The sequence below is a fragment of the Dipodomys spectabilis genome, unplaced genomic scaffold (assembly GCF_019054845.1).
Source record: "Dipodomys spectabilis isolate Male_0828 unplaced genomic scaffold, ASM1905484v1 ptg000175l, whole genome shotgun sequence".
Classification (NCBI taxonomy): Eukaryota; Metazoa; Chordata; class Mammalia; order Rodentia; family Heteromyidae; genus Dipodomys; species Dipodomys spectabilis.
The window spans coordinates 19,410,837-19,696,258 of record NW_024870852.1 but is presented as its reverse complement, the minus strand read 5'-3'; the positions used below and the strand labels follow the sequence as shown (position 1 = coordinate 19,696,258).

Genomic DNA, 285,422 nt, shown 5'->3' with positions numbered 1-285,422 from the left:
GAAATCCTAGTTTTCCAACCAAGAGGCTGAAGGCAGGAGGATTATGGTCTAAAGCTAGCTGGGCAAAAATCAAGACAGCCTATGTGAAAGATAACCTAAAGCAAAAAGGACTAGAATCAATTCAAGTGGTAAAACATTTGCCTAGAAAGTGCAAGGTAAGTATAAGGCCAAGTTCAAACCTCTATACTATAAGGGGATGGGAGAAGAACCATTACTGCAGAGAAACAGCTATGATTTTTTTTTTCCTGTAGTGCTGGGGATCAAACCTAGGACCTTGCACATGCCAGGCAAGCAGACTTCCTGAGAAATAGTTCTAAATGTGCCCACAAAATAACAGAGTATCTGTAAATAACCTAGCTCCTCATTTTAGTTCTTTGCTTAAGGGACATTTTTTAATAATGTTCAAAATTCAGACATCATTTTGCAGTGGCCACAGTAGATATCTAAGGACAAAGACAAAAAAAAATGATAATCTATCACTAGCCTATACTTTTAAAAAGGCATGAAAGAGATGGTTTTTAGAGACATTTTCACCTACGTTTTGTTTTCAAGGAAAAGAAGGAACATATTCAATTCTAATAGTTAATTTATTTCTTTATGTCAGGCCTGGGTACTGTCCCTGAACTTTTTTTTTTTTTTTTTTTTTTGGGGGTGTGTGTGTGTGTGTGTGCTGGGGCTTGAACTCAGGGCTTGGGCACTGTCCCTAAGATTCTTTTGCTCAAAGCCAGCATTCTTACCAGTTGAGCCACAGCACCACTTCTAGCTTTTTCTGTTTATGTAGTATTAAGGAATCTAACCAGGGTTTCATGCATGCTAGGCAAGCACTCTACCACTGAACCACATTTCCAGCTCCTCCCCCTCCCCGAGTTTTTTTGCTCAAGGCTAGTGCTCTACCATTTGAGCCATGACTCCACTTCCATTCTTAGTAGTTTGTTGGAATAGACTTTGCTGCCTGGGCTGGCTTCAAACCACAATCCTTAGATCACACCTTCCTGAGTAGCTAGGATCTAATACACTTTAACTGAACTTAACTGTTAGATATTTACAATGAGGATTCTGTTATCAATTATGTACCAGGAATTTTCCCAAGCTTTATATAAAATAAGCCAGGTGCTGGTGGCTCATGCCTGTAATCCTAGCTACTCAGGAGGCTGAGATCTGAGGATCCCGGTTCAAAGCCAGCCCAGGCAGGAAAATCTGTGAGACCACCAGAAAACTGTAAGTGGCCCTATGACTCAAGTTGGTAGAATGCTCATCTTGAGCTGAAGAGCTCAGGGACAGCACCCAGACCCAGAGTTCAAGCCCCACAACCGACAAAAAAATAAAAAATAAAAAAGTGTGTGTGTGTATGTTTTTAGAAACATAGTTGTTTCTAGAAAACACTTGTTTTATACATATAACAAATACAGGCTCCTTAAAGGAACCAAGTGATATTTTCCATACCTCCATAATAGAACTTTTCTACTCATCTCCTCAGTGATAGAAGCAGAGATTAATAGGTACCAAGTGAGATTATGTAGTAAAATGCCTATAAAGTACACAGGCTCTTAGGCAAATACCTTTACCCTTAATTCTCAGTACAAAATATAATTCATAGAATCCAATGAGTGTTGCCATAACTGTAAAATGAAAATCAGTATTCCCAAGAACTCTAAATTATTCACTGAGAGTTGAAAAGAAATTTCATGAGTATGACCATCTCCTCTGAGAATTTAACTCTAATGGTAGAAATATCAGAAGGCAACAGATTTAAAGGGACAATGCTTCTCTTGGAAAAGCAAGCAGGTAGAAGTAAAGACATTTAGTCTAAAAGGATATGAGCCCTAACTTGTTTTATGGTTGATAGGGATTTATAGAAAAAAACTACTAGAAAGAAAAACCCAGAGTGGATAAAAAAATGAGGGAAATTAACAATCCATAAGGAAAAGTTTCATTGTGGTAAGGAACTAACCATAAATTCTGAAGAGCATTTCTTGTACCACACATAGAGCATCTTTAGTACCATAAAGCAGATTACAGCTCTAGAAACACTGCTGAAGGAAACTCATGCCAAGCTACTGCAAGAGAGAATGACAGTCAGTGGGACCAGTTGGTTAGTGGGTGTTACCCAGAAAAAGTTAAGTACTCCCAGCTCTCAAAGAAAACTACTCATTGAAAAACACCTACTCTAAAAATGTCTGTGTGCTGTTCCACACACAAAATTTGGTGTCCTAAAATACATTTAATTCCATTCAAACATTTGCAGGTTCTTTGTTAGGACAGAAACACAGCATATCTGAAATATAGTCATTAACTTTCTGTCCAATGAATACTGAACTGTGATGAAATTGTACCCTTACTTTGAAACCTCTTCCTTTTCCACCTAAGTTGTTGAATATCATTGTAGATTATATCCAGTGAGTCAACTGAAACAATTATGGTGTTAAGTGATTTGTCAAAGGTCACATAATAGCATATATTACAATAAATGGATCTCTTGGCTTTAAGTGATCAATCCAGAAAAACAATATGCTAATTCTGACCCATAAAGACAGCCTAATTAGCTGACTTTATCAACTAGATTTCAAAGTTTGGGGCCCACCAATATATGAAGCTACCCTGTCCAATATACCAGAACCACACACCAATTCCCTAAGTGAATTGACAACTGGTGTGTTTTCTCATTGCTAAGATAGGCAAAGTTATCTAATAAGATTCTCAGAAGGGGGATGGGAAGGTGGCTCAGTGGTAGAGTGCTTGCCTTGCATGCATGAGGCCCTGGGTTGATTCCTCAGTACCACAAAAGCAAAAAGAAAAAAGCCAGAAGTGGTGCTGTGGCTCAAGTGGTAGAGCGCTAGCCTTGAGCTGAAGAGATGAGGGACACTGCCCAGGCCCAGAGTTCAGGCTCCACGACCGGACCCCCTCAAAAAAAAAGATTCTCAGAAGGAATAAATCTGATCATAACAAAAAACTTGTAGCGCTCGCCTTGAGCTGAAGAGCTGAGGGACAGCGCCCAGGCCCAGAGTTCAAGCCCCACGACCAACCAAAAAAAAAAAAAAGAGTCACAATTTTAGCCGGGCGCTGGTGGCTCACGCCTGTAATCCTAGCTACTCAGGAGGCTGAGATCTGAGGATCGCGGTTCAAAGCCAGCCCGGGCAGGAAAGACTATGAGACTCGTATCTCCAATAAACCACAAGAAAACCGGAAGTGGTGCTGTAGCTCAAGTGGTAGAGCGCTCGCCTTGAGCTGAAGAGCTGAGGGACAGCGCCCAGGTCCAGAGTTCAAGCCCCACGACTGACCAAAAAAAAAAAAAAAAAAAAAAACAAAACTTGTAGCCATCTGTGTACTCTATGAACAAATGAACAGCAGCCATAGTGTATTCCACACCAAAGTTTACAAATGGTCAATGAGTGAAAGGACACTCCATCCACCCTACTTCTTTTATATCCAGACTTGTTTCTTTAATGATTTTACTACCAAGGTTTGAACTCAGGGCCTCAAGACTATTCAGCTTAAACTCTTACCACTTTGAGCCATATCTCAGCCCAAGTTTTTGCTGGTATTTTGGTGATATCTCAAAGACTTTTCTGCCCATGTTGGCTTTGAATCCTCTGGATCTCAGCTCCTGTGTAACTAGGAATACAGGTGTGAGCCACCAATGACTGACTCTTTTAAAAGGCACTAGTTACTTATGCCCATATCTAAATAGCACTTAACACAGTGTTCTGTAAATATCTGTCAGCTCCTATGCTAGGTTGCAAGCTTAAGGAAGAAATTCGCTTTACCTCTGGACACACCATGTCTACCACAATGAGTGCAAGGCACTTCATCAACTGATGCATTTTTTTTTTTAAGTGAACAAGCTGTTATTTCTCATATAGACACAGACAGGAAGACCACATCTGACTAGAAAACAGACTATATACACAGCCCACCTAAAACTACTTCTTAAAAAGAGCCATCTCAGATTTGTTTTTTTTCATTTGCCAATGGTAATATTGATTCAAACTGGGCTTCAATAAGTCCTTGAAACACTTTCCATCCACCTCCATTCCAAAAGCCAACCAACACATGCAATCTCTACTCAGGCCATGGTTCAAGGACAGCACAAGAAAAAAGTGAGAACTCATCTCAGCAAATAACTGGATACAGTGGCTCATACCTATAATCCAAGTTTGAAGGAGGCCCAAGGTCAGGCTGCCCCCAACCAGAAGGGCTGGAGGTACGGCTCAAGGAGCTTTTTCTGGTAATGTGATGCTGAGGAATCAAACCCAGGGCCTCATGCATGCAAGGCAAGTACTCTACCAGTGAGCCACCTTCCCAGCCCCTGCAACACAGTCTTCTAATGACCAATCATGATTCCCCATGCTTACTTAAGAAAAAGGTACAGGGGCTGGGAAGGTGGCTCAGTGGTAGAGTGCTTGCCTTGCATGCCTGAGGCCCTGGGTTCAATTCCTCAGCACCACATAAGCAAAAAGAAAAAAGCCAGAAGTGGTGCTGTGGCTCAAGTGGTAGAGCGCTAGCCTTGAGCTGAAGAGCTGAGGGACAGTGCCCAGGCCCAGAGTTCAGGCCCCACGACCGGACCCCCCCCAAAAAAAAAAAAAAAAGAAAAAGGTACAATAGTTCTTTTCAAAGAATCATGCAAGGTTGGCATTACAGTATATGCCAAAAACTCACAAAGTAAGCTTTAAATAAGGTTCTCATATTCTCAGAGGGCTAACAATAATAATGATAGGACTGTTGTCTATTTTAGCTTTCAATCTGTTTGTCTTGGTCAAGGCCATTCAGAAATAACTCTCCTTGTTGGGTCTCTTAGGGAAAAAAAATGAAATAAACAACCAGGACAGGAAAACTTACATAATAAAGAACTACCCAGAATTTTTTAAAGTCAACTAAGCTATAATCTTCTGGAATAACTTGTTTTTTTTATGAGGCCATTCATCTCATTACAAACATTAGAAACATGTTACTGTGCCTCTGAACACACACATCAGAGGAAATAAGGGACTACCTTCAATCTTTTTTTTCCTTCTTTAGCATTCTTTTTTCAAAAAATACCCTCAGAATTCAGCTCCAATGGTTAGTTTTTCCATTATGACATGCGGATGACTACTAGGATAATCATGTAGTGATCAGGAAGATATTCATGTAGTGATCAGGACAGTTTCTAAGGCTTGGAAGTTAATACATACCACCATAATTTCCTGACCCTAACTATAGTGTTATAGTCACCCTAGAAAAAATATAAACCAAGGTACTTTAAAAAGCCTCTTTATAATCCAATTTTAGTTTTCAAATCTATGCTTATTTTAGGAAAACTGCTTTGTCTGATGCCACAGAAAAGCAGGTAGTAAAACAGGATGTAATAATTTTAGAATTTTCTACTTATATATTATATTCCCTTATGTACTATAGTCCCTCAACTCAAAGAACATATAAAGTTTAAATTAATGATAGCCATAATCAAATTCTATTCAATGAAACAACCAGGACTATATGCCACAAAGTACTGATGAACTTTTTCCCTAGTATGAAGCAAGTACCAGAAAAACTGGATTTTCACCAGCTTGCTTCCTAATGAGTATTATCATCTCCACAGGCCTAGATGGGTTTGTCCACTCCCAACAAGTCACATTCTAACTAGCTTCAAATTAGTTAAAATTCCAGTTTTTAAGGGTATGTGTGTGTTGGTATTGGGGATTGAACTTAGGGCTGGGTGCTGTCCCTTAGCTTTTCTTCTTAAGGCTGGCACTTCACCACTTGAACCATAGCTCCACTTCCAGCTTTTTGCTGATTAATTGGAGATAAAAATCTAACAGATGTTTCTGCCCAGGCTGGCTTCAAACTGAAATCCTCAGATATCAACCTGCTGAATAGCTAGGATTACAAGTGTGAGCCATTGGCACAGGGCCTAAAATTCCATTTTTAAACACATTAAAATAAAAATTAAGAACTAAGTGGCATTTACATCAAAGACAGAGTATGTTCTACAACATCTACAAATCTCATTCCTAACAGCCAGACCATCTATGATTGGGTCTTGAATCCAGCATTTACCTTGTACTGGTGTTTGTGTCCTTGGAAAAATTCTCTGCACTTGTTTCTTTATCTGTAAAATGAAGCTAAAAGTACTTACCTCTTATTGGCAGTTAGAAGACTCAGTTAATATATATGAGGAAGTAAGAAAAAAGTCGGGCACATAGTAAGCACTACAAACAGTAGCTGTTATGACTATTGTCTAATTAGCTTGTGCTATAGCAGTTGGTGAACAAGTCATAATGGATACTGTATGTGTCCATACTATACAGCATATATACTATGCCTAATTTAAATACAGATTCATCCAGTTATTAAAAATCTATGGGATAAAGTCCCGTAAGGGGATGGGTATTAAGTCACAGTTAGACAAGGAGAGAGGAAGAAGTTTTGGTGTGCTATTACACAGTATGGTGATTACAGATAAAAAGAATGCAAAATAGATCTCAAAAGCCTGGAAGAAAGAACTTTGAATGTTTTCATATAAATGATGTTTGAAGAGAGATATGTTTTAATTTTATTCAAACATAACACAATGTATGTGTACACATATATATAAATATCACATGGTATTCACCAATATGTACAATGTTTTTATCTATCAGTTAAATTTTATTTAAAACATTAAAAAATCTACGTGCCAGATGCTTCGTTTAGTCTATCCCAACATATCAAACACTATCTTACCATCTGCACTTACAGTTGAGAATTGACTGAGAAAAACTACATTTGCTATACGTAGCATAAAATTGTTTTTTTCAATGTAACATGTACAAAAATGATGCTGGGTTTTTATCAAAAAAATGCTGGATCTTATCAGAATGTGACTAGAGGAAAAAAGAAAACCTATAACAAAATCAAAAGCTTGTATTTCACAATTCACAGTTTGTGAAAAAGTCTCATGACAAATCTGGAGACAAGGAAACTAAGACTGAATAACAAGCTGAAGATCACAATGATATACTGCAGGCAAGAACTAAAACCAATTTACCTAACTGCAGCTTCAGTACTGCTTCTAGATCTACAGCCAAGTGGGGAAAATGCACTTTTTGCAGCAGTCCAAATCTCTGGAGACACTGCCTAGGGAGCTAATGTCAAGGGAATTTTCTCAGCCCAATTTTATAGAGGCTGCCTCCCTGATCTATAGAGCTCCAATTCTAAAATGGCTTCAATACAACACAGGCACTGCATGATGGGAAGCGTACAGAAGATTATAGGGTAGGAGCCATACTCCAGGGGCTGTCAGTCCATAAATATTTGCTACCGATGAAAGAGGATATTCAATATGAAACTAGGTCCGTGGTTTAGGTCAAATCACCTCATTTCTTATAAAGACTTCATCTGTATGATGGAGTGAATGGTTTAGCTCATTGAAGACAGAAGCAAAGAAAATAATTCTGCAGTTGCCACTGGATCTTAGCCTTCCATTTTGAGGACCAGACTTAAAAATGTAACCTGGGCTATGTAAAACCACTATGTTTTGCACTCACTGTGTTGGGTGCTGCTAAGAACATGGATGGAAGAAACATGAGGGTCCAGACAACCCTAAGTAAGAAATCGGGTCCAATGGGATCAGTCAAGAAGAGATTCAGTAAGAACCAAGTAATATTAATATAAATTTCCGACAGAAAAAGTGCAAAGAGCTGAGTAACTCCCATATATTCAGTTCTATAAACTACCCAGATGTGTGGTTTCCTATGAACAAGTGAGACACTAGAAGTGAAGACAATTTCCTTGTTCTAAGGGCTTTCTGAGACACCATATTCATAATATCATCTTGTCAATTCCATCTCCCACACAGGACACGCAAAATCATAGCATGTAGCCTTACCAAAGAGAAATGCAGTGAAGGCAAGAACAAGAAACATGCATTTTTAAACAGGAATGATGGCAAATTGTCTAACCAATACTGCCACCTCTGAAAACCCCATTACATGCAAGTTCTCCATTTGCCCACAGTGCTCCTCTGAAGAAAAGGTCCACATGCTTCCCACCCCTTCCCCAATATCATCGAAGCCATTAGGCAAATTTCAAACAGGGGGAAAAAAAATGTTTGTGGGGGAATTTGGGGCGAACAAGGGTACAAAGATCCCGACGTTAAATGGTGATAAATGCCATGGGGAAATATCCAATTCTCAGTCTCTTAATTTTTCCTGGGGATCTGGGGCCGGCTCGGTAGCCGGTTCTAACTGATCCATTTCTTGATTCAAACCTCAACCCCGCTGTTCTTCCCAGGGAATCTCGGATGGATCCTACCAGCTTTCAAAAACAAGGAGGAGCTGACGAAAAAGCTTTACTGCAAAGTGGGAGGAGGGATCCCCTCCTGCTGTTCCCCAAGGTTAAACCCCTTACTCATCCCGGGCATTGGGGCTCCAGAACTCGCCCACGTTTGGTTAACATTTCAATTTCTGGAGGCCACCAAGCAAGGAGCAAGGGGTGACAGAGCTGAGAGGGATGGTTGGGGCCGATCGAGGAGCGGGGAAGGGTCGCCCGAGACCGAAGCTAGGCACTGAGGGGACGTGCGGGGTTCAGGACCCGTCTGCGGTGCGGGGCCCGACGGCCCCTCCCAGCGCGGTGCGGAGCCGCACCCCGCCCGCAGGGCAGGACGGCAGGCGGCGAGGGAGGCCCGGGCTAAGGCAGGAGGCGACGGGCCCGGCCCCGGAAACAGGGAGGGGCCGCGGCGAGGCCGGGCCCGCGCCACGGGCAGCCGCGCGGGACTGAGGCGGCCCTCACGCCGCTACCCCGGGGCCGCCAGCCGGGCCACCGAAGCCTCGAGAGGGGCTTCGAGATGGGGCCCCCGGGGGCCCCGGACGGACCCCGCGCCACATTTACCGTGGGAGGGTTCCAGGGGGCAAAGGCGCTTCCAACGAAGCTTTAAGGGCGGCGACCGCTTTCTTCCCAAGCCCACTCTTCAGGAGGCGGCACGGGTGGCTGCAGTGGCGGCGACGGCGGCGGCGGCGACAGCTACCACGGCTCCGAAATCGGTGGCGGCAGTGGCGGTAGCTCCACTTCCGCTCCGGCCACCACTTCCGCTCCGGCCCAAGTCCCGCCCCCACCCTTCGCCGTCTCCTCATTGGCCAAGCGCGGCACGGGGTTGCCTCGGCCGCCCGAGAAGGGCAGTGACGCAAGGGAGGAGGAAAAGGAGGCGAGGGCAGGGATGCGGCGGGCTGGGGTGGGAGCGGGGAGGAGGTGGGCGTAGGGGAAGGAAATGGGGCGGGGGTGCGGGAAGAGGTAAGAGAGGGCGGGGCTGGGGGAGGTCGCGATCCAGAAATGGGGTGTCTGGGAACGGAGGGGACTTGGCAGGTAGGTTGGGGTTGCCCTATCCTCGAATGCTAGGCCCAGAGATTCCGAGGGTCAGAGGTGCCCACTCCACTCTTAAAGTGATCCCCCCGGGGTCGGTGGGTGAGATTAGGCGCCTTTTCTGGGTGCTTCAGGGACACTGTGACTAGTGGAGAATAAAAATTGCTTAATAACTCCACTTTCAAGTACTCCTCCTTTCCAGTTCTTCAAGGTACTTCCCATTTTCTCCTTTCATAGACAGAAAAGCCATTCGAGTTTCAGGAAGGGAACATTCCAAGGTCTTTAAAAAAAATTCTGTGTCCAACAGTTATTCCTCAAGAGTAGCCCCTCCCTAAGGCTTCTAAGAGAAGCTTCTGGAAAGGGAACAGGCCTCAGCCCCTCCCCCCCTCCCCCGTAGTACTTTACATTAACCAGTATTTTACTCTAGTCATTGCTGTTGATGTTGAGCTGCCTCCCTCTTCTTTCCTTCATTCTTTGAACAAACATTGAGCAAGCTTTCGGCTATATGCTGGAGACCTAGGACAAGACAGACGGGCGCCCTGCTGGCTTGGAGTTTACAATCTGGTAGGAGAAAAGAACAAAGTAAATAGGCCTTTGTCATCTCTCCTTTACCCTTACTTAGTTTAATGATAGACTTCTAATTCATCACCCGACTCTCAGCCCTGCCCCCCACAACTGCCAAGTGATCTTTTAAAAGTGCCATTCTAATCTTGTCCTGTTCTTGCTTAAATCTTTTAGTGCTAGTGGCTCAAACTCATTAGTTTCTGGAGTCAAAGTTCTCTGCAGCCATTACCTGTAGTGTCTCCTCCATTCTGAGTACCCCAATGCATTACCTTTATCCTTTCAACATGCCCTTCCAGTACTTCTAAACAATCTGAATTACTTAGTAACCCTTCCTTTTTTTTTTTTAAAGTCTGCAGAAATCTGCACCTTTGCCTCATCTGGCAACACTATGTCCACATATCCGTATGGCAACAATTGGCTATAGCCAACAAATCCCTCCCTACTCAAGGCCAGACATGAACTTTGCAAAGGACATTCTCCCAAACCTTATCAGCCTTCCTCATATATATTATCTATTGTGTAGACATTTGTGCTTATGACCTCTGTATCATACTTGGTCTGAACCAAATAGTTTACCACCTTTTAACTTGACCAAGCTTAAGAGTGAGTTGTGTAATGCAAAAAAGCATGGGTTTTAATCAAAACCACTAGATTGGAGTTCAGTAGTGCAAAAACTTCCCATGGGGATCTGTCTTTATTCAGACTGCAGTAAACATTAATGTCTCAAGACTGTGTCTTATGCCATCATCCAGAAAACAGCTGAGTGGGTCAGAGACTCATAATGATTACACCACAAATTATATCATCAGTACCCTGAGTGAACAGAGTGCCCTTTTTCAGACCTCCTTATATATCTACTAAGGGGTTGGATAGAGTAGATCCTTTTGCCATCTCTACATTCTAGTTCAGAGGTCAGCAAGCCACAGCTGTGTACTGACAGAGACCCAAAGATAAAGCATGATGTGGTAGATGCAATCTGTCCATGCAGGGTTTTAGGTGTCTATATGTGCTTGGGAAGAAGGACCTTGGCCCATCATGGAGTTGTGGGAGATGACATTTGATTCTTAGATTTAGTCATGGATTAAAAATAAAAATCAATAGACCTTTTTTAAAGAACAAAATACTACTCAGAGCTTCAACATTCCCTTCTCCCCCAATGCACAGTTCCCCAATTAGTAACATATAGTATACTGTAACAGATGATACATTGATGAGCCAATATTGTCACATGATCATTAACTAGGGCCCATAGTTTAATGTTAGAGCTCATTCTTTGCATTGTATAGTTCTATAGGTTTTGATGAAGGTTAGATGTGATATATCTACAATGAAGTATCCAGAAGAAAGACGTGCTGGTAACTCACACCTGTAGCTCTAACTACCCAGGAAGCTGAGATCTGAGGATCTAGGTTTAGAGCCAGCCTGAGTAGACAAATCAGCAAGACTTTGATGTCCAGCTAGCCAAGAGCCAGAAACAGGCATGGTTCAAGTGGTAGAGTACAAGCTGTGAGTTCAAGCCCCAGTAACAAGGCACATACACATAGATCAAAAAGTTACACCGCCTGAAAAATCACCTGTGCCTCAGTTATTCATCTCCTTATATCTTCCTGTACCCCCAACTTTGGAATTCACAGTTTTGCCTTTGCCAGAGTTTCATAGAATTGTACCATACACTATATAGCACTTTCTAATGGTATTCTTTCATGAAGCTATATGATTTAAAGCTTCCTCTTGTCTTTTTATGGCTCAAGGCTCATTTCTTTTTATTACTGAATAGTCTTCCATTGTATACATTACCACAGTTTGTTTATTCATTAACCCATTCTTAAAAATTGACCTATGTCTTCCAGAGAGATCTGTTAAGGTACTAATCCCAGGTTTCTGTGAATGTGACCTTCTTTGGAAAAGGATCTTTGCAGATATAATCAAGTGAAGGCAAGGTCACTAGAAAGGACCCTAATCCAACAGGACTGATGTCTTTAGGTGGAAAATATGTGGAGACAGAGACACTTATGGAAAACACCCTATGACACAGGCGGGAATTGGAGTGATTGTTGCTGCAAATTCAGGGGCATTAAGGATTAACAGCATGAGAAGCATGGAGAGACTCTACAAAGAGTCTCAGCAGAAACATGGCCTTGCAGACATATAAATTTTAGACTTCTAGCTTCCAGAACTATCAGAAAATACATGTTTGGTTTAAAGCCTCCTAGTTTGTTATAGTAGTCCTGGGAAATAATAGATCTGATCCAGCCTTTGCTGAAGATGAATTAAGCCACTGTAAATATTCATGGGCAGCTTTTTTTTTTTTTAAGTAAGGCCTGAACTTTGGGCCTGGGCGCTGTCCCTGAGCTTCTCAGCTCAAGGCTAGCACTCTACCACTTGAGCCACAGCGCCATTTCTGGCTTCTTCTGCTCATGTGGTGCTGAGGAATGGAACCCAGGGCCTCATGCATGCAAGGCACTCTATCACTGAGCCACCTTCCCAGCCCCATGGGTTTATGGCCATCAGTGGGCTGGGAAGGTGGCTTAGTGATAGAGTGCTTGCCTGGTATGCACGAAGCCCTGGGTTCAATTCCTCAGTACCACATAAACAAAAAAGGCCAGAAGTGGCACTGAAGCTCAAGTGGTAGAGTAATAGCCTTGAGCAAAAGAAGCAATTCATTTAAGTATCTAGGAACCTGTCTGTTAGACCATGTGTTCAAACTATGCCTAACTAGGTAAGAAACCACCAGACTAAATTTCAAAGTGGCTGTGCCATTTTGTTTTCACCCAAAGTGAGAATTCTTGTTGTTCCCTATGCATGCGTACCAGTACCTGCTAGATTTGATTTTGTTCTATTTTGTCCTTTTCTGTATTTTAGCTATGTATAGTATCATTGCTTGAATTTACATGTCCTTAATGAGGTATGATGTTGAGAATCTTTTTCAGATATTTACTTGTCATCCAAGTGCCTTCCTACATGGGGTATCCATTCTTACTTTTGGCCCATTTTTAATAGGGTTGTTTGTGATTAAAATTATTGCTGAATTTTATGAGGATTTTTGGAGAGAATATTTTTGCATCCCTGTCCTTTATCTGATACTTGCTTTGCAAAATTTTTCTTCTAGTCTGTGGCTTGTCTGAACTCAAACTTACCAATGCAGTCAATGAATCATATTTTTGGCATCTAAAAACTCATTGCCAAATGCAAGGTCACCTACATTTTTTCTTTTTTTCTTATGTTCATGTTATCTCCTAGAAGTTGTATAGTTTTGTATTTTATACTTAGCTCTGAGATCCAGTTGGGATTTATTTTATTTACTTTGTGTGTGGGGGAGGTACTGGGGGGTTGAGCTGGAGGTTATTGCTTTCTAAGCAAGTGCTTCTATCACGTGAGCTTTACTTCCAGACCTTTTCTGTTTGAGCTATTCAGGTAGGGTCTTTTTTCTTCCTTTTTCTTTTTTTCTTGCTGGGTCTAGTGCTTGAACTCAAGGCCTATGCACTGTCCCTGAGCCTCTTAGTGCTCAAGGCTAGTGCTCTACCACTTGAGCCACAGCGCCACTTCCATTTTTTTCTGATAATTATTGGAGCTAAAAGTCTCATTAACTTTTTTCTCTGGGCTGGCTTTGAACTACAATCCTCAGATCTCAGCCTCCTGAATAACCAGAATTATGGGCATGAGCCACCAGTGCCTGGCTTGTTTTTGTTTTTAAGTGTGTGTGGGTAGTGGTGGGGGGTGCTAGGGATTTAACCCAGGGTCTTGCTTATATTAGGTAAGCATACCACTTTCAAGCTACATCCATAGTTCCCTTTTGAATTGTGTAAGGTTTTGGTGGTACTAAGGTGGCTTTGCACTTGTTAAATGGGAGAAAAACTGTCTTTTCTTTATCAAAGTAGTTTGCTGCCTTTCTGTCAGTCTTTTTAAATTTTTTTTTGGCATTTGTGGCACTTCAACTCTGGGCCTGGGCACTGTCCCTCAGCTCTTCAGCTCTACCATTTGAGCCACAGCACCACTTCCAGCTTTTATCTGTTTATGTGGTGCTCAGGAATCGAACCCAGGGCCTTGTTCATGAAGGGCAAGCACTCTACCGCTGATCCCCCTTCCCAGCCCTTTCTGTCAATCTTGTGAGACTTGTTTTTCTGAAAAGTTCCTGCTTTGGCCAGGTGGTTTGTTACATTTTAGCTATACTTGCTGCACTTTAAGACATACTGTTAGAAACTCCTTGAATTTTAGTTACATACAGTTAATTAAGCCACATCCTTTTGCAGTTTGTAACCCTGAGCTCAGCCAATTGGAGCAGAGGGGCAGGGCCTGCTGTGTTAGAGATAAAAAAGGAGCAGCTTTCATAGAGCAGCCTGCCTGCTTTGTGTACTTACTTGCCTGCCAGATTTTTTTTTTGTGGGGGTTCGTCTGATGGCACACCTTTCTGCAGAAATAATCTTTGCCTTGCAGAATTCTATTTGAATTGATGTTCTTATTCTTATTGATACCCCAACATCTTGAGCCATATCTAAACACTACACAAGCACTGTATTACTTGAGCCAAACCTCCAGCCCTGGGTCTCATGGTTTTTGTCCTGGGCCAGTGGACCTCAAACTCCTAACCTTTAGTCTCCTGCACAGCTGAAATCACTATGCCAAGCTTATTGATTGAGATATGATTCTTCCTAATTTGCTGCCCAAACCTACTTCAAACTGCCACCCTCCCAACCTCTATCTCTCAAGTATCTGAGTTTACAGGTATGTATCACCATGCTCAGCCTACTTGGGACTAACTTTTTGTGTATGAGATCTATGTTTTTTAAATGTACTTTTAGTGTGATATACATGTCTAGATTCACTTTTTGTATGTGGATGTCCAATTCTGTAAATCCCCTTATTATGAAGATTGTACTGTATTGAATTGCCTTTGCTCCCTTTCAAATATCAATTGTCAATATTTTTGTGGGTCTAATTTTGGTTTCTCTGTTTAACTCCATCGATCTATTTTCTATTTTTTGGTGGGCACAGGCCACACAGTAGTTATATGGTAAGTCTTAAAGTCAGTAACACAACTCCAACCTTGTTTCTGTCCTTCTGCACAGTTGTTCTCCTTTTTTCCCTTTTTTTTGTTTTACCATCTAAGTTTCATAATCAGTTTATTGACATCCAAAAGTAACTTCCTGGAAGATTGGTTGGGATTGTGTTGAATCTAATAGGTCAAATTGGGAAGAACAATATCTTAACACTATTGAGGAGGTTAGCCCAATGAGCTCCCTTCCCATAGCTTAGCACGCTCCTTCCCCTTTCCACAGTTTAACATGCTTCCTTCCTAGGCAACACTATGCCCATGTAGTAAAGGCAGTAAATAATCAGCCTCCAACCCCCCATTACCTTGGGATGGCACTCCTCTGGGGCAGCTACCACCATATAAGGCAACAGAGCCCCTTAGAGTGACCTTCAGGTCTGGGCAGCTGCAGGGCCCCTTATCTCCTAGTGGTGTGGATGAGGACATCCACACCAGGGTCTCCGTCTCCTAGCCCCTTCTAGTCCCTTCTAGCCTCAGTAGGTTATATAGGTCACCTCAGACAATAGCCGGCACTTCTTCTCACTCCTCTCTTGTGAGAAGGGGTCTTGCCAGCCCCTTTACCGGCAATAAATCATTTCTTTGTTTTTTTGTACCTGGATGTCTGTGTGGTTTTCTGGCAAAGTCTAATATACTCTTATCAGAGGGTTTTTTTTTTTTTAAACCAATGAACATGGAATTCGATTTTATTTCATTTTATTATAAGAGTTTTGTAGTTTTCCTCAGACACATTTTTATCATTCATTCCCTTTTTTTGTGTGCTGTTGTAAATGATATGCTGGGCTGTGTTTTTCCTTTTTTGGGCAGTATTGGGATTTGAACTCAGTGCCTCATGTTTGTTGTGTTGGTGCTCCCTCACTTGAGTCAAACATCTCTTTTCCCTCTAACTTGTTTTTCAGAAAGGATCTCACACATTTACCTGGGCTATACCCTAGTTACCATGCTATACCCTAGTATGACAATTTAAATTTTAAATTCCACATGTTCATTGCTAAGATACAGAAAAACAATTATTAACCTTTTATCCATCTTCTAACCTTCCATTTGTTGCTTATGAGTTCCAAGAGTTGTATTTTTGTTTTGTTTTAGTTTGCTTTGGTTTTTACCAGTTTTTCACATAAGCATGTATTCTGTGTACAAAAACGATTTTTCTTCTTTTTGTGTATTCTTATTATATTTTTGATGTAAGATGTTGAATGAAACTAGTAAAGGAGACGGGTCTGCCTTGTTCCAGGAGAAAGCATCTAGTTTCTCATCACTAAGTATAAGGTTAGTTATGGGGGTTTGGATTTTTCATCAAGCTTAAGATGTTTTGTTTCTATGCCTAGTTTAGTGAGAGCTTTTATAATGCATTCATGTAGAATTTTGTCAAATGCTTCCTCTGTATTTGTGATACCATCTTTTGCTTTCTTTTGTCTTGCTTTACTTTAGACTGTTTTTGTGATGGATTACATTAATTGATTTTCTTTCTTCTTTTTTTTTTTTTGTCAGTTGTTCGGTTTGAATTGGGGGCCTGTGCTCTGTTCCTGAGCTCTTTTGCTCAAAGCTAGCAGTCTACCACATTGAGCCACAGTGCCACTTCCAGTTTTCTGGTGGGTAATTGGAGATAAGAATCTCAGACTTTACTGTCCAGGTTGGCTTTGAACTTCGATCCTCAGATCTCAGCCTCCTGAGTAGTTAGGATTACAGGCCACCAGCGCCCAGCTTGATTTTCAATTTTTTTAAAGATTTTTTTATTGTGAAAATACCACACAGAGGGGTTACAATTACATGAGCAGGGTAATGAGTACATTTCTTATCAAGCATTGTTGCCTCCTCCTTTGTTTCCCCTTACCATCCCTCTCCTCCCACCCCCCCCCTCCTTGATTTGCAAATTTTAATCCATTCTTCTTTGCCTAGAACAAATCCCACTTGATCATGGTATACAATTCATTTGTCGTATTATTAAGTTTATTGCTGACAATTTGTTGATGATTTTTATGCTCTTTCCCAGTTTTCTCCTCCTGTCCCCACCCACAAGTTGTATAGTTTATTTCAAGCATAGCATCTAATAAGTCCCATTGCTGCATTTGTTCACCTTTTGTTCCTCACTTTCTGTGCCCTATCTTACTCTTCCAAAGACAGATAAACAAACAGGACAAAAAGAAAAGAAAACAAACAGAACCCTCTTGCTTCTATTTCCTGGAGTTTATTTTGATAAGTATTATTATTTTATATGATTGCACTTTTGTGTTCCTCCCTTAAAAGTATCTTCGTTGGCCTACAGTCCTGTATAATTTAATCATGTCCTGTTGTATTTTAGTTCTGGCTACCACATATGAGAGAAAACATTTCTGGATTTATTTTATTTGATTGACTTGCCTTCCTGGGCTAGGTTTGAACTGATATCCTTAGATCTTAGCCTCCTGAGTAGCTAGGATTATAGGTATGAACCACTGGGCCTGGCTTCCTTTTTCCTTTTTCTTTGGTGTCAGTCCTGGGGCTTGATCTCAGGTCCTAGGCACTGTCCCTGAGCTTTTGCTCAAGGTTAGTGCTCTACCACGTAAACCACAGCTTCACTTCCAATTTTTTGAGTAGTTTATTGGAGATAAAAGTCTCACAGACTTTCCTGCCCATGCTGGTTTTGAACCGTGATCCTCAGATCTCAGCTTCCTGATTAGCTAGGACTACAGGCCATAAGCACCTCGTGCCTCTTTTCCTTTTTAAGTAAGGTTTTTCCTTCTCCTCTGACTTTTTCCAGGATTGTGTTTTTGGGCTGAGCCATGGTCCAGAGGTAGAATACCTTCCTAATAAATGGGAACCTCTGAATTCAAACACAAGAAAGAAAGAAATAGGAAAGAAAACAGGCTAGTAAAGAAGGAAGGAAGAAAAAATACATTGTCTTTGATTGTCTACTTTTGACATATTTCTTGATGTGATTTCTTTCTTTTTTTTTCTCTTGGGGTTTTCTGAACTTTCTGAATCCCTTTCTGAATACATTTTTGCACATTGTCTGTTTTTTCTATAGAACCCCTAGAACATTAATCCCATGGATTTCAGACTCCTGGTCTGATAATTCCAAACCTTTTATCATATCCAAGTCTGGTTACGATAGTTTGTCTTTCTAAACTGTTTATTTCTCCTCAGTTTTAGCTGTGCCTTCTATACTTTTGGATAGTCATGCACAATGCATTGGGTAATAGGAACTTAGGTAAATAGGCCTGTGGTGTTTCATGTTTATGAGTTCGCCTGTTTACTGTAACTGTGTCAAAGGCTTCAATTTCTTCCAGTGTCCTTGTTTTTGTCTCTTCTGTCTTCTTTGGGTTTCCCTGGAAACCCCTACTGAATTAAAGTCTGTTTTGCAGCTTTCTTGGTTGTAATTCACTGTTTTTATACTGAAGACGTGGTATGGGTGGTAAGGTATGATGGGGGAAAGTCTTCTATAATCTTCGGTAATCTTACCACTCATTTCTTTGGGGGGATGGGAATTGTTTTTCAGTTGTTGGACTGTAACTTCCAAAATAATCTCATCACCTCCCTGGACCCCTCCTGGCAAGACAGACAGGAGAGCTGAAGAAGGCTGGAGTTGTGTAATCGCCTTCCCCCAGGTCAGGGAAGGCCCTGGTAAAGTGGTTTCATTGGAGGGCAGGCCTCAAACAAAAAGCACAATGCTCTGGACTCATTTCCAAATGTCTTCTTCCCTCCTCTTGTCCACAGTGTGACCTTAGATCTTTACTGTGAACAACTGGTGGGACTGAATGGGGTACCCACAGATAATGGGCACCTGCATTCTTTTTGTGTGGTGCTGGAGTTTGAACTCAAGAATTCAAACTTCATAGGCACACCCTCTCCCACTTAAAGCCACATCCCCAGTCCTTTTTGCTGTAGGTTTTTTTTTCTTTTTTTCCAGATACAATCTTGTCCTTTTGCCCCAGGTGGCCTTAGGCAGCAATCTCCCTACTGATGCTTCTAGCGTAGCTCAGAGGAGATTGCAAGTATGCATTCACATACCCAGCTTCTTTTTGCAGATAGGGTCTCTGATATCTATTTTTTTTTTTTTTTGCCTTGTTTGACCTCTTATATCTTCACCTCCTGAGAGATTACAGGTTTCAACCACCATGCCCATCCTTTTTTTAAACCCTCAAGCTAGGCCATCCTCTGACTCTAGCAATTGGTAAATACTTATTAAATGTTACTGTGTTCAAGGGGTTTTGCTACTGGCAAGCTGCAGTCCTGTTGATTATTATTTGTCTTTCTGGCTTTTACAGCAGCCATTGCCCTGTCACCTAAATTTGCTAAGGAGTCTAAGATTTCTTGGTCTTCAGTTTGCTCAGCTTTTTCCTGTGTGTGTGAAGATGGGAGTGATCTGGCTTCTGAGCTCTTGGAGCAGAAACAAAAATTCACGCCACAGAAAAGTTTCACCAGTGTAAGACAGAATAAAAAATAAGGCAATGTATTGTTTAAAGTTAATTAAGCGAAGGACCTGGAGGTATGGCTTGAGTGGTAGAACCTTTAAAAAGCCAAGCAAGAGTGCAAGGCCCTGAATTCAGGCCCCAGTACCAGCACGCATACGCATGTATACACACACACACACACACAAACACACACACACAAACACTCAGAGAGAGAGAGAGAGAGAGAGATAGGTTTATGCCTGTAATCCTAACTACTCAGGAGACTGAGATCTGAGGATCATGGTTTAAAGCCAGCCCAGGCAGAAAAGTTTGTGATACTTTATCTTCAATTAACCAGCAAAAAAACAAACTAAAATCAGAAGTGGAGCTGTGGCTTGAAATGGTACAGTATCAGCCTTGAGTGAAAAGCCAAGTCAGAGCAAGAGGCCCTGACTTCAAGCCCTAGTACCATACCCACACCCACACAGGCTAAAGAACAGATATGACCACAGGACATGCCCAGTGCATCTTCAGATTGCAGGTTCCTTGAGAACAGGAATAGTTTTAGTGTCTGAGCCCAAGCGGGCCCAGAGGATGCTGTTACACACTCCTAAATAAATGAGGTCAAAGAGGAAACTTCCCCAGCACTCTCCCTCCTCCTGAGGAACAGGACTTGGTGACATGGGACAAAGCAGGTGTCATGCTCTCCAGAAGCGAGGCTTCAGCCAAGAACCAAAACATCTGTCAATTGGTTTCAGCTTTGTAGGTGACATCTTGAAGCTTCTGATGGTGCGTGGGCTGCCTGGTAGTTCTGAAGCGATACTGTGTTTATCTAGGTATGATAGCCAGGGAACATCTTAGTCTCAATACTAATGTAGTTTCAGTTTTTTGTTGTCTTTCATTTGTTCCAATATGTGCATAGCCTGCTGTCTGTCTGTGTGTGCACGCAACATGCATGCATGCATGTGCCCACCTTTCCTGTGCCTTTTCTACAAATTTCTGCAGTTGGGTGGCTTGCTCCAATTTCTCTTGGTTGCCTTCTCTATCTAGGCTGTCATTTGGGGTTCTTGTTCACCACCGTCTGGGGGATACTTTTCTGTTTTTAATTTGGATGCCCAATGTCCTGGATGCTATACCTTTTATGATTAAATTAATGTGTATAGATAACATTTCTCTGTGGCATCCTGAGGGAAAAAATGTCCTTGTGAGTAATCTCAAACACTTTTATTCTACCTTGGTACATGGCTGATCCTTTGCCTAGATATAAAATTCCAGGTTGCAAATCTATCACTTTTTCTAAATTGTGAATACCTCAGTCTTTTTTTTTTGCCAGTTGTGGGGCTTGAACTCTGGGCCTGGGCACTGTCCCTCAGCTCTTCAGCTCAAGGCTAGCACTCTACCACTTGAGCCACAGCTCCACTCCCAGCTTTTTCTGTTTATGTGGTGCTGAGGAATTGAACCCAGGGCCTCATGCATGCAAGGCAAGCACTCTACCTCTGAGCCACCTTCCCAGCCCCTGAATCTTCATTTTTATAGAAATTGGTTTTGTCTCTTTGCAAGTTTTTTTTTTTTAATATTCTAAACTCTCACAATGAACTGCTTTGAAACAGCCATTGGAATATCCTTTTCTTTCTTTCCTTTTTCTGAATTATTTTTTAGAATATTATTCCCCTATCTCTCTGTTTTCCATATTTTCAGTTTTTAGAGCTTGAGTTATTCAGGTACTTGACCAGATGGAATGTTCTTCTAATAGAACTAGGTTTTTCTTTTTCTTCTATTTCTCCCCCTTTTGCCTTTGGGATGACTTCCTGAATACTATCTTCCAGGCAGTATTCAGGGCTATATTCAGGCTACAGAAGCAGAAACTATGCTAGGTATTATGAATGGAAAGGGACTGAATGCAAACAGGACAAGAGCTGGGGTTGCAGAAATCAAGGAAGAGCTCTGGTTTCAATGTCACCATTGTGGTGATTGGAAGGTCAGGGTGCCACTTCTACTTTGGTGGCTCACTGTTACTACCTGACACTCATGAAGCTGGGGACTGGGCTTTGTGTCCGAAAGTAAAGAGGGCTATTTGTTTTTCTTCCATGAAAAGTTGAAATTGCAAGGAAGTTTATGATGTATCAGTTTTCATGAGGGGGCTGGGAAGGTGGCTTAGTGGTAGAGTGCCTGCCTTGCATGCATGAGGGCCTGGGTTTGATTCCTCAGCACCACATAAACAGAAAAAGGCAGAAGTGGCGCTGTGGCTCAAGCGGTAGAGCGCTCGCCTTGAGCTGAAGAGCTGAGGGACAGCACCCAGGCCCAGAGTTCAGGTCCATGACTGGCAAAAAAAAAAAGTCAGTTTTCATGGGGTCTTTATTACCTATTCAACCAAGTTTGGCACTTCATTTGAATGGAACACTGACTGGTTCAGAGAAATCTACAGGTACAAGTGTAAAAAAACAAACAGAGAGATTGTATAGCTCTTGCTGACTGGCAAGGAGAAGCTGTGTCAAGCCCACCAGAGCTGTCTCTGAGACTACCATGAATCGAATTGTGATCATAAAAGTAAGGAATTATTAATGTGAAAATAATAAGGATTCGGAATCTGCATTTCAATTTCAGGATAGCTGGGCCACAAGTAAGTTTCACAGCCTGTCCAGGCTCTGCATATTTCTACCTGAAGAGAAAGTGGCAAGACACTGTCATGCTCCAATACCTCCTCTGCTTGAGAAGTTTATTGAAGCGCTCTGCCTCCAATCTCCTCCTTTAGAATGCCAGCTGGGCAGAAAGAACCATTAATTTATTGTGTGTTTGTGAGTGTATTTTAAGAATTATATATGTATACATATATATATATTAGCATTTACTTTTAAGTAAGAAAACACCTGCTATGTTCAGTTTAAATAATGTCTTTTTATTACATAGTGATGTATGAATGTATTTTTGTTGTGAGAAGACTAAAACATTAAGCATTAAAGTCCCTTGTTCCCAGTGCCAGAGGTTCACGACTGTAGTCCTAGCTGCTCAGGAGGCTGAGACCAAAGAATCAAAGTTCCAGGAAAGTCAATGAGATTCTGCCCCCCCCAATATTTCTTTATTGAGATTAAGTGACTATATAAATTTCACAATACTGTGGCATAGTTATACTTAGCTATAATCACAAACACCTTTTAATCTTCACAATGATAGTCATCATTATCTTAATCTACATAGCTTATGAACTCTATAACCTTTAACAATAAAACTATTTTTTACAAATAGGGTGATGTGTACATTGCTTTGTTTACTATCAGCTGTTCCTTTGTTCTCTTTCATTCCTCCCTCCCATCACTGCCCTTGAGTTGCTCAGTTCACTTTTCAATGGGATTCTTACCTCCAGTTTGAGAAAAAAAAAAAAAAAGCTTACTAACAGTGAGTTCAAGACCCAGGACTGGCAAAAAAAATAAAAAGGGGGCTGGGAAGGTGGCTCAGTGGTAGAGTGCTTGCCTTGCATGCCTGAGGCCCTGGGCTCCATTCCTCAGCACCACATAAGCAGAAAAAGAGGGAAGTGGCGCTGTGGCTCAAATGGTAGAGCACTAGCCTTGAGCAGAAGAGCTGAGGGACGGTGCTCAGGCCCAGAGTTCAGGCCCCATAAGTGGCAAAATAAATAAATAAAATAAAATAAAATAAAAAGGTACTATTTGTAATGAGTGGAGCAACACTTTAGGCCTGACAAGCATGGGACTTCCGATACCCTCTGAAGAGCTTATGGAGCAAAGAGAGAGTGTTCTTTAGTAGAGGAACGGAGTCCTGTGGAGTGAGACGCATGAAGCCATCGAGTGAGGCCCCACAGGGGACAAGCCGAGGGAATACAGGCCTTGATTACTCTCTCCCCTCCCTGTCCTACTGGGCTGACCTCCGCCCAGATGGCAGAACAAGCCTGTTGATGTGGCCTGTGCAAGCCTCCTGGGGCACAGAGGAGGCAGAGGAGAATAGAGAACAAATTGGAGTTCATCACCCCCCTCTCCTCCCCACGTTGCAGGGAATGGCCTCAGCGTTGGTGAATGTCACAGGTGAAAAAACGGAACTTAGTTGACGTTAAATTTTTTTTTATTGTCCCAAGTATTACATCATTACATATTGCATTGCCTGATTGTTATGTAATTATTGCACTTTCATATTTATTGGCAAATTTATATTTTCTTGGCAATTTGTATTTCTTCTTTGCCTTGCCTCCATTAAAAAAAAAAAGTAAATTGTCAGCTAGGCACCAGTGGCTCATACCTGTCATCCTAGCTGCTCAGGAGGCTGAGATCTGAGGATCGAGGTTCAAAGTCAGCCTGGTTAGGAAAGTCCATGAGATTCTTACCTCTAATTTACTACCAAAAAACTGGAAGTGACACTGTGGCTCCAACTGGTAGAGTACTAGCCTTGAGCAAAAAAGCTCAGAGACAGCGCCATGACTAACATTACCACCAACTAAAAGAGCAAGTTGTCATTTTACTGGGGACAGAGCATCACAGAACTGAGAGCCAGTACTGAACTCAGAGCCTGGATACTGTTCCTTAGCTTTTTCACTTGAGACTGGTTCTTTACCACTTGAGCCACAGCTCAACTGCCAGATTTTTGGTCATTAGTTTCAGAGAAAAGTCTGATGGACTTTCCTGCCCAGGTAGACTTTGAACCACAATGCTCATATCTCAGCTTCCTGAGTAGCTACAAGTATAGGCATGAGCCACCAGTGCTCAGTGAGTATCTGTCTTTTACCTTTGCCTTGTCATGGGAAGGCTTCAGCTGTTGAGCTGATAATTTAATCCATCCTTTCATTTTTAGTGTTCATCATGTATCTTGATTGAACAAGGCCTTCTCTACACTAGTAGATAAAAAAAAATATATAGGAGGGGCTGGGAAGGTGGCTCAGTGGTAGAGAGCTTGCCTTGCATGCCTGAGGCCCTGGGTTCCATTCCTCAGCACCACATGAGCAGAAAAAGCCGGAAGTGCTGGTGTGGCTCAAGTGGTAGAGTGCTAGCCTTGAGCTGAAGAGCTGCAGTACAGTGCCCAGGCCCAGTGTTCAGACCCACAACCAACCAAAAAAAAAAAAAAAAAGAGTATTTTTTTCTAATACTTTAGGACTTTTATCTTGTATTTCAGTTTTTGGGTTTCTTTGGCCAGTTCTCCGGCTTGAACTCAGGGCCTGGGCACTGTCCCTGAGCTTCTTTTACTCAAGACTAGCTGTCTACTACTTGAGCCACAGTGCTACTCCTGGATTTTTCTGTTTATGTGGTACTGAGGAATCAAACCCAGGGCTTCATGCAAACTAGTCAAGCATTCTACCACTAAGCCACATTTTCAGCCCATATTTTAGTTATTTAATCCACCTGGGATTTGTATTTGAAATGGTTTGAGGTACTATCAAATTAATTTATCCTCTTAAATATCCAGTTGTCATGATAGTTATCAAACACTCTGTAATTTCCTCGTTATTTGAAATAACATTTTACTATATAATAAACTCTTACAAGTACACTTCTGGGTAATAAAACCATGGCATATGCTTTGATTCCTAGTATGGCAAGTTGTTACTCTTATTTTCTTCACAGTTGCCTTTGTTACACTGGCACTATGATGATGATGATGATGATGATGTCAGTTGTGGGGCTTGAACTCTGGGCTTGGGCGCTGTCCCTGAGCTCTTCAGCTCACTGCTAGTGCTCTGCCACTTGAGTCACAGCACCACTTCTGGTTTTCTGATGGTTAATTGGAGATAAGTCTCACAGACTTTCCTACCCAGGCTGGCTTTGAACCGCGATCCTCAGAGCTCAGCCTGTTGAGTAGCTAGGATTACAGGTGTGAGCCACCGGCGCCTGGCTATACTCATTCTTTAAATCCACAATCCACAACATTCTTTAAATCCACAATCCACAATGCTTCCACAACTCCTGACACTGACCGCTGAACGTCTACTCCAGAGTACTGAGCAATGGACTGGGTGATGAACTGAGTAGCAGGGTGTGCAGTCCAGACACAGCTCTGTAGAGGATACCCACTGTGCTTCATTGCCCAGAGCTTCTCCAGGACTCGTCAGGAACTTATACCCCCCAGCTTCCGGAGTAGTGTTGATCACAGCTCTCTGCTGAGTTCTCTCTCTCTCTCTCTCTCTCTCTCTCTGTCTCTCTCTCTTTCTCTTGGTCTGTTGTGGGGCTTGAACTCTGGGCCTGGGCACTGTCCCTCAGCTCTTCAGCTCAAGGCTAGCACTCTATCACTTGAGCCACAGCGCCACTCCCAGTTTTTTCTGCTTATGTGGTGCTGAGGAATGGAACCCAGGGGCCTCATGCATGCAAGGCAAGCACTCTATCACTGAGCCACCTTTCCAGGCCCTGCTGAGTTCTCTTGGGGACTGGCTCTCAACTCAGGAGCGCAGCTCAGCCCAAGTTCATATTCCTTTCCTGAGATAGCTATTTGACTGTTGGATGGAGATTCAGCCACTTTGCCACCTCAAGCAGCAGCTGCATTGAAGTTCAGAATTTCCCTTCCACAAATGTGATATGATCCAGACACTAATCTGCAACAAGTTTTCTACATGAAACTTTCCATTTCTGATTCTGGTTTCTGGAAAATCCAGCCCGTGATGGACTCGGAACCCAGATGGAACTGGATTTGAATCTTAATCTAAAAATTGAGTAACAATTTAACCTTAGATATTGTAAGACCACTCTAAGCTTCAGATTTTATTCATTATTGATATATTTATTTAGTATGCCTATGCTGGGGTTTAAATTCAGGGCTTGGGTGCTGTCTCTAAGCTCTTTTGCTCAAGGTTAGTGCTCTACCACTTTGAGCCACAGCTCCACTTGCAGTTTTCTGGTGGTTAATTGGAGATAAGAGTCTCAAGGACTCAAAGCTGGAACCTTGATTCTCAGATCTCAGTCTCCTGAGCAACTAGGATTACATACATGAGACACCAGTGCCCAGCTTCATTTTTTTGCTTATTTGTTGTTGTTTTGGCTCGAGGCTGGTGCTCTGCCACTTAAGCCACAGCTCCATTTCTAGGTAATTTTTGTCTGCCCAGTCTGAATTTGACTAGGACTTTCAGTTCTCAGTCTCCTGAGGATTATAGTTAGGATATATCAGCACCAAGCAAGCCATCTTTTTTTTTTTTTTTTTTTTAATTGTCCTGGGGCTTGAAATCAGGCCTGGACACTGTCCTTGAGCTTCTTTTGCTCAAGGCTAGCACTCTACCACTACTGGCTTTTTCTGTTTATGTGGTACTGAGGAATCAAACCCAGGGTTTTATGCATGCTAGGCAAGCACTCTACCACTAAGTCACATTCCAAGCCCATACCATCTCTTTTTTTAAAAAAAAAATTAATTATCTTTAAGTAGTTGTACAAGCAAACAAGCTATCTTTAGTATACAAAGTTGAAATACTAATGACGTCTGCCTCTTACAGCTGCCGTGAGGATGATTAGAATATATGTGAAGCACATGGCACAGAATCCACTGTTTCCAGTACAACAGACGAGCATGTTTATAGTTGTATTTTATTACAAGGAACATTATACCAGACTCTGGTGAATCACATCTGTAATCCTAGCTACTCAAGAGGCTGAGATCTGAAGATCAGTGTTTGAAACCAGCCTGAGCAGGAAAGTCCATGGTACTCTTAGCTCCAGTTAATCACCCAAAAGTCATAAGTGGAGCTGTGGCTCAAGTGGTAAAGCACTAGTTAACCTCGAGAGAAAAACTCAGGGATAGTGCCTACACCCCAAGTTCAAGCCCCAGGACCTGAAAACTCCAAAAAAGTAAAAACATCAGTAGAAAAGTTGAAAGGTCCTGAGCAGAGGAAGATGGGGAGTTTGTTGAAATTTATTCTTTCACTCCCTCTAGAAGCCTTGGTGCACGCTGAAGCAGAAATGGAGCTGTTGTACTCAGCTTCTTTCCAGAAGGTGGCGCCAGTGTACAAGGCTGCAGCCCTTTTGCTCAGTAACTTCCTCAGCTTTCCGTGCTTTACCTCCTTTCATTCTCCATCACCCGTATTCACCAAATACAATGCTTCCACCACTTTTTCTTTCATCAGTTCCCTAAAAATGCTTACTTAGCATTTGGAGAGTGGCTTTAAATCCCTTGTAAAACATTACAGTGACAAGCTAATATTAGCTCTTTCCCCAATACATTATATAGAGGATTCAAAGAATTCTTAGACCTATATTGGCCACACAATGGTTCAACAAATGCAAGATCCAGTTTTTCAGTTATGGGATCCTTTTGCCTTGAGCCATTTGAGAGCTGGTGGTTGTGTTGGTTTTGTCTTTTTCTGCTCACAACTGACAGTCATGATCACTATGAGAACTAATAATGCCTCACAGGATTGTTTCAAAGCACGTCTGCTGTGCCTGTGCAGAATAGGATGTGCCAAGCCAGACTCAGGTAAGCAGCCTCTCCTTCTTCTGGCTTCCTCGGAAGCAGATACTTGTTCTTGCAGTGAGGGAGCCAATGACAGAACCTGCTTGGGGTCCAAACTGAGGTTCAGAGGGAGAAGTGCCCGTGTCAGCCCAGTTGCTGGTTATATGACACAGTGACAGAATACAGCTGGAAGAAAATCTTGTTTGTTGGTGGCAGACAGACAGACTCTCAGACAAAACTAAGGTCTACATGGAGAGAGCCCTGGTCCTAGTGGGTCAGGCAGCAGAACAAGGATTCCCTGCCATCTCTTGGGACAGAAGCTTGATCTTCAGTGGAAGAGTATAGGATGTGCTAGCTGGCAAACCTTCCAGACAGTATTGGAATGGTGGCTTTATAGAATAGCCAGAAAAATGGCACGCAGCAGGGAGAGGGGAGTTGGTTGTTTAAAAATATCCACAAGCAAAAAGCTCTACTGCAGACAGTATAGACAATACTGTCTATGGCATGGGTATTTTGTTTCTGTTTTTGCCCATCCTGGGGCTTGAACTCAGGGCCTGGACACTGTCCCTGAGCTTCTTTTTGCTCTACTACTTGAGCCACAGTGCAACCACCAGCCTTTTCTGCTTATATGGTACTGAGGAATCAAACCCAGAGTTTCATGCATGCTAGGCAAACACTCAACCACTAAGCCACATTCCCAGACCCTGGCAAGGGTTTTGAGAGCAGGCTGATCTCAGATAAAATCATAGCTCCACCTTTAGTTATCTGTCCTTGATCAGTTTCACTGAGTCTTCTCTACCTCGTCTGGGTGTGGAGAATGAGCCTTTGAACTTACTGGAGCATTAGCCCTGGGAGGAAGGGAGAGTATTCTTCTTTCCTCATTTCTATATCCCCAACATGCATGGCTCATCTCTGATGCTCAGTAGATACTCACTATAGGAATGAGGTTTGCATTTGTCCCAGGATATGTCTTAGGTAGAGAGCTGCTTTGCTGCAAATATAATATGGTCAGTGTTTGGCATGACATGGTCCATCACTCCTGCCTCAATGTCTTACCCTGGGGAGGGAAGAGGAGAGGGAGGAAGAGACCCTGGCAGACACCAAGAGAGAAATAATCACATCTGCTCACCTGCTGCAGACTTCAGGACTGTCAGCTCAGCTCGCTGACCAGCCTACCCACAGGCGCAGTCTCCAGGCCCTGGTCCACACAAGCAAGGCCTTACAGCAGGAACCAGCAGTATCACACTGCCTGCGGGTGGACCCATTCCAGGAAACCTGTGGACTTCCTGGCACCATGTTGCCTTGTTCAACTCCACTCATGGGTTTGCTGTGTTAACAAGTCTGTAGTCACCAGTTCCTGCGGAACTACATAGAGGTGAATCAAAGAAATTATAGCCCCAGGGAATGTATGCATTATTTTTTAAAGGAAATACACACAGCAGGACTGCCCTAGTGAAGTGAATGAGTTTCCATGCTCTTACTCATGCCTCCATCATCTGGTTTTGACAAGATGAAATTCGAATTGGTTTCCATGCCCAGGACTATTGTAGAAACACAAGGTATAAAAAGAAAGACAAACCTTGAAGAAATAGAGAGTTGGCTATGTGCAATCTTTACACACATTGGTCACCAGAACCTTGTCATTGTCACCCACCTCAACACCCCCCCACCAGCCACCACTGCCAGCTCCATAGGCCCAGATAACTTCCCAGGTAGTGGGAAAGCAGCACCGCTACCATGACCTTTACCATGTTGGACATCTCTATCTCTATCAATTTCTCCATAAAAATGATCATCAGCCTGGTGACCTCCAAATAGTGGGTCATCCTAGGTCTCTTCCCTCTGACCCTCGCCCAGCCTGGTCCACTTGTCCCCCAGCTGTGGTGATGATTGGCTGCTCACAGGTCCTAGCTATCCCTTCTCCTGAGGGACCTCCTTGGAACTTCTGTGCCAGGAAATGCTTGAGAAGTGACCACTTCCCCCTGAAGGCATCTTGTATTCTAAGTGGGGTATGTAAATACCCTCCCCCACCCCGCCCCCATCCCCTTGCCTCAAGCTGGGGACTTGGTGGTGGAATTGGGGCTGAGGTGACCAGCCAAATCTGTGCATTTGCCTTACTTTCTTTCCTGTCCTATTCCATTTCTCTCATTCCTAACGTCATCTGAGTAGTCTCTCAATAAATAATCATTTCAGGCAGGGTGCAATGGCTTATGACTATAATCCCAGACACTCAAGAGGTAGATACTTGGAGCCTGGGCAAAAAGCAGAATCTCATCTCATCAAATAAGCTAAGCTTGGTGGTTCATGTCTATGATTCCGGCTATGTGAAAGGCTGTAGATAGGACTGCAGTCCAGGCTGGCCTGGGCAAAAATGCCAGACCCTATCTAGTAACTGACCCAAAGCCAAAGGACTGAAGATGTGGCTCAAATGGGAGAGTAATTGTTCAGGAATTACTACAACCCCCTACCCCCCAATCCTACTTTAGACTTGGCATCAGGAGACTCCACCTAAGACACACTGCCATCACTCCTGTTTTGTTTGAGAGTCTGGTTTTGAACTCACCATCCTTCTAGCTCAGCCTCCTGAGATCTTGGATTATAGGTAGGCACCACCATAACTGGTTCTACCACCACTCTAACAACAGTTCTCATAGGCATGGTTTTGGTTGCTTCTCTCCCCTCTTGATTCTTGGAAGGATATATTCATTTTGGCGCTCTAGCTGTTAAATATTTACTAGCACACCATCAGGTAAAAACCATCTAATTCTAATCCTTTGACTATACTAAAAGGCAGAGATAGTCTGGTGCCAGTGGCTCATGCCACGAGACCCTACTTCAAAAAAAAAACCTCAAGGGTTAGCAATGTAGCACAGTGAAGGAGTACTTGCCCAGAACATGTAAGACACTCATTACAATCTTCAGCACTGAGACAGAAAGAGAGAGTGTAAGAGAGAAGGTAGGAGGGAAGAAGGGATAAGGGAGGAGGGAAGGGAGGGAGAGAGAAAGAGAAAATAGCCATCACATTCAGCTAGCAGAGCTAGGAAGATTTTGCCTTAATAGCTGAAATATAGTCAGTTCTTAGTGTTAGTTCCACGCCCCCTTGCTTTTCTAGCAGAATCACCCTTCTTGATCATGCTATTTCTAATTAGGCAGGTAGGGTAGTCTACCCCATCCCCAGGGCTCCAGTCTAAAAGAGAATATTATGTTCCAAGTATCTTGAACTCTTTGCTGTTAGCAGTGACATAAATCTCAAAGCCATCTCCATCTCCGCCTGACTCCCTGGCTAGTCTCCAGACCAATTAAACATTGATGTCCTGGCTATACTTCCATCTTCTTTCCTTGTCCAGTCAAGCCCTGGATATGAATTCTTGCTTTCAAATAAAAAATTTAACACTCACATTGGTGGAGTTCTTCTGTTGATGAAGCATATCCAAGTTCACTCTTTCTGCATATGCATGACAAAGAACTAAAGCAGTATGAAGTATAGAAAATAAAGTCCAGAAGTCCCGTGACCAGGGGGATGCTCACCTGGGTGAAGTCAAGTGAGCATCATATACCTACAGCAGGGCGACATGAGTGTGTCATGAGAGTCTCATTCCCCCAAGCCTGTAACTTCTGTCAGATCTGTGGGCAAACCGAGCAAACCAAAGTTAGGGACATGCTATGAACTATCTGAGCACCTTTCTTTAAAAGTTAGACAAGGAAATTGAGAAACTGTCATAGGACAGAAGAGACTCAGGACATGTGATATAGAGATGCAATGCGACATCCTGATTTGGAAACTGGCACAGAGAAAGGACGTCAGTGGAAGAATGGGAAAATCTGAATTAAATATGGAATGTCATTAATAATATTACAGCAGTTACCAAGATAATTTTTGAATCTTTGCAAACTTTCCTGTCCATGATTATGTAAGATGAACTTGAGAGGAAGCTGATATAAAGGGGATTTTGGTCCTGCAATTGCACCTCTTTTGTAAAGCCACCATCATGACAAAATTAAAAGTTTAAGAGCAAAATCAAACACCTGAAATGAGCACAACAGAAATGAGAGGAACATCATTTCACACATCTTTTCTTTTTGAGAAGTGGTTCTGGGATTAGAACTCAGGAGCTTGACAATTGCTAGACCCTGAGCCATGCCTTTAAATTTTATGTGTTTAATTAATTAATTAATTTTTGGTCAGTCATAGGGCTTGACCTCAGGGCCTGGACACTGTCCCTGAGCTTTTGTGCTCATGGCTAGCACTCTACCACTTTGAGCCACAGCACCACTTCTGGTTTCCTGGTGGTTACTTGGAGTTAAGAGTCTTGCAGATTTTCCTGCCCAGGCTGGCTTCAAACCTCAGTCCTCACGTCTCAGTCTCCTGAGTACCTAGGACTATAGGATGAGTACCAGTGTCTGACACATTATTTTAAATTATTATAAAAGTGCTGCACAGAGGGGTACTGTTGCATAAGTCAGATAATGCATATATTTCTTTTTGGACAATGCCATCTCTAGCCTAGCTTTGCTGCTTATTTTGGAGATGGAATCTTGCAGATTTTTCTGCCTAGGCTGGTTTCAAACCATGATCCTCCAAATTTTGGCACCTAGCTAAAATTAGTATTAAATTAGTAAAGAACTTCTAAGTCTCATTTTATATTTTAACTTTTTTGTTGTTGTTGGTCATAGGGCTTGAACTCTGGGCCTGGGCACTGACACTGAGCTCTTCAGCTCAAGGCAAGTGCTCTACCACTTGAGCCATACACAGCGCCATTTCTGTTTTCTGGTGGTTAATTGGAGATAAGAGTCTCACAGACTTTCCTGCCCAGGCTGGCTTTGAACCTCAATCCTCAGATCTCAGCCTCCTGAGTAGCTAGGATTACAGGCATGAGCCATCAGAGCCCAGCTTTTTAAAAAAAAACATTTAATACTTACCAATATTAAATTAAATTTAGCTTTTTTGGGGGGGGGTCCGGTCGTGGGGCCTAAACTCTGGGCCTGGGTGCTATCCCTCAGCTCTTCAGCTCAAGGCTAGCGCTCTACCACTTGAGCCACAGTGTCACTTCTGGCTTTTTTTTCTTTTTGCTTATGTGGTGCTGAGGAATCGAACCCAGGGCCTCAGGCATGCAAGGCAAGCCCTCTACCACTGAGCCACCTTCCCAGCCCCTAAATTTAGCTTTTTATACCTAAATTATTTATGTATTTATTGTACCAGTCCTGGGGCTTTAACTCAGTGCTCTACCACTTGAGCCACAGCTCCACTTCTGGCTTTTTTTAGTGGTTAATTGGAGATAAGAGTCTTAACGGACTTTCCTGGTTGGGCTGGTTTTGAACAGCAATCCTCAGATCTCAGCTGCCTGAGTAGCTAGGATGGCAGGTGTGAACTATGGGGCACCTGGCTTTACTTGTCAATGGAGGATAAGCTGATTCTGAAATCTCAGGAGTTATGCACAGTAACCTGCCTTGTCCCTCCCTAATATTGCTGTTGTCCTAAATCAGACTCCGTATGGAAAGGCAGAGAGCCCTGCTCTCTCACCCAGGCAGAAACTGCCCCTTTAAATGGGAAAGGAGGCAGAGATGGCTCTCTGCTGAGAAGAGGCTTCTGATTGACAGCCAGCTGCTCCCAGGAGGCCTGATGTCACCACCAGCAAGCAACAAGGATTCCAGCTGGCAGCTGAATAAGAAGTTATTGCTAAGACCAGGATGGTTCTGCGGTTCTGCAGCACCTGCCCAGCGGGAATTCAAAATGGGTGGAATCTGTGTTAAGTGTATTGCTTTTTTTCCTTCACCCAAACAAACCTCTTCAGATCACAGAAGCTTTGCCTTCCAAGGAGGCTGGAACTTGCAAGACCAGAGCCAGGTGGGCTCAGGGCTGTCTGGAGATTTTAAACAGCTCTGTCCACTCTAGGGTTCTAGGGCCATACTTTAAACTGCTTCTCCAGCACATTATTCCCAGGCTTCCACTACTGGCATTATTTTTTCCTAATTATAAAGATAATGCAGACTCATTCAGATAAGGAAAACGTAGAATTATATAAGAAATAATATAGAATAGTATAAAATGCACACAATACATGTATAATAAAATAGAATATATAATTATATCTAGATACTATAGAATACTATAAAATAGAGAATACTATAAAAATTAAAATTCTATAGCAGTTAGCAACCATCACTGCCAAAACTTCTGTGTTTTACCACCAGAATTTTTAGTTTTTTTTTTTTTTTTGGGTCCGGTTGTGGAGCCTGAACTCTGGGCCTGGGCGCTGTCCCTCAGCTCTTCAGCTCAAGGTTAGCGCTCTACCATTTGAGCCACAGCGCCACTTCCGGCTTTTTTCGTTTTGCTTATGTGGTGCTGAGGAATCGAACCCAGGGCCTCTGGCATGCAAGGCAAGTGCTCTACCACTGAGCCACCTTCCCAGCTCTACCACCAGAATTTTTATACACATATATATTCATTTCTTTTTCAGAAACTGTAAATGATATAATCCTATAATGTACTATATAGGTATATATTGATATAAATATACCTAAATATATATAGATATAAAGATATATTTAGATATTTATATTAGATTTTGATAGATATAACTATATATAGATATAAATATATTATATATTATATTATTTATATATAAAATATATTTATATATAAATACATATATTTAGATATATTTATATCTATATATACCTATAGGTAAACCTATAATACATTAACTATACAACCGTTTTTTTTCTGGGGCTTTATATTTTTGTTCTGGGGCTTAAACTCAGGGCCTGGGTGCTACCTCTGAGGGTTTTTTTAGCTCAAGGCTAGCTTTCTACCACTTGAGCCATAGCTGTACTTCCTGCCTTTTTTTTTAGTTATTGGAGACAAGAGTCTTATGGACTTTCCTTCTCAGACTGGCATTGAACCTCAGTATTCAGATCTCAGCCTCCTGAGTAGCAAGGATTACAACATGAGCCACCAGTGCCCAGCCACAACTAGATTGATTTGAATAGGTATAGACCATCACATACCCACAACCCAGCTTTAGATTTTGTGCACAAACACACCCAGAAGGCTTCCCAGTTGACAGTCCTTCCTCTTCCAACCTTTACCACCACAGACTAGGCTTTCTAGGTTTTCAGCTTGATAAAAATGCAGTTGAATGACAAAAATACATTTTAAAAATTGAAAATGGACATGTTTTTCCATTTTTTACATTTAACACATCATGAACAATACAGAACTCCAGGCATTCACACACAGGAAGACCAAAAGAGAATACTCTTAGAGGAAGAGCACAAAGATGCAATGTCTCTGTGCCTCTGATCATATAAACTAATATCTATCAAAATGAATTCCAGGAAAACATATATAATACAAACATGTGCCCATGCCATTATTCTTTCAAAATTTTCTATGTTACCATACTGGAAATCAAACTGAAGACCTCACACAGACTAGGCAAGTACTCTAGCACTAAATTCTACCTCTCAAAACTTCTTTTTCAGGATGACATATTTGATCATATGACACTACACGATTTATCTAATCATTCCTCAATTCTTGCACATTTAATGTAATTCTGAACTTTTTTTTCATCTTTTTTTCTGGTCATAGGGCTTGAATCCGTGTCCTGGGCACTGTCCCTGAGCTCTTTTGCTGAAGGCCAGTGCTCTGCTAGGTTGAACCACAGTGCCACTTCCAGTTTTCTGGTGGTTACTTGGAGATAAGAGTCTCACAGATTTTCTGCCCAGGCTGGCTTAGAACCATTATCCTCAGGTGTGAGCCAATAGTACCTGGAAATTTTTGCTGTTTAAACAGTAGTAGAGGGAAATGGCACTGGTGGCTTATACCTGTAATCCTAGCTATTCAGGAGGCTGAGAGCTGAGGATCAAAGTGCAAAGTCAACCAGGGCAGGAAAGCCCATAAGACTCTTAATCTCCAAAAAAGCCCAAATAGAGCTGTGGCTAAAGTGATAGAGCTCTGGTCTTGAGTGAAAGAGCTAAGCACAGCAAGTTCAGTAGCAGGACACACACACACACACACACACACACACCACACACACACACACACACACACATACACACACACACACACCCCACACACGTACTAGATAAAGTTTTTTTTTTTCCCAGTCCTGGGGCTTGGGCACTGTCTCTTAGCTATTTTACTCAAGGCTAGCACTCTACCATTTGAGCCACAGCACCACTTCTGGGTTTTTCTACCACTAAGTCACCTTCCCAGTCCTAAAGCATCTTTCTTTTTTTTGGATCCGGTCGTGGGGCCTGAACTCTGGGCCTGGGCGCTGTCCCTCAGCTCTTCAGCTCAAGGCTAGCACTCTACCACTTGAGCCACAGCGCCACTTCCGGCTTTTTTTCTTTTTGCTTATGTGGTACTGAGGAATTGAACCCAGGGCCTCAGGCATGCAAGGCAAGCGCTCTACCACTGAGCCACCTTCCCAGCCCTTAAAACATCTTTCTTATGCAGTGTTTTAAAGCACAGGAGAACAAGTTGGTTTGGAGTATCCAGTATAGAATTTTTGGAGTTCAGTATAGAATTTTTGGAGTTAAAGAGACCAGGGTTTGGCTCCAACCTGTCATTTGCCAGCAACTTGAACTTTAGCAACTTACATCTCAGTCTCAGTTTCCCCATGTAGGTAATATTTCATCACTTGTGTGATGAAATGAGTGAAGTATAAGGTATGCAATGTGTTGCCCGGCATGGGAGGAACACCGACACAGGTTGCTATTATTCATCTCTGCATTCATTTCTAGTTATTTCCTTAGGAAACATTCCTAGAAGTAGGATTGTTGGATCAAAACGAGGGCCTGTCTTCATTTTTTTAATAGTCTGCCAAATTGCCCTCCAGAAAAGCAGTGCCAATTCGCAGAACTACCAGCTGTGCTTAGAAGTGCCCTTTCACCACTCCAACAGTGAGTATCTAGAAAAAGAGGAGGAAGGAGGGGAGGAGGAGGAAAGGGAAGGGAAGAAAAAATATAAAAGTGTGTTGCTCCTAAAATCTGTGTCTATTCAAAAATATTATTTAAATATCTACATATTTGTCTTTTGGGGACACAGATGGGAATATAGATGTATATATAATGTTCATTATATGTTATATGTTATATATACATTATATATAATTATATACTTTATATATAATGTTCATTATATGTATATATTTCAAAATTACTGTGTGTGTGTGTGTGTGTGTGTGTGTGTGTGTGTGTGTGTGTGTGCTGGTCTGGGGGCTTGAACTGAGGGCCTGGGTGCTGTCCCTGAGATTTATTTGCTTAAGTTTGGTGCTCTACCACTTGAGCCACAGCTCTACTTCTGGGTTTTTGGTGGTTAATTGGAGATAACAGTCTCATTGACTTTCTTGCCCTGGTTATCTGTGAACCATTGTAAAGCTGAATTCAGAAATCCTTACCCAAAAGACCACCAGAGACTGTCACCAATGTAAAAGCAAAGGAGTCTTTATTGCAAGGTCGAGCTTGGTCCCCCGTGTACATGGCAGCAGCCCAAGACGCTCAGAGGCCCCGAGCCCAGGGTTACAGCACTTTTTATACACTTTTTAGGGAAGGCAGGGGCTTTGCATACATCATGACTTTTTGTAACAAATGACTACACACCGCGGGAAAATCATAAAACAACTCTCTTTTTTTTTTTTTGGGTCCGGTCATGGGGTCTGAACTCTGGGCCTGGGTGCTGTCCCTCAGCTCTTCAGCTTAAGGCTAGCGCTTTACCACTTGAGCCACAGTGCCACTTCTGGCTTTTTCTGCTTATGTGGTGCTGAGGAATTGAACCTAGGGCCTGATGCATGCAAGGCAAGCACTCTACTACTGAGCCACCTTCCCAGCCCACAAATACATTCTTGTCTGTACTAACTTTGTGCACATATGCAAGTATCTCTGTAGAACATAGAATCAATTACTAGAAGTGAAATTGTTGTATGAAATGGTAAACTGCTGCCTTAAATATTTTGATAGGGACTAACAGATTAATCTCCAAAGTTTCCATCAATTAATATATACTCCCACCAAAAATGTGTGCATGTGTCTACTCCTTCTTTCCCTTTTCCTGTACAGTTTATTTAAAGTAGTTCCTTCCTTCTCAGATGGATGGGTAGAAAATGATGCTTTACTTTCATTTTAATGGACATTCTATTAATTGTAATGAGAAATGATGAGTGCCTTTTTACTACCCCTATGTCAGTTACATTTTTTCTTCAGATGAGTTTCCCAATAATCTTTTTCCCCATTTTTTTTTTGGGAGGGGGTAATAGGTAGAGGCTCTTAATATTGTTTTGTTAGAGCTTTTTATATATTAAGGAGATTCATTTTTTAAGCCTTTAAAAAACTTCCTGTGATTTATAATGTTTTATTCTTAGATGTGGTCATTATTTTTCATTATTCTCCTCTACTTTGCCTGGCCCCACATTTTCCTGGCCACTTTAAATTATTTTTCTTTATGAACTGTTATATCAGGTCCAATTTTTCCAGTTTTGAAATCTCTTTCATATCCCTTATCCTATTTAGCCTGGAAGTCACTGCATGAGTTCAGACGGCTTGTTCTCCAAATGAGGAAGTTGACACCCAAATGAGGTGTGAGGTAGCATTGCCCAAGGTCACACAGAAGAGTCCCATTGGCTAGTATCCACCCTGTCCTGAGGCCTGGGCCTCTGCCTCTGTTTGTCAGTGCTCATTTGAATGTTTGTCTGAGTGCTTACTTGGGTATACCTGTGAGTGTGTGTATCACTGTATGAACATGCGTGTAGGTATGTGTATCCATGCATAAGCATTAGTGAGCATGTGTGTCCACATGTATCAGAGTATGAGTATGAACGTGCATGTGAGAATACATGTGCATCTGTATGTACCAGTATGTGTGTGCATGTATCTGTGCATGTGAGTGTGCATAAGTATATGTATGCACACATGTGTATTTGTCCACAAGTGTATATTAGGGTGGGAGCCTGTCCACATATATGTGAATGTGTGTGCATCAGTGTATGGATGTGTGCATCATCATGTGTGTGAGTGTATGCCTCAGTGCATGATCACATGTGTGCATGTATGTACATTGGTGTGTGTGTGTGTGAGAGAGAGAGTGTATACATGCGTGTATGAGTGTGTGTGTGTGTGTGTGTGCATGTGTGTGGCAGGGATGACCTGGGAGAAGAAGCGGTACTTGCCACGAGGGCTGCCACAGGTGGAGCCTTGATTTCTGGCTGTGGGAACCAGGTCTGCAGTAAGGCCTGACTCTGTCTCCTCTGCCTCCCCATCTCTAACTTTCTCCCTCTTTCTTTCTCATTTCTACCTCCATGTCTTGTCTCTTTGTGTCTCTCTATTACAGGTCCCAAGTTTCTTTCCTAGTCTCTCCTTATTCCATCCCTCCTTGTCTCCATCTCTCACCCAAGTTAGTGGCTACTAGGGCAGAAATCAGATCTCTCACTAGTTGTTCTTCTTTCTGTTTTGGTATTAACTGCGAAGCCCCTCTCCTCCTGCCTGTGGAAAAGAGGAGGTGTGTCAGTGCCTTTGGCTTCCCATTGGCGTTTCCCCAGAGGGTGAACACAGACTGCTCATCGCAGAAAGGAGACAAGTGGGAGGCACTACACAGAGTTTTGCAGTATAACTTTGTCCTTGCTTTGCCTGAATTTCTAAATAACCCAGGATAGCACCTCATCATCCTGACGCTTTGAGGTGTCTGTCCCCTGTCTTGTTATGCACAGCTCTGTACAGCAATTTACAGGTTTTGAAGGGCAGGCACATCCAGACTCTTGGTAAGAATGGGTGTTGTACTCATTCTGTGGGTCCAGGGAGGGTATATGCCTCACCCAAGGTCACAGGAGAAGGCACTGACAGACATATTTAATAACCTCATCAGCTTCTAGCTCAGGGGTGGTGTTCAGTGAAGTGCAGAGAATGTGCTGAAATATACGGAGGATGTGATGTGATAATCATAGCTAATGTGTCCATGTGGTGAGCACTTACTCTGTGTCACACAGCACATTGGGTATTTTGTATGCTTTGTGTCCGTTCCATCCCCATACCATGCCAGAAGCCCTATCAGGTGGCTAGCTTTATTACCATTTTATAGACGAGAACACAGAGACACTGAGAAATTTAGTAATTTGTCGGAGAGAGATAACTACACAGGAACTAGATGTGAGTGTCATGGAGATGGATGGATGGATAAATTAAAGAGGTTAGGTAAGTAGTTAGAGGACCTTGAGTTTATGAAATATCTACACATCTATATCCCATGAGGCTCAAAGTTATGTATTAGGTACTGGAAGGCAAACACTAATCAAGAAAATATGAGTCCCTCTCCATGTAGTGTTCACACACGCACTCCAGGACACAGTGAGGGTGGGGGCAGACATACCCATAAGCAGATGATATCAGCAAACTTACACTATACACAAATATAGCCAACACACTGCAGTGACAGCCATGTAGACACTGATATGCCTAAAGACAAGGCAGACATGGAGAAGGGTAAGCCATCAGCAGAAGAATAAGCACATACACACTTTAGCCCATGAAGAACCACACAAAGACTTGTATACTTGGGCCATGTGCATGTAGAACCTCTCTTCTTTGTCCTTCTCCCTGCTACAAACACACATGCACATGCACATGCACATGCACACAAACAGCCAGACTGGATACACTGCACACAAGGATGTACACCTTTCAAAACATGCTCAGAAACAAAGCCACTAATGAGGTATGCAGAAATACCCATCTATTCAGAGACATGCATAAATGAATAAAAATGTTACACATGCACGCACACACACACACACACACACACACACACACACACACACACAGAGCCACAGTGACAAACACAAAGATCAGGATGCATGTTGCATTTAAAACCAGACTGGACACACTGAACACAAGGACACATGTCTTTCAAAGACATGCTCAGACACAAGGTCATTGCCACACAGATGAGGACATAGGAATGAAAAAATGTCCACTTACTCAGAGACAGACACAGATGAATATAGTTGTTAAATACACACACACACACACACACACACACACACACCTGCAGGCAGGACATAGACAAGATCAGTCTTTCTCTAGCTGATCTAGCTCAGGCGTAGTGGTAACCAAGCTACTTCTCACTGTCTCTAGATCAAAGCCATTCTCTAGGTCTTACAATGAATGACCCCTCCCTCAGTGCTCCAGCTTAGTGGAGGGGAATTTAGCCCACAGCTGTTTTCTTTGGATGCCCAGAAGCTCAGCAGTATCTCTGCACCTCATCTTACCCATTCTGTCACCTAATCCTGTGCGGAAACTTCCTCAGGCCCAGCCCTTTGTCATCACCTAAACTCCACCACAGCCTTCCCTCTGACCTCAGAATTCCCAGTCCCCCACCCTTGTCAGGTCCCCCTTCCTCTGGGACATTCTGTCTCAGTCATCTTCCCCCACTGAGGAAACATGAAACCATCCGTGTCTTTTGGCTTCCAATCAGGATTTATCTGAAAAGATTGGGGAAGGCAACCTTCTAAATCTATTCCAATCCATTCTCCCCAGAGTAGCTATTGGGATAATTTTGATAATGCAGACATGAGGACAGTGACTTTTTAATTTGTTGATATAGACTCAGAATGCAGGAACAGTGCCAGAAACATAGTAGGTAACATTTCCAGCTTAAATATCACTTCCCTGGGGGGGGGGGGCCCTCTCTCATCTCTCCAGTTGGAGTTAAGTTTCTACACATTTACAGGTGGGCACACACACTGCAAAGTAATAGATATGCTGTATGTGTTTATGGCATTTATCACAGTTGCAATTATAATGGTTATAAAGAAACCATTACATACTGTTGTCATTGAGCAACTATTAGCATAATTGTTTAATACTGTCAAACTATCAACTCTATGAAGGCAGCAACCAGGTCTCTTCAATTCATTCCGGTATTCTGAGAGTTAGGTACAGATGGCACATAACCAACATCTAGAACTTTAATTCAATGAGCTATCCAGTAACTATCTGCTGTATGTCAAGCACTTTCTACACATCTAATCTTCACTGTGACTTTGTAAAGTATTAGTTATCCTTATTTTTTTTTTTAAATGAGAACCCAAGGAGGTTCACCAAGGTCACCCAGGCATTACCAACTCTTCCGATCCACTCCTCCTGCTGCCCCTTCTTATTGGGCTATAAAGAACATTTTTCTCTGGTTTCCCAACTTCCTTCTCCTGGATCTACATTGACTACTGCCCCCTCTACAGTCTCAACTATACTCCATCATTAAACTAGTTCTTAGGATATTTTGTTCATACTAAGGTACAAGTGGTTGAGCCCTGTAATTTCCCATCAGGACACTATGCACTCATAAAGGGTCAGAGATTTAACTGTATAGACCTGGACCCTGCTGGTAGAATTTAGCCATAAGCTAATCAAGATCAGAGACATCATACCAAAAGGGTACTGCCTAGAGTGTTGGCCAGAGGATCTTTTCTCTTCTACACATAGCCCGCCTCCTCTGCAGTAGCCCCAGGGACCTCCTGCCAGTCTTGCCTGGTGAGCAGGTACCCAGATCAGGAGGGCTCCATCCAGGCAATAGCTTGGCGCCATTTGCAATCCCTTGCACCTTGGTTTCTCTCTCTCCAGATGAGGAAGTTCGATGAAATCGCATTCTGTCTAGCTCTTCATAATAGTGCAGACAGGTGGAGCTGTCAGGTCCTTAGTAGTGATCACTACTTCTTGTGTTCTTATAAGAATTAGTGATTACTACTAAGGACCTGACAGCTCCACTTGTCTGCACCCATTATGCATGTATGATGTCATTTGATTGAGATTTCTCCCCCCCACCCACACTGTCCCTGTTTTACAAATGGAGAAACTGAAGAGGTAAATTCCCTCACTCAAGGTCACTGTTCCAATAGGCGTGAGGGTATACGTCTGTCATCCCAGCTACTTAGAAACAGGAAGATCTCATATTTGAGGCCCTCCTAGACAAAGTTAGGAAGAGCTTATTTCAAACTCAATAGGGCTAGAGGCATAGCTCAAGAGGTAGAGTACTTGCCAAACATGTATGAGGCCCTGGGTTCAATCTCCAGTGCACTGTGGCATAAAATATGATCCCCATACATGAAAGAGAGTTTGGGAAGGGCAGGTCTTGCTTAGCATCACTCATGTAGTTACCAACAGGTGCCAGCAGGGGCTGCATCAAGGTCCATGCTCAGTGCAGGAAGCTGGCTATGAGCTGGTAGCTCCATGGACCTCCTTTGGGCCTCCCCAGCATGCCATCTTCATGAGGCCAGGCATCTTGGGTGGGTGGGGACTGGCTTTCCCCAGAGTGTGAAGCCCAAGTATACCAGAACTAAGCTGTAGGGCATTTCTGACCTAGCTTCAGAAATATGTGTATCACTTTCTCTGCATTCTACTGGCTGTATAAGTATGTTACTGAGTCTGACCTGGATTTAAGGAGGAGGGGATATGGATCCCCAAAGAATGTATCTACCTGCTTCAGAGCAGTGGCCCAGCTGGTAAGTGGCAAAGCTGGAATTTGACAAGGCTGGCTCAGGTCTGCACACTGAATCTCCATGCACAACCTATTTTCAAGGTTAAGGCCTGGTTTCTTGTGTATTTCTTTGAGGTCCCTGATACTACTTCCCTGACTGTAGGCCCTGTGTCCCTGGCCTCCTGGTGCCCTTGACCTTCCTCTCATGGGCTGCTTTCACTCTGCCTTCTTCTTAGGAGGGCAGCAGAGCCATGGAAAGGGCGCAGGCTTTGGAAATGACCATCTCAGATTCCAAACCCACTCCTTCTCTATGACTTTGAGCAAGTCAATTCTCCTCTGCAAGTCTCAGTTCTTCAGCTGTAAAATGGGGGTGGGGGAAGGTGCTAAGGACATTCCCTTTTGTGAGCTGGCCTGAGAGTTTATGTAATCAACAAGTAGTTGTGGGTGCCAACTTTTTGCCAGGTATTATTCTAAGCTCTGAGGAAGGGGAGGGAGGGAGGGAGGGAGGGAGGGAGAGACAAAGAGAGAATAAGCAAATAAACAAGGAAAGTGTACTCATGTATGTATGTGTATACACATATGTGTCAGATAGTGATAAGGGCTATATAGAAAAATACAGTAGGGTGTGGAGGGTTTGGTATTTCAGGGAGGGTATTTGCTCCTTTATACAAGGTTATGAGGGGACACTTTACTGGGAAAGGGATGTTTGAGCAGAGATCCTTGAATGTGACCCCCTGACTTTCCAGAGGGAAGAGTGTTTCAGGCAGAGGAAAAAGCAAGTTTTCTAGATCTGGAGCCAAGAAAGGAATAGGGATGTGTTAGGGATGAGAAAGGATAGGTAGCAGAACCAACGAAGTTCGGATCTTAGAGTACTTGGACTTTGACCCTGAATCAGGTGGGAGTCATGGGGAATTAGGGGCAAAAAAATGTTATCAGTTTCTGGATACATTTTGGGAATAATGTGCATAGTAATTGTTGATGGATTGAATGTACTGTGTGAGAGAAAGGAGGGGGGAGTAGGGAGGAAGGGAGAGGGCGAGGACTCCAAGATCTCAGAATAAGTGGGAAAAAATGGAGCTTCTTTTTCCTTTTCTTTTTATCTTGGTGGGGAAAGCTGTGTGGGGAGCACTCTTACCTGTTCCCCCTGCTGCTCTAGATCTAGATCTGGCTCATGGGAAGGCAGGAGGGCTCAGGAGCACCTCCTTGGGCCAGGCAGTGAGCTAGGTGTTTTACCAAGTGTGGTAGCAGTCTTGTAGGAATGATCAGAGATCCCTAGGCTCATATGTCTCCTTTTTGCTTGAGTGTGGATGGACACACTAACTAGGATCACTATTGCTATGTTACATGATAACCTGAAGGGTAAAGAAGATATACAGATAGGCCTTACCTAATTACAGGGCCCTTTACAACAAAGTGTTTTTGGGGCTAAGTAAGCAGAGTGCATCAAAGGATGTGAAGAGATTGACATCCTGATCTTGGCCTTGAAGATGGACCAGCCACATGCAAGGGCAGAGAACTACTAGGATAGGAGCCAACAGCCAGCAAGGAAACAAGGACTGTGTTTTACAACCACAAGGAACTGAATCCTGCCAACAACCTGAATGACCTTGGAAGCAGACTTGTCTCCAGAGCCTGTGGAGATTACAGCTCTGCCTAGCCAACAGCTTGTGAGACTTTTAGAAGAGAATGCAGCCGAAGCTGCCCAGACATGGAACCTACAGAACTGTTCACTACTAAATGACTTGTTGTTAAGCCACCTCCCTGGTTATGAAGCAACAGAAAACCAACACCCATCCAGTCCCCAAGGCCCTGGTGGGGAAATAAATCCACAGTAGGGACTGGCACCCTAAAATCATTTTATCTGATTGCTTCATAAAGATGGCTGGGAACAACTGGAAAGGGAAGAAGCTACTGTGTTCTGATGGTTGTCTCTGTCTACCTTGGGCTCTGGGTGTCTGAGAATGGGTGAAGACTGTGGTTGCTGGGGGTGTATATCTGGCAGAGTGTGTGTGAGTGCCTGTCATAGTGTGTCTCAGCATCTGAGGGTGTCTCTCATCAGAATGTCACTGTGGCTGGGAGTGACTGAGTCTCTGGCTGTGTGTTGGTGTGTGTCTGAGGGTGACTGTCTCAGTGTTTGACATCAGGTGGTTGAGGGGGGAGGGGCGCCGAGTGAGCTCTAGTCTGGAGCTGTGTGTGCATCTAAGTGTGTGCATCTGTGTGTAAGAAATCTACGGTATCAGCCAGCCAGTGTGGGTGCATGAGAGTGCGTGTGTCTGAACTTCTACGGGCTTCTGGGATCTAGCTTGTGGGGGAGGGCTGTGTGCCAAGAGCGCCCTGCCCCTATCTCCCAGGGCTTCTGCCCGTCCATTTGGGGCCGTCTAAGGGTGTCTGTTGGTGTATCTGCCCGTGAAAGGGAGGGAGAGGGGGGACGGTCTTCTAGACTGTGCATCCGTGGATTTGTCCGCCCAGGTGGCTAAGAGGTGTGTGTGTGTGTGTGTGTCCAGGCATGTTTGCACGGTGAACGTTATCTTGGTGGTACGCACGTGAAACGGAAGCCCCGGGCCGCGTCTCTGAGCGTGTCCGTGTGTCTGGGTGAGGCCTGTCTGGGTCGGTGACTGGACGCCGGCATTTGGGGCGAGTCTCAGAACGGAGAGTGGGGGTTGGGGCGCCGAGGGTGGGGGGGGGGAGGGGGGAGGATCGGCCGCAGGACCGGCGAGCGAACGACCTCGGACCGACACCGACACCCGCCGCGAGCCTCTCGCTCCGCGCGCGCGGGTTCACCTGCTGGGACTGGGGGCGGTGAGGGGGGGCGCAGCCCGCATCCTCCCGGCTCCCACGCCCTGCCGGCGGCGCCCCCTCCCTCGGCGGCGCCCCCTCCCCCAGACGGCGGCACCGATTGGCTGCTGCGCACAGCTCCGACCCGCCCCGCGCGGCCGGCGGGGGGCGCCGCGGGCCAGAGCGCGCTGCGCCGCCGCCACCGCCGCCGCCGCCGCCGCCGCCGCCGCCGCCGCCGCCGCCGCCGCCGCCACCGCCGCCGGGAGCACCGCGCGCCTCGGGCTCCACGCGCCGCCCAGCGCAGCGCCCGCCGGCCCCGCCGCGCCCGCCAGCCCCGCCGCGGAACCCCGCGCCGGCCCCGGGCCGCCGCCACCACGCCGCGCGCCGTACTCCGCGTCAAGAATGGGGCGGCCAAGCTGCCCAAGCCGCCCGCCGCCGCCGCGGCCGCCGCGGCCGAGGCACCGGGCGCCGGCGCGGGCATGGAGCGCTCGCAGAGCCGCCTCAGCCTGTCCGCCTCCTTCGAGGCGCTCGCCATCTACTTCCCGTGCATGAACTCCTTCGATGATGAGGACGCAGGCAAGTGCCCGACCCACCCCCGGCCCCCGACACCGACCCCCCCTCCGGCCCCCGGGTCCCCGACCCCTGGGGAGTGTCCTGGGGTCCGGGCCCCCTCCAGGGATTGGGGCGTCTTGAGAGGTGGCCAGCCTCCCCGCCACCCCCGACCCCCTTCCGGGTGTCGCCCCGGGGCGCCTTCTCCTCCCGCGGGACCCGGGCGTCTGGGTTGCGCCCTCTTGCAGCCTTCTCCCCGGGGACGGCCCCCTTCCACCAGGTCTTCTGCCTTCTGGGCGCCCTTGGCTCTCCTGGACCCAACTCTCCCGGCTCACCTGTACCTTACAGGTGCCGACACCCGACTCGTCTTTGGATCCCATCCATTCCCCGAGTCTCCAGTGCGTACCCACTCTTCAAACCCTGGCCCTGGTCTCCTGGGGTTCCGACGCGCCCCCCTTCCCTTCCGCCCCAGCCGTTGGAGGTGGCGCACAGACCTTACCTCTCCATCTTTGTCTGGGTTGCATCTAGGGGCTCCCTGCTCAAGACTCCCGCCGGGCGCCCAAGGCCTCGAGCGTCCCCATTCTTCCCCTAAGCCCCTTCCCGCACTGGCTGGGGCTCCAGACTTCTGGTTCTAATAGGACTGGGGCGGCCGACCACAGGAGCCCGCCAGGGGATGGCCTATTCTCTTTCCTCCACCTCTTCCTGGAGGATGGGTTAAGGCAGTGCCTTACATTTGTGTGCCCCTCGGTGTGTGACCCTGACCTCAGGGGAGGCTCTTGTCCCCGGAATGGCCATTCTCGGCGCTGAATCCAGCCGCCATCCTGCCAGGCCTGGGAAACCTTAGCAAAGCCCCAGGGGCTAAGAGAGGCTGGAAAACCTGTTCTTGAGGACCTGGGAGCAGGGAGTGGGAAAGGAGAGCTCTGGATTTGGTTCTAGGGCGAGGAAAGGAAATGGACAACAGGTGGGGGGTAGCTGGACGGCTTGGGGGAGAGTTTCCCAAAGAGTGCAGAGATGATGAGTCTTCATTCTTTACTTACAAGCAGTGACCTTGGGCAAGTTTGTGCTGCCCCTAGCCTCCGTTTCTTCAGATTCAAGGCTGTGATGGGAGAGCGGCATTGAAAGTGTTTTATGAGCTGAAAACCTGAGAGTTTGTGAATTCAGTGAGGGGACCAGAAGTGTGTGGTTGGAGAACAAGATGGATTCATGGGCTCTTATAAGACTTGGGTTTAAAAATTGGATTGTCTAGAAAATGAAGGAATGTACCACATCTAGTCTCTGAGTCTAGGGCGTTCAGGGGCCCTGCCTGCTGGCACCCTTGTCTGGACTGCCTGCTCTCTGAGGGAGAGATGGGATGTTATAGGATGGTGATGGGTGCTTACTTGAAGGCCGCCAATGGAGAACAGAGGAAAAGTTCCCCAGGGTCTGTAAGAGGTGAGACAGACCTCTTTGATCTGTCTGTCCTGCTGTTGACCTGGAGATGGGTGCAGAGGAAAGATGGTTACTGCAGAGACATCTTATGGAATCACCATTTTACAGAACCAATCACTGAGTTTCAGAAGCTGAACTTCCCCCATGATGTGGCTCAGAGAGGTTGCTTTATAATTCTGGGGAGAGAAGGCAAGTTGAGGAGGAATAGGGCACTTCCTAAGTCAGTGGCCTCCCCTGGAGCAAACTCAAGAGACAAGAAGTTAGACTGGCCTGGGGTCTGGGGAATGGGGCAGCTGCAAAGAGGGAACCTGGGCAGGCAGCCCCAGCAGCCCAGACAAGGAGGTTTTTAGCCCTCACCTATGGCCTGGTGCTTGTTGAAAGTTCACCAGGCCGCTTTTGTCTCTAGAGCCAAGCTGGGCAGGTGTATGGGTTTGTCAGATATTAGAGGCAGACATGATCTGTTGTTTTTTCCCCCCCAATGTCATGCCCGTGCCATGGTCAGACACTGGTTATTATTGCAAACCACAAGTTATTGTCTAGGTTTTACATAAGTCAACAGATAAATTCATGGAATATTAGTGAATTTTTTTGTTTTTTGTTTTTTTTTGGTCCCGTCATGGGGCCTGAACTCTGGGCCTGGGCACTGTCCCTCAGCTCTTCAGCTCCAGGCTAGCGCTCTACCACTTGAGCCACAGCGCCACTTCTGGCTTTTTTCTTTTTGCTTATGTGGTGCTGAGGAATCGAACCTAGGGCCTCAGGCATGCAAGGCAAGTGCTCTACCACTGAGCCACCTTCCCAGCCCCCATATTAGTGAATTTTTAAAGGTGCATCTGATTTTTCCCCCCAGTGGGTTTCTTCAAATTTGTGTTTCACCTGGAAGAGAATTAGAAATCATCTTGTGTAGTCCTTCTACCCCCAAATGGATTTGAGGGGGCATTTGTATACATGTGAGTGTGTGTGTGTGTGAGAGAGAGAGAGAGAGAGAAAGAGAGAGAGAGAATGATTGAAACCCAGATGTGTGATATGTATGCATTTATATATATTTCTTTTTCTTTTTTTTTTTTGTCTGTTATGGGGCTTGAACTCAGGCCTGAGCTCTTTTTGCTAAAGGCTAACAGCACTCTACCACTTTGAGCCACAGCATCACTTCTAGTTTTTGAGTGGTTAATTGGAGATAAAAGTATGAGTCTCACAGGGGCTTTGCCTGGGCTAGCTTTGAACCATGATCCTCAGATCTCAGCCTCCTGAGTAGCTAGGATTATAGGCGTGAGCCACTGGCTCCTGGCCTTGGTGTATATGTGTGTGTGTGTGTGTGTGTGTGTGTGTGTGTGTGTGTGTCTGTCTGTCTGTCTGTGTAACCCAAGGTCATCCAATATGTCATGCAGAAAGCCAAGACTAAACTGAAATTTCCAATTCTTTTTTAGAACTCAGTAGCATGCTTTCTGTCTTCGTCTCTTATCTCTGTCTCTGTCTCTCTGTCTCTCTGATTCTCTGTCTCTCTGATTCTCTGTATCTCTGAGTCTCTGTCTCTGTCTGTCTGTCTGTCTCTCTCTCTCTGTCTCTCTCTCTTTCTCTCTCTCTCTCTGCTTTAAAAGGCCAGATTTTACTGTGTAGAAAATGGTTCCCAGGTGAGGCGGTCTCAGGAGCGGCTGTCAGCTGAGCTGAGAGTTCAGTTTGGGTCTCTGTAAGATCCTTGCTGCCTCAAGTTTGGGAGGGGGAGGGAGAAAGTCTTCTTTCATTTCCAGAAGAATAATGAGGGTCTGGTCAGAGTTAGAAGTAAGGGATGTTGTCTTGTTATTTAATTTCTCTTGTTCTTTTCAAAGTCATTAATTTCCTCTGAAAGAGGCCTTTTGCATGTATTGTATAACTTTAGAACAGCACCGCACTGAACTAATTTCTAAAGAAGTTGGAATAATCTCTTGGCTATAGTGGGCAGAGATGGGCTGAGCAGGGGGTAGTCAGGGCAGGCTTGCCTTCACCTGTCTCTTGCCTCTTTTCTGTTCCTCTTTCTGCCTGTCTGTCCTTGATGGCTCTGTTTCAGAATTCTGTCCCTGACAGGTGTTGGGCTTATCTGGGATCCTTGCCTTTGTTACTGCTTCTAGCTCCTATCAAATACTTCCTTTCCATCCAGCAGATCAGGCCAAATCTGTGTTCCAGATGCATACCTCACCCTTCAGCTAGTTTCCTGAGGAACAGGGAGATGAGACTTCTTGTCATTAGCCTTAAGTGGGACAAAGCACATTCTTGCTTTGGATTTAAGAGTCTTGGTCCTTAGAATGGGCAAAGAAAGCTTGACCCTCTCTTTCTGCACCTTTTCTAGCCACCTTCAATGGCCAGGAGGCTGGTCCGGCACTGCAGGTTGCTGGAATTCCTGCCCAAAGGACATCTTCCCTCTCGTGCTTTGAATGCATTTCTTCCCCTTTGCCCCTTCCCTAAGGATGCAGAGGTTTTAGAGAAGCAGGCACTTGAGGACAGTTTGGTTTTTTTTTTAAATGTACCTGTGTCTTTATTACTCAGCCTGGGTTTGTAATTGGAAAGGGGGTAAGGAGGAGTTAGACATATGATCCTGGTTTTTCTCATCTGTATGAGGAAGAACAGATTCCGCAGGGCCAGTGTTTCTAAACGGTTATCATGTGCTAGATGTCCTTCTAGGCACTTTAAAGGTTCTATCGTAATTTCTACCTCACAGTGCTTCCACATATTACTGTTACAGTAACATTCCCAACTCCACATGTGGATGAGAAAACTGAGGCAGAGATACAGGACTTTGTTCAAGGTCACTCACAGGAAGTGAGGGAGGCTAGCATCTCTGGTTTTAATTATCCTGCTGCTTGCTATGCACAGGGCTTAGTTTGGTACCTGGCATGAGGTACCTGGCATGAGCTAGTGTTAGCTTTGATCTGTCTTATTACCAAGTGAGAGTTGTTTCTGAGCCGACTGTAAAGAAAAATCTGTAGATTTGGGCAGGGAAAAGCCTGATTTTCAAAACGTTAGCTTTTATCGTTTTAATAGGGTAATTTTATTGCATTCTTAATGATTAAGGTAAGGCTAGACTCTCCTCCTTTGAAGTGGTTTAAAGATGGGGATTTGGAGAACTTGAACAACTGAGGGTGGGAAGCAGTCTGGCTGCCCATTTCTCTGCTCTTCCTAACCAGTTCACACGCACCACATGGACAGGCCTGCCACACTGCCGTGGGGTATAGCTGGGGAGCAGGGGTATATTGTGTTTCCAGCAGATGCCAAACGGGTTCTACATCAGGATCTGGAATTGAGGATAGTGTTCCTTAGCCCGGCCAAGTGTTTTCGGCGTCCAGTTCCTCCCTTACCTCCCTCCCCCCTCCCTGCCTAAGAGAAGGGCGGAGAAGCTGGAGTAGCCGGCTCTGATTTGCCCATAGGATGGATGCTTTGATCCAGTGCAGGGAGGAAGTTGCCATGGCAACACCAGCTGGCTACCCGTCCCTTCCTAGCGGTTTGAGCCACATCTCTGGGCTGGAAAAGCTCTTCATGGCACTGCCCTCTTCTGCTCAGATCAAATCTGATAGGGGAGGCATAGCAAATGGGACCCTCAAACTAGTACCACAGCTACCCTCCCCCCACCCCAAACCCACTTTTGGACAGAGGGGAAATGGAGGTGGTTGTCTGAGTTACTTCTGTGTGGTAAGGCAGAGCTAATCTGTATTTTTCCGGTCAGATCTAGGTGGGGAATAACTTCCCTTACCCCCAGGTACCTGGGATAACCACACTGGAACCCATCTCTCCCCCCCTCCCCCAAATTTACACCGTTTGGCAGAGTTTTCTTTCCCATACCAAGTGCTAACTTTTGTCCTTGAAATTTGACCTCAGCTTTTTCTGGGAAACAAATTGTCCTTCTCTCCCTCCCCTTCCCTTAGAGATGATAGGGACAGAGAGATCCTGTCATCCCAGACAGGGCCTGGGCTGGGTGGGTGAGAGGGAAGGCCCTAGCATATTCTTTGTGCTCAGGGCCACCTGAAGGCATGAGGTGGAGGCTTTGAAACCTGTATTCCCCACTCTTACCTACAGAGAAGTCCAGTCCTTCCCCCCCCCCCCCCCCCCGCTCTTCTCTTTACCCCAATTACCACCCTGTTTTGGGAGCTGGCCAGAACTCTTCTAGATTTGGGCAACTGAAGCAGAGTAGAGAATCAAGCCAATCATCTGCATAGTTCAAGTTGAAGGGTAAGGTGAGATTGGGTTTTCAAGCCACTTTATTTATTTGGTATTTCAGATTTGCATATATTATGTTTTGCTCTGAATAACCCTCTCTTACCTCTTTCTCCTTCCTTGCCCTCCAAACCATTATTTTTTAAAAATCAAATTATTCTGAAAGTATTATCTCAGGAAAACAGAGTGCATTGAGGACTTACCCTTGCCTCTTACATAGATGCCTAGATCCCACCTGATCCCTTAGAGTCCTCCCCTGAGCCTCTCCCCGCCTCCATCCTCCGGCTCCCAGATTCCTGGCTCCAGCTCCCTTGGTTTGCAACTGCTGAGGGCCACCTGGCTTAGTTTGAGGGGAAGGGGGAAGGAAGGGTCCATCCGCCTTGTTTCCCTTTGGGACTGAGGCTCTTCCTCCCTCCCCATCCACCCCCAGGTCCATAGGCAAAGCTCCAGCTGGAGGCTGAATGCGGGGGGGGGGGGGGGGGGGGGAGGCAGAGGAGAGCAGGAATGCAAGGAAGCTTCACCCTCAGCTGCCCTTCTTGCCTGTTTTGGGCCTTTCTTCTGCCTGGTGACCATCAGCAGCATGTCTTATGAAAACTAAAATCTACTGGGAAGGCGCCACTTCCGGAGAGTGTGCTCAGGAGGGTGTGGTGTCTCTCCACTCTGAGCCACCAACCCCTCCCACATCGTTCTGCTCTTTCTGTGGTGGAAAGACAACGAAGCTTGGATTTGTCTCGAGCAAGTCCCTTAACTTTCCTGAGCTTCTTCTGGCAAGATTCTGATCTTGGCAGGGGTGTCTGTCAAAATGTAATGACCCAGGGGCTTGCTCAGCGCTGTGTCCTGGGCTTTGTATGATCCAGAGGACTCCTGGATCATGTAGTAAGCTGAGAGGCCAGGCTGCTCCAGATCTACCCATTTCGTAGAAAAGGAAAGCCAGGCAGCTGGAATGGTTTGCATGGTGCTGATGCCAACCCAGCTGTGTTTGGAGGCCACTTTCTGCCTCTGGACATCACACAGGTTCCTAGGTGGAAAGGGGTGTATAAACTTCAGGGGCTGTATTTGCGTTGTCACCAAGCACCTGATAAAGGCCCAGGTACAGGGGCCCCCACCTCCCCGGGTTCACCAGCTCTCTCTAGTGCCTTCCTGGCCATCATTCCTGGATGACCCTCCTCACCGTCGGCCAACAGCTCCTCCAGCTGCCTGGCCTCCTTGAAGAATTCAGTTGTCTGCCTTGGCCCTGGGGGCCCAGCCATCACCTGCCTCTCCAGACCGATGTAGGCCAGTGTTGGATTATATTTAACGCTGTGCTATTTCCACTTGACAGCTCCAGAGCGCCACCCCCTACTTCTTCTTCCTCCCCCCCCCCTTTCTGATTCACTCGGAAACTGACGAGGCTGATGTCAGCGCCTTATTCTTAGCCCCCGTAATTGTAACTGCATTTAGCTGTGCGCACTTCATTAACAGTTTGCGCGGTGGGGGAGTGAGGGACTGGGTGCCTGGGCAGGGACATGCTGGAGGTGGGGAAAGGGCATTCACTGCCTGGACCCTGGCCAGCTATTTGTTTCGGATAGACCAACTGGGTGGGTTCCAGGTCTAGCTTTCCAAGACTGCCAGTCCTAGAAGGACCCTGGGAGAGCATCTAGTTTGTTCTCCTCATTAGGCCAAGAGGGAAAGTGAGACTCAAAGAGGCAGATTGGCTTGCCAAGGACACACATGAAGGACCCAGAGTTCTAGCCTGTGAGATGGGTTTTCTTCTCTGGTATTTCTTCATTCACTTAATATTGAATTAGCAGCTCAGCAGCTAACATTCTAGGCATGGGAGATACATGGGAGGACAAGTAAGATGTGGTTTCTGCCCTTATGGAACCATTGTGTGTGTGTGTGTGTGTGTGTGTGTGTGTGTGTGTGTGTGTGTGTTGAGGGAGACACAAGAGCCAGGTAATCAATGAAGTACCTAAGATTCTTATCTCCCATTAACCACCAGAAAATCGGGAAGTGATGCTGTGGCTCAAAGTGGTCCAGCACTAGCCTTGAGCTAAAAGAGCTCAGGGATAGTGCTCAGGCCCTGAGTTCAAGCTCCACAACCACCACTAACAAAAAAAAGTAATTTTAGATGGTGTTAAGACGAATGAAAATAAAAGTGATGGAATCGTATAGTCACGGAAAGCTTACTGAGGAGGTGGCATTTGAGTTGAACCCTAAATGACAAAGAGCCAGCCTAGGGAATATGGAGGGAGGGGAATGGGAGAGGTAGAAGGGATAGCTATGCAAAGGCCCTGAGGTCAGTGTGAATTTGGGTTTTTGGCAGATAGAAAGCAGACTGACATGGTTAGAGGGTGTGGGTGAGGGAAGATGAGATCAGAGACGTGAGCAGGGGTAGATTGTCACTGCCTGTAGACAATGATAAGGTGGGAAAACAGGTCCAGAGAGGGATAAAGGTCCCATGCTAGGGAAAACCAGAGAGGCTAACAACTTCAGGTCCGGAGTCTTATCTCTGTTGTTCCTTAGGCACAGATCATTGTGCCTTTAAATCCACAGGGTGGCTTCCTTCCTTCTGCAGCTGGAAGGCACGGTGGAGTTGGAACGAGGTTCTTTCTACCCATCCCATTCCTCTTTGTCTTGCTCCTGACCCAGCTTCGTAGCTTCTCAGGCTGACAGAAAGAACATGCCTTCAAAATCCTAGAGATCTGAGTTTTCCTCCCACCTCTGCCACTTCTAGCTTGTGTGACCTTGAGCAAGTTGCTTCATCTTTCTGGGGTCCAATTTCCTATAAAATGGGCCGTTAATAATAAGAGTAAATACTTCAAAGGGTTGTTAATGCGGAATAAATGCCATGATGCACATAATGAGATTGTGTGTGTTAATGCCTGGCACATAGTAAGACTTCAGCTAGTGGGGACTGCTGGTTATCGTGTCAGTTTGATTTGGGTAGACAGAGCAAGATGGGAAGGGAGGGAGGGAGGGAAGGAGAGAGAGAGAGAGAGAGCGAGAGAGAGAGATCAGCTGCTCAATCTCAGTTATTCTGTAGCCACTTTTAAGTTGCCTTTCGGGCCTCAGTATCCCTATCTGCAGAGCTGGGTGTAGATGCGGGCAGTGTCCTGGAGAGACACTGTCTAGGCCCTCCTCTTTTGGATTCCCCTACATCTCTTGTCACCCTATGTGTTCATTTTGTAGCCCTGATAGTCCCAGCCTGTCAGAGTTTGTCTCTGGTCTTTGGTCTTTAAATATGTATTTGGAGATTATACACGTATGTTGCAACGTGTGTGTGTGTGTGTGTGTGTGTGTGTGTGTGTGTGTGTTTAAGTGTTCCTGGTATTGAACCCAGGGCCTTGCTCTTACTGGGCAGGTGCTGTATTTCAGCATAAGGGCATGGAAAGTCTCCTGGGAGTCCTGAGGACCCTAGCTGTGGCTCCTCCTGTCCTTTCCTCAGTCAGGGCACCGTGAGCAGCTCTCGCAACTCGGCCTGCTGCTGTCACTGAAGATATTGTGTGGACGTGGAAAGAAAGCCAAACGCCACCGAAAGGACATTCAAGGAGATGTCCATTTCCCTCAAGCCACCATCACAGCCTTTAAGGTTTCCAGTTTTTCTTATTTTCCTTTCATGAAATCAACATTTACAGTGGTGTCCAGCTTTGTGCCCAGCTGTGAAGCCCACACAGAAGTTATTATCCTAGGGGGTTGGGAAGGTGGCTCAGTGGTAGAGCGCTTGCCTTGCATGTATGATGAGGCCCTGGGTTCGATTGCTCAGCACCACATAAGCAAAAGAGAAAAAAGCTGGAAGTGGCGCTGTGGCTCAAGAAGTAGAACGCTAGCCTTGAGCTGAAGAGCTGAGGGACAGCGCCCAGGCCGAGTTCAGGCCCCATGACTGGACCAAAAAAAAAAATTATTATCCTAGGCATATTACATGGTAGAGATAAGAGCAGATGTCCTGAGTTTGAATACTGACTCTGCCCCTTTACTGACTGTGTAATCATGAGAAAGTTACTTAACCTCTCTGAAACAGTTTCTCTGTCTATAAAAGGGTATATAATAGCCCCTTCTTGCCTCAAAGATGTCATGAAGATTAAATGAGTCAATATTTAAAAAGGGCTTTATAGAGAGCTTGGTGTACACTAAAAGTATGTTAAGAGTGTTTGTTAGCTCTTGTTAGTTGAGAGCCTTTAAGTTAGAAGCCTCCCTGGGTTCAACTTTAGTTATCTCAGTCGAGGATTAGAGAGGATTTTGATTTGCACGAAGTCTCATGGCTAGTCTAGGGCAAAGTCAGAAACAGCATCAGTGTTTCCAGATTCTCAGCTTAGGGCAATGTCTGACCACAGGCATGCCAAGTAGCCATAATGGATGAACCCTGTCTATACGTGATTCTTCAAGTCTACATCCTAAATCGCCAGCACTTGATGTTGGTGGGAACTGTCTCTTGGGTTATCCTAGAAGTAGGTGTTGATGCCTGCAGTGGAAATTAATTAGTTCCTTAGCACATGTTTTAAGACATATTTCTCTCTCTCTCTCTCTTTTTTTTTTTTTTTGTCAGTCGTGGGGCCTGAACTCTGGGCCTGGGCGCTGTCTCTCAGCTCTTCAGTTCAAGGCTAGCACTCTACCACTTGAGCCACAGTACCACTTCCCGCTTTTTCTGGTTATGTGGTGCTGAGGAATGGAACCCAGGGCATCATGCATGCAAGGCAAGCACTCTACCACTGAGCTACCTTCCTAGCCTGGAAACATATTTCTTATCTTGGGTCCAATACCAAGAGAGGCCAGATGATTACAGGGACCACTAAGGGCAACCTCTCTCCCCCTCCCCCCCCCCCCCCCCCCGCCCAGTCACCTGACCTCATGAAGCTGCCACTTCAAAAGAAGCTAGACTTACAGACTTGGGGCACAGGGATTTCCAAACCTGACAGATTGGCCCTGAGGGGATATTGGTAGGTACCTCTAGCCAGGGAGGATTTAACTTGTTCTCTGGACTCTTAGTGGAAATGGAAAGGAAGAGAGGATGGCAGAACTCTCCCTTTCTTCCTCTGTGCTGCCTTGGCTGTGGGTTTTGTATGCTGCCAGACTGAGGGGGAACTTGCACGAGAGAACCCAGCATCTACCGTGGTCATCTGGCCTCAGCTTGTTCCTAGGGATGCATGACGAGCCAATGGCATCAGGGATCAGCTTCCTGTGCCTCCAGGTCAGGCAGATCTCAGCAGCTAGGGGCAGTTCTCCAAAGATGGGACAGTAGTTACAGCAGCTGAGGAAGGCAGGTGGTCTGCTTGTTAAGGGGTCTGGCTGGGTCCATCTACCCATTGTGTGGGAACATCTGGCTGCAATGGAGATAGCAGGTGTCTCCTTAGATATCAAGGTGCTCTGCCATGGCCAGGCTTTCCCTCTACACAGACCCATCACATGGGTATGATCATCCCTGGAGGCAGGATGGAGAAATCAAGTCTCTGGCTGAGGTCATACAGCCAGTGAGGGATGGGGCAGGGCTCTGAGCCCTGACTCCACCCTGTGGTCTTTCCAGGGCTCTATACTGTATTTCATTCTTCATCAGCATGTCGGCGACCTTTTTAGTGAGCTCCTTTTCAGATACCCCTCTGAAGGTGTCTCTTGACTTTGTGCCTTGCACACGTCAACCCTTTGTGTCTGACAAAGCATATTACCTACTCCATCTCACTGATTCTCATGGAAACTTGGCCTTGAGTCTGAGAGGTGGGCAGGAGCCCCAGCATGCTGCCTGGAGCGAGGTGACAGCTTACGAGATAGTTGATGTGTCATAGAATGAGCCTGGGATTTGTCATATGAAAACCTGGATTTCAGATCTTGTTTCTGCCAGCTTGCCAGTCAGCACACCGTGGGCACATCATTCTCCTCCTTGAACCTTGGGCTCCTCCTTGGAAGAAGTTCATGGCTGTAAATCCACAAGTAACTTGCAGGAATGACTCTGATTCTGCAAGGTCCAGAACTTCACATGGCTCTGCTTGCTGGAGAGGCTGTGTGTGTGTGTGTGTGTGTGTGTGTGTGTGAACAGTCTCAGATTAAGGCTCCTCTGTAACATGGGCACAGTGACACTTGTCGCACTGTTCTTGTGGGTTCCTCCAGAAGCACATCCCTAAACAAGGATTCAAATGTAAGTATTAGAGCTAACAAGCCTGCCATTTCTGTAAATGAAAACAGTTGAATAACTAATAACGGGTTGACACCCATTAGGCCAGGAGTCAGCGTGTCATTAGGCAAGTGACCTCTGAATGAGGGTCACAGGAACCTTACTGGGGACTGCTGGGGACTGTGTAGAAAAGGGCTTAGAACATGTCTTCCATGAGGGGCTAGACAACAGATACTTTTATCTTTGCAGGCTGTACTATTCAGCCATGCAGACAATATGTAAACAAATGTAATACAACTGTATTTCATATATGATAAATCTGAGGATCAAGATTTGAAGCCAGGCTGGGCATCAGTGGTTTATACCTGCAATCCTAGATACTCAGGAGGCTGAGATCTGAGGATCACAGTTCAAAGCCAGCCCAGGACAGAAAGCCCATAAGTCTCTAATTAACCACCAAAAAAGCTGGAAATGGAGCTGAGGCTCAAGTAGTAGAGGCAAGTCTTGAGCAGGAAAGCTAAGGGGATCAGTGCCCAGGCCCAGAGTTCAAGCCCCAGGACTGGTACACACACACACACACACACACACACACACACACACACACACACACACACACACGCAGAGTCAACCATACTTTATAAAAACAAACAGCAAGAGCTGGGCATCAGTGGTTCACTCCTATAATCCTAGCAACTCAGGAGGTTGAAATCTGAGGATCACAGTGCAAAGCTATCCCAGACAGGAAAGTCCATGAAACTTATCTCCAGTTAACTACCAAAAATCCAGAAATGGCATTGTAGCTCAAGTGGTAGAGCACTAGCCTTGAGGAAAAAAGATCAGGGCCATTGCCAAGGCCCTGAATTCAGGACTGACACATGCGTGTGCATGCATGCATGTGCACACACATGCACACGCACGTGCGTGCACTCACACACACACAACTACAGACAGCAATATGGATTCTCCCTGGGGGCTATTGTTTGAGGACTACTAGAATAGAGTGCACACCTTAGCTGTCCCACCAGCCACTTATCACCAGATCATCAGCTGAGGTGGGCGTGGGAGTTGACGGTTGTGACATTTCTTCTGGTCATACTAAGATACGCAGGTTACAAGAGGAGACGGGAGCATGGTGCAGCGGGTATGACAGCATCGCTCACTCCAGCAAGGGGCATAGCTTGTTTGACGTCTGGGAGACTATTGGAGAGAAGATGACAGGATGAACAAGAAAAACAGGGCCAGATTACTTATCTTCATATTTGCAGTCTCTGCAAGCATTTGTTACTCCTGATAGAGCCTGGTTTCTACTTAGCCGATGGTCTTGTCTCGGTTTTATCCTTCTGCTTGGGCTTATCTCTTGGCTGGAGTACCTCGTAGCTCTTCAGACCGCACAGTTCTCTTCCGCAGGTGGAGCAGGTTGGATACTCCCATGAGTATGCCCCTTTTCTAGCATCTGTGCCTTGTAGCTTCATTTTCCTTTCCGTTGTTGCACTGGGTGCTTCTGGCCAGGGACAATGTGACCTTGTGTGCCATCCCACAAAGGGCACTGGTTTTTAGATAGGCATAACTGGATCTCAAACTTCTCTCTTCCTTCTGTTTCTACCTTTCTTCTTCCAGTGGCTGCTGAGGGCCAGGCCTTGTTCCACTGGCCTAAGCCAAGCCCAGCCTTTGCCCCAGTGATATTTTCGGTCTAGGTCAGACACTAGACAACTCAAAGGAACAGCGAGTAATCCCATGCCTACTGTGGTAAGAACCATGCATGTCAAGGGCAGAGTGCCAGGAAAGGCCACAGCAGGGAGAAATGACCTCTCTGGGGAGGGCAGGGAGCAGCTGAGACTGGAGAGGTGAATACATTGACCATGTACAAGCAGTGGAGGGGAAGAGCGGTCAGGAGACTGCAGTGCTGAGCTTGTAGATGAGGGCCAGTTATGTGTCTCTCCCCCCTCCACACACACAGAGAAGGAAATATTAACTATAATTACTTCTGCACACCATCGGTATTATGGATAATTCTTATATTCTATTGTGTATCTTCCAGAATCCCACAGTGGACACAGCATGGTAAAGATTGAGAAGAGCGTCTCAGAGTCAGGACACCACGTGATAATAATGATAAAGAACTCTACTGACAAAGTACCCACCACAGTCTGAGCTCCACCTCTGTCAACTCATTTGAGCCTCAGAACTGCCCTGAGGAAGCCATCGCTATCCTTGTTTTATAGCTGAGGAGACTAAGACACAAAGGTTAAGTAAGGTGTCCAAGAACACACAGCAGGAGTCCAGTCTACTTCCTGGCTCTGGAATCTGAGCTTGCTCACTGCTCTGTGCTACCCACCTTACAGGGTAGGGACTTGGGGTGAAAGGGCACCTGTAGAGTCCTTGCCCAGTGCTTGGCCCAGAATTAGTTCTCAACAGATGTTAGCTACTGATCTTGTTAGCAGCTCTGCATAGGCCCTGAGATAGGAAAGGGCCATGATTTTTTTGAAGCAGGGACAGGAGCTTGTGGCTGGTGAGGTAGCCAGGTCAGGTCAGGTCATATTGCAGCTTTGAAGTCAAAGGTCTTGCATGTGAGCTTAACCACAGTTGGAATTCCTGTTGAGATTTGAGCGAGGAGGTGGCAGACTCGAAGTAGAGCCTTTGTGTGTGTGTGCGTGTGTGTTTGTGAGTGTTGGTGCTTGAAATCAGGGCAGTGTTCTTTAGTTTTCTTTTCTGCTTAAGAAATAGCCACAGCTCCACTTTTAGCTTTTCGGTGGTTAATTTGAGATAAGAGTCTCACTGATTTTCTTGCCTGGGCTGGCTTTGAACCTTGATCCTAAGATTTCAGCCCCTTGAGTAGCTAGGGTTATAGGTATGAGCCACCAGCAACTAGTTCAAACTAGGGGGTTTAAAGACCTCTTTGAGCTGGACACTGGTGGCTCAGGCCTGTGATCCTAGCTCCTCAGGAACCTGAGATCTGAGGATCACATTTCAAAGCCAGCCCAGGAAGGAAAGTCCTTGAGACTCTTATCTCCAATAAACTACTGGGAAAAAGTTGGAAATAGCATTGTGGCTCAAGTGGTAGAGCACTACCTTTGAGCAAAAGAAGCTCAGGAACAGAGCTCAGGCCCAGAGTTCAAGGACTGTCTTCAGAGGGAAAGCAGGGAGCCAAGAGGCCCAGGACTGGCTCCCTCTGGACAGAGCAGCTCTCCTTGGTGTCCTAACCCATTCCAGCATGGGACCATCAGGCCAGGGCGGTGGTGATGTGCCGTCTGGCCTGGCTGCGTGGGCCAGAGTATACCAGCGGCAGAAGTCAGGAGTGAGTATGTCACCAGGCTGGACTGGTGGTGCTGGGAGGCTGGGAAGTGCCGGCTGGAAGGCAGGAACAAATTACTCTCCTGGAGACGAGGCTGGGCCAGTTCCTGCCGTGTTACATTATTAAATTTGTAATCTTCATTTTAATACTTTCCAGCAGTGAATAAGAACCAAATTTAAAATACTGGCTTTACATTTCTGGAATGGAGCTCTTGTCAAAAACTCTTGAAACCCATAATTTCTCTCCAGAGGTGAATGTCTTAAGTCTGAAAAAAATTTTTTTAAATAAGGAAAACCACCCTGGTGTTAAAGGGTGGGGTTGAAGGGTTTGACCCTAGTTATCAGTCTCTAGCCCTAGAAATGGTTCAATATAGAGTTGGGCCTAAGGATGCCTCGGGCTGCCCTAAAATTTTAAGCTCTTAATTCTGAGGTCTTCTGGGGGAAGAAAATAAAAGAAACATGCTTACCTCACTCCCAAGCAGTTGGCAAATCTGCTGATTTGTAAAAGGATTTGGTGAAAATTAGGCTACATTCTCTAGAAGAATCCACCCACATCAGGCTTTTGTGAGTTTTCCCATGACCTCTTGGGTAAAAGGCAGACCTTCCCAATGCTCTAGGTAGCATCCTGCATCACTTTGGTCCTGCTATTCCATGTGAACAGGCAGAGCCCTGATCTGGGATGGCCAGCATCCCTGGCCCCCCCAGGCATCCATTGATGTCTGACCCTCTTCTAAACAGGCTTCTCCTCAGGGAGAATGGGATGCATCTACCTCTACTCTTCATGCTAGATCTAGGAGACCCTGGAATTCCCTATTCCAATGGTCCTGAGCTGGCTTCCACAGTCCATCCAGATCCTTCCCCTTGCCCATCCTCTTGAGGTAGAGCCTGTCTATCTCTGGTGTCCTGATCAGTGGCGTTGAAGGTGCTATTAGTATAGGTGAGAGGGAAGTGCAGAATGGGTCTGTTGATATGGGAACTGGGAATGAGGGCAGGGGTGGGCTGTGGCCGAGGCCCAATGCTCCCCTCATACCATGGTCAGCCTCAGGACTCAGGATTCTAAATTTGATCCTGTCCTGCTTTCAAGGTTATTATGAAGACATATTTCTCAGAATAGAAGGATAGGGCATATTTTATTTAGTAGCCATGATTGATAACTCTTAAATATTTAGGGTAAGAACGAGAGGCTCATTTGTATTTCTGCCTCGCAGCCCACACATTAGTGGCCTTTGTGTCATCCTTCAAATGGAGAGCAAGAGAGCCTGGAATGTCCCACAGCTTGGGCCTGGGTACAGGCGATGGCTTGGATGTCACTTTTGTGCAAATAAGAAGGGCCGAAACAGAGCCTGATACTTTCTCTAGGAGGGGGAACTAGGAAAGTCTCATCTCCAGTGTACTGGGTGCTGAAGACCTAGGACTTCCCTCTGCCCAGGGACAAAGCCAAGCAGAGCAGGAACGCTGCTCCATTGATCAGGGTGTGCCAAGTACCGTGATGGCTCAGGAGAAGCTGTTTACCTGGCTGAAAAATGCCTCAAGCCAATAGAAATCTTCTGGGGCCCGGAGGGAGATTCCTGGGGATGAACTAGGTCCATTATTGATGTGTCCCGGGGACAAAATAGGTATACTAGGAAGTGGGCAAAGGGAAAAAGGAGGGCCAGGAAACAGGGCTGGGAAAGGTCCCAGGATCAGCCTCTTCTGGGCCACCAGAGTTACATTGTCATCTTCAGACCTCCTGGGCCTCTGTTGAGGGAGAGAGCTCAATATCTAACCCCCACCTTCTATCTCAAGTTAGATTTCTGGGAAGGTCCTGTTCCTGTTCCTGTTGTCCAGATGAGGAAACTCAGTAGCTCTCCAAGACCACACAACCAGCAATAAATAGCAGTGCTGATTTCCTTGGGTCTCATATCTCTAGTCTATGCACCATCTAACCATGGTGGAAATTTGGAGAAAATGCAGAAAAAACACACAAGGAAAAAACCAACCTCCAAGTCTGTAGTCTGGAAGTAAGAATGTTTAACCTCTGGGGCTGATTCTAGGAGTGTGTATGTGTGCACATGTGTGTCCAGGAACATATTTAAACCCAAGCAGAGTCATGCTGTGATGCTATTTCGTAAACTGAAGCCACTATTCAAAACTCACCTTAAAATGACCTTCACAAGCTGGCCTCCACAGGGATACTAATTTCTAGGATCAGGTCTAGAACTGTAGTCTGCAGACTTGGCCAGACAAGCCCAGAACATCACAGGCAATTTACTCTTAATAGCTCTGGTTCATATTTATCCCTGCCTTTCTACTCCTGCTCTTGTAAAATAAATAAATAAATAAATAATAAAATTTAAAACTGACAGCCCTCCCCAGGATTTTAGTCCGTGCCCAGCCCTGCATTTCAATGCAAGAAGCAGAAGGCTTGTGAGCTATAAATAGCCCAAGCCTCTTCTGCACAGTGGTGAGGAGCGTTTGTAGGTTCTGTCTCCTCCCAACCTGGTGACCTGGATTACTTCCTTCCTGCAGTGGCTGCGTTCCTCCCTCCCTTTTCTGTGCATCCTGTGTGGAACACAGCAGACTCCCCCTCTTTGCAAGTACTTCCTGAATACCTACCTGGGCCAGGCTCTTGTGGCTAGGCAGCCAGGCTGAGTGAGATAGTATCAAGGTATGGGTGTTCAGGTAGGGGCAGGTGGACACAGGCATAGATGTCTGCAGGTGACAATCTCTTATAGTATGGGAGCTCACAAGAGGGGTCCTTAGCTCTGGTCTGGGAATTCTGGAAGGCTTTCCAGAGGAGTACTGATAAGGAGCTGGGGAAGGAGGTAGCCTAGGAGAAGGAGCCTAGGGGTCAGAGTGTCATGCCTGGCCAGTGAACCTTTGCTACTACTCAGCAGAACTTTTGCTACTACTCAGCAGACCACATGGGACTTGAGATAGGTCCTTTGGCCCTTTGGTGGCTTCCAGGCTTCTGGTGTCCAGTGGTCTTGGATGAGGAGGGAGCTCAGCCTTTCCCTGGTCCATGATGCTCTACTTGCTCTGCACGTGCCTTTCCATCTGAACCAAATCCTCAGTGTAAACCAGACCAATGAGTTACAAAACCTCAGTGGAGCCCAGAAACCCATCTCCTCACATGCTCCCTGGGGATGCTGGTATCTCGCCAAATTTGGGATTCAGTGTGCTGATCTGGTCTCCATCTGGAGACCAAAGCTCAGTCCTTATTTGCATCCCCTGTTGAGTGGGGGCTTAGTCTCTCTTGGGTGCCTCTAGGATAAAGAAGGAGGCTTGTAGTCTCTGGGGGCTCTTCCTTCCACCGGTAGACAGCTGGGCTGCAGTATAACCTTCCACTGCCCCTCTGTGCCCAGAGCCCTCTTCACCATTAGTCCTGACAATCGTAGTGATGACATAGAAGACCAACATCTGCCCACACCTCCATGATCCGCAAAATACTTAATTTGGGGGAGGGGCCAAAATAATAGATTTTAAATATGGAAAGATCCAGATTTAAACTTCTCTCTCTGCCTCCCTTCCCACCTCTTTCTTGTCCTATCCCAGGAGCTGTGTCTTTAAGTGGATGACGTAATCTCACTGTGTGTTCTGTCCTCCTGTATTAGATGGAGATGCTGATGACTTACTTTTCAGAGAGACATGTGTGAAATGGGCTCAGGATTGCTGTAAGGCTCTCACTTCATAGGGACTTAGGAGTAGGGATATTTGTATTACTCTGTGGAAGATGTTTGCAAGGTAGATTCAATGTTCAAGAGGTTTTTCTTGATGCCTAATGTATGTGCAGCCCATGCTGGATGAGGATGCATCATGAGAAGTTTCTCCCTAAATGATGAACATTGGTATTCTTGTTTGATCTTTACAATGCTGGTGGGGTGGGTGGTAAAATTTTGCTGGTAAAAGGATAAATGTCAGAAAAAGCTGAGGGTTTTCTGGGCAGATGGGAAGATAATTTAGGCCATGGTTTCTGACTTGTCCTTTTTTTTTTTTTTTGGTGCCAGTACTAGGGCTTGAATTCAGGGCCTAAGGCATTGTTCCTTAGCTTCTTTGCTCAAGACTAGTGCTCTACTAAAACCACAGCTCTACTTCTGGCTTCTTTGTGGTTAATTGGAGATAGAAGTCTCACAGACTTTCCTGTGAGAAAGGGCTGGCTTTGAATCTTGATCCTCAGATCTCAGCCTCCTGAGTATTACAGGATTGCAAGCATTGGCGACCAGTGCTTAGCCCTTCTACCTCTTAAACATCATCTTGTATCACTTCTTGCTCACTCTGTACCAGCCATTCCACCAACTTGTTGCTTATTAAACATAGGAGACAAAAAGCTGAAACAGTGCCTTTAGGTCCTATGTTAGAAGCACTCCCCCCCCCCCCCGTTCCTTCCCCCCCCAGGTCTCTTGGTTTGTTCCTTTAGTTCTTGACCCCTGGTCATGGTGAAGCCTCCCAGGCTACTCTCTGCACAATCCTGCACCCTCCACAGGCTAACATGTATTCTCTTCTTAAGTTTTGGCTGTATGTGATGCTTGCTTACCTCTCCTGGAATGGAACTTCAAGGGGGCTGTTTGCTTTCCTTTCCTTCGTCTCTCATTCAGATCCAGGGCCTAGGACAGAAATTGACATATAAAAGGTGCTCCAAGAGGTGAGTGAGTGCACTAATAAATATTTCTCATCTACTCTGAGGTGAGATTTGGGGGCTTCCCAAACTTCCCATGTGTCTGCCATGGAGGAGCTCAGCAACTCCTCCCCTGTGCCCGATGTGTCTCAGATTCTCAGGATAGAAAGGAGAGTTGGGAGCATTTCTGGCTTGAAGGACCCCTGAGCCTGGCAGGGACATACTTGTTACTTCAGATTGAGCCCCTGTTCCGTGTACTACCTATCACCTTAGCCTGGAAGGGCTTGGGGACAAGGACCTCGTCTGCCATGCTTAGGGCTGTGTTCACAGCATCGGGATAAGGGCTGGCACACGTGTGTGGACCCTATGCATTAAAAAGCAAAGTGAGATGTGGCTGGGTCAGAACTAGCAGAAGAGTCTGTGGTACCAGGGAGGGTGCCAGGGTGGGTATTAGGTGACCAGCCTGCCAGAGGAGGCTTGGGACAGAGCCATGGGAGTCACGTGGGAAGGGAAAACCCTCCATCTCCCTTGGCAACAAGTCTAGCCTACCATGAAGCAACTTGGAAATGGAGTGTGGTGTGTCCCCTCCCTTGAGAGGCTGGGTGGCCTTTCTATATTTCAGCTTCTGCCTAAGCCTCTGTCCTTGGAATTAAAAATAGCCAAGGATGGGAGCCCAAGGACATGCTGTCCCTCCACCAGGCAGGGCTTACACTACCTCTTCTCAAAGGGGGCTGCAGGGCTGCAGGTTTGAGAAGGCAAATGGCTTGAAGAATTAGCCCTCCCTGACCCCTTGAGGGAAAGCACAAACTTCTCTTTCCCCAATCTGGTGTGACTCTAAATGAGCTATGGATGTCACACAGCTGGAAGGCTCTCTAGGGTAGGCAGACATCACCAATCAATCAAGGTCTCCTTCCCTGGGACCATGGCAGGCATCACCAATCAATCATGGTACCCTTTTCTGCCAAGTGCAGACACAGTCTAAGAATTCTTAACATGGGCTATTTCAGGCAACAGTTAACAGAGTTGGCAGAAGAAGAGAGAGAGAGAGCGAGAGAGAGTGAGAGAGAGGAAGAGAGACAGGGAGAGAGAGGGAGAAAGAGAGGGAGGAGGGAGAGAGATTGGAAGAGGAGAGAGAGGGAAAGGGATAGGAAGAGAGAAGGGGGAGGAAGAGAAGAGATGAAGAAAGGGAGGGAGAGGGGAGAGAAAGAAAAATTGGTTTGTCATCTACCATCTAATCTATTCCCCTCATGGGAAGAGAAAGCTAGCTCAGAGAAGGATAGAAACCTGGTACATAGGAAGGAAGTCAATACTGAAGCTGGAACCAGAAACTGGGTTTCTGAATCCCCGCTGAAACTTTCTCCCTTCTACCCCATTGCATCCCCTTTTCCACCAAAACTAAGGTTTCTGTGTGCAAAATGGCTTTTAGGCCATGGATTGCAAGCTCCCAGATTTTCCACAACATATTGTATGTGCTGGCAGGTTCTTTTCTAAGAGATGAGTGAGTAGCTTTTGTCAGCTCTCAAGAAGCTTCTTAAGAAACGTGATGAACTCATGAAAGTGAGTGAGGCTTGCTACTCAGAAGGTGGGCCACAGATGTGCAGCATTGGCCTTACCTGGGAGTTGTAACACTCTGAATGCCCTCCTCAGCACAGTTTTGTGGGGTTTAGTATATCCAAAGGCAGACTCTCAGGCCCCACTCAGGACTGCAAAATCACAATCTGCATTGCAACAAGATCCCTGGTGATTCATTTGCACATTAACTTTGAGAGACACTAAGCTGGAATTCTTTCAGCTATGGTTCCAGTATGGCACACTGGCTGATGCCAGGAACCTGCACAGGTTTACTAAGGGTAGCCTGGTCCTCATCTTCATCTACATGTAGAAAGACGCAGGAAGCTGAGTGCCTTGGCTCATGCCTGTAATCCTAGCTACTCAGGAGACTGTAGTCTGAGAATCCTGCTTTGAAGCCAGTGTAGGCATATACATCTGAGAGACTCTTCTCTCCAATTAACCACTAAAAAGCCAGAGGTAGAGCTGTGATTCAAACGGTAGAGTGCTAGCCTTGAGTAGAATAAGTAAGAGACAGCTCCCAAGTTGAGTTCAAGTCCTATTAGTAGAGTGCATGTGCGTGCGCACGTGTACGTGCAAACACACGCACGCGCGCGTGCACACACACACACACACACACACACACACACACACACACAAAGAGACTCCATGCCCAAGAAGGAAGCCTGCTGCTCTGCAGTTCTGCTAAGGCTAAATCAAAGGAGATCCTTGTTTCAACTGTTTGTAGATAAAAGACAATATTTCCTGTCCAGAGAAGGAGATGTCAGATACATTCGGCAGATTATATGAGCAGCCTTAGGAGCCACTGAGTGCCATCCTGCCAAGCAGTTTGGAGAGGAACTGGTATTGAGATGTGGATGTCTGCTCCAGGGCCCCATTCCTAGCAGCCTCAGGCTAAGCACAGCATACCTGTGGTAGGTCTGTGCCCATGAGGACTGCTACAGGTACAGGTACAGGTACAGCTAGTTCCAAGTGGCTTTAAATGGTCCACTCTTCTCCAGGGTCTGGTATGCTTCAAAGGGAGATGGCCACTTCAGTTGACCATTAGGAGCCTGAAGCACAGACAGAAGGCTTGTCCTGGAGGAGTTGAGAGGAAGGAATACAGTCCCTCCAGGCCCCACCCTCTGCCCAGAATCCCCATTCCCCATCTGCCCACAGCATGTTTTCACCCATGGTCTTTGGTGTGGATTCAAGTGCACACGTGTGCTCTAAGGATGACAAGCCTAGGTCAGGCTTATCCTGTCTTTGTGGCAGGCTTCATGTGCTGATGTCTGGTTAAGCTGGAGCCCTCTCCTCTCCTTCCTTTCCAACCCCCATAACACTGGCCCCTTTACTTTCTGTAGAGAACAGGAGTTAAGAGCCAGGCCTGGGTGGGGTAGAATGGTAGAGTGCTTGGCTCATGCGCACAATGCTCTGCATTCTGGCGGGAGAGGAGAGAGCCTGGGCCGTGAGATAGGGTGGGAATCTCTGTTTAAAAGCTTTCGGGAGATATTATTCACACACGACAATCTTGTCCAGTTTATAAGTACCCTTGTGTGTAGTTTGGTATAGCCAGAGTTGTGCAGCAATCATCACGAATGGTTATAGAATATTTTGGGGCCCATCCTCCACTTCTCTCCCAAGAATCTCTGTGCCCATTGGTATTCACTTTCTCATTTCCTTTCATTCCTGACATTGGTAATCACCAGACTGCTTTTCTATCTCTGTAGATTTGCCTACACAAATTTATATTTATACTTATTTCACATAAATAAAATTATTGAATAGTGTTTTTGTGACTGGCTCTTTCACTTAGCACAGTGTTATTGGGGTTCATTGGTGTTGTACCTCATTCCTTTTTATGACTGAATAATCTTCTGGCTATCTGTATCACAGTTTGTTTATCCATTCATGCATCCATGGACACTTGGGCTGTTGTTGCTCTTTGGCTATTGTCATTAATCACACTGAAGGCTGACTAATACCTTGAATTCTTATGGCAATGTATTATGGGTTCTATTATTGTTGTTTACAAGGCAACTGAGGCTGAGAGAGGTTCAATGACTTTCCTTAGTTTGCTCAGAAAGTGGCAGAGGGATGTTTCAACTCTCAAACCCCCAGTTATACTGGCTCCAGAGCCCATGCTCTTAAGAAGACGGAAATATGTGGGCTGTATTTGGCGAATGATGAGTCACCCAGTGTAGATGGAGCACCTGGTAGTGCATGACGTGAGGCTTGTGTAGTATAGGTTGGGGGCAAATCCTGGAAGTCTTGAATGCTGTGTGTATTGTGAAGCTTCCTACTGCCAGATGGGGATGGAGACTGTACCTTTTGCCTTTTTCTACTTCTAGCGCATGTTCAACTTGTCCCATGTTGCTAGGAATGACTTTCTTGGGAAAGGCAACCACTGGTGGGATCCCCTCCCAGTGGCATCGTCCAGTGATAGCTGAAATCCTCTATTTTTTTCTGGTCCTGGGGCTTGAACTCTGGGTCTGGGCACTATTTCTGCGTTCATTTTGCTTGAGGCTAATGCTTTATATGCTTTTGCTGTGATTAATTGGAGATAAGAGTCTCTCAGACTTTTCCTGGTAAGGCTGGCTTTAAACCGTAATCCTCAGATCTCAACCTCCTGAGTAGCTAGGATTACAAGCATGAGCCACTAGCCCCCGGCATAATGCCTCTTCTCTAGAGAATCTTCCCGTGTTGGCTGAAGCAGAATGACATTCCCCTGACCACCTCTGCTAAGAAAAGGACCTCGCTTTATCCCAAATGCACTTACTCTGCTTCTAGAACTTACCAGCCTTCATTACATTTTGCTTTTAGGTATTTTGCCTTTTTCTTACACATTTTCCATTTGCCAACATAACCTCCAGTTGTCTTGGAAGGTAGCACTTGCACGTAAAAATAAAGTGTATTTTATCTGCAATTAACTGTAGGTTAGCACTGAAATACTTCTACATACAACCCAGACCCTGCCTCTACCTACTGTGCTGGATTAATGATTCTTCTCATTAGCTTCCATAGTATGTACCTCTGCTCGTATACTATACTACCTTATAATTATAACACCTTGTGTTAGAATTGCTCCCCTTTACTTGTCTGCCTCTTCTGGTAGACGGTGAGTTTCAGCAAAGTTTGCCTTATGAGTTTCCAGCACAGGCTCTGCAGCTGAATAAGTAATTAGTAAAGAGTATTGAATATTTTACCCGCGTTATTTTTTCCCCTCTCCTTCCATTACCTTTAAGCTCCTTAAGGACAACGTCTTTTGCTCAGATCCCCATCACCAAGAAAATTCACACACACACACACACACACACACACACACACACACACACATGCACACACACACACATACATAATAAGCCTGGTAAATGTATATTTTTGTTGGGTAAGTGGAAATAGCACTTCTTTCCAGGGACAGAACCCTATAGAGTTGGAAAGCACATTCACACACATTACCTAGGTGATGGTTCACCTCTCTACTGTTCTCAGACCCTTTGCCTCTGTTGCCTCCACACCCATGTCATTAAGATCTCCATGTCAGTAAGATCTCTCCTTCTTCTCTCTTGGACAAAGGTTATTCTAGGTCTGCATTGAATAAAGACTGTGCTCCCAATTGGGCATGATCACTCACCCCTGAGGTTCAGCTTCCCCTGTGAGAAGAAACAAGACTTACTTCACTGAAGGTTCTGGTCGAACTTAGTAAACAGGAGGCTTTGGGGAAAGGTGATTTTTTTTTAATGCTGATACTGGAGCTTGCATTTGGCCTAGGCACTGTCCCTCAGCTCTTTTGCTCAAGGTGAGCGCTTTACGACTTGAGCCAGCTTTTTAGTGGCAATCCTCAGATCTCAGCCTCTTGAGTAGCTGATGTGACAGGTATAAGCCATCAGCATCCAGCTGGAAAGATGATTAATTAAAGGTAGAACTTCAAGCATCATCCAGAGAGTAGGAAAAGACCATAGTTTATAAACAGATGAGACAGGGTGGCTCCTTATTCTGAAATTTCCAGTTCTTGTGAGCCCGACCTCTGCCCAGGCCTGTCACCTGTCAGCACCGTGGACAGTTCCACGGCCTCTGCTGAATAGCAGCCAAGAGGACTTCAGTACTATGTCATCGCTTTGTTTTATGTGCCACCAGATAGCCAAAGCATGTTGGAAGAGATCTCTAACTTGCCATTTGTGTCATTCTCATCTTGATTTTAGAGAGGTTAGAAAATGGTTGTCCTAGCATCAATGAAATAATGACAATTTATTAGAGCTCATACTGGGCAAGCAGTTGACCATTAACCCTTAAAGAAGTTAATTGCAACAGCTAGCATTTATTGAGTGCCAGCTGTGTTCCAAAGCATTTTTACTCCTTCCTCTCCTGCTCTTGGTGCTGTCTGCTCTCTATACATTGATTTGACAAATCTTACATTTAGGGAATACGGCTTGAGCCAGGCAGACAGTAAATTCACAATCTTTCCACAGTCCTTTCCCAAAATGTTTCTTGTCTACTGAAGGAAATCTTTTATACATTAAATTTTCTAACTCAGAATATATGGATTATACTGACTCAAATTTATAATCCCAGCAATTTGAAGATCAGAGGACTGCACATCAAGAGTTTTCCAGGCAAAAAGTTAGTGAGACCCCCATTTCAACAAATAAGTCAGTGTAGTGGCATAGGCTTGTGATCCTAGCCACTTGGTAAACAGGTTACAGGAAGATGATCTGAGGCTAGCCCTGTGCAAAAACAAGAGACTTTATCTGAAAAATAACTAAAGCAAAAAGAGCTGGGAATATGGGGCTCAAGTGGTAGAGCAATTGCATAAGAAGTATGAGGCTCCGGGTTCAAACCCTAGTACCAACAAAAATAAAAGAAGCAGTCTAAATGTGTATTTTGTGACCCAGAATTTTTACTTCTAGATTTGTGCCTAGAAGAACTAGGCACAAATGGTCATCAAAAGACACAAACAGGAATGTGGTGTTTTTTTTTTTTTTTTGGTAGAGCTATTTGTAATATCTCCATATGGTGATTACCCAAATGCTCAGCAACAATAGAATGGATGAAAATTATTTTGAGCTATTCATGTTGTACTACCACACAGCCATGAGGATGAATGAACTGTAAAGAAACCATCAGTATGGATGAACCTCACAGGCATAATGTTGAGTGAAACAAGCCTGGTAGACACTAAGAAATCTGTGTGATCTATCAAAAGTACAAAGTGGCCAACGCAGGCTGCTCTTAGAAGCCGAGAGAATGCTGCTTTTGGAGGGGAAGTGGCTGGAGGTGGACACAAGGAACTTGGTAGGGTTTCTTGATCTGATCGTTGGTTTCATAGATAAGAATATTGTAATAGTCATCAAGCTAAGCCAGTCCTGGGGTTTGAACTCAGGGCCTGGGCACTGACCCTAAGCTTCTTTTGCTCAAAGCTAGCACTCTACCACTTGGACCACAGCATCACTTCTGGCTTTTTCTGTTTAAGTGGTACTGAGGAATCAAACCCAGGGCTTCACACATGCTAGGCAAACACTCTACCACTAAGCCACAGTCCCATCCCTGGTAAGTAACTCTTGACTGAAAGGGAGCAGAGGTTGGCCGTCAGGATTCCTGGATTGTTTGTTTTTTTGGGGGGGGAGGGTTTGGTCGTGGGGCCTGAACTCTGGGCCTGTCCCTCAGCTCTTCAGCTCAAGGCTAGCACTCTACCACTTGAGCCACAGTGCCACTTCCAGCTTTTTTTTTTCTTTTTGCTTATGTGGTGCTGAGGAATCAAACCCAGGGCATCATGCATGCAAGGCAAGCACTCTACCACTGAGCCACCTTTCCAGTCCCATGGACTCCTGGATTTTTGTGGTGATCATTGGCATGTATCCCTCTTGGAGCTTCAAGCACCCTATATACAATGAAGGGGTTGGTTTGGAAGATCCCTGCGTTCTCTCTAAATGAAATCATTGATTTTAAAGAAAAGAGATTCAGATAGCTCTAAGGAGGAGAGGAGGATGGGCTGTAAGGGTTCTTTCAGAAATGATCTGGGTTTGTGCTTCCTCTGCCTCTCCTGGGAGATACAGCCAGAAACAACATTGGGGCTCTGGGCCTGAGTGATTTAGATCCTCAACTTTCAGTATTTCATGGCCTAGACAAGGGAGGCATGGCAGGCTGAAGTTGCTGGGAATAACTAGACTAGGGTGAGATTGACTATAGAGAGAGGAATCATCTCCAGGGTTCTTATCTGACTGGGAAAAGAAGGGTAGTCACTGTGGGGAGAGCAATCAAGGTACTGAAGGCTTTGCTCCCCCTTTCTTCATGGTATAAAATAACTCAATCAGCACCAGGTGTTGGAGACTCATGCCTATAATCCTAGCTACTTACGATGCTGAGATCTGAGGATCACAGTTCAAAGCCAGCATGAGCAGATAATATCTCCAATAAACCACCAAAAAGCCAGAATGCAGGCCTTGAGTTCAAGCTTCTGTGTTGGTATACATGTGCACACATGTGCATGTGTGTGCACGCGCGCACGCGCACACACACACACACACACACACACACTCACAAGCTCTTGTGTCTGGGGGGAACATCCCAGGATCCTGTGTAGATGGAGGTTCCACTAGAAGGGATTTGATATTGGTCAGGGACTTGATTAGGGACTTGGAACCTGATGACCTGGAAAATCATGTGACTTCTCTTAGCTCCTTTTCCAAATAAAGCTGATAATACTCATCTTCAATAAAATACCCAAATGGGGAACTGTTGTATTTGTTCTCTCCCTTCCCTACCACATTTCTGGGGTCTCTCGTGAGTAATCATTTCCACACAGACACACATTTCTGTCCTTGCTGTCTTGTCTGGTGTAAATGTGGACATATTGTTCACCAGCTCAAAGCCTGTTTCCTTGCTTTAAAGTTAGGATACTGCTCTTGCCTCTCAGAATTCTGATGGGGTTGAACTGCATGTCTAATAGTGTTTGGTACGTGGCAAATACTAAAAATAGTTGTATCTGTTCTCATGAGTTTTCATTGTCACTGTTTTATTGTTCTGCTTTTTTGAACAATTGCTCTTAAGAAAAGGTATGTTAAACTACACTCATATTCAGGTATAAATGGCTGAGTAAGATTTTCTTGGTTTCATTATTTAAGAATGTGGCGGGGGGTTTTGTTGTTGTTGTTGCTTTTGGTGCATCTCCCCCTACCTTTCTTAGGGATATATCCTAAAAGCTAATCCAATTAAACGCAAGTTTAGTGGGGTGAACAGTGTAGGTGCTGTCCTAGGTGCTGAATGGAAGGTCATAAGGAATGAGCTTGTGTGGTCAGGAGGTAGACAGGACTATGTCCCCAAATAGGTGAGGTACCCCATTAGAGATGAACTGAAGATCAAGTGCCCCTAAAACTAACTTGTCACATAGGGGAAGACTTTGCGGAAGGGATGGCATTTTAACATTAGTTTAACACCTCATTTAGAAGGCATTCGAAGAGCCCAAAACCTAAGTTAGAGGAAAGATAGCCTCTTCAACAAATAGTGCAGAAAAACTGGATATCCACATGCATAAAACTGAAATGAGAGCTCAATCTCTCACCCTATACTAATATCAATTGAAAGTGGATCGAGAATCTTCATGTAAGACCTGGAACTTTGAAACAACTACAGAAAAGACTAGGGAAGACACTGGATCATATTGGTAAAGACAGGAACTTTCTAAGTAGGACGTCAATAGCTCAGCAAATAAGAGCGATGATTGACAAATGGGATTTCATGAAACAAAAACACTTCCATACTGCCAAGGAAGTAGTCACTAGTGTGAAGAGACAGCCTATAGAATGGCAGAAAATCTTTACCTGCTATACAGCTGACAAGGGATTAATAACCAGAATCTACATGGAGGTTAAAAAAATTAACAGAAACAAACTTAACCTTTCAAGAATCAACAACCAATTAATAAATGGGTAGGTATTTCTTTTTAAAAAAGTACAAATAGTCAATAAATACACGAAGTGCTCAACATCCCTGGCCATGAAAGAAATGCAAATTAAAACAACATTGATATTTCATCTAATTCCAATCAGAATGGCTATCATCAAGAACACAAACAAAAATAAATGCTGATGAGTAACCCTAATTTTCTGTTGGGAGGAATGTAAACTAGTAGAACCACTCTGAAAATCAGTATGGAGGTTCCTCAAAAAACTAAATTTACCATATGATCCAGCAGTACCACTCTTGGGTGTATGTCCAAAGCAATCTAAGTTGGGATACAATGGAAGCACTTGCACACCCATGGTCATTGAAGCATTCCTCACAATAGACAAGCTATAGAAACAACAGATGTCCTACAACTGATAAGTGGACCAAGAAAATGAGATGGATCTACACTGTGTTGTTTTATTTAGTCCTAAAGAGGGATGCAATTATGTTGTTTACAGGGAAATGGGATGGCACTGGAGATCACCATATTGAGTGAAGTAAGCCAAGTTCAGAAGGACCAAGGCTGCCTGTTTTCCATGGAAGATAGACCTAAAAAGATAACTCTATACTTTTAACACATACAAGATTGTGCGTAATGGTGGAGCTGTTTAAAGGGGTGGAGGGGGAAGAAAAGAGAATGCTAGAAGATCACAATTCTGATGTACATTGTATCTGTGAATAAAGATGGCAAAATAGCGAGAACTGTTGAATAATAGGGGATTGGGGAGGATGGGCAAAGTGAGAGCAAATGATAGGTCAGTTTAATTAGAGTCCAGTATATACATGTGTGAAATAGCATGGTGGGAGCCTCTTTGAACGATTAGTACACACTGCAAAATGAATGTTAGGAATATTGAAACATCTCCTGTCTGGGATATAGGAACTAGTGGCAGGGGGAGGATGAAGGAGGGTGAATATGGTTGAAATGCTTCATGCGTATGTGTGAAAATGAAACAGTGAAGCTGGTTGAGATTGGTGTGGAAAGGGGGAGGGGTAGTAGGGAGAGAGTGATGGAGGGCGTGTGTGGTCAAGGTACATTGGTTGTGTGGACGGGTCAAAATGAAGCACCTTTCTACAATTAATCTACACACATCAAAATAATTTTTTCAAGTTTAAAGTAAGAAGATGGGGGGAAATATATGTCTTTGGAGTCAGAAAGTCCTGGTTTGTAATGGAGTGGTTGTGTACGTTAATTCTTGAAAACATTAACTTAGCCTTCTTAAGGCATGTCTTGAGGTAGTAGAGTTTGAATTCAGGACTTGTCCTTACTAGGCAAGTGCTCTACCATTTGGGTCATGTCTCCAGTCCATTTGCTTTTAGTTTGTTTTTACATAGGGTCCCATGCTTTTGCCTTGACCAGCTTTGGACCTTGTTCTTCTTCCCTCTGCCTCCTGAGTAGCTGGGATCATAGATGTGGACACCATGCCCAGCCTTACTTAACCTTCCAGATCTTCATTTTCTCCCTCTGTAAAATGGTTTGCTGTAAGAATTGAGATGGTGTCTATACAAAATACTTGGCATGGCATCTGATCCGCAGTAGGGGTGTAGCAATAAAAGCCACCTTTGCTGAGTGTTTGCTGTTTGGAGGAACACATCATAACATAACATGCTATGACAACCCTAGGAATTTGGAGCTATTCCGTTTCTCAGTGGGAAACTGAGGCAGAGAATGATTGAAAAATCACAGATGTGGTTTCAAGTGAAACTCTGGAGGATGGGTAGAATTTTGAGAGGAAAGAAGGAAAGGAAAAGAGAGAATGAGAGAAGATAAGGACATTACTTGGGCTAGGCACTGGGGCTCATGCCTGTAATCTTAGCTACTCCGGGGCCTGAGATCTGAGGATTATGATTTGAAGCCAGCTTGGGAAGGAAAGTCCATTACACTCATTACCAATTAACCACTAAAAAGCCAGAAATGGAGCTATGGCTTAAGTGATAGAGAGCCAGTGTTGAGCAAAAAAGCTAAGGGACAGCACACAGGCCCTGAGTTCAAGACTCGGGACTGGCACTGTAAAAAAAAAAAAAAAAAAAAAAAGAAAATTACTGAGCCTGGACCTGGCGCAGTGAGGTCCCAAGCCAGGCTGAAGCATGGAGACCGAGGAAATCCAGTAGCAGGTGAGGAGGGGAGAGAATCAAAAGAGTAGAGAGCCTCAGATGTTGGGTGCTGTGATTAAACTTAATTTGGCAGGTGATGAAAAGCCGTTGTAAGGTTTTAAATAAAATCACAGCATGACTTATGAATTTGTGTTTTACTTTCATTTACCTGATAGAATTAATACATTTTTACTGTCAAAAATTCATACGATATCAAAGCATGTGAAAGAGAAATAAAAATCACATTCCCAATTTGCTACCTGGAATATATTTAGCTATTTAGTAGAACAGCTGAAGCCAAACAAATATGTACCTTCAATGACCCAGCAATTCTATCCCTAGGTATATTTATGAAAGACTCAGGTGCAGATGTCCACCGAAAGCCTTGTACCAAAATAACCATGGCAACATTATGCCTCCTATCCTTGAACTGGAAGAAAACAAGTTAAAGCCTGTCACCCAATCAATGGATGAGTAGGATGTGGCAGAGACAGAGGAACATAATATAGCAATAAGGCTAACCCTGCTACAACTCCACCAGTGTGCATGGATCTCAGGTGACACAGAGAAAGCAGCCTCCCATCCAGCATGGCTGTACTCTACACACACTGAAAACCAGGCAGTGCTCATAAGCTGATATTGGAGGTCAGCATCGTGGCTATCCTTGTAAGCAAGCCTATGCTGGGAAGATGGAGACAGGGGTGATGCTATTTCTTATTGGCTGTTGTGAACACGTTAAGTCTGTAAAAATCCTCAAGCTTTACTTATCCCCAGTACACTGTAAAGATGTGTCTCAAATTCCCATGCTGTCAGCCCACTCCTAGCATTTTACTGTCTGAAAATTTAAATCGCCAAGTCGTTGTTGATAGATTCATGGATCCTTTGAGATGTTGATCTTATTTCTGCTTTTACAACTAAGTAGAGTTTCCATGTAAAAAACTGAAAAAAGAAAAATAAAATGTGATTTGTGTGTGTGTGTGTTTGTGTGTGTGTTGGTACTGGGGCTTGAACTCAGGGCCTGGGGCCTGTCCCTTAGCTTTTTCACTCAAAGCTTTGCCACATGAGCCACAGCTTTCCTTCCGGCTTTTTGGTGGTTAATTGGTGATAAGAGTCTCTGAGACTTTCCTGCCCGGGCTTGCTTTGAACCACAATCTTCAATCTCAGCTTCCTGAGTAGCTAGGATTACAGGCATGAGCCCCTGGTGCCTGGCTGTGATGCTTTTTTATTTTAAAGATTAATAGAAGGTTTGTGGCCTGTAGCATTAATTATTGGTGAGCCCTCTTCCCATATCTCTACTTCCTCTCTTCTGCATTGCCTTGTTCATGGGAGGAGGTATTGTCTGTTGCAATGTGCCTAGAACCACATACAAGAGAAAGACTGCCCTTGGATTTTGCTATTTTGTTTCTATCATCCCTTTCCCATGAACATCACACCTGTTTGCTATCCTGCAGTTGTACAAATCTAAAATAAAACTTTCTGATTTGGGATATATTTAGGGAACAAGAAGGGTTTTTTTTTTTAATTGATTCCATCGTATCTGTGTTAAGATGCAGGTAGAAAGAGAAATGGCACTTTTTTAAAATTAGTAACATGGGAAGGTTTTTAGAAAAATGGAAAATAGTGGAACTTAACTTCTAGAGCACTTAATGGCCTCTGTTTCCAATGTGATTCTTGGTTTCATTTTTCTCTGGGCTTTCTTCTACAACTATCATTAAATTCCTGTATAGAAAACAGCTGGTTTATTTCTAGAAGAAAGCTACAGTGCCTCTTGAGTTCCATATTCAAACACAGTTGTCTGGATGCACTATGATCAAGAAGATGCCAGTGAAATAGAAACCCAGCCAGATGATAGGACACTGTGACTCTCCTGATCACTTTCCACTCCATACTACTTCCATCTTAAGTCATATAGACAGTGACTTATGGGTGGGTGGGTGGGTGGGCACTGGTGGCTCACACCTGTGAAGAGGCTGAGCTCACAGCATTGAAATTCCAAGCTAGCCCAGGCAGAAAAATCTGTGAGAATTTTATCTCCAATTAGTCAGAAGTGGAGGTGTGGCTCAAGTGGTAGAGTGTCAGCCTTGAGCAGAAAAAGTTTAGAGACAGTGCCCAGGTCTTGAGTTCAAGACCCAGTAAACAACATTTTTAAAATGCCCTGTTTTGCACTGTGACTCCAAAAAAGGCCTCTCTACTAATAGAAGCAGTGCAGAATTTATATTTCCAACTTCTTGGCTGCTTACCTTTGATGCTCCATTGCTGGCAAGTTGATGACATTGTCATTAAAACCTGACTCCCAGGTTAAGGGAGCTGCGCTCACCATGGCTTCTTTCTTACTCATGTGGAAAATCAAACCCACATTAGAAATGCACTTTATTTAATCATGAAATGTGTCATTTTGAAACAAAATAATCTGAAAAGCAATACTGAGTTGTGATTTATTAGTTCATTTTAAATTAAAAAGCTCAGCTCTTGGTAAAAGAACAATATTTTTTAAAAATCATCAAGCTCTATACTTCAGGTTTGTATACTTCTCTGTGTTTGTCTTACACTTATATTAAAAAGTCACAAAAAATGATCCTACACACCTCCTCTAATAGACTCTCTCCCTGCAATTATTCACCATTAGCAGTTTGGCTCATATCCTCTCAGATTTTTCTATGCATATGCATAAATATAAAGTTGTCTCTCTTCCTCTCTCTCTCTCCTCCCCTCTCCACACACACACACACACACACACACACACACACACACACACACACAGAGCTATCTATAGCCTTACAAAAATGGCACCATGTTTTACATACTGCCCTGCAACCTGCTTTTTTAACTTGCCTGTATGCTGAGGATGTCATTCCATGTCACTGTGATAGAGATGATGCATCTCCACAGTCATCGGGCAGAGGGTGGCCGGGCCCCTCCAGCAGGGCTGCACTAGAGCTGTGCATGCCTCAGTGTTCCTCTGAGCTGAGAGGAGCTCCTCCTCCGGCAGTGAGTGTTTAGTGAAGGATCAGGGCAGTGGAAGGGCTCACACATGTCCAGACCCTCTAGCACTACCTGTGTGATGGTCAGATGGATTCAGTAGTCTAAGACCCCAGCACGGGGCCCCGCTGCACACTAAGCCTGCGGAGTGAGGAGGGACTTACAGAAATGGCAGGGAGGGAGTCCAGATGGGCCATCCCAGTGTTCACCACAGCACATGAACTGAGTCTGGGCCCTTTGGACCAGAGATGGAGCCCATCCCTTCCTGTCTCACATCAGCATGTTTGCCAGCAGAGACCAGCACCTTAGAGAGACCTCCACCTAACACCTAAGAGGGATAGAGGAGGCTGAGATAAAAAAATCTCAGTCTCTAGTCTTCAAAGCTCATTGAACTATATATCCAAAATGATGACATTTTCTATGTAAATTAGGCTTACAAAAACTGAAAATTTCAAGATTTTACAAGATTATTATTATTATTTTTAAAATTTGAATGTTTATAAATTACATCCTCTAGTCAAAAAAAAAAAAAAAGAAAGAAAGATTTCAGATCCCTTGTGCTGGTCAGATCAGGCCCTTGGGAGGGGAGCAGGAGGCTGGGTGAACAGGGCCCGGTCGGTAGCCATGTTGGAAGAGCTGAGAAAGCCTGTGGTTGGCTGGCAAGAAGATAGCCTGGATGGGGTCGTGGTGAGGATGGAAGGAGGTGTTGGGGTGGGGAGTGATAAACAGATGATGGACCAGCCTTGCCAGAAGGGCTGAAGGGCAAGGGATAGGTCTGAGGCTTGTGAAATCTGGAAGCATAGAAGAACGAAACATGGAGAACATGTCTTCCAGCCAGGCTGGGGAAAGGATGTGTTGGGATGTGTGGGTTATGGGGCAGGGAGTAGGGTAAGCACTCAGTTTGGGATGGAGTGATCGAGTTAGCAAGCGATGACCCACAAAGGGCCAGGTGGTCCAGGGTAGGTGGTGGGTGCCTTTGGCATTGTGGGACACTCCAGGTTGAGGAAGACGGCATCTCTAAAGGCATCAGTTCCCCCAGGGAGTCCAGGGAGTGTCAGGTCTTTGTCTCTCTGTGTAGCAACCACTGCATGTCAGGCATGGTGGCCAGAGTGCTGACACTTTTCCCACTGGAGCCCCATGCTCCCTAACGTAGGTCTGGTCTCTGCTTGAACTGTCCTCCCACAGAGCCAGGCTCCCTTTGTGCTGAACCAGCCTTGGGATCTGGGTGGGACCGGCCTTGGAGGACTGCAGGGTGCAGGTGTGCTGCACACCTCAGCCTCCTCCGCAGCCCCTGGGGACTGAGCCTTTTGTCAGCTTGGGCTCCTCCCTCTTCCGGGAGAGGCTTGATGGGTGGAGACAAGGCTGGGGCTCAGCTCCCGCTCGGTAGGGAGGTCACACACCCTGACAGGCCTCTGCATCCCACCTGCAGGTGCCTGTGCATGGACCTGAAGCCCCTGGGAGGGGGCGTTTGTACCCTTTACCCCTCCCCCTCACTACACTTGTGTGTGTGTGTTCCTGTGGGAGGGACGTCTTCGTGTCTGGGAGTTTGAGTCTGAGAGTGAACATGTATGTTTCTGTGGCTTTGCCTCTCTAGCTGCTATACAGAGAGGAATGAACACAGGAATAGAAATGGGGTTAGGGGTGGCTGCCTTTGGGGGTTAGGAAAAAAAAGATGGAATAGCGTGGAAACAGGAGCACCCCCACCCCTAACATCCACATGTGGTCTCTCCAGTGGGTGGGTTCGGGCTTGCTGTGGATGTGTGTCCAGCATACACACATTGACATGCACACCCACTGTCTGTCAGACACACTGGTAGATGGAGACTTGTGAAAGGGACACAGAGACATGTTTGTGTATATTCCCTCGTGCGTTGCTGTGTGTTTTTCTTGAGTATGGGAGTGTCCATGTATCTTCCAGCATGGATATATGTGGAAGACAGAAACGTGTGCACCAGGTTTGGAATCTCTACACATGTTTGTTTAACTCTCAGGACTGCGGGGGAGGGGGCGGGGATGATGACGCTGCCACTGAGCCAGGAGAAGGCCAGTGGACTGTGTCATGGCCCATTTAGCAGGAGCAGGAGGATGGGGCTTGACTTGAGTGATTGCTTCCTGCAGTGGGTCAGTGGTCAGTCAGCAAGCACCTATGAAGCTCTAGAGACCTGCCAGCCTGCCACTAGACTATTGAGACTCCAGTCCCTGTGGGACAGGCAGGCTAGTAAAGCTACTGTAATTCCAAGGGAGACCGCTAGGGCCATATTCTGGCTCCCTCCCACCTTCTGGGTGAGGACCAGTCCCTGCCCATTCTGTATCCTCATGGTCCACACTGATGAGGGGAAAGCAGGAGCAATGGTGGCTGTGAGGATGAAGATGGTTCTCAGGGTGACACTGGTCCATTCAGTGTCATTAATTGAGCATCTACAATAAGATAGACTCTGCTCTTGGTGCCCAGGCTTCCAGTGGTGAACACAGTCTCATGCCCTCATGGAACTCACCTTCATGAAAGAAGTCATCAATGTGTGATGGAGGAAGACCAAAGCAGGGTGTCAGGGCCCAGGTGGGTGGGGACAGGGCTGTGTTCTGACAGGGCCTAGAGCAATCAGAGACTGTCTCAATCAGCAGCATGTCAGCACAGAATGGAGGGGAGGAGTGAGCTGGGGATGGGAGAAAGACAACAGCAGGAGGGAACTCAGGACAAAGGCCATCTTTCCTCGTAATAAACCTGTTGTTGTTCTGCTGTACAGTTAAAGAAATGGAGGCTGAGTGACTCACCCAGAAGTCTCACTACCAGGGTTTGGTTTCCGAGGTGCTGGTCTGAATCAGAGATCACCAGTTGAGGGTCATTTTTGCCCTCTAGGAGATATTTGGCAATGTCTGGGATATATATGGACTGGGGTGCCACTTACATGTAGCAAGGAGAGGCCAAGCAAGCTGCTAGGAGCGCTGTAGTTCACTGCAGTGCCTGCAGCAAAGCAACATGGCACCCATAGTGCCAGTCACACTGATGTTACAAAGGCCTGGTCTGGATGCATGCAGAGTCCCTGACAGGTGCTTGGTAAATAGTATGTAGGAGAGGAGGAAATGTGAATGTATCTATCAGTTAACAAAGCTCAGTGGTGCTGTGTGGGTGTTGAGTTGGTACCAGGACAGGAATGCCCCAGGTGGACTCAGGGGTGGGATGAAGAGGTTGGTGGGCTGGGTTTGGGAGCTAAAGCTGGGCCGCTACTAGCTCCTGAAACACTAACCTGATGACTGCCTCTCTGTCCTCTTTGTCCCTGTGTCTCTCCCCATCTCTCTTGGCCTTTCTACCCAGCAGGAGACAATCGGAGGCTGAAGGGGGCCATCCAGAGGAGCACAGAGACAGGCCTGGCCGTGGAGATGCCCAGCCGAACGCTGCGCCAGGCCAGCCACGAGTCCATCGAGGATAGCATGAACAGCTACGGCTCAGAGGGCAAGTGAGTATAGGACCCACACCTGCCCACCAGCCTCTGGGCTTGCCCACTGGGGAAATGGGGGAATGAGTAATCACACTTCCAAGAGGCCTGGGAATGCTGGCTTAGGGCCCCAGAGCAGTGCCCATCTTCAAGAAGTGAGGCAGCTAGGCCAGGAGCTCTGAGGGCATGGGGTTCAGGGGCTCATTCCCATGGGCTTGCATTCAAGTCCCAGTTCTGGACTGCCTCTGGACAGGTCATGAGCCCAAGGGATAGCTTCCTTATCTACAAAATTGGGTAAGAATGCCAACCACATGGGGAGTGCTATGAATTTAACATTCCTAAACATTTCTAATTAAACATTTGCAAGGTCATGGGTTAATATGTATAGACTGTGATCGGCGCATGCGTGCTGTACATCCATGTGAGTAAACAAGCAAAGGTTATTTTTTTTTTCATTTTTGGTCCCAGTTGTATTTTAAAAGCATAAACCTGGGCTTGATAAAGGCATCTCATGCACATCATCAAATCACAAGACATCGCAGGCCGCCTGGCCCCCAGCCAGTATTTCCCTCCCCGGCTTGTTACAAATGCAGATGGCAGGGCCCAGCTTCCGAGCCACCGAATTAGAGTCCCTGGAAGGGAGCCCAAGAACTCCATTTTTCTTTTTTTTTTCAGAGAGAAGCTCTCTGGAAAAAGAATTCATCCAGACTTGGGTTTTCTCATCTTTATGGACCTCTTAGGGAATTTGAGGGAAAGATTTGGGCCTGTTTCTTCCCCCAATAAACACACACACACACACACACACACACACACAGAGTGATACTCACACACAGTCATACTAGTACATTCTTTTCATAACAACAGACCATTCATTCCTAAATTCCCCTAAAGCCCACCCATAAGTCCCTGGCAAAGAAACTCAGATCCAAAGCAACTTCCATATTGTGTGAGTGCCCTCCTACTCAGAGAGGTTCAGGAGCTCACCCTGGGTCACACAGCCTGGTCATAACCTGGAACCTGCAGCACCTCATGGCTTCATGTTCCTATCTATCCTCTGAGGCAGGAAAAAGGCTTGGGGTATCACAACCCGAGACGTGCACATGTGGAGACTGAAACTTGGGTGTCAAAGTCTGCAGGGTCCTTAAGGATGTCACCAGGTGCACTTGCTATTTAAATGTAAATTAACTAAAATTAAATAAGATAAATTATTCTGTCCCTCTGTCACACTGCGTTTCCAGCACTGAATAGCAACACATGGCTCTCATGGCAACCCTGTGGGGTGGGGCAGGAACTGGAGTATCTCTGTTGTCAAAAAAGGTGACACTGGCCAGTGACCTGTCTTGGAGCAGCTAGCCAGGCATGGCACACTAGGCTCGGCCTCCACCTTTGGCTGCCCTTCATGTCTGGCCCTTTGTCTCAGCTCCCTGGGGGCTCCTGTTGGCTAAAGGCCTTGTTCCTCAGCCCCTTCCACCTGAGCATCTTATGATTGGCCTGGCCTTGGCAGAGCTGCTCCTTCTATCCACCTGTTTTGTGGAAAAGGGTGGGCAAGTGGAAAGGAGGAGGAGGAGGAGGGAGAAGAGGAAGGCAGCCAGCATTTTTCTGTGGCCTGGGACACCTAGCAGGGCAGCCAAACTTGGAGGCAGTTAACCCCAAACATCTGAGGAGGAGTGGGGCCCTGCTGACAGATGGGCGCCTTGGGCTCAGGAAGCTCTGTTTCCACTTCTGGCTCTGCCACGGACACTCTGGTGGCCTTGGGCACATCTGTGGCCTCTTTTGAGTGTCAGGGAGTCTAGTAAATATTGTGCTGGCATCACGAGAGGCTGTGAGGATTAGGTCATGAGCAGCAGTTTGGTGCTGTGGGTGGCATCAGGAATTCAAAGCCATGATCCCATGTCACAGAAGAGGAAAGGCTCAGGAAATCATAGAACTTGCTCACAGGGAGCAACAGAGGCAGGTCTCACAAGGAAAAAAAATAAATGAGGCTCTGTCTGCACAAGACAGAGCTCCAAAAGGGGACTCTTGGTATCATTGAGTGAAACATACTTGAAGGGATTAGAAAATCTTAACTGCAGAGCTCAGCAGTCAGACAGTACTGGCTTATGATTCATTTCTGTTTCTTAGTAGCCATGTGGCTTTGAGAAAGTCACATCTTCTCCAAGTCCAGAAAGGGGACAGTAATGGTGAAGATCACTCATAAATGAGGAGTGAAGAGTAAATGAGTTAATAATGAGGAAAACACTTAGAACAGTGACTGGCACTTGTCAGGCACTGGGGTTACTCTCTATTAATACTATTTCTTGTTAACTAAGCTTCTGTGAGTAGAGTATTTTGCTGGGTGACCTCGGTTGCAGTTTAGAGGTTTCCACAAGTCCCTCAAAATACAGTCATGGGTTTTGTTGTTGCTGTTGTTTTGCTGGACCCGTATCTTGAACTCTGGGCCCGAATACTGTCCCTGGGCTTCTTTTTGCTCAAGGTTAGCCCTGTACCACTTGAGCCACAGCTCCACTTCTGGCTTGTTCTGCAATTAGTTGGAGATAAGATTCTCACAAATGTTCCTGCCCAGGCTGGCTTTGGACCGTGATCTCAGCCTCTTGAGTAGCTAGGATGACAGGTGTGAGCCACTGCACCTGGATACAATCAGGTGTGTCACAGAGTGAGTACTGGGTACCTGCTGATTATGGTGGGTATTAAAAGGTTGGGGGAGTGTGTTAAATTTAGTTGAGAAAGAAGCAGGGGATTTGGAGGAGGCTGGGTCCAGCAATGAGGACAGTTTTGCCCTGCTAGAAGGGGCTGGGACTTGGTGGAGGCCAGCCAGGTGCTGTCACCTCATCTAACACCTGGACAAAGAAGGGCCAGGGACATTGAGCTGTGCTCAGCCTTTTCCTTGCTCTGCTGATATTTTGGGCACTGCTTGGACCCAGGTGCCAGGCTCTGAAATGAGAAGGAGTGTAACTGTCCTCCCCTCTCTCTACCCCCTGGACTTCTGCCAGCCCAGTGGGGGCATGCAGTGAGCCAACCTCACTTTAAACAGCCCCAAGGGGTTGCAGTTTCCGGCTGCCCAGCCATGCACTGGGTCATCAAGGGGCACAGGGCTGCTCCCACAGGGATTTTCATTTCACCAGAGATGATTAAGCACCCATCATGGATCAGACAATTGCACAGGGCACAGCAAAGATCCTTCCCTATAGGATGCTGACCAAGCAACTAGCAGAGTGTTGAGAGGTGCAGAGGACAGGCGTGTGACACTTTGGAGGTACTGTTCTCATCCTAGCCTTGAGGATGGAGAAGCGTGTGCAGCTTGGGCCAGTGGCAGCAAGGATGCGGTGATCAGTTCCTCACCCACGATGGCATTGGCTTCCGCCATCACTGTCCAGAGTATGGACCACAGCCCCAAAGCACTGGCAGCCCCTGGGGGCTCATTAGCATACAGGCTGCACCCTGACTCCCTGGGTCAGAATCTGCATTTTTCCAAGACCCCCAGATGTGGTCATAGTGGTGGTCCCAGAAAATGCCGTGTGCAGACGCTGCGCCACGTGCTTTCCCCTGTGTCGACTCATTTAATTCTTATAACCTGGTGGCGGTGGCAATGTTCTGTCCCCATTTTACAGGTGAGGAACTGAAAGAGGGTAGCCCGCCCATAGTCACACAGTGAGTAACCGTGCTGGGTTCCCCTCAACCCCTGCCCTCCACGCGTTCTCTCACTGAATGGGTGCCTCTATGAAGATTTCTGGAGGTGGATGCTTTCAGGATGGTTTGGGTTTGGTGAAGCCATCGAGGACCAAAAGTCCTTCATTGGTTCCCTCTGCGGGCCTCAGAAAGTATATTAGACAAGTTGTGGTTTAACCTCTAGGAGTAAAGGAAAAGTGTTGTTTTCTGAACCCCTTTCTGCTTTATCAAGAATTGGGGTTCTTGCTGAGTGTGATATGTCAAGCCTATAATCCTAGCTACTTGGTAGGTAGGAGGTTTGAGGCCAGCCTGGGCACTAAAGTTTAGGAGACTCTTTTTTTTTTTTTTGGTCAGTCATGGGGCCTGAACTCTGGGCCTGGGTGCTGTCCCTCAGCTCTTCAGTTCAAGGCTAGTGCCCTACCACTTGAGCCACAGTGCCACTTCTAGCTTTTTCTGTTTATGGGGTGCTGAGGAATTGAACCGAGGGCCTCATGCATACAAGGCAAACACCCTACCACTGAGCCACCTTCCCAGTCCTAGGAGACTTATCTGAAGCAATGGTTAGGCATGATGGCTTGTGCCTGTTATCTGCTAGGCTACAGGGGAATTCTGAACCCTTGGGGCAGCACAGTGACTGGGCACAGTGGCCCCCGCTGTCTTCCCCAGCAACTTGGAAGTACAAGTAGGAGAATTGCAGCCTAGGCCAGAGACACTACGTGGAACATAACTCAGGCAAAAAGGGGCTGAGATGTAGCTCAAAGCACATACCTAGCAAGTGCAAGGCCCTGGATTCAACTTCCTAGTACTGCAAAGAAGAAGAAAAAAAATGGGAATTTTGTTTGTTAAGGATGGAAGGGCAACCAATCAAACCCCTACCCCAGCAGAGCAAGCCATTTCACTCAAAGGTCAGAGGACAGCATGCACACGCACGTGCACGCGCACGCGCACACACACACACACACACACACACACACACAGATACAACTGCCCTTCATCCTGAAATGCTCCTATTAACTATCTGCCTTAGTTTGAGTTTTCCCAGGACCAGAATGGAAACTTATATTCGAGGTACAAGTAGTTTGCTTGGGAAATGATTCTGGAAAATACTGGCAGCAGAGCACATGTGAAAGACAGGGCTGAACCAAGCCAGCTCCGCAGTGGGCTGCTCCATTCCGATAGGGAGCCATGGATGACTCGAATGTGGAACATGAACCTGGGAATTACGTCACAGCGGGTGAGGGAGCAGAGGTACTTACACTCTAGCTTTTATAAGTTACTGGTAGGTGGCCATTCTCTGCTCCCTCTCATCTTTCTTCCAGCAACATGGACCACGGGGCTAAAGTAGTTCTTCAGGGTCTAGAGAAACATAGGCAGAGGAATGCAAGGGCTGGCCATTAGAAGAAGTTACAAGTACTTGATGAGTAAAGGGGGTGCAGAGCCTACCTCCCTGAGTGGACAGAGACCCCATCAAACTTGTGCTGCATCTGAATTGCTTCCCTTTTCTTGTCATTATCCAACCCAATTCAGTTGACTCACACATTTTTTATTTTCCTTTTTTTAAAAATTTATTTATATGGGGCTGGGAAGGTGGCTCAGTGGTAGAGCGCTTGCCTTGCATGCATGAGGCCCTGGGTTTGATTCCTCAGCACCACATAGCAGAAAAATCCAGAAGTGGCGCTGTGGTTCAAGTAGTAGAGTGCTAACCTTGAGCTGAAGAGCTGAGGGACAGCGCCCAGGCCCAGAGTTCAAGTCCCATGGCTGACAAAAAAAAAAAAAAATTATATGGTACAGAGGAATTGAACCCAGGGCTTCAAGTATGCTAGGCAAGCACTCTACCACTAAGCCACATTCCCTTCCCACACATTGTATCCTTTTTTTTTTTGTCTGTTGTGGGGCTTCAACTCTGGTCAACTCTTCAGTTCAAGGCAAGCGCTCTACCACTGGAACTACAGCGCCACTTCTGGTTTTCTGGTGGTTTATTGGAGATAAGAGTCTCACGGTCTTTCCTGCCTGGGCGGCTTTGAACTGCGATCCTCAGCTCTCAGCCTCCTGAGTAGCTAGGATTACAGGCATGAGCCACCAGCGCCCGGCTACACATTGTATTCTGAATCATACCTTCAATCCATTCCTCTCTCCCCATCCCTGAGTGACTCTAGTTGAAGACACCTTCTGGTCTTGTGTAGACACCTGCAAGTCCCGACTCCATAGCCTTGTCACCTCTGAGCTCTCCCCACCCCTCCCTGTCCTCAGTTATATGCTCCCACCTTTCCCCCTGAACCTTGTACCCTTCCTGACTCAAGGCTCAGTACCCATGGCTCCCTCTGCCTGGTACTTGCTCTACTAGCCATAATCCCTCCTTACCCTCTGACTCACTCCTCCCCCAGATCTCAGCTAAGAACTGGCACATAGACTTCGGCTCATGTGCCAACTTCAGTTAATTGATAGCACCTCCCCAGAGTGCTATGCTGAGAAGGATTCTGGAGCCAAGTGTAGGGTTGGTGGGAGTGCTGAAGTTGATTAGTAATGTCTGCTCTGGGTGTGGGGAGGGGAAGTGGAATGGCACCGGTCTGCAGTTTGCCTTACTAGTTCAGCAGCTTTCACAGGTTCCCCCCACCTTTTTTCATCTCTAGCATAATTGTCACCTGTGTGTCCTTCTAAAGTTTAGACACTGACACTTCTTGAGTTTAGACACTGACAGTTGGTGCTGTCTAAGTTTTGATGAGTAGATGTGTACAAGCAGAAGCATGTACATATTCCACTCCTTCCTGCCGTCCCTGATCTGCTTCAGGGCCTTCGCATCCTCTCTTGTCAGCCCAGCAGCTCTCAGAGCCATTCCTGGAGCCCACCTGTTTCTCTCTGCCGGTTGTTGTCCTAAGACATCTGAGTCACCGGCAGCCTGGATCTGGGTGTCTGGGTCACTGTGCCCACAGCCCGGAAGTCGGCACATGAGCCACTGGTGGGGCCACAGCACCCCATACTCAGGACTGTTTCCTCATCACCAAAGGCCCAGGAGGCTAGCAGGTGGTCAGAACCGTTCCCCTTTGCCTCCCACCTCTGCTGTCCAGCAGAAGTCATCATGCCTAAAGGGCAGGGTGAGGACGGCTGTGGACCAGCAGACAGGGATTTATTCTGTCTTGTTTTATAAGCACTAGTATTTGTTGAGCATTTGACTGTGCCAGACTGTTCTAAGGAGTTTATCTCCGTTTAATACTTAGAGCAGCACTGAGGATTAACTTACCGTTACTCCGTTAGTTATACGGAAAAGGAAACGTCGGCCCACAGAGAAATGTGTATCTCCAGGACTTCTGAATGGTGGAGACAGGATATGAACCCAGACTACCTGACCCCAGAGCACGTTCAGACTGCAGGTTGCTATTCTGTGCAAGGCCCAGGGCTTTTGAGTATCAGACTCCCGCATCTATAGATTCAGCCAGCCTTAGATGGAAAATATTTGGAAGCATCATGTGTACTGAACTTGTGCATATCTTTTTTTTTTTCCTGTCCTATTCCCCAAACCAAGCAATAAAACAACCATTCACATGGAATTTATAATGTGTGAGGTACTACAAGTTAACTAGAGGTTATTTAAAGTATACAAGAGGATATGCATGTGTTATATGCAAATACTGTGCCATCTTATTTAAAGGATTTGAGCATCCGTAGGTTTTGGTGTTCATGGGACATCCTGGAACCAACACCTTGGAGATGCCAAAGATCAGATGTATGTTATAGTGGGGAAGAAGGTGGATTCTGCTTGGGCATGTCTAAGATACTGCTGCCATATTTACTAGGTCGTCGAGCTGTGATCTTTGTTGCTGGATTTTGCATTGCACAGTACTTTTAAGATAGCAGATCTTGTGTTGCAGTAGAATTTGATGCACTTTAGGTGTGGCAAGTGGCCAGGTGACCATGGTCGGGGGAGGGACGTGAATAAGCAGACAGGGAGCCCATGAACTCCTAGGACCTTTTACTTATTTTTTAAAATTTAAAATTGTTATTATAAAGGTTATGTACAGAGAGGGTTTACCGTTGAATAAGTCAGGTAAAGAGTACATTTCTTTTTGGACAATGTCACCTCTTCCCTCGCCCTCTCCGTTTTACCCTCCCATCCTCGCCCATTTTCAACATAGTATCTAGTGAGTACCACTACTTTATCTGTTCACCCTCTGTCCTTCCGTTCTGTGCCTCCCCTAACACTCCCAAAGACCATAGCCTGGCATAGTCACCAGGCTTGTGTGGCCTTTTAACTTCTGATGCCAGTGAGACTGGGGATCCATCTGGAAAAGACAATGGCTGTGGAACCTGCAAGTAATCCAATTACTTCTCTAACTATCCAGGACACAGAAAAGCCAGGAGCCAGCCCCCGCTCAAAGGTTAATAATAAAAGACAAATGGGTTTTAGCCCCCACAAAACAAAACTAACAGGATTTGAGATGCAGGAAATCTCATTTCACCATTAACACAAAATAAAAAGCCAGCAGAACACGGTATAATCCTGATTCAGGGTTCTGCCTCTGACCATGTGGCTTTCATCTCCAGAAGACCCAGCTGCTGCCACCCTCCCTCCCCACGTCACCCCAGATGGCCTGGGCTTGGTCACAGGCATCCAGATGCCTGCCTGCCTAACAGGTCTGGAACCAGAAATGCCATGGAAACACCAAGACAGAGTGGAAGAGATCTCAGGAAGGGACCAGTAGACCATGACCCACCTTGATTCATTCAGGAGCTGCTCTTGGTTGAGCCCGGAGGTATCTCAAGAATCAGCCCCAGCAATTCAGCAATGCAGTTACTCTTTAGTCCCATTGGATGGGAGGACGCTGCAACTCAGAGAGGTTGAGAACCTGCTCCAGATTGCACAGCCCTAGAAGCCAGGCTTCAGACTATGCCAAAGGTCCAGTCTCAATCATTGTCCTTTATTCTTCCAGGTTGAGAGCAGCAGTAGGGTTTGACAGTCAACACTTTTTGAGCTCCTGTTGCACTTTTTGAGCTCCTGTGACACTTTGCAAGTCAGCGTAATTTGGTACTTGTGGTTAATGGATCCTGTCAGCGGGGAATTTTGAAACATTAGAAAGTGATGCACCACAAGCCATGGGCATTTCAGTGGCTGTCACTGTGCGATCTTGTTGACAGATAGGCGCAATGACTGAAGGGCAGTGCCAGTAGCAACTTGTCTGAGCAGCTACTGAGGCAGAGAGCCAGGTCTGATTTTGTAGCCTCTGCCTTTGTTCCCACTCCAGGGAAGCTCCCAGAGGGGGCCGGGGTCTCTGATGCATTTGGCCCTCTGGTCAGCGGGGACCAAGTACACCATTCCCGCTTCCTCCAGCCCCACAGAGAATGTGATCGCACGCCCAAGGTTTTCCGGGGTGCCAGCCTGGTTTCTTGGCAGTCGGCAAGGCACCCTGGGATGGGAAATCAGGCAGCCGCCCAGATATTAGAAACAATTACTGCTAATTACCAGGCCTGCCAGTTCCCCATTGTCTGCTCACACCCTACCAGGAACCAAGGAGCAGACAATGGTGATGTTGGAGGAAACTTTCAATTTCAGGCTGGCAGCACAAGGCCTCCCTCTGCCTTGGAGGTCGGGCTCCTTCTGCGTCCTGGAACCCACAGGGCTGAGCCATCTCTCTCCACCTCTCTGGCCTTTGAAGCCCACATCCTCTTTACAGAGTGGATCCTGGGTACCCTCAGAGGACGTCCAGAGAGGGTGGGATGGAGACCTGAGGTGGGAGGCATGGACCATTCAAAGCTTCAGGTGAATCAAATGGCTCCAGTGCCTGGCATACCTGTGGAGTTGTCAGTGATGGGTTAGTCCCGAGCTGCTGGCCCCGTGAAGGCAGGGTTTATAGGCTCAGGCCCCACCCTTCATTCCACTTCTGGACTGTGATTACTGTCTGTTCCTTGCTTCTCTAAGCTCAGCTACTTCTCTTTGCTCAGACTACTAGCTTCTGTAGCTCTTTCTCTTGGGTGCACTGGAGTCTAGAGGGACAGACACAGCCTCAGAGACTGCCAGGATCACCTGACCAGACACCCAGCTAGCCATTTCCCTCAGCTCTACCCAACTCTGTCTGGGATTTTCTCGGACACCCCCACCCCCAGCACCACCAGCACAACCAGACTACAGACCTGCCTGGAAACCCTCCAGCAGCTCCCCTCCCTCCCTCCTCATGGACTGCCTCTGCTCTCCCAGGCTTGGGCTGCCTTTGCTTGGAGCAGGACCTTCTGACTTTGTACCTATCTTTCCAAGTCCGTTTCTTTGATTTGGAGCTAAAAAAGCCAAGAAGATGAAGCTTCCTGTCTCTGCATCCTCCTTGGTCATCTGGGCTGTGAAATAGTAGCTGTCAGCAGCTCCCTGCGCACAGGACAAGACTGGACTGGACAGGGGCAGTAGGACAGTGACAAGTAATTGTCTCAAAAGTGTCAAGTTGTGCTACTGAAACAGGATCTCTTGGCAGTGCTGGATATCTCACATGATCCAGGGAAAAACTGAGCAGCCACGGGTGGGAAGCTAGTAGAGTCTACGGAGCTTTTTGCAAAGACAGATCACACAGTCAGTCTTCAGCTTTTAGTCTTTGGGATCCTCCTTCTCCTTTTTACTTCCCAGAGAGTGGAAATGCTGGAGCTAGCTTGGGTTAGGCAGTTTCCTTGGATCCATCATCTCTGCCCAGAGGTCAGGCTCACCATTTTTGCTAGGCCAATGTGATTTTTATCTGAGTAATGGTGGAAGAGCTAGAGTCAGTTTCCCATCATTATGATAAGGACTAGAAGAGAAAATAGATTGTAAATGTCTTCTCCTAAATTCTCATTGGGCATGGTACTTGGTGCTTCTCATTCCATACTTGGAAGGGACTCTATAGAAGGAGGCATTATTGTTTCCATTATAGAGGTTGGAAAGAGATGATGAGAGGTAAAATGGGAGATGGGGGGAGAGAAACTAATGAGCACTATATTGCACAAAATAATAATTGATGTTATTGACTTCTATAACCTGAAGGAGATTCTGAAAGAACTTGCTTCAGGCAAAGTTTGATCCAGGGCCTCATACAATGCCACTGGTCTGATGGCTTCATCCTTGGGCTCTCCACCACCGGAAGCTCCAGGTCTATGTCTTGGGACCCCCTGTGATGGGAATTGGAGCTTCACATGCCCCACACTTCACACAGTTTCCAGGCCAGATTCTTGTTGGCTGAATCGGGCCACATGTCCACCTTTTGAGCCAGCCGCTGGCCAAGGGGAAGGATGGCTTGATTGGCCAACAGAGCTGCCAGCCAGCCCAGGTCTGTTCTTCCCCACTACAGTCATGGGGAACTCAAAGGAAATTTGAGGTCTCGTTAACAAAGTAAGGGAAGTGTGTGTTGGGCATCTACACAGCAGCACAACACACCCTGGGGTCTGAAGCTGCTGTCCTGGTACCTCAAACCCCTGGGCACAGTGGTTGTCTGGGCTTCGTGTTCAGTAGTGGAGGGCACAAAGATGGGATGGGATGGGATTCTAATTAGCTCCAGTCTCCGGACCACACTTGGAATATCAAGGCACTGAGCCACATGAGCCAGCAGTTGACAACCCCTGCCTCCCATGATTCTTACAGCCACCCCAAGAGGTTAGGTCAGCCTATCTGCTTCCTGGAGGTAAACCAGAGGCTGCTGGTGAGTGCGGGCAGGAGCACCAGGGAGTGGAGGCCGTTCTGGACCTGCCTGCCAGACTTCTGTCAGCCCCTGGGAACTTCTGTATTGTTGTATCTTTTCATCTTTCAGCCTTAACTATGGAGGAGTCTGCCTGGCATCAGATGCTCAGTTCAGTGACTTCCTGGGCAGCATGGGACCAGCACAGTTTGTGGGCCGCCAGACCTTGGCCACCACCCCCATGGGTAAGTGCCCCAGGGACACATGGACGAGGGCCCTGCATCTCTCTCCCATTCCCCTCTTCTGAGCACTGGCTCACACTGCCAAGCCCTCGACAGAACCCAGGCTCAGGTTTCAGAGTTTGGTTCTGGTCTCCTTGGGGCTGGGGAAAGGGCTGTCACCCCGGTGCTCAGAGGAGGAAGGAGCCCTGTGCACGCCTCGGAGCAGTCCCCCATGCTCGTCTCTGCTCCCTCTTTCAGGGGATGTGGAGATCGGCTTGCAGGAGCGCAATGGTCAGCTAGAAGTTGACATCATCCAGGCTCGGGGACTGACGGCCAAGCCAGGATCCAAGACACTGCCAGGTGAGGGCCTCGCTCCCCTCTGCAAGGCAGGGGTGGAGGCCGGGAGGTCATCCTGAGGGGCATCCAGAGAGAGAGGATGCAGCCTAGCTATGGGAAACCCTCTGCCCCAACTCCAGTGTCTTCCATGGGGTGGTTTAAGGCTTGTCTGGGATCCCAGCTGAGCCTGTCTGTCAACCTTGTTCTGCCCTGGGCTGAGCTCCTGGGAGGCAGGACATCTACCATGTTTATCAGTGGCACCCAGTAAGCGTGTGTTGAATGGGTTATCAGCAGTGAGTATGTAAGGCAGGGGTGAAACTGAGCAAGGGGAGGAGGAGGCGGGCAGGACTGAAGGAGGAGCAGACCTACTCATCCCCAGTGCCCCTGCCGCCCACCCCAATGGCCACAGGCCCCTTCCTCCGGGCATCCTTTCCCTAGTAGTCGGTGGTGGCCCTCTCTGTAGTGCCCTTTATCCACCATTTGAGGACCAGCCTAGAATGTTGCCTACCGGCCTCTGTCCCCAGCGGCCTACATCAAGGCATACCTATTGGAGAATGGCGTCTGCATTGCCAAGAAGAAGACCAAAGTTGCTCGCAAGTCACTGGACCCGCTGTACAACCAGGTGCTGCTGTTTCCTGAGAGTCCCCAGGGCAAAGTCTTGCAGGTGAGGGTCACTCGTGTCTGTGTGTGTGTGTGTGTGTGTGTGTGTGTGATATCAAGGTAGGGGTGTCTGAGGGCCTCACCTAGAGGGAACGAAGCCGACATCTTCCTGTGCCACTGTGTGCAAGCCCCTTTCCGAGTGAGCAAGCTCCCTTCTGAGCTCTGCTTCTTCATCTAGAGAACAGGGCACAGATAGCATCTGCCTGATGGTATTACCATGACAATGGTGTGCTGGTGCTGGGATGAGAAGTTCCCACTGGGGCTGGGAATGGGCTTAGTGGTAGAGAGCTTGCCTAACATGCATGAAGCCCTGGGTTCAATTTCTTAGTACCTCATAAACAGAAAAGACCAGAAGTGGCTCTGTGGCTCAAGTGGTAGAGTGCTAGCCTTGAGTAAAAGAAGCTTAGGTACAGTGCCAGGCGCTGAGTTCAAGACCCAAAAATAAATAAAAAATAAAAAGAGTTCCTACAAGCTTGGCCTGCAGTGAATGTTCTCCAAATAGATGTCACAATCATTGTCATCACCAACCTCTGGAGCCAGGGGCTTGCCCTGGGTCCCCCCTCCCCTCCCCACCCCGGTAATGGCATGAGTCTGTTGAGGCCTGCAGAGAAGGGTCTGTTTCCAGCTGTTACGAAGGTGTTGATGGTCACTCTGGCTGGAGCTAAAGAGCTATGCAGTGCAGGTCAGACAGGTGATGCTCATGAGAGCCCTGTGCCTGCTCTCAGCGGCTACCTATGCACCTCTGCCTGCTTCTGCCATTGCTTCCAACCCAGGGAAAAGCCGTGAGAATGGAGCCAGGGGGTTAAAGTTGCCACCACAGAGTCTTTGAATGTGGGAAACCCAGATCCTATCTAGGGCAGAGATTTTTGGCCTATGGATTGAGAACCACTGTGACTTGTAAAGTGAATTTTAGTAGGTCTCAAGAAGCATTTTTTAATGGGGCATTTGAGCACATGGCTTGCAGAAAGTCCTTGCTCAGATAGACAGTAGACATAAGGCCTTGGGTTCCATCCCTAGCCCCATGGGGGAAAGGCATAAAAATGAAATGTTTATTGCTCTTACTAAGGTGGGTATTATTTTGTGGGCACTTTTGTCGTGTATTCTGTGTGTGTGCTGGGGGGCGGGGGGAGAGGTGGTGAATTCATTTCTATTGCTATCAATACTGCCTGGAAATCCCTGCTAGCCTGAAAGTATTCAAACACTATAGAAAATGGCCAGAAGACCACCAGGGCTGGGTGCTGCCTGCTAGATGGAAGTTTGGGCATTCTGGCCCTTGGGATGTAGAGAAGATATGGAAAGAGAACACTGACATGGATAGGGTCCTTACACTAGGTGCAGGACAGACCTACCATGTGTGGCACCCCTGAGTGTCTGTCTGTCTGTCTGTCTGTCTGTCTCTCTCTCTCTCTCTCTCTCTCTCTCTCTCTGTTACTAAAGTGCCTTCTTGTTTGAGGACACCAATCAGAACAGACAGGGGCCCACTCTAACAGCCTGATTTTAACTTAATTACCTCTTTAAAGGCCCAGTCTCCAAATACACTTGGAGGTCCTAGTGCTTATGAATTATGGGAACACAGGTTAGCCCATGTCACCAGTGAAAACACTTATATGTGCACATCAGAATCTGCTGCTCATCAGCTGCCTGAGGAGCACTGAGGACTTAGCTGAGTCCTGATGGCCTGAGTGATGATGTCACTTCTCTGTGCCTCAGTTTAGACAGTGACAGCTGTGACATGGGCTCATTCTATGTGTAGTAGTGTCCATGTGAGACCCACAGTAGACCCTAGCCAGCCTCCTTTGTGGTTAAAAAGCAGCAGACAGCCTACCAGGAGTTTGGCATTCTCTCCCTCCTTTGATCCTTTCAGATAAGCTGATCTGATATCATTCCATTTACAACCATAAACACTGGGCTAAGTGAGGTTGTCATATTCAGTGCATGAGATTAGCAAAATTGAGGGGAAGGGTTGGGTTGGGAGAGAAGTAGAATGATGAAAGAAAGGGGTGATATTGATCAGGATGCATTGTATTCATAAACTGATTCATTGAGGGGTAACTCCTTGGTACAACTACTTAAGAGATAGAGAAAATATATATTAAAAGAAAAAAACCTACAGGCAGAGAGCTAGACATAGGAGTATGTGCCTGTAATTCTAGCACTTGGGAGGCAGAGACAGGAAGGAGGATCTCAAATTCAAGATCTGAGTTACACACAGTGAGATCCCCTCTTCAACACCAAAAAGCCCAAAAGAACCAGAGTCAGTTAGAGTCTTGTGACAGACTCCGAGGCTGTGAGGGCCATGTTTCAAGCCACCAGGCTCTGTTGAGTGGCTGAGCCAGCCTACCTCAGTAAAGGGAGACAAAGCTAGAAGCCGAGTCACAAGACAGAAAGGGAGAGTCCTGCAGCTAGACAGGCTACTCACTGGAACTGTCCTCTGGTAACCAGGACAGTGAATGGCCCTGCAGAAACAAGGTTGAGCATCGGTGGCTCACGCCTATAATCCCAGCTACTCAAGAGGCTGAGATCTGAGGATCGATGTTCAAAGCCAGCCCTGGACAGAAAAGCCCCCTAGAGACTCTTATCTCCAATGAACCACCAGAAAACCCGAAGTGGCACTGTGGCTTAAAGTGGTAGAGCACTAGCCTTGAGCAAAAGAGCTCAGGGACCAACAAGAAAAGTGGGGGAGGGGGGAGAGGGAGAAAAAGAAAGGTTAATTCGATGGAGAAAGGAGGTTAACATGTCAGCCACTTGATAAAACTTTGTTCCTCATGGGTTTTGGAGCTTTTAGAAGCAGTGGGCCAATGGGGAAATGGGACTCCTGATGTAGGATCATCCTTTAAGGCCTAGGTTCAAAGATAGGGTGCGTGGAGGATGGAACCAAGAGGACAAGACTGAAGATACAAACCCGACATCTTGGCCAGCAGTCACGGGAATAGCAGCCAGGAAAAATACAGTTGAATTGAGAGCTATTTTAAGGAGGTAGAGTCTTCAGGATTCAGGCGAGTTGGCCAAGAGGATCCCAGGCTCTGGCCTTGGGTCTGTGGGAGGCATGGACCAGCCTTGAACTCGGTGTCTCTTGCCTTGCAGGTGATCGTGTGGGGAAACTACGGGCGGATGGAGCGGAAGCAGTTCATGGGTGTGGCCCGCGTGCTGCTGGAGGAGCTGGACTTGACCACCCTGGCCGTGGGCTGGTACAAGCTCTTCCCCACCTCTTCCATGGTGGACCCAGCCACAGGTCCCCTGCTCCGGCAGGCATCCCAGTTGTCCCTCGAGAGCACCGTAGGGCCCTGCGGCGAGCGATCTTAGTGCCAGGGATGGGGGAAGGGCTCCCCAAGATGGCCTGGAGACTGCCCAGCCCTGACCTGGGACCCCAGGCCTAGAGGCACATTGGACAGAGGAGGATGGGGTTCTCCCCCACTGTGGGGAAGTGGAATGGGGAGACCTGCCCCCCCTGGAGCCCCTCCTCACCCCTCTTTGCCTCATACCCCTGACACCTTCCCTTTCCCTATGGGTTGGCTGCACTTTTGACTTGGCCGGTGTAGACCTGGTGGATTTGGCTGCGAATGGAGAAAGACTGAGGTGGGTGAGCAATGTGCTCACCCGCCCCAACACTGTCCCACCCGACCCCCTATCACCTCCTTGGAAGCTTGCTGCCCGGAGCCAAGTCCAGAACCCAGCCGGCCATCTCCATGGTGCCAATTACCAGCAAGTGTCTTTCCTGCGGCACCGGGGTCAGGCAGCTACTCCTGCCCTGGAGCTGATGGGGCAGCTTTGCAAGGATCCGGAGCCAGCTCCCGGGGGTCCAGAGCCCCCTACTTGAAGAGGAGCTCTGGCTTCCCTCTGCCTGCCCATGGAAGGAGCTTTGCCGCAGCCTGTCTGAGTCCATCTGTCCATCCCTTCCTGCCTGCCCCTCTCCTGGTGGTTGTAGGAGCCAGGGGCCAGCAGGGACCAAAGGAAAGGAGATGTCTGAAGCTGATAGACTCCCAGGGTGCCTTGCTTTGCTGGTCTAGGACCTGGAAAGGACATTGTCACTTGTGTTTTGGTAGAGAATTGCTGTGGGACCCTGAGTTTCCAGAACCCCACACCCAGGGAGCTCACTGTCTCGGCATTGAGGACCTGTGAGGTTACAGAAGGAAGGCTGAGGAAAACTGAGGTTGGGACCGGTGGTGCCAAAGTAAGGCAAATAGGAGAGCCACTCCTTTGTGAATGAAGTCAAAGGTCATCTTGTCTACCCCTCTGCCTCCAGGCTAAGAGAGTGGGGAGCCATTCGAGCCCCCCTCCCTATTTTAGTCTTTTTAAATAACTTATTCTGTACTAAGGGCAGAACCCATGCCCTGGCCTCAGTCACCTTGGCTCAAGGAGAGATGGTGGGGGGAAGGAGTGGGAGAGCGGAGCTGAGCATTGGGAGGCCTGGGTAGCTGCCTTCCCCATGGCCCTTCCTGGGACCTGTGGGAACCCTTATTGCATGCCGGAGGTGGCAGGCTGGCCCCTCTTTATAGAAGCACATTTCTGCCACCTCCCCTAGGAGGCACCAACAGCCTGCCATCCTCTTCACCTAGTCCCTGCTGTGTAGGGCGTAGTCCAGGTTAGCTAGGTAGTTAGTGTTCACATCCTGGGGCCTATTCTTAGCTCAGATGTAGTCTTTTCCCAAGTCCCAAGCCAGGGGTGGGGAGAGGAAACCCCATACATTCCAGGAGACTGCAGTCTCTGGCTGGCCTGGGCTGGACCAGGCAGCCTGCAGAGGCCAGCCCTTCTTCCTCCCCTTCCTTCTCCCTTTCCTGTAGGATTGTATACCCTCCCTCCCCCTCCACCCCACATCCCCATGATACTCACTGTTCTGATTTATCTTTGGCCCTGGTTTTCCTTACAAGGCACCTCTGAGAGTTGCTGGGCCGGGAGGAGAGGGCCTGGGCTGGCCTTAGAGAGCGTCGTTTTTCCACAGAGGAGACCTGGGCTGTTTGGCCCTTCACTCCTGGTTCACCAGGGATTCTTTCCACTTAGAAATTCTCCCTGTCCCTTAGCTCGGTTAATCCCTGGGTGATCTTTAATGTTCTAATGGAGTTCTGTCGCCTCCATGCAGCCTCTTGGGTACCCAGGGAAGGGGAGATGGAGATGGACTCTTCTCAGCCAGCTGGTCTTCTGAGCTCTGCCATGGCTAGGGTCCAGAGGAGGAAGCAGGGCTCCAGTGGGCCTCCATCAAAGGCTATAGTCAGCATCTCCCCTACTTTTTTTTTTTTAACCAGTGTGATTGCTGCTTGTTTAATACTCACTAATTGGAATATTTTGGGCCAAGAGAGCGCCTTTTCTCTCCAGCATCATTGCTGTGGTTGTACAGGAGTGGGGCAGAGCCTGGGCATCCCAAGCAGGGTGAGGGGGGGTGGGGGGCTCAGCTCTGACTTGGTCCTCTCAGCCTGAGCCCTTCCTGGAGCATCTGCGACTACACAGAGCTCAAGAGAGGCAGAGGCTGAGAGAGCTCCAAAGCAATAACAACACCCTGGGGGTGGTGCCCAGGATCCCCCTCATTGACTTTTGTGTTCCTTCTGTGAAATCTCCCTCACCTCCTGGAGGGGTGGGGTGGGGGCTGGAGCCCTGATTCTTCGTATCATCATCGTGAGCTTGTGCTTCCCCTTCCAAGGGGCCGTGACCGTGGGGTGTGGGAACCATTTCTGTCCTTACCAAGAGAGGGGTGTCAGGAGGGAAGCCACTATTTTCATCACTAGCTTTGGGGACACTTTAAGCTCTGCTGCTGGTTTGGTCCATTGCCAGCTCAGATTCCACCACTGGGAAAGGGTCAGAGAGGGTGGGGTTGAGGTTGGGGTCTCTGGGGGAATTCTTTCTTGTCTCTGGGTAGAGGTCCCATGCAGGCTGGCATGGGGGAGGGGAGGCTCTCTCCACTTTCTGTCCCCCAGAGCACTTTTTCTTTACTGGGGGCCTGGGAGACCTTTAGTCCATTTCCATTTTACAGATGCCAGGCCTGGGAAGAGCCACCCTGGGGTCACCTGGGGATGCAGTGGCACCCCAGTCTGAGTCTCTTTGCATCTGACTGAGCTGGAGCCAGGGAGGGGTAAGTGGGACTGCATCTTGCCCTTCTTCCATCTCTTCAGAGCCTCCTAGAGTCTCCTAATGCCCCCCCCCCCGCCCCACCAAGTATGAGCAGAACAAGTTGTAGCCCCCGAGAGGTTAAGAAATGAAAGCTCAAAGCAGGAAGTGATGGGCTCAGGGCCCTTCAGGGCTTGAGCCACGGGGAGCAGAACTAGGGGCTCCATTGCACTTCTTTCCTGCAGTGCAGACTCTGTTCCTGGGCCCTAATCTGTCTGCCGCCATCAGTGTTTTCTGGGCGCTACATTCCTGCCGGGGGTCCATCTACCAGACCAGTGTCTACTGGGACTTGGAGAAGGGAGTTGCCAGGGGGACTGGGGTCTCCTCAGTTGATTGTGGCAACGGGATTTGCTCTAGGGTATCACGCGTGGGTGGGGAGTCTTGTCCTGGAGCTATAACTCGACTAGGAGCAGCTAGAGGGTGTGAAGAAAGGGTTTGAGGCTAAGCTGTGTGTGTGGGGGGGGGAGTCTGGGGTGTGGCCCCATCTAGGAAAATCCTCATCCCTCCGGCCTTCAGAAGTAAGGCCCAGCCACTGGCAGCATTTTCCACACTTTCTGTTGCACCGTGCTTTTGCCGGGCTGTGCCCTGACCCTCACAGGAGCCCCAGGGAAGGAGCTGGAGGGAGTCCTAGTTCTTTGTCAGCCCTGCTGTCAGGAGTGGGCAGTGGAGGTCCAGGACAAGAAAGGGCTTGCAAAGGCCCCGTCAGCGTGGCTGCACCAGGACCACATGTGTGTCTCCAGCAATCCAGAGTCCATTGCTCTTTCCCCCAGGTCACCAGACAGTTTAGCAGGGTGGTTATGTGCTTCCTGCCTCTCACCACTCAGTTCCTCCAACCAGGAGCTCCTGGTGTGCTTTGGGGTTCAGAAACAGCGCAGCCCCATGCCCTCCCAAGGCACAGCTGTTGCACCAGGCAAGGTCACCTGCATTTATTTATTGAGCAGCACTGCTGTGCCAGGCCCAGGGGCCCGAGTCCCCCTCCTGCCCCTGTAATGGTTCCTCTGCCCTCTGGGAGGGCCACGTCTGCAGAGCAGCCCCTCTGTGGATGGAAAGTGTCATGTCATGTCCACAAGCTCACGTGATAAGCCCCCCAAGGGCCCGGCTGCTGCTGTTCATTTTACCCAGGGCACCTGTGAGGGCTGATGGAGGCTGGAAATGTGCCTACGTGTTACCTCGGCACCCTCTTGCTCTAGACCGCCTCCTGCAAGGTGGCAGGAGGGCCCTCAGGCTGGGCCTCCTTCCACCCACCCCACCTTTCCCTTAGGTCCTCTCCAGGAGCAGGAGCCCACCCTGGGCCTTCAGGGAGGGAGGGTTTCTGGGGCCCCCTGGGTTGGAGCAGGTCGCATTGCATTGTGGGTCACATCGTGTTCATGACCATGTAGCTCATGTTGAAAATTAAAGTTTTTGGCTTTTCTAACCTGGCTTGCTCTTGCTTTGTGCTGAGATGAGTCTACTTGGGGACACAGGGATACTGATGTTTTCAGGGGTGAGGACCCCTGGATGCCCCACCTCAGGCTTCGTTAATACCCCCTAGGAGGCCTGTCCTGGAAAATCCTGCTAGAGATGTCCTGGAGAGAGCAGAGTTGCAAACAAACCACGTAATCTAATTACTAATGTGGAAACTGAGGCCCAGAGAGAGTCGATGAGGACTGCAGGGTCACATTGCTGGTGACTGGCAGGTTGAAGCATGAGGTTTAGTCCACAGCAATGTGGGGCCTGAAAGCCTCCAAGCTTTCACCTAGGTTTCTTCATCAGGAAGTAGGTATGGCCCAGGACAAACAGTTTTCTGGGCGGGGACAATCATTCACAGCAGAGGGGGCAGTTCTACTTAATACAGGCTGTGCAGAGGAGAGGTCTTTTAAATAATGCAGTGATTGTCCACCATAAACAGCGGACAGTACGTAGACAGTTCAGTCTGTTTCTGTCATTCTTCCAGTATGAGCTTCTGGCCATGCCAATAGGACTCCAATGCTGGAAGCTGTACATTTCCCTGCAAGGTAGAAATACCTCAAAAGAAATACAGCCTCTTGATTCAGCTGTGATGGGCCAGCCAGTGACGTGGACCAGGCAGTAATTCTCCTAGGCTGATGTGACTATATCTTCCTAAAGCAGTTTGGACCCAGAACTTGTACTTCTAAGGTTGACTGGAGTCTGATCAACTCCATCTACCTTCGTTTCTCACTTTTTATTTTTATTTATTTTGTTTCAGTACTGGGGCTTGAATTCAGGGTCCCTTAGTTTCATTTACTTAAGGCTGGCATTCTACCACTTGAGCCACCACTCCATTTCAAGCTTTTTGATGGTTAATTGGAGATAGTCTCATGGACTTTCTTGCCTGGGCTGGCTTTGAACTGCAGTTCTCAGAGCTCAGCCTCCTGAGTAGCTAATATTACAAGTGTGAGTCACCAAGTGCCTGGCTCCTGTCACATGGCATGAATATGTTTTTGGAAAGCAGGAGACAAGGAGCAACTGCTTGTGGTAGAAGAGAGCCATGAGGCTCCCTGACCACTCTCCAAGCTCCAGCACTGGCATAGGGAACCATCCAGGTGGGACTGAGCTTGGGTATGGATGTCAGATGGACTTCCGTCTCGCCTGGGGTCTGTCCGTCTGGATGGGACGCACTGCCACGGGGCTGGAGGGGGGAGAGAAGCCCAGGTTGTCGCAGGCCCACATCTCCAGCCGGCAGACGCGTTGGGAGATGCAGGTGGCGCCTCCAGGCCTGGCTGGGTGGCGGCTCGCGCGCGCCCCCCGGCGGGGCGGCGGGGCACGGCCGGACGCATCCGCGTTGGCCAGGAAGCGCAGGACCACGAGGTTCAGGAAGGCCCCGATGACCGTGAGCCCCAGCAGGATGTAGAGGAAGCTGAAGGCCACGTAGGGCGGCTTCCTCTGCAGCGCCTCGTCGCTCTGCAGCGCCACGAAGTCGCCGAAGCCGATGGTGGTGAGCGTGATGAAACAATAGTAGTAGGCGTGGAAGAAGGTCCAGCCCTCGAAGTGCGCAAAGGCGGCGGCCCCGAGGGCCAGGGTGGCCACGCACGCCAGCAGCCCGGCCACCACCATGTTCTCGGTGGACACGCGTGGCCGCCGCAGGCCCAGGCAGCGCTGGGCCGCCAGCAGCAGGTGTCGCACCAGTGCGTTCAGACGCTCGCCCAGGCTCTGGAAGGTGACCAGGGTCAGCGGGATGCCCAGGAGCGCATAAAACATGCAGAAGACCTTGCCTGAGTCCGTGCCCGGCGCCGTATGGCCGTACCCTGTGCCGGGAGGGAGCAGGGAGAATCTGGTGAACGCCCAGCCCCAGGCAACATGCTCCCTTCCTGTCCCTCCACACCCCAGGCCAGACCCAGCACTGACCATCTTCAAACACTGGGTCCCATCAGGCCATTCCTGGCTCCGAAGCCTTGCATGGTTATTCACAGCTGCCCCAGGTCGCAAACAGCCCCCAAAAAGCACGGCCCCCCCCCCACCCTGTTGGAGAAGGAAAAACAACTTGCTCACATGGGAATGGTGGAGAACATACTTGTAATCCCAGCACTTGGGAGGCAGAGGCAGGAGAATGGTGAGTTCCAGGCCAGCCTGGACTACATAGGAAAACTCTGTCTCAAAAACCAACCCAGAAGAAGCCAAGCCCCTCCCCAAGGACAAGCTGTATGGTCCCTTTGAAAGGACATTTTGGAAACAGCACAGTCAAGGAGACAGACCGCCAGCCTGTGGTTGCCAGTCCTTGGTTTTGGAAGAGGGGTTAACTAGAAAAGGGCATGAAGGATCTGGAGAAGGGTGGGGGAAATGTTCTCTTTTTCAGTTTATCAAGGAGTTATTTAATAAAGCAGGGGAAACAGGGAGAAATAGAAAAGGAGAGCAGAGTCCCCCACGGCCACCACCACACAGAGGAGATACAAGTAAAAGGCGCCTTGGTCTCTGTCTCTCTGTCTCTCCATTTCCCTCCCTTCCTTTCCCCCTCCTCCCTCTCTCTGCCAGGCCTGAGGCTTGAACTCTGGGCCTGGATGCTGTCCCTGAGCATCTTTTGCTCAAGGCTAGCACTTGACCTCTTGAGCCACACTACCACTTCTGGCTTTTTCTCTGATTTAATTGGAGATAAGAGTCTGAGACTCTTATCTTTGCTGCCTGGGCTGGCTTCCAACCACAATCCTCAGATTTCAGCCTCCTTATTTTCTCTTGATCTGTAGTTATACTACAGGTGCCCTTTGTGAGAATCCACCCAGTATGAAGAAGTTCCCAGGTTAAGAAGCCTTGCTGGGGCTGGGAAGGTGGCTCAGTGGCAGAGTGCTTGCCTTGCATGCTTGAGGCCCTGGGTTCAATTCCTCATCACTACATAAGCAGAAAAAGCCGGAAGTGGCACTATGGCTCAAGTGGTAGAAGTGCTAGCCTTCAGCTGAAGAGCTGAGGAATGGTGCTCAGGCCCAGTAACCGATACACACACACACACACACACACACACACACACACACACACGAAGAAGAAAGAAGGAGGAGGAGGAGGAGGAGGAGAAGAACGAGAAGAAGAAGGAGAAGAAGCAGCAGCAGCCTTGTACAGCAGGGGGGAATGAGGGAGCTCTTTGGGGATTGATAGGAAAACTTCAACAAAATATATCAAGCAAAAAAGAAAGCAAGAGATAAGACTGTGTGTACCGTAATGTCTATATAACGTGTATTGTGTTTAGAGGCATGTATAGGCCAAGAATGTAGCTGGGAGGATACAAAAGGAAGAAGTAACTATATTTGATCTAGGGAAAGGAACTTATGGGTTAAGAGACAAGGTGGAGACTCAGAAAGACAAATACCACATTTTCTTTCATTATGGAGTCCAGATTAAAACCATAAGTCATGAGGGTAGATAGGGACTTATCTGGGAAGAGGAAGGTTGCCTAGGGAAAGAGTAAGAAGAAGAAAAAAATCGTAGGCTGAATATTATTAAAGTACATCATAGCTGGGTGTAGGGGTCATGCCTATAATCCAAGCTACTCAGGAGGCTGAGATCTATCTGGAGGACTGTGGTTCAAAGCCTACATGACCCCTGTAGAAAAGTAGAAAAGTTCCCTAGACTCCATCTTCAAAATAACTAGTCCAAAACAGGATTGGGTATGGACACAACATCTATCTGAAGACCTGTAGCAGTATCTCCATATTGCCAGGACATGGCCCTAGCAATTTGCCAGGTGGGGGGAGGAGGAGGGCGTGCTTCACCCATCACCAGACTTTGAGTACCTTGAGGGAAGGGGCCATGGTGGCCACTTCTGTATGTCCCCTCACTCACCAGTGCCCTGCACAGAGACACAGACTAAGAGCTCCAGGAACAGTTATTGACTTAAACCAAGTTGTGATTAAGCTTTAGTACTAAGAAGACAGGAAGCACTGTTTCCCCAGGTCCTTTCAGGTAGACCTGGTTTAGGCAGAGTGAAATGAATTAATAACCAAGCACAGAGGTACTCCATGTGTATTGTCTCATTTGGCCCTTTCTGTGACTACAGGAGATGCCATTATTAACCCAGTTTACAGATAAGGAAGTTAGGCACAGAGGGCAGAAGCTGCCCCAAGGTCTCAAGGTCTGAGGTCTGAACCACTATGCTCCCTAACTCCTCAGCCACTGTCCTCCACAACTCCTCCTGGGCCCTGGGCCTGACTCTGCCAGGCTGGCTGAAGCAGACAGAACCACACAGCAGGTGGTAGCACCCCCAAGTGGCCATACAAAGGAAAAACACCAGTCTCTTCTCAGAGGCTCTTTCCCAGGCTGTCTGAGGGGCATAAAGAAGGGACCAAGCAAGACAAACCCAGGAACTTCCCAAGAAAGTGGAGAAGGGCAGAAGAGGAGGCAGAGGGACAAGGTATCTGTGGGCACCACAAGATGGAAGATGACGGGCTAAGCCAAGATAAGGGAGCAAGGGTGCCCAGAGGGACAGAAAGAGGCAAAAGGGCTAAATGGGGGCTAAGGGCGATCCTTGGCAAATAATTATTGTTGTTAATGAACACTAAGTACTAACACCTACTTAGCTTCAGGCACCAGGCCATACCATTTACAGGCATGACCTCCCTGGAACCTGGAACCATTCAGTGAGGCCGGACAACTAACTGTTACCTTTTGCTCAGACAGACTATCCTGAGGTCTAGGCAGCAGACCTGCCCGAGTGACCACAGGTTCCCCCAACACACACACACACACACACACACACACACACACACACACACACACACACACACACACACACCCTCAGTCCACAGCGGCCATTCACTTGTGACAGCCCCTCGGAGAAACGCTCTCCAAGGTACCGGCTTCCAGATCAGGGGTGGGAGCCCAAGGGGACACCTGGGTGATTGGCACCAAGCCGGGTGCCCTGTTGGAGCCTGTTTGCCTGCTTTGCCCTTCTCTATCGCTTGGGCTTCGCGGGTGCCAGGCAGGGGGTAGTCACAGCAACAACCCACCGTGCAGAGGCTGCCGGCCGAGGGCTGCTCTGGGGCCCCCGGGGGGAGCTCCAACGTTCGTGGCATTCCTTCAGCCACTGTTTATTGAGCATGTATTAAGTCGCGCAAGTGAGGAAGACAGACAAGGTCTCTGCTGTCACAGAGTATAAACGCCAACTCTGTTTTCTATGTGCCAGGCCCCGAGCCGAACCTTCCTGCATCTCTGACCTCTTTTGGGACCACGATCTCCCCACAGCCCTGAGATGGGTCCATTAGCAGCCTAAGTTCACCCAGGCGAGCGCTGGCTCTGGCCGACAGGGGGCTTGGGACGCAGCTCAGGCCTCACCGCTGGGGTGGGTCGTCCGCCCCCCTCCCGGTGCGTGAGTCCATCTGCCCCCCCATCCCTGCCTCGGTGGACCGACAGCGCCCATCAGCCGCGAGGGGGAGGGGAGGGGGACTCCGAGCGCCCGGGCTGCCCGTCCAAAGTGGCCCGGGGCAGGGGCAGAGGTGGGCGGGCAGCCCCGTGGGGGGGGGCGGGCTGGGGAGGGGGCTCGGGGGGGCAGGCGGAGGAGGCGCCGCGCGCGCGGCTCACCGATGGTGGTGATGACGGTGATGGCGAAGTAGAAGGAGCCGGCGAACTTCCACTGGCGGCCGGCTCGGTGCGGCTCGGCCTGCCGGGCCAGGCGCTCCAGCTCGCGGTAGTCGTCGGCCGAGAAGCCGTATTTCCTCCGGAACTCGCCGCGTTTCTGGGCCAGCAGGCGCTGGCGGCCGCGCTCCGCCTCGGACTCGAGCGCGTCGAAGACGGCGGCGCCCACCAGCAGGTACGACAGGATGCACGCGACGAGCGCGGCCGTGCGCGCGCTCTGCTTCCGCATGGCGCTCCTCTCCCGGAGCCCCGCGCGCCCCGACGGCGGCGGCTCCCGGCTCCCTCGCCACCCCTCCCCACGCCCCCCCGCGCCGGGGCCGCCCGCACCCCCGCCCGGCGCCCAGACGCACCCCGCGGGCGGCGGCGGGGCGGGCGGGGCCCGGGCGCTGGGCTGCGCGGCCCGCGGGGCGCGCCTGCGAGCCGGCGTCTGCAGCCCAGGCCCGGCCCGGACGTGCGGGAATCATCGGGCGAGTTAGCCACCGAGCACCGCGCGGGCAAAGTCCCGGTGGGAGCAGAGCTGAGCGGTGACCGAGTCGTCCTGGCCCTGCAGCGTGATGAGGAAGGAAGCTTGTGCTGGGGTGGGGTCGGGGGTAGGGGGAGCTGGGCATCCCCAGCTCAGGTAGGAAAGTCGGCAGAGGATCCCAGCCCCAGAAGCTGCTTCAGAGCAGAAGGGACCTGGCTTGAAGCCGGTGTGGTAGGGACCCCTCCGAGGGCGTTGGAGTGCAAGGTGGAGAGGGGGACAGAGGGAATCCGAGAGAAATCTGACACCGGTTCTTGGTTGGTTTACTTCTCAGCACTGTGGAAAGCCATGGAAAGGCTGTAGGAGAAACACACAGCACAATGATGGATGTTTGTTGTTGGTGTTTTTAAGTGCGCCAGGCTGCCAAATGGAAAAGGGAAAGTGGTGGAAAGTCGGGCTGCTTAGAGGGTGGGCGTGGTCCAAATGGATGCTGAGGAGATTGGCCTCAGACCCTGACCCTGGAAGACAGGGTAGGTGGATCTGGAAAATAAATGGAGCTTGCATGCTGCTGGCCGCCCTGCCAGTCTCCCGGGCTCCTTGGAGAGTTCAGGTGACCAAGCTACAGCCAATGGAAGCTAGCAGAAGTGACAGGTGCCAATCATAAAGTCCTGCCCTCATAATACTCCACCTGTTTCCCCCATCTCCCAGGGCAAAAGAACACCCTGTTTGACTTCTCCTCCATTGTGTTGACCCCCTGAGATTTCCGAGTTGGCTCATCTGCCACTGAAGCTGGTATTATGTGGACACATAAAGCAACAGGGCTTGTGGAGGGTCAAGGAGATGGCTCAGCGTGGCCTGAGCAGCTGGGTGTTGGAGGAGTCTTCCAGTGGCCCATACCTACTATCCCCAGCATCAAGATGATGCTGCCCTTTTCAGAATGCTGGAGGGGGTGGGGTGCTGGCATGGAGGCTCGGGCAGAGTGGCGGGCAGCCTTGCCTGCAGCTGCCTGGGCACCCAGACTTCCAGGGTCTCTACTGCAGCCTTGACACGCATCCCCAACTCCCTCAACTGCTACAGCTTCTCTCCCTGCAGCTCCTTCCCCTCCCTTGCTCCTGCCTAAGCCATCAGCTCCCTGCATAAACTCTAGCTTGACTCCTCACAGTCTCTCTCCGCATCCTATCCAACAACCAGAAACTGATTGCTCACCAGAGGCCAGGCACTAGTGAAGCATCCTACATTATTTCCTCCTCCTCCTCCTCCTCCTCCTCCTCCTCCTCCTCCTCCACTTCTTCTTTCTCTTTCTCGTTCTTTCCTTTTTCCTTCCTTCTCCTTTCTTTCCTTCTTTCTTCTTCCTTTTTTCCTCCCCTCTCCTTCTCCTTCTCTTTCTTTATGGGTCTTGAACTAGGACCTGGACTCTGTCCCTTAGCTATTTTGCTCAAGGATGGCAATGTGCCACTTGAGCTGCAGCTCCACTTCCAACTTTTTGGTGGTCCATTGGAGATAAGAGTCTCACAGACTTTTCTACCCAAGCTGGCTTTGAACCACAGCCTTCAGATCTCAGCCTCCTGAGTAGCTAGGATTACAGGCGTGAGTCACTGGTGCCCAGCCGCATGGGGGAGTTAAGAGCCTGGATGACATTCAACTACCTGGGTTCATAGTCTACTTTAGCTGCTTACAAAACTTGGGATGTCTCTGTTTCCCCATCAGTTGAATGAGGTTAAAAAACCTTTTTATCTCACAAGGAACTGCAGTGGCCAAAGAACACCCTACCCCCAAAGACGCCACGCATATGGCTGGGACTTGTGAATGCATTCGGCTGCATGGCAAAGGGAACTAGAGAACCAGATGACATAAGGTGGCTGATTGACCACTGTAGGACCAAGGATGTCACAAGGTCCTTGTCACTGGAAGGAGGAGGGCGGCAGAAGAGAGAGCCAGAGTGATGGAAGAGTGATCAGGACTCAGCTCGATGTTGCTGGTGTGGAGGAGAGAGAAGGGGCCACAAGACAAGGTAAGTGGGCAGCTTCTGGAGAGGCAAGGGAAGGGATGACTTCTCAGAGCAGTTAGGGAACACTGACCTGTCAATGCATCTTGATTACTGAGCCTGAGAGACTCATGCATAGAGCCAGAAGGTCATGCATCTCTCGTGGGAGGCAGCCCTGTGTGTGGTCATTGGTAGAAGCAATAGGGAGGAGGAGATGGTGATTGTGAGGATTTGTGAGATGGTGGATGTGGAGCCCAGAGACTTGTGGAGAAGCTGTAGCTGGCATCACAAATACCACAAGTGAGTGGTCGTCTGGGCCTGTGTAGGACTCTGCTGTAAGGCAGAATCAGAACTCAGTGCCTAGAGAGGGGGCCCCAGTGCTTAGAAAGGGGGGCCTTGGGCCTCTTCTTCCCCTGAGAAGCAGACTGGCAGCGCAGTGGCTCAGAAGCAGGGCCCTGGCACAAGGGTGCTGGCACAGCTGCCTTGGCCTTATTTTTAGTAACGACATCAGCAACTTTGGTTTTCTGATTCGTCTCAGTTTTCAGAGGGCCAGAAAGCTGGGCCGAAGTCTCTGGGTAGGGAGAAGGGAGTGAAGCTGGATCTTCAGCCCAAGAAGGGCCTGGGCAGAGTCTGTGGGGTCATGGGAGTGGATGGAACAGCTAGGTCTTAATGGAAAGGCAGGCCTCACCTGGGGGAGAATTTCTGAGGGCCTAGTCATGAGCACAATCAGAAATGTGGGTTTGAATCGCAGCTCTTCTACTTTCTAGCTGGATGTTCGTGAACAGAATACTTCTCTGTGCCTCGGTTTCCCCATGTGAGAAATAGGTTGATACTAAGAGACTAATGTTCACTGTTGGAGCCTACTGAGGATTATAAAAGCCACTTTCCAGGTGGCTCTGAACTGGGTAGCTGTTTCTTTCTTTCTTTTTTTTCTTCTCATCTGTCTGCCCGCAGGTATCAGGACTTCTTGGTCCAGAAGCAGGGGCAAGACCAAAGCTCTGGTAACCCTGTCTGTGCTGTGAGTCTTTACAGCATCACCATGGCAACTGTACACAACCACCCAGGACCATGAGGAGACCCTGGCTTGTCAAGTTCTCACAGGCGGGTTGTGACTGAGGCCGGACTTGACCTCTGGGGGCTGTCTGGTTTCCAAGGTCACGGATGCTGCTCAGCCTCCCACGGGCTCTAAGACCCTCACTTTCCTCCTTTCTGACAGGGCTCAGGCACCTTAGCAGGTTATGCTTCCCCTGCCAGGTCTGTGAGGATCCTGTGACATGTAGATGAGAGGTACCTCATCCAATGTGCCCACTGGGGGTGGGGGAGCTGTCTGGCCCTGCCAGGCAGGTGACTCTGCCCTGTGTTTGGCGTTTTGGGTTCCGCAGCTCTATTTTAAGCCAGGAGAGGTTAGAGTTTTGAGGATGTGTGTTTCTCAGCTTGGAAAGTCGTCAGCTGAGCAGACACCAAAAACAGAAACACCCCGAGCAACCCCTCCTAGCTCCCCTCCATCTGCTACCTCCTCTCCCTTCTCCTTTGGGGACGTGAGAGGATCTAGTGATTTTCCTCTGACCCATTGTGCATGCCAGTATTACACCCAGGACCCCTCCACAAGGCCTGGAGTTAGTTCTTCCAATGTTCCAAGGTTGTCAAAGTTGAGGGACCACTACAGAATCCCCAGCTGGGCCTTGAGCAACCTTCAGATGGTGTCATATCCCTTCTAGCTCTGTGAGCCACACAGACCTGGCCATTCCCAGCCAGAGAGAGAACTGAGAGACAGGGACCCAGCTCAGGCCGTCATAGTTAAGAAAGGACACGGGTCTCTAAGTGAGCACACCCAAGTTCCACCTTGAACACATGACTTCACCTCCTAGAGCCTTAGCATCCCCATCGGTGACCCAGGGAACAGGAATATCAGCCCAGAAAGACAGCCGCCCTCAAGATCAAGTAGAAATGTGTGAAGAACTATTCCGTACCCCTCCCGCCCTCCTTCACCCTATTTCTTCTCTCCCGTTTTCCACACTGTTTACTCTGCAGGCCCATGGGGACCTTAAGGGATTGATTTTTATAGTCAGAATATAGTTCAGTAATTTTCCAGAGAGCCAGAGGGCCCAGAAATGTTCCCTGATAAGATCTCTCTCCCTTTCCTGTGAAAAGAATGGATCATTTAAAATGCTGGGTACATTAGCTATTCACTCCTTCCCGATGGCAGCCGTGGCCTGATTTATCAGGCAAGAAGGAAAAGACGATGCCCCCCACCCCGACTCATTAAATATTGCTATTGGTAGGAGTGTGGAGTCTTCCAGAATGTTGTGGGCATTGGATGACCCACCATGTGGTTTGAAGAACCTAAAGAGATCGGGCGTTCATCACCCCATGTCCAGTGTGGAAGGCACCACTGTTTCCAGGACAATGAGGGTACCATCTTGGGGACAAATGACAATAACATGTCATTCACCCTGGGCTGGATGCCTAATGTAGATTTGTGACCACTGACTTGGAGTCGCTGAGATATTAAAACCTGTACTAATCATCAATATATCATGCTATGGTAATCATTAATTATTCCAAAACAATGTCTTCCAGTCGTTTCCAGTTTCTGTTTATTTAAAATGGAGCAAGCAGCCAGTGCTGGTGGCTCACACCTTTCATCCTAGCTACTCAGGAAGCTGAGATCTGAGGATCCCAGTTCAAAGCTGACATGAGCAGGAAAGTCTGTGAAACTTTTATATCCAATGAACCATAAAAGACCAGAAGGGGAGCTGTGGCTCAGGTGGTAGAGCACCAACCTTGAGAGAAAAAAAAAAGCTAAGGGACAGTGCTCAACGCTCTAAATTCAAGCCCTAAGTACTGGCACACAAAAAAATAAAGAAGGAAAGGAAAAGAGAAAGGAGAAAGGAAGAAAGGAAGGAAAGAGAAAGCAGGAAGGAAAGAAGAAGGAAAGGGAGGATGGGAGGGAGGGAGGGAGGGAGGGAGGGAGGAAGGAAGGAAGGAAGAAAGAAAGTAGGGAGGGAAGAACAGATGGACCCATATACACTGTGCAGCCACGTGAGTGCAGTATCCCTCTGGGTCTCGTGCTTATTTCTTTCCTGATCTTTTGTAATCATTTCTTCCACACCCAATTTAACAGTATTTTTTTAAGCGATGAGTCTTTATTGACTTTTCATGAAAAGAGAAATCTCTTCCTTTTGCACTCCTATTTCACCAGCTTATAGGATATCTAATTCAATTGCCTCCTTACAATAAAGCCCACAACCGGCATAGACTAGTTTGGAAACAAACTCAACGGATTGTTGGCGAACATGCCCTTGGTATGGGCAGAGAGCCAAAGGGAACAGGGTGACTGGGAGGGGCCTGCTAGCCAGCAGTGGAAGTGTGGCATTGTGTCAACACAGAGAGCACTGGTTAAATCGATCAATGAAGAGATGTCATGGCCACACTAATTCTAGAAAAGACTCCCAAGTGTGGAGCTGTTTCTGGAAGACATCTCCCCAGCCAGGCACTACATTTCCCAGCTTCCTATGCAGCTACACGTGACTGTGTGACTACTCTTCACCAATGGAGTGGACTGGGAGTATCACCTGCAGGCAGGGGCATTAGGATACAGGTGAGCTTCTCCAGCTGTGGCTGCAATCTAGATGCAGAGAACCCTGAAGCCCTGGGGAATAATGGAGTCACCATGTAAGTCCTGCAGACCATCACATGAAGCCTCCACTAGACCACAAGCTCCTGCTTGGCCTGTTATAGCAGCTAGCATTACCCTGCTTAACATATTAGCAAATAGGGCTGTGGTGAGATCAAATCAAATGACAGCTGTGTCACAGACTCTCAGATGGGACATTTCTTATGACATCAGATTTCCAGCAGGAGCCCCAAAGCCTAGGACAAATACAGGATGTTAAATACCCCCATATCCCAGAAGCTACAAATTCACACCTGCAGGAATTTTCTTAGGAACATAGTATTCATTTTCCTCTTCCTCTTCCAGCCCTCTCAGCCTGCATAAAGAAGTCAAGGTTAAGGTCAAGGTTAGACAACTTCTGTTTGACTATTGTGTCCACAACTTTATAGCTGTTGGACCACTCTGTGGGCCTTAGTATCTTTAAGATGTCATTAATAGCAGCATTTACTAATTATTAACAGCAGTAATTATTAATAAATATTATTAGCTGTTGGTGAAATTAAATAACAACACAGCCCGGTGCCAGTGGCTCACACCTATAATCCTAGCTACTCAGGAGGCTGAGGTCTGAGGATCGAGGTTCCAAGTCAGCCTGGGCAGAAACATCTGTGAGACTCTTATCTCCAGTTTACCACCAGAAAAACTGGAAGTAGCACTGTGGCTCAAGTGGTAGAACACTAACCTTGAGCTGAAGAGCTAAGGGACAGCATCCAGGCCTAGAGTTCAAGCCCCATGACCAACAAAATAACAACAACAACAACAACACAGTATTAAGGTGAAGGGTCAAGCTTGACTTAGAGAATGTTAATTGGATAGTGGAAATGGACAGAGAGGCCTGGGCAGGAAGGAGGGATGTGATCCAGGATGGACCCAATTATGTGAGTTCGTCACCAAGTTTAGATTATTAATGAATTGAGGGATTCATCAGTGATTGCATCTTTATTCCCACTCTTTCTTTTTCTTTTTTCTTTTTCTGTTGGGTGTGGGTTTTGAACTCTGGGCCTGGGCGCTGTCCTTCAGCTCTTCAGCTCAAGGCCAGCACTCTACCACTTGAGCCACGGCGCCACTTCCGGTTTTCTGAGTGGTTTATTGGAAATAAGAGTCTCAGGTCTTTCTTGTATGGGCTAGCTTTGAACGGAGATCCTCAGATCTCAGCATCCTGAGTAGCTAGGATTACAGGCGTGAGCCACCAGTGCCTGGCCCTATTCCCACTCTTTCTGACATCTAACTTTTCCTTTGATTATGCTTATAGATGACAAAGTAGTATTAACAGTACCGATCTGTTGCCAATAGAAATCACAGATATTTTCATATCACTTGGAAGTTGTTGCAGATAGCTCTAAGTACTGTTTATACTGTCACTGCATTGGAATTGTGGTAATTAACTAGATCTTGTGTCTCTCATTAGCAGTGAAGCACTGTATCACATGCTTTAATTTTTTTTGGTTAGGATATTAATGTTGATTTAGAGAAGAGGTTTGGCTTTGTTTTGCATTTTATAGAAACCATTTCAAATCTCTGACTGCCCTTCTAGAGAAGGTGTGAGTTCAGTGCAGATGTCACACTGAACTTTAATCATGGCAGGCACAGAGCAGGTATCAGGAAAGGAAGGGAGGCTGTAGATGTAGGTCATTGAGAATGCTTGCATAGCATGTACAAGTCCCTGAATTTGACCCCTAACACCATAAGAAAAGAGAAAGAGAAAGAGGGTGGGGGAGGGAGAGGAGAGAGACTTGAATGGGATGTTTCAGGAACTGAGAAGTTTGGGGGGCTTAGGAGACAGAGAAGGGAAGTCCTTGCGGTGAGCAGGGGTTTAGAAGTCAAAGTCAGTTCCCTGGAAGGAGGGGCTACTGAGAGGCTAAAGCAAAGATGAAGAGAACTATCTGAGCTCTGAGATCTGAGCTGTCTTGATGAACACCAGCAGGGGCAGTGAATGCTCCATGATTTAAGACCAGACCAATGTGCTGGAGCCAAGTGCAACCAGGTTTCCCAGCCCACCTAGACATGATCAGGTTCTCCCTGATGCCATAATTCATTGCGGGGGGGGGGGGGGGGGAGAAGAGAGACAGAGAGACAGAGACAGAGAGATAGACAGAGAGACAGACAGAGACAGAAACAGAGACAGAGAAAGAAAGGGGGGGTTCCCTGATTTGGGACCAAACCTACATCTGATTAAATAATACTTGCTTTTCTGAAGCCAGCACAAGCATGAAAGAAAAGTGTACCATTTAGAGAACTACTAATAAACTTCCCTAGATGTTGTGTTAAAAAACATTAAAGCCACTCAGCAGCAGAAAAAAAAAAAAAATTCTGGATCTAGCTCTATCACCAAGGCCTTTGCTTTGTCCCAACACCGGCTGCACTTCTCCATCGCGGCCACAGGGGACGGCAGAGGGCTAGTCTCCCAGGCTTCCTCCTGGCCTCTCCGCGGTTCATGCACGTATGTGCCCGCTAGTGGGCAACAGTACATTGGTGTTCCTTTCCCAAACTCAACTGAAGCCAGGCTCAGTACTTTGACAGATTTTCTAAGAGGTAGGAGGTTTGGAAAGACACCAATTTCTAGGCCTTCATGTTTCTAGGCTATAGGTTATGCTCTAAATATGGGCACCAGCCTTTGAGAACTACTGAAGTTGGGGTTGGGTATGAGAGAGGACCTCTGGTCCACATGAGAACTACTGGGAAATCCTGAGACCAGAACTATCAATTTCAATTTTTCAGTGACACTACATATTTACTCTTTGAAGCCTCATCAAAACCCCTTTTCTTAAAAAAAAAAAAAAAAAAAGATAGACATGCAGAGTACCAGTGCCTCACGCCTGTAATCCTAGCTACTCGGGAGGCTGAGATTTGATGACTGAGGTTCAAAGACAGCCCAGCAGGAAAGACTGTGAGATTCCTATCTCCAATGAGCCATCAGAGAGCTGGCAGTGGAACTGCAGTTCAAGTGGTAGAGTGCTAGCCTTGACTAAAACAATCTCAGGGGCTGATAGCACCCAGGCCCTGAGTTCAAGCCCCAGGACTGGCCCAGAAAAAAAGGTTATATTTTATTGGAAATTGACAAATTATAATCACATATATTGGTGTGATGCAGAGTGATAGTGAGATATATACATACAATAGAGGATGACTAAATCAACCTAATCAACCTATCTGTTACCTCCAAAGCTGAGACTTTTTGATAATGACAGCATTTAAGGGAAGGGAAGGGAAGGGAAAAGGAAGGGAAGAAGAAGGTCCTGGGTTCAGCTGACCTTTCCTGGTAAGTGTGCTTCTCCAATTCCAGCCTCAGTTTCTCCTCTCTGGAATGGGGGATCAGCCTGGTTTTCACCTATGATCTTTGAATGGATGACCTTGACCCCATACCCCCTCCTCTTGACACACAGAGGGCCTCAGCTCCTGCCTTCACATCACTGTCCAAAGAATTGCAGAGGCCCACTGCCCTTTCCCTGTGCCTTGCTGTGGGTCTCTTTCTTCCCTGCCAGGTGGGCGCCAGGACCCCTCTTCTGGATGAGCTCACAGCCCCCTAGTTGGCTTCCCACCTATGTCCTGGCCTTGTTTTCTGGGTGGAAGCAGTTACTCACGGAAGCGTCCCTACTTACTGTTGTATTTATGCGAAGCTTGAACACAGGCAGAATTCACCCAGATGAGAGAACTCATCTTAGATGTTGCTGGCCAGGAGGAGGGGACAGGGCTGGCCTTGGGAACCTCCAGAAATACTGGGATCGAGGTGTAGGTCTCACATTTGTAATAACTCATTCACCCATGAGCTCATGACTTGTGTGTGCAACTGTGTGGGAATTACATGTACAATAAATTCAGTTTCAAAGATGAAATCCCCCCCTTTCCCTTTTTCTTTTTGCCAGTCCTGGGGTTTGAACTCAGAGTCTGTGGACTCTCCCTGAGCTTTTTTTTTGCTCAAGGCTAGCCTTCTATCACTAGATCTCTACTTCTGCCTTTTTGCTGGTTTATTGGAGATAAGAGTCTCATGGACTTTCCCACCCAGGCTGGCTTTGAACTACAATCCTCAGATCTCAGCCTCCTGAGTAGTTAGGATTACAGACATGAGCCACCAGTGCTTAGAAATCCCCTTTTGAGTAAATGTAACGTTTTCTAATTGCCTGTTTGGCTCCTGATAGAAACACAGGTAGACTATGAAGGAGGATGTAAAATGCCTCTCTTTGTGTTGTTTTGTTGTTGTTTTCCCCTCTTTGTAACAATAAAAAATAGCACACCAAACAGAATGGCACACTTGGCTTGGTTTATTCTGGGCTGGGCTCAGCCTCAGGGCGGGGCCTTCCTATGCCCTGCCTTTCTCCCCACGGGCTCAGTGTCTGGCTCATTGTAGGTTTCAGCAAGGATGGTGTTAAAAATGCCAAGTAGGGTTCGCTGATCTTTCTTCTGGGCAGTGTGGTTTTGTCTTGTGCTGTGCACAAATAATTTCACCACTGAGTTCTGCCTGGTGACGAGGGGACCCTCAGCCAGCACAAGTCCATACCTGCCTTCCTTGTTTGGGGGTGACTTTGCAGAACCCTGCTGCAGCCTAAGTGTTAAAGTGATAGTCGTTCATCTCTGGACTGGGGAAGCGGGGGAGGGGGGTAAGGTGGGGAGGGGGGGTGACAAAGAGAAGACTCATCCATGAGCCTGTGTGACAGTGCTGTGTGCAGGCCAGGGGTGTACCAGGAAATGCCAGAAGCCCTGTCTAGCCTTTCTTAGGCAGGGTTAAAAGGGTGGGGGTGGGAGGGGGTATGTCAGGTGTCAGTGGATCCTAGCTACTAAGGAGACTGAGGTCCTCAGATCTCAGTTCAAAGCCAGCCCAGGTAGGAAAGTCCCTGAGACTCTTTATCTCTAATTAACCACCAAAAAGCTGGAAGTAGAGCTGTGGCTCAAGTGGTAGAGCCCCAGCCTTGAGAGAAAAAGCTAAGGAACAGCACCCAGGCCCTGAGTTCAAGCCTCAGTACTGGGAAGCCAACAAACAGAAAAAGAAGGAAGGGGTGGAGGCTGGTCCTGGCCACGTGCCCGTGTGGACCTCATGCACACAGGGCGTCTTGTTAGCGTTCTTGCCCTGCTGGCTCTGGGTGGTGTCACCTGCAGCCAGGATTTGGGCAGATGCCATCAGCTCTGGGTCCAAGCCTGGGTACAGAGTTGCCTGCTGGGGACAGGGGTACCTCATCTCCATCCCCAGCCAGCTCTAGGAGGCACTGTGGGTGGGCTGTGCCCCCTGGCTGGTGGGCAGGGCCTGGGCAGGCACAGGCGACGCTGGGTCTCCAGCTGGCAGAAACGGTTCTGATTGGACACCCGGGTGGCCACGCCCAGCCCACAGGTGGTGGAGCAGGGGCCCCAGGCTGTGCTCCATTCTGGGCAGGAGACACCAAGGGCTGAAAGCTGGCGTCCTAGGGGTAAGAAAGCGGAGTGAGCACTTGAGGGTAGAACTTGGCAGCCACAGCAAACCTGATCAAGTTACGCAGCCTATCTGCACCTTGGTGCCTTTTTTCCCCTCCCTCCCTCCCTCCCTCTCTCCTTCCCTCTCTTCCTTCTTTCCTTCCTCCTTCCCTCCCTCCCTCCCTTCCTTTCTTTCCTTCTTTCCTTTTTAGTTCTTCCTCTTTCTTTTCTTCTTCTTCCTCCTCCTCCTCCTCTTTTCTTCTCCTTCTCCTTCTCCTTCTCCTCCTTCTCCTTCTCCTTCCTCTTCCCCTTCCTCCTCTTCTTCCTCCTCCTCCTCCTCCTCCTCCTCCTCCTCCTCCTCCTCCTCCTCCTCCTCCTCTTCTTCTTCTTCTTCTTCTTCTTCTTCTTCTTCTTCTCCTTCTCCTTCTCCTTCTCCTTCTCCTTCTTCTTCTCCTTCTTCTTCTCCTTCTTCTCCTTCTCCTTCTCCTTCTCCTTCTCCTTCTCCTTCTTCTTCTTCTTCTTCTGCTAGTCCCAGGGCTAGAACTCAGGGCCTAGGTGCTGTCTCTGAGCTTCTTTTGCTCAAGGCTAGCAGTTTACCACTTGAATCATACCTCCACTTCCAGCTTATCATTTTATTTATCTTTGGTAGTACTTGGGTTTGACCTCAGGGCCTCGCGTTTGCCAGGCAGGCACTCAACCATCTCGAGCCATCCCTCAGCCCAACCTCCGGCTTTTGATAGTTAATTGAATGTAAGAGTCTCACAAGAACTTTCCTGCCTGGGCTGGCTTTGAACCGCAACCCTCAGATCTCAGCTAGGATTACAGGTGTGTGACACTGACGGCAGGCCTGGCTTCACTTTTAATTCTCTGAGATTTGAAATGCTACACCGAATCCACTGATTCTTTGCCCACTTACAGGAGCCTGGTGACCTTTGGCTTTCGGCATCTCTCCTCTTCGCCAGCCCCTCCCAACATCTAACATGTCCCCATATTTTCCTGGTCCCTTAGAAGCCAGGCCACCACCCCGTCCCCTGCCACCCAGTGGCCACGGCAATGGTCAGCACTACATACTCACCTTGTGTGGAGAGGTGCGGGGCCCCCAGGCCCACTTCCTGGTCACACACCCACTCAGGACAGCACCGGCCGGGGACCTCCACCCTGCGGGGCCGGGGGCAGTCCCAGCTAGGCAGTCGCACGTCCTCACGACACAGTGGCAGGCAGGTGAAGCCACCATCCTCGCAGCGGCAGAGGATCCTGCAGTGAGGCTGGAAGGCCTCCCCGTCCCGGTACAGCCTCCCGTTCACCTCGCAGCTTCCATCATCATCGTCCCCCACTGTGGACAGAGCAGTGAGGGACCTGCTGGAGACCCCAGGACCCTGGGAGGCCACGCCCCCACCGCATCTAGGCCCATGCGTGGTGCCGCCCCCAGCCTGAGCTGCCTGCCGAGGACCTAGCAAGCCATCCCCACCCTGGCGCTGGGTGGGCAGGGCAGGGGGGACTGGCCAGGGTTGGGCCCCTGCTGTACCTTGTCTATGGGAACCATCCTGCCCCACAGAGGCCCTGCAGCAAAGAAGCACCCCACCAAGGGCAGCACTTGCACACTTGGAAATCCTGCCTGAAGACATTAGAGGATGCCCAGGCCTACAAGACAGTGTGTCCTTGCTCAAGGTCCAAGAGTGACCCTGTGGACCGCAGCTCCTGGGCCCAGCCAGGTCACAGTGGGAGGTTGCTACACCTGTCTGAAGAGAACTCAAGCTGTGAGGCATGTCAGCTAATGCTGCTGGGCCTCAGTTTCCCCACTTGCAGAATGGGTCTGTTGGAGATTGCCAAGGAGCTTCTGTGATGTGGACATTGACACACACCAGGCCCTGACTAACAGGTTGAGGGTTTAACTCCCTGCCATGTGGAGGCTCCCCTTTGATTCCCAGCTCCATAGCCTCGACCTCCCCCGCCCCATGCTACCCCCTTCCATCCTGCAAACCTGCTTACCCAGGCACACGCCCCTCTGGCTGCCAGGGCCCGCCCCGAGCTGGCAGACGAGACCCTGGCTGGAGTCGCAGATGTGGATGTGGTCGCAGGACTCCCCCAGTCTCCTCGCACAAACCCGACAACAGCCACAGCCATCGAGCACCAGGGGTACCCCCTGTGGGCAGCGGGGTGGTGGCCAAGGACAGGTGCACGGGGTGCGGCACAGCTGCGCAGACACCTAGAGACAAGAAACCTCTCTCGGTCATGGCTGTCAGGATGCCGAGTTCCCCCCTCTCTCTCTGCAAGGCTGGGCCGTGTGGGGTTCTCAAAGTCACACAGACGATTCTTGAGTCCTGGAAGTCCTGTGGTGCTGTAGTTATGTGCTGGAGCTCTGGAGCCGAGTTCTATTCCTGATGCCACCCCTGGCCAGCAGAGTGGCCATGGGCAGGTCACATAAGTGCTATCACAGTATCCAAGTGGGGACTGATTTGATGGTGTGCGTCACCCCCTGAGCAGTGGCTGGTCGGTAATAGTGTTGCATGCACTTAAGTTCTTTTTGTTCAACATGAGAAAGGGTGGCCCTGCCTCCAAGGAGCCCATGAGAAGCCGAGAGCCACAACCTGGGGTGTCAGATGTCATGTTTTCCCATGTGGGTTCCCCTCTGGGCAGAACAAACTCAACAATGTCATGGATGGGCTTGGATCATTTCTGGAACAATCTACACATGATTCCTAATCTACAGTGTGCACAAGGCCAGGCCAGAAACAGGAAAATTCGGACCCCCAGAACCCCTCTGAGATTAATCAAATCAGAAATTCCAGCTGGGCACAAGTGGCCCACCCCTGTCATCCTAGCTACCCAGGAGGCTGAGGTCTGAGGATTGCAATTTGAAGCCAGCCTGGGCAGTAAAGTCCATGAGACTCTTATCTTCAAAGAATCGCAGATAAAGCCGGAAGTGGCGTTGTGGCTCACGTGGTAGAGTGATAGCTCAGAGCAAAAAGGACCTCAAGGACTGTACACAAGCCCAGAGTTCGAGCCCAGGAACAGCAATAATAATATTAATTAATTAATTAGTTCCAGAGGCACGGCTCTGGGATTGGATTTTTATCCAGCTGTCCAGATCTTCAAAAACACAGCTAGGTTTTGGGCTACCCCTCTGCCCCAGTCTAACTCCAGGTATAATGGGGAAAATGAGGGAGAAGAAAGTGCTTGACAAGAGCCAGAGTGCTCTGCATAGAGCTGCAAGCAGCTCCAAGTCCTTCTTCCCCAAGGACATGAGATCCTCAGGCCCTTGGGTGGGGTGCGCCTACTTCCAGCTGCACTGGCAGTCAAAGGTTCAACACAGGTGACCCTATGACCCTTCCCTTAGCAGGACACAGCAACACTCCCATGACAGCCAGGGGCCTGGGGCAACCTGTCCATTTAGTGGTGGAGACTAAGAGGTAGGTGTCACTCAAGTTGCCACCCATGGCCTCATCTATGGGACCAATGTTCAACAGGATCCTTGAGGGACTAAAGGGCCTTACATGGAGGAGGGAGGGCTCCTGTCTTCCCTAGTAACCGCCTAACCTGTGTGGTCCAGAGCAAATCCTGATCCCCTTATCCTAGTCCTTGCCTTGTTCTACCCTAGTACCCCCAGTCCTGCAAATCTGCTTCCAGGTGCCTGCAGTTCCTACTGTGACCTCCAGGGGCCACCCCCTAGCTGACCAGCCTTGGGGGTGGGGGGTGGTAGCAGAGACACTGGGCTTTACCTAAGGCTGAAGGAACTCTGCAGAATTTCAGATCCTGGTGTGGACCTGCAGCACAGCATCCTTGGGGAGCTTATTAGAAATGGGCCATCAATCTGAGTGTGCTTAAGAAACCCAGAACAGAGCTGGGCACTGGTGGCTCACGCCTGTAATCCTAGCTTACTCAGGAGGCTGAGATCTGAGGATCGCAGTTCAAAGCCAGCCTGGGCAGGAGAGACCGTGAGACTCTTATCTCCAATAAACCACTAGAAAGCTGGAAGTGGTGCTGTGGCTCAATGATAGAGCACTTGCCTTGAGCTGAAGAGTGCAGGGACAGCGCCCAAGCCCAGAGTTCAAGCTCCACGACCGACCAAAAAAAAAAAACAAGAAACCCAGAACCGGCCTGTGAAGCAATAGGTAGATTTGGATTTCTGCTCCAAAACAGGGGTTCAGCTTTCCTGGGTGTGGATGGCGGGGACTCTGTCTGCCCAGAACAGGCTCTCAGGTCCCTCCTACCTGGAAACAAGAGGGCTGAGCACCTGCAGCCCCTCTGCAGCCCTCAACTCAGCACACCTGGCTGCTTTCTGGTTTCCTCCGGCCCCGACGCCCAGCAGAGTGTGCTGGTGACTAGTGACTAGAGCCAGCAGCTACCACCCACTACGTGTCACATACATGGCGAGAACATACTTCCACAGTCATCCACCTGCCCTTCACTGTGAGGAACCAACACATCCCTTTCCACAAGGCAAGGAAGGTCAAAGCCATGCAATGAACAGCCCATACGAGGATGGAGCCCAGATCAGAATCCATGGGTCTCCAACACTCAGGCGTGTGTGCATGCGTGTGTGTGTGTGTGTGTGTGTGTGTGTGTGTGTGTGTGTCTATACTGGGGTTTGAACTCAGGGCCTGGGTGCTATCCCTTAGTTTTTTTTTTTTCCCTTGAGGCATGGTTATAACCCAGGGTGAGCATGGGACCCGGGCTGGCATCCTTCCCTAGGTGGCTGGGGCTTTGCACACAAGTGGTGACTAAGTTCCTGGGGTTCTGTGTGGGACCCAGACCCGGGGGAGAATGGGCATCACCCTCACTCCACTGGGGCCTTTCCTGACCCTGGACCTTTCTCTTTCCCAGGGGCCCAGCTCCCTTCTCCAAACACCCAAAGCCCCCCACCTTGGCCCTGTGTCCTGCCTGTCCCCGCGGGACCAGCAGCGGCAAGACTGGATGCCAGCAGGCTCCTCGGCTTTCTCCTGCAACACGGCTCAGGACCCAGGTGAGAAAAGCTCCTCAAATCAGCCTGAAAACCCAGCAAACTCGGGGCCCACGAGGGCTCATCCTCACAAGGCTCTGGGAGCTCAGTACTTGTTGGAGGTGGAGCGGGGGGGGGGGGGGGGACACTACACTGCTCAGCAGCTGTGGTGACCCAGGTTGGGCTGGAGGAACCCAGATTAGAGTCCCCCCATTACATCTTTCCTCTATTGATCTCATTTTTTTTTTCCTGTATGGCTTTGGAAAAGTTATTCAACCTCTCTGAGCTAAAACGAGGGCAACTCCCTATAAGACTGTTCGGTGCGCATAGGAGGCAAGGTGGAATTCCCGCACAACACCGAGGGACAAAGCCGTCCATCCACAAAGGTGTCTGCAGTCCCCTTGAGCCAGGGTCACCGGACCACTCGGCACTGTACCCATGCAGAATGAGAGGCTCACAGGAAAGGGGACTTCCCACAGCAGAGTGAGCCACAGCCAGTAGTCTGTGACCCGGGAGGAAAGCGATGTGTGGGCTCAGAGGAGCACCTGCGGAGCCCTGCTCAGGGCTCCGGGCTGTGACTCGACCCCATGCCCAGCACCTGGGAAAATGGAGCAGTAGAGCAAGTCACCTGGGGTCCTGGAACCCTGTCCTTTAAAAAAACCATTATGTACTGAGGCACTGGGGGTGGAACCGAGGACATGGATCCTGCTAGACCAGCATTCTGCCTCCGAGCTACATCTCCACCCCGGGTTCCTTACCTTGGAGAGGAGGCAGAGGAGAGAGATGGCCAGGAGACGAGCCCGCAGTGTGCCTCTCATGTCACCGTGCACCCACACGAGCCAGCTTGGAGTCTGGAAGGCAGGACCCGAGAGGCGTTATATCCCAGTGGCTGTGAGGTCACACACACATACATACACACACACACACACATTCATCTCTCCATCCTCTCACCACCCTCATGGACACAGCAAGGAGCCCAATTACCTGCAGAGGAGATTGAGGAAGCCACCAAGGGGTGCCTGGGGGAGTATGTGTGTGTGTGCGTGAAGTGGGAGCCCTTCCAGCCCACGAGGCCTCTGCAGCGGCTGCAGCCCTGCCCTGGACCCCCGTGCCCCATGTGAGGGCTGCCGACCCAGGAACGCACAGCCGTCACTCTCTGAGGATCCACCCGGAGCCTCCGCAGCCCGTGGCCCAGCCTCCAGCCTGGCCTGTGGTTTCTGGCACAGAGCTTGGCAGCCACCCAGGGGTGGGTGTGACCCAGAGCAGTTTCCCTGGGCGGCCTGTGTGCTCTTGGCAATGAGGGGGCCTCTCAGGCCGGCTTCCCAGGCCCTGAAGGCAGCCACGGTGTGGGCGAGCCCAAGCAGGCCTGGACCTACTGTGTGCCCACACATGCTGGGCGCTGCCACGAGATCTGATCCAACCCAATCCATCTCGTTGAACTCACTCCACTTGAGAGGGCTGTGCGGGAACTGGAACCACAGCACCCATCTAGGGGACACAGTCCAGACAGGGGAAAACGGTGTGGAATCCCTGGGAGCATCAAGGAGAGCCCTTTGTTCAGACCAAGAGTGAGGGCCAGCTTTCTGAAGCAGCTTTCCCTGAAAAGGGTCAAGCAAAGACAGGGTTAAGAAGGATAGAATGTTCCAGGCTGATGGAACAGTATTCACAAGACCAGAGGCAGGGGCTAGCACCATAGCCCTGTCTATTCTGGAAACAAAAATTGCCTGACAGGATGGGGGGAGATTTCTGGAACTTTCTGGACAATGGCCATTGCAAAGGGGGGGGGAAGTAAAAATTAAAATACAGATTCATACCAGGATTGTGAAGACTTGTAGCATTCCACCCTCTGGGCATGGGGGTACAAAGACATGGATTGCCTTTAGGATTTGACAAAGCTGGTGGCTCACACCTATCATCCTGGCTACTCAGGAGGCTGAGATCTGAGGATTGAGGTTCAAAGCCACTGGGCTGGAAAGTCTGTGAGACTTTAATCTCCAATTAACCACCAGAAAACCTGAAGTGGTGCTGTGGCTCAAAGTAGTATAGTGCTAGCCTTGAGTGCAAAAGCTCAGGAACAGTGCCCAGGCCCTGAGTTCAATCCCAATAACTGACAAGAAAGAAAGAAAAGAAAGAAAGAAAGAGAGAGGAGGGAGGGAGGGGGGAAGGAAGGAAGGAGGAAGGGAGGGAAGGATGTGTGGCTCAAACAGTAGAGTACCAGCCTTAAGCAAAAAAAAAAAAAAAAGCAAGAACTCAAGGCTCCAAGTTCAAGTTCTAGTATACTCTCTCTCTCTCTCTTTCTCTCTCTCTCTCTCTCTCTCTCTCTCTCTCTCTCTCTCACACACACACACACACACACACACACACCGTGATCTCACAGGGTAGGAAGGCTATAGCCCCAACCATATCCACATCCACCAGTACCCCAAACCTCAATGTGATGGAGCTGGACAGCAGACTTTTCCAGAATGATTGTTTAGGGGAAGCTTGATTTGGAGGAAACTGGGATCTGTTGGTGTGAAGGCAAGTCCCACCGGGGTGCCTTCCTGGGAGAGGGGCTGGCGATGGAGAGACATATCTGATCGTGGATGGTGGAGAGGAAGTTGTGAGAGGCCCAGAGACTTGCAGGGGAAGAGAAGAACACAGTGAGGACCAGGGTGACGACAAAGGTTTTGTATTGTATTACTTTTTTTTTCTTCTGTCGGTCGTGGGGCTTGAACTCTGGGCCTGAGCACTGTCCCTCAGCTCTTCAGCTCAAGGTGAGCACTCGGAACCGCAGCTCCACTTCCAGTTTTCTGGTGGTTCATTGAAGATAAGAGTCTCACAGACTTTCCTGCCCAGGCTGGCTTTGAACCTTGATCCTCAGATCTCAGCCTCCTGAGTAGCTAGGATTACAGGTGTGAGCCAAAGGTGCCCGGCTGTATTACTTTTTTGAAATGCTCAATATTTCTTATTGATTGATTGATTGGTGGCACTGGGGTTGTAATTCAGGCCCTTCAGGTTGCTAAGTCAATGCTCTACCACTAGAGCACTCTTCTCAGCCCTTTTTGCTCTTAGTTTGTTTTTGTTTTGATAAGATATCACACTTTCATTGAAGCTAGCCTTGTATTAACCTCTTCCTATCCCAGCCTCCTGACGGTAGTAGGGATGGTAGGCATGTACTACCAAGTTGGGCTTGCTAATGTTTTAGTCAGCAGCAGGCCTCATGTTTTGTTGTTGTTGTTGTTGTCATTTTGGTTATTGGTTGTAGGGCTTGAACTTTGGTCCTGGGCGCTGTCCTGAGCTCTTCAGCTCAAGGTGAGTACTCTACCACTTGAGCCTCAGCACCACTTATTAGAGATAAGAGTCTCTGGGACTTTCCTGCCTGGGCTGGCTTAGAACCACAATCCTTAGATTTCAGCGGCCTGAGTAGCTAGGATTACAGGTGTGAGTCTCTGGCGCCCAGCCAGGCCTCATGTTTTACATCCCCAATGGACATTTCAATAACTCCCCTTTGCATTCAACCAAGTTATCTGCTGTACAAATAACAAAATGGAAGACATATTTTGTGTTTGAAAGAGTCCTAACTGAGAAAGTTCCATACAATGAATGCCCTTTGGTAACTCTGCTCATAGACGGTCCCTTAGTTAACTTCTGTGCAGAAGATGTTCATTCAAGGGTAAGAATTAATGTGCTATTCTGGAGCTTACATAGATATCATCAAACCCAATGGCTACTACCATAATTATTTAGAACATAAACAAATAATGCTAGTTTCAGGACAGAATTCTTTTTGTTGTTGTTGTTTTTGTTGGTCATAGGACTTGAACTCGGCCTGGGCACTGTCCCTGAGTTCTTCAGCTAAAGGCAAGCCCTCTACCACTTGAGCCACAGCACCACTTCCAGTTTTCTGGTGGTTGATTGGAGATAAGAGTCTCTTGAATGTTCCTGCCAGGACTGGCTTTGAACAGTGATCCTCAGATCTCAGCCTCTTGAATAGCTAGGATTACAGGCGTGAGCCACTGGTGCCTAGCTCAGGACAGAATTCTTTATTGCTGATATTATTTAGATTTTTCTGCATGTGTGGATTATCAAAAGCAGGATGACCACACATCAACTCCTATTTTATCTCTAAATTCTCAGCTCCCCTCCCTTCCACTTATTGTCTTCTCCAGGAAAGATACTGTCCTCTTGTTCATGTTTTGCTGTTGGCTGTGGCAACAGCTAAGATGGTTGTGTATTGAACACCCTGCAATAGCTGACTTGGTACTAAGGACTATTTATAAAAATCAGTGCTAGGTATGGTGGTGCATTCCTGTAATTCCATAGGGATTGAGGGTAGGAGGACTGAAAATCCCAGACCAATCTGGGCTGCAGAAAAAAAATACTGACATTTTATAAGTATTATTATTATTATATTTTAATGTTTCTCATTCTTAAAACCCATACCGCAGTTAAAAAATAAAGTGAAATTCAGAGATCAAGTACATGATCTAAAGTCACACAACTAAAAAATAGAGACAGGTTTTCAATGCAGGTCCATACAATTACAAAACCCAAGTCATAGTGTTTTGCTACTTTTACTGCCACTCTTATTGCGGTCTGTAGTATAGGTAGGTAAGTAGATAGATGATAGATAGAATATAAATACACAGCCTGACAACTCTTTGTATATAGAATTGCACATATCTACCCTTGAAATCCTCCTACCTGGATCAAGCTACATTTCCAGAAGGTTCTCCCAGCCCCTTCCAAAACTATGCTCTCTGCCCCCACCCCATCCCATGGACCTGCTATTCTGACTCCATTGACTAGCTTTTCCTGGCAGGAGCACAGCCAAGCCATTTCTCTGTCTGAAGTAAGAAGGAAGGCAGATATGATACTCAGGGGCAGGGAGGGGTGAGGAAGGGTGAGCAGGGGTGAGGAGGGGTGTACTTCTAGACACCTCAGCAGTGGACTGGAAACCCTCTTCAGGCAGGGAGAGGGGTAAACAAGGCTCAGGCCAGCAGGGCTGCTGCCCACCCCTGGGGCCTTGTGAGTCAGAGCAGGGGTTTTTCTGGGAACTTATTCTCTGTATAATGGAGGTGGTGAGGTGAGTGTGGGCAGCGGAGGCCTCGGACGCAGCCAGCTGGAGGCAGCCAGCTCAGCAAATGCAGGCCATGTCCAGACTGACTAAAGGTCTTCCGTGTGCAGCTTGGCCTGTGAAGAGGGTGTGCAGGAATGCTAGTGCTTGTGTTTAGCAGGGCCGGGTCCCCAGAGGAGTGTGACAGTCCAGGGAACCCAGAAGTCTTTGGGCTTTTAACTCCCACCTCCCCCACCCCAGAACCAGCATGGTTACCTTTTGCTTGACCCAAACCAGACACAAGCTCATGAGACAAAAGGACCTGGGTTCAAATCCTGGCTCCTCACTGACTGAAGTGCCTGCCTAGGACCTGTGCCACCTCAAGAGCAAATGTCTCCTTAGGAATCGATGTCACCGGGCACCTGTGGCTCACATCTGTAATCTTAGCTACTCAGGAGGCTGAGATCTGAGGTTCACAGTTCAAAGCCAGCCTAGGCAGGAAAGTCCATGAGACTCTTTTCTCCAATGAATCACCAGGAAACTGAAAGTGGCACTGTGGCTCAAAGTGGTTGAGTGCTAGCCTTGAGCAAAAGAGCTCAGGGCATCACCCAGGCCCTGAGTTCAAGCCCACAACTGGAAAAACAAAAAACAAAAAAAAAGAGTGGCTGCCAAGGACATGAAATGAATTCATGGTGGGAAGTCAGCCAGTGTTGAGTGAATGACTATATGATCATTTTCTATCTGAATGGTTTCCCATCCCAGGTCCCAGGCTCAATGCCAAGGAGTAGGGACGGGAGTCCACAACTGTGACCTAGGTAGCAGAGACAGAAAAACGGGACATGGTACTTGGTGGCTAGACACATGTATCTGGGAACTTTCTGAGCTCCCATTTGTTTTAACATTCTGTCCGTTTATTTGGTCAGCTCACCATCTAAAATCAGCCCACTACTGTCAGCCATAGCCTCACCTCCTCCCTCCCTGCACCTGAGTTCTTCCCTAGCGCTTCCATCTGGTGCTGGCCATCTGCATTGGCAGCGGCAGCCATAACCCAGCTTTGCCTCTTCCTGATCTCCCAGGACACAGAAAATTGCCCCATCAGGAATGTTTTCCTATTGGTCTTTGGGATTCAAACTCAAACTAAGAAACTTCTCTGACACTCCTAGCTGGCTAAGAAAGTGTGTTTTGTTTTGTGTGTGCTGATCCTGGGGCTTGAACATAAAGCCTGGGCACTGTCTCTGAGCTTTTGTGCTCAAGGTTAGTGCTTTACTACTTGAGCCACAGCTCCACTTTCTGCTTTTTGGTGGTTCATTGAAGAGTCTCACTGATGGTGTCTGCCTGGCTTCAAACTGTGATCCTCAGATCTCAGCCTCCTGAGTAGCTAGGATGACAGGTGTGAGCCCCTGTTACCTGGCTTTTGCTAAGAATTTTTTTTTTTTTTTTTTTTTTGGTTCCAGTTGTGGGGCCTGAACTCTGAGCCTGGGCGCTCGCTGTCCCTCAGCTCTTCAGCTCAAGGCTAGCGCTCTACCACTTGAGCCACAGCGCCACTTCCGGCTTTTTTCTTTTTGCTTATGTAGTGCTGAGGAATCGCACCCAGGGCCTCAGGCATGCAAGGCAAGCGGTCTACCACCTTCCCAGCCCCTTGCTAAGAATTTTTAAGAAATTATAAAGACCAAGGACCTTACCAACACTGAGCGGCACCAGTTGCCATGGCTACAGGGTGGGTCCCCTGGGAGCGGCCGCTCTCAGACATCCACGTGTCTGGAATAAACCCTGATAACAATGCAACGCTACTATTTTAACACTGCTAGATTCAGCCAGCAGGTATTTAGTGTTTTAGTATCTGTGTTAGTAAGGATAAGCCTAGAATTTTCCTTTACTGTGCTGTCTTACTTTGTGTGTGAGTGTGTGATCAAAATAGCACTTATAGCTTGGAGTGGTGAGTCAAACCTGTAAGTAATGCTAGCTAGTTGGGAGGCAGAGTTTAGGAGGATTAAGGTTTGAGTCCAGTCTAGTTCAAGAGATTCCCATCTCAACTAATAGATGGACGTGGTGGAGCATTATCTGTCATTCCAGCTATGATGGGAAGCGTAAATAGGAGACTTGTGGGCCAGGCCAGCCTTAGCAAAAAGGAAGAGCCTAACTCAAAAACAATCAAAGCCAAGGGGCTGGAGGTGTGGCCACGTTACCGCACCTGCCTAACAAGCTCAAAGCACAGAATTCACCCTCCCCCTCCCCCCAGAACAATTCAAAAGGCAGGAAAAAATAAAGGAGGAAAGGAAGGAAGAAAGGAAGGAAGATGTGCCCCTGGGCAGCTGGAGCTCAAAACAGGGCTTCAGAAATTGGCAGCAGGACTACTCACAGGCCCAGCATGCCCAGGAAGAGGCTCTGGACTGAGCACAGCAGTGCCAGGAACACGCGGGCTGCACACATGAATGGATGCACTGAACGGTGCAGGCTCCAATTCCAGTGTTGTTACTGTGCATCCTTGGGCGAGTGCCTTGGCCTTACTTGCCTCGGTTTCCTCATCTGTAAAATGGAGAAGGTTAACTCCATTTTCTAGGGGCTGCTTGCTCTAGAGGCCCATGTTTCTTTTCTTTCTCTCCCTCTGTCCCTCCCTCCCTCTTTCCCCCGCCCCTCTCTCTATTTCTTTCCTTTTTTTTTTTTTTTTGGTGCTGGTACTGGAGCTTGAACTCAGCTTCACACTCTTTCTTGGCTTTTTCACTCAAGGCTGGTCTCCTCCACTTGAGCCATACTTCCACTTCTTTCTTTTTGCTGGATAATTGAAGATAAGTCTCATGGATTTGTTGTTGTTGTTGGTCCTGGGGCCTGAACTCTGGGCCTGGGCGCTGTCCCTCAGCTCTTCAGCTCAAGGCTAGCACTCCACAGCACCACTTCCAGTTTTTCTGCTTATGTGGTGCTGAGGAATTGAACCCAGGGCCTCATGCATGCAAGGCAAGCGCTCTACCACTGAGCCATCTTCCCAGCCCCAGTCTCATGGATTTTTATACTCAGGTTGTCTTTGAACTGCCATCAACAAATCTCAGCCTCCTGAGTAGCTAGGATTATAGGCGTGAGCCAAAGCTAGAGAGAGGTAGAGAGGGCCAGCTGGTCAGGGCAGGGGTAGCCTTGCTCTTGATCAGATATCGCTCAGAGCAGGAGACAGCTGGCTAGATTCTTCCCTGCCCACCTGAGAGCCCCTCCCTTGGTTAGGAGGCCCAGGCTCCAAGGACATGTCTCCCATGTGTATCTGTCTAGTCTACCTGTCTATCTTTCCATCAGTGATCTGTCCTTTCTCCCATCCATGTTTGTCCATCCATCCATCATCCATGCATTCACCCAACAACCCCTCAGTGTGTAGGCTATGACCTACTATGAAGGAGAAAAGAAGAAACGATGGTCTCTGTCCACAATGCATTTCAGAGCAGAGGGAAATGGGAGGCCAGCAGATGGTGTGAGTTCTGGAAGAAGTATGAGTGGGAAGAGAGAGAAGACCAAAGCTGGCCTGAGAGGAGGGATGTGTGTAGGGGATACCAAAGGGCTTCCTGGAAGAGGAGACACAAAAATTTGAAGCAAGAGCAGGTGTTGTCTAGGCCCCTGATACAGAAGGAAGAGGGAAGAGAGGCCTGGAGGTGGTCAGCTGTGAACAGCGGGTGTGGGCAGGACAGGAGTGTGAGCAAGGAAGGCCCTGTGCCCAATGTGAACCCCACGTATGATCACAGGATGAATGCACCGAGGCCTGGGGCACCTCCCAGGGCCATCTGGAGACAAGGCAGAGCGCTGGGTCAGAAACCTAGGTCCTCTTCACCCTCTTCCATGACCTCAGACAACCTGGCCTCCCCAGGCCCCAGCTGTGACATCATCACAGGTTTCCGGCTGAGCCTCCTGGGATTCTGCTGGCTATTGAGTCGATCACATGCGGTCAGTAAAACCCAAGCCCACAGGAACACGTGGCCTGGCCTGGGGTTAATCGTTCCCGTTCATGCTGGGGGCAGGGGGTGGAGGAAGTTGGATAGGGAGACCCAGTCATGGGATGGCAGATGTGCCGAGAAGCAAGAAGAGGGGCTGAGTCACAGGCCAGTCATCCATCAATAGCTTGGGTTTGGGGGTTCCCTGATGATGGGGGAAGGGAGTCTGGTGCTTTGCTACTTTGGAGTCCTTATCCTTCTTTGCTAGGAGCACAGCCTCATATGACATTCCTCTACTTGCCAGGTGCCAGATCTGAGGATCCCAGATCCCGGTTCAAAGCCAGCCCAGGCAGGAAAGTCCGTGAGACTCTTACCTCCAATTAACCACTAGAAACTGGAAGTGGGGCTGTGGCTCAAAGCGGTACAGTGCTAGCCTTGAGTAAACTGCTCAGGGACAGCACCCAGACCTTGAGTTCAAGACTCAGGCAAGGAAGGAAGGATGGAAGGAAGAAAGAAAGAAAGAAAGAAAGAAAGAAAGAAAGAAAGAAAGAAAGAAAGAAAGAAAGAAAGAAAGAAAGAAAGAAAGAAAGAAAGAAAGGAAGGAAGGAAGGAAGGGAGGGAGGGAGGGAGGGAGGGAGGGAGGGAGGGAGGGAGGAAGGAAGGAAGGAAGGAAGGAAGGAAGGAAGGAAGGGAAATTCTTCTATTTAAAACAGATCCAAGGCAGTACCTCATGCCTGTAATCTCCATTACCAGGAGGCTAAAATCTGAGGATCACAATTCAAAGCCAATGAGGGCAGGGAAATCCATCCAATTAATCACCCAAAACAAACAATCCCACAAGTGGAGCTGTGGCTCAAGTGGTAGAGCACCAGCCTTGATCACAAAAGTGAAGACACAAAAAGCAAAAAACGTATGTTCACAAAAAATTAAAATTAAAAAAAGCAAAAAACAAAAACAGGTCCAAGGAAAATGGATCAGCAAGAAGCTGGGGTAGGGTCTGAGTTAGGGGTCCCCTTAACCTGGGCCCAACAGCCCCTGCAAGTCCAAGAGCCCCAGCATCCTCTTCAAGAGGGCACGGGGAGGCTCAGAGACAGAAGGGGCTAGCCCAAGGTCACACAGCTCATTCCCATGTTTGCTCCTCTCTGGGTTCTGGCCTTGCCAGTCCTGGGCCTGAGATACTGGGAGGGACTAGACCCCTCCCTGCCAGTACTCAGGGCCTGCAGATATGGAAATAGTGCTTCCTAGGGAGCAGATGGAGGCAGGCTCAAGGCAGAAAGATGTCTTAGCTGGGCTGTCACCTCTCTCAGGAATTGTGGCCACAGGGAACTGTGGGGAGGCCAACCTCAAAGGGGTGCTAATCCTGACCAGTGCACCCTCTCTTGAATGCCAGTGCCCAGCCCTTTAATCCACACAATTATCCCACATGGAAACTGAGGCTCAGAGAAGTGAAGTGACAGGCCCAAGGTCACATAGGAGGTAAACAGCAAAGCCAGGACACAGCCAAACCTCTCCTATTCCTCTGAACCAACTCAATTGTACTGTTCAAATGCCAGAGTAGGGAACTAGAAGGGGCTTTCAGGCCATCATTTTGTCCTGCTCCCCAGTGCTGGAGGTAGAAAGCAGGGCCTCATCTGTGCTCGGTAAGGGGTCTACCACCAGCCCCTCCACCAGCCCTGCTAGCCAACTTCTAACAGACAAAAACCACACTGAGTAAGAAAAAGAATTAAAGGGACTGCCACTGGGATCAAGTCCCAGCTGTGCCTCTGCTGGCTTTGGGCAAGCTATTTTTTTCCTTGGTGCCTTAATTTCCCCCATGTGAAAACAGAAGATGACCGTGATGTGTGCCTTAGTGGGAGAGACCTGGGCCCAGCGATGGGGCCAAAACCTGCAAGAATTGGTCCAGCCCAGAGCCCAAGCACACAAGCCCCAGCCTGTGTCTCCTGGGTGCCTCGACTCAGACACTTAGCCCTGCACACACAGCCTCCTTGGGGGGAAAGAAAGGCCCCATGGAGGGAAGGGAGTGGGCAGGAAGTCCCCAGGGCCCCAGAGAAAACACTTCATTCCTGGAAGTGCAGCCAGGCAGAGGGGGTGGAAGTGGCCGTGTTAGGAGAAAGCGCACAGGGCCAGCCAAAACCTCAGCCCCTGTCAGCCAGCGGCCACAAGCCAACCGCGCAGGGCTGGCTCACTGTGGTGTTTACGGAAACACGGGCCCTGAGGTTGCCCAGCTGGTGAGTTGGGATCCCCTGGGTGCCCCTCGGCCGCTTGGCAGGAGCCCCCAGAGGCTGCAGCCGAGCCTTTGTTTACCCCTGTGACCCACAGAGATAAGAGAGCGAGGAGCAGTCCAGTGGGCAGCGTGATGGCCAGGTCTCGGGTCAGCATGGGCTTCCTGATGCAGCCGCCCAAACTGGGAGCAGGACTCCGCAGTGCAGTTGCATGATCATCACATAAAAGCAGGCATGGAGAGTGGAGGACGGAGAATGGATGGAGAGCTAGAATGAGAGTCGTGTGGTACTCCAGGATCTGGTAGAGAGAGTGCTTGGTAACTTTAAGCTCAGGACCATGGTTACAATCACAGCTTGAGGGCAGCAGCCACTGGGCTAGGAAGAGTTTGGCAATAGCCTTGCTTGTCCCACAGATGCTTCAGCACCATCAGACCCTACTCCCTGTCCCCTGTCAGGCTGGGGACTGACTTATCTCCCAGTTCAGCATCCAGACTCCTCCTACCTGAAGCCTTGTGTTCAACCAGAGGGCAGAGGGCCGGGGGAAGAGCAGAGCTCTGGGCTCCCCTCTGTGGGTTTGAAGTTAGACCATCTTGGTTCTATTCTCCATTCTGCCCTTTCTACAGTGTGTCCCCAGACAAAAGACTTAAAGAGTGGGCGCACCTGGGTTTCCATTTCACAGGATCATCATGAGGACTAAAGGATTGTAACTTGTCCGCCCTCGGCCTGGGGCTGGGCTCTGGCGACTTGAAGTCATTCTCATGCCACCGGCACAGAGCAGGAGACACAGAACAGAGAAGGTAGTGGTAATCAGGACACCTTGAAGGGTGCCCACTGAGAGACCCAGCAGGAGCAATTGGGCCTGCCCACGTATGGACAGCAGCCAATAAGAGTCGCGGGGGCGTGGTCCGGCCAAGGGGCGGGGCCTAGGGGCAGAGCCCAGGCTCACCTGCCAGAGCGCCTACTTTCACTCCCAGGCTACAAAAATAAAGCAAGTTGCCTCCTGGGTACCTGGCCTGCCTGGCTTTCGTCCTAACCCTGGTGTGAAGTTGTGCAGTTTCACCCATCTGGGGATGGAAGGTCCCAGGCCACCTCCTGAGTAGCCCACCAACCTGCAGGGCTGCCCAGAACTGCCCTCTCTCCCTACACAGGGAGAGCTGGACTCCAGGGTGGAGGCCTGGAGATTCCTGTCCACATTCCGGGGAGTGGGGGGGCACGTCTGCGGACCCCGGCTCCCGCCATCAGCCATCACGTTCCCTAGCAGGAATCTCTATTCATAACAAACTCTAAAGGTCACTCGTCTGGGAAAGAGCCTCTGTCTCCAATCCAGGCCAGGACAGAAGGGCTGGGCCTCATCTCCCGGGTGCCCTGAGGGGTGACCTGCTCCTGGCCATCCGGGAGGAGCTGTGAACCTCTCCCCCTCCCCCTCCTCATAGTCCCCTCTGAGTTGGTATCTGGATGGGACTGGAGGGCAGAGAGAGGCAGAAGACAGGAACGCCCAGCCCTTACTCCGACCCTCAGCCCCTGCAAGCTGGATTCCCTTCTTGTGCCTCAGTTTTCTTTCCTCAAAAACACAGACACTAATAGCAGCTACTCTATAGGGTTGCCATGGAGATTCAATGAAATCCATCCATTCAAGTTTTCGTGAAGACCTCCCAATCCAGGCAGTGAGTAAAACAAATTAGTCTTCCTACTTTGGAATATTAAAAAAAAAAAAAATCACAATGAATGTGATTTACTTCAGAAAATGCTGGTGCCCAAAAGATGAAGGAAATACAGTAAAATGTCAACGGCTGTTAAATTCAGGTTAGGGATAAATGGCAAATGGGTGTTGGTGGTATGTTTCCAGTGCTTTCCCGCATTTCGAAAATATTTCCTAAGTAACAGGAAAGAGAAGAGGGAGAGAGAGGAGAGGAGAGAAGGCCAGGACAATGCTAATACTAGGAACAACATCCAGGCAGGATTGCTGGTACCTCTGTGGGATAATGTGTCCCAACACCTACACAGGAGATGGTCAGAGCCTCATTTGTTATCTGTGTGTCTTTGAGATTCCTTGCCATGAATCTCAACTTTCCATCTCACAGTGGTGGGGTGGGGGTGGGGAGGACTTGGTAGACTTTAGATAGAGTTTTAAGCTCACATTTACTGATAATGTGCTAAGCTCTTTGCCTGAATTAGACACTTCATCCTTTAACTATCCGGCAGAACATTTATAATCACAACGATGTTAGTAATAAAGAAATGAGTGGAAACGAATGAATAATGGAAGGAAGGTGTTAAGCTGGAGAGCTGCCACCTGCCAGCGCCCTGCAAACACTGACTGCTGTGGCTGTCACCAAAGGGAGGAGGCCGTCCTAGGGGTCCATCTCCCCGCTGTCCAAGCTGAGGTCCTACTGGGCCAGCACACTCTCGGACACAGCCTTTCCATCTCCAAATGGTATCTCTGGAAGAAGCCAGTCCTGGCATGGAGTGGGGGCAAGGAGGAAGGGGGGCCCAGCCTACCCCCCCCTCCTAGCCAGCATGCTTCCAAGCTGCTCCAGGCCTCGCTCCCCCTCTGCCTCGTGGAGATGTCCCAGCTACATGAAGCAGCAGAGTGGACATTCAGTCGTCAGATACCCCACGCCCCCAGCCTGGGTTCAAATCCCAGCTCTGCCTGCTCTCATTTTGTAACCTTCCAATGTCTTTGAAGTAAGGATTTGGGACTTGGGGGGCTTGGATAGGGGGGAGCAATACAAGCTATGCATGCAAAGTGCTCAGCTCTATGCCTGGGACTCGGGAAGGCTCAGATAATGGTCATGATTATTAATGTTTCTAGAAGGCTCCACATGAACCAAGATCTCAGGATGTAAGCCGAGGGCTTTGAGTTGGAAGGTCCTCAGGTGCTCACACCTGTACTCCTAGCTACTCAGGAGGCTGAGATCTGAGGGTCATGGTTCGAAGCCAACCCAGGCAGGAAAGTCCGTGATATTCTTATCTCCAATAAGTCACTCAGAAAAATCCAGAAATGGTCCTGTGGCTCAAGTGGTAGAATGCTAGAGCCTTGAGCCAAAGAAGCTCAGGGACAGTGCTCAGACCCTGAGTTCAAGGCCCAGGATGAGATCTCCTCCAGGGGCCTTAGAATCTCTCACACACACACACACACACACACACACACACACACACACACACACACACACACACACACACCCCATTGCTGTTGAGCTTCCTATTCCAGCCCAGGCCCTCTGGCAGTGTGGCTCTGAGCAAGGGCATCTTAACTGAGCCTCCTCCTTAACTGTCCTGTGGGGCAGTGGGACCAGAAGATCTCTCTGCCCTCAGGACCCCTAGGGCCTGACATTCACCGACTTCCTCCCCACAGCTGCTGATGGTCCAGGATGGAGGGTGTGGCTCTCCCAAGGGCTCAGGGTACAGGCCACTGCTCCGTGTGGAATCCAGGCTCTGCTGCCCAGAACAGCCCCTCCTGATGTCTGGCATTGTCCCAGGACTGACTCAGGCTTCAGGAAGCCGCTGCCCTCTTCCCACTGAGTGACAATCACAGTCCCTCAAGGCTTCCCTCGGCCCCAGCACTCACACTGCCCTGCCTCCTCTGCGCTCAACATACTCCTGTGGGAAGCAGCTAGGATCAGATCAGGAAGCAACTTGCCCAGGGCTGCACAGCAAACCAGTAGCCACATCTTGAGGCCTGGTCTCTGACTTCTTGGCCAGTGCTTCCCCTTCAAAAAACAAAACAAAACTTTGTTTAAAAATCTGCCACTAAAGCCAGGTGCTGGTGGCTCACGCCTGTAATCCTAGCCACTCAGGATGCTGAGATCTGAGGATTGTGGGTCAAAGCCAACCCAGGAAGAAATTCCGTGAGACTCTTATCTCCAATTAATTACTAGTGGAGCTGTGGCTCAATTGGTAGAGTGCATGCCTTGAGCACAAAAGGTCAAGGAGAGTTCTCAGGCCCTGAGTTCAAGCCCTAGGATCAGCACACACAGACACAAAAATCCATGACTCACAAAAGTAGCCAAAACATGGAAGCCATTGGTTATCCAGCAACTGACAGATGGATAAGCAAAATGTGCACACAATAGAATATTATTCTGCTATAAAAAGGAAGAAAATTCTGACTCATACTGTAACATTGTAGCATAGATGAGCCTGAAGGATGATGTTGGCCAAAGACCAAAGACAAATAGTGAATGAATCTGCTTAGATGAGCTATCTCTAAAGCAATCTAGTTCCCAGAGCTATGAAGCTGATAGGGGGTGAAGGAGTGTGGAGAGGGTTAGCACTGATCCTTTTTATTTTAATCTTTTTTTGGTCAGTCGTGGGCTCGAACTCAGGGCCTGGGCACTGTCCCTGAGCTCTTTTGCTCAAGGCTAGTGTTCTACCACTTTGAACCATAGCTCTATTTCCTGTTTTGGGGTGGTTAATTGTAGATTTTCTGCTTGGGCTGCCTTTGAATCATGAACCCCAGATCTCAGCCTTCTGTGTAGCTAGGATTACAGGCTTGAGCCACTAGCACCTGGCTTGCTGTAGTCATTTATTAAGTTCTCATGTTTTTGTCACAGGGCTATACTCAGATTTTGATTCTCCTACCTCTACCTCCCTGGTAGATGAAATTATAAACCTGTCTCACCAGATCCAGATTGTTCTTAGAGGTGAAGCCATTCTTTTTGCCCAGACTGGCCTCAAACTGTTATCTTCCTATCTCTACCTCCCAAATAGCTAGATTATAGGCAGGAGACACCATGCTAGCTTAAGTGGTGACTATTTTGGAGGGGGGGGGCTGGTATTGGGATTTGAATTTCAGACTTCACACTTGCTCCACGTGCTTACTAGGCTGTCTCTTTACCAATGACCCACACCTCCAGTAGGGACCGTTTTATTCACTGGCTATTCTGGAGATGGAGTCTAGCAGACTTTAACCAGGCTGGCCTCAAACTATGATCCTGCAGATCTCAGCCACCTGAGTAGCCAGGATTGCAGGCATGAGTCACTGGTGCCTGGTTCAAGTATTAACATTTTTAAGGACCTGTACCTTCACGAATCATATTTGTATCCATGAAGACCAGCGAGGCCATGCTGTTGACACAAACAACTATAACATCAGACTCTAGAGTCAAACAAGTAACCACTGCACAATACTGCCCCTCATTCTAACTCTGTACTCCAGAACCTTCTTCCTGGACCACCAAACCCTCCCTGACCTGTCTGCACCTCAGAGTCTAACATACTCAACCTTAACTGGCAGGATGACCAGGGGACCAGCCAGTAAACCTCAGTTTACTAGTCTGGGAAATGGGCATCACACCAAAAGACACCTTGAAGACAGACATCGGGCAGCATGGTACTTGGCACTGTCAAGGGCATGTTTTAAATCTCTTGCAGAGTCTGGCACCCGGGCAGGAATGAGGGAGGCTTTGGTCTCCTGCTCGTCAGGCCCTCGGCTCAATCAACGCCAGAGAACTAGCTCCCTCCAGCCAACCTTGCGTCAGGGCTGGGGAATGGGCGGGACAGGGGCCAGCAGCTACAGAGCTCCGTCTCACGCCTGGCACACTTTCTCCTTGATAATCTGTTTTCAATTTCACATTCTTCTTTACCCCCCCCCCCTTTTCCAAATCTATCTTGCCAAGGAACAACACGCAAGTGTGTGTCAGCTCCTGACCTGGCCCACATGGACTCCCAGGACTTTGGGCTTCGCATGGCGGGGTGTGGGTGCATGCCCACCTGTGTGGATGCTGTGCATCCCTCCTCCGAGCCGCATGCCACCATGTCCAGACCCCTGGACGGTCACAGCCTCTTGGATCTACTGCTGACACCATCTCTCCCTGCCACTTAGTCAGCAGCTCTGATTTGGTCAAATGTTTTCATCAGCAGGATGTCTGTGGGAGAAGGCTCTTCTCTCAGTGGTTCATTTTAGGGAGGAGTAACCGGGAATCAAGTACACAGACAGCCAATGTCTTCTGCAGAGGCAAAGAGGGACTGGCGGGCTCTGCTCTGGGCGTGTGTCTTGTCTCCCAGGTTCACAGCGTGTCTCCTCCGCCCTTGCGCTGGAGAAGGGAGCACTTGGAGGAAAGAAAAGCCCTTTCCTAATCCTGGGGCCGGTGATCTGGTCTGGAATGAAGGCTTGACATTTCAGCACAAGTACACAGATGGATACACTCCTCACGCAGCTCCTCCCCTGACCTTTTCTCATTCTTTTCTCCTTTTATTTCTCCATGGGCTGCGGATGGAACCTCTAGGGCCTTGTACATGGCTATACATGCTCTCCAAAGGAGTTGCCCACCCAGCTCAATTTCTCCTTGGTCTAATTGTGTGTGTGTGTATGTGTATGTGTGTGTGTCTGTGTGTGTCTGTGTGTGTGTCTGTGTGTGTATGTGTGGTGGTGGTACTGGGATTTGAACTTGGGGACCTCTGTTGGTCAGACAGGTACTCTGTAGCTTGAGCCACCATACCCAGCTTCCTCTTGGCCTTTATTAGCCATCATTTCCTGAAAGTGTTCTCACTTCTCCTTACACACACACCGCCTGGCTTTATTTATAGTGTGCTAAAATTAACTTTCTGGCTGGAGGTATGGTTCAAGTAGAAGAGTGCCTGCCAAGTATGCTCCAAACCCCAGGTTCAATCTCTGCAAATTAATCAATTAATCAATCAAATTAAATCAATCCCTTCCTTCTTTCCTTCCCTCCTCCTCCTTTCCCTCTTTCTCCTCTTTTTCTCTCCTCCTCCTTTCTCCTCTCCTCTCTTATCCTTTCCTCTCCTCTCTTCCCTCTTTTCGGAGTTAATATTTAGCTCAGGAACTCTCAATCTTCCTGCCTCTCAAGTGCGGGGCGTACAGATGTGGGCCACCATGCTTGGCATAAAGTTTACTTTTTCAACCACTTTTAACTATTCAATTCAGTGGTATTAAGTCCAATCTTATTGTGCAGTCACACTCCACCCACAGAACTCCTCATCTTAAAAGGAATAGAAAGGGGGCTGGGTATGGGGGTTTCCACTTTTTCTCTGCATCTCTCTCCTTGCTCCCAGTACTACCCAAGTCTGGAATTAAGAGTGGGCTCAAGGCCAGGTACTTGGCTTGCATGCTGGATCTGGGCTCTCAACTTGTTTATCACTGAGGGCATACTACCCCCTGCTGGCCAAGATGAGTTTTTCCTCCTCCACCTGGAAGAGGAGAGGAGATGGCCGTGGGAACAGGAATGACCTCTGGAGGCCAGGTTTGAGTTCATTTTTATGTATCCTTGAGTAAGCCACTTCCCTTATGTGAAGAGAGAACTACCTTCACCCCCAGGCTCCAGGGAGGTATGGGGTGTGGTCCAAATGGTAGAGCACTTGCCTAGCAAATGCAAGGTTCTGAGTTCAAACCCCAGTACTACCAAAAATGAAATCAAACAGCAAACCAAAACCAATTGTCTTCCTTCCAGATCAAACTGCATGCCACCACATTCATTTTTTTCTCCATCCATCCCTTCACTCAGCTAACACACTATACAATTTAGACATAAAACGAAGTTATTAACACACAGCTACTATGCGAAGGTACGATTCTAGGTATCAGAATAGAGACAATGGTTTTAGGTAATTGCAACCAAAATACCTTGGTTTTGCAAATTTTATGAAACACATGACCATGGAAAGACATGGGAGAGTTGCTTGGAAGGCAAAAGGAGAGGGAAGAGTCTGGAAGCCTCATTAGCCTTGTGGTCAACCACTTTGTGTCCAACTTCACTTCCAGCCCAGGGATCTTTCCTTACTCACAGTTTCCTCCTGATGGTCAATGGTTCATTCCCAGCCCTCCACCTCTGGGTTGCATGACCTTGGGAATTCATTTCCACATCTCAGATTGTTTATATAACAAGATAATAATGCTCCAGTTTGTAGCTGCAAGGATTAAATCAGATTAGGTATAAAAACACCTGCATGTGTAAGTACCCGTTGACTGGCAGCTACTGTTACTGTAATTATTACCAACAGTCCATTGACTTCCGCCACCAGCTTCCAGAAAGAGCTAGACACTTGCTCCATTTGTCCTCCAGAGGGCGCCAGAAATCACAACCCTGACCCACCAATGCTCTGCATTTGCTAAAACAGGCCTTCCTAGGGGATCCTGGGCTCAAAACCTGTCCCTGGCCGGCAAAGAGGCAGTAGGTTCCTCTCCCAGGGCCAGCATCCAGTGATGAGGGCAGGCTGTGCTGGCCGACAAGAGCTCACTGAGCTGCATCATCAGGCCCAAGGCCCCACAGTCCAGCCCTGGCTGCATCCCCCAGCCCAGGACAGTGTGGGCAAGTAGCTCAGGCTTCTCAAACTGGCTTGTCATATTGTCTGTGTGACTTTACACAGGTGCCTAGACTTCTCTGACCCTGAGTTACCTTTGCTAGATAAAGAGCTTGTATTGTTTCCAAGGAAAAGAATACATATATGCAGAGACATGGCCAGGACTACCTGTATGGCTGGGCATTGATGAAGTATGTGACAAGGTAATCTGACTTTTTCCTGTGACAATACTGTCACTCATTCACGCTTTTCACTTCAGCCCCCTGGGCCAGCCTCTGTGTGAGTGTCAGTTTGGCAAAAATGAAGTTTGTAGCTGTGAGGGGTGACACGCCTCTGCCCTGATCCCATTCTCTAACCATTCTGTAACATAGTGGCAGGGGAGGGAGGAAGCTCTTTTCAGATTTTCCTTCCCCTGTGTGGTTATTCACGGCGCCCATTCCATACCTGGCACATAGTAAGTCCTCATGGCGACTCGTTCTGTGGGCAAAAGAATGGCTTGTATGCAGTTTACAAGCAAGGGACACTGAGGCTCAGGGAGGAGATGTGACTTGCTCAATGTTTCCTACCTTGTAGGACCCAGGTGGGACAGGCAGACTCCAGATCCCAAGGAAGTGATTTTCACACACTGCCGGTCCCCAGCTCTCTCATCTTCACCCCATTTGTCAAACCAGCTCATTTTGTAGGAGTCACACCCAGGCCCTGCACTGATCCTTCATCCCCAGGGCTCCCAGCTCAGTGTGTGCCTCAACTTATGACGTGCTGGGACTCCTGGGGCCTGGACCAGGCCCTCTGGCTGGAGCGCTGCCCAGCAGGCGAGGCCCCTTGGTAACTGTAGCTCCAGTGAGGAAGTGTGGTAGCTCCGTTGCCAGTGAAAAGTAATCTTTATCCTGTGAGCCTGTAGCCACTTGTCTGGGCCCCACCCAGGCTTGCCCATACCTGCTGGCAAACGGCTCACAGATTTGAGGGTGCAGGGAGAAGGCAAAACGGGACTTTGTCCCCTTTAGCTGCACCCCATTCCTAATCTTAGGTAGATTGTGGGTACATGGAGATAAGCGGCATATGCTGGAGACATTAGAAGGTGTGTGTGTGCGCGTACAAGTGTGTGTGTGTTCCTGAGTGTGTCCAGGGTGCAGATGTGGATGGGTGTAAGCATGAGCCCATGTGTATGGGAAATGTGGGTGCTGATGGCATGTCCTTGCTCAGCTTCTGGAGGGGGAATTGGAGAGGAGGTGAATGGTGGGGAACTCGTCACCCAACCAATGCCTGTCACTCCCAATTACTTAGGGTTTCCCATTTACTGGGTTTTTTTCCCCTAACCTTTGCTCCCAAGCTGCTATGGAGCTTGGCATCCAGGCACATAAAACATATTTGGACGCGTAGACATGGTGGTACACACCTGTAGTCCCAGTCACTTGGGAAACTGAGATGGGAGGATCACGTGAGTCCATGGGTTAGAGACTAGTCCTGGATAACACTGCAAGACTCCAATCTCAAAAACAAGCAAGCAAGCAAGCAAACAACAAAAGTATTTGGATGCGTTAGAAACTTCTATAAGCTATGACTAAATGGGCTATAATTGTTATAATCTTTAGATGTCATAGATAATTAGTTCTGTGATTTGCACTACGTTCTGCAGCATTAACGGACATCTTTTTTTCCCTACTTGCCATGCCCTTCTTTCTTAGGAGTAGGTTTGTGTTTCTAAATTGGGATTGGGGTATCCCAGGATTTATCCTCTTGAATACAAATGGGATTTTGTTGAAGAAGATGGAAATGAGCTATCAAGGAAATGCCAATCAAACCCACAGTGAGATACCACCACACACCTGTGAAGACAGCTACCACCAAGAAGACAGACAAAGCCAGGAGCTAGTGCTCATGCCAACAATCCTAGCTACTTAGGAGGCTGAGATCTGAGGATTATGGTTCAATGCCAGCCTAGACAGAAAAATTTGAGAAATTCTTGTCTCCAATTACCCAGCTAAAAAGCCACAAGTGGGGGTAGGGCACAAGTATTAGAGCATGGGGGAAAAAAACACTGAGCAAGAGCTCAAGGCCCTGAGTTCAAACCCCAGTACACACACACACACACACACACACACACACACACACACACACACACACACACACACACAGAGTTAAACACAGAGTTACCTATGATCTAGCAATTCTGTTCCCATATATATACCTCAGAAAAAAAGAAAACAGATGCCTGAAACTGGCAGGAACCATCGTAAAGGGACAAAAGGCAAACTAGATCCTTAACCTAGACCTTAACCCTTAACCTCTAGGACTTAATCTGCTTACTTGTTGGAAGTATGATAGGGCAGTTTCTTTGGCCTTTATCTTTGTAGTCTCTCAGTAGCTTATCATAAAATACCAGATTAGGCCATGAGGCCAGAGTATTTATAGACTAGGAATACTTTATGACTCAACCAATCTCAATTGAGTAAAGATGGCTGCATGAACAATAAAGGTGTGGGGGGGGAGGGGAGTTGTCCCTGCAGGAAAAACAAAATGAGCCCTCTAGCTCTATGTGCTAGCTCTATATGTTGGTTACATGGCTGAGCATGACACTGTTCACCTAGGGAAGCCTTCAGGTAGCACAGGTGCCCCATTGCTGGGCAGAAGGCACAGAGATTGGGTAGGTGGAAAACAGAAGATCAAAGGCTCAGCTCTCTGTCTTCATGTTATGTCTGGTCCCTTTGCTGCCTCAGAAGTTCAACTCCACTCAGCTCTGCATATGGACATGTGATCATTGTGGAAATGTTTTGTCTAAGACTGTAATATGGGATTACTTGGCCTACTGACCATTGGCCTAGGCCAATCGGTATCTTCTAACCTGCACAATCACTGAAAGTCCTTCAGCCAGGACATTAAACAAACGATGGTATCAGTGCTAACTCAGCAGTTCCCAAATGCAATGCCCAGATGTCTGCGCACACGAAAAGGAACATGAGCCAGGCCCTGATGGCTCAAGCCTGTCATCCTAGCTACTCAGGACACTGAGATCTGAGGATTACAGTTCAAAGCCAGTCTGGGCAGGGAGGTCCATGAGACTCATCTCCCATCAACTACCAAAAACCTGGAAGTGGAACTGTGGCTCAAAGTAGTAGAGTGCTAGACTTCAATACAAAAGTTCAGGGACAGTGCCTAGGCTCTGTGATCAAGCCCCATGACCACCACCAACAAAAAAAACCTAACTCAGAATCATGCTCATGACCTGATATAGACAACTACCAAATGATAGACCCTCCCTGCCAGCTCAATACAAACCTGCTGTTTCTTTCGCATAAGTTGGTAGCTGGGACATCTCTGGTCAGTGCTAGCTCCCTTTGGCTCAAGTCAGTAAGTGCAAGTTGAGATCCAGATACAGGAGGCTTATCTGTCTTGTTTGTAATCCTCAGCTTGCTCTCACCACCACTGTTTCCATGTCTTCAGATCTCAGTATCTATGTCCACACACATGTCCAAAGCAGAATGACTCCTAAAAACCAAAAGACACAAACACCCGCAGTCCACCAACTGACAGATGTATTAAATGTAGTCTAAAATGAGCACCAGTGGCTCACACCTATAATCCTAGCTACACAGGAACCTGAGATCTGAGGATCTCTATTCAGGGGTAGGCTAAGCAGAACAAACTCAAGAGACTCATCTCTAATTAATCAGCAAAAAGCTGGAGTTGGAGATGTAGGTCGAGAAGTAGAGCACCAGTTGTCCTGAAAAGAAACCAACAAAAACCAAGCCAGAGCACAAGGCCCTGAGTTCAAGCCCTTGCTCCCTCCCAAAGTGGACAATCCATACAATGGAATATTATTCAGCAATAAATGAAGTACTAATTTGTGTTACAATATGGATAAACACAGTATGCTGAGTGAAAGAAATGTATCACAAAAACCTATTACAGGATTCCATTCCATTCCCTCTTCCCAGAATAGGGAACTCCATAGGTACAGAGAGTAAATTGGTTGTTTCTGGGGACTAGAAAGACGTGTGCAGGGGCACAGGGATGCCTGCTAATGGAGATAGGGTTTCTTTGGGGATGGTGAAGCTCTATATACATCAATCTACACATGAAGTAAGAACATTGATGGAGACTTTAGGTGACAAGGAAAGTGTGTGCCATCATATCTTCGGAGCACCAGCTATGAGGCAGGTAAAAGTCTTGTCTGTCTCATTTGTCTTTCCTAACTCTATTAATAAGGTCATTTCCCCCAGATGAAGAGATAGTCCAAAGCACCTGAGAACTTAGCCTAAGACTGCCCAGCTTCTTAGTGGCTGATCTGTGATTTGAACTCTTACTTCAAATTGAGGTATTGTTGTTTCCTTGGAAGATCAGAAGCTGATACACCAGAGTGGCTGGGCAGGCAGACAGACAGACATCCAAGAGAATGTGCAAGCGCCACCCCCCCACACCCCACCCCCGCTCAGACCAGCCCCATCTAGGGCTCCTCTCACCTGGCCATTATCTAGCCTGGCCAGCCAGAGTACATGGCCAGAGCTTCATCTCTCCATCAGGCCTTCTCCCAGGATCCCCCTGTTTAGGGAGACACACTGGGAGAAACCTAGCCAAGGGCTATCCCAGAGGCCTGGAACTGGTTTGCAAACAAGGCCAACCCAACTCCTTTAAGACAGTGCTCATGCCTGTCCACCAGGAAGCTCTCGGGATTTCCCAGTGGTAGTGTATGGAAATAATACACAGGCACAAAGATGTACGGTGCTGCTTGTGCCCCATCGGTCAGCCACGGTAAAGCTCCTGGCTCTCTTCTCAGGTGTTTGCACTTGGCTGTACTTCATCCTGGAATTCACTTCCTACTCTCTTCCTGGTCCTTCTGCCAGCCTGGCTGACTGCTTTAGCCAGGTCTCCTCTCCACTGCCTCCTCCCTGGGAGCTACTCCCAGCCACAGACTGGGGCAGAGCCTCCCTCCAGACACCCCCCTCAATGGGTCCCTGCTCATGGTACCAGTCATACTCACTATTTAACTGTCTCCTTCGTCTACTGAACTCCAGAAGATGCAGACAGATCTTCTAGCTGGCCGGTGTAGTGTCTTATCATGGAGGAAGTGTCTCTCAGTGGGCAATCAAGGCAGGGGGACCTTAAGGGAACTAAGAGGATCAGAATGTGTAATTAAGGCTGGCCTGGATAGTTCGGGGTGAAGTTAGAGGTGGGTGGAGGATTTTCTCTCATGGCATACATTATGAATATTTTTCTTGTGTCAATAAGATTTCTTAAGCCGGCACCAGTGGCTGACACCTGTAATGCTAGCTACGCCAGTCTGGAAATGTGAGGATTAAAGGTCTACACCATCCCAGGTAGACAAATCCAAGAGACTCTTATCTCTAATTAGCCACTAAAAAGCTGGATATGGAAATGTGGCTCAAGTGGTAGAATACCAGCCTTGAGCAAAAAAGCTAAGCCAAAGCATAAGATCCCGAGTTCAAGCCCTACACACAAATTCTTCCACAGATGTTTAGAAAAATAGAAGTCAGAGCCCTGTTCATGGTCCACAAGGCCTTACACCGTCTTGTCAGTGCCCGTGTCGCCATCCTACATCCTGTGGTTCTTGGCTCTCACCTTGTTCTAGCCACACAGGGTTTCTAGATGGTTCTAGGCAGTTGTGTCCATTGTTCTGCTAAGCCCTGGTCCCCTCACCTCTAAAATGGTCATCTACCCCGTTTCTCTCTCCCCTCCCCTCACCCCTCACTCCATTGTGAGGGTCCTGTGGGCCCCGGAGTGTGTCCAGTGAAGCATGCAGGGCAGAGCAGCTCTGAATGGCTGTTGTTACAATGGCATTGAGAGCTGGGGACCCAGCTTCCTGGTGGGTTGGGAAGGTAGGGGCAGGGCGGGAGGGAGGACAAAGGCTGGCTGCCGCACTGGGCACCAGGCTGGGCCTAGCTCCGTTGGACAGATCCTGCTCTGCGGTCACTGCAGCAGACACAGCCTGACCTCTCACAGGAACTAGCTGGGGCTGGGCAGGGTCTATGAGGGGTCAAGGTGTGAGCTAGGCTATAGGGCGAGGGCCTCTGTCTTTGGGGTGGGTCTCTGTTTACCAAAGCCTTGACTTGCTTCCCTCCCAGACAGCAGTGGGGTCTGGTGGCTCCAAATATCAACTCTCCCATGTGCGCATGGCTCTTTGCCCATTCCTGGTCTTCTTGGAGCTTCAGAAACTAGTATTTCATAGGGTTATGCCATACAACTGTCTGCCATTCCACCTTAATTAGGAAGGCCCACCAAGCACCTCACACCTATACCCCTAGCTAGCTTGGAGGCTGAGAGCTGAGGACTGTGGTTCAAAGCCAGCCCTGGCAGGAAAATCTGTGAGACTCTTATCTTCAATTAATCACAAAAAAAATCCAGAAGTAGAGCTGTGGCTCAAGTAGTAGAGTGCTAGCCTTGAGCATAAAAACTCAAGGAAAGGCCGGGCATCAGTGGCTCACGCCTGTAATCCTAGCTACTCAGGAGGCTGAGATCTGAGGATCTTGGTTCAAAGCCAGCCCAGGCAGGAAAGTCTGTGAGACTCCTAAACACCACTAGAAAAAACCATAAGTGGTGCTGTGGCTCAAGCAGTCAAGTGCTCGCCTTGAGCTGAAGAGTGCAGGGACAGCGCCCAAACCCAGAGTTCAAGCCCTACGACTGACCAAAAAAAAACAACTCAGGGAAAGCACCCAGGCCCAGTGTTCAAGCCCCAGGACCAGAAAAAAAAATAAAAAAGGAAGGGCATTCTGATACAAGCCACTGTGTGGAGGAACTTTGAGGACACAATGGGCAATTCAAACACACCTGTCACAGAACAGGTGTTGGATAACACAATTACCTGAGGAATCCGGACCTGTCCAAGCTATAGAGACAGAACAGAATTCTAGAAGTTCAGGAAGGGAAATGAGGTGTGTTTGCTTCAATGGGTGCAGAGTTTCAGTTTTGTCAAATGAAAAGAGTTTGGGAGACGCGTCCATGACAAATATGAATGAACTCAGCACTGCCAAATGCACACTTAACAATGGTTGAGAGAGTTGTATTGTCAAAGCTTATAGAATTCACAAACTTTATAGACCATGATAATGACAATTTGCCTTGTGAAGGTTAAAATGTGGTTGTGACTTTAAGAATCACTATCCCACAATGCTGTGAAATTTGTGAAATTTATGTAATCACTTAATCTCAATAAAAATTATTTAAAAAAACCATGGTTGAGAGGGCAAATTTTATGTTATGCATATTTTAAGTACAACTGAAAAACTGCAAAAGATATTGAAAACCCAACTATAATTGTATTTCTCCCTTTAATTCTATCAAGTCTTGCTCTATGTGCTTTGAAGTCTTGTTATTAGGTGCATACACAGTCATAATTGCTGAGCCTTCCTGATGAATGGGATTTATAAGTGAACTTGATATCTTGTTTATATACACATGCAGAATCTCCTAATTGAATGTAGTGATTGAGAACAGGGGCTCTATAGTCAAAATGGCCAATTACACCACTGTATGCTCTGTGATCTAGTCTCCTGCAGATTTAGTCTCCTGTAGCCTCAGATTCCTCATCTGTTAGCTGGGCTTCCTCATTTTGCCCATTTCCGGGGACGGCTATCAAGATCAAGCACATGGCCTAGCACATAGCACTCAATGTGCATTACCTTCTGTAACACCATCCTCAGCCTTCCTCCCTCTCCTGTGTGTTAGTAGAGGGTGCATCCTTGAGGTAGGGGCGAGGAGGGTTCTGCTTTGAAAGTGAAAACAAGAACCAAGCCATTGAGCCTCGCTTCCCAAGTGTCAGCAGAATTATGATGAGATGTAGAGAAATAGCCAGCTATCCTTGGGACCCTGATCTGCAGACAACCAGGAGCATGGGAAAACTCCACACACATGGTAGTCAGCTTAACAGAAGAACTTCCCACGGCCAGAGTTTTCACCCATGATATTACAAGACTTGGAGCCCAAGTGAGCTCCTCACTCCCGGGAGGTAAAAAGAGCCAAGTGAGGATTCCAAGGGGAAATTGAAGAACATATTACGGACTGGCTCCTTTTTTTTGGCCTGAGACTCTGTGGATTCAGCCTAAGATTCCTCTTCTATTTGGCATTACAACCAGCAAGGGTTTATAATGTGCTAATGACATGCTGTCAAACATGTTAAGTTCTATAATGATAATAAACTAAGGTTTATATGATATTGACTTTATATCATAAATTATATCAATTAAACTTTACATTAATGTGATATACCGCTATACTAATTTCCATTCTTAAATTTCGGTAGTATACTTTTTAGGATAAGTGCATCATAGGAACTCATTTTGGAATGTCATTTTCTGGAAAAAAAAAATACATGAAGATAATCTCATCCTTTCTCTAGTATAGTTGGTTGGATTTTTAAATTTTTATGGTTTTTTTTTTTGGTTGTTGTTGTTCTTTGGGGTTTTTTTGCCAGTCCTGAGGCTTGAACTCAGGGCCTGGGCACTGTCCCTAAGCCTTTTTATGCTCAAGGTTAGTGCTCTACCACTTGAGCCACAGTTCCAGTTCTGGCCTTTTCTTAGTAGTTTATTGGAGATAAGAGTCTCATGGGCTTTCCTGTACTGGCTGGCTTTGAACTGGGATATTCAGATCTCAGCCTCTTGAGGAGCTAGGATTACAGGTATAAGCCACTGGTGCCCAACTGGATTTTTTTTTCTGATATTTTAGAATAGCTTCCTTCAGCTGCTCAATTCATTATTGTTAATGTTATAAAATTTTAGGATTATTGGGGCTGGGAAGGTGGCTCAGTGGTAGAGTGCTAGCCTTGAGCAGAAGAGCTGAGGGACAGCGCCCAGGCCCAGAGTTCAGGCCCCACAACCGGACCCAAAAAAAAAAATTTAGGATTATCAAATTTAGAAAAAGAATATCAAATTTCTTTCATATAAAACTTACACTCATGCCTGTAATTCTAGCTACTCAGAAGGTTTGAAGCTAGTCTTGGCAGGGAAGTCTGTAAGACTCATCTCCTATTAACAACACAACAACAACAAAAAATGAAACAAGTGTGAAACAATGGTTGTCAGCCTGGATTAAGCTTGTACAAAGCCTGGATTCTATCCCTAGCACTGCAAAATCAAACAATAAGTAAGCATAAGCTAAAAGGCTTCTAATGCTTCTTTGATTATCAGTCTTAAGAATTCTCTGAACTGATACTACTTATTAGCCTGTTTGTTGTCAGAGTGCTCTTTGTAGTGACATTTATTTTTTACTTCATGCCTTTCATTGATGACACTATTCCATGACAACTTCCCCTCAGCCAGATCCCAAAACCACCATCCCTACCACCCCATCAATACCCAAAAAGTGACAGCGCATGACAGGCAGGGAAGGTGGAGTGGACAGGCAGCATTTTCAATCCATTCTTGTCACAAGACCTGATTTAGGCAAATTCTACAGTAGCACGGGGTTCTGAGCGCACTGGGTCCCGCCCAGGTCGCAGGAAGGTGCTTGGCAAGGGAATGGCTTTAAAGCTTAAGCTTCATGACTTTGTTAAGTCTGCCTCTCCCAGAATGCAATCCTGACTCCCCACCCTGACCACAGATTTGGCGCAGTGCCTGCCACCAGCCGGCCCATGCCACCCCAGTATCATTTCTTGCAGATGGCCTTCAGGATAGGGAGCTGCCTACACTCCATGCCCTTATCTGCCCTGTAGAGATAAGAGGGCACATCTGCCCAGAGCACTTTGTACTTAGTAGGCTTTGAGCAGTGCCACATAGACCGATCTTAGGCACAGAGGCTGAAGTGACCTGCTAGGGTCATCTAGACAGTAGCTGCCCGAGATGGGAAGCAACTGAGAGGTCCTCTGAGACTTAAAGAAGAAATCTCATGAGGAATTAGGCTGCCTCCTCCTCCTCCTCCTGCTCCTGCTCCTGCTCCTGCTCCTGCTCCTCCTCCTCCTCCTCCTCCTCCTCCTCCTGCTCCTGCTCCTGCTCCTGCTCCTGCTCCTGCTCCTCCTCCTCCTCCTCCTCCTCCTGCTCCTGCTCCTGCTCCTGCTCCTGCTCCTGCTCCTGCTCCTCCTCCTCCTCCTCCTCCTCCTCTTCTTTCTCCTCTTCTTCATTCTCCTGCATTGCTGGGGAAGGAACCCTATTTCCAGCTTTCCATATGTGCTCTAAAACTCCCTGCTCTAGCACGAAGCCACACCTCAGCTCTTAAACTTCAGTTTAAAGTCTAACACTATTGAGCCAGGCAGTGTAATCCTAGCTACTCAGGAGGCTGAGATCTGAGGATCACAGTTCAAAGCCAGCCCAAGGAAGGAAAGTCTGTGAGACTCTTACCTCTAATAAACTACTCCTAAAAAAGCCGGAAGTGGCGCTGTGGTTCTAGTTGTAGAGCACTAGCCTTGAGCATAAAGAGGCTCAGGGACAGTGCCCAGGCCCTGAGTTCAAGCCCCAGGACTGGCCAAAAAATAAAATAAAATAAAATAAAATAAAACTAAAACCATTGTCCAGACAGGAATAAAAATAACTGAGCTCTTCAAGGGAAGGAACAGTATTTTTTTTTGGTCTGGTCGTGGGGCCTGAACTCTGGGCCTGGGCACTGTCCCTCAGCTTTTCAGTTCAAGGCTAGCGCTCTACCACTTGAGCCACAGCGCCAATTCCGGCTTTTTTCTTTTTGCTTATGTGGTGCTGAGGAATCGAACCCAGGGCCTCATGCATGCAAGGCAAGCGCTCTACCACTGAGCCACCTTCCCAGCCCCAGGAACAGTATTTTTTTTGTCTGCTGTTTTTGGGTATCCTCGCTGGCTGTGGGACCCTATGGTGCCTGGCCTAGAGCAGGAGTTCAGTAGGTGTTTGTTAAATGATGTTGTAAATACACGAATAACTGGAGCCACCACCTTGCCTGTCCCTGGCCTTGTCTCTAGAATTGTAGCGCATGTGGGCACAACTTGCTCACCTATACATCATAGACTGCAAGCCTGTGATGCAAGCAGGTCAAACACGAGTCATGTTTCATCCACAAAATATCTTTTTAAATTTGGAATTTCGAGATAAAAGATGAAGTTAGAGGCTAGAAGGTAGGGCTCAGGGGAAGAGCACTTGCCTAGCATACAAAAAGCTCTCTGGATTCCATCCCAAGTATGAATGAATGAATGAATGAGAGGTCACATAACATCTCAGCTGTGGCAGACACTGGTAAACTTTCACCAAGCCTTCCTGGCCCAGATAGTCCCACCGGTGACATTCCCACCCTCCCTTGTAGGTACTTAGCCCATGGGAACACATTGCAACCCGGGGAATGTGAGCGTCAGTAACATGCACCTCTCTTGCCTGGACCTTAAAATCTGCCTTGAAGTGCTCTAGTCTTCCCTGTTGCTGGGCAAATGCAGGAGATCCAGGGGAGGGCTCCTTGGGCTCAGGAGATGAATGTAAACCCCTGCTGGCCCATTTTGGACCCTGGGAAAGGATCCTTGGAAAGGCCAGGCCCCATCCTCTTCCTTCTTGCTCTTTGTCTTTCTTCATCTTTTTGGGGGAGGTTTTGTTGTTGTTGTTTTGAATTCAAGACCTCAAGCTCACTAGGCTGGCGCTCTAACACTTTGAGCCATACCCCCAGCCTCTCTCTGAGTTGTGAGAAAGAACCCATATTCTTGATTGCTGACACCTTACTGGCAGGAAACAGGAGCCATGCTTTCCTCCCAAGCTGACCTCAAAATGAATGAACTTGCAAAACGAATCCCAGGTGGAGGTGGCTGGGCCCTTCCTGTGTTGGCAGAGTTGGAGGGCACTTGGGGAGTATGAGCCCCTCCCAGTAACTGTGTTGGGGTGTGGTGGGGGTGGGGTGGGGGCAGACTCCTGCCCTCTCCGAACCATGACAACTCCTTCCTTGCCTATTGAAACAACACTCGCTGGCAAGACAAAACCCATCCCAACCCAAGAAGCTTCCTGCACTTCTCTGCTGCAGAGATGGTCGCGTACACCCAGAGGACGGTGAAAGGCCACAGAGCCTCTCTGGGCTCTGTTATCTCCCTTATCCAGATCAGACAACTGCCTGGAAGCTGCTAGAAACACAGCTGGTCAACAAGGCCCTACAACCTCCACCCCCTCCCACAGTGGGGAACCAGATAGTTCTACCAGCTTAGGCTGGAAAAGGCCCTCAGACTTGATTTTACAATCTACTCCTCCTTGCCAGCCACTGCCAGCCACTGCCACTGTGCCAAGAGGAGCAGGGGGACATCAGAAGAGAGACTGTCCCTCGGCCTTCACAGTGTACTCAGAAAGCTCTGAGAGCCAGAGGGGCTGTAGACACCTCCTCTGAGCTGTTCTCAGGGAGCAATGAGTCCTACCAGATGTGCGTTAACCAAAGCAACAGCACAAAAACAGGACAAAACAGTACAAATTTAGCACTGAAACTCATTTGGTAGCTAAATTCAACTCAAAAGGGTAGGCAAATATTAAAACATTAGGTTTACTTTTTGCAGGAATCGTAATGTAGCGGGCTGGGAATGTAACTTAGTGGTAGAGTGATTGTCTAGGAAGATTCATGTAATCATTATGGAAAAAGAATCCGGACCCCATGGATGTGTTCTCTGATACATGCCACCTGTTCTTCAAAGCCCCAAACACACTGCTAATCCCATGTGCACTGGGACCCCAGACATCAAGGTTCTAGCTGCTGACCTCAAGCAGAAGCTCCCACAAGCAGGAAAAAAGGAGTTTCTTTCTCCTGCCAGTCCTGGGGCTTGGATTCAGGGCCTGGGCACTGTCCCTGAGATTCTTTTGATGTTTTCTGTTTATGTGGTATTAAGGAATCAAACCCAGGGCTTCATGAATGCTAGGGAAGCACTCTACCACTAAGCCACATTCCCAGCCCAAGAAGGAAGTTCTTTGAGGCAAGAGTCAGTTGCCTACCTGGAAAAAGATGGAGTCTCGTGCCCAGAATAACTACTCTGGCAATAGCGTCCCCAGCCCTGGTGTCATAGAGCAGGGATCACAGAAAGTCGTGTCACAATTGCTTTGGTGACAAGCATTGGCTGCTCACGTGCGGTACAATCTCAGGTTAGACATAGTTACTAGCAGTAATGAGGCATTCCTGAAGTCTACAAGGAATGTGAAATGGTTAAGTATTCAAATAAAGGAGATGGTAAGGGGGAACCTATGTCTGCCAAGCCTGATAGGAACTTATGGACCCCTTTGCTTTAGTTGTGTCTTCATTCTTCTCTTATGATCGAGATCTTCCCATTGAAAGCATTGATGGTTAATTATTGATCAAGTGTGTTTCTTGTAAACCCTCATTACTAGGAAGGCACAGCAAGTTTCTGGATCATGTCCAGTCATCGTTCTGCCCTACTGTGGTTTCAGTGGGCTTTCTGCAATATTAGAATACACAAGAGACAAGCCATTTAATCTAGCAGAAACAGCAGACACTGCAAACCAGAAAAATTTGAAAAGAAAACCCTGAAATCCTGTCTTAGCCTTGCTGAGGTCAGCCGCCGAGAGCATTGTACTTGAGGGAGGCTGGCAGGGGATTTAAGGAGGAGAGGGAGGCACTGGTATCGATAGACAAGTCAGGTCCATGATGGATAAATGCCCCTCCCAGGGAATTTAAAGGATTGAGGGAAAGCTTAGTCTTTTTATGCTCTGAGTTGGAAGTCCAGCCAGATTTCATCTTTGGGGATTTGAGCTGATAGGTCATAGAGACTATCAGTTCATTCAGTCTCACATTAATTAATTGTTCTCTACCTGAGACTGTCTAGTATTGTCATGGACCACTGAATTAGCCGATGCAATGATCTCCAAGTTACCAGAAATGTATATTCGTCACAGTTCTTTCCATAATCCTCCATGAAGACCTTAGGATCATAGTTTGCAAAATGATTGAAAAGGGAATCACAGTAAAGCAATTTGTGGACAAGGCCTAAAGTAGTCCATGATTTAAGATCTGATAAGCATGTACAATAGGCAAAGATATTTGCTATTTCTGTGACATATAGTATTTTTATCATGGGAATTATAGACTTATCAGATGTTTAGGGATTTCAGATGATTTTGGAACACATACTAGTAATGTATTCATAGAAATAGAAGTCGGACATGTGTCATGTAACTTTCAAGTGTTGTTGGAGGTGAAGACTAGGAGGTCTTAGAGACAGAGACCAGAGAGGCCTCTACCTAGTGTTTTGAGGTTCTTGTCAATGTCAGGGAAAGAATTCTGAGATGAAACCAGTGAAGAATTGGAAGGAAGTTCAATTATGGAGTAAAAGTACACTCAAGAGGGAGTGTGAGAGCCAGGTGCTGGTGGCTCACACCTTAATCCTAGGTACTCAGGAGGTTGAGATCTGAAGATCATGGTTCAAAGCCAGCCAGAGCAGGAAAGTCTGTGAGACTCTTATCTCCAATGAACTACCAGAAAACTGGAAGTAGAGCTGTGGCTCAAAGTGGCAGAGAGCTAGCCTTGAGCAAAAAGAGCTCAGGGACAATACCCAGGCTCTGAGTTCAAGCCCCACAACTAATAACAACAACAACAACAAAAAAGGAACATGGGCTTCTCAAGAGAGATCCACTTCACAGGATTTTCTACTAAATCTGGGGGACATGGCACAAGGTTACATAGATTATTTTTAACTAGGATCATTTAACAAGAAACACTGTATTTTATCTCTTTGTCATGTCAAGATGTAGGTTGGAAAGGCAGATGTGAGGTCTGAAGTTTGTTTTCTTGTTACAGGCAGATGGTCTGATGTTTATCAGATCCTGTGTGTAGGTCCCATATTCTATGCAGCTGATAGCTTGTGAGTGCTTGTTCATTGTTTTGCTTATTTGTTTGTGTTTTTATGTTTTTTTCTTGTGTTTCTTTCATTTCTTCCTTTTGGCTCCTATCTGTTTCCTGATCTGTCCCTATTTCTTAAGGACACTCTAGAAATTACAAAGTTTGTTCTAAATAAAAAACTTATTTTAGACTTGGAAGTATGGCTCAAATGATAGAGTACTTGCATAGCAAGTGTGAGACTCTGAGTTCAAATCTCAGCACTGTTAAAAAAAAGAAGATTTAGAAACACAAAATATAAAAGGCTATGCAACTCTAATAAAAATTTAACTTTCAATATTAAGAAGACCGGGTTTTTAACTAATGGTAACACAAAAATTATATCAATAGTGCAAACTCGATCACTAGCTCTGCATAATGTAGTAGAAGCTAAGGGAACCAAGATTGCTAAAGTAATTGAGGTGATGGGAATGTACTTGCCTCAGAAGCTACTGAGGTGACTCTTCCCTTCCTAGAACAGAGTAAAAAAACAATATATATATATATATTATATACATATTATATATATATATATATATATCAATAAAGTGTACTTTGTTTCCTAGGCCATTTACCTAAAAGAAAGAAAGAAAAACCTTTTCATTATTTCCTACAAGAGCAAATCAATATTTCTAAATTTTAGTGTAATTTAGCTTTTTATAAAAGCTTGATTTCCATTTTTGCTGCTACCAGGGCTGGAACTCAGGGCCTCTCACTGGCTTGACTTACTTGCTCAACTGGTATTCTGTCACTTGAGCCTTGCCTGTAGCTTGGCTTTTTGCTGATTATTTTGAAGATGAAGTCCTCAGACTCTTCTGCCCAAAGCTAGCTTGAACTATGATTCTCCAGGTCTCAGACTCTTGAGTAGCTAGGATCATAGGCATGAAACACTGGCCTGGTTTAAAACTTGTTTACATTATTCCCTTTTAATTTTAGCCAACTTCATCTCTCTCTCTCTCTCTCTCTCTCTCTTTCTCTCTCTCTCTCTCTCTCTCTCACACACACACACACACACACACACATTTTCTTTCTTTCTTATTTTTTGTCGGTCATGGGGCTTGAACTCTGGGCTTAGGCGCTGTCCCTGTGCTCTTCAGCTCAAGGCGAGCACTCTACTGCTTGAGCCACAGCACCACTTCCAGTTTTCTAGTGGTTTATTTGAGATAAGAGTCTCACAGACTTTCCTGCCCGGGCTGGCTTTGAACTGTGATCCTCAGATCTCAGCCTCCTGAGTAGCTAGGATTACAGGAGTGAGCCACCAGTGCCCAACTTACACACATATTTTCTTTCATAAGATTCTTCTTCCACAAGCCTCCAACTTTGCCTAAACTGTTACCAGAATTCCAGTTCTGGGAGTTCAATAGAGAAGGCTCAGCTACCAGTCTGAGAACTGAACAGTGGTAAATGACAGCGAAAGGAGACTTAATCAACATGGCCACATTGGGAAAGACGAATAAAAGTGTTCAGTGACTCCATCTTTAGGGTACTGGCACATGCTTTGGGAAGCATGTAAGTAACAAGTCTAGTCACACAGTGTCTGCTTGATCATTATCTCAGGACCAAGTAGAGAGTCAGTGCTGCCTGGAGGACAGATCTGATTTGTCACAAGGTGTTTATCCATCAGCTCTGTTATTTCTGGAATCTAAGGGGACTGCAGAGGAGAATGGCTCATAGCAAAGGAGCAGAAGCAAAGTCAAGACACAGAAGCAAAGTCAAGGCACAGATGTGAATCAAGGCACAGATACGCTCTGGCCTCTAGGTACCCAGTCCTTATTTTCTGGACCAAATGAAGAGTCCAGGGCTTTTCACTAAAGGAGATGTTGTGTCTCCTCCTCCCCCTCCTCCACCTCTTCTTTCTTTCCTTCCTTCTTCCTCTTTCTCTTTTTCCTCCTCCACCTTCTTCATTTTCCTTCCTCTCTTCCTTCCTTCCTTCCTTCTTTCCTTCCTTCCTTTTCTATCCTGATAATACTGTGATTGAACTGAGGGCCTCACACATGCTAAGAAGGTGCTCTTCCACGTGACTATAGTCCAGTTTCTAAGTAGCTATTATAAAAAATCATTATCTTTTTTTAACCTTTTAAATGTTTAGGACAAAAGAGTACTTTCCTTTTTCCTATAGTTTTAATAATATAAAATTTTTCCTTAAACAAAACTATTCTTTCTCTTTTTAACTTTCTGGAAGGTCCTCTTTTTAACTTTCTTCAACAAAAATCCATTCTCGAACTTTTATAGAATACTTTGTGTTACTGGATTTTCTTTTTACTATGTTGCTGCTATTTCCTTCTTTTTTTTTGTCGGTTGTGGGGCTTGCACTCTGGGCCTGGGTATTGTCCCTGAGCTCTTCAGCTCAAGGCTAGTACTCTACCACTTGAGCCACAGAGCCACTTCCAGCTTTTTCTGTTTATGTGGTTCTGAGGAATTGCATGTAAGGCAAGCACTCTACCACTGAACCACATTCCCAGCCCCTATTTCTTTCTAAAACTCATATTTTGACACAATCTTTAAGCAACCTATGAATTAGTTACTCTTTCATTTAAAAACATGTAAGGGTAGGAGCCAGTGGCTCACGTCTGTAATCGTAGCTACTCAGGACTGAGCTCTGAGGGCTGTGTTTAAAGCCAGCCCAGGTAGGAAAGTCCATGAGGCTCTTATCTCCAATTAACCACCAGAAAACTGGAAATGGATTGTAGCTCAAGTGGTTGAGAAAAAAGCTCAAGGACAGAGCCCAGGCCCTGAGTTCAAGCCTCAGTACTGGCACACACAGACAAACACACACATACACGCTATCTTTCAAATTTGTTTCTTTTTTTTTTATTGTGAAAATACTGTACAGAGGGGTTACAAGTACATGGGCAAGATAATGAGTACATTTCTTATCAATTATTGTAGCCTCCTCCTTTGTTTCCCCTTCCCATCCCTTCCCATCTGCCCCCCGCTCCCCACTCAATCCTCCCCCCACCATGTTTCTTATAATTTTTATATTAAACATTAAAATATATAAACTTAAAACTCATGTTCAATAATTAATGTGTTACTATTGTAACAATTAGAAGGGGTTGGACGTCTAATGACCATTCCTTAATTTACTATAACATGATCTTAAGAAGAGCAGACGTAATTTTTTAATGAAATTCATTGATTGGTCAATGTTCAGGGATATATCTAGATAAGATGTAGTGGCAGTCTTCAAGTTACTTATACTCTAGTGTTTCAGCAGGTCTACCGGGAGTAGGGTAAAGTGGTATAGAAATGGTTAAAGTGTCACTAGATGGTGAAACTTTGGAGTCTGGGCCTGGCAGGACCCCCAGATCTCTGCATTTAAGGGATGTAGCCTGTCCAGCTTGCTCTACCAACAGGCACCACGGAAAGTGCTTTAAAGTCACTTAATCTTTATAATAATCCTCAGAAGTAGAACTTGTGTTACGCTTGTTTAACAGATGAGAAAAGCAAGAGAGAGAGGTGTAATAACTTGCCCAAAGATGCACAACTGGAAATGTCTGGAGCTGAGGAGTGAAGCAGGCATCCTGGCTGGCTTCAAGCCCACACACTGAGCTGGGGTCATGGTGGGTGGTAAGTAGCTGAGCAGGTAGGGCCATGTGCACTCAGAGAGGGTGTGCAAGGAGCATTCTCAGAGGGCTGACCCACCATGGTGGGTTTCCCTGGGACTGCTGGTGTTTGCTATGAAATCCTCATCCTACCATGCAACTCCTCCCTCTGGGGCTGGCGGGTCATCATGGTGCTCAGCCCCTAGGAATCCCACTGAGAAAGAGGCTGGGGCCTGCAGATGCATGCTGTACATTCAACAAGCCTTTGCAACCCATTCCAAGGGCCTGCAGCAGTCACTTAGCCAGGATCTAGAGAGGGAACCCACAAGTGCTGACCACTATGTCTGTTCCCAACTCCATGCCTTCCTCGCAGCTTTTCACAGAGGGACAAGACCCTTGCTGACTTCCCATGAACTTGGACTTCATTGCAAAGTCAGTAGGTATGTATCTTTGCAGAGGGAGGTTAATTGTGACATTCCAATATAGAAATGCCTGATTCTCACCCTCAGCTTTGAATTTTAGGCCTTTAAAAACACTCATCTAAAAACAAATTTGTGCTTTGCCAGGGACACCTGAGGCTAGCCTGGTCCTGCAGAGATAGAGAAAAGACTGAGACTGGGCCCTGCCCTTGAGAAACAGGCACAGAGTAGAATGAGGACAGAACCAGGCCCAGGCTCAGACAAGGAGAGAGACAGAGATTCCTGGAAGCCCTAGGGCCCCCGGAGCTGGAGGATGAAGGAGTAGCCTGGATTGGGTCATTATGCACTGTTCCTGAGTGCTGAGTGCTGGCCAGAGACTGCACACACTTATCTAGTTCTGGAATTCCAGAGGAAATGACACACAGAACTCGTAAAAATGGACATCTATCTCCTGGGACACGGGCACCCTGTGGGGGAGATAACAGCAGACAAGAGGCCAAGGGGCTGAGGCCTGGCTGCTCTGGGGGAGCCGCCACTGGGACACAGACAGCTTGCAGAACTTCAGAAATGCTTAGGCCCCTCTGAAGATCCAGAGGTGCATGGTAGATCCCAAACCTGAAGGGCCAGAGGTCAGTTGGATGTATAGGTCTCTCACCCGAACTGGCACAGACAGGAGGCGACTCTTCCCCACCACCACTGGAGAGGCTGTGGAAGAGCCATCCAAGGTGGTATTCACATAGGGCTCAGCACTGCCTGGCCCAGACAGCTTCTCGGCCAGTTCCTGAGGTCCTTACTATTTGCATGGGTTGTTCTATCTTGCTTTTATTTCTGTTTGATCACAAAGACACTCAAAGTCAGGTATACCAAGACAGGTATCTGGCTTCCTGCTCAACCCCCCTTCTACTATCCTCCCCATCCCCTTCCCCAGGTTACTTGATGTGGCAGGAATGGCTCATTGTCTTCGACATCTACTATCCCCTTCCTTAGTAACAGAATCTCCCCGTTTACCTAGTCTCCTTTACAAATAAATGTGTCTATGTGTGACTTCATAAGTAAAAGTCGAGAGGAACTCCTGGGATGTATATATTTAAAAGAAGGAGGCAATGGTGGCTGTTTTCCTCCTTTGGCCTCAACTGTGGGCTGCAGATGTGATGGCTAATGCTCTAAAAATGCACTAAAAATGACAGGGTGGAGAGAAGGAAGGAGCCTTCTTCATGGCTCCACCATGCCACACCAGCCTTGCATTGCCAGCTTTTGGACTTTCACAAGTCAGAGAAACTTCTATCTTTTCCCAACGACTGCCATTCTGAGACTTTCTGAAACTTTCTTTCTTTCTTTCTTTTTCTTCCTTCCTTCCTTCCTTCCTTCCTCGTTGGTTGTGGGGCTTGAACTCAGGGTGCTGTCCTTAAGCTTTTTCACTCAAGGTTAGCACTCTATCACTTTGAGCCACAGCTCCACTTCTGCTTTTCTGGTGGTTCCCTGGAGATAGAAATCTCACAAGCTTTCCTGCCCAGGCTGGCTTTGAACCATGATCCTTATATCTCAGCCTCCTGAATAGCTAGGATTACAGGTATGAGCCACCAATGCTGGCTTTATTTTGGGGGTTCTATTGTATACAAGCCAAGCAAGGGATGCTAAGTCTCTCTCATAAAGGTGAGTCAAGGGACAACTTCCTCCTCCCCCATTCTCTTTCCAGGTCAGAATCAGCCGGAACCAGGCAAAGCCTTGAGTTCAAACTCCAGTGCCAAAAATATGTATCAGCAGTATGGAGTCTGCAGGCCCAGGGTAACACGTGGTGTATAGATGTTTTCTTGAGCTCAAAGGGTTAGAAGAATAAGCTGCTGTTCTAACACATTATAAACATTGAAACTGAAGTTTTGGCTTTTCTTGAGTAACTAGAGGATCTGGAAACATTGGTTTAATACTCTGGCCCTGCAACATTTACACGGGGTGTCTCTTCCCCCCGCTGCCACAGGCCCTGCCTCTTAGCACTCAGCTCTTCATCCTGCAAGGCTCTGTCTGCACGTCAGCCTGGGGGACTATCCACGGGCCATCATGCATTCAAGATGATGCATACTCCCTGATCCCAGGGTTAGGACGCATGTGTGTAATCCCCACTTCCCAAATGAGGAAATCAGGGCTCACGGAGACTTGCACAAAACCACAGAGCCGAGCACGTGCCCATCGGCATTCCAGGCCTGCTCTGTCAGCAGTGGGGTTTGCAACCCTCTGACTTTCTAGCCTTTTTATATATTTTTTATTTTTTGCTAGTACTGGGGCTTGAACTCGAGGCTTGGGGACTGTTCCTGAGCCTCTTTGTGCTCAAGGCTAGCACTCTACCATTTGAGCCACAACACTACTTCTGACTTTTTTTGAGTAGTTTATTGGGAGTAAGAATCTCACAGACTTTCCTGCCTGGGCTGGCTTCAAATTGTGATCCTCAGATCTCAGCCTCCTGAGTAGCTAGGATTACAGGCGTGAGCCATTGGCTCCAGGCCTTCCTAGCCTTTTGCTAGAGTCTCACAGAGGAAGATAACATGAGCCTAGGAGAAGAATCACTTAATGCACTGTCACACAGTGTTACACTGGGCCATTGTACTGGGCCAGTGGGGCTGACTGCCTGTCCTCAGTGCCTGGCAGAGCCAGCTTAGGGAACTCCGGTACTGAACATACCAGGAGGGGAGGGCAACCATCCCCCCTCAGCCACACAGGACCGTAGCAGGACCTGGGATGCAAACCCTGGGCTCTTCCTCGGGGATGGCTGCCATACTGTCTCCTGCCTTCTTTTGGTTATCACCAGGGACCACGTGCCCAAAGACTGGGACCTTCCGACTCAACCCTACCATACCTCTCACCAGTGGTGCTAGCTTAGAGCCTTGGCTCCTGCCTAAGCCAGGGGGTGAATTTGGGCACTGCCTCACAGGGCTGCTGAGAGGACCAGTAAGATTACAAAGGCCCATCTCCTGGCATGCCAGGTGCATAATAGGTACTCAGTAAACACTGGCCATCATAATGACATACTTCACGCAAATGTGTGTGGCGGGAAGAACTGATCTTAAAATCTTTGCTCAGAAGCACCCACCCGAGGCACCTGAGCCCTGCACTGAGCTGCACACCCGCCGCCCATTCACACGAGGAACAGATGGCTTCCCTTCTGTCTCAGGACCCCCACAACAGTGGCTGGAACTCCATCATCTCCCATCCCACACCAAGCTCCTCCTCTCCACCAGGCCCTGAGCTAGGGCTGGAGATGGGAGAGAAAATAAACCAGTCCACTTGGTTACCTGGCTAGGGAAGTTAGCCAAGACCACAAAACACTCTCACGGTCTCTCTCTCTCTCTCTCTCTCTCTCTCTCTCTCTCTCTCTCTCTCTCTCTCATACACACATAGAGTATGTGTTAGTTGTACAAAACAATGAGTTTCATTAGGACATTTTCATACATGCATATAACATTCTTTGATCATATTCCACCCCCACATGACCTTCCTACCACCCCAATCCCCTTCCTTTTCCCCAATATTCTATTTCCATGTCCCCCTGCCCAGAGTCCACATTTGAGAGAAAACATGTGCTACTCATCTTTTTAAACTTATTTTACCTAACATGATGATCTCCAGTTTCATCCATTTTCCAGTAAACAAGGTGATTTCATTCTCACAGGACTTTTTGTGTGAGGCAGATGACAGCAGGTCTGTGGGAAGATGAAGGAAAGGACTTCCTTGGAGAAAGATACATTCAAATGTCCTCTACCAGGCTCCCCTGCAACTCAGCGTAGCCTTGTGACCCTGCTGTGGCCGGCCAAAGTGACAAGTGCCACTTTTGTCCCTGGCTCTCTCAAGCTTTGTCTTCTGACTGGCTGGAAGAAAGACAGTACACAGGATGACCTTAAGATGTACATGAAGTATCTCAGCCTTGAACCCAGGACTGGAGGGGGCCATCCATCCAAGCAAGAACTCTGTCCTGCCCTCCCCATCTGCCATGTTTCTACAACGTTTTGTGCCCCGTGGTAGCTAAGTTACCCTAATAACTATCTGCCTTGAATGCCTACTTCTTTTTCCATCATGTGGCACTTCCTCTTCAAAACTTTTAACAACTGCCTTGGTAGCTAAGTTACCAAGGATATTGTCACAACTTAATTCTTGGTTAAACTGCAAAGAACATTTCTGACCAGTGTTCCTTCCCCTTAGTTCTCTGTTTTCAGTTTTGTTTTCTTTGTTGTTGGCTGCAATCAGATCCATACCCAGATTTTGCAGGAAGGCTCCATTGGTTAGAATTCTTGCATGCTTTACAACGTATCTCTGGTGCCTTCATTAACATTTAAGGAAAGGCATCTGTCTCCACCCCTCCCCCCAGTTCTCAGTAGATGTGGGCCCACTGTGTGTTGCAGAGAAGCTCAGACTAGTCTGTATCCCTCTGGGTCCCAGCAGGATCCCAGTGATACACTCAAACTGCAGGATGGAGGCCGGTTTAATAAAGGAATTACATAGCAAGGTATGGGCAGGTGTTACTGTTCATGGAAAAAGCCTTTTGGCTGCCTATTGTGTAAACAAAGGAATAAGCTTAGCAAGATTAGTTGGTTATGTTAAATCCAGTAAGAGTGTCATTTTCTGTCCTGGAAGCAGCCTTTAGCAATACTAGAGGGGACAGGGCCTAGAGGGCTTCTCTAGCATCTGAAAAGTGACTGGGTTTGATTCCCAGTACCATAAAACAATGATCATACACATAATACCAGAGGTGACTGGGTGGGTAAGCCCCCAGCTTCCTGACTCTTCAGCTAGGTTAAGTCCAAGCCATAGTCTCTGTCATCTCCCAGGCATTCCATATAGTATCCTGCTCCTTAATGGACTCCCCTTCCCTGCCTTACTTCTGCATTCCCAGTACTGAGGTACCTGGGATCCTTCCCAAACAAGCCAAACTCAGGCTCTGCTGTTTCAGAATCTCTAACCCAGAGAGAGGAGTGCAGAGGGCAGCAATGGGTGGTGGAATGAAAAATGGGGCTGGTAATGAAAACGAGAGGAGCCGTTGCCTTAGAGAAGGGACAGGAGAAGAGGCAGGCCTGCTAGGAGTCAAGGCTTTAGTAGAGAGACAGTTGCCCCTGTGATTGAGCAGGAAAGGAAAGGGAATAAGGCACTCTGGCCTCTCCTTGTCCATGATCTGTCCATGCCCACTACCAACTAAACAGCCAGAAGCCAGAAGGCAAGACAGCCCACGGTGCTGTTCACAGGCAAGGGCGGGTCCACTCGCGGAGGAGTGCACAAAAACCTCCAGGAGCACAGACTTGCTGTCTCCCCATTATCTCAACTGCCTGGAAAGCAGAAATTCCACGGTCTAGGATCTGGGAAAGGTTTTCCCAGGTGCCAGGATAGGAAAGCAAGATGCAAAAAATGGAGTCCATGGTGTGACTATTCCCTCCTGTTTACCCACCTGCCTGTGGAGGAGCATTTGGGGTGCAATGCTCTTATTTTGAACAGCGCTGGTGTGAACATTTTGCACACCTGGTAAGGGTTTTCGGGGTTACTGTGCCCCCCTCTCCCTGACTCTCCAGTCACCCGAGTCTCCAGGATGGCCGTCCTCTCCCCTGGGTGCTCTCTTTGGCTTCATCCTCCAGCCCCAATCCTTTCAACCTGGCGATCTCCAGCAGGCCCTGGATCCCAGCTGGGGCCCCCACTAAATCGCCCTAACTGGTCGTTTCTGTCGGGGGGCTGCGGTAAGCGTGGTCTGGCGGGTGGAATCTCTCGGGCCTCCGGCGCGGGCCGCACACAGTAGGCGGCTGGGAGGCATCAGAAGTGTCGTCGTGTCGCTGGAGGAGCCAGGAAGGGGCGGGGGACAGAGCTGGGGCGGTGGCCCTGCCCACAGGAGGCTCTGCCCAAGTTTTTGGGTGCGCAGCGCCCCACAAGAGCAGGGGCGTCCACAATTCCAGGAAATGCAGGGCCGGGGCCAGAGGGCGGGGCGGGGGCTCCGGCGAAAGGCGGGGCGGGCCGCACGGGGCGGGGCTTCGTACAGGGGCGTGGGTCCAGTGGGCGTGGCGAGGGGCGTGGCTGGCTGGCGGGGGCGTGGCTGGCGGGCAGGGTGGAGCCCGGCCCAGTAAAAGTGGCTTGGCGGGCCTCGGTCCTTCAGGACCCACGGGGACGCGGACCCGACCCTGACCCGGCGGAGATTCCACGGGCTTCGGCAGAGGGAGCCGCGCCGGACGCACGCTGGGCACCATGAGCAAGTCGATCGCCTTCGACAATTCCAAAGTGAGCGCGGGCTGGGGCTCCTGGTCTCCCCAGGGTTTGTGGGTCCCAGGCCCGGGCATCCTCACCCCAGAAGCACGCGGGGGCTCTGGCCGGTGCTTTCGTTCTCGGCTCCGGCTCTGGCTCGCCCCCCGGCCGATTCAACGAGCGACCCTGGGGCAGGGAGCGCCCAGACCGCGGAGGCTCGGTGGCCGGCCTCCAGCTCCTGCCCTGCCCCTGCCTGGCCCCGATGGGTCTCAGCCCCGCCGTCTGCCCAGTGGGCACCCAGCGCCGCCGTGGCGCCCAGCATCTGGTGAGCGCGGGCTGGGGTCCCGACGTCCGCGAACCTCGGGGGACGCAGCCCCGGGGTCCACCTCCACACGGGCTCCGGGGAGAGCCCGGGGCGCCCGGTGGGCGGCAGCGGCTTTGTACTTAAGCATCGGGTGGCTCCGGTCTGTGGCTGCGCCCGTGGGAACCACGGGTGAGGTTGGCAGCCGCGCACGGCCCTCCCCCCCGCCCCCAAGCCCGGGGAGCTGGGGAAAGGCCCCCTCCCCACGCTGGGGGCTCTGGGCCTCGGGCTCACACAGTGGGCTTTCCAGTGTGTGTGTGTGTGGGGGGGGGGGGGGAGTGGCAAGACACAACCAATAGCCCCGAGGCAGAGCCCGGTTGTTTCTCCACGGACCAGCTGTGGTGTCTTGGGAACCAGGGAGTTAAAGAGGGTCTGGACGCACGTGGCGGGCTTTGCTGCTCTTTACAGATTCTGTCCAGGGCTGGGCGGGGCCCTGGAGTCAGCCAAGCAGAGTCAATTGGTCAATGGGATGTGAGATGGGGGGGGGGGGGGGGAGGGAGGAGTCAGAGGCTGTCAGCCTCAATTTACTATTATAGATGTAGGTGACGGACTTCCCAGTCTGTGAAGAGAGGGAGGGAGGGTAGGTAGGCTTGGGCCCCCCACTACCCATGCCCTCCTGGGGAAAGTACTCCCTACTCCCAGAGGGAAGTTAGGGAAGTGAGGCTATTCCTCCTGACCCACCCTTACATCTTGTCTGGAGGCCCCTGGACCTGTTATTAGTGCTTCCTGGCCAGCTCAGGACTCTGCCTTTGGGCGGGGAAACCACTTTCCCTAATGGGAATCCAATAGACAGAACCCCTGGACTTAGGGAGGTGGCAACTGATTGCAGTTCATCAGCACTTGCTGTGTGTGCTCCTGTTTGATCCTGGGATACTTGGGGAGCAGCTCTAGAGGAGATACTCTGACCATGACCCCCAGTTTGGGGGCATTGTCCAGTACTCTCAGTTGATTCATGCTGATGGGTCATTTCTCCTGCAGCGCCTCACATGGGGAATGTGCCTGTGTGGGTGGGCTGGATGGCTATCAGGATGCTAATTTGAACATAAAGGTAGTGTCTCCTGCTTTGTCTAAGGTGTGACAAATCTCCTGTCAGAGGGACAGAACACTGCTGGAGCTGGCTGGGGATGTGGGAAGGAGCCACTGTAACCTAGCTAGCTCTGGACAATCAGATAATAAGTGTAGCTCTTTGTATCACTAGCTGGAATTTACTGCAGGCCAATTGTTCTATGGCCTTCTCCTAGTTCCACAGGAACTGCCTAAGTCCACTTGATCCTGGCAAAGACCCTAAGAGGCAATCAAGTGACATCCCTGCTTACCAATGGGGAGACAAGTACAGAGAACTTAGCTAGGCTCAAGACCACACAACCAGGAAGTAGCCAAATTGGAAAGTGAGCCCAGAGAAGACTGGCTTTAAAGTCTACACCCATAAACCAGTTGCAGTGGTGCATGCCTATAATCTCTGCTACCATGATTGGAGAAGGAGGGTTTTGAGTTCCAGGCCAACTTTAGCTACATGATGAGATCTCACTTTACCAGACTTGGGGACTGGAGGTGCCAGCGCCCACTTCCTGGGCCCTTGCTGGATTCTTTAGTTTCTCATATACATCACCTGCCAAGGTTTAGTCAGCTTTAAGAAGGAAAAACAGGGCTAGACTCCCTGTATGCCCAGCAACATAAGAGATGGAGATCAGTAGATTTGTGGTTCAAGTTTGGTCTGAGCAAAAAAGTCAGTGAAGCCTCATCTCAACCAATAAATCTGGGCATGGTGGTACACAGCTATCATCCCAGCTACACAGAAGGTATAAAATAGGAGAGTCATGGTCCAGGCCCACAGGAGCAAAAATGTGAAATCCTGTTTGAAAACTAGACTCTACATTTAAAAAAAAAAAAAGCAAAATCAGCTGGGGCCATCATCTCAAGGGGTAGAGCATGGTCAGCAATGCTGGCCATGTGGCTGCTGTAACAGCTATGACTGCCTCCGGAATGGTACTAGATCCTAGGTGCCTTCCGCAACTTACGTCATGGAATCTTGGATGATTCATCAAGTTAGTTAGGTTCATCCCTACTTACAGAACTGGGAAAAGCTGGGCAGCTTGAGGGATTCAGTTTCTTTTTCTTTCTTTCTTTTCTTTTCTTCTATTTTCTTTTTCTTTTTGTTGGTCATGGGACTTGAACTCTAGGCCTGGGCACTGTCCCTGAGGTCTTCAGCTCAAGAATTGTGCTCTACCTCTTGAGCCACAGTGCCATTTCCGGTTTTTCTGGTGGTTTATTGGAGATAAGAGTCTCACAGGCTTTCCTGCCCAGGCTGGCTTTGAACTGCGATCCTCAGATCTCAGCCTCCTGAGTAGCTAGGATTACAGGCGTGAGCTACTGATGGCCAGCTGAGTCTCGGTTTCTTAACTGTCCCTTCCTCCTGCAGAGGGAACTGGGGCTACACAAACCACCAGTGTGCCTTTATTTCCCTAACATTTGAATATTGACTCTATACCAGACACTGTGCTAGCTTCTTTGCATGTAGTATTGTATTTTTTGCTCCCATCAGCCCTCTGGGGTATGTTCTGTTATTTTCATTTGCATAGGAGGAAACTGACTGTGGGGAAAAGGAAGTTGTCAAAGTTACAACACAGACTTGAACCCAGATCCACCTAAACTGGCAGTTGAACTGCTTTGCAGATTTGCCATTCCCACTGTGGCATGGCAGGGGTGGGGAGAAGTCAGAATCAGGGCAGCTGGCCTAGCAGGTGCCACCCTGGCAGGTACCTTGGCCTGGGCCTTCAGACAGACAGGAAGGGATTCCACCCCTGCCTCCCTGCGTGGTAGCTACAGGAGCTCAGACAACAAATCCTGAATCTTAATCTCCTCCTTGGCACGATGGAATGGAGACACCAGAGTCCTGGGCCTTTGCCTATTGTTCTTCTACAACCTCTGCAGGTGTCAGGGGGTTCTTGGGTGTGTGTTTCCGTCCTGGGGGTGCTGCAAGGGCCCTGGCAGACCTTGCCACCTGTAGTGTCACTCTCTCTTCTTGTCTTCCTGAGACAAAGCCCCTGGGTGCACTGCTCTGGGCTCTCAGTGCCTTTCTGTTACCATAGCCACCTGTTGAAACCAAAATGCCCCTGGGAAGAGCCTGCCTTACCCATTTTTACTCATGTGGCAGTTTTGGGGGTGGGGGGGATGGGGAATGATCAAGATTAAGTTTCATTGTTTGACAGAAGAGGAAGGAAGAACCAAAGAGGGAAAGAGACCTGCCTGTGGTCACACAGGGAGGCAGGGAGGCCAGCTAACCTCCCTATTCAGCCTCCAAACTCAGCATGGGAGGCCCCCTCAGTGGGTTGGGAGAGACTTGTCCATCTGCCCAAGTATCCTGAGTGGGGACACCAGGGAGCTCTCGGACAAGGGAGAAGACCCCACCAGGGCAGCCCAAACTCAGGTTTGATGCTGCATTAGGGGTAAAGCAAATCTACTCCCTAAGTGCTCAGAACAGCTGCAGAGCTGGGGCAGTCTTTATGGCCCTATTGACCAGGGAGATACAACAGGAATTTGAACTTGGGTCCTGGACCTGAGTCCTGACCTGCTTTTGAATCAAGGAAGCTTGAGTGAGTTTCACCTCCCTGTACCTCAGCTTCCCCCCTGTAACATAAGAATTAGACCTGTTCTCATCTCCCAAACACCAAGTGCAGGCCTGGAGCCACGCCAGCCCGCCAGCCAGCCAGCCACAGCTGCTCTTGATCAGCAGCAGCAGTAGCGGCGCCAACTCAGTACCTTGCTGGGTAGGATGCAGAGAACTGGTTGCAGGGGCGAAAACTTCCGGCTTTAAGGTCACGCAACTTCCTGGCTGTGGGGTTCAGTAGTCTGTGACACTCATTAGTCTTTTGTGACCTAAGGTAGGTTTCTTAATCAATCTGAGCTTCAATCTTATCATCTATAAAGTGGGACAATGGGGCTGAGTTCCCAGGTGATTGCCCGTGTGAGTTTTCTCAGGTAAACACTGACCTGGCTGTGTGGGAAACCTCCAAGAGGCTCATGCATAGCAGTGGAATGAATGCTGTCAGGACCCCAAGGAGCATGAGACACTGGGAGATTGCTCAGCCCCTTCTACTCTGCACCCAAATAGGGCAGAGCTTGGAGGCCTCCCTGGAGGAGGTGGAGTTGAAATGGTTTGTTGGCTCAGGGATGCTCTGTTTCCTGGCCTCACCCTCAAAGTCAACCGAGAGACCCTGGGGACATCCAGCACTGGGCTGTGTCCCATGATGTTCATTGCTAAGAGCAGAGCTAGAAACGGAGGGCTAGGGGCTGCAGCAGGCTCTGCCAGACTCAGGGTGGGGAGGTCCACCTTCTTTCAGCTTTGCTGATGGAGGACAGGGAGGGAGAAAGCACATCTTGCTGTGCTAGACACTGCAGGTACAACAGGGTGTCGCAGACGGGTCTCTGCTCTCAGGAACTGCTAATGAGGAGACAGACATGTTATATAAATGAGAAAGAAGCCAGTGGAGTGAAAACGGAACTAGCGGTGTGTCTGGGGGCCTAGAAGCCTGGGGAGCGGTTGTCTGCTTGGGTTTGCCCAGAAGGTAGCCAGTCTCACTGCTTGAGTCAGATCTGGAAGTAGCTGGCCAAGGAATCCAAGACCTGGGTCTTTATACTGGATCTCCATCCTGGCTCTGCCACAGACACACACCAGGTGACCTTGGATGCTGCAGGATGGAAGAGCACCTGTCTGGCATTCACCTATATATGCCTGCCCTGGCACACTGCTCTTGGCTATACTGTGGCTTGAACTCAGGCCTTAAGCTCTTGGGCTGCCCTGTCCCCAGGCCCTTTTAGCTTTAATTATTCTTTTTCCAGGTCGAATATTGCAGGATGTGTGTGTGTGTGTGTGTGTGTGTGTGTGTGTGTGTGTGTGTGTATGGTGTTAAGGTTTGGACTCAGGACCTCCCACTTGCTAGGCAGGCCACGCCTCTAGCTCTTTTTTTTTTTCTTCTTCTTCTTTTTTTTTTTTTTGCACGGGTTGTTTTAAGAAAGGGATTTGTTTTTCCCTGGGCCTGCAGCTGGACCAGGATTCCTCCTATTTGGGGCTTTCCACTGTAGCTGGGATGACAGGCATGTAGTACCACGCCCATTTTCTTTCTGTTAGCATGTAGTGTCACAAACTTTTCTTTGTCAGGCCTAGCCCAGAACCTCCATCCTCCTGTTCTCAGTTGCCTTCATAGCTTGAGTGATAGGTACCCATAACTGTGCCCAACTATTGGTTGACATAGGGTCTAGAGAACTTTTTGTCTGGGCTGGCCTCACACTATAATCCTCTTCATCTCTGCTTCCCAAAAAACTAGGATTATGAGTGTGAATGTCCTACCCAGCTGGGTCTCTCATTTTTGCCAGGCTGGCCTGGGACTGTGATCCTCCTATTTATACCTCCTGTGTAGCTGGGTGATAGACATGCACCACTATACCTGGCAGTAGGCACTGCCAAGCAAGTCTTTGAAAGCCAGGACTCAGTGCTTTTTTCCTTCAGTGCCAGTCACATACTAAATGTCTGGTGATCACTGAGTCCATTTCCTGTTCACGTTGGTCCTGGGAGCACTTCCAGCCCTCCTAACAGCATTCCCAGCTGTGCGTCAGCCCCACCAGGCAAGTGCCAAGGGAAATGATTTCTTCTCAGCAAGGTCAGGAGACTATAATCATGGGCTTGGTGCCAGGGCATTGCTGGGGCTGTGGGCAAGACTTGGGCTTAGAGGTGATAGGACTTGGGTATCAACCTTGCTCCACCCCTATCACTTTGTCATCCTGGGAAGGTCCTTGAACTCCTGTGAGCTGAGTTAGCAAGTTCATTTTGTCGTCTGCCACTAGGACTGGTGTATACCATACCTAGGCATCAGGATTCAATGAGATCGAGTCTGATGATTAGCCAGTAGCTTTACTACTAATCATTACTATTGCCATATTGTTCTTGTCTGAGGTGAGGCCTACAGAGTGATAAGGAATTCAAGAACCAGACCTGGGTTCAGATGCTGGATTGGTTATGTCTTCTTTCAATACTTCTTTGAGCTTCCATTTCCTCATCTGTAAAATGAAAGTGAAGCTGGTGACTCACATCTGTAGTCCTTGCTAGTTAGGAGCCTGAGATTTGAGGATCCTGACACAAAGACTCTTATCTCCAATTAACCAGCAAAAAAACCTAGAAGTAGAGCCACCCAGGCAGACAAATCTGAGAGACTCTTATCTCCAATTAACCATAGTCCCTCCCTCCATCATGATTCTAAGGATGAGGTAAGACATACATAGCAGACATTCAAATGTTAGAGGCTCCCTGCTACTTCTTTATCCAGAATAGTACCAGGAGGTCAGGGCACCACCCCAATCTGCAAGCTTGCACCCCAAGGTCATCTGGGGTGTGTGGACAGACTTTTCCATGGCATCTTTCTAGAATGTTCTATGAGAAGCCGGCCAAAGTTTATGCTACCTATAGAGGTAACTTGTGATTCTGCTTCTCCCCCTACATATGCCTGACAAGGCTCTCAGGAGACTGATACCTGGCCGGGGCGGGGGGGGGGGGGGGGTCGGGCACATTGGGCAGCACCAGGGGAGCTCATGTCCTGCCCAGACTTTCGGAGACCCTCCCCACACCACTGCCTGTGAGACTCTCTCTGCTGACTGCCTATTGTATTCAGACGGGGCGAGTCATCAGCACTCGTGTCTCCTGTTCAGGATTCTTTCCAGCCAGCTTCCCACCCAGCAGGCAGGAAAAGCTTTTAAAAGGTGCCACCCCGATGAAAACCTTTTCTGTTTGAAGTCCTTTATTACAGCTATGAGCTAGATCTCCAGGCAATTCCCAGCCTGCTTCCTGATTGAGATGCTGGACACCTGCTGTGGTCCTGCTTGGCATGCTTCTTCCTCTCTGGGCTTCTCCATGGCTAGCCTCTCTCTCTCTCTCTCTCTCTCTCTCTCTCTCTCTCTCTCTCTCTCTCTCTTTCTCTCTCTCTCTCTCTCTTTCTCTCTCTTCCTCAGTGCTCTTTTCTGATGCCTTTTTTCCATTTCCCTCCTTTCCTGTGTGATTTTCTCCACTGTGAAGCTCTCAGTTCCACGTCTTCCTACAGCCTATGACTGAGTACAGAAAGGTGTGTTTGATTCTGCTCTGCCAGGACACAGGCCTTGTGCTACAGGAATACACAGCCCCAGTCTGAGTGGCCCATGCCAACCGGATGCTGGGAGTCCTGGCTCACATCCATTCACCATGATCCTCCAGCAGGGCTTCTACTTCTGACAGTCATCAAGGCCTAGGAAGATGGCACTGTCTGAGAGGTCCTGCTTTGACATTTCAGTGTTTTGTTTTCCCCAGAAGCAGCTATGCCGACCCATCATGCCTTCCAACAGGGGCAAGCAGCCCCGGGGACCCCCTCTCAGCAACCTGGCGCAGCTCCTCTGTCATCCTTTATACCTGGCCAAATCGTTCCTGCCTCCTAGGCCCTTTGTTTTGTGACAGGGTAGCTCTAGGTAGCTCAGGCTAGTCTTGAACTCTCAAGCCTTCTGCCTTGGCCTCAAACACTTGACTGGCGACCTCAGTTGCCTTCTCTCTCTAGCCAGCTTCAGGTCCTGTGCTCCTTGCAGGTCCTGCAGTGGCCCGCATCCCGTGACCTCCTGCGCAGGAAGCTTCAGTTCCTCCCATAGATCTCATGTCACCATCTCATTTGTCCCCTACACGCTCTGTTCTCTCTGCCTGGAAAGTGCTAGAGCCTTCCTCCTCACCTCACACAGTCGCTTCCTCTTCATCCTTGGTCCTTTAGCTCACAACCCACTTTCTCTAAGCAGCCTGAAGTCTTTCATTTGGTATTTCCTCGTGTGTACTTCCTGAGGGATACTTTTGGTTGTGGACTGTGTTTCTGGATATGACATTTGCTTGGCGTTTCTCCCCGCTTGCTGGAATATGGGCCACAGAACAAGACTTTGTCCTAGGCATCTCTAGGACCCAACAGGGGGCTTCCCAGCTTTTTGTCAAATGCAAGACTCAGAGGTGACATATACTGAGCATTTGCTCTGTCCCTATTGCTCTGTGGCCATTCACGTGACTGAAACTTCCAAAGCACGGGAAAGGTGGGCTTTGCTCCCTGGGTAGCAGCTGAGGACACACAGGCCAGGAAATGACGTGGCTTTTTCCAGGTCACTCAGGCTGAGAGGAGGAAGGGCTAGGATGCCAACTCTCACTGTGAGATGCCCCCTTAGCCACGACACCATCTTGCTTCTGGTAAGATCTTCCCCATCGTCCCATGAGGGCTAAGGAAAAGCAATAGGGACTCAGGGAAGCAAGCCTGCTCACTGTCACTCACACGGCTGGCTAGCTCAGTGAGGCAGTGCTCAGGGCTAGGAGCTTGGACGTTCCAAAATGTGCTGAACTCACTTTGAGAATTCAATAGACCTTTGGCCCAGTGAGACTTGGACTCCCTTGGTCAGGGCACTCGACAACGAACTTGATCCCCAGCTCTGATGTGAGTGCTCTGCCTGGGGCCAGCTGGATGGCTGCTTGCAGAAGAGATCTGGTTGCTCTGAGGCCCCCTGGATAGGAGGCCTTGCTGGAGCAGGGTTTCTTCTACAGGAAAGGAGTCCTGCGGGTGATCCTGAAGTACCCTGGGCCACCATCTCCCCAGCATGGCTCCTCTTCCAGCCAGATTGCTTATCTGAGTCATCAGTGTCCAGAGATGGGTCCACTCTGGCAGAGATGGCTGTTGAGACTTTTCAGGGTCTCCTGGCCTGGGAAAGGTCCTGTAGTTCATGTGAGGGAACCTGCTGTATTGCTCTGGGCACGGCACACATCCTGGTTGAGATGAAGGAACTCTTTCCTTAAAATATACCTATCCACCTCTGCTGTCTTTTTAAATTGTTACAATTACTTTTGGACAGAGAGATGTAATTGCTTCCTGTTTGCTTATTTAAGGAAACTAAGGCTCAGTAAGGTCATGTGCCTTGTCTGAGATCTCATATACACCATCATGGAAGAGCTGGGAGTTAAGCTAGACTCCCTATTCATACACAGCCTTGGCTTTTTGGGGGGGTGAGGGGCAGTCCTGGAGTTTGACCTCAGAGCCTGGGTGTTGTCTCTGAGATTCTCAAGGCTACCACTCTACCACTTGAGCCACAGTGCTACTTACAGCTTTTTCTGAGTAGTTTATTAGAGATGAGAGTCTCAGGGACATTCCTGCCTGGGCTGTCTTTGAACTGGGATCCTCAAATCTCAGCCTCTTGAGTAGCTAGGATGACAGGTGTGAGCCACTGGCACCTGGCTAGGCTTGGCTTTATACACCAGGTGCTACACAGGGCTGGGGTATGCAAGAGGTGATCATGAAGACACCCAAGTGGTCAGGCACAGGTGTCTATGCCTATAATCCTAGCTACTCAGGAGACTGAGCTCTGAGTATTCTGGTTCAAAACTAGCTTAGACAGGAAATTCTGTGATACTCTTAACTTTAACCACCAAAAAGCCAGAATGGAGGTATGGCTTAATTGATAGAACACCAGCCCTGAGTATAAAAGCTAAGGAACTGCACTTAGACCCTTGAGTTCAAGCCCCAGTATTGATACACACAAAAAAAAAAAAAAAAAAAAGAAGAGAAAAGAAAAAAAATGCCTAAGTACTGGCAGCCCTTTCTAGAATACTATAAAGATCTTAGGTAGTCAAATATTAAATTCTGGCAAACTAGATTCCAGTGGTGTCTGCTTCTGAAAATGGATCTGATATCATTCAATTATTCCTGTATTTTGTGGTACTAAAAGGATGGAGCCCAGGGCCTTGCATCTGCGAAGCATTCGCCCCATACAGAGTTATATCCCCAGCTCAGAGCCTGAAATGCATTATAGATACTCCCTAGTTTGGGGATCTGCCATTAATCCTATCAGTTAAACTTGGAGTTGGTTTAGTGAAATGGATAAGAGCAGAGGGCTTGGGCTTGATGGTTCTTATGGAACTGGTCTTATGCTCAGTCAAGAGCAAAAGCCTTGGGATTGGATTTGAGTTTGAATTTTGGTTCCGAATTTTCCATCTGTGGTTCAAGTTCCAGGGTGGATTCCCACTTGTGCTACTTGCTTGCTGTGTGGTATTGGGCAAGATCTTTAACCTCTTTGAATCTCAGTGTCTATAAATGAGATAGAGTTGAACTCACCCCTCAGGTGAGACTAAAAAATGGTGTAATCGAAGGGTCCAGAAGGTGGCTAATGGTCATCATAGATAATGTTGCTGTTAGCTAATCTCTCTCTCTCTCTCTCTCTCTCTCTCTCTCTCTCTCTCTCTCTCCACCTCCCTCCCCCTTTTCTCTCTGCAATTTGCAGGTAGAGCTTCATCTCCACCTGGATGGAGCCATCAATGTTAAAACCATCTTATACTATTCCAAGTAAGTCCACAGATAATACCTGTCCTCCCCAGGGCTCAGGAGGGACCTGCAACTCCTCCCAGAGGCTCCTGGAGAAAGCCAGGGGCACCAGTCCTTCTAGGGGCCCTGTGGGAATCAAGCCTGCCCTGGGCCGGAAGAAATGCTCTGTGGAGACACTGACTCTCGATGACTGAGCCAGGATAGACTGAGAGTGACCACAGCCCCCTCCCTCTCCTTCCCAGGCTGTTAGGGAGATGAGTCCCCCTACTGCACCCACACTTGTTTGTGGGGAGCTGTAAGGACTCACTAGCTCTGGCACATTCTGTCCTATCACTGAGAATCCCCTCAGGCATTCCTGCCCCTCAAGAGGAAACTAGTTCACTCGCAACTCCAAGTCTCCTGGAGAGTTCTGGTAAGTCCACTTCCTCCATCTTGCCATACTTCCAGTGAGCTTTCCTTTCCCCTGGGAGCTGCCATTGAAGTACTGTACTACTTGTATGGGGGAGCCAGCCCTCAGCACTTTCCTGGCTAACCTAGCAGCTCCTCATGCCATCCACTTCACACATGCATGCCTGGAAAGTCCATGGCAGAGATTTGAACCCAGTGCCCTGACCCAAGTCAACTTCCCTTCAACCCTGCTGCTAGAGGTTAGCAGATCTTGTGCATGTCACGTAATAATAGAGATTAATCAGCACCTTATGGCCTTGATGAGGGGTCGAAGGCTCTGCCTTATCTCCGCTTGTCCTTTGGCTATGTGGAGCTGCCAACTATTTCCTTAGGCCCTGTCAAGGTTGTTAGGGTGGGACCCCAGATGAGATCTAATCAGGGCACTGTTTAGGGATTATAGAGCACTCCTTGGTGGGGACAAGAAGGCCAGAGTGTCTCAGGTGAGAGGAGAGGGAGGTCAGGGAGCCGCCAGCATGGCCTGCTTTTCCCTGACTCTGTCACCCGGGTGGGCCCTGGGAGGCATGGCAGGTGCAGGTGGAGTTTGTCCTGCAGTGTGTGCAGGCAGAGGGCTGTAAATAGATGACCAGATGGGGTAGCCAGGAAAGGAAGGATGAGGGGAGACCCTGATCTGTAGCACCTCCCCCCCATACCCCACACCCCACAGCCAGGCCCAGTCCAGGGGCCACATCTCTGTCTCCATGATTTTTCTCATCATTTCTTCTTTCTTCTGTTTCTGGGATCCTGCCCTTTCCGGGGGCTTCTTACCTCTTCCTCAGGATCCTTCACCATGGCCAAAGCACATGGAATCTGGCCACCCTCCCTCCCCATCATTGTGCTGCTCTGAGCCACCCTTGTCCCTCCCTTGCCTCTGACAGAATGGCCCTCCAGTCTGCTGGGCCCCAGGACTGTAGTCTGAGCCATTGTCTTGGGACACAGATTGACAGCTGGCTCCCCTGCAGCCTCTGCAGGGCCAGAGGGCCGGATGAGCCCTTAGGTGGTATCTTTGGGCCCCGCTGCAGCCGGAGACTCAGTTCATCCCCATGGTCCCTGAGCAGCTTCCTTCTGTGCACCACACCGACCCTGCAGCAGCCTATGGGGTCCCGGGCTGGTGAGGATCCACAGCAGGCTGACTGGCAGTATGTCAGGGTGGCCTTGGCGGTACCTACTGGGCACCTACAGGAACTGGGGCATATGCAGGAGGCCTAGGGAGCAGGCATTCATGTAGGAAAACATTTAATTAATTAATTTTTTGCAGTGCTAGGGATTAAACCCAGTGCCTCACACACGCTAGGCAACAGCCCTGCTCTAAGCCACATCCCTGGCTCCCAAATTGCCCTTGCTTCAAAGGGACATTCCTGTTTCAGGCAGGTAACCTCCTCTTGCTTCCTTGAGGACAGTCATGTTGATGTTTTAAGTTCTGGTCGCTATACTGCTTCCTCCAAGTCTATCTCTTTCATATTCTGTCCCTTATATGAGGGGCATCTCTTTGGCTGTCCCTTTTATCTTCAAGATGGTTCACACACACACACACACACACACACACACACACACACACACACACACACACACGCATGAGCTGGGTGGAGCCATCCAAGCTCACAGGGGAGATTAAGGTTGCAGAGGAGTTGCAGGAGAGGAAGAGACACTGCTAGAGAACACAGCTCTCCAAGCCAGACAGGTGTTCCCAGCGGCCTTGCTGAGCCAGGTTGCTGCCCAGCCTGAGCTGGAGGCTGGTACGAGGGGACAGATCCCTGAGCCGGGTGGCCAGTGTGCAAGCCCTACTCAGGAGCAGCACACTGGGCCAAACAGGCCACTGTGCTGTGCCAGCCAAGAGGGTGGAGGGGGAAGCCATGGCACCAGCTCCTGTCCCCGGAAACTGTGCTGCTTAGGATATTGCTCCTGGTAGTCCCTGACTGGGCACCAGTCCAGTGGGCTCTGTTCACTGCTGGGGGGGTGGGGAGGAAGTGGGGGGCTTGCCCTGGTACTTAGATCAGCTCCCCAGAGTCCTGAAGGGAGTGTGTATGCATATACACATGTGGACACAAATGAATTCTCGCCCCTCTCTGTCCCCTTAAGTTATGCTGGCTTAGAGCCAGAAGTAGTCCTGGTAAGACTCCAGTCCTGATTCTATTAGCCTTGGGCCTCAGTTTTCCCATCTGTTTGAAGGGAGGATCTGGATGGAGATATTCCTGCTGGGTCAGAGTCCTTGTATCCATCGGTCTGGCTGGGTCCTGCCTGGACCTTCATCCTCTCTTCTTTTCACAGGAAGAGGGGGATCCCCCTCCCAGCTGACACAGAAGAGGAGCTGCAGAAAATCATTGGCATGGACAATCCAACCAGCCTCCCAGACTTCCTGACCAAGTTCAATATCTACATGCCCGTAATTGCGTAAGTGGCCTGCAAGCTCAGGTCCCGGAGCAGTGTCCATCCCTGTGTCTAGGACCAGAGCTGGCCCTTAGGCTGGGGCACTGCCAGAGGCCCCCTGACGCCCCAGCCCTGCCATCACCATTGTATACACTAGAATGAAGCTCTCCATTGCCTTTGGGCCTTGCTTGCCTTCTTAAAAAGTTGGTGTGGTGAGCTGCAGAAGCGGCCAAATAGGAAATGGACAGATCCTAGAATCTGACTCATGAAGTGATTATAATGTTTGGCACTTAACCCTTTCAGTTTGCCGGCAGTGTACAAGAGCTAGCTGTTTATCCCTAGCAAGTGCCTCGTGCTTTGAAGGCTATGGCTTCCTCCATGGCCAGCAGGGGCGCTGGTGTGCCTAGTGACTCCCATGGCTTCTGTTTAAAATAACAGAACATCTTTAGACATAGAATATAGATACTGCTGACTGAATCTTACTTACCTTTTGTAGTCACCAATGGCCTACAAGATAGATATTGCCTGTATTTTTGTTGTTGTAGTTGTTATCCCTTAGCTTTTTTTTTTTTTTTTTTTTTTTTGGGTCCGGTCGTGGGGCCTGAACTCTGGGCCTGGGCACTGTCCCTCAGCTCTTCAGCTCAAGGCTAGCGCTCTACCACTGGAGCCACAGCGCCACTTCCGGGTTTTTTTCTTTTTTGCTTATGTGGTGCTGAGGAATCGAACCCAGGGCCTCTGGCATTGCAAGGCAAGCGCTCTACCACTGAGCCACCTTCCCAGCCCTATCCCTTAGCTTTTTCACTCAAGGTTACGTTCTACCACTTAAGATACAGCTCCACTTCCAGCTTTTTGGTGGTTAATTGGAAATAAGAATCTTAGGGACTTTCCTGCCCTGGATGGCTTCAAACTTTAATCCTCAGATCTCAGCCTCCTGAGTAGCTAGGATTACAAGCGTGAGCCACTGGCGTCTGGCTGACATTGCTTATATTTGCAGAGATAGAAATGGAGGCTCTGGACAATGCAGAGGTTGTCTCAGACCCACAGCTGGCTAGGGGGCCATTTTGTTGCCCTGGTGTCACCTTGAGCCTTCTGGGATGAGGCAGAGTGCCCCAAGGCAGGCAAGAATCAGGGGTCTGGAAGTTAGGGGTCTAGAAGCTAGCTGGAAAGTCCAGGGATGGGGAAATCAGAGGCACCTAACAGGAGTAAGGGTAGCCAGCCTATACAGGGGTGACATCTGAGGTCAGGTTCGCAGGGCAGGGCAAGCATGGGTGGTGGAAAACTAGCGAAGAGGGTAGAGGTCCATGGGCTGGCAAACATCAGACAGGAGGGGTCCTGAGGAAGGACCAAGTGAGCTCAGGCTACTGGCTCCTAGCTAGAACCTCTGGGCTGTCTGGAAGACATAGCTGCCCTTGTGTTGGCCCTGGTGAGCAGGCAGACTGGTCCCTATATGCTGCGTGGGAACATTGCTGAGCACATGTAGGCAAGCTTCCTGCTCACCAGGAGTCCTGCGTGTACTCACCATCTCTCATGATGCAACCCAGAGGCAGAAGACAGAAGGCGGAAGGGGCCTGGTACCTGTGCTAGTCCTCTGGGGCCATGGCCCACTAGAGGTCATATCATCCCATGGTACAATCAAAGATATCAAAGAAGAAGCCCTGGGCTGGGAAGGTGGCTCAGTGGTAGAGCACTTGCCTTGCATGCCTGAGGCCCTGGGTTCGATTCCTCAGCACCACATAAGCAAAAAGAAAACAGCCAGAAATGGCGCAGTGGCTCAAGTGGTAGAGTGCTAGCCTTGAGCTGAAGAGCTGAGGGACAGTGACCAGACCCAGAGTTCAGGCCCCACAACCGGACCCAAAAAAAAAAAAAAAAATTAAATAAAAGAAGCTCAGGGACAGTGACCAGACCCAGAGTTCAGGCCCCACGACTGGACCCCCCCCCAAAAAAAAAGGACAAAGAAGAAGCCCTTGGTCTAGGTAAACTGAGGTCCAGAGAAGTAGAGTGAGAGCAGGGTCTGAACCTGGGTCTCCTGCCCCCTCATTCAGGGCTTCATTCTTGGAGGGTGTGATTAGAGTATGGGGTGGCAAGAGTAGAGAAGGATTCAGGCCCTTGTCTTCCTGTTTTTATACTGTTGTGGGCCAGGAATATTGCTAGACACTGAAAAGGACCCAGGAGTGGGCACCCAAGGGTGCCACAGGGAACTCTCCTGACCCTTTGAATCTGTAAGCTTCTCCCTGCTTCTGAACTTTCCGACATCTCCATGTGTTCCCATAGTCAAAGCCAAGGGCACCAAGTGTTCAAGAGCCTTGAACATTCCAAGCCTCGCCTCCTGTTCTTCCACCACGCCATGTCTTCCTCTCCTGTCTTCAGAGGCCAAGCATGTCTGACCTCATGCATTCTGCCTTGGCTCTTCCCTCTGCTGGGAAGCCCACAGCTCACCTTATCTTACACAGTGAGGCCTTCTCTGCCAGAGCACCGCTGTTGCCAGCCATGCTTTATCTGTGTCTGTGGGCCTGGCTCTGCCTGACCTGCTGTGTTTGCCGCTCACTTGTGTGCCTGGAGCTCTTGCTGGCAGAGGGGCTCTGTGAGGGGGAGACTGAGTTCCCAGAATGAGCTCCCAGCTGTGGGGAGATGGGGGGATGGGGAGGTGGCTGGGCCTTCAGGCAATGCGGTGAGTGCTCTCCTCCCTGGTGTGGAGCTGAGCACAGGATTGGATGCATTCTCTGTCCCAGAGGGCCAGCATCCTCCTTCTCACCCAGAAGGCCAAGTACTTGCACTATCCCTTCCTCCTGGCTCCAATGAGACCTTTACAGCTCACTCTGTGGTATAGTCCTGAAGCTTGCACTCAGTCCTAAGAACTACAATACTTGGCATTTGTCTCCTCTGTGCCAAGCACTGGCCCAGACGATGTTTATGTGTGGCTGGTTTGTTCTCACATCTAAGTGGTTGGAAGCCATTAGGACTCAGAGGAAATGAGGGACATACTTTAGCATCCTTTTAAAAACATGATTGGTGTGGGTATGTATGTGTTGCTGGATATTGAGCCCAGGGCCTTGCACAGATTGGGAGAGTATCCTTCCACAGAGCACCTCTTGCTCCTGGTTTACATTTTTAAAGGCTTCTTCCAGCTGCTATGTGGGGAAGAGCAGAGGGTAGGTACAGAGACAGAAGGCAATTAGAAACAACATAGTCCCAGCAGGGGGGAGGAGGAGGATTGGCATGCCATCGGAAGTAGAAATGACATTATATTATAAATAAATCTGCTTATCCAGCAGGTGCCAGAGCTTGGGACTAGGAAATGAGGTATTGGGGACAGAAGTAGACCTGATCTGCCCAGGCTTGAGGACAACCTCTTTTGCTCAAGGCTCTTGGAGAAGGTTGACCCTCCAACCCCATCTTCCCTTCCAGGGGCTGCAGGGAGGCCATCAAAAGGATAGCCTATGAGATTGTGGAGATGAAGGCCAAGGAGCGTGTGGTGTACATGGAGGTGCGCTACAGCCCCCACCTGCTGGCCAACTTCAAAGTGGATCCCATCCCCTGGAACCAGGCCGAGTATGTGACAGTGGTAGGAGGGGCTTGCAGAGGGTGTTGGCTGGGTAGGCCCAGCCAGACACAGAAGCAGTATGCGGAGGGATGGAGACAGCCTGACTCTGACACGGCCCATGGCCCCGATCGGCTTTACTTGGCTCTAAGAAGGACAAGAATCACCCCTTAACTTGGTGAAATCAGAAGGCTGTATCTCAATGCCATAGCTCTGCCTGCTGTCAGGAGCATTAGCCTGCTACTGACCTTTAAGGTCCTGCTTTATCCTATAGTTGAAGTGAGTCAGGCTCATTCTTGCCCATCTGCCTATACCCCTCAAATCTCTATTCTGATATACGCTTTAGCCACACTCCCCATCCAGGGGTGGGGAGGGCTGTGTCTAACACCCCCATGCTGGGATCTAGAAGTGTCAGCAGTGCTGGGGTTTGCCAGGACCTCTGTCAGTCTTCTCTCAGAAGAGGAGGGATGTGAGGAGATTTGTTCTTTCTCTGGCCCAGGCCCAAGCTTTCTGTTTGCTTCAGGCCACCTCCTTCTTCTCACACAGAGGGGACCTCACCCCAGATGAAGTGGTTGACCTAGTGAACCAGGGTCTGCGGGAGGGGGAGCAAGCCTTCAATGTCAAGGTCCGGTCCATCCTGTGCTGCATGCGCCACCAGCCCAGTGAGTACCACTCTGCCCTGCCCGGCTGTCCATCTATGCATCTGAACCTGGCTCCTTTGGTGTCCCCCCCTCCCCCCAGAGCACCTTGGCATGATCCTGGGGCTTCCTAAAGGTACCACAGGCCTCCTAGGCAGACTCAGCACTTCTGGACGACAATTTTCTTCCCAGGAAAACAAGGCCTTGGCAGCCACATGACTTCCAGGAAACTCAAAATCAAAGGATCCTGAACATACAAGTCCAGAGAGTTCCCTTGAGACCCTAGGGGCCTGGCCTCACCCTGTCTGAGCCATTAATTGATAGTTTTCGGCATAGCTCTGCTTTGAGGGGTCTCCTGGTCATTGACACTGATCAAACCTCTCTGGCTTGAGCTTCATGGTTCAGAGCTCTTGTGCAACCTTGAGCAAGTCATGACACTTCTCTGTACTTCTCTGACACTTCTCTCAGTTACACTTTCTCCCAGATGGCCGCACCTAACTGCTTTCCTCTGTCCTAAGCATTAATAGGCATCAAAGCCAATGGCCTTTTCCAGAAGGAAAGATTTACCTGCATCAGAGATTTCTACTCATTATTCCCATTTGACAGATGGGGAAACCAAGGCAGAGAAAGGTGAAACCTCTTGTCCCTTAACCAGGAAAGCACAAAGCTTGTGTTCAATCATTGTGTGTGTGTGTGTCTCGTGGTGCCTGGGCCTGGGCCTGGGCCAGTCCCTCAACTCTTCAACTCAAGGCTAGCACTCTACCACTTGAGCCACAGTGCCTCATGCATGCTAGGCAAGCACTCTACCACTAAGCCACCTTCCCAGCCCATTAGTCATTCTTAGTCAATGCACAAGAGTAAGTTTATGGGCTCAGCAATATGGTGTGAGTTACAGCATTTCTTCATCATCTAAGAGGGGTGGGAAGCCCACCTTGGGTAATGTTGCAGGTGCTGAGGAAACAGCTCATCTGCCACTCACTGAGCCCCAGCTCTGTGCTGGTACTTTGCCCCCCAGACCTTGGCGTAGCCTTACCATAGCCCTGGGTAGGGGCAGTCTGAGGCTTAGGCAGAGAATCTGCCAAAAGCCATGTGGTTAGAACACAGCAGCCAGTATCTGAAGTCACTGGCCCTGTCTTGTGTGGGCCTCAGGCAGGGGTATGGGGTGCTGCTGACAGGGCCCCGGGGGGCATCTCTCCACAGGCTGGTCCCTCGAGGTGCTGGAGCTGTGTAAGAAGTACCATCAGAACACTGTGGTGGCCATTGACCTGGCTGGGGACGAGACCATTGTAGGAAGCAGCCTCTTCCCGGGCCACAGGGCAGCCTATGAGGTGGGCCTATGGAAGGGGCTTCGCTGTCCTGAAGGATCTCATAGGGAGAATGTGCATGCTCTGAGTCCCCCCAGGTGTGTCCTGGTTGAAGTTGGGGTCTGGAACTTCATATAAAGAAAAGCCGGCATGCAGTATTGGGAGTGCTGGTTGACCCTCTGCCTGCCTATGATTTGCTGTGTGGCCTTGGACAAAACTGTCTCTCTCTGGGCCTAGTTTTCCTGGTGCCATACTTCCAGTTTGGCCTTGGTCCCATGACTTAATTTTGTGAGCCTCAATTTCCTTTTGTGTAAAATGAGTGTGATGTTTAGAGGTGCTAGAACATGTACACACTTTCAAAGGGTGCCTCTCTTAGACATGCCAGGGGTAGGGTGGGAGGGAGGAGGGGGGGATGGGAGGTGGAATCAAAGCCAGACTGCCCTGTTGAAGCCCAGTCTGTCCATGGGGACCATCAAGCTGGCCAAAATTTAGCCCCCAAGTCTGCTGGAGGCAGGGCCGGCCAAGGCCCTCCCCAGGAAGCCCTGACGTGGCTCTTGTCCTTCCAGGAGGCCGTAAAGAGTGGTATCCATCGCACGGTCCATGCTGGGGAAGTGGGCTCTGCCGAGGTGGTGAGAGAGGTGAGGAGCCACTGGCCACGGGACCCTTCTGGTTGCCCCCTCCACCCCGGCTCACCCCTCTCTCTCCTCCCTCCTTCTCCACAGGCTGTGGATGTCCTCAAGACTGAGAGGGTGGGACATGGCTACCACACCCTGGAGGACGAGGCCCTTTACCAGAGGCTGCGACGGGAGAACATGCACTTTGAAGTAAGGAGCCAGGGCTGGGGGGAACTGTCTCTAACTTTCCCTTCCCCTACTAGACAGAGAGGCCAAAACCCAGGTGGGTCCTGTGGGCTGGTCACTGGACATCCACAGTAGAGGATTCATAGGCCACAGCAGCAGCAAGGCCAATGCAACCTGGCAAGAATGCAGCACAGCAGGTGGCCCTGCCGCTGCAGGGTGTGGCCTGGGGCTACCTGCTGTGCCAGCCACACACCTGCCCTTGCAGGTCTGCCCCTGGTCCAGCTACCTCACAGGCGCCTGGAACCCGAAAACGGAGCATGCAGTTGTTCGGTGAGATGTTTTGTTCCTGGAAAGCCATGGATGGGAGGGAATGCAGGGTCCAGGTACCAGCTCATGCTGGGTCTTAGTTATGAAGTCTCTTCGCTTGGGAAGCAGGTGTGACTGACCTCACCGACAAATGCTCAAGTTTACTGTAATTCGACATCGGCCACCCTCTCCCCTCCATCCTAATTAGCAGAGCCAGGGGCTCTGCAGCAAACTCAGTTCCAGAATGCCACAGAGTGAAATTTCCACACTCCTCTCCTACTTCCTGTTCTGTGCTCCTGGTGCAGCCAGGCACTCCCTAATGCTAGCTTGGGGCTTGCCCCTGGACAGTCTTTCCCCAAGCTACTTCATTCTATGCCATGTCTATCCAGGCCTAAGGTCCTTCTTTTGTCCAGTGACTGAGCCCTGGAACACAATACCTGGTATTAAGAAGGCAAGGCTGCCTTCTGAGGCAGTAAAAACTGGCAATGGTCAGAGCAGTGCTGGTCTGTCAATCAAGGCTATATGGAGGGGAGGGGCTTGTGCTCTGAGGCTCTGATATGGCAGGCCGCCACACCTGGCTTAGCATGTGGCAAGGTACCTGCCAAGTGGAGGTTCTTCAAGACACGTGGGAGGTAGTGAAGCGAGAAAGCCTAGGATAGAACCCAGGCCAGTGACATTTAAGGGACAGAAAAAGGAAAGCCAAAAGTATAGTGTCATAGAGATCTAGGGACAAGACCAAGAGGAGTCAACAGTGTCAATTCTGCTACATAAGTCAAGGATGGGAGAGAGCTAGGAAAGAGCCATTAGATTTGATAGGAATCCAGGGTTAGGAAGTGGAGCTGTGGCTCAAAGTGGTAGAGCACTAGCCTTGAGCAAAAGCTCGGGGAGGCTGGGCAGGTGGCTCAGTGGTAGAGCGCTCGGCTTGCATGCCTGAGGCCCCGGGTTCGATTCCTCAGCACCACAGACACAGAAAAAAGCCGGAAGTGGCGCTGTGGCTCAAGGGGTAGAGCGCCAGCCTTGAGCCAAAGAAGCTCAGGGACAGCGCCCAGGCCCTGAGTTCAAGCCCCAGGAATGGCAAAAAAAAAAAAAAAAGCTCGGGGACAGAGCCCAGGCCTGGAGAGGAGAGGGGGGGGGGGAGAGAGAGAGAGAGAGAGAGAGAGAGAGAGAGAGAGAGAGAGAGGGGAGAAAGGGGGGGAGAGAGAGGGAGAGAGGGGGGAGAAAGGGGAGAGAGAGAGAGAATCCAGAGTTCGATTGGGATTAGCCCAGAGGCAAAGTGCTTGCCTAGCAAATGCAACATTCTGGGTTTGATCAAAAAAAAAGCTGAGATCTGAGGATCACGGTTCAAAGCCATACCAGGCAGAAAAGTCCATGAGAGTCTTATCTCCAATCAACCACCAGAAAGCCAGAAGTGGCACTATGGCCCAAAGTGGTAAAATACTAGCCTTGAGTGAAGAAGCACAGTGACAGTGGCATTAAGCTGTGAGCTGCTAGCTAGGTGGCTCTGGACAAAGTCCCCAGAGTTCTCTGAGTTTGTGTCTCCTCTGTGCCAGGATCCAGTCCTTCAGGAATGTCTGAGGCTGCGGGAGGATCAATGGGGACAGGTGGGGGTAAAAGGAACCTTTCTTCCTTCCCAGCTTCAAGAACGATCAGGCTAACTACTCGATCAACACGGATGACCCTCTCATCTTCAAGTCTACCCTGAACACTGATTACCAGATTATCAAAGGGGACATGGGCTTTACTGAGGAGGAGTTTAAGCGGCTGGTAAGTGGGAGTGAGCTGTCACCATGAAGCCGGCCCCAGGGGCTGAGGCCCTATGCAGGGCCTGGAACCTCAGGATTACTGGCATGTGCCTAAAAGTCCTAACCTGGGTCAGATGTCCTGTCTGAGGGCCAGGTAGTTTAGCCTTTGCTTCAGTCAAGTGCCCTGAGTGGACCCCTCTCTCTGAGGTTTGCTCAGCTGCTTCTACAGTCCAGGCTGAGTCTCAGACCTGGGTTCCAGTGTCCCAAGTATGTCCCTGAGTGGCTCTTCCCTCCCCCCCCCCCCCCCCCATCCCACCGCATCCCTCCAGGCCTTGGCTAACCTACTGCTTACATCCGTGCCATGTGGTCCTGTGTTAAGAACCACATGGTCTCTGCTCTGATGCTTGCTGCCATGGCTGGGGATTCCCTGCCATGTCCTGTGAAGAGCAGGGACTGTCCCTGGGTTACCAAGGGCTCCCCTCTTGCTCTGGCTCCATATCTCCCTCTCTGGCCCTTCTAGAACATCAATGCAGCAAAGTCCAGCTTCCTCCCAGAGGACGATAAGAGAGAGCTCCTCGACCGGCTCTATAAAGACTACAACATGTCACCCTAGAAGGCTGGTATGTTCCTGCCTAGGCCTGCCTTGGCTCCCGCTCGGCTTTCCGTGGGACTTCTAACAAGAGCACTTCTTGGGCAGCACCAAGAATGTGTGATGACTGCCTGGCGCTCTCATGGCCACCTCTCAGCAGTGGCTTATTTTTGTGTGACTGTTTGCCTGAGGGGAAACTTCCTGATGGCCAGTCTACACCATCTGGGGCAGCTTGTGCTGTTGCCATGGCTGCCTAAAGCCCAGGGCAGGGAGCTGGGCCAGGTCCTCATTTTGTTCCTACCTTCCTGGGCAGGCTCAGTGGGGCACTCCCTTGCTCAAAGCCTCAGTCCTGTCACCTGTAGAAGGGGTTCTTTCCTGGTTTTGGAGTGCTGTGATTTTTACACTACACTGCTGACTTCCGCTCCTCTGACTTGACAGCAGAGCAGGACCCCTGAAGAGGACTTGGCTGCCTCTGAGCCCTCACCCTGTGGATGGGATCTTCACAACTCCGTGGGATCAAGTGACACTCTGACCTTTATTTCTTCCAGGAAGACTGAGCCAATAGTCAGCTCCTGATGCTCTTATAGCTGTAAGGCTGTCTGTGTACAGACAGACCTCTGCAGGGCCTTGTCTCTCCTCTGATCATGTCATGTACCAATGGCACATATGAATCTGGAACCTCCTCTTAAGGTGATTCATGCTAAAAAAAAATCTGGTGCTCAATAAAGCAGCTGGTGGCTAGTGTGGTGCAGCACATGTGTGTGGTCTTGGGCTTGTGATTTAGGTAGCGAAGAGAATGGAAGGGCACTGGGAATGGCACATGGGCAGCCTGCTCAGCAGCAAGGGTCCTAGAGCCCTATAAAGGCTGTGAATGGAAACTCAAGAGTCTGAAAGAAATGAGGCTTCCTAGCCAGGCGCCGGTGGCTCACTATTCAGGAGGCTGAGATCTGAGGATCGCAGTTCAAAGCCAGACCGGGCAGGAAAGTCCATGAGACTCTTATCTCCAATAAACCACTAGAAAACTTGAAGTGGTGCTGTGGCTCAAGCGGTAGAGCGCTCGCCTTGAGCTGAAGAGCGCATAGTGCCCAAGCCCAGAGTTCAAGCCCCACGACCAACCACAGCCCACTGTGTTCTTGGCTGTACTCTGAGCTTAAGTGGAAAACTTGCTTTTGGTGCTCAAAGCTATGGGCTGTGAGACAGGGCAGATGAGTGGGGGAAGGGCTCATCGGACACAGAACCAGGAGCACTGCTGGTCACGAAAGGACACTGGCATCTTCTTAGAAGTGTATTCTATGCAAGCCTGGGAGGTTACAGCCCAGCTGACAACTGACTTGAGAAAACAAGGCCTCCCAGCCTCTGCTCTCACTGTTCAAAGGAAAGAGAAACCAGTCACACAAATCAGCTTTATTTCTCAGGGCCTAAGTGTCACTTATCTTGGTAGAAAGGGCAAAGAATCCGTCAGTTAGCTTAGATCCCAAATCCTTTCCCTAACAATGGACCTGTGAAGCTCCATGAGGGAGCCTCAGAGCTGCATAGATGGTCAGAGCCAGCTTGAAACAGCTTCCAGAACAAAAAGGAATTGATTGTCAGCTCCCTCCCTCTGCTGAAGAAAGGTTTGAAGTTTTTAAAAAAGTTTAAAAGTGTTTCTTAAAAAAGGGATATGAAGGTCTTGGCCCAGAGGCTGGGGTTGGAAAGGAGGGGCGGTGCCAGGACATGCTCAGTCCCATCCAGACGGCAGCAGAAGGAACGTGACCTGGCTGTTCACCTGGTAGACAGGGCCTGACCCGAGCCCTGCCCCACTGAATAAATAACATCCTGTGGTTACAGCATCTTCAAAGTGTACCTGGGCATGGCGAGAGGGTGGTGGTTATAGGGAGCCTGTGGGGTGGGCAAAGAGCTTTCTGAGAAGGGGCCATGGAGGCCTCCACAGGGCTTCATAGTTTGGCCTGGCACATGGGCTCAGAGAAGAGGCTACTTGGCCAGTGCCAGGGCTCTTGTTCCGGGGGGCAGGGGGACAGCAGGTCTCTCTTCCAGCCTCTGTGGACAAAGGCAGACTCAAGATGAGGTGGTTCCATCACAGCTCTCAGGTTGGTTGCTGGCCTCCTTGTCAGAAGTGCTTGCTTCTGCCTGTCCTTCTGGAGAGGAAAGAAGAGCATGTTTTCTTGGGGAACTGGAGGAGAACAGCCAAACTGATAAAAGTAGCTAAAGCTCCAGATTATGGCAGGAGCTGGACTGGGGGTGGCAGTGGCCAAAGATCATCAGCCAACTGTCTAATATCTTAACCCAGACATGCACGGGGAGTTGCTAGTATAATAAGTCAATTGAAAGTGAGGATGGTAGACAGGTGCTGGGAGCATGGGGTGAAGGGAGTTGTACGGGTTCCCCAGAGGGAGAAGGCAAATGTCAAGTCCCCAACGTGAACTGAGTGAATGGGAGTATCCATGTAGGATACTGAGCAGGCCAGCTTAGGAGTACCAGGTGCCAGGCCTACCTCAAGGCACCTTTAAGGGTGTTTGACACATCCTGGATATATGTGTCTACATTACACTGTATTTAGGAAGCCTGATCCAGCTTATTACTGACAGCCTCTACCCCCTTTCTATCCAAGACAGCCAGAAACCTAGGGGGGTGGGGAGGAGAGTGGGGACAGCGGCCCACAGCAACAACTAGCCCAGTAAGTTGGGGTGGAGCCTCACTTAAGCCCCACTGTGGAAGAGGTAACGGGAGGGCCTGCCATCGCTCACGCTACCAGCAGTGCACGGTGAGCAGAGCACCCAACGTGAGCCCAGTCCCTCCCCCCGCAGTCTCAGTGCCCTCTTCAGGAGGCTGCTGAGAGGCAGGACGACGCCTCTACCCCAGGGCCTGGCTCTGAGCACTGCCTATCACTGGCATAGTCCCTAAAGAAGCAGACAGGGGAGGGCGTGTTGAGACCAGCAGGGTTCTACTGTGGCTGGGCTTAGAGGGCAAGAGGGGAGGAGTGAGCTGAGGCTGGACAGGGAAGCAACAGGAAACCCAAAGAAGCATTTACTCCACCCTAGGACTAAGGGCTGACCAAAGGGGCTCCTGAGTGGGGTACAGAGGAGAGGTGTCAGGGGACTCTTAAAGCTGCCTTGCTAACATGGTAACTTGATGGAGAGCCCCAAGAAAGCCACCCACGTTCTCAGTCTGTCCATCTCTAACAGGAGAGGGTTGCACTGCTGCTCTCCCAAAGTCTTCTGTCCTTGGAGGTCCCCCCTCCTGGCATCAAGGACCAATACCTCTAGACTGGAGCTGCACACAGAAAGCCAAGGCTACAGCCCTGTAAGGACTGCCCCCACTGCACACAGTACACGGCAGTGTACTGGGGGAAGAGCCAGATCACGGGTCAGAGGATGACCCAAGGACTTGAGCTGCGCAAGGTCCTCTGGAAGGACAGGAGAAAGGGAGGAACGAGACATGTCCTAAGCTATCCCTGAGTAGATATGCAGCCTTCCACCTAGGCCTTCAATCAGCCAGTGATTTCCAAGCTCCTGCCACATGCAGGCAGAACAAAGGCCCCTGCTTTCCCAGAGCTCAAATTTAAACAAATGAGCCCTTGTCCTGTGAGTCATGTGAGTGTGGAGGATGGAAGCTGTCACCCATACAGGAAGCCCCATAGAGCACCTACTATCTTCATTGGGATGTATCCTGAAGGAGAACCAACAGGACATGCAAGTGGACTGGGGCAGGGGGAGGGGAAATGCCCTGGATGCCGGCATCCTCCAGCCTATAGCTTGGCTGGACTCTGCCATTGACTGTGAGATGGGCCCAGTTTAAATGTAGCTGCTTCTTTGGGCAGTCTAGGAATGGGGGCCAGCCTAGAGCTGGCAGAAGCTCCCTCCCCCCACCCCTGGGATGATGGAGACACTGGCTCTGACCTGCCCCCTCCAGTGCCAGCTCGCCCATGTCTCCAGCCAGCTTCCGCACGCTCACGGCCTCCGAGTCGCCTTGGATGTCAGGGACTGCATTCCGACGGCCTGTCCGGTCACAGGAGATGAAGTCCGAGTAGGAGGACTCGACCTCCATCATGCCTGTTGCATTGCTCCTTGGGCCTATGGGGACAGAAGGCAGAGGGGCAGAAGTGAGGTGGTGAGACTTTCTGACAAAATGAGATACTTAGTACTTGTTTCAAGTTTCTGTTCTGTTTGAAGACAGAACAGAAGGCACACAAAAGTACACACAACTACTAAGTTACTGGCCATTTCATACCCACACAGCCACCATTCACATCCTGAACAGGTGTTTCAGTCTTATTCTAAGAGACTGGTTAATATTTCCATATTTATCAACATCATGTGCCAGGCACTGGCTGGAGCTGTGGACACAGCAGTGAACACATCGTCCCTGCCCTCACAGAGCTACTGCAGGTATCAAACTGCATGGCATCAAACCATCTAGGACTGAGGCTAAGACCAGGGTGCTCAAGGCTTCAGGGGAGAAAGCAGGACATGGGAGTGACCACCAGGATCTGACCATGGCTGACCAGGGGTCAGGAAGAGACCCGTCAGTCAAGATCCAAGAACAAACAGCCATTGTGTAATGGGCAGCAGAGGAAGAACATCACAGATGACTCATGAGTCGGCCTCAGGAGACCCCTGTGGAGGCTCAGAAGTGAGGAAATGGTGGGGAGCAAAGGTGACAGTGAGCCAGATGCTGCAGGTATGGAGGACAAGCCAACAGGACTGAAGTGTTTGGCTTGTGGAGACTTAGGTTCCTGTCCCCTGCCACTGTGAGGAATGATAGGAAGAGTATTTGGGGAATGAAGGTAGGTGGAAAGGTAGAGTTCTAGCTCACCACACTGACATCAAGATATCAGAAGCCTTCCAATGGGAGAGGCAGAGTGGATCAGAGAGCAAGGAGGTTGAAGATCAGAAGAGGTAGGAAAGGGGGTTAGAAAGGAAAGATGTGAAATTAGGAATGATTGCTAACATGACATGGTTAACAGTCCTAATAAAATCCTAGAGATAGAAGATGACCACATACACAAAGATGAGCCAGCCATGAATACTTAAGGATTATTCCGGGATCAAGATCTATGGCTTACTCTTTGGAACAAAGGCCCTACACCAATCTAAAGCTCTTAAGTAAAGGCAGTAACAAAACTGTGTGAGGCAATCCCGTCTATCTCCAGCAGATGGTGCGTGCTGCTTGACCTTTTTCTTAGCTGCCTCCAGAGCTAGCTGACTAGCTGCACTAGTCAGCTCAAACTTTCCCAGTGGTGGTTCCTTCTGCTGGTCACAGGGCTGGGGGATTGCCTGTTGCAATCGTGACAAAAATAGTAACACCACCAAGTACAGATTACAACAATGCCAGAAACAGTAAAGACAACATTTATTGTTGTGGTTTACAAATGTCACTTGATTAATGGCCATTAAGCAAGTCATTAAGTGGTATAACTTTATCACCACAACTCTCAGGCTGACTAATCTGGCTCCTGGGCTCCAGGCTCTTCTTCTACATAATACCAGCTGCCAATAGGCAGACTGTGGGCAGACCACACCTGTTTCCACATCTCCTGTGCTCAGAACAGCAGCTCCATGACAACAGGCATTTTAGTCTGGGTCTTCACCACCCTAGACTGAAGGGCCAACAGTGGCAGCTAAGTTAACATGCTCTGCTCCTCCTCCTCCCCAAAGCTCTACTGGCACCAGTTAAAGGGTAGGTGATTTGCACTGGGGTGTGGCTCAAAAGATAGAGAGCTCACCTAGAAAGCACAAGTTCCCTCACCCCTCACCCTCCACAAATACTCTTTGGATTTCTTTTTTTTTTTTTGAGGGGGGGTCCAGTCATGGGGCCTGAACTCTGGGCCTGGGCTAGCACTCTACACTTGAGCCATAGCGCCACTTCCGTCTTTTTTCTTTTTTTGCTTATGTGGTGCTGAGGAATCGAACCCAGGGCCTCACGCATGCGAGGCAAGCGCTCTACCACTGAGCCACCTTCCCAGCCCCTACTCTTTGGATTTCATAAATACTCTTTTGGATTTCTACCCATCCATCCACTTGTCTACCTGCCCAACTACCCACCCACCATTCTCCCATGCACCCATGACAGGTGGGTGCCCATCATTCCTCTCCCCTTTCTCTCTCTTTGGGAACAGCAGAGACTCATTGTCAGGACTATTGGGAAAGGCCTCTGTCCCCCACACAGCACTGGCTTGCTATCTCTAGGACCTGACACCATGGGATAAAGTTGCGCTCATCTAGAATGCCAGCCTTGTGCTGGCACAAGGGCTCTGCCCTTGCCCTTGCCCCATCTGGCCTTACATGCTGCCCAGCAGAAAGGTGACTCTTTCTGTCATGGAAAGGGAATGCTGCCAAGCTCAAAACGCAATCCTGGAAAACAGCTACTGAGCCAGGGTGCCGGGGCGCTCCACCCCATCCCTCAGGGAACAGCGATTCCAAACAGGTCTGGGAACTCTCCCAGCCAAAGCCTCAGTGCCTAGTTTTCTTTTTTGTCCATGTTTGTATTCTTCTCCACTCACACCCCTGCTCTTTCCAGTCAGTAGCAAAGCAAAAAATTAAAGGAAGAACCTTTAGAATTGGAAATGTGCTAGAATTTTCTGCCATTCTCAGGGGATTATAGATTGCACTGAAGCCAGCATCAATCTTTGTCTAGTTTCACTGTTACCGAAAATGAAACCTGCCACCTCTCCAAGGAGCAGCCTAGCAAAAAACTCACCTTTTTAAATATTCATGAACCACTAAGAGAGTTTATAATAATTTTTTCTATGAAAGCAATCCAAGTTATATGTGAAATAAATGCAGAGATTCTCAATAAAGATACTTTAGGGGTTCTCATAATAGACAAGTCAAATGTCCTAAGTGTACAATGAAAAAAATAAGTATCTCTAAGCAATTTATATCCAACTGAAATATACTTAGACACTAAAGCAGTATTTGTGAATATTTTTAAAAGACACAGAAAGCTGGGTCTGGTGGTACATGCTTGTAATCCCAGCAATTAGGAGGTAGATGTGGGAGAGCCATGAATTTGAGGCCATTCTGGACTACTGAGCAAGATCACAATAGTAGCTAAAGCTGACCTCTCAGCTATGGGGGAACTGAGGAGTCACCTCATTTCCCCAGCTTCCTTCCCTCACCCCTTCCATATAACAAGATAAAATATGATCCCCAAGTCTCTTCAGTTCTGACATCTCATTCATTCATGCAATCACTGTGTACTGAGTACTCTCTATTTGACAGGCACTCTGCCTGATATGGGGTTTATATTGTAGACTAACCATAAAAATTAATCTATCATAGCAGTGATGATACATGCTGTAGAAGAGGGATCCTGTCGTGTGTGTGGGTTCTGACAAAAGTGGCAGGTGGTATGGTTGGAAGGGTCGCCTTGGGCTGGAGGGTCTCCTTAGGAAGGTGGCTTTGAGCTAAAATTACAAGAAAGGCAAATGGAGTGTGATCTACACCGAGGCAACTGCCAACCAGAGTCTAACAGCTGCCAGCTAACATCTATCAGCTTGAGCCCCGAGGATACTAGAGAAAGAAGCTCTTTCTTACTCACAGAGGTTTGGGGTCGCTGTGGGGGTCTGGATGCTGACAGATACTCATGGAGGAAGGGAAAAATCTCTGAATGAATGAAAGAGGAAGAGAAAGAGAGGAGGGAGGGAAGGAAGGATGGGAGGAAGGAAGGGAGGGAGGAAGGAAAGGAAGAGAGGGAGGGAGGGAAAGGAGGGAGGGAGGGAAGGATGGAAGGGACAAACAGAGCTAGTATGGTGGCTCAGGCCTGTAATTCTATCTACTCAGGAGGATCTTGACACTAGCCCTGGAAAAAAAAGTTCACAAGACCCTATTTCAACCAATAGAGAACTGGGTGCAAAGCCAGGCGCAGATGGCTCATGCCTATAATCCTAGCTACTCAGGAGGCTGAGATCTGAGGATCCCAGTTCAAAGCCAGTGTGGGCAGAAAAGTCTGTGAGACTCTTATCTCCAATTAACCACCAGAAAATTAGAAGAGGTGCTGTGGCTCAAAGTGGTAGAGTGCTAGCCTTGAGCTAAAAAGCTCAAGGACAGCCCTAGGCCTTGAGTTCAAGTCCCACAACTGAAAAGACTGAAAGTGGCACACATCTGCCATCCCAGCTACACAGAAATTATAAATAGGAAGATAACAATCTAGCCAGCCGAGGCTAAAGTTGAGGCCTTATTCAAAAAATAATGAGAGCAAAGAAAGCTGGAGACATGGTTCAAGTGATAAAGCAACCACAATGCCCTGAGCTCAAGCCCTTGTACTGCTCAAAAATGAAAACTCAAAACAAACAAACAGGAAATGACCTTTCAAATATCTTTGGAAAGCAATTTGGAGCTAAAATGGAATTCGCCTGAGTGATGAGGACTAATAGCTAGACTTGGAACAGATTGTGTAGCTTTTGGCACAGTCCAGGGGCTCTTCCGTTTACAAATCTGAGGAGTGTAGTAAAAACAGAGAGAAGTGGCTTCCTGTGGGAACCCTGCCATGCCCAGAGCAGCACCTGCCCAGCTGTGGGCTGCAGCCTCGGACCCAGGACCCAACAGCCCTGGTACCAAGGGGACACAAGGCCTCAGAAAACGTGTCCTGTCTTCCTCCCAGTCCCCAGCCTCATAACAAGTCATTTCTGAAGGAAGGGAAAGAAAGCAAAGAATCCCCAAGAAAATATTATACAATGCTAGCCAAACTATTTTGGAGTTTCATCTGCAGGTAAAATATCTTTGATGTTTTTGTATGAACTGCTACCGTATTCGAACTTCACAGCGAAGTAAAAACAATTATTTTGGAGTACACATTTTTAAAACTCTTACACACATTAGAAAAATCTAGCTACACTGGGCCCTGTGACAGGCCAGTGTTATTACTTCAAACAGGGCTGGGAACAGGAATGGTGATTTAAACTCAGCAATCCACAAGTCTGTACTTCTATGGAGGTCTTTAGAATAAGGCATGATAGCCTAGCTGGAATGCTGGATGTGGTTGGTTGTGCATGCTGGTCCACAGACCTCCTGTCTTCTGCCAATATCTGTACATTATCTGAACTCTGTGGGGCTCAGCTATAAAGCAAGGTTCCCAGAGAGGCAGCTTCCATCTTTGTGAAGGGAGTGGCAGGAAGGGAAAGTGAGATCACTTCCAAGCAGGCCTGCTAAAGGTCCAGGGCTGGGCTGGCCTCTGCTCTGGCTCTGCGGGTGCCAGGCTGGGTGTCTCAGGACAAGGTCTTCTCCTCCAACCCTAAGTACAAACGAAGGAGTAAACTACCATTTTGTGTGGTATTCTCAAACTGTCTAAACATTCTTTACTACTCTTCCTACCATGGATTGAAATCTAGTTTGAATCCTCTTGAATGAATTGGCCTTAGTGACTACTTTTTTCTTGAGGCACTAGAGATTGAACCGTAGGCCCTGCACATGCTAGGAAAGTGCTCTACCATTGAGTTATACTCTCCATCCATATGGGGTTTTTTGTTTGTTTGTTTTGGGTTTGGTTTTGGTGTGGGTACTCCGGACCTGTAAGCTTCTGCTTAGCTTTGTGCTCAGGGCTGACACTCTACCACTTGAGCCATACCTCCATTTTTGACCTTTTGACTGGTTAACTGGAGGTAAGAGTCTTCTGGATTTGTCTGCCTAGGCTGGTTTTGAATCATGATCCTCTAATCCCAGTCTCCTGGGTAGCATGGATACAGGCACAAGCACTGGTACCAAGAAGCCTGTAACCTCTAACAAATAAAATGCAATACATGCGATGCTGACGTCTAAGATGATACAAGGGGCCATACACCTTCAGCCTGCCTCTCTCATGGGACACCTGCCTTTGGAGGAAATTGGAGGCTGTTAGGCTGTGAGGATGCCTCATAAGGTGAGCACACGAGGAAGGCCTCATTAGCTTATGTAGCAAGACACAGCAGGAGAGCTCTGGTTACCCCTCACTGAACCAACTCTGACAACCATCACTTGAATGAGAGATCCAAGTCAGAGTTACCTGTTCAAGTTGTCCCCCAACTCCTGACCCATATACTCCTGAGAGAGTATATGACTTGCTGCTGTTTATAAATATTAGGGTGCTATGTGACACAGCAGTGGATAATGAGAGCAATCTCATTACCTCCCTCCAGCTCAGTGCTTCCTCTCCAGTCCTCTACATTACAAATAAAGCATCCTCAAATATACTATAGAGAATGAAAAGAAACAAGATAGTGTCTTAACTACATTCATTCATTCAACACAATTTTACTAATTAATCATTATGCTCTAGCTTTGACAATTGTAGAAGATGCTTTCTTTCTCCAAGGCATTATAGTCTCATTACGAAATAGGAACTCTTTTCAGTACAGATCCTGAAGGTACTTCTCTTATTTAACCCTTACAGTGGATAGCACTGGGATCAAAGAAGTACTATGGACCACCCAAAATCCTTCTACCTGTTGGTAACTGAATGAGGACTTGACCTTTCATTTCCTCACTGTGTTAGGTGTGTTTGATGGTGGCTCTGTCTTGACATGGATGACACAGCATGTGTCTCATCTTTACCAGAGGACTAGCCTGTCCCCAAACCCCCAAGTCAAATAGCTACTGCCACCTGACCAAATCCACAGGTTAATCATCTGGAAGATAAACACTGGAATGACACACTAAGAACCCAGCACACTGCTTGGTGCGCAGTGCCTTGTGTTTCCTAAAAGAACGAATGAACTGTGGCGCCAGGAGAGTTCCACAGTGATGTGCTCCATGGACACGGCCGCTGCATGTCGCAGCTAAATGTCCTCCAGTGTCCTCTGCGTGCTGCCCCCTGAGTTTCAACGAGTGATGAGTAGCCCTTATGACAACTGAGCAAGAAGATTCTACAGACTCGGATGGCAGAAAGAAGATCCTGTGCTGCAGAGCCCTGGTTCTGCTGCCAGCAGAGAAAGACGGCCCCGTGAAACCATCGTCGTCTTACTGCTGCTCACTGCAAAGAGCCAACTTGACATGAGACATTGTCATGTGGAAAGTAATCCAAAAAACTCTGGTTTCCTGTCCTTATCAACCTCATAGCAAAGCATATCAGAGACATGCTTGCAGCTTATTAACGAACAGTGCCATTTATAAACTACATTAGCTGAAGAGGCCCCAAAAGCGGGGAATACAAGGGGGAGAGAGAGAAAAAAAAGTTAAATTTCATTTGTCTAATTATTCCCAGAGCACTGAGCCTCCCACACGATGACTCTTGTTGAGAAAGCCTCCCCAGGGGATGGCAAGGGGGGTCAGGATGGGGATGTCTACAGGAGTCTTGTACAGGATGAACAGGAGCTCAAACTGACTGTGGTGACAAAGGCACAAGTGTGAATACACCGAATTGTGTATTGTACCCTGAAAGGGGAAACTCTGTGATACATGACTTCTATTTCAATTAAGCTGTAAGACAGGTCTTATCTGAATTACAGTGGAGAGAAGTTCCTCCCCTTCTCAATGAGTGCTAAGCACTACCACGTAGGGGTTTTGGCTGTAACACAGCACTGTTTAGTATCACAACATACAAGGCTGTGTGCCCTTCACACAGTCCATTTTCTTTTTCTTTTCCTAAAAGTGCCCTTTACTTTCATCCTAAAGCTGGAAGTTTAAGCTCGCATGCTTGAGTCATATACCACTCAATGATTCAGTGGCTGAGTGATCACTGGCAAGTTACTCAAGCTCTCCATGCCTCAGTTTCTCCACATCAACCTAAGGGTGTATTATGAGGATTAAATGCACACAGCATTTAGTGGTATACCTGGAGGTAGAAACCAGACTGAACCTTAGCTATCCTTGATGTTCTTAGTGTTGCACCTTTCTGCGGACTCCCTCCAGAACCCCACGGAGCTCAGAGCATGTGGAATGTTCAGTTCAGTGAGATGAAACAAGGGCTCAGTGGGCTATGCAATTTCACAACTGGACTTTGGAACATTGCATAGGGAAATACTAGGCAACCTGTTCTCAGTTCACCCCTAAACAGATTCACCCAAGGCCAAGTTCTATCTACCCAAATCCTAGCATGTGGGAGACTGTGTCCAAGTGACACATGCACTTCGGCTTCTACATCTCCTAAAGTCAGCGATAAATTTAAGTAGCAGAACCAAGGTCATTGTCTAGAAAATGTATATGGGCATGTGTGTGCAAAAGCGGCTCAGGCCTATAATCCTAACTACTCAGTAGGCTGAGTTTTGAGGATAGCGATTCAAAGCCACCCCCATGCAGGAAAGTCCATGAGACTCTTTTCTCCAATAAAAACCACCAGAAAAAAGGAAGTGCTCACCTTGAGCTGAGAGCTCAGCACAATGATCAAGCCCAGAGTTCAAGCATGACCAACCAAAAAGAAAAAGAAAAAAAAAAGCTGTGCCCATTATCACAGGGTCCTTGAATCCCACAACCCCTCATTTAAAACCACAGCATTTGGCTCTCAGCCCTTCCACTGAAGCTGGAACAGAAGGCTGGCCCTCTACAATTAGCCTTGGCCAGAAAACAGCCCTGGGGATTCCCAGGGGCCTTGAGTCAGAAAAGGATTCAAGTCTCATGGCTTGGGAAAGTACTGGAGAGAAAGGCCCAGAGGTCTTGCTGATAAGCAGCTGGGGAGTCCCACCCTCCAGGCAGCTTCCCTCAGTGCCCCGGGCTCTGCCGGCTGTGAAAAGTCTTAGCAGAGGGGCTGGAGACAGGGAATCAAAGGAGTTGAATCCTCTCACATACACACCCCACCAACAACAACTTAAGAAATAAAGATGGAGGGCTCTGCCCCAGCTGTAAGGAGATGAAGTTGAGAGTCAGAGGGCACAGAACAGAGCCTGTGTGAAGCAGGGATCCACACACTTCTAACTCTGTGATGTTGCGTGAATCACCCAATGCCTCTGAGCCTTGTTTTCTCTCCATTTATAGGGTAAAAAAACCCAACAATTTCCACATTGTTGGGTTGTTGTAACAGTAAAGAAAATACACAAATAATGTTTTTGCATGTTTTCCTTCTAGAAAACTGGAGAAGTAAGGATGGGAGGAAGTACAGGGTGACAGTTGAAAGTTCACAACCTCAAATGAAACCAGTTCAAATCCTGGTTCTACTGTGTATTCAAAGTGAGATTCCTAACATCTCTGAGCCTCTTCATCTGTGGAATGAGGATGATAATACTTTCTGTGAAAGGTGGTCCTAGGGTTAGCAACAATAAAAATATAATGCCTTGGCTCAAACAACAAGATACTCAACGAAAGTGGTAGTTACAATCAGAAAAGAGAAGCTAAATTCAAGAGGTAGTTTTGGGTAGTTGAAAAAAATAAAAGGTATGGAACTACAAAAAAAAAAGAAAAGCAAAGAAAGAAAGAAGGAAGGAAGGAAGGAAGGAAGGAAGGAAAGAATTGGAGAAGGGAAGGGAAGGGGAGGAGAAGGGAAATAAAGAAGGGGAGAGGAGGGGAGGGAAACTATGGTAAAGTCATGGCTGTGCCACTTTCCTGCTTTGGTATTTTGGCAAATGCTACAACTTCCAAGAGCCTCAGGCTTCAACTCAGAAAAACACAGATAACAAAGAGACACTGACACTGGGTGTAAAAGTATGGCCCATGTTTGACGCAAAAGCATTTACTTGTGTGCTACAAGTACAAACCACTGTCTTAAGATAACAAGGTAGCTCAGAGGTTGAGCGATAGCTTCCAGTAAACAGGACAAATTTCTAGATCAATTTCAGTTTTATTGAGGCACAATTAAAAAGTAAAAATTGCATATATTCAAGGTGTACAATGTGATAATGTGGTGTTTTGATATATGTATATACTTCAAGATACTTGTCACAAACAAGGTAATTAATATCCATCTCCTCACATCGTTATCTTTTTTTGTGGTAAGAACATTTAAGTTATACTTCCTTAGAAAATTTTAAGTACAGAATATTATTCATTACAGTTATCAAACTGTAATGTACCTTAGGTCTCCAGAATTGATTTATCTTATAACTGCAAGTTTTTATCTTTTCGTTCCCCCAGGCTCCTAGTCCCTGGTAACCACCCTTTTATGTTCTGCATCTGCTTTAGATTCCACATAAAAGTGAAACCGTTCAGTGTTTCTTTCTCTGTATGGATTATTTTACTTAGGATAATATCTTCCGCATTTCAACCATGTTTCAAATGGCAGGATTTCCTTTGGTTTTAAGGCTGAAATAATAGCCCATTGTATATACATTGCAACATTATGTATTTACCTGTCAATGGACACTTAACTTGTGCTTCCATATTCTGGTTACTATATATAAAGTTGCAATGAACACAGTAGTTCAACTGGAAGTTGAGGGCTAATGCCTGCAATCTCAGTTATGTGGGAGGCAAAGACTGGTAGGCCAGTCAAGGCAAATAAGTTCAAAGACTCCATCTCAACATCTATGTCATAGTGCATATATGGCATTGTAGTTATGCAGGAGGTAAAAATAGGAGGATCATAGTCCAAGCCAGCCAGGGAAAAAATTAATATTCTGTTTGAATAATAGCTAAAGCAAAAAGGGCTGATTTCAAGAGGTTAAACACTTGTCTACCAAGTCTGAGGCCCTGACTTCAAACTCCAGTAATGAAAAAAAAAAAAAAAAAAATATATATATATATATATATATATAATACATATATATTGTGTATGTAACTAAATAGTCAGAAGCAAGATTCTATATCATATAGTAGTTCTATTTTTATTTTTTTGTCAGTTGTGGGGCTTGAACTCAGGGCCTGGGTGCTGTCTCTGAGCTTCTCTGAGCTCAAGGCTAGTGCTCTACCACTTGAACCACAGAGCTACTTCCAGTTTTTTGGTGGTTAATTGGAGATAAGAGTCTCGTGGGGACTTTCTCTGCCCAGGCTGGCTTTGAACTGTGACTCTCTGATCCCAGCCTCCTCAGTAGTTAGGATTACAGGCTCCAGCCACAGGTGTCTGGCTATTTTTAATTTTGTTGGGACTTTTGTTGTATAATCCAACTTGAGTTCAAACATGCAATCCTATAGCTTCCACAATGCCCAGATATTTTAAATTTTTTGACAAACATTCTATCATTCCTACCAATAATGTACAAGGGTGTCCCCTCTCCATGTCCTTCTCAACACTTTTCATTTGACTTCTTTTCTGTGTGTGCCAGTACAGGGTCTAGGTACTCTTCCTGAACTTGTTTGCTCAACCCTGGGTTTTCTACCACTTGAGCCACAGATCCATTTCTGGAGTTTTGGTTGTTAACTGAAGGTAAGAGTCTCATGCATGAACTTTCCTGCCTGGGCTGGCTTCGAACCATAATCATAAGATGTTAGCCTGCTAAGTGTTAGATCCACCTGGGAGAAACAGCTCCTTCCCTTTGCTCTCTCTCCAAGCATCTCTGCACACCTCCATCTCGAGGTGGATGGCAGTTTAGTTTCCCCTAATAAACTCTCTTTCTGCCTGAACCACATGGAGGTCTTCTTTTAGCAACCAAAACACTGAGTAGCTAGGATTATAGGCATGAACCACTGGTGCACAGCTTCTTTTGACTTTTTGATATAGTGCTTTAATATGTGAGTTGATATCTCATTGCAGAGTTAGTTTACATTTTCCCAACAATTGATTATGTCAGCATCCTTTCATGTACCTGTAGTTGGCTGTTTGTATGTCTTCCTTAAAAACTGTTTAACAGGGTTGGGAAGGTGGCTCAGTGGTAGAGTGCTTGCCTTGCATGCATGAGGCCCTGGGTTCGATTCCTCAGCACCACATAGGCAAAAAGAAAAAAAGCCAGAAGTGGTGCTGTGGCTCAAGTGGTAGAGTGCTAGCCTTGAGCTGAAGAGCTGAAGGACAGCGCCCAGGCCCAGAGTTCAGGACCCACGACCGGACCCAAAAACAAAATTAAAAAATAAAAATAAAAATAAAATAAAAACTGTTTAACAGATTTAAACCTTTTGCTCATTTTTTAAATTGAGCCATATGAGTTCCTTATTTATTTTGGATTTAACCTCTATTGCATGAAAGCTTTTTAAGTATTTTCCTCATTTTTCTGGTTGCCTCTCATTTCAGATTATTTCCTTTGTTGTGCAGAAATGCTTTTGTTTGATATAATCCTACTTGTTTTGTTTTATTGTCTATACTTTTGGTATATAAAAAAAATCATTATCAGGACCAATGCGTAGAGCTTTTCAGCTGATTTCTGTGTATGTTGTAAGGATCTATTTTTTTCAGGTGGCTCTCTAGTTTTCCATTTATTATGCTACTGTGTGTTTTTTACTCCTTTGTCAAAGATGGAACTATTCATTCATGAGTTTATTTGTGAAAAAAAGTTTATTTGTGGACTACTATTTTGTTCTATTGCTCTGTATGTCCTTTTTATGCTAATATTATAACATTTGGGGGGAGGGATCTCACTCGATAGCTTAGACTGACTTGGAACTTGCTATGTAGCCCAGGCTGCCCTCAAACTTGTGATCCCAAGGATTACAAGCAGGAACTCCCACACCTCCCAAAAGTATACCACACCAACAGTGTGGTATGGCTTTATTCTTCTTGCTAAAGATTGCTATAGTTATCCAAGGTATCAAATATATATTTTAGGATTTTTTTCTATTTCTGTGATAAAAATCATTAGAATTTTGATAGAGATGTGTTAAATCTGTAGACTACTTTGAGAAGTATGAACATTTTGACTATACTGATTCCATGGGGCAGATTTATAAATGACTTAGCAAGGACATATAGCCTCAGCCCTTTACTGACCTGGGCCTTAGAGACTTCGTTCAGCCAAGCAGGATTCCACCTTCCATTCTCTCCATTTACTTTCCTGCTCCTCTCAAAGGACCCGTGCTCATGGCCATAACCCTGGCACTTTTGATGTGTATATCAGATCAGAGCTAATGGCCACTTTCTAGCGAAGGAGTAAGAATGGGTGTGTGTGTGTGTGTGTGTGTGTGTGTGTGTGTGTGTGTGTGTGTGTGTGTGTGTGTGTGTGTGTGTGTGTGTGTGTGTGTGTGTGTGTGTGTGTGTGTGTGTGTGTGTGTGTGTGTGTGTGTGTGTGTGTGTGTGTGTGTGTGTGTTCTGCCGGAGTAAGAAGGTACACTGCTGGGTAATGAGGAGGCAGACTCCTGGTGGCCAGGCAGTTTGCCCACAAGATAAAAGGCAGCCCACTACTTAATGTACATGGGGAAAAGGAATGACTAAGAAGAAATGCTAAATGGACACGCTGGTCCAAGGACTCAGCTCCAAACCATGTTTTTATCACCTGAGGGCTCTGCACAGTTTTCAAGGTTTGGAAGAAAAGAGGAGCTACCCCTTGGTTTTTCTGTGGCATACATCATGTCTCAAAGGTCTATAAGATTACTGATAAAGCTGGGCACCAGTGGCTCACGCCTGTAATCCTAGCTACTCAGGAGGCTGAGGTCTGAGGATCACGGTTCAAAGCCAGCCTGGGCAGGAAAGACTCCAATAACCACCAGAAAACTGGAAGTGGCACTGTAGCTCAAGTGGTAGAGCGCTAGCCTTGAGCTGAAGAGCTGAGGGGCAGCGCCCAGACCCAGAGTTCAAGCCCCACGACCGACCAAAAAAAAAAAAAAAAAGATTACTGGTAAAATGGCAGAGATGGAACCTAGATTCTAGCTCTTCTGCTTCTTTCTGTGTCACCATGGGCAAATAGTTTCATCAGTTTGAGACTCAGTTTCCTTGTTTACGAATTGGAGATAATATGTAGGTACTTCACACGATTAAACTAAATGAGATGAAGGAGGAGGTAAGTGCTTATCATAATGCTTAGAATGTAGTTTAAGCAAATAGCAGTGCTAGAAGCTCTCTGTGGTTATGGCCAGGCACATATCTAGTCTTTAGTCAGCAGGTGCCCATTCTTCCCTAAGGAGGACCACTGTGGGCAACAGGGAAGGAGGCTGGAGACAGATCTGAAGCCGAGGCTTCCTTATTACCTCATCACAGGGGACCAGCTGCAGTAGCTTCTTGAGGATCTCAACAAATAATTTTGTGGCAAACAAGGCAGAGAGCTTTCTTCTGGAAAATCTAACTGAATGTGTAAACTATCCACAGTGAAATGAGAGGGGAGAAAAGTAATGCCTACTACCCTCCTTTAATAGATGACACAGCCAAGGCTCACAGGGAGAACTGACTTTTCCAAGGCCTCTGAATTGTTTACCTTTGCTGGATGTCTCCACCTAGTCACCAATCACCTCCTCCTCATTTTCCAAGGACATTTGCTCCCAGGCTCTGTCCTCTGACCTCTTACGGGGGAAAAAAATAAAAGGAACAGAGGCATGGAGAGGAGAGTTAACAAGAACAGATAAAGGAAAGTATGGAACGCTGCTCAGCCCATCTCCAGGATGGCATCAGGGAATCTCCTTCCTAAGCCCAACTTTCATCTCTCCCCTGGAAAACCATTCAGGGAATGGTTTCCACCAGAGATGTTAGGATAGTATCTGCCACTCTATCCTCATTTACAGTAACCTGAAGACTCAAGTCCAGCCATAGCCCCTCTGATGCAATGTGTAGTCCATGGACATCTGTGAAGTCCCCGGGGCACTAAGTCCTCTTCAGACTCAAAGCATTTCTCGTACCCAGAGCCTGTGCTTTGGGCACTCTTTTCCTGGTTATCGTTCAGCTCCTTCTACATCTAATGCAGATAACTGTTACCTGTCTACTGGAAAAACTCATAAGCTTTCCTAGAACACTTTTGCCCTAAAAGCTAGTGTCCAGTTCACAAGAAATGTTTTCCATGGGTTGGGAATGTGGCTCAATGGTAGATTGCTTGCCTAGCATGCATGAAGACCTGGGTTCGATTTCTCAGTACATATAAACAGAAAAAGCCGGAAATGATGCTGTGGCTCAAGTGGTAGAGTGCCAGCCTTAAGTAAAAGAAGCTTAGGGAAGGTGGGGCGTTGATGGCCCATGCCTATAATCCTAGCTACTCAGGAGGCTGAGATCTGAGGATTGAGGTTCAAAGCCAGCCCTGGTAAGAAAGTCCGTGAGACTCTTAACTCCAATTAACCACCAGAAAACCAGAAATGGTGCTGTGGCTCACATTGTAGAGTGCTTTCCTTGAGCTGAAAAAGAGCTCAGGACAGCACCCAGGCCTAGAGTTCAAATCCTACTACCAACAACAACAATAGAAGAAGGAGGAGGAGGAGGAGAAGGAGGGGAAGAAGCAGGAGCAACAGCAGTAACAGCAGCAGCAGCTGCTGCTTAGGGAAGGTGCCCAGGCAGGCCCTGAATTCAAGCCCCAGAACTGGCAAAAAAAACGTTTGCCAAAAGGAACATTTCCTGGCCATCAAGGCCAAAGTCTAGACTGAGCTTCACCAAGCAGAGCTGTACAGTTCTCACAGGGTGCTGAAGTCAGAAAATAACAAGTCTTTCTTCCTCCTCACACAGTTCCTAGTATCAGGACTAATGTATAATGGATCTAAGAAGTCCCACAGAAAAGAAAGGTTTATCTCCAGGTTCTTTAGAATCCTTATGACAATTCTAGGTGGGCAGTTGTATGCCAAGTAGGCACTATGTGGCTTTTGATTCTAATACCCGTCACAGTCACACCCTGATGCCTGGGTGGGTGAGCAGATCTCTGTGCACCCTGTACTCCCAACTTGAGAAGACATGAAGTCTCACCAAATTGGCAGACATACAGTCATGCTTTTAGGGGAAAGCCAATTATTGTGCTATCTTCGATTTAAATGATTAACTTCTGTCAGAAGGACTAGGACTTCATAAGACTAGGAATACTGACACAAGATGCTATATTTCCGTACAGGTCATTTACACTTCCTGTTTCCCCCTGGAAGGGATCTGCTTCATCCCTCCTCACTGCACTACTAGGCTGCGCTCATTTGTTTGGGGTGGGTTTTGCTTGATTTGGCTCCAATGGCTCTAATCCATCATTGGTATGAAAATATCCATAGTGTCCCCTGGTCTTCATGAAAACAGCTTTATAACAAAAGAAAAAAGGTGGCATCGTGCCCCAAATTGTTAATAACTCCTGTGTAGGAATTCTGCCTAAGTTCATGGCTGAAGAAACCCACGAAGCCTCTAGAGATAAACTGTCTCCCTGATGCTATCAGAGGAAAAAACAACAACTCTAAATGGAATCGTGACTACAACTGCAAAGTGATGTTACGTAATCTCTGAAATCAGCCATCTTGTCTATTATCTGGGACCCAAATTCCTCTTTAACTTCATTTGAATTGTATTTCTATTCTTTCTTTGCACTTAGGCAAACTTGTGATGCAGAGGTAAAAGGATGTGAATAGCATGACTACCCACCTTGTAGTTAATTTCTTTTTCCTGCTGGCATCTCTTCAGATTTTCTGCTCTTGATTGATCAGTGTAGAGATTCTACGGAACTAGAAGAAAAAAGGATTAGAGCCAGACATAATCTGAGATAACTAAAGCAATCTTTTGTTAAAGTTTGTTAAAAGTTAACAGTTCCTATTAAACATATTCAATGGGGCAGCCAAATGTTAATGAGATCATACCATAGATATGTTCATATGAATACAAGAATATTCAGTGAAGTAGCAAAAAAAAGGGAGAAAGTTACTAAATAACTATTAATAAGGAAATAGTTAAATTATGGTGTTAGAAACCATACAGCTATTTCAGGGAATGAAGGAGATTTCATTGTCCTGACATGGAAAAAAATACGTTTGTTTAAAAAAAGTATACTATAAAAGTACATATATTATTGCTTTTATTCACTTATAGAAACAGGGTCTCGGCCTAGAACTCAGTATGTAGTCAGGCTGGTCTCAAACTAGTGTGCTGAAATTACAGGCATGCACTACCATACCTAGTTTATATTATTGCTTTGGCTTTTTTTTTTTGGTTGGTCATGGGGTGTGAACTCTTGGCATGGGCGCTGTCCCTCAGCTCTTTAGCTTAAGGCTAGGGCTCTCCCGCTTGAGCCACAGCACCATTTCTGGTTTTCTGAGTGGTTTATTGAAGAGTCTCATGGCCTTTCCTGCCCGGGCTGGCTTTGAACCTCAATCCTCAGATCTCAGCCTCCTGTGTAGCTAGGATAACAGATACGTTAAGTGTCTTACAGACTTTCTTACCCATGCTGGCTTTGAACCACAGGGTTCAAAAACCACCCTCAGGAGTGGCAATGGGCTGGAAAGGAAGTACAAATGCCAGTGTCTCGGCTTGCTGGTTGGCCAGATGCTCTCTGACTTCTACAGTACAGGAGGCCAAGAGCCCAGATAAGAGAAGTAGGGATGGTTTGCAAATCATTTGGACAGAAAGAGAAAAGTGAGGGATAATGAAATAAGAGAGAAAGAGCACACGGCATTCCCAGCAGGAGAGCTATCTGCCATCGCAGTTACCTGGAAGGTGCTCTGCTCTCCTCTGGTAGAAAGCTTTGCTTTAACTTTTTTTCTTTTTTTCTTTTTGTCGGTCATGGGGCTTGAACTCAGAACCTGGGCACTGTCCCTGAGCTCTTTTGCCTAAGGCTAGTGCTCTACCACTTTGAGCCACAGCTCTACTTCCGGTTTTCTATGGGTAACTGGAGGTAAGAGGCTCACGGACTTTCCTGCCCAGGCTGGCTCTGAACTGTGATCCTTAGATTCTCAGCCTCCTGAGTAGCTAGGATTATAGGCGTGAGCTACCAGTGCCCAGACTTCTTTACTTTTTATTTCATTGATAATTGTTTTGTGAAAGTAATAATGCACCACATTTCTGCAGGCCTTCATAGTTTACAAATATCTTCTTGTTCCCATTCCCACAACAGCAACTACCACCTGCACAGCCCAGGCCAGCCTCCTGAGGCTCTACTCTTCTCCTTCTCTTACCTTCCACAGCCTTAAACTCCTTCCCACCACCCCTTTCTCTTTACCAACACTCTGGTTTCCATGTTTCCCTGCCTTGGACCATTTCACATATGTCCGTCTCCCTGCTTGGGTTATCTTCTTACTCCATAGCATCGTTTTCTCTCCCCTCTTGCCTCTTAGCACCGCTGCTTCCTCAAGGAAGCCCATCACCTACATTCTCTTCTTGATCAGCCATGTTGTTCCTCAAGTCCTAACACTACTATTGGTCCCAGTGAACTTCATGTGGGAGGGGCCAGGTCTGTTTTATTTCACTGTCCACCTATTACCCTGCCTGGCGCTGGCACTATTAGGTGTTCAGTGAACATTGACCAACCATGTGAAAAACTGTCATTGTGAATTGAAGGCTTGGCTCCAAAGCTACTGCTCCTCTGCTCAGCAGTGCTGTCTCTCTCCTGGGGTAGGTGATCACAGGTTAAGAGTCATTTTATTCCTGTCAGACTATGAGTGACTTTGACGTCTTATTCACTCCAATACTCTCCACAGCCCCACACACAATACCTAACACACCCAGGTTCTTAATAGTACATGAACTCACGTATCTGCAGGAAAGTGCAAATGGAGGCTGCAAGATTCCAACCACTTACAGATATTTTCTCCTGCCTAGAAGACCAGAGCCCAGACCATGAGTATCTCTAGGATAGGCAAACACATGAGGCTCTGCCCAGGAGAATGCAGAGGTAGTGGATAAATAAGGGCATGGAAAGCTAGGTCCTTATTCTGACCCAGACCCCTTGGACAGAATTAAGAATGCCCTAGCTGCCATACTTCATTTCTTTTGCACTCTAAAGGTCTGTTATCATGTTCTTACTGGCCAAGTAGAAACCAGTAATTTCTTGGAAGATAACAAGCCTCTTTTAGTTGAGAAATGCTGACTTCCTCTGGTAAGAGTGGCTACATTCTGATCTGTAATTCACCGACATCATAGCTGACTACAAATCACAGCTGACTACAACTTCCAAAGAAATCATGCCTTGAAGGAGCAATGCTCAAGGGTTTTGGTTTTTTTTTTTGTCAGTTGTGGGGCCTGAACTCTGGGCCTGGGCACTGTCCCTCAGCTCGTCAGCTCAAGGCTAGCACTCTACCACTTGATTCACAGCACCATTTCAAGCTTTTTCTGCTTATGTGGTGCTGAGGAATCAAACCCAGAGTTTCATGCATGCAAGGCAAGCACTCTACCACTGAGCCACCTTCCCAGCCTCTCAAGGTTTTCCTAAGGCACTACTGAAGGGTTTTCAGGAGGCCAGGAGCTCAGTCCAGAGGCATGCAAAATAACCTGCTTTCCAAGAGGTTTAGATGATTCATCTGTCTTCACTTAGGAATCATGTCTGGCCCTTTTGAGTTCAGTTGACTTAATCAGCTGAGGTCAACCTTTCTCACACAGGACCTAGTATGAGCCTCCTCCTTAGGTGGCTGGGCCAGGGCCTTTCAGGAGACAAGCACCCACTTCTGTTTTCAGCAACTGCACTGACTGACTGATGTGCAGTCCAGCATCAGTTGACTGGATGACAAGAAGACGCTCTGGGACTTTGTAAAGCCAACATGGCAGTTCCAAGATTCCTCCTGGTGATTTCCAAAATTGATGTGTTCAGAGAAGACTTGAGGCTCCTCACATAAACACTATCATATGACTGTGAGAACAGAGCTTGTGAATACTGCAAACGTTCTCTTTCTGAATATTGTCAGGGTGTAGTCCTGAGTATATATTTCTTCACCAACTTATAAGTGCCTTTCACCTGCTCCTTTTGGAGTAGGTCTGACTGACAATGAGCTCCTATGACTCTGTAGAGGAGATGATCTGGTGGGAGATCTTGAAGCTAGGAGGTGTTAAGGGTGGAACTCTTACTTGCTTTCTTTTCCCACTTCTCACTTAGCCCTAAAGTGACTACTTTGAGACAGACAGTGGTACTAACCAGTTCTGGATTCAAAAAGGCCCACAGGGACAGGAGCCAGACAGCCAACAAGAGAGCACAATAGACAGACTAAGGGAACGGCACACAGTGCAAAAAGCTGAAGAACGCATCTCATGAAGGTATTCATATTAAGACCCACCTCCTTTAACACACAGAGGAACTGAGATGGGGAGAGGAGTGAGGAGATTAAAGTGTACTGGTAGCACATCAAGCATTCCACCTCTGTCACCTGCCAGCTGTGACAGGCAAGTCACTTCACCTCTTTGTGCCTTTGGTGTAAACTGGAGATTATCTCTCAAATCATGCTGTGAAGATTAAAAGGATTCAGCACAGGCAGATGTCCAGCTCTGTGTGTGATGAATATCTCAGGAAGATACATGCTAGTAGAGCTCAGGATGCAGTACTCTTTCACATCTCCTTACTCCAAAGATGCCTGAAACTCACCAGTGGGGTGGCTTATGCAAGGGAAAGTATACTGTAAAAGCATAAACAAGAAACTAAAGGCTCTTTCACTGTTGTGGGGCACATGAAGGCCTGAATGGACGAATGAGGCATGCCATCCTTTTGTAACCCCTGCCTCCTGGCATGGATTATTATTATTCAAAGTTTCAAGATCCTCTGTGTGTGTGCAGGGGCGGGGGGGGGGGGGGGTTCCCATTACCCAGGCCTTCAGTGGAATAGCTACTGGGAACAATTACAGCTTCAAGGTGATGAGAGAACTTTCCTGTTAACCATGACAGTAACTCAGCTTCTAAATACCACACCTTCCTATGGATTATGGTCTCTATCTACTTAGATAAACCATTTTTAAGTGTGCATGCTTGTGTGTTTTCCTTCTTTAGGACACTAAACTTGAAGAAAATCACGAAAATTCTGAAGTAGTTTATTGGTGACCCTTTTATGACCTCTTATAGGTGCTAGTGTTCAGCCAGTCTGGGATACTAACAACCTAGGAAACTTTGCTCCTAATCCCATAACTATCTGCCACAAAGGGGAGAGAAGTATGGATGGTTTATTCCAACTTGAACTCAGAAATATCACAACCAGCTAGTTTTGTACCTAAGGTCACACAATTTTCTTGGGGGTGGGGGGCAGGCCTTCTAATATATGGTAGGATGGGACTCATATATGCTTTGGAAATGCTGTCTCATTCAAGCTCCACTTTTAGCTCTACTTTTTGCTTTTCAAAGCCGGAATATTTTCTCTTTAACTTTTCAAATATATGTAACCTGCTAGCAAGGGAAATAAATGGGCCTCAATACCTTGCAAGCCATCTCAGGCCACCTGACAACCTTTAGCTCAGAGACCCACTAGGCAGGGAACTAGGGGCAACAAGTCCCTCTCTTTTCTTCTCTACATAGAGTGGCTCATTTCGTTTCAAATCCTGAAAATAGATAACAAGTATAGAAAGCCTCAGGGCTGACATGGCTTGTTTATTTTCTAAGCATAAACAACAAGTTTTTGAAAGGAAGCAGTAAGAAGACCACAAAGCCAAAGTTAAAGATTTCTCTTCTTTCCATCTTGGAGTTCTCAAACCAGCTATTTTAGGGTGTGATTAGATACACCATAAAATTTAACCAACCTAGATTTGAAATGAAACATATAATTTTTTATTTATAAATGAAAGTGTATAGAGATTCTTAAGTTCCAGACATTTCTTTCTAGTAAAACATTTTGTACCACCTTCAAAATAGAAAAAAATAATAAGGTTTTCTGCCCAGTATCAGTGGCCCATGCCTATAATTCTAGCTACTGAAGAGGCTGAGATCTAAGGATCATAGTTCAAAGCAAGCCTAGGGGACTTTTATCTCCAATTAGCCACCAAAAAGTAGAGCTGTGGCTCAAATGGTAGCTCTCTAGCCTTGAGCATGAAACATCAGGAATAGTGCCCAGCCCAAGTTCAAGCTCTAGAACAAAAACAAAAAGGGAGAGGGCAGGGGTAGGGGTTTCTTCACCTACATCTGGGCCAAGGAGCTGCTTTTGGAGCCCTTAATACTCCATCAAGTTCTCAGGTGAAAAAGTAAACCAGCATTTGAAGAGATCCTATCTGGGAGACTTGAGGATCCGACTTTAGCCGTGGGCAATTTCAGAGAAAGCTGTAATTTTCAGAGCAAGTTCCCATACATCATAACATAAAAATAGACTCTGTGACCAGCAAACTGGAAAGCAAACTCTCCAGAGATCTCTGCTTCTCCCTAGGGGTGGGGGGCGGAGGAGGGAGTAAAGTTCTACTTACAGGAGCCAAGTTTTCTCCAAGTCCAGAGGTTCAGGGCAGAAGTGAAGGTAGAATTCAGCGACGTTTCAAGATGAACAGTCCAGACCCAAGGTGCAGGCAGGAGTCCCTCTTGCCCTTTCTCTTTCCCAGTGTCGCCTAAATGAAAAGCACTTCGAGGTTTTAGTGGGTGTTTCCCACATCTCTGGCCAAGTCCCCATTTGTTGTAATCCAATGCTCAGCCTGATGATGTCAACCACTCGACTCACTTGCTCAGTTTCCACTCTCTTTCCACGGGAGAGATCCATTTCCTTTGGACAATGAGCCAGGGGGCTGTAACTGCATCCTAGACCCGTCACAGTTGCCTAACATCCTTCCTTCAATTTTCATCCCTGCAGCCTTAGTGACAAAGGGCTTCCTATCTACTCGTGCAGTCAGGGTTCCCAGCATAAATCCCTCTGCTTCCAACAGTTGCTGCTGACTCTGAGCTATCTTCTCTGCTTTGCTGTTTCCATTCATTTCTTAGATGAATAATAGAAAGGAGACCTTGACCATATATCCAGCTCTTTCTCTCTGCCCAATTCTCCATGTTGCTTCATTTCTCTATAGTCTCCTAGGCATATATGGAGTGCGGTGCATGCATTTGTCCACATAAAGAGACCATAAGCAAGCCCCCAGGAAAGAAAGGCTGGGAAACAGTAGCTAGTCAGGCAGTACTGGTCTATTGCTTCAGGAACTGGGCTCTGTTCTTGGTCCTATACTCCCACTCCCTGGACTACATGAGTGGCCTCAAGCAAGTCATTTCCCTGTGCAATGGAACCTCAGTTCCCCCAACAGTAAAATGATGGCTTAATTGCCTTCCTTTCTCAGATTCCATGATTGAGAATCCACACCTGCAGAGCTTACTAGCTTATGCATCCTACAATAGACACATACTTAAGCAGGGGATAAACCCTGGTCCTAGAGTCTAGGCTTCTCACCTTCCTTAAACCTCTTTATGATGGAGCTGGAATGTCTTTCTGGGAGAAAACCATAAAGAATTCACTGAATTAATCCCAGGGGACCTGAAGAAAAGGCAGCACAAACTATTAGATAAGAGAAACAAGAGCCAGTAGCTCATACCTGTAATTCTACTCAGGAGGCTGAGATCTGAGGATCTGGGTTGGAAGCCAGCTCAGGCAAGAAAGTCTGTGAGACTCTTATCTCCAATAAACTACTCAGAAAAAGTGGCACTGTGACTCAAGTGGTACAGTGTTATTAGCCTTGAGCACAAAGAGGCTCTGGAATAGTATCCTGAGTTCAAGCTCCAGTACCAGCAAGAGAGAGAGACAGAGAGAGAGAGAGAGAGAGAGAGACAGACAGACAGACAGACAGACAGACAGACAGACAGAGATAGAGACACACACAGAGAGACAGAGACAGAGACAGAGAGACAGAAACAGACAGACAGAGACAGAGACAGAGAGAGACAGAGGAACAAGAAATTTCAGGATCCACAAGGAAAAGCCTGGAGAGAAGACACAGGGAGCTGCTCTACTCCTGTGGGATGGCAAGGAGAACTGAGTATGCTCTGGAGCCAGAGACCTGGGGCTGGCTCCTACGTGACTTCTCTGGACTTCATGTTCTTCACTGTGAAGTGGGCTACTAGTGTCCTCACTTTAGAACTGTGAGAATGGCACTTGTCAGGGAACTAAAAGTAGTCAGCACACACTGAGTACAGAACAGGTGCTAGATCTCAGTGGTATATATAATCTCACTGATTCTTCCAATTCCCCAGGTGAGTGAGGCCCAGGGCTGCAGTATTAATCTCCTTCCTGGACAAGAAAATGAAACAACTGACATGCCCAAAGTCATAAGCTCAAAATGAAAGGGCTAGAATTAGAAACAGAGACTTATCTCCTAACTAGGTCGGTATGCATTCCACACACACAGTTGCTATTTCTTAAAATGGTCACTCTACCCAGCCTGGTAAAGGAAACTTCAGGCCACCAGGTCAGAGGGGAACTTATCTACAGGACTTTGCTACCAAACTATTGGGTGGCCTAAAGCAAGTCTGGCTTCAACTCCCTGTCCCCAGGGGGCAGCTGTGATCTGTGTTGATGTCACTCTTCTGGGTATAAGAAGTTAGGACTGGACTCCATGGAAAGCAGTTCTTTACAGGTGTGGGTAGAGGAGAAGTGGGTGGTAGTTTATGACTTAAGGCTTTTTATTTTTTAGCAGAATACTCTGGTACTTATTAGGAAAGACCCAAACATAGGCTCTGTTAGGATGGTTTTTGAACTAGTTTGTGAACTGTGGTGGAATAAAAATCTACCAGCTCCCAAACTCCTAAGAGCAGCAGTTAACAGCTGAAGTTAAGAGGCCTGCAGTAACAGATGAGAGAGGCCTGGGGTCCGTATAGTCCCAGGCCATCTTCTAGCTAGGGGTAATTTGTCAACTCCTTTGTGTCTCGGTAGTTGCACGTAAGATGGAGATACCCACAGCATTACCCTCTAAGATACTTATGTTGGATAAGTACCTGCCACATACTGTGAGTTCAAAAATAGTTGCAAAAATAAGTTGCAATGTCTTAATGATAAAGACACTAGCTTCAAATTCTGACTTCCTTTTACCTTCCTCTGCCTTAATGATGTGGCAAGGATGACAAAGACTCAAGGTAATCAAGTCAGGAGTGTCAAGAAGCCAGAAGAAAGGCCTGTATTTCTCCAGCTCAAGTAAGGAACAAAGGCCCACCTCATGGAGAGCTGCTCTCTGGGAATGTACTTAGCCTAGAGGGACTGGAAGCAGGGCCATTGTTTGGCTGTGCCTTTATTCCAGAAGTTTAAGTGGGAGTTAGGAAATGAAGGCAGTTCTTGAGAAGGATCAGTTTACTGACGTCACCCTTTGAATCAAGTTTTGTTGGTTGAACAAAACTAACAGTAAGCAAGGAGCTCATTCATAACACAAGATCACTTTCTACAACAAGTACTCTGTAACACTTGCCTTCCAGGCAGAATAATTCTGCAAACAACAAATTCCAGGAAGAAAGATCCCTAAGGACAAGGACCTCAGTTTGCTTCAGGCTATAACAGTAGAGATGCTGTGGGCCAGGCCTTGCTCAGCCAAGCTGTCTACAAACATCTCCTTAACTAATCCTCACATCAATCAGCTGCAGGAGATAGGGTTGGTATTCATAGCACAGTGTAGCCACAGGTACACAAAAGAGGCTAACCAAGCTGCTAAATAATTTCTAAAAGACATAAACATTTCATAGAAGCATGACAGAAGCTTAAGTAACAAAGCACCACTGGGGGAGTGGGGGTGGGGGAGGGCACATTCCTGTAAAATCTCAGAACTCAGGAGAATCAGCTCCAGGCCCTAGCTACAAAGTAAGACTTTGCATCAAAAAAATAAAAAATGAAAGAGCAAGAACCACTGGTGGGGAGGGGAGGGGAGGGAGAGATAGGATAGAAGGACAGTGGAAAAACACCATTAGAAATAAGAGACAAATAGCTGTTTAGAACCCTGGGGTTCCAGGAAGGCTCTAGGCCTATAGAAATAGAGAAGACTTCGAAGCAGGGATGAATATTAGGGGATCAGCTAAAGGTCCTGCGCTAGACAGTTCCTTACTCTAACACTACTGCAGCACTCGAGTTAGAAGTGTAGCAGAACCACAGGCAAAGTCAGGGAGGCTCTTTAAATAAACTGAATGAAGTGTAGGGGTGGCCTAAGACTGGCTCTTTAATCTGACATTAGAAGGGCCCTGAAGTCTAACTGCTGGTCCTGTTTCTATGCCCTGTCTAAAAACACCCCTTCCATTTGGCACAGAGAGCTTCCAACAAGTTCCCAGGCAGGGGAGAGGCCCATGAGGCAAGCAACCAACTATGGAAGAAACCAAGGCCTAGCTTCTAAAAGGAGCCTTTCATTATTGATTGTGATGTCCAAGAAATCTATCACAAAGCATCTGAAGAAAATCAACAGCATGAAAAAGACTACAATAGAAGATAGTCCTTATAAAACATCAGGAAATTCAGACAAATGAGAAGCTTAAAAAAAAAAAATCCCACGTCTTCACAAAGTCTAAAGGTAATGTTTCCATGAACATAAAGGAAATTAGCTGACAAAAATGAGTTCTTGAGAATTATCAATATGAATTCAGTACAAGAACTATAAAGTAAGAAAGAGAAATCTTTAACAATACAGGAAAAAATACTCATTGGATAAAAACAAATATTCACACAGAGTAAGCATCTAGGAAGTTCAACATGACACTACGTAGGAATTACAGAAAAGAAAAAGGAAATAAAAAAGGTGGGGGGACAATAGAAAATTATCTAAGAATTTAAGAGAAAAATTTCCCAAAGGTGAAGGAAGACATGGTTCTTCAAACTGAAAAGTCTGAAAATGCTAAGTCAGACCTACACCTTGACACAGCCTCTTAACCGTGCAGATTTCAGAAGAAAAATTGTCAGTTTCCAGAGCAGTACACAAGATTGTTTCAAAACTGAAAAATAAGGTTGAGATTGTGGTATATTTCTGTAACTCCAGCAGTGGGCGGCTGAATCAGGAGGGTTCAGAGTTAAAGGTCAATCTGGGTTATATATCAAGAATTTGTCTCAAGGGGTGGACCCATTGCAACAATGAGATATACAAGACGTTATGTCGAAAAAACGGACTTTACAACTTTGGCATGGGGGAGGGGGAGGTGAGAGGGGGAGATGGGAAGGGATGGTAAGGGGAAACAAAGGAGGAGGCAACAATGCTTGATAAGAAATGTGCTCTTTACCTTGCCCATGTAATTGTAACCCCTCTGTATGGTATTTTCACACAAAAAAAAATTTGTCTCAAGGAAAAACAAAAACATGGGCTGGGAAGGTGGCTCAGTGATAGAGCGCTTGCCTTGCATGCAATGAGGCCCTGGGTTCGATTCCTCAGCACCACATAAGCAAAAAGAAAAAAGCCGGAAGTGGCGCTGTGGCTCAAGTGGCAGAGCGCTAGCCTTGAGCTGAAGAGCTTGAGGGACAGTGCCCAAGCCCCATGACTGACAAAAATAACAATGATAATAATAATAATAATAATAATAGTGTCAGAAGGCAATGAAGCAATGCTTTCTAAGAGAAAAGCTCTAAAGAAAAATGACATGGAATTTAGAACTATAACTCAACTAGGCAAGATAAAGACATTTTTAGGTATGTAGGAACCTAAAAGTGCGTTTGCCCAGAAAACTCCTGGAGAACATGTATTACTTCTATGCTTCAGAAAGAAGTGGGCTTAAAATCCAAGGACACAACCTGAGGGGTAGAAGAAAGGCCAATCATGAGACAGAAGGCAGCTCAGAAGTGGTAGACTGACAGATTAGTATTTGATGGAAACGCTACTGAAAGTCTGAGAGAAAGCAGGGAAAGACAGCCCTTTCCACCCAGCCACTAGTCCTTCCCCTGACATGAGTTTCACAAAGCACTTCCGTATTAATTATCTCACTGATCCTGTGAAACAGGAGATGTGGTGCCATTTTCAATTATCCAAGCTTCTTTATCTTTACCCTATTCATTCTACCATCCGTCATCATCTGCCTTCAATAATGCCAAGGACTAGGAGTGTGGCTCACATGGTAGAATACCTGTCTAGCAAGTGTAAGGTCTTGAGTTTTAACTCTAGTAACACACACACACACACACACACACACACACACACACACACACGTCCAATTACTTAAAACCTCTTCATGACATTTGATGTAAGAGTCACTGCAAATGAATAGTTTATGGGGTGGGGTGGGGAGGGAGACATTTTTTCCAGAGGAAACAGAGTAATAAACCACGGACTGTCCTCAGTTGCTCCACTGTCAGCATTTGGCCTGAGATCTCAAAGGGGCTCTCAGAATGTCAGCAGCTGGACTGACTGGCATACAGCATATCAGCTGCTGGCACAGGCAGTTCTGACAACTAGTGCCATTCTTTTTGGCTCCAGAAGAAAGAAACGATGCATGCATGCCTCTACTCTGAAAAGACAACGCCTGTGCCTCCTAAATCTCCTTTAGTCCATGGCCATGTGGCTCAGGGCTTTCAGGGGTTGCCAAGAATCTTGCATAGGCAAGTTTCAAAAGCTCAGGAGTGGGCTGAGCTGCTAACTAGGAGCAGGAGCCAAAAATGGGGAACCGAAGGGGGTGAACACCTGATCCTGGGTCATCTTTACCTGGTAGAAAAGCAGCCCAGGATTTGGGTACAAATGTGGTGGGAGGGTGGGCTGCTGCTCCCATGTACATAATGGCCTACAGCAGTTGGGGGGGGGGGGAGAGCTGTTTACTTGAGTTCAAACTATTTATAGCACCAGCAATCTGCACATATTTGGATGACAAATCTCTGGCTTCAAGTGAGCCGTGCTTTGCTCCTGGACAATTTCACCAAACACATTCCCTCTCCACACCACCCCCGGACCCTCTTGCTAACACATGTTGCCCTCAGGATATCATATTTAAGTTGCTGAGTTTAATTTTAAAAGATTATAAAAAGAAACCACATTTTAAGAGCATATGACTTTAAATCCATTTATCTACTAGTTCTTAGTACACAGTGTTTTCCGTTAAAGAACTTAATCAGAAATTAAATTCTAATATATGCATATTCTTTAAAAATAAAACAACAGTCCATAAATGCACAAAACAGTACCTAAATGATGTAATTTAATATGCACTATGTTGTAATGCTGCTGTGACCCATAGGGAGAACATTTCTCATGGCACAGTTTATACAGAATAATAAAAGGCTTCCAAAACAGATTTACAAACAGTATGTTTGCAAATACACATTTCAAACAAGCACAAGTCTCATTACCAACCAATTCTGGAGCAGGAGCAGTTGAGGTGCGGAGGGTCTGCCAGGGCCCCTATGGCATGCAACACAGAAGAAAGGCCAGACTATAATAACCAAACATGTGGAGCCTTCTGTAGTTTTCAGTCACAAAAGTTGCAACAGCGATGCCAGTGAATTTATTTGGAAAAATCAGCCTATCTCTAAAAGCTGCCTCATTTTTATAGCAAAGTATCTCCCCTGAGCCTAATTCTGGAGATAGAAAATGATTGTCAACCAATATGTAGGTTGGTTAAAATGCTGGAGTCTTCCAGCTCTAATACACAATGCAGGCAGGAAGCAGGGTGGGGAAAAGGCCAGTAAGTGAAGGGAAAGGCTTCCAGTAAGTGTTCAGGGAAGGGAAAGAGGGAATCTTAGAAGGAACACTTATTTTCTTGCCCCTCTTCTTGTTAATGAAGTTCATTAGAAGACAAATGGAGGCTGTAGGTCTTTGTAACTGGCTGGCCTGCAGACTGCTAGCACTACAATAAAGACTCCAACATTTGACTTCTCAAAAAACAAACAAAAGACAAATGGAAGCATCTTTAACAATCTTTCTACAGTCTGCTTCTTCAAGTCCAGAGAGAAATAAGGGTAAGGAAAGGAGGAGATATCTATCTATCTATCTGTCTATCTGTCTGTCTGTCTGTCTGTCTGTCGTAAATGATTTGAAAAGCTCTGGAGGTCAATTTGCCAATCAATGACCAAAAAGTTTTAGATGGCATTAGACATTGAAGTAGGGCTTTACATATACAAATTAAGCACTCCTGAGCTACATCCCCCAGCCCAGAGTATAATATTTCATCCCATGACTCTATTTACAGGACTCTAGGAATATAAGAATATCCCTGTCATTTTTTTCAGAAGGAGTTCCCCAATCTACTCAAACCTGTATCACTTTGTCAACTAGTCCAAAGGTGTGCTGCTCACTCTGTGTCTAGCATTGAACACAAGCCAAGCCACACATGCTAGTGTACACCTACCATGTATAGTGAAACTTTCTGGATAAAAAGAAAGAAGAAGGAAGAGAGGAAGGGAGGAAGGGGAGAAGAGAGGAAGGGAAAAAAGGAAGGAAGGAAGGAAGGAAGAGAAGGAAGGAAGGAGAGAGAGAAAGAAAGAAGAAAGAGAGCGGGGGATGGAAACAGAAACCAAAGTGCTTGGTGAGGAGCAGGTAGACAACCACTAAAGCTGAATGTGAAGCAGAATTCTGAGTAGCCTCTCAGTTCGCAAGCCAGGAACACCCCTCAGGTGCTAATGAGATAATCATAAAAACCAAGAAACCTGAGTGCTTTCTTCTCACTTCCCATGGCTGGCTACACTGCTCTTGGTGGCTTGATGATTATTATAAACCCAGTACATTTCAGCACAGTACCACAAAGTAAAAGATCAAGAGCAAAGCCATATACAGTCCAGAAAAGGACTAAAGGAAACTTCAAGCTAAATATATACTGCTAGGATTTACAACAGAGATCATTTATTAAAGAGCTTCACAGATGAAAACACATTCCAGGAGAAAGTCCTAAGCCCCAAGTAGGACACTCTTTAAAGGAACAGCTGGCAAAAGATCAAAGGGATCCTCGCCTCCCCCTTGGGGAAGACAAAGGCTACTGGCCCAGAGACTTAAGGCAGTTGTGAAGAGTCACACAAAAAAAGAAAAAAAGAAAGAAAAACATGATACGCAATGAAGGTAAATTCAACTGCACAAATTGGAAAAAGCAGGGGGAGTCTGGCACCCAGTTAGAGAGACTACACACTTGTGTATAGTCAGTGTCAGCTTCAAAGAAGATCAGAGAGGACAGTAATGCTAGGACTTCATCTCATGGACCCCCTGGGAGGAGAATCTTTTACGATGGTGCAACAGTCACAGTGCTTATCAAGAAGGGCCTCCCTCAGATGCCCAGCTGATGTGTAGCCACCTGGCCTGCCACTTTTGCCCCTCATGAGTGCCCAGGCTTCCACTCAAGGACTGTGGGTACCCAGGATGGATAGACCTATAGATGGGCCACAGATGCAATCCCAGGGACAAGGATAGAGCCACAGGCCAGCCTGAAAGAACACTACTGGCTAAAGTAGACCTCTCCGGCCTTGTCTTTTAATCTAAAAAAAACAAAAACAAAAAAACCATGAGCCACACTCACAGTCTTGAATTTACAGTTTTGATTTCCTAAAAAAACCCAGGAAACATAATCTAAAATGAAAACTAGAAGGAACACTTAATAGGGTAAAATGCTAAATATATATATATGTACAGAGATACACACACATACATGAACATGCATGCATACATGCAACCCACGGGCTCTTTGGAACTCCAACAATCAACATAGGCTCGCCACTGTTAGCAAAATGAGTCCCTTCCCATAGCTTAGTCCACTCCTTCCCTTCTCCACAGCTTAGCATGCTCCTTTTCTAGGCAGCACCAGGCCCATGTAGTAAAGGCAGTAAATAATCAATTTCCAACCCCCTTTACCTTGGGATGGCACTTCTCTGGGGCAGCTACCACCATATATGGCAACAAGAGCTCCTTAGAGTGACCTTCAGGTCTGGGCAGCTGCAGGACCCTTAATTATCTACCATTTGGATAGCAGCCATAAATCCTAGTCTGACATGATGAAGCCCCTGGCCCCCACGTCCACACCAGGGTCTCCACCTCCTAGCCCCTTCTAGTCCCTCCTAAACCCCCTAGGTTATATAGGTCACCTCAGACAATAGCAGGTGCTTCTTCTCACTTCTCCCATGTGAAAAGGAGTCTTGCCAGCCCCCTTTCCTAGCAATAAACCTTTCTTTGTTCTCTGTACCCGGATATATGCGTGGTTCTCTAGCAAAGTCTTATTAATCTTAATTCTATTAACCACAATGAATGTTTTTTTTTTTTTTACTGAGTAGCCCAAAGGATCTTGAGGAAGTCTTATTACCTAAGGAGATATTAGGGGTCCAGACTGGACATCTGAGCACTGAGACCTCTTCTAGTCTCTTAGGATCTTCTTACACAGAAATGTAGCTCTCTGAACAAGCAAATGATAATCCTGCAGAAATTGTACAGCAAGCAACTCAAAGTGATATAATAAGACTATGCAGAAGTTTAAAAAAAGGCAGTGGGGATTTCTATTCTCTTCCTTATCACAGAAAACAAATTTATAGTTTACTTTGCTTTGGAGTACTGAGACTAAATCCAGGGGATAGAATCCAATGCCTTGTGCTTACTAAGCAAGTGTTCTCTCTACTTATGAGATACATCACTCAAAGAATCTGTGGTTTTAATGAGGTATTTTGAAGAGTCCCAAAAGACTGATACTGCTGAAGGTAAAACTGACAGACTTTGAAACTGTACTTGACTATTTGATATACTTAAATTTTTTTTCTTAAGCAAGGTCTGGCTATGTAGACACATACGTACACACATGAAAAAAAGGGCCTTGCAATATTCAAGGTATTTCACAATCTGGTCTCAATCTACCTGTCATGGCTTGAATTATGTTATTTCAAAAATCACATGTTAAAATCCTAGCCACCAGGACCTCAGAATAGTATTAGAAATGGAGTCTTTTAAGGAGATAATTCAGGCTGGGAATGGGTCAGTGGTACAACGCTTGCCTAGCATGTGTGAGGAACTAGGTTCAATTCCCAGCCTATCAAGAAGAAAAGAGGGACAAATGAGAGAGAAAGTATGAGATTGTATGAGGGGCCTCTAATTCAGAATGACTGATGTCTAGTTTGAGGCCAGCCAGTGCTAGATAGCAACCTTATCTCAAATTCAAAAAAAAAAAATTCCTTCAGTCCTTTATGACTTAGTTCAACAATTACCTCCTCACTATCTATAACTGAACGATTTCATTACCAGGGCCTATAATGGACATTGCAGATTGAAGCTCTGACTTCGAGTGCTCATTCCAATTCTTCTGAGTGAAAAAGTATTAATTCCTCACAATTCCAAATTCTGTAAGATGATCAAAACACTTTATTAGACATCCCTCTCTTAAAGTCAAATTAATCTCTTCATCTGACTGAGAAAAGTGAAGTTAATAAGGGGAGTAACTTATGGTAGAACTACAGATTAAAATGCATGAATATGAAAACATGTAAGTACTAATTAAAATATATACATAGCATGCTTTATAACCTCCCGATGAGGAAGGCCTCTTAAAGTATGATATACAACCCAAAAGTCTTTCAGGAAAAATAGTGATATATTTGGTTATGTGTAAATAAAAATATTTTTTATGGCAAAAATCATTATAACCATTAAAGTAAAACCCAAAGGTTAAGGTGAGACAATCTGTATTTCATATCAATAAACACCCTACTTCCTTAATCTGCAAAGAGCATCTAGAAATTGGTGATACAAAGGCCAGTAACTGAAGAGCTTGATTTCAAGCATCAGTCTTTCCAAACTTGATCAAATTCTGAACTCACAGACCTCCTAGAATTAAACACACACACACACACACACACACACACACACACACACACACACACATACGCGCGCGCGCACGCACGCACACACACACACACACACAGACAGGAGAATGTCCACAAAATACTGGTTAGATATATTAGAATGGAGAGTGGACTATTGTATTACTAATATATAATTTAGAACTTTTATTATTTGTAAGTGAAATGGCCTGTGGATTTTACTTATTCATAATATTCTTTTTCTGTTCTCAGGAAGTGTTTCTGTGAATCTTTCTCTTTTAAATCCTTAAGAATATCTTCCAACCAAAGACATTAAGCCTAGAGTTTTCTTCCTGAGAGCAAAGGTTTTAATTGCTGATTAATGTTTCATTAAAGTGCTGAAGTGTGCTGAAGGGATAGTCCAGTATCTCTCTCTCTCGCTCGCTTGCTCTCTCTCTCTCTCTCTCTCTCTCTCTCTCTCACACACACACACAGACACACACACAGAGTCATTATATTTCTAACAAATGTGTCTATTCAGCTAAGTTTTCAAAGTTTTTGTTTTGAAATTGTTCATAGTATCTTACTGATTGATTGATGACCCGACTAGCTGCAGATTCTCCCAGAGTTGAGTTCAAGTCACTGTTAAGGATGTTTAGGTTGTTACCCCAAACAGAGAAAAACACTGGCACTGATCTTGAGGCCCAACAAAATCCCTAACTTTCATACACAATCCATTCCTGGCCTCTTCACCGTGAGTATACCTAGGTAGAACATACCTTTTTCCTTTCTGTTAGGAGGACAAAGTGCAGTATTCAGTAATTTCCTTTAACAAATACTTCGGCTCTGGTCACCCAGGTGCTTTCCTGCTTCTTTCTTTAGAATCCCCACTGACCTATCTTGTAATGGTCTGGGGTACCCCCTTGTGAGAAATCCCTGTTGCTGTTTTTGGGGCAACTTTAACAGAAAAACTAGTGGAGGGTGGGCAGTTACTAGGTTCCTCGGACCTAAAAGCTTAGTGTGAAGTTATGAGAGGGCTGCTGTAGTTCAAGTTGTCTCTCCTGACTTAAATGTTTCATTCAAACTGAAGATGGCTGTCTGTAATCCCAGCTACTTGGAAAATAAAGCAAGAGGACAGAGAGAGCAAGATCAAAAAAAAAAAAAAAGCAAAAGACCAGGTGCCAGTGGCATCCTTGAAATCCTAGCTACTCAGGAGGCTGAGATGTAAGGATCTCAGTTCAAAGCCAGCCCAGAGCCGGGCGCTGGTGGCTCACACCTGTAATCCTAGCTACTCAGGAGGCTGAGATCTGAGGATTGCGGTTCAAAGCCAGCCCGGGCAAGAAAGACCGTGAGACTCCTATCTCCAATAAACCACCAGAAAACTAGAAGTGGTGCTGTAGCTCAAGTGGTAGAGCGCTCGCCTTGAGCTGAAGAGCTGAGGGACAGCGCCCAGGCCCAGAGTTCAAGCCCCACGACCGACAAAAAAAAAAAAAAAAAGCCAGCCCAGACAGGAACATCCGGAACATACGTGAGACTCTTATCTCCAATAAACCACTAGAAAACCAGAAGTGGCACTGTGGCTCAAGTGATAGAGTGCTCGCCTTGAGCTGAAGAGCACAGGGACAGTGCCCAAGCCCAGAGTTCAAGCCCCACAACTGACAAAAAAAAAGACATGCTAATTTCTAGGCAACTGTGGGTTTTGCTAGAAAAAAACTGATTATCTAATAACTACAGAGAGGTGACTGGTTAAATAAATTATGGTATTTTATATAACAGAAGACCAGTATAATGGAAACACATTGTTTCTGCAAGCTTATCGGTCTCTATTTTATACATAAGGGTACTTCCCCATTGTACACAGTCTCGCCTGGAACCTAAATCTTAAGCAAGCAATGGCACAAAGACAAAGGGACAGTTAAAATTTATTTCTGACAGTATCCTAGAGCAAAACCAGCCTGGCTGCTTCTGCTAAAGGAGGATCAGGGTTTTCTGAGCTTGCCTTGGTTCTGACCATTTTCTGAACTTAGCTTTTATTTCTTGAAGCCAAAATGTTTATAAGTGATGCAACCATAAAATCATTGAAAAGAATAAACTGGATCTATGTGAATGTTAGGGCCAGAACAAGATCCATACTATAATCTCATTTAAATAACTTTAAGACAAGATATCTTCTATTTATACTCAGACATGCACAATTTCTGATAGGATGATCCAGGAAACTGTTACATGTTACTTCTATGAAGAGTGGTAATTTGGAGAGAAAGGAAGAAGCAATTTCACTTATTTTAAGCCAGTGGCTCAAGCCTGTAATCCTAGCTACTTAGGAGACTGAGATCTGAGAATCCCAGTTCAAAGCCAGCCCACTGGTTCACCCAGTTCCTGTAATACTCTCATCTCCAATTAACCACTAAGAAACCAGAAATAAGACTATGGCTCAAAGCAGTAGAATACTAACTTGAGTAAAAAGAGCTCAGAGACAGCCCCCAGGCCCTGAATTCAAGCTCCAAAACCAACAAATGTGTGTGTGTGTGTGTGTGTGTGTGTGTGTGTGTAATACATTTTTAAAGGGGAAGACTGGGGGACATAGGTCAGAGGTGGAACACAAGAGTACTTGCCTAATATGTATAAGGTTTTGGGTTCAATCCCCACCCCATCCAATACATATCTAAATTTTAGTCATCACATGTAGGAGAGGGCAATTGCTGGTTGAGATTTATAAGCAAAATATGTATCCATAAATTTAAGATATTCAGCTAAATAAGGACAGAATTTTTATTTATTTATTTATTGTCATGGGACTTGAACTGGGCTTGGGAGTTATCCCTTAGCTCTTCAGCTCAAGGCGAGCACTCTACCACTTGAGCCACAGCGCCACTTCCAGTTTTCTGAGTGGCTTATTGGAGATAAGAGTCTCACAGAGTGAGGGGGGGCGGTGCTGGTGGCTCACGCCTGTAATCCTAGCTACTCAGGAGGCTGAGATCTGAGGATCTCGGTTCAAAGCCAGCCCGGGCAGGAGAGACCATGAGACTCCTATCTCCAATAAACCACCAGAAAACCGGAAGTGGTGCTGTAGCTCAAGTGGTAGAGCACTCGCCTTGAGCTGAAGAGCTGAGGGACAGCGCCCAGGCCCAGAGTTCAAGCCCCACAACCGACAAAAAAAAAAAAGAGTCTCACAGAGTTTTCTGCTCCGGCTGGTTTTGAACCATGATCATCAGATCTCAGTCTCCTGAGTAGCTAGGATTATAGGCATGAGCCACCAACGCCCGGCTGGACAGAAAATTTTAAAAATATTTTGAGCAATACTTTGGTTCCTCACAGTAATAAATCAGAAATAAATTTTACAATTACAACTGGTCTCTCACATACCTTACAAATCTTGGGTTCTATGACTCTAACACGCAACACACATTTTCTTGATAGAAAAAAACCCACAAGGAACAATAAAATAATCTGCACACATATACACCAAATGGGTGGGAGTACCAAGATGAAGAAACTTTCAGAGCTTGAGCAGGATGTTTCTCAGAGGAAATCCTCAATTATCACTAAAGAACTGTGGGTGAGCTTACATCGTGGGCCTAAATTACTCTATAATTTGCCTAAAACCAACAAGATGCTATCTCTGAATTTAGATACAGAAAGATATGAGGCAGTTTGGATATTTTGATTTAATTTAAGGCCAATCTGTACAAAAATATTTGTAAGGTTGTAGAGACTGGCAAACTTTGAATAAATAAGTAACCTTCTTATAAATATATTTCAGACTGTTAGCAGTAAACTATTGTTGTTATTGTACTGAAGTTTAAACTCAGGGCCTCATAGTCGATAAGGCACTGTACCACTGAGTCATGCTCTAGCCCTTTTTACTGCACTTACTATTTTGAGATAGGGTTTTACTTTTTGCCCAGGGGTGTGCCTGTGATCTGCCTCATTGTTGCTGGCATGACAGACTTCCACCATGCCCAGCTTCTTCCGGTTGAAATGGAGTCAGTGTCTCCCAGACTTTTCTGTCCCAGCTGGTCTGGAACCATGATCCTCTCCACCTCAGTCTCTACATAGTTCAGATAACACACACATGCCACACTGCACCTGCACTCAGCTGTGGGTGGAGAAGGAGGTCTTGTGAACTCTTCTGCTTGAGCTAGCTTCAAATTGCAATCCTCCCATTCTCAACCTCCTCTCCCCACAAGCCACTAGCACCCAGTAACAGTAATTTTTTTTTTTTCTTGGTTGGTCATAGGGCTTGAACCTTAAGCCTGGGCACTGTCCCTCAGTTCTTCAACTCAAGGCTGTGCTCTACCACTTGAGCCACAGCACCATTTCTGGTTTTCTGGTAGCTTATTGGAGGTAAGAGTCTCACGGACTTTCCCGCCCAGGCTAGCTTTGAACTGTGATCCTCAGATCTCAGATTCCTGGATAGCTAGGATTACAGGCGTGAGCCACTGGCGCCCTGCAGTTTTTTTGTTTTTTTTTTTTTGGGGGGGGGCGCGTCATGGGGCTTGAACTCTGGGCTTGGGTGCTGTCCCTGTACTCTTCAGCTCAAGGCGAGTGGTCTACTGCTTGAGCCACAACGCCACTTCCAGTGTTCTAGTGGTTTTATTAGAGAGAAGAGTCTCATGGACTTTCCTGCCCGGGCTGGCTTTGAACTGAGATCCTCAGATCTCAGCCTCTTGGGCAGCTAGGATTACAGGCACCCGGTTTGCAATAAATTATTTTTAAGCACTGTTCTTAAATTTTTTTAATTTATTTTTTATTTTTTGGGTCCGGTCTTGGGGCCTGAACTCTGGGCCTGGGCGCGTCCCTCAGCTCTTCAGCTCAAGGCTAGCGCTCTACCACTTGAGCCACAGCGCCACTTCCAGTTTTTTTCTTTTTGCTTATGTGGTGCTGAGGAATCGAACCCAGGGCCTCATGCATGCAAGGCAAGTGCTCTACCACTGAGCCACTTTCCCAGCCCCTTAAATTTTTTTTAAAAAAGGAAAATTAGGAAGTTGTATCTCCCTAATTTTTTCTCCCTGCATCTCCCTACATTTTTATGTTTGCTTATTTCTTTTTAATAGCAATTAAAACATTTCCTATTTGAAAACATCCATAAAACTTTCCTTTCTTTACAAATAAACATCATCAAAAACCTAGATATTAGCTGGGTATATGCCTATAACGGCAGCACCTGAGTGGCAAAGGCAGGGGGGTAATGAACTCAAGGCAAGTTTGGGCTACATATTAAAGTCCTGTCTCAAAAAGAAATCCAGATATTAAAATAGAACTTTTAAATGTACTAAGCTTTAGTAAATCCCTAAAGCTCCAAACTGAAACAATATTTTTAAAACTCTACTCTTAGGAAAAGTCTCATGTCCTGTAGGTAGTAAAAATAAATCAATAACAAGATTATTTTCCAGGGCTGGGAAGGTGGCTCAGTGGTAGAGGGCTTGCCTTGCATGCATGAGGCCCTGGGTTCGATTCCTCAGCACTACATAAACAAAAAGAAAAAAAAGCCGGAAGTAGCACTGTGGCTCAAGTGGTAGAACGCTAGCCTTGAGCTGAAGAGCTGAGGGACAGCGCCCAGGCCCAGAGTTCAGGCCCCACGACCAGACCCAAAAAAAAAAAAAAAAGATTATTTTCCTATGTATCATTAACAAAGTTGGGGAAAACACTGTGTCCACAATTTTCTCCCAAATACAGGAAGCCTAGAAGTCTTTTCAAGGAGACACCATGTTCTACCTTTAAATCTACAGAGCACTCTGTCCTCAAAACTTTGCAGGACAACCAAGAGCCAGATTTGTTTTCAAACTGACAGTCCTACCCACCCTGGAACCATCACCTAGTCCAGCCTGGGCCCCTCCTTCTCACTTGTCTTAGTATAAAGTTCAAAGTCCTCCTCTCTCTCTCTCTCTCTCTCTCTCTCTCTCTTTCTGTCTCTGTCTCTCCCTTTCTCCCTCTCCCTCCCTCCCTCCTTCCCTCCCTCTTTCCCTATCTCCCTTTCTCCCTCCCTCTTTTCTCTCTCTCTCTCCCCCCCTCCCTCCCTTCCTGCCTGCCTACCTGGCTTTCCTTCTTTCTCTCTCTCTCCCTTTCTTTCTTTCTTTTTTTTTTTTTTGGTGGGGGTCCGGTCGTGGGGCCTGAACTCTGGGCCTGGGCACTGTCCCTTAGCTCTTCAGCTCAAGGCTAACGCTCTACCACTTGAGCCACAGCGCCACTTCTGGCTTTTTTTTCTTTTTGCTTATGTGGTACTGAGGAATCGAACCCAGGGCCTCATGCATGCAAGGCAAGCGCTCTACCACTGAGCCACCTTCCCAGCCCCCTTTCTCTTCTTTCTTTCTTTTCTTTTTCTTTCTTTCTTTTTCTTTCTCCCTCCCTCCCTCCCTCCCTTCCTTCTTTCCTTCCTTTCTCTTCTGAATTCAGAACCTCACATTTGCTAGGAGGCCCTCTACCTTTTGACTACCACTTGAGCTACATCTCTAGTCCCAAAATTCTTACTCTTGATAGGATGTTGGTTACAGTGGGAGTATGCATTGTGGGGAACATTTTTACTTAAGTAAAATTCACTTGGGTTAATGAATTTTTTTTCTTTTCTTTTTTCTTTTGGTGCCTGTACTAGGGGCTTATACTCAGAGCCTGGGCACTGGGCCTTCATTCAAGGCTGGTTCTCTACTACTTGAGCCTCACCTCTGTTTCTGGCTAGAGATGAGAGTCTCAGGAGCCAGGCACCAATGGCTCACACCTATAATCCTAGCCACTCAGGAAGCTAAGATCTGAGGGTCTTGGTTCAAAGCAAGCCAGAGCAGGAAAGTCTGTGAGACTCATCTCCAATAAACTACTCAAAAAAGCCAAAAGTGGCTCTGTGGCTCAAGTGGTATAGTGCTAGCCTTGAGCAAAAGATCTGGGGCAGTGCCCAGGTGCAGAATTCAAGCCCCAGGACAAGCACAAAAAAAAATCTGTTTTGTTCAGATTGGCTTTGAATTGTGATCCTCAGATCTCAGACTCTTGAGTAGCTAGGATTACAGGTATGTGTTAATTGTACCTGGCTAACATTTCTTGTTTAATTAGTTTACTGGCCCACAATACTCTTCCTGATCTGACACGTACTAACTTCTGAAAACTTATCTTGCCCCCAACTTATTCTTACTGCCCTTCGGTTACACTCGCACTTACTTCATTTCCTCCAAGAGTAGGTCTTCCCCTAGCTCAAGGCCATGATATTCGTGGTTTTGTCAGTCTTCAATCATCTTCACCCTACCCTATCCCTTCCTCATAGTTAACTCCTACTCAGCCACCAGTCTCAGCTTGGGTGCCATTTCCCCCAGGAAACCTTCCTTCTTTTCTTCAATCATATATAAAAATACATGCTCATATGTACAGGCTAAGACACCTTGATGTTGCCTTGACATGTCTAGAAACATGTCTTAGATACTAAGGTTCCTAATAGCAGGCACAATGTTCTATTATTCACTAGCATAGACCTAGCACTGTGACTGGTAGATCATAGTTAATGAGTGATAAATGAAGGGGTATGACAATTAGTCCCCCTGATCTCACTCTAAGATGCTATCTGAATTCTGTATCTGCCTTTTTTTTCCTTTTTGGCTGGTCGTGGGGCTTGGCTCTTCCAGGTCAAGGAGTGCTTCCAGATCAAGATGTATACTCTACCACTTGAGCCACTGAACCACTTCTGGTTTTCTATTGGTTAACTGGAGATATGAGTCTCATGGACTTTTCTACCCAGGCTGGCTTTGAACTGTGATCCTTAGCTCTCAGCCTCCTGAGTAGCTAGGATTACAGATGTGAGCCACAAGCACCTGGCTTTGTGTCTGCCATTTCTAATCCACATATAAAGCATAACAGCCATACTCTAACCCTACTTGAATTTCTTTTTTTTTCTTTTTTTTGGTCGGGTCATGGGCCTGAACTCTGGGTCTGGTCACTGTCCCTCAGCTCTTCAGCTCAAGGCTAGCGCTCTACCACTTAAGCCACAGTGCCACTTCCGGCTTTTTTTTTCTGCTTATGTGGTGCTGAGGAATCGAACCCAGGGCCTCATGCATGCGAGGCAAGCGCTCAACCACTGAGCCACATTCCCAGCCCCATCTACTTGAATTTCTTAACTAAAAAGAGCAAATGTCCAGGTTCAACAGAATTTAGGACGACAACAACTTTCAAAGAGAAAAATATGCATGTACACTGTTGGCACTTGATGGCCTCCAAGCCACCAGACCTGGTTTGTGTAGACAGAGTTCTATGTGAGATACTTGACTATATGGCATTGGTCAGACTGGCCACTCCTGGGCAGCATAAACTTAGGCTTTTCTTTCTTTTTCTTTTTCTTTTTTTGGCTGGTCTTGGGGCTTGAACTCAGGGCCTGGAGGCTGTCCCAGAGCCTCTTTGTGCTCAAGGCTAGTGCTCTATCACTTGAGCCACAATGCCACTTCCACTTAGGCTTTTTAAGAGATGAAATCAATGCTGTGACACCTTTAAGTTTTCAACTTCAGAAAGTTAAACAATAACAACAACAACAACAACAGAAAAGCCAACTGAATTCCCTAAAAACTCTCCTTTGCAAGGCTGTTATGAGGTGGTGGGAAGGAAAATGGGAAGATGAGTCAGAGTGAGTCAGTGTGAAGAAAAAGCTCTGTTTCTGGTAAACAGTTTGCTCTTTTACAGACAGGATTAGGATTACCCGACTCCTACTACTAAAAATACACAAATAACAGGTGGTATACATTATATAAGTAGTTCTAAAACACAGACTTGGATCATTGATTCTAAAAAGGGAACAGTTAATCAGCCTTGGACCAGACCTTCCCCAGGGCCTGTTTCTTCTTGGAGAGGCCCCAAAACTAAGTAAACATTTCATCTAAAACAATTAAGACCCTAAGTGTTCCAGCTCCTCACTCAAGTGACCTAAAAGAATGACTGAGGCTCTCTTACAATAACTACCACTTCATGAACACCTGTTATGTACTAATCATAATGTGCCAGGCACATTGTACGATTCATCTTTAAACTTTACAGTAATCCCTAATATGGATACTCTCAAGATTTTTATAGATAAGGAACCTGGATTTTAGAACTAATGTGACTATCCAAGGCAGTATGTTGGCAGTGGCAGAATTTGAACTCGTGCCATCTTGGAAATGCTTGCTTTTCTTCCTGTCATCCCAACTGAATTCAGATATTAGTATGTGTGAATCACCACACATACGACAGTGAATGTATCAGGATCAATAGGGATACATGGAAAAAGAAACTATTCTAAATTTTAGGAAAGTAAAGAAGGAAATAAGACTACCTAGGAGAGACTCATCTACTTCAGAAATCTTGAGCAAGGCTTGCCACACCCGAGTTAACTGGGAGATTATAGCTGAAATGTTCGTGGAAGATGAAACACAAAGCAGTCAGTAGCTACTGTCATGAGTAAGAGTATGTTGTGGGGATTTAGGTTTTTATCACGATCTAAGGCTCCGTGGCAGGTTCATGAACAATGAGATATCTGAGACAGGTTTGACAAATAGACTGACAGCAACAGTGAAAAGTGAAGGGATCAGTGGAGTACAGGGAGTAGCATAGTTGGAATAAACCTGGGATTAAACCCTTCATTGCCTTCAGCAAAGCAGGCAAAGATAAAGGGGAGACAGCAGATACCATGCTCTGTGGGCCTTGAGGATGCCACAAGTCCCTTTCAATGGAAATGCATAGGAACTGCCCAATTTTCCCAGTTGGTTCAGGTGCCTGAGGAACACATTTAATGATTAAATCAAGGCCTGCTAACTAGCCTTTCTGGACCAAAGTGGTGGTGGTAGTATAACTGAGTAAATGACATGTATATACAATTGTACAACATATGTAGTGGCATAACAAAAGCCCTCATTCCTTAACACTGAGTCATTCCACAGGCATGCATTTTCTTTTACTTTAATCTACAGCTCCCTCAGTGGGGGACATGTTACTTCAACAACACTCAACAGGTTTGGTCTGCTCTTAGCTTTTTGGAAATGTGGGAGGAGAGGAGGGCATTCTTGCTTGTCACAATATTTGACAAGACCATTAAGTAGGGATGTTAAACAGCCAGCTTCTTGTGGGGCAGTCTTACAGAACAAAAAATGTATGCAAGTGAAAACCTCATTATTATCTAGAATTCTCTCTTTTTTAAAAATTTTTGACAGTCTCACTATGTAGTCCATGCTAACCTTGAACTCCTAAGACTACAGACTGCAGGGATTACAAGTACCCCAAGAACATACAACAAACTTAACTCTTAAAATATGTTATAAAATGGGTGGGTATAGTGGTACATTCTTGTGGTCCTAGCTACTTAGGAGGTAGGAAGGTCATGGCAAAATTGGGAAAGGCCATCCAAAAACAAGCTAAAAGTAGGACTGAGAGGGGGCATGATCAAGTAGTAGGAATAGGTAAAGCACTGAATTCAATCCCTGGCACTATATTAGAAAAGAAAAATCAGGGCTGGGATGTGGCTTAGTGGTAGAGTGTTTGCCTAGTATGCATGAAGCCCTGGGTTTGATTCCTCAAAACCACATAAACAGAAAAAGCCAAGTGGTGCTATGGCTCAAGTGGTAGAGTGCTAGCCTTGGACAAAAGAAGCTCAAGGACTGGCAAAAAGAAAAATAAATCAAGCTGGACACTGGTGGCTCATGTCTGTAAGGCCAGTTACTCAGGAGGCTGAGATGTGAGGATCATGGTTCAAAGCCAGCCCAGGAAGGAAAAGTCTGAGAGACTCTTGACTCTAACCATAAAAAGCCAAAAGTGGAGCTGTAGCTCAAGTGGTAAAGCACTAACCTTTAGCAAAAACGCTCAGGGATGGTTGCCAAACCCAGAGTTCAAACCCCAGTGCTGGCACAACAAAGAAAAAGAAAAAAACAAACTTGGGTATAATTTTAGAACCAATGAATTTAGAAGAATGCACCTACTACTATATACAGAGAAGATTATATTTTCTTTTTGTTTATTCATTTATATTTTATAGTTCTGAACATCAAACCCAAGGATAAGAGGAAAAGCTGGGAGAGAAGAATCCATCCTACCCTCATTAAGGGGACAGTCATAGAGGAAGTTAAGAGCACTGAATCAAGAATTTTCAACCTTGTTGCTCAATAGGAAATGTACTCATTACCTTGCTCATGGAAATGTGACCCCTATATAGCATTTTTACAATTAAAAAAACATACAAAAATTTTTTTCAATCTTATGCATCTTATTGTTCCTCCTCATGCCTCAGTTTGCCTATCTGTAATTTAAGGACAATAACAGCACCTATCTCATACAGCTGTTAGGGGGTTTCAATGAGTCAGTGAATGGAAGCTGTGTAGACCACAGCCTGGCAGAGACAAGGCTCTACTAAAGTCCCAGCTACTGTCAACATACCGCGGGAACTAACTGCTCATGGTGCACCTGACCATCTTTCCATTCTGAGTTATTTGTACATGCAAAAATGTTGAGAATTCTTGGCTAAGTCATTTTCTTCCCATCAGTCCCTGCTGTCCTCCGAAAGCACTCTGACAATCAACTCCAAAGCATTTTTTTTTCCTTAGACAGCTCCTGCCTTCTTTCTCATCTCACCAGAACACCTGTTCTCCTCCTTCCTCCTAATTCTTATTCTTCAGGATGCTGGCCAGGCATCATCAGTTCCTCCGTACGCCTTGCTATACTCAGCCATCACTTGGCTATCCTCCTCTGAGTCTTGCTCCCTGGAACTTAACACAGGACTGCCTCAAAGAGTTGATTACCTTTCAACTTGTAGGTATCTCCTGAAATAGTATTTAAATTCATAAGCACAATAACTATGTCCTTCTTTGTTATATAATATCCTAGGCTTTTCACTGCTCCTCAAGAAAGATGTATGATGAAATCTTTGATCTAAACTGTTAAATTTTCCCTCGGTAGCAATTGAACCTAAGGCTTCACATATGGTAGAAAAATCATTCTACTACTGAGCCACATTCCCAGCCCCTTGCCCTGGTTTTTGCTGTTGTTTGTTCTGTTTTGTTTTGGAGAAAGAGTCTTGTTATGTAACCTAGGCTAGCCCTGAACTTGTGATCCTCCTTTCTCAGCTTCCCAAGTTACGATTATAACTGTACAGCACTACAGCCAGGTGTTCTTGTTTTTAATGCTGCTGACCTCAAGGCTTTGTCCCCAAGGAGCACTTCAATTGGCAGTATGTTCTATGCTAACATAATGCCACGAGTGGTGCCAATGTAATTCAAGCAAGATGTGCTGCACGATCATTACAGGCCAGGGTACACTGAAGAAGTGATATGGGAGCCACCTTCTGAACATATCGTAAGCACAACATATGCTTTGCCCTCCAGGAAAACCCATCAATCTGCCTGCATTCTCTACCTGAAGGACCAACGTGAGGTGATCAATGGGTGACACTCTAAATGTGACAGGGAAAAAAATCCTTTTCCCAAGATGGTCTCCACAAAACATGTATATAGGGGCTGTGGATACAGCATGGCAGTATAGTGCTTGCCTAGTATGTGCAAAGCCCTGGGTTCTATGCTCAGCACCACAAAATGAGGAAATGTATATACATGGAGGACAAAGAAGGAAACTAATTATTCTGGACTGAGACTTTGGAACCAGCAACCACAAGAGAATTCCATGACCTAAGTGGAGTTCCTTTTCTTACAACTAGATAATCATGCCCATGGTGCTTAGACTGACACTCATACTGCTTGTCATGGCATTCAAAGCCTGATGTGAGCCAGGCCTTGGCAGTCTCTCGTTTGAAGCCCTGCCACTCTCCCTATCACTGTCAGTCTTTGTTTTTGAACAAGCTAAACTCAACTCCACCTTGGGACCCTTGTGGCTGTACTACTCAGCACCTATGTGACCACAGAAAAGTGACAGAATCACTTTGCAACTCAGTTCCTCATCCACTAAATTCAGCCATTCAGGAAGTATGTGCTGCTTGACCATCTGAGCTAACTATAGACCATGTCCTGGCCTAGGCACTAGATACAAAGCAGTGAGCAACACAGACAACAAAACAGTTAAACAGAAGATGTTATGGGGAAAAAATAAGAGTTCACATATTATTATGGTCAAATGGTGGCATTAAAACACTACTCTTTTGGAGTTAAAACTGTATCTTGTATTATTCTTGTTATTTGGGGATATGTAATTGGTGTTTAGATTATTTGAATGAAGTATATAAAAGTATAAAATGTTATAAATCACAACTGTTAGAAGGCAATTTTTACTATATGAAACAACAAAAATCAAGGTTTTAAAAAGTCAAACATAAATGACAAGTGGTAGTTTTAAAAGACAGTTTTCAAACGTCCTGAGAATTTAAGTCTACAGCCCTGGCTTTTTGACCCATGTTTATGTAACTCTCATACCCAAGGGACATGACAGCCAAGGGTACTGTCCAAACAAACATTGTAGAAATTTATTAGAACCATCAGGGATATTCCATTTCTCTTCCCACAGCATCCAGTTCTTATCTCAGACAGATAAGGCTCTGTGTGATTTGGTGAATGTTGTGCATATTTAGAATTTTTTGCATCATTGAGAAGGCAAAATATTTTTTAAAATCTTTATTAAAAGCAATTGAAAATTGACTTTTCCAGAGAAAGTATAGTTCTAGGAATGTTGCTATGCAATCTATGATAACAGCTATCTTTACTTAGGAGATGACAAATTGTTTTAAGAAAAATGTACACAAGGATATTGTTTGGGGTTTTTTTTTGCCAGTCTTGGGACTTGAACTTAGGGCCTGGGCACTGTCCCTGAGCTTCTTTTGCTCAAAGTTAGCTAGAACTCTACCATTTGAGCCACAATGCCACTTCTGGCTTTTCCTATTTATGTGGTACTGAGGAATCAAACCCAGGGTTTCATGCATGCTGGGCAAGCACTCTACCACTAAGCCACAGTCCCAGCCCACAAAGATATTGTTTACAATTCAAAAACTATAAAACAGAAACTGCTACAGAATTTTTTTTTGGTTGGTCCTGGGGCTTGAACTCAGGGCCTGGGTGCTGTCCCTGAACTCTTCTGCTGAAGGCTAGTGCTCTACCACTTGGAGCCACAGCACCACTTCCAGTTTTCTGGTGATTAATTGAAGAATCTCATAGACTCTCCTGCCCAGGCTGGCTTTGAACTGTGATCCTGAATAGCTAGGATTACAGCTGTGAGCCACCAGCACCCAGCCTTGCTACAGAATTTTTCCAACGTCAATCCTTAGCCAAGGACTCCTTGGAAGAACTATTTTGATCCCTTTATCAACTTGGTTGATAAGTATTTCAGCTCTAGTATATATATGGGCAAGCTCTATAAAGTAAAATTGTTTTCACCCATTTTAAACAAACATTTGGTAAGTGAAACTGAAGTTTACTATGCTGTAATGTTTATTTGCCAAGCTGATGAATAACAAATAACTAGGGGTAAATAAAATGAAGTCTCAGAATGAAAAAGCACACAAGGAATTGGCCTGACTTCACCAAAACCCCAGAAGTGTGGCCTCAATAATCCAGAATATTCCTCTGGAAAAATAATCATTAATGGTAATTAATCTGTAATACATTTACATGTATTGCTCAAAGCTAGCTAGAACTCTACCATTTGAGCCACAATGCCACTTCTGGCTTTTCCTATTTATGTGGAACTGAGGAATCAAACCCAGGGCCTCATGCATACAAGGCAAGCGCTCTACCACTGAGCCACCGTCCCAGCCCTATTCTAAAATGTTAATTATTGAAATTGGATGATGGAAATTTCTCTATACTATTTGTCTATTCCTTTATGGTTGAAGTTATTTTATATGCCTTTTCCCCCCTCTAATATGGAACCTAACCTCCTGATGGAGTAAGAGGCCTAACAATGAATTCAGATGGCTATTCAATAATAGAAGAAAGTGACACTGATCTATCCACCCACTCAGCCCATGAACATAAACTGGCACCCATTATGTGTTAGAATAGGTAAAGGCCCAATGAAGGACTCCCATCATCACCAACTAAGAGTTTAGTAGTAGATACAAAACAAATGCAAAAGGAATTATGGAAGAGAACTATTTATGAGAAATGCTATTAAAAGTCCAAACAAAGTGCTCTGTGTGTTGGAAAAAGAAGTCATAACAGAATAAAGTCCCTTACATAAAACTCTGACACAGTCCAAAGTTTTTGATATATTAAATGTTATTTAAACTTAGTGAGTGACCCATAGAGGAAAGCAGCTAAATCCCAAAACAAAATTAGGTCTGGAATACCAGAATATTTGATCTCTTTTCTAGTATTATAATGGTTCCCAGAGTGAAATTCAGAATTCTTGTGAAAAAGAAAATAATCCCTCTGAACTGCTTGGTCAAAATAAACTAGAAAAGATTTATCTAGAAAGAAGTTCACTAGCACATTCTTTATAATATTTAAACTAATAACATGAATGTACTACAGGAAGCCAGGTGCTGGTAGCTCACACATGTAATCCTAGCTACTCAGGAGGCTGAGATCTGAGGATCATGGTTCAAAGCCAGTCCAGGCAAGTCTGTGAGCCTCATATCTCCAATTAACCACCAGAAAACTGGAAGTGGTACTGTGGATCAAAGTGGTAGGGTGCTAGCCTTGAACAAAAAAAGAATTTAGTACCCTGAGTTCAAGCCCCATGGCCAAAAAATAAATAAATAAGCAAACAAATGAATAAATAAATACTAGAATATACAACAGGGCTTAGTAATATTCAGTTCTACTGATGTGCAGTAACCCATACATCACAATTTAAAAAACTCTCTTCCTGAATGCTGTGCTCAAAAGCAGAGCATTCAGAAGTGGCGCTGTGGCTCAAGTGGTAGAGTGCTAGCCTTGAGCTGAGGAGCTGTGGAACAGCGCCCAGGCCCAGAGTTTAAGCCCCACGACCGACCAAAAAAAAAAAAAAAAGCAGAGCATTCACATACCTGTAGAAATTCCTACAGTGATACAAATGTCCTATATCAGGGCTGTCTAATACAGTAACTACTAGTCACAAGTGACTAATGAGAATAAGATACTCAATGTTTAACTCAATTTCATCTCAACTGATTTCAGTTTAAGCAGCGATGTATGCCTGGGAGCTACTACATTGCATAGCACAGTAGAGAATAGCAAAGAACATCCAGAGGCCATGAGAATGAAACACTAAGTTTTATAGAGTGAAAGGAGAGGATCCAGTAAGTAAGTATCCATTAAGAAGCATCTATTGTAGATTAACTGACATGAAAAAATTAAATATTCATGATGTAGTCAAATGAGGCATAAGAATTAAGAGCCATTATATAAAGTGTAATCTTATGGATTTGGTCTCCAGAAGTGAAAGCAAGAGATGGGAAACATAAAAATGATAGTTTTTTATGTTTAAAAATGGGAGGTAGGCTGGGAGCCAGTGGCTCATGCCTGTAATCCTAGTTATTCAGGAGACTGAGATCTGAGGATCGAGATTCAAAGCCAGCCGGGGCAGGAAAGTCCATGAGACTCTTATCTCTAATAAACCACTCAGAAAACCGGAAATGGCACTGTAGCTCAAGTGGTAGGGCTAGCCTTGAGCTGAAGAGCTCTGGGACAGCACCCAGGCCCAGAGTTCCAGCCCCACGACTGACAACAACAACAACAAAAAAAGAGGTAGAATGGGCATTGTTGACAGCCTTACAATGATGGATATATACACTGTCAGGCCTATATATACACTGAGGCAGTGGTTGGCACTTACGGTACTTTAACAGGTATCCTTTGTTCTCTCCTTTCCTACTCAAAGACCATCTGGCTAGGAAGCTAGAAGTCTACTTGTGACCACAAAGTGACCATACCAGTGCAAGTTTTGTGACAAGGATGGAACTGCTATGTCAGCAACACTATCTACTTTGGACTTAACATTTGTTCAGACAAATATGCCCTCACTTAAAATGTTATCAGCTGTCAAAACAATTCCCAACTGACCAGTCAACTCAGTGTCCATTCTCCCTACACAAAGAAAAACATCCTTTCTAACAGAAACACAATTCTATTTCTGATTGGTCTAAAAATAACTTCATCTCTCTTGGAAAGAACTTAAGAACCAGACCTAATCCAATCAGGAGTTGGCATTCCCCTAGTGACAGGAATGGGTTGATGAATGGATACATGACCCAATTCAAGCCAATGAGCTTCTCCTACGAGTTTTCTGGGGGCTTCTGAAATACATTCAATACATTCTCACTTGTAGGAGGACAGAGAAAGGAGTAATCTTTCTATTCATTAGACCCTGCCTGCTTCCCATGGCAGGTATCACACATACCTCTGAAGCCAAGACTGCTGCAAGTAGAATTTGGACAATAGCCTGAGAATCAGACTAGTACTCCGGGAGGGCACAACCAAAAAAAAATCTTAGGGAGAGAAGCCTGCGACAAGTGTTTATGTAAACCCTGAAGTCTGCCCTACTGGTAAGATACTTACCCTTCTATGAGCCCCAAACGTCCACATTAGAGAGACCATCTAAGACACAATAGAATAGGTGTTAGGAGTTATTCATGTACTTCGAGAAGGCAAGGAAGTCAGATTTTCTAGTGGCCATGCAAGGCTAGGCACAGGGTCCTGACAATACTGCTGTGCTTGTTCCACAAACAAATGATTAGACAGTAAGTTCCTAAATACTGAGTTATTTTGTAAGATCTTTATATGCAGGCTTTTGTTAAAAAGAAAAAGTTGCTGAATCACTGGTTTTGTGTGTGTGTGTGCCATTCCTGCCACTTAAACTCAGGTGCTCAGCACTGGCCCAGAGCTTTTTTGCCCAAGACTAGTGCTCTACAACTTGAACCCAGCTCCACTTCCTAGTTTTTGGTGGTTGATTGGAGATTAGAATCTCATGCTCTTTCCTGCCCAGGCTAACTTCCATTCTCAGATTTCAGCCTCATGCGTAACTAGGATTATAGGCATGAGCCACCAGTGCCGGGCATATTGTGCTTATTTTAAAGGCCTCATAATAGACACAGCTGACATTTTAATGTCAAGACTGTGTGAGCCCTTTATTTCACGCAATCCTCACAAGAAACAAGAACACTGCTTACTTCATCTATTTAACAAATGAGGAAAACCTGAATCTTAAAAAGGTTAAGTAGCTTGTGTAAGCAAATAGAGCCTAGGCCAACATGTGAATTCATGTCCAAAGGGACTCAAGTGCTTTGTATCTAACCCTCAACCTTGTATTCTGCTGATGCATAAATAAGAGCATGTCCATGACTTCCCTGAGATTGTACTACCTGCTTCACGCTATTCTGTTCTCTTGACCCTCTAAATACATGAAAATCAGCACAGCACAAGTTCCCATTCTTTGGTTTAGAAATACGGCCACATTTATAATGTTCCACATTCAACATAAAATTTGTAGAGATCATAAAGAAACTAATGGTGAAACCTGTACCCCTAACAGAAAGCCATATGATTATGTTTAGTTGATGTTGAAGATCAGGGTCATGTCACTGGCTTTAAAAAAAAATAGAAGTATGTAATAGGACTAGGAAAAAAGAATGCTTTTCTTTTCTTTTTTGCAGTCATGGAGCTTGAACTCTGGACCTACGTGATGTCTCTCAGCTCATCAGCTCAAGGCACTACCACTTGAGCCACGGCACCACTTCCAGCCTTTTCTGTTTATGTGATGCTGAGGAATTGAACCCAGGGCCTCATGCATGCAAGGCAAGCACTCTACCACTGAGCCACCTTCCCAGCCTTTATTAAGCCTTTTCTAGTGCCAAGTTTCAAAGTGTCTCTCTAGTGCCAAGTTTCACTGTTTGTCACCCTCCCTCCTCCCTCCATCCTCTGTCCCCCCCCTGTCTCTGTCTATCTCTCTCTGTCTCTGTCTGTCTGTCTGTGTCTCTCTCTCTTTCAGCTTCATAGCCTTGTTGCCCAGGCTGAGCTCAAGCTCCTAGGCTCAAGTATCTTCCACTTCAGTTTCCTGAGTCCTAGGACTGCTGGTGTGCACAACACCAGGTCTATAGTGGCTACTATCTGACCCTTCTGAGATATTTTATAGATAAGGATAATTATGAGACCTTGCCCAATGTTATTCTAACTGCCTGAACTGCAAGTTCTGGCTTTTCTCATTATACAACTATGAATTTCTCTAAGTTCCTGCACTTTTCAAGGACTAGCTAGCAGAAACAATGCGGCTAAGACCACTGAAAAGCTAAATATGTTACTAGTCTTCCTAGAAATGCCATTTCACTTAGGTTTCTGTTACTTTACTATTTTGGTTAAACAAAAAAAAATCAACTAAAAACAAAATAGTTTTTCTGAGCAAACACTTTATGTAGTCTTTTATTCACAAGGTAACAATCATCAGCCTATTCTGTGATCTCTCTCCCAAATTCTATCATCTCTAAAGTCACCCTACCATTTCCTCTCTGAAATCTTGTAGTTACTGCCTCAAATCGAAGCCTGCTAATACTTTGGAATATTTTTCCTACATTTTCCTCTAGTAGTTTGACTTTCAGATTTTACACTAAGGTCTTTGATCCACTTTAAGTTTATTTTTATGCAGGAGTAGGAATCAAGTTTAAATTTCCCTCTGGGTATTTTTTTTTTTTTTTAAGGAGAACAACCTGGTACCAGGTTTGAAATTAGGCTCAGCTTGCTTACCTGCTCAGCTGGTGTTCTACCAACCACTTGAGCCATACCTTCAGCCTTGCTTTTTGCTAGTTATTTTGGATGAGAAGTCTTGCAGAATTTACTGCCTGGGCTGGCTCTGAACTATAATCCTCTAGATCTCAGCCTCCTGAATATCTTAAGATTACAGGCATGAGTCACCAGTGCTCAACTTCAGGTAATCTTAGGGAAATTCGATCACATCATTTTCCTTCCTTTATTTGACTTCACTTTTATTATTTTGCAGTCCTGGGAACTGAACCTGGGGCTTATACATACAAAGTAACTGTTCTACCACTGAGCTACAGGGTCAGCCTCATTTCCCTTCCTTTCAATGGCTTCTCCCGGCCATCTGGAAAAAGTCCAAATTACTGCACAAAGGTTCAGGTGGGGGGCTGGGAAGGTGGCTCAGTGGTAGAATGCTTGCCTTGCATGCATGAGGCCCTGGGTTCAATTCCTCAGCACCACATAAGCAAAAAGATAAAAGCTGGAAGTGGCGCTGTGGCTCAAGTGGTAGAGTGCTAGCCTTGAGCTGAAGAACTGAGGGGCAGTGCCCAGGCCCAGAGTTCAGGCCCCATGACCAAACACCCACCCCCCCAAAAAAAGGTTCTGGTGGCTCTCCAGTTTTATATCCTCCCTTCTTCCTAGTCTAGCATTGCCAGAACCTGTTCTCCTTCCCACCAGTGGCCAGGAGGCATCACCTTCCACATATTCCTCTCTTAGCCTTAAGTGTCCTCCTCAACGTCCTTCCATTGCATTCAGGCTGCCACTGCCCTTCTGCACTTTCCCTCCCTCACTCTCTAAACAGTATCCACTCTGTGGGCTGATTATGAGACAATTCTGGATCATTAAAATATAAGGGAGGAAAGGAACAGACATTTACTCGTGATCTCACAACACAACATGAAGAGCTTACCTTTCCAGTTTTCATGTTTCATAGCAGTATTATTGACAAGTATCAAAATATGAAAGCAACACAAGTATGCAGCAATAAATAAATGCAGAAACAAAATGTGCTATAAACATACAATGAAGTATTATTCAGCTTTATAAAAGAAGGAACTCCTAACACATGCTACAACAACAACAACAAAAAAAGGATGAATCTTGAGGCATGACAGTAAGTGAAATAAGGCAATGACAAAAGACAAATACTTGCATGACTCCATTTATATGAGATCCCAGAGTGCTGAAACCCATACAAAGAAAACAGAATGGTAGTTGCCTGCAACTTGTAGAGGGAAAATGGGAAAATTGGGAGTGGTTCAATGAGTGTAGAATCTGAGTTTGTAAAATGACCAAGTTCTGGAGACTGGTTGTACCAGTCTGTGAATACAGTGATCCCTCACCTGTTGGGGGGGTTACCTTCCAGAGACTCCCTGGATAGGTGAAAATCCACAAAGTAGAAAGCATTAAATAGTTGTCCCTCACTCATTCATGGTTCACTTATTGCTACTGCATACTTACACTACTATACACTTAAAAATTGCTATTTAAGGGCTGGGAAGGTGGCTCAGTGGTAGAACCCTTACCTTGCATGAGGCCCTGGGTTCAATTCCTCAACACCACATAAGCAAAAAGAAAAAAGCCGGAAGTGGCTCTGTGGCTCAAGTGGTAGAGCGCTAGCCTTGAGCTGAAGAGCTGAGGGACAGCGCCCAGGCTCAGAGTTCAGGCCCCACAACCGGACCCCCCCCCCCAAAAAACCCAGAAAAACAAAAATTGCTATTTAAAAATGTTTGTACTGATAAATCTGTGTGCTTTATCACAACTAAACATTTATGTTTAAAGAACTAATAGTCCAAGAAATTTTTTCCTATCAATATATGTACGCTCAAAAAAAAAACCCCAAAAAACCAACCCTAGGAACATACTGTACTGTAATCTGCTATTTACACCTAAACCATATGAGGCAACATCTCTGCTATGTATAGCTCCCACCTAAGCTTTCCTCAGTGGCTGAAGTCTTGATCACATGACTGCATCATAATTTAGCCAGTCTGTTTTCAGCTGTTCATTATTATAAAAACATCACTGTTGACATCTCTGCATACTTTCTCATGATGCCTGATTCTACAATCTCTGTTCCTAGCATCAGTATTCCATTCTCTTGGTTTTTTTTTTTGTCAGTTGTGGGACTTGAACTCTGGGCCTGGACTTGAACGCTGTCCCTCAGCTCTTCAGCTCAAGGGGAGCACTCTACCACTTGAGCCACAGCACCAATTCTGGTTTTCTAGTAGTTTATTGGAGATAAGACTTGTCTCACAGGCTTTCCTGCCCCAGCTGGCTTTGAACCGTGATCCTTAGATCTCAGCCTCCTGAGTAGCTCAGATTACAGGTGTGAGCCACTGGCGCCCAGACAGTATTCCATTTTCCACATGGGAAAAGTACCACTTTATCATCTTAACTCCTATCCTGTGTTTCTACTTCCAACTCCAACCTACCCTTTGCCTATGTGGCTAGACTGACTAGGCATGTTTAGCTTTATTTCTAAGTATATGCCTTTCATGTTGCTAACTGATATCTCACCTACAATTATCTTTTCCAACTATTATTACGGGCATAAAGGGACTGTTTGGGGTGGGAGTACCGCTTAGTGGTTCACATGCTGAGTGTGCTTGGGGGCCTCCCTGGGTTCAATCCCTAGTGCCAAGAAAAGGAGATACAGAAAGGGGAGGACAAAGGGAGGGTTAGAGGAGGAAGAGGAAGAGAAGGAGAAGAAAAAGCCATAGCTTCTTCTCTATTTTGTAACCGCTTTTGCTCTTAACCTTATCACATCTAAGTATTTTAACTTAATTCTTTAGAATCTTCCCAGCAGATAATCATATCAATGATAGATAATTATATCTGTCGTAGTGATTAGAGAAAATGGTCTAGACTCAGGCAGGCCAAAATACAGGATTCATTCCAATACAATGTGCCTTTGGGTAGCATTTTTACCTTAGTTTCTTTGTCCTTAAATGGGACATGGGGACTGGAGGCATGGCTCAAGTGGTAGATACTTGCCTAGCAATCATGAATTCCTGAATTCAAACACTTATACTGTCAAACACACACACACACACACACACACACACACATTTACACAAATGGAGGATCATAATAGGACCTATCTCACAAGGACCTATCTCTTTAAGTAAAGATTATAGGATTGAAATTAGTTCAAGAAAAGGGCTTAACACAGTACTAGTTCAAAAACTGCTCTCTACTGATAATGAAAGTATGGCTTTTTCCCCACACACCATGGTTTACTTTGTGACTTCTGCATTTCATTGGTGTGCTTCTGTAAGCCATGCCTCTCCTACTCATCCAAAGTGTGGGCTCCATCAGACTCTCTTAGTTATCTACTCCACCTTCTCAGGAAATCTATGCTATCTATTTCCTGTTCAGCTCTCATATCTTCTCAGCCTTTCCCTCCTACCCACTCTGTGCCAACCGCATTACAGCAGTCTCCGAGGCTTTAAACACACACACACACACACACACACACACACACACACACACACATACACACACACACACACATCACCTTATTCCTCAATCGCTCCCCAGCCCTCTCCCCTCCCTTCCAGCCAACCTTCTTTGAGCTGCCTACACTCTGTCTTTCTCACATCCCACTTAACTTCATCCTACTGATATATTACATTGAACCTTTGGAAGCTGCAGATATTATAGATTCCACCCCCACCATTTCACCAGATCTGCTCAGTGGGGTCCCTAGTGACCTCTGAAACTTAGTATTCAGAAGACATATTTTAACTTATCTTACTCAAAAACATCTCCAGCAGCACGTAGCAAAGCAGACCTCTCTCTCCTTTGGCCTTCATTACTATATTCTTCTGGTTTTGTTCCTCCTTAGGCCACTTCTTAGTGAGATTAAATAAATTGTTCTACTAAGAATTATGAAATACAGTCACCCTGCATAATCTGGGACTTTAACAACAAAATCTCTCTAATTGAATGTGTTTATGGTTGTGTTTGTTGAGACAAGGTCTTCATATGTAGCACAGGATGGTCTCCAACTCACAGTCTTCCTCTCTCAAACTCTCCAGTGCCAGGACTGCAGGAGTGCCTAGCTCCTCTGGGTCAGTATTGACCTTTAAGTTCCAGTTGTAGCTGACTGCTTTCATCTCCATGAATATGGAACTCTTCCCTGACCATTCTCCCCACCCCACACAGCTAACTCCCTTAAGAATACTTTATATCCAGACCCTCTGAACCTCCAAACAAGGCTGTATTCACCTCACCACAGGCTTTCTTCCACGGTTCTCATCACCCAACCACTTGTTTGATGCACATTTTCCTAACTAGTCTGTGATCTCCATGAGGGTAGTGACCGGTTCATGAGTAGCTGCACAGTGCCTGCCATACCATAGGTACTTACTATGGTTTGCAGGTGTCCTTCAGTAGTGTTGAAATTTAATCTCTATTGTGAGGTAAAATGTGGTTCAGCAGTAGAGTGCCTGCCAAGCAAGCATGAGGCCTTGAGCTCAAACCCCAAAAACAACAAAAAGAAAAGGTAGAAAGTGAATCTGAATATAGTTTCTAGAGATGGGGCCATTAGGGGTGTTTAGCATTAGATAAGGGAGTCAGGGTGCAGTCCCCATGGCTAGTTAAGAGGAAAAAGGCTAGGGATGCAGCTTGGAGCCAGAAGTCTTTATGTGTAAGGCCATGGGGGTTCAGTCCCCAAAAAACAGAAGAGGAAGAGAAAGTGGAAGAGATGCTTCCTGTCTCTTATCATGTGATACAGAGCCACCATGGGAATCTGCTAATAAGAAGGCCATCCTCAGAAGTGGGCCCAAGAACTTCCAGGTATGAGCAAAATAAACTTTTCTTTATAAAGTTACGCTGTCTCAGATTATTTTGTTATAACAATGAAAAAAGACATTATTCAATTGCTACTTCTTGAATCAGCATAAATGGAAGGTTGCAAAGTAAAAAATAAATGGGAAGAGTAATGAGATCAAGAGAAAATAACAAAAATCTTCATTTTTATCATTTTCTTTCTGACCAAGCACACATGCACCTCCTGATTAAAACCCTTTAAAGGCTTCCTCTGCCACTTAAATAAAACCCAAACTCCGCAAATCTTACAAAGAAATCTTTCAAGAGGGGCAGTGGCTATCTCTCCGACATCAAGTAGCCAGATCACGGCTGCAGCTCAGTATCTTGTCTCCTACAGTCAGCCTGAAATCCTTGTAGATTCTCAACAAGCCTGCACTGTCTCCCCAAGGCTTTGCACATCCCTCTCTCTGCCTGAATTCTGAGCACTTCGCCAGCCTCCTGTTTTGGCAAAAGACAGCCTTCATGTCTCCATCTCTCTTTAACCATCTCAAGTAGAAAAACATCTGAGGTTATCTCCCTCTGGGTTTATCTTCCTCGTGTCTTCTGGATGTCCACAATCACAGCTCAAATCATAACCAGTTCTTGATTATTGATCTGTCTCTTACACCCGAGAGTCCCCTGAGGACAAGATGTCTCATTCACTTTTTTACCCCTTGGCGATCAGCCGGGGCCCTGGCTCACAGTAAATGCTCAGTGATGCTCCTTGTAGTAGTAGTAGTAACGATTAAAAAAAAAAAAAAAAAGCTCCCAAGCACTGAGGACTGACTGAAAGGCTTTTAAATATAAACTTATTTTTGCAACAACCTTATAAGACAGGTCACCCCCCCAAACCACATCATCTCCCGGGCGCCCCCAGAGACGCCCAACGCGTACATTATCTGTAGTTTTCAGTTTCCTCGTCGACCCTTATGCAAGAAGGGGCTTTGATTTTTTAATCCAAAAAAGAAACTTTCGAGTGAGGCCAAATCATACACTATAGATAGATAGACCGACCGACAGACAGACAGACAGACAGACAGACAGACAGACAGACATCCAACTGCCAACAACGCACCCCACACAACCGCGGGGTGGGGTCAAAGGGCACAAGAGGCGCCACGGCCGGTGGCTGAGGGGACAAAGGTCCGATCCCCCCCCTCCGTCCTCTCCCCGGGGTCCCCCGCGGCCCGGGCCCTCGCCCGGGACAGTCGACGCCTGGCCTGGGCGCATTTGGGCCGCGACGGCCCGGCTCGGCCCTCGCTCACCTGCCGCCTCTCCGCCTCGCGGTGCCCGGGCTGCCGGCGCGCAGCGCCTCCCGGGGGCCGCCAGGCGCCCGCAGCCCGCAGCGGAGCCGTTGCCTAGGCGACCGGGGCGGCCGAGCTCCCGCCGCGCTCGCGCTACGGCGGCTCGTAAGGGACCAGAAGGATCCCGCGTTCTTTTCCGCCCCTGCCGAGCCCCGGTGGAGGAGGGGTCAAGAGAAGGAAATCGGGATTCTAAACCGGGAGCTACTGGGGCTGGGGTTGGCAGCCCCAGACCTTGGCACGTTGGAAGGTGGAAAAGGGGGAACTGCGAAACCGAGGGCGGGGACTTGTGCTCCGATGCCGCTTGTACCTCAGTTTACATCTCTGTCACCTGAGAAGGGCCTCAGCTTGTTAGATTGTATTCCACCCCCCCCCCCCCCCCGCCTCTTTTTTTTTCATTGTAGGTTGTTTTGTTTTGGTGATCCTGGAGAGCGAACTGAGGGCCTCCAGTATACTAGGCAAGGACGCAGCAACCATTAACTAACTACTAAACTCTAGACTGAAAGTATAGACTAGAAAATTGATGGAGGGAATGACTGGGCCCAGGCCTTGAGTGTCACTCCCCGTCCCCCTCCCCCTCCCCCTCCCCCCCCCCCACAACAACAACACACAAATGGTAGAATGCTTGCCTAGCATACTGGAGGCCATACATTATTGCATCCCTAGCACCGGGCATATACACCAGAAAGCATTTCAAAATGGATTCAGGAGACCATGGCCTACACATATATTAAGCTATTGCCTGGGAAAATGGATTCTTCAATTCACCAGGCAAAAATGACATAGGGATGGTATAACCTTTGAGCCAGGCCATGCAGCTGAGCAAATTTAACAAATGTCCCAAGGAACTATACATCTAGAGATACCTAGGGTACATAGGGATAGCCTACAGATATACCTAGTACAACAGGGAATTACAAACTACTTGTGCTAAAACCACCTTTGAGTCTGTAGTTGGGACTGTACATAGCAAATACAGAGCAGGAAAAAAGCTTGACAGTCTGTGCCTTCACTTGCCTTTTGTCTCCTTTGGATAAAGGTACTCTACCAAGAGAATGTTAAACATTTAGGAAGTTTCTATCTAGAAACTGCTGATAGGCTGATTAGGCCTAAATTTATCTTTCTCTTCCTCCAGGTCTGAAGTCACCAAGGTAAGAATATCTAAGATACTTTGTTTTTTTACAACATCCTCAGACCACTAGAGCAACACCTGCCCAGTCATTATCTTAAATCTACAGTTAGATTCACTGACAGAACTCCCTCAAGAGGAAACTTCCTCCCTAGTCCTAAACAAGAGCAGACAGCATTTGGGAACTGAATTGTCCCCTCAGGGATTCTGACAGATAAACACTGAGATATCCCAGAAATGGAAAGCAAAGGTAATTTCCCTGACAAAACCAAGAGGGACCACAGTTTGCCCTAGAGGGTTTAATTATGTAAATATCTCACCACCTGCCCCCATTCTTCTGCTATTTAAACCTAGAGCTCACATTAGTTCTCAAAGACTGGACTGAGGATCTGGGTCTCCCTTTGCATTCACAGCGTGATCCTTCTGGAAATTAAATTCCCTTAAATTCCCTGCTTGCCTTTCACCGCTACTATTCCCATTTGATTTCCGGAATGAGTGGCCAGACCTGATGTGTTGGGACTACCTAGAGGTGAACCTCTGGCCTAATATTCCCGAAACTAGCAATGAATCCTGTGTAGCCTAGAAATACAGTTTGTCACCAGATGCAAGTGAGGATTGGTGAAATTTCTCTCTAAAAGCAACTTTTCACTTAGGGCCCTTGACTTCAATTGCAAAATAAGAATTTCTGGACAAGTCATAATGGTAAGAAAACTAGGTGGAGCTTTACTGAGCAAGTAAGCAAGCAGGCAAGCAGACAGACAAACAGAAAAACAGACATATGCTAACAGAATGTGGATGTTCTACAGGAAAGACAGGCACACAGCAATTTGGCTGTTAGCGGTATTTATATGGTAAAGGCAAAGGGTCTGACTTAAAATTATACAAACATAGGAGTGTTATCTTTGCTCTAATCATTCCTGGTATTACACTTGATTTTCTGGGTTTCTGGACGTTTGGGACATTCTTTAAGGGGATTTAAGCATCCTGCCATAAAACAGGTCCTTAAGGTCCTTGAGATAAGGAAGGTGTCCCCTTGTCTGCATTTTGGGTAGGAGGCTGCTTACATTTGGGGGAGGCATTTTTCTCAGGAAGGCATACATCCTGCCAGACAATTGTTCATTCTTGGGGTGAGGAATGCATCCCTGGGGAAGGAAAGCATCTTGTTGTCTTTGAAGCAAACACAGTGCTTCTGTGTTTCGAAATATCCTGTTTCTGAGTTGCCCCCACCAAGCCTCATTTTCCTCATTATATACCGTCTCATTATCATGTCCCCAAAGATGATTTTGAAAAGACTTTTTTTTTTTGTCAGTCATGGGCTTGAACTCTGGGCCTAAGTACTGTCCCTGATCTCTTCAGCTTAGAGCTAGTACTCTACCACTTGAGCCACAGCACCACTTCCAGTTTTGGAGTGGTTAATTGGAGATGAGTCTCATGGACTTTCCTGCCAGGGCTGGCTTTGAACTAACGTCCTCGGATCTCAGGATCTCAGCCTCCCAAGTAGCTAGGATTATAGGCGTGAGCCATTAGTGCCCAGCTGAACAACCTTTTTTTTTTTTAAGACCCTATTTCTTGACCCTGGTCATAGATTTGGTTATAACATTTTTCCTCCTGTATTACTAGGAGTCTAACCCAGAACTTTGCATATGTTAGACAAGTGCTCTACCATTTAGTTATACCCTTGATCCCCAACTAAAGATGTGAGCCAGGCATGGTGGAGCATGTCTGTAATCCCAGCACACTTGAAGCACTAAATACATTTTTTGTTTGTTTCTGTTTTTTTTTAACTGTCTATGAAGTCAACTTCCTTTCCGTCAGATTATTCTGATTGCCTTTTTGGTTAAGATCAGGTACAGAATATTCTATTTCATGGGATATAGTGTCCGAGGTTTGAAAATAAAACCAATCAATTTGGGCACCAGCGGATCACACCTGTAATCCTAGCTACTCTGGAAGCTGGGATCTGAGGATCATGGTTCAAAGATAGCCTGGGCAGAAAAGTCTGACACTCTTTTCTCCAATAAACTACTTAGAAAAGGCTGGAAGTGGCACTGTGGTTCGTCCCTAGCCTTGAACACAAAGTGGCTCCAGGAACAGCATCAAAAAAAACCCCTCAAACCAGGTCCCCCTCCCCTTACATTGGAGGCAGTAGGTACTTTTTTTTTTTTTTCTCCCAATGATGGAGATTGGATCCAGAGCCTTCCATGTGTTTAGCAAGTACCCTCCCTGACACTCATCAATACTTTTATTGAAAAAGTAATCCCCTATGCCAATTCATAGTACTCATTATACTATGACTTGATATATTTACCAGTTACTGTCAAGTCTTTTTTTTTGTCAGTCCTGGGGCCCGCCATCTGGGCCTGGGCACTGTTCCTCAGCTCTTCAGCTCAAGGCTAGCCCTCTACCACTTGAGCCACAGCGTCACTTCCCACTTTTTCTGCCTATGTGGTGCTGAGGAATCAAACCCAGGGCCTCATGCATGCAAGGCAAGTACTCTACCACTGAGCCACCTTCCCAGCCCACTGTCAAGTCTCTTAACTGGATTGAAAACTCTATGAAGATTGTTGACATAAAATAATGACTGCTTTCAAGAAAATAAGAGACACATTTATTCTGATCCAAACATGAGTGTCCAGGGACTGAGAGTTTAGATTGAAGTTATCCTGAATGACATATTCCACTGTGGAAAAGATTACATGAACTTTATTTTTTTAAACTTTTTTTTTAAAATTAACATACATCAACTACAGAGTTTTATAATTCAGAAAACAGTAAGTCATCAATTCTTCGCCTTTTACATGCGTGGGAGATCAGATAGGCTGGCAAAGTGAGGAAATCTATATGTTTCAGATGTTACAACATCCCTAGCTTTATGGTTGAGGTCTGATGTGCTTTGTGATAACGTTCAGCAAAACGTTTAGCCTCTAGTTACATGAAAGTTAGGTCATCTTTCAAGAGTTAAAACTAGGCAAGCATGGCTCACACCTGTAATCCTAGCTATGCAGGAGGATCTACGATCTGAGGATCGAGGTTCAAAGCCAGCGCGTGGAAGAAAGTCCCCCATGAGATTCTAGTCTTCAATTAACCACCTGAAACCCGGAAGTAGAGCTGTGGCTCAAAGTGGTAAAGCCTTCAGCAAAAGAGCTCAGGGACAGCATCCAGGCCCTGAGTTCAAGCCCCAGGACTGACACACACACACAAAAGTTAAAAGTAAATGGCTTCACGAGAATTTTGGCTCTTCCATCTCTCCATAAACAAGTCTCTACAGCCAAGATTAAACTGTTATCGTCTGCAGATAACTTCAGTTGTCAGGCCAGACACTGAGAATTACCGTGCAATTCACCCCGTTGTGCTGCTTTAATGTGTTTTCAGAGACTTTTCAAACTAACACTGGGGAAGAAATGACACCTTGACAGCTGTTAAAACTCCAGTTACATTTCGCTCAGCCTTTCCTTCGGTTTAACCCCGCCCCATATTTGGCCCCGCCTTCCCACCTAACCAATGACTGGTGCCCTCTGGGGGTGGGCTGTGCGTCGGAGGGTGGTGGGCGGGGCCACGCAGTGACGGGAATGACGCGTCGTGCGAAGGCCTTATTTCCGGCTTGAGAAACCGTGGGGTTTCTGAGGCGACGCCTCAGCCGGTATTCACCACCCCGTCCGAGCCTGAGGATCGGCCGCTTCCATCACCACCAGCACCATGGGGGCCGTGCTGGGCATCTTCTCTCTCGCCAGCTGGGTGAGTTTGGAAGTCTTGTGTCCTCCTAGGATCTACGATTTGTGGGGTGAACGGTGTTGGGGAGCTCTGCCTCTGAGGCCCGGGCAGTGGGGACCGAGAATGGGCCCGGGGTGCGGGGGTCTCTGGAGCCGCTAGGCCTCTGAGGCCCCCAGGGAAGCGAGAGTGGGCCCGAGGTGCGTGGCCTTCCGGGGGTGTCTGTGGTCCAGCCTGCGACGTCCCCGCTGTGGAGCCTGCGGCGGGGCTGTGGCCGGCCGACTGCCGGGGAGGAATGTGGGAGGCCCAGCGCCATTGTTTACAATTCCGATCGCCCCGCCCCCGCCTTCCGGACTTTGGGCTCAGTTTGGGCGGGAGGACGTGTGAGAAGTGGAGCGCGCCTCGGGCGGGGGGGGGCTCTCGGGTTCCTTTTGAAGCCCTGCTTTATGGTGGCGTCATTTAATTTGGGGTGTCTTGAAAATCATATTTCTGGCTCGCGACTTGCCAAAGCCACCGAGTACGAGGCAGAATCTGCATGTTTACTATAGGCCCGCTGCTGCTCTGATGGAAGGTGGCTTATTATGCAGAATCGGAACTTAAACAGAATCTGAACATTTTAGTACCTCGTTGTTAGAATACAAAGAGGTTCAGAAAGTAGGCAAACTGCCCGCCAGCGCAGGTTTGTTGGGGGGAGAAAAGCCTGCGGAGGGGTAGTCTCCAGCAAAGAACTGGAGCCCCACAACTGCTTACGGGGCAAGCGGGAAGGGGGTTAACCGTCCATGGGTGCCGGGCAGGAAGAAGGGAAAGTGAGCCGGGCGCTGGTGGCTCACGCCTGTAATCCTAGCTACTCAGGAGGCTGAGATCTGAGGATCGCGGTTCAAAGCCAGCCCGGGCAGGAAAGACCGTGAGATTCCTCTCTCCAATAAACCACCAGAAAACCGGAAGTGGCACTGTGGCTCAAGTGGTAGTACGCTCGCCTTGAGCTGAAGAGCTGAGGGATAGCGCCCAGGCCCAGAGTTCAAGCCCCACAACCGACAAAAAAAAAAAAAAGAAAAAAAAAAAGAAGGGAAAGTGAGGTTCAGTTGCTGGGGGGGGGGGGGGGGAGGGAGGGACGGTAACTAAGGATATGTATATAGTCTGAGGTCCCTTGGGAATGTCACCTGTGGTCAACTAGGATGCGAGATATTACTTGTGGTCCGGGTGGGTGTTAGCTACGTTAACTTGAGGGGTGTGGGGGGTGAGAGGAAAAGGGGAAGTTTTCTATTTCAGGGTGACCTTAAGCAAAATTCCTGGGGCCTCAAGATGGAGATACCTTGGCTAAGCAAACCTAACATTCATCAACATTTATCTGAAAGCATATACCTTAACATTCTTACCTGCAGGAGCTTTGTGAGGATAAGGTAAATAAATGAATGCAGTCAATAAACAGTAAGCATTTTTAAAAGGAAATTTTAGGATCTCGGGAAGAATAGGCTGAATTCTCTCATAAACATGTTTCAGAGTTGTAAGTTTCCTTGAAATTATCTAATTATTAATTCCCTAATTGATGTAATAAACTAAGGATTCTACCACTATTTCTTTTTGTGTGTGTGCTGGTTTTAGGACTTGTTTCTTTTATGTGTGTGTATACACGTGTCTTAGGGCTTGAACTCAGGGCCTGGGTACTGTCCCTGAGCTTTTATACCAAGGCTAATGCTCTACCCCAGTGCCATTTCCAGCTTTTTGGTAGTTACTTGGAGACTCTAATCTCCAAGATCTTCCTGCCTGTGCTGCCTTTGAACTGCCATCCTGAGTAGCTAGAATTACAGGCATGAGCCCTTGGTGCCCAGCATGCTGATAGTTGTCAACATTGCTTGGTCCTGGGCTTTGTAGGTCTCTGTCTGCATCGCCCCACGACTTTTTGTATTGTAAACCTGTTAGACAAATGGAGGAAAAAGGAAGGAAACTGGCTGAACTTCCACAGGCGAGGACTGTTGATGAGATGAGATGAGATATATCAGCGAGGGACACAGCCTTCACATCAGCTTGGAGACTGTGTCAGCAGTACAGGGTTGGATGAAGGTTTTTATAGGGTCTGAGCAAGGAGACGGGTTATATGAGTTTAGTATGGGGGGGGGGGGGGTGACTGCACATTTGGTCAGAGAATAGGGTAAGTATTCCCTTACCCAAGGTCCCAAGCTTTTTTAATGTTCAAACAGCTCTACATCTGTCTTGCCTAGACAGTTTGACCTTCACAGGATACAGTTTTAGTCTTCCAACCTCTTAACCCTTTCCTGGCCTCACAGCTTGGCCTTAGCCTTATAGGCTAGTCCCACAATGAAATGTTTACAGCCTGGCTCAGGTCTGATTGCCCTGCTTGGTTAGGCAGTCTGCACTTTGGTGGCTTGCCTGGTATCTCTCTGCACCTGGGAAAACAGGGTGGGAGTCATTCCTTCAAAAAACAAATGCCTGGGGCTGGGAAGGTGGCTCAGTGGTAGAGCGCATGCGTTGCATGCCAGAGGCCCTGGGTTCGATTCCTCAGCACCACATAAGCAAAAAGAAAAAAACTGGAAGTGACGCTGTGGCTCAAGTGGTAGAGTGCTAGCCTTGAGCTGAAGAGCTAAGGGACAGTGCCCAGGCCCAGAGTTCAGGCCTCATGACCGGACCCAAAACAAACAAACAAACAAAAAACAAATGCCCAAAGTTCTTTCTGTGATCCTACTCACGATGTATTTCATGCCCCTATTATATTTTCATTTTATATTTTTTAATCACTACTGAGCACTCACTCAGCATTTCCCTCTCTCCCCCCCCCCCCCCAGCCCCTAGTAGTCTTTGTGTTTTTGTTTTTGTTTTTGTTTTTTTTTATTTTGGGTCCAGTCGTGGGCCTGAACTCTGAGCCTGGGCACTGCCCCTCAGCTCTTCAGCTCAAGGCTAGCGCTCTACCACTTGAGCCACAGCACCACTTCCGGCTTTTTTTTTTTGCTTAGGAGTGCTGAGGAATCGAACTCAGGGCCTCAAGCATGCAAGGCAAGGGCTTTACCACTGAGCCACCTTCCCAGCCCGTCTTTGTGTTTTTGGATTTAACCATTCTGGATACTTAAAGTAAATGGAACAACAGTGATGTTTTTGTGTTTGGCCTCTTTCACTCACTGTGGTGTTTTTGAAGTTCATGCACATTGTGCCATATATCAGTACTAAATTCCTTTACCGACTAATGCATGATATGGACATGTCCCATTGTCTTTTATCTTTCCAATCCATGGTCCTTTGGGTTGTTTCTATTTTCAAGTGGCGGAAATAATATTGACTCCAGAGCCTATGGTTTTCTGTCAGTTGAGACAGAGTCTAGCTATGTAGCCCAGGGGTCTTGAACTCATGATCCTCCTGCCTCAGCCTCCTCAATGCTAGCATTACAGTACTCTACTATATGCAAGGAACCCTTGCCTTGAAACCACATAATTGCAGATAAAACTGTCAAACCTTGGTTTGTCTCATCTTCTCTGCATCGTCTTTGCAATAAAGGAGATCTCAAATGACCTCTGGTGTTCTATGACAGGTTCCATGCCTCTGTAGTGGTGCATCATGCTTGCTCTGCGGTTGCTGTCCCATCAGTAAGAATTCCACTGTGACTCGGATCATCTATGCTGCTATTCTCTTTCTGGGCACTCTCGTATGTTGTATCATGCAGACAGAAAAGATAGAAACTGAACTGAAAAGAGTGAGTAGAAATAACAGCACACTGGTTTTTATTACTTATGTATTTTGGAATATTATGGTTATAATTATTCTTACCATTACAATTAATCAAGATCATTATAATTGCAGCATTATTGTTACTACGGTTTCCTTTTCTTTCTTTCTTTCTTTCTTTTTTTTTTCTTGCTGGTCCTGGGTCTTGAACTTAAGATCTGGATGCTGTCCCTGAGCTTTTGCTCAAGTCCAGCGCTCTACCACCTGAGCCATAGCACCACTTCTGGCTTTTTTCTGAGTAGTTTATTAGAGATAAAAGTCTCACAGACTTTCCTTTCTGCTTGGGCTGGCTTCAAACTGTAGTCCTCAGATCCCAGCCTCCTAAGTAGCTAGGATTACAGGCCTGAACAGTGCCTGGCTGGGTTGTTTTTTTTTTTTTTGGGGGGGGGGTCCAGTCGTGGGTCTGAACTCTGGGCCTGGGCGCTGTCTGTCAGCTCTTCAGCTCAAGGCTAGTGCTCTACCACTTGAGCCATAGCGCCACTTCGGGTTTTTTCTTTTTGCTTATGTGGTGCTGAGGAATCGAACCCAGGGCCTCAAGCATGCAAGGCAAGTGCTGTACCACTGAGCCACCTTCCCAGCCCTAGTGTTTTTTTTTGTTTGTTTGTTTTTTGTCAATCGTGGGGTTTGAACTTTGGGCTTGGGCACTATCCCTGTGCTCTTAAGCTCAAGCAAGTGCTCTACTACTTGAGCCACAGCCACACTTCCGGTTTTTTTTTCTAGTGGTTTATTAGAGATAGGGGTCTCACGGACTTTCCTGCCTGGGCTGGCTTTGAATCGTGATCCTCAGATCTCAGCCTCCTGATTAGCTAGGATTATAGGCATAGCTAGGATTATAGGCGTGAGCCACCAGCTCCTGGCTTTTTTGTTTGCTTGTTTGTTTGTTTTGAGAGAGAGTCTTCTGTGTAGTCCAGACTCACAATTTTCTTTCTTCCACCTCCCAAGTGGCTTAAATTATTTTTGTATGTGGCTAAGATTTATAATACCAGGGATTAGCCCTTCTCCGGAAATAAAGGTAGTCAGAATGTGCATCTTCAGGTTCCAGTGTAACAACCCACAGAAAACAGATATTAAAAATGACTTTGGCAGAGGAGGACACAGAATCAGAGGGAAACCTGGGAAAACACAACAGAGAGGCCCATCAGCTGCACTGGGCAGCCATGGGAGGTAGAGAATTAGAGGGAAAGAGGGAACAGATTACACTAAACAAAAGGAAAGAAATGAACATATCACCCGATGTGGAAGAAATAGTTGTATTGTCAAAGCTCATAGACCACAATAATGACACTTTGCCTCATGAAGGTTAAACTGTTTGTGATTTTACTAAGTACCACTATCTCACAATACTGTGAAATTTATGTAATCACTTAGTCACAATAAAAAATTATAAAAAAAATAAAAATAAGGGGCTGGGAAGGTGGCGCAGTGGTAGAGCACTTGCCTTGCATGCTCGAGGCCCTGGGTTCAATTCCTCAGCACCACATAAGCAAAAAGAAAAAAGCCGGAAGTGGCGCTGTGGCTCAAGTGGTAGAGCACTAGCCTTGAGCTGAAGAGCTGAGGGACAGCGCCCAGGCCCAGAGTTCAGGCCCCACGACCGGACCCCCAAAAAAAATAAATAAAAATAAAAAGATTCAGGGAGCTGGGCACCAGTGGTTCATGCCTCTAATCCTAACTCTTCAGGAGGCTAAGATCTGAGGATCACATTCAAAGCCAACCTGGGCAGGAAAGTCCATGAAACTCTTTTTTTTTTTCTTTTTGCTTATGTGGTGCTGAGGAATCGAACCCAGGGCCTCATGCATGCAAGGCAAGCACTCTACCGCTGAGCCATCTTCCCAGCCCAATGAAACTCTTATCCTCCATTTAACCATCAGAAAACTGGAAGTAGCACTGGCTCTATGGTTCAAGTGGTGGTGTTAGTTCAAATGGCTCCTTTCTCATAGCTTATGTTCCTTTCCTAGGACCTTGCAGGCATCTTTCCCAAAGAGTTCATCAATAGGCCTGTTTGGTGCAGGCAGTAAATAGAGAATCAGGCCCATTTAGTGCTGGCGGTAAATAATCGGCCTTCTCCCTGCTTTACCTTGAGATGGCACTTCATTGGGGCAGTTACTACCATATAAGGTAACAGGACCCCTTAAAGTGACCTTCAGTCTGGGAAGCTGCAGCCCCTTATCTGCTGTTTGGGCAGCTGCCATAAATCCTAGCCTGCCATGATGAAGTCCCTGCCTCCTAACCCCTCCAGGTTATAAAGATCACCTCCGACACTGATGGGACTGCTTCTCAAGTGGCCTTGCTGCCTTGCCCTGCCAATCCCTTTGCTGGCAGTAAATCTTTCTTTGTTCTTTGTGCCTGGATGTCTGTGTGGTTTTCTGGCAAGGCTTAACAAGTAGAGTGCTAGCCTTGAACAAAAGAAGCTTATGGACAGTGCCCAGGCTCTGAGCTCAAGCCCCAGGACTGGAAAAATGACTGATATTTTCTTTGCTTGTAGGTTTAAGCTTTCAGCTAGGCTAGCCCTGTGCTTTTGGAAGAAGTTTGTTATAGCTAGAAAATCTAATAAGAAAATTGAGATAACCTCACTAGCATAAATGCTTAGGAAAGCACTTTCTTCTGCTGCTACTGAGGTTTAAACCTAGTGCATCACCCATGCTATGTGTGTGTATTCTACCACTGAGCTACACTCCTATCCCCCTATTTATTTAGATAATATTTTACTAAGTTGTCAAAGCTGGTTTTAAACTTACTATGTAGCCCTGGTTAGAACTCAAAATCATCCTGCCTCAGTTTCCCAAATGCCAAGATTACAAGTATGCCCACCACACTCATTCCATTTTTAGTTCTTGACTAAATTATTTATACTATTTGGCAATGAGATTATTAGTTGGAAGTCAGAGAGAAAATTCATACCTAATGGTTCCTAAAGTGGTTGGTATTATAAATCTAAGCTTTTACAGTGCAATAAGATCTCTGAATTTTATTTCCGTCTAATGAAATTATTCCCTCCCCTCCAGATTCCTGGATTCTGTGATGGAGAATTCCAAATCAAAATGGTGGATACAAAATCAGATTGTGATGTGCTGGTTGGTTATAAAGCTGTGTATCGGATCAACTTTGCCCTTGCCATCTTTTTCTTTGCCTTCTTTTTGCTCATGATAAAAGTAAAAACAAGCAAAGATCCAAGAGCAGCAATACACAATGGGTATGTAAGATTGATGATTAACTCTTTTTTTATGGTATGACTCTTCCTGTCTTTCAGCAGGTCATGTTGCCATTTGTATGGAAATAGTAGAATATATATGTCAGTGGTCCAGATGTAGTTCTGAACTATTGTACATGTGAAATTAACTTGGTTTGCTGTTAATTTTCATTTGGAGTCCTATAATTCAGAAAAGATGGGCTGGAGAATCTCCTTGTCCTGTTTTGCTTTTTTTTTTTTTTTTTTTAATATCTTTGCTTAAGGTACCTAGAATTTCATTGAGCACCTTTTCAACAGATACTGTACTAGGCAATATGTGCACGTGCTTGCACACACAAACACTTCTATTGTTTAAAATAAATGTTGTTGGTTGTAGAGCTTGAATTCAGGGCCTGGGTGCTGTCCCTGAGCGTCTTTGTGCTCAAGGCTGGTACTCTACCACTTGAGCCATAGCACCACTTCCACAGTTTTTAAGCAGTTAATTTGAGATATGGGGACTTTTCTGCCTGGGCTGGCTTCAAGCTGTGATCCTCAGATCTCAGCCTCCTGAATAGCTACGTGTGAGCTACTAGTGCCTGGCTTGATATATTTTTTAAACCTACAAAAAAAGATAAAACCATGAGGGGCTGGAAAGGTGGCTCATTGGTAGAATGCTTGCCTTGCATGCCTGAGGCCCTGGGTTCAATTCCCCAGCACCACATAAGCAAAAAGAAAAAAGCCAGAAGTGGCACTATGGCTCAAGTGGTAGAGCGCTAGCCTTGAGCTGAAGAGCTGAGGGACAGCACCCAGGCCCAGAGTTCAGGCCCCACGACCGGACCCAAAAAAAAAAGATAAAACCATGAAAAAAATATTTATGTATATTGATTGTGTTGCTTCCCACTCCTGATTGCCAGTTCCTCTTTACATTTATCTGTTATTTGAAAACTGAGGGAGTTTTGTAAATTTTCAGTCTATTCTCATCCCAATTTTATAGATGAAGTAACTGAATTTCAGAAAGGTTTAATACGTTGCTTAAGATTTCTCAACCAAAGAAGATTGAAGCTCAGAATCCAGCCAACTCTAAAGCCTGATACTTTCTATTTAGTTGTTCAAGGCTGTTACTACAGATGATGGAATGAAAGTCAGATTTGGTCCTGGCTTTAAGCCTGTAATGAGCATGATTGTAGGCAAGATTGTTATGTCACATGTTATAAATGGATTTCTCTCACATGTCTGATAAGTTAAATGTATGTAGATAACACTGTTAGAACTCCTCATAATTCTAGAAAAATCCTTACCTTTCAGTCCTAAAAGTAGGAAGATATGAGTTTACATCTTTTTTTTCATAATGTGAATGGCATATTTTTTATGAGACTATCATACTTTGTATGAAATATTGGATGAAATAACTGCATGTCAAATGAAGAAGTAAGTCTATAGACAGGATGGAAAAGCTGTTGACTTCATCTTTGCGTTCAGCCATTTTTCTTTGTATAGGATGAAAATTAGCATTTCACAAGTGCATTTTTATATTTTAATAGGTTTTGGTTTTTCAAAATTGCTGCCATTGTTGGTATCATGGTTGGATCTTTCTACATCCCTGGGGGCCCTTTCACCTCAGGTATGGCTCTGGAGGGGTCATTTATAAGATGTATAAACTCTGTAGGTGCTTCGCTTAGAGCTATATTTCATTAATGGATTTTGTAGAACTGACCGTTAAATTAGTTGGTATCTAAGTATATGACCTCAATGCTCTGGTTTCTCTTCATATTGTATAAATCTTTTGCCTTTTACTAACTATATGACTTCATTCTAATACTTCGGTTGATTAAAACAAGAAGCATTACACTCATTTCTTAGCTTTTCTGGAATCCTATATGAATCTGCTAGTATTTTAATACTTTATCTTTGCGCTTAGCAAAACAAAATCAAAGTTTGAGAGTGCCAGGACTTGTAAATTTTGGCGTTACTGGGGTTTAAACTCAGGGCCTTGTGCTTGTTAGGTGGGTTCTTAACACTTAAACCACATCTGCATGTGGTTCTTATACTCCATTATTCCTGTTTTAACTTGCTTCTTTAACTGGCATCAAGTGACAGCTGAGGATTTTCCTTCTTTTTTCATTTTTATTTTTTTATTTTTCCAGTCTTGGGGCTTGAACTCAGGGCCTGGGCACTGTCCCTGAGCTTCTTTTGCTCAAGGCTAGCACTCTAGCACTTGAGCAAAAGTGCCACTACCGCTTTGTCTATTTATGTGGCACTGGGGAATCCAACCCAGGGCTTCTTCCATGGTAAGCAAGCACTCTACCACTAAGCCACATTCCCAGACTGAGGATTTTCCTTATCATTCGCCCTCTTCTTTCTCCCCCCACCCCCAAGTGAAGGAAAAGACTTATTTGGAATGTCAGGCCCTACACTTCCCTTAGAAAGGTCTGAAACCCCAAAGAACACTTCTCAGAGGATACTTTGACTTTGGAATTATGATGCCCTGTTGTACTGCTAGAGCCAGGATGGCTTTATGGCTCCCACTTACTTGACTAGTAATATTCTGAAATGTTATTCCTATGGCTAAGAGTAACTCTTTGTTCTTGGTTTGTAGTCTGGTTTATTGTTGGCATGGTGGGGGCTGCTTTCTTCATCTTCATCCAGCTGGTGCTCTTGGTTGACTTGGCTCACTCTTGGAATGAGTCATGGGTAAATCGCATGGAAGAAGGAAACCCAAGGGTGTGGTATGCTGGTAAGTATCTAAATTCACATTTGAGAGCCATAGGTTAACAAGAAAATCTCCAGTAATTTAAGTATATGAACCCTCAATATAGATCTGTACTCTCTCCTCCTTTTGGCAGTGCTGGGTTTGAACTTAGGACATTTCACTTGCTAGGCAGGTGCTCTCCCTCTTGAACCACATCTCTAGTCCTTTTTGCTTTGGTTATTGGTTGGCTGATTTTTTTTTTTGGTAGTACTGGGATTTGAGCTCAGGACCTCAAACTTGTTAAGCTTGAGCCACATCTCCAGTCTCTCTTTTTTTTTTTTTTGCTAGTCCTGGAACTTGAACTCAGGGCCTGGGCACTGTCCCTGAGCTTCCTTTGCTCAAGGCTAGTACCCTTTTTTTTTTTTTTTGTCGGTCGTGGGGCTTGAACTCTGGGCCTGGGCGCTGTCCCTCAGCTCTTCAGCTCAAGGCGAGCGCTCTACCACTTGAGCTACAGCTCCACTTCCGGTTTTCTGGTGGTTTATTGGAGATAGGAGTCTCACGGTCTCTCCTGCCCAGGCTGGCTTTGAGCTGCGATCCTCAGATCTCAGCCTCCTGAGTAGCTAGGATTACAGGCGTGAGCCACCAGCGCCTGGCAAGGCTAGTACTCTTAACACTTGAGCCACAGCACCACTTCCAGATTTTTCTGTTTATGTGGTATTGAGGAATCAAACCCAGGGCTTCATGCATTCTAGGCAAGTACTCTACCACCACTAAGCTTTATTCCCACCCCTCCAGTCTCTCTCTCTCTCTTTTTTTTTGTCAGTTACAGGGCTTGAACTCTGGGTCTGGGCACTGGCCCTAAGCTCTTCAGCTCAAGGCAAGCACTCTACCACTTGAGCCACAGCACCACTTCCGGTTTTCTGGTGATTTATTGGAGATAAGAGTCTCACGGGCTTTCCTGCCTGGGCTGGCTTTGAACCTTCATCCTCAGATCTCAGTTTCCTGAATAGCTAGGATTACAGGTGTGAGCCACCGGTGCTGGGCTTTATGCTGATTAATTTTGCTGTAGGATCTCACTATGCCCAGCTTTTTTGCCTCCCAGGTAGCTGGGATAACAGATGTATACCATCCTGTACCACTGGAGCTACCTTTTACAAAAGCTCTAATCTCCATTGTGAATTGTTTACATTGCTGGAAAGGAGTAACTTTTTTTTTCTGGTCCTCCTGGGGTTTGAACCCATCAGAGCCTGGCCGTTGTGCCTGAGCTTTTTTGCTCAAGCACATAAATTTTAAGTCATTGGGTTCCTTCAGTTAATTTATTTTTGTATTTGTAATGTAAATACTTGTTTTTGATGAAGACCAGAAGTTATATGTTGTGGCCTGTTAGTAGTCACACATTTAGTAGTTTTGATATACTGTTTTCATGAGTAGGAAACTCAACTGGATGGCTTTTTATATATTTCAGGCCAGTAGGGGTGACAGCCCTTTGTTTTAATCAAAGTGTGACTCCATATCTCTTATAAAAGTTTTCTGTTGGGAAAAGGGTACTTAAAAATTTCTAGTTTCAGCCAGGTGCTGGTGGCTCATGCCTGTAATCCTAGCTACGCAGGAGGCTGACATCTAAGGATCATGTTTCGATGCAAGACTGGGCAGGAAGTCCTTGAGACTCATATATAGAAGTGGAGTTGTGACTCAAGTGGTAGAATGCTAGCCTTGAGCATAAAATCTCAAGAACAGTGCCTGGGCCCAGAGTTCAAGCCCTATGACCAAAAAAACCCCCCCAAAACCTCAGTATTGCCAAATAAAAGAAAAATACTTCTTATAAGTTAGGAGTTGGACTTTATAGCCTATTTGATGATGGGAATTTGGTGATGGGAAGAGAACTCTTCAACCATCTACTTATTAGCAACAGTGATCTGGCCTAGCCATTTGAAAAATAATGGTTGAGAGGCCTAGAAGGAACACCTGCCTAAGTCAGACATGGTGTACCTTAGAACTTGGGAGGCCAAGGAAGGAGGATCTTAAGTTTGAGGCCAGTCTAGACTACATAGTAAGTTTGGGTTAGCCTGGCAAATGAATAAATATGAGATTTCTTCATTTACAAATAATAGGTGCTCTGTGTGAAGAACTTGAGAAACAAAATTTCTGGGGCCCATCATGTAGCTGAGTGATGGAATATATATATATATATATATATATATATATATATGTTTAACACGTACAAGGTCCTGAGTTCAATTCCCACCCAAAAAGAAAACATTTTCTCCAATAATCCAGCTATCAAATAATTTCTCACTGTTAAGATATTAATCTGACTGGGTACCAGTGGATCATACCTTTAATCCTAGCTACTTAGGAGGCTGAGATCTGAGGATCAAGGTTCAAAGCCAGCCTGAGCAGAAGAGTCCCCTTGAGACTTTTAGCTCCAAAAAATTGCTCAAAAACCAGAAGTGAAGCTGGGTTTCAAAATGGTAGACTGCTAGCCTTGAGCAAAAGAGCTCAGGGACAGCACCCAGGCCTTGAGTTCAAGCTCCACCACACACACACACACACACACACACACACACACACACACACACACACACACACACACACACACACACACACACACACACACACACGAGATATGTTTTCTTCTAGTCCTTTTTTAATGTACATATGTGTATTTGTGTATAAAAATTAATAGTGAAATCATAAAATTACGTGTATTAGTACTATGCATTTGGTGCTGACAATCTAAATTCCTTTCTTCAGACTAATAAAAATTTTATTTTACTTTATCACTTTTTAAAAATAATTCTTCTAATTTAAATAAAAAATTAAAAACTCATTTTGGGCCAGCTGTGATGCGATGGTTCATGTTAGTAAATCCCAATTCTTTGGAGGTTGGCAGATGAGAAGTTTAGGCCATAAATTTGGGTTATGTAGTGAGTTCCAGGCCAGCATGAGCTATCTACCAAAACCATGTCCTCAAAACAAAATCAGAATCATACAACTGTAGAAGACCTTAATGATTTGAAGATTGATCATCCAACCTATAAAATCAAATAATCTAGATAGTGAACTCAGTTGCTTGGTGGGTTTTGGTATTTAACAATGAGTCAGTTTAACACAATATGAAACTAATCTTGGGGCTTTTAAATCTTGTTACAATTATTAGTTACCATAATAGTGAGTCAGTATCTCTTGTATAGCAAAGAAGAAAAATTGGACTTCATTAACTTTAGTATAATTGTGGTCATTCTTACTGGTCTCTCTTTTTCTAGTTTTACTCTCTGTTACAAGCTTGTTTTATATCCTGGCAATCATCTCTGTTGGGCTCCTCTACAAATTCTACACCAAGCCAGATGGCTGCACAGAAAACAAATTCTTCATCAGTATTAACTTGATTCTCTGTGTTGTGGTTTCTGTTGTATCCATCCTCCCAAAAGTTCAGGTATGGTGGTTTTCTGCTTCTTCCTCGTGTGAAAGGTTTTTAGTTAATTCTAAACTTAGAACCTGTGTAACTTAGTGAATTTATATTTGAGTTTTCCCCACTTAAATATTTTTCTATATAATGAAAACATTTTCTTAATTATTTAACCACTAAGAATTTACTTGTTTTTTTTTTTCTGTGTCATTAATAATCTAGACAGGTTGAGAAACTGTAGTTCTTTTAAAAGTATTTAAATCTTGGGAATGGTTCTTAATAGTTGTTAGCCAATTTTTTAAGGCAATTAGATTAGAGTAATTGATTATTTATTTTATTGTGAAAATACAGAGGGGTTACAATTACATGAGCAAGGTAATGAGTACATTTCTTATCAAACATTGTTGCCTCCTCCTTTGTTTGCCTTTCCCATCCCTTCCCATCTCCACACACCCCCGCCCTGATTTTTTTTTAAATTATTATTATTTTTTTGGTCGGTCGTGGAGCCTGAACTCTGGGCTTCGGTGCTGTCTCAGTCTGCTTATGTGGTGCTGAGGAATCAAACTCAGGGCCTCATGTGTGCGGGGAAAGCATTCTACCACTGAGCCACCTTCCCTGCCCTAATTGATTTTAATATTAACAAAATGCATGCTCCTTTTTTTTTGGGGGGGGGGGGGCACTTGAACTCAGGGCCCAGGCATTGTCCCTGAGCTCTCTGTTCAAGGCTAACACTCTACCACTGTTGAGCCACAGCTCTACTTCTCCTTTTCTGGTAGTTAATTGGAGATTAGGGACAGCGCCTAAGCCCCACAATGGACTAAAACTTTTAGAACAATACACATGGTTTTGTTTTCCTTTTGATTCCATAGGAACACCAGCCTCATTCTGGCCTCCTGCAGTCTTCTATCATCACTCTCTACACCATCTACCTCACATGGTCAGCCATGACCAATGAACCTGGTAAGGGACTGTCAATAACTCAGTGATGAAAGTAGCAAAGTACTCCTTTGGTGAGTACAAAAACTAGAGCTAAATGTAGATTGACATTTCTGGAGAAAATGTCAAACACATCAATTACAGTGGTTTACCATAGGTTTTCACATATTTTTGTTGTTGTTGTTGTTGTTGGTCATGGGGCTTGAACTCTGGGCCTGGGCGCTGTCCCTGAGCTCTTCAGCTTAAGGCTAGCACTCTACCACTTGAGCCACAAGCCCCACTTCCAGTTTTCTGGTGGTTTATTAGAGATAAGAGTCTTACAGGTTTTCTTGCCTGGGCTGGCTTTGAACCTTCATCCTCAGATCTCAGCCTCCTGAGTAGCTAGGATTACAGGGGTGAGCCACCAACACCTGGCTCCTTTTATGTTTTATTCCCCACATCTATCCATAATTATTCAGACTAGCAGGCTGACGCTCTGCAGTCCTTCAGAAGACTGGGCCTTATTTTACCTGGACTAGTTGAGCTTTGGATTGTTTTGATCCTTTGTTAGAATTGATTTAAGTGAAGTTTACTTTTGGATCAAGCTCTAGCAGAAACAACAAGGGGAAATTTTCTTTCAATATAATTTATTTAGAAATAATTTTTATTGTTATTATTATAAAGGTGATAGAGGATATTTCTTTCCTTTTTTTTCTTTCCTGGCTCTGGTCTGGGCTTGAACAAAGGCTTTCATGCTCAAGGCCTAGTATTCTTCCACTTGAACCACAGCTATACTTCTGGCTTTTTTGTGGTTAGGTGGTGGTAATAGTCTCATGGAATTTCCTGCACTGGCTGTTTTGGGTTTTTTTTGGTCATGGGTCTTGAACTCTGTGCCTGAATGTTGTCCCTCAGCTCTTCAGCTCAAGGCTAGCACTCTACTGCTTGAGCCACAGCACCACTTCCTGTTTTCTGGTGGTTAATTGGAGGTAAGAGTCTCATGGACATCCTGCTTGGGCTGGCTTTGAACCACAGTCCTCAGATCTCAGCCTTCTAAATAGCTAGGATTACAGGCATGAGCCACCAGCACCCTGTTGGTTTTGAACCATGATCCTCTGATGTCAGCTTCCTGAGTAGCTAGGATTACAGGCATGGCGCATAGTTGTCTGGCCTAGAGGCTTATTTCTCCTGTTAACTCCTTTTAAAGTTAAAATGGTTTTTGCAGGAACCCCTCCACCCCAATGATAAATTAATTATTATATAAAGTGTGTTAAAACTGTCACTGGACACTGTGAAAATAAACTATACAACTTATAGGTAGGAATGGGAGGGGAAAACAGAGCAAGAGAAGGGGTGACATTGTCCAAAGAGAAATGTACTTTTTTCCTGATTTTCATAACTGTAACCCCTCTATACATCACCTTTATTATAATAACAACAAAAAATTAAAAATATGTTAAAACTAAAAAGTGTGCAAAACTTGGGCAAAGAACTAAAAGGGTTTGTCTGTTAAAGTACACAACCAATGAATCTTGAGGAACCCATGTGAAATTTGACAAATACTATCTTTTCTTTTCCTAGAACTAAATTGCCACTTGCAACACAATCTCATTACTGATTGCTGAATTTTCAGTTCTTTTCTTTTATTTTTTTTTGGGTCCGGTCGTGGGGCCTGAACTCTGGGCCTGGGTGCTGTCCCTCAGCTCTTCAGCTCAAGGCTAGCACTCTACCACTTGAGCCACAGTGCCACTTCTGGCTTTTTTCTTTTTGCTTATGTGGTGCTGAGGAATCGAACCCAGGGCCTCATGCATGCAAGGCAAGCGCTCTACCACTAAGCCAACTTCCCAGCCCTGAATTTTCAGTTCTTTCATGTGTAGCATTCTCATCTTTCACATCATGACTGAATGGCAAGAAAATAATTGAAAACATCTTGTTTTTAGATCGTTCCTGCAACCCTGCCCTGCTGAGCATCATTACAAACATAGCTGCACCAACCCCAAAGTCTGTAAATTCAACCACTGTAGCCCCCACCACTGCTCCCCCATCAACAAATAGCCACTTTATGGATGCAAATGGTGTTTGTGGGCTGTTAGTCCTTTTTTGCTGCCTTGTGTATTCTAGGTAAGTGAAAAAAATACATCGTACAATTCTCATACAAATTACTAATAACAGTGAACTAGCCATTTTAGGGTTTTAGGTGCTCTGAAATCCAAGGTACGGAGAAGGTAGAGATTGGGAGAATTGAAGTTTGAGGCCAGACCAGGCCAAAAGTTTGTGAGACCCCCTCCTCCCTTCTCAATCAGTAAAGCTGATTGTGGTGGGGATGCTCCTGTCATTCCAGCTAGAAGAGAAGTATAAGTAGGAGGATTAAAATCCAGGTTGACCAGGGCATAAACTATTGAAAGAAAACTGAGACAGGGTTGGGAATGTGGTTCAGGTAATAAAGCGCCAACATGGCTCTCAGAAGCCCCTGTGTTCAAACCCCAGTACTGCTCCCAAAAAGTTCCATAGTTAATCAAACAAAACTCCAGGTTTAACTTACTTATACCCAGCCACTTCACTGATACTTTTTTGTACAGTAGCATTACTGTAGGATTACTTTAATATGAAATAATTGAAATAGGAAAGGACAAATTCTTTTATGTAAGTTGGTAAAATAAGAAAAAATATGTATTAAGTAGAAAATGAAGGTGCCCTTCCCTCCAAAATCCATTTTTCCCGTGAAGTACATTTATTACATAGTATTTCAGGCTTTTTCCTTTGTTGGTAGTAGTATATAGATACAGTAGTACTCTGTAAAAGTGTGTATATATATATATAAATAAGAATTGGAAAACTAAGCTGGGCACCAGTGGATCATGCCTGTAATCCTAGCTACTCAGAAGGCTAGATCTGAGGATCATGGTTCAAAGCTAGCCTAGGCAGGAAAGTCCAACAAACTACTCAGAAAAAGCCAGAAGTGGCGCTTGTGGCTCAAGTAGTAGAATGCTAGCCTTGAGCACAAAGAGGCTGAAGTATAGGCCCTGAGTTCAGACCCCAGGACTGGCAAAAAAAAAAAAAAAGATTTGGTAAACTGTAGCTCTTGGACTGTCTAGCTATCTTTGTAAATAAAGTTTTATTAGAATACAGGCATATATTCATTGTTTCTGAATTACCTATGACTTTGTTCTGCTTTTTGACCTGAGGTTTTAATTTTTTATTTAATGTTTAATTTTTATTCAGATATCATAAAATTTATCCTTCTAAAATATATCTAGTTTACGGGGCTGGGAAGGTGGCTCAGTGGTAGAGCGTTTGCCTTGCATACATGAGGCCCTGGGTTCAATTCCTCAGCACCACATAAGCAAAAAGAAAAAGCCGGAAGTGGCGCTGTGGCTCAAGTGGTAGAGTGCTAGCCTTGAGCTGAAGAGCTGAAGGACAGCGCCCAGGCCCAGAGTTCAGGCCCCACGACCGGACCCAAAAATAAAATAAAATAATCTGGTTTAGTAGTTTTATTAGTATAATTACAAGGTTTATATAATCAATTTTACCACAATAAATTTTAAAACATTTTCATAATGGGTGTATAGCTCAGTAGTTAGGCCTGTGGGTAGGTTGTACAACACAGGCTTAAAGTAGAACTTATGGCAGAAGTTGGACAGAAAAATCAACTGTGAGATCCTTGTCTTATTCCTGTTCTAGAAGAAATAGGTTTTTTTTTTTTGGGTCCGGTTGTGGGGCCTGAACTCTGGGCCTGGGCGCTGTCCCTCAGCTCTTCAGCTCAAGGCTAGCGCTCTACCACTTGAGTCACAGCGCCACTTCCGGCTTTTTTCTTTTTGCTTATGTGGTGCTGAGGAATCGAACCCAGGGCCTCTGGCATGCAAGGCAAGCGCTTTTACCACTGAGCCACCTTCCCAGCCCCAAGAAATAGTTTTTTACCATTAAGTGTGATGTTAGCTCTCTTTCTTTTTTCTCTATTTTTTAATTGCTATGTTTAGGGATGGAGGCATGGCTTCGTTGGTTAGAGCACTACTAGCCAGTGAGCAAAAAATATCAGGTACCGAGCTCAAGTTCCAATCTCAGACCAAAAAAGTAAAAAAATAAATGGTGTGTTTTATCAATATGAAAAAGTCCTGTATTATTGTAGTTTTTGTCCTTTTTTTGGGGAGGGGGTCCGGTCGTGGGGCCTGAACTCTGGGCCTGGGCGCTGTCGCTCAGCTCTTCAGCTCAAGGCTAGCGCTCTACCACTTGAGCCACAGCGCCACTTCCGGCTTTTTCTTTTTGCTTCTGTGGTGCTGAGGAATCGAACCCAGGGCCTCATGCATGCAAGGCAAACACTCTACCACTGAGCCACCTTCCCAGCCCCTAGTTTTTGTCCTTTATTCATGTCGTTGAACTCAGGTTTGTTTGTACAGAGATGACATTATGACTATTGTTAAGGACTTCCTTCATAACAAGTAAGGCAGGAATGACAAGTGCTGAGGCAGGATCCCCAGGGAGCTGGGAGAAGTGGGCGGAGGCTTCTACCCAGCCTTCGGGAGAGGACCAGTGCCAGGGAAAGCTTTCCTGAAGACATGGCAATGAATCAGAGAAGTGGCATGAGCTGAGAAGAGGGTAGTGGGTGATTTCCGAGTATAGAAGAGGCACTTTTCAAGTCACTAACCAGACACTGCAGGCATAGTATACTTTGGGAATCCAGTCATCAAGTAGTCGTAGCTCACGTAAGTACTGATAGTCTTATAACAGCCAGCAGCAGGTCAAAGGCCTTTGGTGTTCAGAGCATCTCACAGAGATAAACTTTATGCACATGGGTCAGAGGGAGTGAAAACTCAATCTAAACTCATCTAAAAGGCTCTTTTCTAATATGTCCTCTTTGGGGTCATTTTCCAGCATCCGTACATCCAGCAACAGCCAAGTGAACAAGCTGACCCTCTCAGGGAGCGACAGTGTGATTCTGGGCGATACGGTCAATGGAGCCGGCGATGAAGAAGATGGACAGCCACGGCGGGCCGTGGACAACGAGAAAGACGGAGTGCAGTACAACTACTCCTTTTTCCACTTGATGCTCTGCTGTGCTTCTTTGTACATCATGATGGCCATGACCAACTGGTACAGGTGGGAGGAACGAATCCCTGCAGGACCCTTTCTCTTACTCATATAATGAAGCTGAGTCCAGGACCCTTTCTCTTACTTATATAATGAAGCTGAGTCCAATGTTCTTGCCTGGAATTTTTTTTTGAGATAGGATCTCACCATATGATCCAGGCATCATTTTGAACTCATACTCCTCCTACCTCAAGTCTCCTGAATTGCAGAGATTTCTAGCATATGTCTCCACCGCCAGCTCGAAATACTTTAGCAGCTTTTTTTTCTAGCATTGAAAACCCAGTTAGGATGCTTTGCAGTGCAAATTATTGGTAGCTCTTCCAGACTTGAGTTATTTAAGAGAATCATGACATCATGTAGTCTAACCCATCTTTGTTCAGAAGTATTTTTCAGTGCCAGATCTGTCCATACCATAGTGTTTTGGTCACAGTAGTGTACCTGGGAAAGAAAGTTTCAGGAAGGCAGGTCATTTCAGTCTAGTCTTTGCCAGTAATTAGAATCAATGGATGATCATAACCTTGCCCAAAGGACAGTGGGATTTTTTCATGCAGGCAAGAAACAAAATACCATTTGAGAGGAGGGAAACAGCTCACAAGACCTAAAAATAACAGCTTCTAAAGCCCCAACCAAAACTCTCCTAGACTAGTGCCAAGCAGTGGGGCTGGGGGAGTTTTTCAGCCTTGGCCAAGGGATTATAGGATGTCAGTACCAGGCTCTTCACATCTTCACATAACTCTTTTTTTTTTAAAGCCCTAATGCCAACTTCCAGAGGATGACCAGCGAGTGGCCAGCTGTGTGGGTCAAGATGGGGTCCAGCTGGGCCTGCCTCCTCCTCTATGTCTGGACCCTCGTGGCTCCACTGGTTCTTACCGGTCGTGACTTCAGCTAAACTCTCCAATGCCAAGGACTCTGCTGAAGTTCATAAAGGTCTCCTTTGCTGAAAACTCATATCCCTTTTTAGTTTCCTTTAACTAAACTATTAAGTGAATGCCTTTGCAAATTTGATTATATCCAGATTTATATATCAAAAGGCAAGAGTGAATAATGCTTGATGCAGAATCTGAACTTTTTATTTCAATGTATATTTTGTTTACTTGGAAGGAAGGATATAGCACAAAGGGAACATTTTTGTGTTTTAAAGAGCACTACAGCTGTGCTGTGAAGATAGTTCTTTATAAAGACCTGTAGGTTCATACAGCTTTGATTTAAAGTATAAGATATAAAAATGTTGGATATTTGAGCCTATCTTTAATATATTTCTATTTCATTCTCCTTAAAAGGCAAAAAAGTAATACATTACTATGAGATTTTCCTCTGTAAAGGTCTTTACCATTTAGTGTAAGCTCTTCAGAGGTGTAGCGTATCTTAGTTTTGGGGTGAGGATTATGTAAGTAGTCCTTCCCCAGAAGAAGGGTTGCTGACAAGGCTACTACTTCCACATCTTGAGTCTTCTTTACTTTTTTAATACTATAGCATTGATGCTGCTTGATACAAGTCCATGGCTTTATCAGATATGTTCGTTTCAATAAATGCTTTGTAGGTTTGATTAAAGCAAAGACTCACTTGGGAAAACATTGCAATGTTTCTGTTATGATCTTGTTACCAGTATGTAAAAGTAAAATGCATGTGAATTTATTATATTTGCACTATAAAGGTATTTGATTAAACTAGATATTAAGCTTTTTTTTTTTCTTCTTTTTGAGACAGTGTCTTGCTATGTAGTCCAGGCTGGTCTCTGAGACTCAGGATCCTCCTTGAACATCTTGTGTGCTAGTTCTGTGGTGTGCATCACCATACCCAGATCCTTATGTCTCCTTCATTAATATTTGAGCAGCAACTGTGTGTTGTTTCTGGAGAGTAACAGGTTTATCTAGCATTTACTCAGGATGTTCCTATTCTTTCAAAATGTATAGTCTTGACTAGTGAGCCAGGACTTAAATTCATTCAGAAACTCACCTGAATATTCTTTTTACCACCGACTTTTGTAGGTGAGAGACAATTAATGCACTGTCAAAAAAAACATTCCTAGGCGGTGGGTATGGCTCAAGTGGAAGAGCACTTGCCTGACAAGCACTAAACCCTGAATTCAATCCCCAGTACCACTTCAAAACAAAACAAAACCATATTTCCAAAAGGCAGCATATCAAGAGAGAGAATGAAATATTTTTTCTCAGCAAAGATTTAATGGGTGTCTATCCTGACACCAGGCTGTGTAGGTTCTGGGTTGCAACTTGAAACCTGACAGGCGCACCTGCTCTTCGTCTTAAAAGGAGTAAAAATTAGTTGGGTGAATTAGTGCTGTGATCTTGGCATTTTATTTTTATTTATTTATTTTTTGGGTCCAGTCGTGGAGCTCTGGGCCTGGGCACTGTCCCTCAGCTCTTCAGCTCAAGACTAGCGCTCTACCACTTGAGCCACAGCACCACTTCCAGCTTTTTTCTTTTTGTTTATGTGGTGCTGAGGAATCGAACCCAGGGCCTCATGCATACAAGGCAAGCGCTCTGCCACTGAGCCACCTTCCCAGCCCCGATCTTGGCATTTTAGAGCTACTTGAAAAGTGAAGTACTTGGGGGAGAGGGTGTCACTATGGATGTCCTAGAAGTGTCATTAGGAGTCAGCCAGCAAGTCACAGGACAGGTGGGTGACGCTTCTGACGGGCAAGCTCAGGGAAAGTGTTCCTTAAAGCTGGAAAGGGAAGGACAAGGAGGTTGAGTTGTGGAAGCTTTGTATCCTCCCCCACCCCCAAACCCTAAGTTTGAACCTGATTGATGTTGAGGACAGCAGAAAGCATATTCAGAGTATCCTAAACAAGGATGTCATCAGTCACTTTGGCTAACATATAGAAGAGATGATTATGGTCAATCCATATGAGACTTGAAATCTAGACATAGAATAGGATATAGAAAGAAACTGAGAGCCTAGAATCATTTGGTAATTAGAATTAGCTATGAGGGGGACATAGATACTGAGGAATCTGGTTTAGTTATATGGGCAAGTGATGTCCATTTATGAAGGTGGGGAGCAGGTTTCATCACAGGGTGGAGGTGGTCCCTGAAGGCTGGTTCACGGGCCTGGTTGTCAGGCCTTTTGGGTTGGCATCCTAGCTTTGACCTCTTCTAGCTATCAGGTCAATCAGCTGATATATACTGAGTACATGCTATGCTTCACAGACCAATGGCTGCCTCTCTGAGCCTCAGTATTGTTCCTAAGATTGTTTAAATAAGACTAAAGCCAGGTACTGGTGGCCCATGCCTGCAATACTCGCTATTCAGGAGGCTGAGATCTGAGGTTTGCAGTTTGAAGTCAGCCCAGGCAGAAGAGTTCTCATGAGACTCATCTCCAATTAACCACTCAAAAACTGGAAGTGGTCTTGTGGCTCAAGTGGTAGAGTGCAAGCCTTGAGCATAAAGAGGCTCAGGGACAGCACCCAGGTGCTGAGTTCAAGCCCTACAACTGACTTAAAAAAAAATTTGCAGAATGCGCAACCCATTGTAAGCACTCTGAACAACAGCTGCTACTCTCAATATGATTAAACAAGAGTTTAAGAAAATGTTTAAAATCTGATGGACGCTGCACTTGAGGTGTTTGTAGATGATTAAGCAAACATGGGGCAGTGTTGGTCGGGGAAGGGGTGAGGTTAGGGAAACAGGGCTTTGTATGAGCTGTTGAACCCCTGTCCTTAACACCAGCCGTTTATGTCAGGTTCCTGTGTGGAAATCAAGTTGCGAAGGCTGCTAAGGGTAGGTGGGCGTGGCTCTTGTAACCACCACAAAGTAGATTCTTAACAGCTGGGGAGCCACATTAAGAGCTGTAAAGTTTCTGAACTTCAAAAACGTTTTAGTGTCCTGTCCTTTGCCTTATGTAATTCAAAAATCAAAGCAATACTAAACTGTAAAAGGGTAACAAAGTCGAATAAAGCTTTTCCATTTTTTTCCTTCATGACTTTGATATTTGAAATAGCAAATTTTCTTTAAAAAATTAGGGACAATGTCTGCTTGGTTTTTTGTCATACCCCAAGAATGAGCTCAGTCTTCTTACTAATAGGAAACCCAGTCAGTCATTCATTTAAGACTCAAGTGAGTTATGCAGGTGAGTGCTGAATTACACACAAAAACAATGCCAGCGTTTTGAGTAAGCCCAGGAGCATACTTTTGAAAGCAGGGTAGTATTTTGAGTCATCTGATCTCACAGTGTCATCTCATTCCAGACAAGTCATTTGGTATGTCATTAGGAAAAAGCCTTCCTGTCTCCCTAGGGCTGAGATATTGGGGTCCTGGCTTTGAGGTAAGAGGCATGTTCTAGAAATTCATCAAATGCAACAGAAATGGCTGCCACTTTGACCTAGTTACAACTGAGATAAAGCTGGTAGGCTTGAGTTGCATTTACTTTCTAGGGTGGTGTTTTGATCTGCTTAGAATAGGGTCTCACTATAACCCAGGCTACCCTCCCACCAAGAACTGGAATTACAGACCACCACATTCTAGATTGATCTTGTCTGCATTTGGTTGGGAAATTAAACTTTCAGTGGTCATGGATGTGATTTCTCAGTACTGCTTTTGATATTCTGGACCAAATTATAACTTGGGTCTGACTTAAAGAAGGATAGCCTTTTTGTTCACGGCAAGTTCTTGCTTGACACATTAAGCTAGAGTGCGTAATCAGGTCATGTGATACTGCAGGCTGGTAGTAGATGTTGGTGTTGGGCTTAATCATGAGCGGAGGAGAGCTGTTCACCTCTTTCCTCCTGTTCCCTTAGGGGTGTCCTGGTGACTGAATCCTCAGGTGAAGAATGATAAATGACATAAAACATCTCCCTGCATGTGCCATCCATGGACTGGATTTTATTTCCACCTCTGTAAATAGATGATGATTACCCTACTCCCCACTTTACAGGTCAAACAGAGGCTTAACACAGTTAAGAACTTGGCTCTGGGTCATGGCTAGGAAGAGATGGAATAAGACAAACTTGGCTTGATTTCTGAGTTCTTTTCTCAATTAGATCTCATTGTCTCAAGGTCTGAATATAGGAGACATTGTGTATGTTGCAGAGTGCTTGGATGTGTGGGGAGTCAATTGGCTCCCAAAACCATACATCACTTACAAAAGAAAGTAATACCCTGAAGCCAGTCAAGTAAGAGCAGGTGCATCTGGTTAACATTTTCTCCAAGGTGCTGCTCTAAAGGAACTTAATGTTTTGTTTTTGTGCTGGTCCTGGGACTTGAACTCAGCACTTGAGTGTTTGTCCCTGAGCTTTGTCACTCAATGTTCATGCTCTATTACTTGAGCCACAGCTCCAATTCCAGCTTTTCAGTGGTTGGAGATAAGAGTCTCCCGGACTTTCCTGCTTTGAACCATGATCCTCACATTTCAGCTTCCTGAGTAGCTAGGTTTATAGGCAAGCCACTAGTTCCTGGCCCTTGTTTTCTGCTTCATGGGGGAGGGGAAGGGGTAACTGGGAATTGAACCTATGCCCTTGCATATACTAAAAACCACTGAGCCCTATCCTAGCCCTACTTACCAGCATTAAAGGTAGCAACACAATGTCATTGCTGCCATCGACTGGGAGTGCCCAACCCATCCTGTGGGGCATAGGCCTGGAGAAAGTGCTGCTGCTCCAACACAGGATGGCACCGCCATTCACCCCCATAGCCCAGCTGTGTGGTAAAGCATTGGAACTGTTGGCACCTGTTTTCTAGAGTAAGAAACTGAGCTGAAGTCTCACAGCTTCCTCAGGAAAGGCCATCCACGAAGAGCTAGCTGTGCTGTGGTATGTAAGGAAACTGAGTCATGAGGGTATCAGAGTAAGAGCAGAAAGTGAACTCAACAAACCAACAGACTTTTTCTTTTTTTTTGTCG

General features: G+C 46.8%; 7 protein-coding genes and 1 non-coding gene across 11 annotated transcripts in view; 4 read left to right on the top strand and 4 right to left on the bottom strand.

The window, feature by feature from the left end:
* Positions 1-9,051, bottom strand: part of Ywhab (tyrosine 3-monooxygenase/tryptophan 5-monooxygenase activation protein beta) — a 25,422-nt gene extending 16,371 nt beyond the window's left edge. The window contains exon 1 of the mRNA XM_042694320.1: positions 8,848-9,051. The gene's annotated coding sequence lies outside the window, so the exon portion shown is untranslated. The remainder of the gene's footprint in view (positions 1-8,847) is intronic.
* Positions 9,052-46,124: 37,073 nt separating this feature from the next.
* Positions 46,125-100,738, top strand: Rims4 (regulating synaptic membrane exocytosis 4). The gene is made up of 6 exons (XM_042694673.1): positions 46,125-46,480; positions 83,909-84,047; positions 95,444-95,556; positions 95,791-95,892; positions 96,393-96,532; positions 99,613-100,738. The coding sequence occupies exons 1-6, from the start codon at positions 46,384-46,386 to the stop codon at positions 99,829-99,831; spliced, it is 810 nt and encodes a 269-aa protein (XP_042550607.1). The 5' UTR covers positions 46,125-46,383; the 3' UTR covers positions 99,832-100,738.
* Positions 100,739-105,192: 4,454 nt separating this feature from the next.
* Positions 105,193-109,909, bottom strand: Kcnk15 (potassium two pore domain channel subfamily K member 15). The gene is made up of 2 exons (XM_042694803.1): positions 109,624-109,909; positions 105,193-105,869 (listed from the first exon to the last, which is right to left on the bottom strand). Exons 1-2 carry the CDS (start codon positions 109,904-109,906, stop codon positions 105,193-105,195), a joined length of 960 nt encoding a protein of 319 aa, XP_042550737.1. The 5' UTR covers positions 109,907-109,909.
* A 10,959-nt stretch (positions 109,910-120,868) lies between these two features.
* On the bottom strand, positions 120,869-126,933 carry Ccn5 (cellular communication network factor 5). Its single transcript, XM_042694760.1, has 4 exons — positions 126,874-126,933; positions 123,166-123,382; positions 122,252-122,509; positions 120,869-121,187 (listed from the first exon to the last, which is right to left on the bottom strand). Exons 1-4 carry the CDS (start codon positions 126,931-126,933, stop codon positions 120,964-120,966), a joined length of 759 nt encoding a protein of 252 aa, XP_042550694.1. The 3' UTR covers positions 120,869-120,963.
* Positions 126,934-160,637: 33,704 nt separating this feature from the next.
* On the top strand, positions 160,638-160,770 carry LOC122120573. The gene has a single exon (XR_006149737.1). It is a non-coding gene; the product is annotated as a small nucleolar RNA SNORA66 (small nucleolar RNA).
* Positions 160,771-170,351: 9,581 nt separating this feature from the next.
* Positions 170,352-193,649, top strand: Ada (adenosine deaminase). Of its 2 annotated transcripts, none has more exons than XM_042694774.1 (12): positions 170,352-170,491; positions 181,125-181,186; positions 183,878-184,000; positions 187,382-187,525; positions 188,061-188,176; positions 189,353-189,480; positions 190,023-190,094; positions 190,179-190,280; positions 190,522-190,586; positions 192,197-192,326; positions 192,825-192,924; positions 193,335-193,649. In XM_042694774.1, the coding sequence occupies exons 1-11, from the start codon at positions 170,459-170,461 to the stop codon at positions 192,915-192,917; spliced, it is 1,068 nt and encodes a 355-aa protein (XP_042550708.1). In that variant the 5' UTR covers positions 170,352-170,458; the 3' UTR covers positions 192,918-192,924; positions 193,335-193,649. The 2 variants fall into 2 exon arrangements, with proteins under 2 accessions (XP_042550708.1, XP_042550707.1); XM_042694773.1 differs by having other exon boundaries at positions 193,332-193,649.
* Positions 193,650-194,282: 633 nt separating this feature from the next.
* Pkig (cAMP-dependent protein kinase inhibitor gamma) lies at positions 194,283-255,767 on the bottom strand. 3 transcript variants are annotated; one of them, XM_042694736.1, is made up of 5 exons: positions 255,701-255,767; positions 218,825-218,959; positions 213,117-213,196; positions 196,790-196,963; positions 194,283-195,028 (listed from the first exon to the last, which is right to left on the bottom strand). In XM_042694736.1, exons 4-5 carry the CDS (start codon positions 196,938-196,940, stop codon positions 194,949-194,951), a joined length of 231 nt encoding a protein of 76 aa, XP_042550670.1. In that variant the 5' UTR covers positions 196,941-196,963; positions 213,117-213,196; positions 218,825-218,959; positions 255,701-255,767; the 3' UTR covers positions 194,283-194,948. The 3 variants fall into 3 exon arrangements, with proteins under 3 accessions (XP_042550670.1, XP_042550671.1, XP_042550672.1); XM_042694737.1 differs by lacking the exon at positions 218,825-218,959 and having other exon boundaries at positions 255,701-255,753; XM_042694738.1 differs by lacking the exons at positions 213,117-213,196; positions 218,825-218,959; positions 255,701-255,767 and adding an exon at positions 212,684-212,775.
* Positions 255,768-260,461: 4,694 nt separating this feature from the next.
* On the top strand, positions 260,462-281,238 carry Serinc3 (serine incorporator 3). The gene is made up of 10 exons (XM_042694813.1): positions 260,462-260,600; positions 264,112-264,273; positions 267,308-267,495; positions 269,013-269,092; positions 270,068-270,205; positions 273,427-273,596; positions 274,439-274,529; positions 276,422-276,602; positions 279,351-279,575; positions 280,317-281,238. Exons 1-10 carry the CDS (start codon positions 260,562-260,564, stop codon positions 280,453-280,455), a joined length of 1,413 nt encoding a protein of 470 aa, XP_042550747.1. The 5' UTR covers positions 260,462-260,561; the 3' UTR covers positions 280,456-281,238.
* The last annotated feature ends 4,184 nt before the right edge of the window (positions 281,239-285,422 follow it).

What these genes read in the sequence shown, in the direction of transcription:
- Kcnk15 (XM_042694803.1), bottom strand. Translation starts at nt 109,906, where the DNA reads ATGCGGAAGCAGAGCGCGCGCACGGCCGCGCTCGTCGCGTGCATCCTG. An exon ending in CACCGTCATCACCACCATCG is followed by an intron (nt 105,870 to 109,623) that starts GTGAGCCGCGCG and finishes CTCCCGGCACAG; the next exon opens with GGTACGGCCATACGGCGCCG.
- Serinc3 (XM_042694813.1), top strand. Translation starts at nt 260,562, where the DNA reads ATGGGGGCCGTGCTGGGCATCTTCTCTCTCGCCAGCTGG. An exon ending in AGAGCAGCAATACACAATGG is followed by an intron (nt 267,496 to 269,012) that starts GTATGTAAGATT and finishes ATATTTTAATAG; the next exon opens with GTTTTGGTTTTTCAAAATTG. An exon ending in AGCCATGACCAATGAACCTG is followed by an intron (nt 274,530 to 276,421) that starts GTAAGGGACTGT and finishes TCTTGTTTTTAG; the next exon opens with ATCGTTCCTGCAACCCTGCC.
- Rims4 (XM_042694673.1), top strand. Translation starts at nt 46,384, where the DNA reads ATGGAGCGCTCGCAGAGCCGCCTCAGCCTGTCCGCCTCCTTCGAGGCG. An exon ending in AGCTACGGCTCAGAGGGCAA is followed by an intron (nt 84,048 to 95,443) that starts GTGAGTATAGGA and finishes TTCATCTTTCAG; the next exon opens with CCTTAACTATGGAGGAGTCT. An exon ending in AGGATCCAAGACACTGCCAG is followed by an intron (nt 95,893 to 96,392) that starts GTGAGGGCCTCG and finishes CTCTGTCCCCAG; the next exon opens with CGGCCTACATCAAGGCATAC.
- Ada (XM_042694774.1), top strand. Translation starts at nt 170,459, where the DNA reads ATGAGCAAGTCGATCGCCTTCGACAATTCCAAA. An exon ending in ATCTACATGCCCGTAATTGC is followed by an intron (nt 184,001 to 187,381) that starts GTAAGTGGCCTG and finishes CTTCCCTTCCAG; the next exon opens with GGGCTGCAGGGAGGCCATCA. An exon ending in CTGCCGAGGTGGTGAGAGAG is followed by an intron (nt 190,095 to 190,178) that starts GTGAGGAGCCAC and finishes CCTTCTCCACAG; the next exon opens with GCTGTGGATGTCCTCAAGAC.
- Pkig (XM_042694736.1), bottom strand. Translation starts at nt 196,940, where the DNA reads ATGATGGAGGTCGAGTCCTCCTACTCGGACTTCATCTCCTGTGACCGG. An exon ending in GCTGGCACTGGAGGGGGCAG is followed by an intron (nt 195,029 to 196,789) that starts GTCAGAGCCAGT and finishes TTTCCTCTCCAG; the next exon opens with AAGGACAGGCAGAAGCAAGC.
- Ccn5 (XM_042694760.1), bottom strand. Translation starts at nt 126,933, where the DNA reads ATGAGAGGCACACTGCGGGCTCGTCTCCTGGCCATCTCTCTCCTCTGC. An exon ending in CCAGAGGGGCGTGTGCCTGG is followed by an intron (nt 122,510 to 123,165) that starts GTAAGCAGGTTT and finishes CTCTGTCCACAG; the next exon opens with TGGGGGACGATGATGATGGA. An exon ending in CCCGCACCTCTCCACACAAG is followed by an intron (nt 121,188 to 122,251) that starts GTGAGTATGTAG and finishes TCTTACCCCTAG; the next exon opens with GACGCCAGCTTTCAGCCCTT.